The 247500-nt window shown below is 43.6% G+C and overlaps 4 protein-coding genes across 6 annotated transcripts in view; all 4 read right to left on the reverse strand.

Annotated features, from left to right (window-relative positions):
- Nucleotides 1–37656, reverse strand: part of ext1b (exostosin glycosyltransferase 1b) — a 112264-nt gene extending 74608 nt beyond the window's left edge. Inside the window, exon 1 of the mRNA XM_036952640.1 lies at nucleotides 35825–37656. Coding sequence (XP_036808535.1) covers nucleotides 35825–36768 — 944 coding nt within the window. The 5' untranslated portion in view covers nucleotides 36769–37656. The remainder of the gene's footprint in view (nucleotides 1–35824) is intronic.
- A 28116-nt stretch (nucleotides 37657–65772) lies between these two features.
- On the reverse strand, nucleotides 65773–190719 carry samd12 (sterile alpha motif domain containing 12). Of its 2 annotated transcripts, none has more exons than XM_021571816.2 (5): nucleotides 190272–190719; nucleotides 158844–159040; nucleotides 149480–149609; nucleotides 134020–134160; nucleotides 65773–70280 (listed from the first exon to the last, which is right to left on the reverse strand). In XM_021571816.2, the coding sequence occupies exons 2-5, from the start codon at nucleotides 159009–159011 to the stop codon at nucleotides 70258–70260; spliced, it is 462 nt and encodes a 153-aa protein (XP_021427491.2). In that variant the 5' UTR covers nucleotides 159012–159040; nucleotides 190272–190719; the 3' UTR covers nucleotides 65773–70257. The 2 variants fall into 2 exon arrangements, with proteins under 2 accessions (XP_021427491.2, XP_021427490.2); XM_021571815.2 differs by lacking the exon at nucleotides 190272–190719 and adding an exon at nucleotides 182363–183070.
- A 3108-nt stretch (nucleotides 190720–193827) lies between these two features.
- abrab (actin binding Rho activating protein b) lies at nucleotides 193828–194616 on the reverse strand. The gene is given in 4 exon segments (XM_036951040.1): nucleotides 193828–194091; nucleotides 194093–194137; nucleotides 194139–194316; nucleotides 194585–194616. Coding segments are annotated over 4 exon segments (519 nt in total).
- Nucleotides 194617–228069: 33453 nt separating this feature from the next.
- angpt1 (angiopoietin 1) overlaps nucleotides 228070–247500 on the reverse strand; it is a 61902-nt gene continuing 42471 nt past the window's right edge. The window contains exons 8-9 of one of the 2 annotated variants that reach the window (XM_021571818.2): nucleotides 232962–233092; nucleotides 228070–229395 (exon numbers count right to left, since the gene is read on the reverse strand). In XM_021571818.2, coding sequence (XP_021427493.2) covers nucleotides 229232–229395; nucleotides 232962–233092 — 295 coding nt within the window. In that variant the 3' untranslated portion in view covers nucleotides 228070–229231. The remainder of the gene's footprint in view (nucleotides 229396–232961; nucleotides 233093–247500) is intronic. The other variant, XM_021571817.2, reaches the window with a different exon arrangement.

Raw genomic sequence — 247500 nt, forward strand, 5'->3', positions numbered from 1 at the left:
ATATATACACACACACGAGAGCCATCACAAGCATATATGAGAACCATCGAACGCGCGCATACAGTTAAAGTCGGAAGTTTACATACACCTCAGCCAAATACATTTAAACTCAAATTTTCCCAATTCCTGACATTTAATCCTAGTAAAAATTCCCTGTTTTACGTCAGTTGGGATCACCACTTAATTTTAAGAGTGTGAAATGTCAGAATAATATTTGAGAGAATTATTTATTTCATCTTTAATTTCTTTCATCACATTCCCAGTGGGCCAGAAGTTTACATACACTCAATTAGTATTTGGTAGCATTGCATTTAAATTGTTGAACTTGGGTCAAACATTTCAGGTAGCCTTCCACAAGCTTCCCACAATAAGTTGGGTGAATTTTGGCCCATTCCTCCTGACAGAGCTTGTGTAACTGGGTCAGGTTTGTAGGCCTCCTTGCTCACACACACTTTTTCAATTCTGCCCACAAATAAAAAAATATATTTTACCTTTATTTAACTAGGCAAGTCAGTTAAGAACAATTTCTTATTTTCAATGATGGCCTAGGAACAGTGGGTTAACTGCCTGTTCAGGGGCAGAACGACAGATTTGTACCTTGTTCTATGGGATTGAGGTCAGGGTTTTGTGATGGCCACTCCAATACCTTGACTTTGTTGTCCTGAAGCCATTTTGCCACAAATTTGGAAGTATGCTTGGGGTCATTGTCCATTTGGAAGACCCATTAGCGATCAAGTTTCAACTTCCTGACTGATGTCTTGAGATGTTGCTTCAATATATCCACATAATTTTACTTCCTCATGATGCCACTTATTTTGTGAAGTGCACCCGTCCCTCCTGCAGCAAAGCACCCCCACAACACGCTGCTGCGACCCCCGTGCTTCACGGTTGGGATGGTGTTCGACTAGCAAGCCTCCCCCTTTTTCCTCCAAACATAACGATGGTCATTATGGCAAAACAGTTCTATTTTTGTTTCATCAGACCAGAGGACATTTCTCCAAAAAATACGATCTTTGTCCCCATGTGCAGTTGCAAACTATAGTCTAGCTTTTTTATTGCGGTTTTGAAGCAGTGTCTTCTTCCTTGCTGTGCGGCCTTTCAGGTTATGTCGACATAGGACTTTTGTACCCGTTTCCTCCGGCATCTTCACAAGGTCCTTTGCTGTGGTTCTGGGATTGATTTGCACTTTTCACACCAGAGTACGTTCATCTCTAGGAGACAGAACGCATCTCCTTCCTGAGCGGTATGATGGCTGCATGGTCCCATGGACTTTATACCTGCGTACCATTATTTGTACAGATGAACGTGGTATCTTCCGGCATTTGGAAATTACTCCCAAGGATGAACCAGACTTGTGGAGGTCAACAACAACAACAAAACATTGAGGTCTTGGCTGATTCCTTTGGATTTTCCCATGATGTCAAGCAAAGAGGCACTGACTTTGAAGGTAGGCCTTGAAATACACCCACAGGTACACCTCCAATTAACTCAAATTATGTCAATTTGCCTATCAGAAGCTTCTAAAGCCATGACGTCATTTTCTGGAATTTTCCGAGCTGTTTAAAGGCACAGTCAACTTAGTGTATGTAAACTTCTGACCCACTGGAATTGTGGTAGTGAACTTTAAGTGAAATAAACAATTGTTGGAAAAACTACTTAGGACATCTACTTTGTGCATGACACAACCGACTTGCCAAAACTAAAGTTTGTTAACAAGAAATTTGTGGAGTGGTTAAAAATTTTAATGACTCCAACCTAAGTGTATGTAAACTTCGAGCCATCGCGCGCATATCTGAGAGCCATCGCGCGCATATCTGAGAGCCATCGCGCGCATATCTGTGAGCCATCGCGCGCATATCTGTGAGCCATCGCGCGCATATCTGTGAGCCATCGCGCGCATATCTGTGAGCCATCGCGCGCATATCTGAGAGCCATCGCGAGCATATCTGAGAGCCATCGCGCACGCTCGCGCATATATGAGAGTCATCGATCATGCGCCATGCCATATATGAGAGCCATTGAGCTCTCAAATGAGAGAGAACGGGTGCATGAGAGAGCACAAGAGAGAGGGGGAGGAGGGGGAGCAGTGCAAGGGAGAAAAAAAAAAATGTACAAAGACATCATCCAGGCCATAGTCCCCTCTCCTTCACACTGTTCCTTCGCCAGCTGCCACTGTTCCGGTCTCAGTGTGGGATGGGTCTATGAGAGGTAGTACACCACGTGTGAGATTAGGAGTGTCAGACCGAAGAGGTTGGGGACAAATGTGACAGGTACACGCTGACGCTGCAGTATGTCCAGCACAGACGAGTGTGACCATGGAGACGGTGTCGGCTTCATTTCAGAAATGTAATGCAGTCTTGGTCAGCAGAAGCTTTGCACAGTGCACATCATATAGTTTGATTAGAAGGTTGAGTGGAAAGGACACTGTCACAATGTGAAGGAAGTAGTATATTCTATGGTAGTCGTCTTATCCAGCAAGACTATTGTGTTCAATGTCTTGGGGTAATATGACATTGCCATAGAGCACTAAAAGGAAGAAATAAAACCTAAGCCTCACAAGTTAAGGGCACTTAAAAGCCCAATGTCTGAAACCCTCCTTCAAAGCAAGCCAGTCAAGGGGAAGTCCCTGTAGTGTGAAAATACGAAAGAAACCTAGAGAGAGAACTTGCAGGCTAAGTCAGAAGGCCTTAAAATGTGAGCTCCACAACTGATCAGACAGCAAGATAATTAGCAGAAACTGTGCCCTGTCTAGCTGCTCTGGTTTCCTCCTTCGAGGAAGTGTGTACCTGTGTGGAGTATTGTACAAGTGTGTGTGTGTGTGTGTGTGTGTGTGTGTGTGTGTGTGTGTGTGTGTGTGTGTGTGTGTGTGTGTGTGTGTGTGTGTGTGTGGGCAGCCACACATCTAACGCTTGACTGGCATTTTCTCAGAAGAGAAAGCCCAGAAACCAGGCTGTGAGCCGCTCTCAGTCAGAGAAGGAGGAGGGACTGACTGGCTGAGGTTTAGGGCAACAGTCTCAGTTGACCATCAAAGATTACGGAGCGAGGCTGTGTGGCAAAGGGGACGGGACTAAGTCAAAAAGACTCCAAGCCCTTGGTCCCAGCATCCGGCTCAAACACACACACAAAATAATTTAAAAAAGAAATCGCAGAGAGCAGAATATTTCCAGAGCGATGCTCTCTGAGCAGGGGCTGTTTGCTGGATAAAGCTACCCATAAATCTGATCTGCTGGGAGCAGCTGTGCCGAGCAGTGAACGATGAACAACTCCCAGTCTCCCTCTTAAGGCTTTTTTCAAATGCTATGGAACCATGTGCTATGCAGGTAGATCATTTGAGAGAATTGGGGGTCTTCAAATAAGCGTTAGTGATGTAATTGTGAGTAATTAGGGGAACTCGTAAAGGCCAAAAGGGCTTTTGAGCACAATTTCGAGGCTTCAGTGGCCTTTATTGTGTTCTGAGGATGCCAGTGAATTCAACCATTCCAATGCTAATGCTAGGTTGTCAGTTACTATTTACTACAAAGTCCATTAACAGTCATTGTCAGCGTGGGTGTAGTGTTGTGTCGAGAAAGGTTGCCATTCTTTAGCCATATTCAGGACCAAGCCTCGTCTGAAACGTACAGGAGACATGCAATACAGGCAGTCTCGTACGAACGGCAACAGACACCCGGCCAGAATGTCTGCCACTACCTCGGGCCTTTTGACATTTTAAGTGGATTTAAAACGTGAAATCCACCCGCCAGAACACAACACCAGCCAGTCTACATGCCGACAGTAGCACCAACAGCAGCCTGACGGTGTCCTCTCAGAAATCCGAAATGGGTAGAACGTGTGTTGGGTTTGCTTCCTCCCACGTCAGTCTAAGAAAGGTTGAGCACAGGTGTCATAACTGCAGGAAATTCTATGTGGGTTGAAGAAAAGATACCCTGTGTGTGCATTCCTTGAGGTAAAATAATCAACAGTCAGTCATTCAGTCAGTCATAGTTGTATCACACCTCAAAATCACACCAGTCTCAGCCTATAACCTTTCGAAAGGTATTACTGATGAAGACAATAACTGGACAAAGGTGTGAGGAACCCCTAACACCCCCTAACCAAAAGCCCCCCACAAATCTAAACCTCAGTGTGTTGACAGTCTCCTGTGTAGCAGCGGATGTTCTGCTCTCTTGATTAGGTTTTGCAGTGTGGTAAAGTGGCGTTTCAAAACCCAACAACTTCCTCCACAGATAAGGTACTGTAGCCTTGTGGGAGGAAACGAAAGCAGACTTTAGTCACACTAGCGCTATTTTTAGCACGCTAACCGCAGATTACCAGTAATTGATAGCACGATTTGAAGTATCTTGCTTTTACAGGGCAACAGTGAGTGTGTTCTGTCAAACAGTAAGCCGGACATACAGTGCCTAGCAAAAGCATTCATCCCCCTTGGCATTTTTTCCTATTTTGTTGCATTACAACCTGTCATTTAAATTGATTTTTGTTTGGATTTCATGTAATGGACATACACAAAATAGGCCAAATTGGTGAGGTGAAAAATAATAATAACTTGTTTAAAAAAATACACACGGAAAAGTGGTGCGTACATATGTATTCACCCCATTTTCCTATGACACCCCTAAATAAGATCTGGTGAAACCAATTACCGTCACACAATTCATTTTTAAAAAGTCCACCTGTGTGCAATCTAAGTGTCACATGATCTGCCACATGATCTCAGTGTATATACACATACACCTGTTCTGAAAGGCCCCAGAGTCTGCAACACCACTAAGCAAGGGACACCACCAAGCAAGCGGCACCATGAAGACCAAGGAGCTCTCCAAACAGGTCAGGGACAAAGCTGTGGAGAACAAGTACAGATCAGGGTTGGGTTATAAAAAAATATCCGAAACTTTGAACATCCCCCACCATTAAATCCATTATTAAAAAAATTGAAAGAATATGGCACCACAACAAACCTGTCAAGAGAGGGCCGCCCACCAAAACTCACAAACCAGGCAAGGAGGGCATTAATCAGAGAGATAACAAAGAGACCCAAGCTAACCCTGAAGGAGTTGGAAAGCTCCACGGCGGAGATTGGAGTATTTGTCCATAGGACCACTTTAAGCCGTACACTCCACAGAGCTGGGCTTTACGGAAGAGTGGCAAGAAAAAAAGCCATTGCTTAAAGAAATAAATAAGCAAACAATATAGAAGAAAGTACTCTGGTCAGATTAGACTAGAATTTAGCTTTTTGGCCATCAAGGAAAATGCTGTCTGGCACAAACACCTCTCATCACCCGAGAACATCGTCCATTGACAGGGACTGGGAAACTGGTCAGAATTGAAGGAATGATGGATGGCACTAAATACAGGGAAATTATTTTCAGTGAAACCTGTTTCAGTCTTCCAGAGATTTGAGACTGGGACAGAGGTTCACCTTCCAGCAGGACAATATTTAGCATACTGCTAAAGCAACATGAGTGGTTTAAGGGGAAACATTTAAATGTCTTGGAATGGCCTAGTCAAAGCCCAGACTTCAATCCAATTTAGAATCTGTGGTATGACTTAAAGATTGCTGTACACCAGCAGGAACCCATCCAACTTGAAGGAGCTGGGGCAGTTTTGCCTTGAAGATTTGGCAAAAATCCCAGTGGCTAGGTGTGCCAAGCTTATAGAGACATACCCAAAGAGACTTGCAGCTGTAATTGCTGCCGAAGGTAGATCTAAAGTATTGACTTTAGGGGGGGGGGGTGAATAGTTAGGCACGCTCAGGTTCAGTTGTCTTATTTCTTGTTTGTTTCACAATTTACAAAAATGCATCTTCAAAGTGGTAGGCATGTTGTGTAAATCAAACGATACAAACCCCCACAAAAATCTATTTTAATTACAGCTTGTAAGGCAACAAACTAGGAAAAATGCAAAGGGGGGAATACTTTTCACAAACCACTGTATTGGCCTGTGTATGCAGTATGTGACTGTGTGAGGTCATCATGCTGGAAGAGGGCTGGATATTGTGGAGGCTGCCCTTGAAGGGTAGGTTGAAGTGGTCTAGGAGACAGGAGCATAAAGGTGCCTGCTGACTGCCCATTGCTGCTGACATAGGACTGACACAACCCAGAAAATCCCTGATTCGGAATTAGGGATGTCCTTACAGAACCTCCGTCTAGGCCACAAAAAGAGTTGGGACAACTGATTAACATTACAAAGAACATTGCTAATGTCTGAAGGAATTGCGCTGGCATCTGAAATCGGTTTTAAATTGCAAATTGGCTCAGGCCCCGTTGGAATTACAATCAAGTTTGACACTTAATTATTGTGTACTTTACATTAATTTATTTTGCTTGTTTCACTATGGTTCTCTCCTTGGTAAGAGTCTGATCGTTATCGCGCAAGGCACGATGTGGTGTAGTGGTTTTCTGGTCCCAGTGGATGCAACACTAGCCCCAGACAGGAAGTCACACTGGCACTTCCTGCCTTCAGCCCAATCAGACGCTTCCGTTGGCCTTTGCAGTGTTTGCGCCCTGGCATCCTGTAGGCTAGATTGGACCGTTCCACAGGGAGGGCTATAAAAACATCAAACACCAGCGAGCCAGACAAACGTCATAGGAAAGAAAGAAGAAACGCTTCAAGCGCAAAACGTAGGAGTCCCCGAATCAAAGCTTCTCAAAAGTAACACTGAACACCTACCTACACATGCCACCTCTGATATCTGGAAGACAAGCATACTGCCACGTGCGGCTGTCAGATCACCAAGGCAACGACGGGCGGAAGGGTGGCCAATGCATGGCTGCGTCCCAAGTGGCACTACTTTCTATTGACTAAAAGTAATGCACTGTATAGGTACAATGGTGTCATTTGGGACACAGTCTTTACTCCAAGCTGTTTAAGATGCCCATATCCAGGTTGTCTGCTGGATAAATAAATAACGGTGGCGGCGTTTATGGGGGCGGACTTCAAGGCCCAGCATGTCTGTATGTATGTGCATAATATCTCTGATGTGTATAGTTGTACTGCATGGCTGGCAATATTTAGGTGGAAAGGGTAAGTGCATGCGTGCGAGGTCACAGTAATTGTGTGAATGTTATATCTCTGTGTGCGTGTGTGTACGTGCGCGCTCATGTGTATGCCTGTGCGGGTGTGTGGCATCTCACTGTGTGTGTGTGTGTGTACCTTCTGTACCTCGGGGGGCCTTGAGGACGATATTAAATGAAGCGTCTATCTTTCTGCAGAGGGAGCTCCCACAAACCCCCTCTGTGATTAATAACTGCCTCTCTCCCCAGGCAGGCAGCCCACCAACAGCACATGCCACCTTTGGAAAAACAGTCAACTTCATGAGAACAGTGCATTAGACCATCCGGTTCATAGGGATTCAGTCAGTGTGTCAGCCAGGTCCATTTCCAATCTAACAGGAACCAGAGTGCGTTATCCATTTGGTGTGGCCTCTCGCAGAGGTTGGAATGCTTTTAAGCTTCCTGTGACAAGGACTGAGGAAAAACGGTTGGGTCCAATCACTACATAACACAAGTGCACAGCTACATCTATTTCACTTGCCAGAGGAGATTACAGCTTTGCGGGATTGTTTTCAGTGCGTGTGTGTGTGTGTGTGTGTGTGTGTTGTACTGTACTGTTTGTAGGGTGCTGTAATTGTGTGCGCACAAACACCGTTTCCTCTGGCTCTACTAGCCTTGCTAAGCCACGCTACCTTCATCCATCTTCACTTCCCAAGATGCCAGAGTATAGGCCAGACTAGAGTGTGTGTGTACACTGTGTGTGGCACAGCCTCAATGTGTAAAAGCTGATCAATTAAGAGTGTCTGGTTTTGCTCACTACACACACGCAACACCCAATAGTCTGACCTTTCTGCCCCCCCCCCCCCCCCCCCCCCCATATCCCTCTCCATCCCAGCTCTCTCCTTTCCTCCTCGCCATAGAAGAGGCATTCTACACGCTCCGTTGGAACGGCTGTTCGGCGCATTTCACTTCCTCCTTCTGCTACACTGACTCCCCCTCCCTTAAATAGCCCTGCTGAGGTATCAGCAGCTCGGCCTGGACAACACACTAACCACACAGGCACTACTGCAGTACCACACACTGACAGACAGAGCGGCATCGGCTGCCGCACACCAATGGAATCCCAACGTCCAAACAAAAGTGACCCCATCCGCCACACACAAACATTTACTTGAACTGGTTAGACAAACCATAGTCCTCCTTGCAGGTTCAGAGTCTTAACTCTTCCCCTCAGAAAATCCTACTCATTCCATTCAGCATAGCCACATTACAGTGTCAATGTCTTTGGCCACTGTCAGTTGGGTTGTGCAGATGAGGTCTCCTTTGAATCAGGGATGGTGGCATGGCGTCCTGCCTGAGGTGAGAGTCTAGCTAGTCTAGTACTGGGTCGCATTCTCTCACGGTGAAGTATGCCTGCTCCGAGGCGGCCGACCATCAGCCTTATAAATCATTCAGTCACTCCCTTGCAGACTGCAAACACAGAGGAACCTCAGCCGCATACCTTAGGTTACCCCTACCTTCAAGTGCCTGAATGGGGCTTTACTATGTTTACCTAACTATGAGAGAACTTTTTCCTGTTGGAACGAGATGTTAATCTTTTAGTGTTCCTCGTGCCTTTCAAAAAGGAGATAGTGGCTATAGTAGCTAAGAGAGGACTTGTGTCGCCTTGTGTGCCCAGAAGGGATGACGAGGACTAGGAATGTGAAGTAAATGAACCAGTGACAGTGATGACAGTTTGTAAAATGTTACAAAATGTTTATGTTGTGGCATTTTCAGACTGCTGCCATGTGTCTCAGTCACACCTGTTTTGTCCCTGCGGTAAACTTGTAAAAATAACGCTGCATTGATCTTCAGGGGACCGCCATTTTGGCTCTGGTTTAGAAGACAGAGGAACGCTGGAATGTCTCTGGCACTCTGCCAGCAGCCTTTTCCTGGCCTGCCCTTTGACCTCTGCACTGGGGGAGGGGGCTGGGGTCACCTCGGCTAAACTCGGCGCGACCACCTGCTCTCTCTGATCTTGTGACCTCGCCTCCCAACGACCGGCTGACGGGCCAGCACACAAACATGATGGGCGGAAAGAGGGAGGGAGGGGGGAACCAAGGCCTCTTCTATATACATACACAGAGTAGGCCTGAGTCAAGGACAAAGTCGCACACACACGTCTGTGTACAAATATCCATGTCCTGTGCCCAAGGATAAACACACACTAAAAGGGCTAATCGAACAGGTCAACACAAAGAGGTGACCTGTTCCAGCATGGGCACACACACACACACACACACACGCCAAACGCACTCCCACACACACGTCCAAATGACACCTCTGTATTTCTATCGTTTGACTGCCATCAGTGTGTGTATACATGTGTGTGTATATGTATCTATAGAGCATTTTCATGCAATAGACTCATGAGGCACGGGTTACACCAATGGAATGTAGATCAAATGAAGGAATGCATGGAAGCATTTCAAAAATCTATGGAAAGTCGTAAATCAGCATGAACGCTGAGCCGAGGGCATGACCAGAAAAACTCTGGGAGCATAACCAACATAATCAGTCGGAAAGGGCCTTTTATACACCCCCCCCCACCCTGAAAACAGACAGACAGACAGTGTGTGAGGGGGTTAGGAGGAGGGACCGAAAGAGGGAGGGGAGGGAGGGAGAAGAAATGGGGAAAGATGCGTTTGACAGGGGAACGAGTGGTGGGGGTTAACAGAGAGAGGTGGAGACGGCGAAAGGGGAACGCGAGATGATGATACTGTAGTTCTTCCGACCCAATTGGGGAGAGCGAGAGGGAGCCTGGGAGTAAGACTATATGGAGAGATCATGTGTCGACAGACGTGTTCCCTGGGACCGAAGAGACTGAGCCTAGCGAATAGCGGCAACATTTCGGCTGCACCCAATCCCCTTACATAAAAGCAGACCATATCCAATGACAAAAACTGGGTATTCCCTCATCGCTCTGGATTTTCTGTCCATGGAAGCAAAACAGGAAGTCTCAGAAAAAGAGAAAATGACAGATCTTGCTTGCGAGTCTGCTTAATGTCATGAAAACAGAGTCCCGGCATAAGCGTTAGCGACCGCGGCCGCTTCAAAGAGCTGGGAGACATGGGATTAAGTGCATGTGAACTGCTTCACGCAATTACTTAATGGGGAGAGAAAGGGGGATCATGTTCAATGACTGATATAAAGCCAATGACAGCAGAGCATAAAATGCCATGGTCCCAGTACGCTGGACCATACTGTTGCTCTGTTCACCATCAACAGGAAGGAACTGCTTCGACCTCGGTCATGCCAGCCATTTCAGCCTGGACTGAGGCTAAAACACATGCCGCAGCTTTAATTCTATTGGGCAGGGCAATGGGCATAGTGAAGTCCGAGAGAGCCGTAGTGACAGTGCAGATTGACAGTAATCCAACGCAGCGTCGGTGACACCAGGCACGAGTCCTGAACGCTTAGTTATCAACAAGGCAGTCACAAAAAGGCTCATAGTAACACAGGGCAGTCAGAGTGTCATTGAGACCAAGGTCGCCGTGACACATGGTGCCATCACAACCGACACTCTTCAAGTGGGTGAACGTGTCAGCACTTTCTTCCTCGTCACAAGTCGATAACAGTCCAAGACACAGGATAGAAAGACCATACAACTTTTCTCTCAACCTTTGTTGCGAGGCAGTTGACGGTTGATGCTTGTAAAGGGGGCTTTAGTGGGTCTGTTGATCAAAAGGCAGATGCACTCAACACCAGGCAGGTAAAAGAGGGATCTGAGCTGTGTGGAAGACTCAGGGAAAACCCTTTAATATGGATCTATCCGTTTTTACATGAGACACCTCGACATGAGAAAACGTCGGAGCAAACCAGAGCTGTCAGCACTAAGTCACTGCGGTATAGGCAGACACTGACACCGTCTAACATCTATAGCAACACAAAGGGACAGCCAACGCTAGGGCACGGAGAGGAGATCGCTTCAAATAACATCTGACAGAGTCTCTGCGGACATGGGGTTTATGCAGGGTGGAGAGAAGGAGCCCTCAAAGCAGGAACAGAGAGCGTTTTTTAAAAATTTTTTAAAGCATCAATCCCTCGCTGGGTGTTGGGAAGCCTGCGACAGAATATACACTGACACGCGTCACCGAGTACACAAAACACATGCATGTAGACTATACACACACTCCAAGTCTGTGCCCTTTTGCCCCATTCCCAGTTCACAGAAACTGGGAGGCATGGTGGCCAGGGTGTTTGCAACATGGCCCATTGCATTTCCTCTGGGGATACTAGGGAGGAATGTGAATACACACACACACACACACAATTATATGGGGTCTTCTAAGGCAGGAGCCAGGACACATGCAGACATATGGCGGCTCCATGCTGCTCTAGTGCCATGGTTGTAGGCAGTCTTTCAGTCCATCAGACCGCTAACAACGAACCACTCTTCCCCATCTCTCCTTGTTTTCCTCATCAGCTACCTACATAGGTACCACTTCCTTCTCTTCTCGTAGCTCCTAACCTAAAGCCTGAAGCTCTGACAGAGATGGATGGCTTTGACCGCCTCTATTGTGGTCACCAGGTTTTGAACTCGATACCCCCCCCACTGAAGATTGACTACAATATTTGCAGGGAGGTTCATCTAAATGGAGCGTTCAGAAGCGCAGTGACGTGTCTGGCATTTAATGTGTGTTATCAGCCCCCCCCCACCCCCACAAAAAAATGTGGCAAGGCTGATTTCTGTGACTCAACCATTTGGCCTCATCATCTTCACACAAACACACCACAGAAGAATCTAGCATCCCGTACGATAAAAGCATGGTTTATGCTCTTACCAACCCGAGCCCCGTTTGCACCTCCCGCTTCTCTCGCTGGTAAAGCTTGTCATGCCTCGTATCGGGCTCCGAGGCATGTGTTTGATCTCCTCTCCCCTTAAAGAAGTGCCAGTCTGGTGATTGTAAAGCACAGGGAGATCTAGCGGCACGGACAGGCACCGGGGAATACCCCACCGCGCCATACAAGTCATCTGATCATAGCTTCAAACAGGGGGGGGGGGGGGGGGGGGGGGACAATGGAGCTAGATCTCCACTGATCGCAAGAGGAGGAGGGATTGAGAAACACGAGATTGACAATGGGGAAAAGAGTGGGTATAGGAGGGAGAGAGAGAGGACAATGGTCTGTTTATCCTCTTTAGCCTACCTCTTCCCATGACTAACAGTTGCCATGAAAAAAAAAAAAGTGTCTGCTCATCACTTGATTGTATCCAGACATTCCCACCCTCCTGATACTTATGGAGCTTCCTGCTCTGCCCCCCCCCCCCCCTCCTCATCGTTCATCCTCTTCCTCCCTGCCATACCCTAATGAGGCACTGAGGGAATGCTACTGCTTTCCTCTCCCTGTAGTGTGGAAAGTCCTGCTAAGACTCTGGTATAGCATTCTTTCCAGATGGCATGCCGGTCACACAGGAAAGCAATGCCTACTGCCAGGCATACCGCAGCACTAGGGCTCAGTTCTGCGCAGGATAACCATAGCTGGCACAGCATTGTGGAGCCAAATGTACAGAAGAAAAATCATACTTTTGATGCAAAAGCTAGAAAATGATTTCTTATTATAGTTGTATAGTTGTGGTAACATGTTTAAGTGGTATGAGTCCGAGTAAGCAGGACAAAGAGGAGAACAAGAAGCTGTGCGCGGAGATATTGGAGAGCCCCATGGTGGGTTTGTCAGCCTTGCTCTTTGGACTCTCTCTGAGTCACGCAGTTAGCTAACAGACTTGTCTGTTTCTGCCGTCTCTATTTCTGGAGGCAGTACTGCGGAGAAGAAAAATAAGGGAGACAAAAACATATATATATATATTTTTTTAAATATGAATTTTCTTCAAGCTTAAGGATCTAGAAAACCTAACCGTTTAAATAAAAAAAAAAAAAAAAAAAAAATATATATATATATATATATATATATATATATATATATATATATATATATATATATATATATATATATATATATATATATATATATATATATATATATATATATATATATATATATATATATATATATATATATATATACACTCAGTAAAAAAAGACAGTCTGTCATGGACCCACACCAATTTTGAATGAACTGTGGCTAAAACACAGTACGCAGATGGGTAACCACTCCATTATAGAACGCCAGGGCAGTTTCCTGCAGCGCGATCAATAACCCAACCTGAACTTGACTACTTAAACAGACACTGAAACTGAGCTCTAACCGGCAGGTGGCATTACATGAGGCTCTGAGCACAGAGCCATGGGTATCATCTGATACGACATCAAGTCCTCTTCCCTGCATGGATTTTAACCTCAGTAAAAAAAATAAAAAAATAAAAAAAATAAGTCATTATGTGATTAATGTATTTTTCCTCTTGTAGGGATCAAGTCCTCTTCCCTTTCCTACTGTGAAGCTGTGATAAATCCTGATGATGTATCATCACTTCCGTGATATCAACCCTGGCCGCCAGGACCAGGATCAACCCTGGCCCCCGTTACAGGCCAATGGTTTATTTTTTTTCATTTTACGCGGGTCAAGGTAAGTTCAGCCCAGCTGTATCCTTGTGATTTTAGTTCTAGTTCTAGTTATAGCCCTTGGAGTGAGTTCCACAAACGCCTTTAAAAATTTTTTTAAAAAGAAGGTTAGGTTAGGTTCACGCAAAAAAAACGACCACGGCAACTCCGTGAGTTATGATTTACCAAGTTCGGTAGGATCCAAAATAAAAGATAGTTGGACCTTTTCAACTAACAAACAAACAAATGTATATCAACCAGCAACATTTTGTCTCTGAAGTCAAAGGCAGTCACTGTTGCTCACTAAACCATGCAGCAGAATGCAGCCTATTCTTTCGGTGGGCTTTGAACCCTGACAGAGTCGGATTTTCCAGCACAGTGAGTGACAGACGGGGAAGGGCTTGGAATGGCAGAGAGTGACTACGGGAAGGTTTTGAGGAGGTGAAGAAGAAAAAAAATACAAATCTCCTTTTTTTTTTTCTTCCCCCGGAGTCATTCTTTTCTTGGCAACAGCCAGAAGAAAGCTTTTCAACACAATACAACGCAGAAAGGAAAGGCAGCTAAAAAGAAACCTGACTGAAGTTTTTGGAGACTTTTGCATTTTGCCTGGACTTTGCCAAGGAGAAAAGGTTCTGGACAAGCAGAGGACAATGGCAGTGACATGGTGTGGCTAACTGATACGAGTTGCTCTGACTTTTGAACGGGGTTAGGCTGTGATAGGCCATTTCATGTCTATCATATAGCTTCTGTTCAACCCTTTGGCACAATCCTCCTCCACACCCTTTAAAATTGCCCTCAGCCTAAGAAGTTCCTATTAAATGCTTAGCAATCAACTTTTCACTTTGTTATTTCCCTGAAACAAATGACTCATTTTCCTGGCACAAGCAGGCTTCTGTCCATTCTGCTCTTTCCAGGATGTGAAGAGTGTCAATACAAAAATCGGGACAGTGTGACAGACAGCAGTAAGCGCTAACAAATGAGGCAGTTTTTGGTCAAAACTTCAAAATCCCAAGTGGGACGATGTTGCGCAATGCTAAATATGGCAGGGGTCACCGCACACCACAGTAACCGAGGGCAGCTGTCTGCCTATTCTCTGTTGTAAAAGTTGAACGCAGCTCCGACAGTCCGCGCGGTCTGTTAAGACACGTGTTCCCTGTTTATGTTCTGGTTAAGTCTTCATGTGGTCGGTCTGAGTTTACGAGGCGAACACATGAACCGTCTCTGGGATGTGGTGCGTTTTGACTTGTGTCCCAAACACGTGTGGTCTGTTTGTGTTCGGGTCAGGCTTTCCCCCATGCTCCGTTTGGGTTAGGGTCAAGCGCATGTATGGTAATTGTTTGGGTACGTCTGTGTTAGGGTCAGGTGCAGAGGTCTAGTCTGATGTGGTCTATTTGGCTGTCTATAGTTGCGAGTTTAGTGGCCAGTCCGACTGAAAACACAGGCAGCGTCTGCACGGACTCGGCAGACCCTGACCGCTACAATAACCCCCGCAGCGGAGGCACCCATGTGCTAAATTACTGTCGCAAATGCTCTCCTTCGGGCCCGGCAGTCTCATCCAGGCCATTCAGCCCTCTCTAGCACCGCCAGTCTTCTTTTTCCACCACATAATTGCACTCGGCTTGCCCAGCCGCTTCCGTATCAACTTAGGTCTCGGTTGGAAATTGATGGCGTGTGAAGAAAAGAAAAGAAAAAGAGGCTCATCATTGTGGAACAGGTGCTGCGCTGACAGCGTCATTAGAGGGGAGGGTGGTGAACCTGACCGCTACTCTGGCGCTTCCCATAATGAAGTTCTGCAAGTCGCTGTGTGTACACTGACTGTCTTACACTGAGGCGCATGATTAAGTTCCGCTGTTGGAAACGGAAAAGCCAGACAGGGAGACTGTTGGAGACTAGTTAGTTTCCCTCCCTGGCTCGCTCTGTGTTAACTCAATGGAATGTGACATGTAGGGAGGGGGACTTCCCCTTCGTGAGTGATTCGACATCCGCAAGTCCAGGCACTACCAAAACTTGGTCCTGAAAAATACTCTAATGAACAGAAGCACACACACACACACACACACACACACACACACACACACTAACGCATGCACACAAACAGATTGCACAGGAATGGGTCTGTCCAAAAGGTCTTTCACAGTACAGTGGACATTGACCTGAATGCGATTTGATCCCTAGCCAAACCACACCTAGAGCGGCTAAGACAAAACAGTCAAAAGGCTTAAATCACATTCACAGCACCGCACAACACCGAGGGAGCCTGTGGCCCCAAGGCTAAACGATACCGCAATTCACAAATCAAAAGACCTGCACAGTGTCAACGTGGTATGTAATCGCATGAATTACCATAGAGCAATGAGAGAGTGCCACCCTGATTAAGACAAAGCTCTTCCTGCTGTGTGCCTGTGTGAATCACTATCTGAGAGGAGAGAATTCCGCCTGCCAACGGGGAGACAATAGCCCCAATATATTTCCATCTGCTTATTTCAAAACCGGTACAACGCTAGAACACCACGATCCCAGCAATAGACATACAGCACCTATTCATTTGCAATGGTGACTAGTCACTTCATAAAAGTGTCGGAGCTGTGTGTAGTCGGCCTCGACAAGGCGCTGGAGTGACAGCGGAACAAGGACAGCTATGATAAGGGAATGTAGAGCCCTGTCAATCATTAACCAGCAGGGTGACGTTGACAATCTGCCCCAGGGCAGAACTCATTCACTCCAAACGCCTATTCCCCCCCCCCCCCCCCCCCCCCACACACACGCTATTCACCACCACTACACATCCAGACGGCACGTCATAACTATATTTTACAACAGGGATGGGCAACTGGCGGGCCCGTAGCTAGAGGAGCAACACTTGCATGTCGGCTAGGCCTACATTCATGACTAATCGCATCTATGAATTAACGTAATCCAACAATGTGTTAGGTTGGACGACGTTGCCCCAGCCAGTGGGGACATTTAGGCAATCCAGTGAGAGAGATAAAGTGCTCCCTTAATCCAGAGAGGACAGGAGAGCTGGGCGACATTGAAGCGATTAGTTAGCAAGAGGCCGTGCTGATCCTAACTCTCCTCTTACGCCGGGATTAGGAGGGAAGGTGTAGCGCTGCTGATGCTGAACGGACAAGGGACCTTTATAACTGGCTTTATAATCGCAGAATACGTGACCAGCATAAGCTTCCTCAAGAGACCTTAACCAGCCTCCTTACAGGACAAGGGGAGTTCACCAGGGCCACATTCAGTAGCCGAATGTTGCAGATAGAAATGCCATGAAAAGAGCAGACGTGATTCCCTATTCTACATGTGAGAGACGCATATTTTGTTCTACATTACTATCTAAACGTTCAAAAACATTGCGACTTGCTGAACTCACCCCTGCTCCCACAAAAAGGTTCATGCGACCTCAACAACTCTTACATAGGATAGGTTGGCCTCACCTGGGCGATAATTCAGGGAATATGGCAAGGCATTAGATATTTTAAGAAAGTAAAGTAAGAAAGTGGTTTATATTAGTCAAATGATCTTTCTGCAAATCAAGCCAACGTGCCTGTGTAAAGAATGCCCCACCACCAACCCAATAGACAGGCTGTGAGAAATACAGAAGAACGCATCTTTTTTTTTTTAGGATGTATTCTGAAACGTTGTGGCTTTAAAAAAAAAAATGTTTATGGTTATCGGCGTCCCAAGATGCCAGTGGCTTAGAGACCATGCAGCCTCAGTCCATATTCAGCTTTAAAACGCAATCGAATAATGTACTCCTGAATTTTTAGACCATTAAAACTCAGCAAATGTACTCTCCACAAAATAGGGCTTTAAGGTTAGTTTCTTATCCGAGATGAAATTCTAATGAAAAGGTCTTAAGTCTGAGATAATATAAGGACCCACAGCTTTCATGGCGCTGAATAAAAATGAAAATCCCGAGGCTACCTGCAAAAAGGGATGAGCAGTAGCGCTGTATGTGTAGACACACTACAAAAATGACCGAGTAAATATACATGAATAAAAATCCTGCTGATAAATTATTCATACGTGTAGCTTCCGGGGTTCCGCATGAGTGGTCACAGTTAAAGGGGCTCCAGCACTCGTCCAAACAAGATGCACCAGGGAAGCAAAGTGCCAAAGGACTAAAGAATACACACAGTGGGAAGAGGAGTCTGGAACGCACTACTGATTCAGTACAACTTAGACTTGTACTGTACACCTACTGCCCAGACTACAGGGCAAACCAAGTACATGCTTGCTTAGGCTGCTAAAACAGCATACCCTCTCCTCTAACTGCACAATGGACAGACTCGGACAGAGAGAGTGCAAACCCCAACCATCTGAAACGAAACAAATACTAACCTCATGCTAACCACATGCTTTCTGACTACAACACACACGCATCAGCACACGGTCTCAGACTACGGCTCATATAGGCTAGCCGAATGACAGTGCTCTCTCAGGCTCTGTTTAAGTCTACTCCTCTCAGGCCTTCTGGGTGACGCAGTGGTATAAGGCTGTGCCACCAGAGATTCTGGGTTCGAGCCCAGGCTCTGTCGCAGCCGGCTGCGACCGGGAGGTGCATGGGGCGACGCACAATTTGACCCAGCGTCGTCCGGGTTAGGGAGGGTTTGGCAGGGATATTCTGGTCTCATCGCGCACTAGCGACTCCTGTGGCGGGCCGGGCGCAGTGCACGCTGACCAGGTTGCCAGGTGTACGGTGTTTCCTCCGACACATTGGTGCGGCTGGCTTCCGGGTAGGATGTGCATTGTGTCAAGAAGCAGTGCAGCTAGGTTGGGTTGTGTTTCGGAGGACGCATGGCTCTCGACCTTCGCCTCTCCCGAGTCCGTATGGGAGTTGCAGCGATGAGACAAGACTAACTACTACCAATTGGATACCACGAAATTGGAGAAAAAAGGGGTTACATTTTTTTAAATATATAAATAAATTAAAAGGTCTACGCCTCTCAGTGTGTGTTTACAGGTGCAAATATGTGGCCTGGTCACATGATACCCCAAGTACCACAGACCTGCCCATTGGGGGGGGGGGGGATAAAATATGCTTCCTTCTCTGCACACATAGTGCCTACGTTACAGCCTTATTCTAAAATTGATTTAAAAAAATGCAATCTACACAAAATACCCCATGATAAAGTGAAAACGGGTGTTTAGAATTTTTTGCCAATGTATTAAAAATTAAAAAACAAACACCTTATTAAAAAAGTATTCAGACCCTTTGCTATGAGATTCGAAATTGAGCTCAGGTGCATCCTGTTTCCATTGATCATGCGTGAGAGTCCCCCTGTGGTAAATTCAAATGATTGGACATAATTTGAAAAGGCACACCTGTCTATATAAGGTCCCACAGTTGACAGTGCATGCCAGAACAAAAACCAAGCCACAAGGTCAAGAGGATTTTCCATAGCACTCCGAGGCACGATTGAGTCGAGGCACAGATCTGGAAATCTGGAGCATTGAAGGTCCCCAAGAACACTGTGACCTCCATGATTCATAAAATGGAAGAAGTTTGGAAACACCGAGCTGGCGGCCAAACGCCGGAGGCCAAACTGAGCAATCAGGGGAGAAGGGCCTTGGTGAGCGAAGTGACCAAGAACCCGGTTGTCACTGAAGGAGCTCTAGAGTTCCTCTGTGGAGATGGGAGATCCTTCCAGGACAACCATCTCTGCAGCACTCCACCAATTAGGTCTTTATGGCAGTGGCCAGACGGAAGCCACTCCTCAGTAAAAGGCACATGACAGCCCACTTGGAGTTCACCAGAAGGCACCCAAAGACTTTCAGACCATGAGAAACAAGATCCTCTGATCTGATGAGACCAAGATTTAACTCCTTGGCCTGAATGCCAAGCATTCCGTCTGGACTGGAGGACACCTGGCACCATCCCTACGCTGAAGCATGGTGGTGGCAGCATCCTGCTGTGGGGATGTTTTTCAGCGGCAGGGACTGGGAGACTAGTCGGGATTGAGACGAAGATGAACGGAGAAAAGTACAGAGAGATCCTTGATGAAAACCTGCTCCAGAGCACTCAGGACCTCAGACTGGGGGCGGAGGTTCACCTTCCAACAGGACAACGACCCTAAGCACACAGCCAAGACAACGCAGGAGTGGCTTCGGAACAAGTCTCAATGTCCTTGAGTGGCCCAGCCAGAGCACGGAATTGAACCTGATCGAACATCTCTGGAGAGACCTGAAAATAGCTGTGTAGCGACGCTCCCAATGAACTCAGACATAACTTGAGAGGATCTGCAGAGAATAAAGGGAGAAACTTCCCAAATACAGGTGTGCCAAGCTTGTAGCGTCATACCAAAGACCCGAGCCTGCAATCACTGCTTCAAAGTACTGAGTCTGAATACTTATGTAAATGTTACATTTCAGTTTTTTATTTCTATAAAATGTGAAAAATACTAAAAACCTGTTTTTGCTTTGTCATTATGGGATATTGTTTGTAGATTGATGAGGGGGGGGAAACAATGTCATACATTTTAAAATAAAAACAGAAAGGGGGATACCTAGTCAGTTGTCCAACTGAGTGCATTCAACTGAAATGTGTCTTCCACATTTAACCCAACCCCTCTGAATAAAAGTTGTAAAGTAACAAAATGTGGAAAAAGTAAAGGGACCTGAATACCTTTTGAACGCACTGTACCTACTCCGAGGCAGGATAATTTACTCTCACCTCAGCAACACATTGACATTAAATATACCTTGATAAATATATATTAAACACAACCATAGGTCAAGAGCCAAAACAGGATACATCAAACACGCCTATAAAACGCCAGTGAAAACTCGAGATACACAAACACTCCACACTCTCCTACGCGTGATTGTGTGTCAAATACTAACACACACCCATGAACATAAAAAGCAAGTGGAGGGGTGACAAACATGCATGAAAAACGGTGGGATTTGATTCAAATGGCATCAAAAGAAGTGAGACACCGACTCAGGGAATGAACGCTGTTTGAAAGGTGGGAGGTTAGTCACAGTTTTGCTACGAGTCTAAATGGCATAAAAATAAAAAAAAAGGTGCACTGCTGCATTAAAAGGCTTCTCTAATCCCCAGCCCTGGCAACCCCCAGATAAACGTGCAGCTTCTTCAGAAGATAGCTCGTCACATTCCGGTGTCACTGTGCCAATGGCCGTACCACATTCCCCCCCCCCCCACTCTCACCTTGAGGGAACGTTATGTCTAGCAAGCGAACTGCGCGACAAGAAAGCAGACGCTTTGAAAACAAAGCACTGTCCCGTAAAAACATACTGCGGGGACATAAACATTTCAACCTTAGCTGCTTGACAGGGGTGTTTATTCTAACGGGAGTAAGACCCCAAGCTCCAATTTCCCAGCACGGGGCTCTCCTCTGCGCTTTTAAGTCACTTTGATGCCGAGGATGCGGTTGGCTAGACACCGCAAACCAGGATGCAGGTTCAAAACACCGTACAGCAACTGCAGAAAAAGAATCATGGCCTTCCGCCTCCTGACAGATGACAAACCGCAACAACAAAAAAACTGAGCTTAGCTTGTAGGAAACGGTCCTCTCAGGCTGTGGACCACCTATGACTCACAGGTCAGAAATGCAACCTTAAAATGACTTTCACAAAGAATCCTAAACGGAAGAAATGGCTTCATTCCTTACCTATGTAGGCCTATAGCTTACTACTGCGTTTGCACTAACTGGCAAATGGCCAAGCCAGACTCATTAAACTTTGCAGGCAAAGGTTTCATAGAATTTTCATCGTGCTTTTCACCCATTCCATTTGTATAGCACATTTAGCTTGCGGAGCTATAGCATAATTTAAAATGCCTTTTTCTTATTTATTTTTTTATACATTCCCATTTTAGTTCCCGGGGGGGGGGTACAACAGTACCACCAGCTGCACCTTGTCCTTCCTTCTCCACAACCAAACATGCACCCCTTTCCCTTATCTGAAAGGGAGGCCCTTTAGGAAATCATAAATAAATAGACGAGAGACAGCAGAAAAAAACAAACTGCAAATTAAAAACTGCCCTGATAACCAAATGAATTAAATGTTCTCCCCATCCATGCTTTGGCAGACAGTCTCCTCGCTAGGACCAAATTCCGACCCCTACCTCCACCCCAGCCCTTCACCCCCTCAGTGTTGGCTTGGCCGGTGATCCGTGAAGTGCAATGGAATCCGCCAAATTAGGGGTCTCTGAACTGTCTCAGCAGCCATTGTTGCCAGCATCTAGGGTTCAAAAGCAACAACAAAACAAAAGAGACGAGACAGCAGCCTTGGGTAATGATTGGCTAAGAGGAGAGATTGGGGGGGGGGGGCTTTCACACTTCAGAGCCTTGGAGGAGAGGTTGTTTGGGGGCTGTGGTGTCAAGGCACCAGGCAGCGGCTAAAGAGCCAGAGAAAACGTTAACACAAAAGGGCCCCTCTGAGTGCCTAGGGCAGCCGAGCCTTTACACCCACAGAGGGGACGTCCAACTAACGCATACAGCATGAACGAGGTGTGCAAGCCATCCAATCCTCTGCCCCCACTTCAATAAAACACTGATGGCCAGGCCCCTACTGTCTCCCAAGCACGTTGACACGCTTGAAAAAGGCGTCGCCAGTCGCTGAAGTAACACCCCTTTCGCCCTGTTGCAAATTACTATTTGAATATCAATACAGTGGAGAGAAGTGTTTGTTTTTGCTCTCGTGGTGGTGAGACGTGAATGAGGTCAGTGTATTGAGGACAGCATGTGACGTAAACAACATGTCGTTCCATTGAAGTACAGGCCTGAGGAGTTGTTCAATTGTTCCTGGGGCCATAAAATCTGCCATTTGGGTTTGGCTGGGGTAGGCCCCCATTGTAAATAAGAATTTGTTTTTAACTGACTTGCCTAGTTAAATAAAAGGTTAAAAAATCCTCCATGACCCATTCCAGGACAGTCTTGTCAAGGTGCTAGCTAGATTAGCATAACTTTATAAGGCTCTACTACCATAAAGAAAAACACTCAAGCTAAGAGCAGTGAAGTGAGTGACACAGCAGTATGGCATGCTAACTTCTAGACAGCCAAATGGATCAGCTTCCCAGTCATACCTCGTAGCTCCCCCAAGCACTTTCTCCTAGCCTACCATCCCCCTGTCACATGTAAGCCTGAATATTTTAGAAATGCCCAGATAACAAGGGTCCCTCCTGCCAAGATACGTATTCACTGTGATAGCTTTATCCAATGCAATCTTTTCAATTTGTCCTCCACCATTTCTTTCTCGCTGTTTTCCACAGCAAGCAGATGGAGGCAATTTTTGTGTTACATTTAGGGTCTGCACAGAACTCGGTAGAGCCATTGAGTCCACGTACAGTGCCTTCAGAAAGTATTCATACCCTTCGACTTACAACACAATTGTTGTGTTACAACCCGATTTCTAAATGGATTAAATAGATCTCTCACCAATCTACACACAATACCTCATAATAAGTATTCACACCCCTGAGTCAAGATATGATAGAATCACCTTTAGAATCACCGTTTTAAAATTCTTCAAGCTCTGTCGAGTTGGTTGTTGATTATTGATAGACAGCCATTTAAGACTCACCATAGATTTTCAAGCTGATTTAAGTCAAAACTGTAACTGGGCCACCCAGGAACATGTTGTCTTGGTAAGCAACGCCAGTGTATATTTGGCCTTGTGTTTTAGGTTAGTGTCCTGCTGAAAGGTGAATTTGTCTCCCAGTGTCTGTTGGAAAGCAGCCTGAACCAGGTTTCACTCTAGGATTTTCCCTGTTCCCTCTTTTCATAAACTCCCTAGTCCTTGCCGATGACAAGCATACCCATAACATGATGCAGCCAGCACCATGCCTGATAATATGAAGAGTGGTACTCAGCGATGTGTGTTGGAGTTGTTGACCATCCTCAGTTCGCTCCCATCACAGGCATTAAACTCTGTTTTAAAGTCACCATTGGCCTCATGGTGAAATCCCTGAGTGATTTCCTTCCTCTCCGGCAAACGAGTTAGGAAGGGCGCCTGTATTGATACACCACCCAAAGTGTAATTAATAACTTCACCATTCTCAAAGGGATATTCAATGTCTGCTCAAGTTTTTACCCCATCTACCAATTGGTGCCCTTCTATGTGAGGCATTGGAAAACCTCCTTGGTCTTTGCGGTTGAGTCTGTATTTGAAATTCATTGCTCGACTGAGGGACCTTACAGAGGAACTCTATGGACAGTTCCTTCAACCTCATGGCTTTGGTTTTTGCTCTGACATGCACTGTCAACTGTTGGACCTTATGTAGGCAGGTGTGTGCCTTTCCAAATCAAGTTCAATCAATTGAATTTACCACAGATGGACTCCAATCAAGTTGTAGCAACATCTCAAGGATGATCAGTGGTATGTGTGGGGTACAGAAATGAGGTAGTCATTCAAAAGTCATGTTACACACTATTATTGCACACAGTGAGTACATGCAACTTGTGACATGCACATTTTTACTGCTGAACGTATATAGACTTACCATAACAGGGTTGAATACTTACAGAGCATACTGAAAGTATTCAGACCCTTCACTTTTCCACATTTTGTTTCCGTTACAGGCTTATTCTAAAATTGATGAAATATTTATTTTTTCCACAATCTACACACAATTCCCCATATCGACAAAGCAAAACAGTTGAGACATTTTTGTCAAGTTATTACAAATAAAACCAGGAATATCTTACTTAAGTATTCAGACCCTTTGCTATGAGACTCGAAATTGAGCTCAGGTGCATCCTGTTTCCATTGATCATCCTTGAGATGTTTCTACAACTTGGAGTCCACCTGTGGTAAATTCAATTGATTGAACTTGATTTGGAAAGGCACACACCTGCCTACATAAATGTCCAACAGTTGACAGTGCATGTCAGAGCAAAAACCAAGCCATGAGGTTGAAGGAATTGTCCGTAGAGCTCAGAGACATGATTGTGTTGAGGCACAGATCTGAGGAAGGGTACCAAAAATTATGCAGCATTGAAGGTTCACAAGAACACAGTGGACTCCATCCTTCTTAAATGGAAGAAGTTTGGAACCACGAAGACTCTTCCTAGAGCTGGCCGCCCGACCAAACTGAGCATTCGGGGAGAAGGGGCTTGATCAGGGAGGTGACCAAGAACCCGATGGTCCCTCTGACAGAGCTCTAGACTTCCTCTGTGGAGATGGGAGAAACTTCCAGAAGGACAACCATCTCTGCATCACTCCACCAATCAGGACTTTATGGTAGTGGCCAGTCGGAAGCCACGCCTTAGTAAAAGGCACATGACAGCCCGCTTGGAGTTTGCCAAAAGGCATCTAAAGGACTCTCAGACCATGAGAAACAACATTCTCTGGTCTGATGAAACCAAGATTGAACTTTGTCATTTGCGTTGTCATTATGGGGTATTGTAAAAAATTGCAAAAAACATAATTCCACTTTGACATTATGGGGTAGTATGTGTAGGCCAGTGACACAAAATCTCCACTTAATCCATTTTAAAATTCAGGCTGTAACAACAAAATACTGTCTGGAGGCGGGAACAGGATAACAAGCATGCAACCACAGCATATTCACAGCGACCGTAAAGCCTGTGCCAACTGGGCTACTTTGAGCAGCCTAACAGTGGGAGCTCCCCAGAAGACAATAAAACAACAGATCACAGGAAGTGCCTTACGGGAAAAAAATTACACCGATGACCCACAGGCTTCATCAGTTGTGAATGGATTCGTAAAGTAAGCTAAATCTAATTCCAAGCAATTACAGTCAACAGACACCCAGAGAAACAAACAAAAAAAGCGGGCTGTGTTTTAGAATGTTGGCTATGTAGGCTACAAACCGAGATTAACAGCCCGAGGTGGTGAAAGAGTAAAAAGTAAAAAAGTAAATAGTCCGTGCCACGTAGTAGAGAATACCAAGACGTAAGGCTTTCATCCACTAAACGAGACAGATGTCAGAACAACAACAAAAAATGATTCTGCTTCCATAATGTAGATGCAATGTCTTCCTACCGCCTCCGAGCAAAATTGTAATGGGCAACCAATCACACGCCTGTCTCATTCATTTTTTACATGGAACCAGTCAGCTACCCGTCTCACTCAATTGACTTCAAAGAGCCAACCAGCTGTCTCACTTGCTTCCGTAGTACCTTCTAAACTGAGCATGTGAACTTACCTGCCTAACTCATCACTTTAAGAGCGAGAGAGACAGTGAGCGAGACAGCGAGAGAGAGAGAGAGAGAGAGAGAGAGAGAGAGAGAGAGGCTTTTACCAACTGTACCCTTCCCACTTACTCATTCATGCCTCAAGCATTCCATGACAGTCCAGGATGAAAATACTTTCGTTTTTTTCACCTTGCAGCGATCAATTTTTCATTCTGGGTGAAACACTCCCAATTGATCAATCCCTCTCCACCACTAGCCAAGCGGAGATTGCTGTACTGGGACTGAGCTAGTAAAGCCTCAGGTCGGTCAGTCTCGTCCAGCTTGGTCTCTCAGCTACCACAGACCAGCCAGCAGCCACGTCATCATGGCAATCCCTCTGGTGACTGTGGGTCACTAAGAGCAGCCTCACCTTCATCACTCAGCCAGGCACACACACAGAGAGGTCATGACCCATCCTCTCACCGGTGCACACACGCCACCCCCCCCCAACCCCCAACAGGAGATAGCTAAAAACACAGACCTATCAGCATGATCAGGAGCAAGCGCCACACTGGAACTGGAGCAAGCACCACACTGAAACTGGAGCAAGCACCAAGCATTATGACCACGACCTCGACATCTGCGACTGCTAGGAAGGAAGAGAAGGCCATGTTGCTCTCACAATCAGAAAGAGCACCAATGCTACACCATGTCTCCTCGTCTCAGAAGGTCACAGCTGTCTCACTAGCATCCGACAAGACAAGCACTCTGCATGAGGTGCGAATAACTAGAACACAATTCCACAGACTTCAAATAAAAAGGTACATAAACGCGGCGAGAAAGAGGCGAGATTGACAGAAGATAAAAAACAACCATGCCAGTGTAGGCTAGACTACATCTTCCCCAGAAACAATCAAACCGCGCTAATTGAGGCAAACTAGCATTCCACGATAATTTCCTACAGATCATTCGCATATTTTGGCGCGATCATGGCCCCGCGCTTTATTTAAGTGAGAGGACAATTAAATATTCATGACGTATTAATAGGACAAGAGAAAACAAAACGGCGACCCAGGAAGCATGACCCCCCCCCCCCCCCCCCCGAGTATGGATGGGAGCCGCAGCACACAACAAATTACACGTCTGTTAACCTCCAGCGCCGCATCCACTCTAATATCAAGCCACTATCTGCCCAGGGAATAAATCGCCATTGACATTTCCGAAAATGGAACTCATAATGCTATTTTAACACAAGACAGGGATGTGGTCTTTGCTTTGCCGGGTTTCTAGTCAATCTTTGGCACTGTGTCAACAAAATGCCAAGCTCCACATCATAAAGGAGGAAAGGAAAATATGGCCTTTCGGTGTTTCCATATCATTCATGCTGACGTCAGTTATGAAAATGCACCATTTCTCCTATCCAGCGGCCCGGTATTGCAGCCTTGGGCTTTGCAAAGTCATAGACAGCAGCTACTTATCCTGGTGTTCGGGAAAAGTAAGGCAGTTACACAATTTTAAAAACATTACATTCAATAAGTGTACTCTCAGGCCCCTACTCCACTACCACATATCTACAACACAAAATCCATGTGTACGTGTGTGTATAGTGCGTATGTTATGTCTGTGTATGCATGTGCCTGTTCCTGTTTGTGTTGCTTCACTGTCCCCGCTGTTCCATAAAATGTATTTCATATGAATTGATTTTTTATTCTACTGCTTGCATCAGTAACCTGATGTGGAATAGAGTTCCATGTAGTCATGGCTCTATGTAGTACTATGCGCCTCCCATAGTCTGTTCTGGACTTGGGGACTGTGAACAGACCTCTGGTGGCATGTCTTGTGGGGTATGCATGGGTGTCTGAGCTGTGTGCTAGTCGTTTAAAAACCAGACAGCTCGGTGCTGTCGACATGTCAATACCTCTCACAAACGCAAGTAGTGACGAAGTCAATCTCTCCTCCACTTTGAGCCAGGAGAGATTGACATGCATATTAACATTTACTCTCTCTGTGGATATCCAAGGGTCAGCCGCGCTGCCCTGTTCTGAGCCAATCGCAAGTCCCGCTTTGTGGCACCTGACCACATGACTGAACAGTAGTCAAGGTGCAACAAAACTAGAGCATGTAGGACCTGCTTTGTTGATAGTGGTGTCAGGAAGGCAGAGTAGCGCTTTATTATGGACAGACTTCTCACCATCTTAGCTACTGTTGTATCAATATGTTTTGACCGTGGCAGTTCACAATCCAGGGTCACTCCAAGCAATTTAGTCACCGCAACTTTCTCAATTTCCACATTATTTATTACAAGATTTAGGGTTTAGTGAATGATTTGTCCCAAATACAATGCCTTTAGTTTGAAATATTTAGGACTAACTTATTCCTTGCCACCCATTCTGAAACTAACTGCAGCTCTTTGTTAAGTGTTGCAGTCATTTCAGTCACTGTAGTAGCTGAGGTGTATAGTGTTGAGTCATCCGCATACATAGACACACTGGCTTTACAGGCTGATTTACTGGCTCAAATAGCCGACCAGGGGGGCTTTACTATTCTTAGGTAGCGGAATGACTTTTGCTTCCCTCCAGGCCCGAGGGCACACACTTTCTAGTAGGCTGAAATTAAAGATATGACAAATAGGAGTGGGCAATATCATCCGCTATTATCCTCAGTAATTTTCCATCCAAGCTGTCAGACCCCGGTAGCTTGTCATTGTTGATAGACAATGTGTAATGTCAGCTTTTGTTCCTAATCTTGCCAATGAAAGTTTGCTAATCTTGCCAATGGGAAAAAAAATCATTAAAAGTAGTTGGCAATATCAGTTGGTTGTGATGAGAGAGACATCTGATTCAATGAATGATAGAGCGGAGTTTGCCTTTTGCCAAAATTTCATTAAAAGGGTGCTCCAAAGCTTTTTTTTTTACTATCAACCTTTATGTCATTTATCTTTGTTTCATAGTGTAGTTTTTTCTTTTTCTTCAGTTTAGTCGCATGATTTCTCAATTTGCAGTACGTTTGCCAGGTTGTTCAGCTAGACTTATTTGCCATTCCCTTCTGCTTCATCCCTCTCAACCATACAATTCTTAAATTCCTCATCAATCCACGAGAATGTAACAGTTTTTACAGTCATTTTCTCAATGGGTGCATACTTGTTAGTAGCTGGGATAAGCAATTTCATAAGTGTCAAGCGCAGTGTCTGTTTGCTCCTCATTACACACCACGGAGCAACAATTATTTTTTACATCGACATAGGTGTCACTACAAAACGTATTGTATGACCTCTTATACACTATATTAGGCCCAGCCTTTGGAACTTAGGTTTTCCTAGATATGGATACTATATTGCAAACACTACATCCAATGGATACTGCTTTCAAGCACATTTCTGCAGCATTAGTAATCATTAGTGATCAATACATGTTCATGATTTCATTCCTATGTTGTTGATTTTGGACTACAGGAAATGGAGGACCGAGCACGCCCCCATTCTCATCGACGGGGCTGTAGTGGAGCAGGTTGAGAGCTTCAAGTTCCTTGGTGTCTACATCACCAACAAACTAACATGGTCCAAGCACACCAAGACAGTTGTGAAGAGGGCACAACAAAGCCTATTCCCCCTCAGGAGACTGAAAAGATTTTGCATGGGTCCTCAGATCCTCAAAAGGTTCTACAGCTGCACCATCGAGAACATGGTTGCATCACTGCATCACTGCCTGGTACGGCAACGGCCCGGCCTCCGACCGCAAGGCACTACAGAGGGTAGTGCGTACGGCCCAGTCCATCACCGGGGCCAAGCTTCCTGCCATCTAGGACCTCTATACTAGGCGGTGTTAGGCCCAAAAAATTGGCAAAGATACCAGCCACCCTAGTCATAGACTGTTCTCTCTGCTACCGCACGGCAAGTGGTACCGGAGCACCAATTATAGGTCCAAGAGGCTTCTAAACAGCTTCTACCCCCAAGCCATAAGACTACTGAACAGCTAATCAAATGGCTAGCCAGACTATTTGCATTGTCCCCCCAACCTCTTTTACACTGCTGCTACTCTATTATTAGCTATGCATAACTCTACCCACATGCATATATTAACTCGACTCAATTACGCTACTGCTACTCTCTGTTCATCATATATGCATAGTCACTTTAACCATATCTACATGTACATACTACCTCAATCAGCACGACTTTCCGATGCCTGTATGTAGCCTCGCTACTTTTAAAGCCTCGCTACTGTATATAGCCTGTCTTTTTACTGTTGTTTTATTTCTTTACTTACCTATTGTTCACCTCACACCTTTTTTTGCACGGTTGGTTAAAGCCTGTATGTAAGCATTTCACTGTATTCGGCGCACGTGACAAATAAACGTTGATTTGATTTAACCGGTACCCCAGCACCAGTACACCTTGTATATAGCCTCGATATTGTTATTTTACTGCTGCTCTTTAATTATTTGATACTTTTATTTATTTTCTGCAGGGTATTTTTCTTAAAACCGCATTGTTGGTTAAGGGCTCGTAAGTAAGCATTTCACTGTAAGGTTGTATTCGGCTGTACCGGTTGTATGCAGCGCATGCGATATCTGTTGCGATCACATAAATTATCAAGCATTTCACACGTTATCCAGATGCTGACTGTTAGCACTTAGTAGTCTATAGCAGCTTCCCACAAGAATGGGCTTTAGGTGAGGCAGATGAACCGTGGTCATTTTACTTCAACAGTATTTAACATGAGATCCTCTCTAAGCTTTACAGGAATGTGGTTCTGAATATAAACAGCAACACCTCCACCACTGGCATTTCTGTAAATGTTAAAACCTTGTATTGCTACCACTACATCAAAAGGTATTGTCTTAAGTGAGTTTCAGCAAGTCAGAATATGAATGCCATCTATTACTAGAAAGTTATTTCATGAACCTTGTTTCTTAAGCTCTTATGTTAACGTGGGCTATTTTGAGCACTTTTCTGGGATTGATTGTTTTCATCGCTTTACTGGAAAGCTTAGCAGAAGTAGATATTCTCATATTATTTATGTTAGTGCAGGGTGAGCTGAACACAGAGGACTTCCTATTAGGTCACACCGCTTCAGTGCTAACAGCATAAATCTGGTTCATAGGGACATGATTGCTGCATACAATAACTGTAGGCTCAGCAGAGGTATTCAGGGCAGTTAGTGGGACATAAATTAGGTTACTTACATTGTGTCTACCAATGCCACTGGTATATTGTACATTTGCTAAAGCATGATGATGACTCAACAGCAGAAATGGTAGGGATTAACTGAGCTGGGCTTGGGTCATTGATAAGTCATTGTCTCAACGCAGCCTTATAATCCAGTGAAAGGATCCAGAAACCCAAACGATTTGGGTGGATCACATCCTCTTTATAAAACATGTAGTTTCCAAAAGGTATCAAAATGGTCAACAAAAGTTACACCCATTGATCTGCAGTAATCATGTAGCCAGTTGTGAAGACAAAGAATCATGATAAAGTGTTCAATGCCACGATTAAGAGGACACTGGGCCAGATATGGTATTTTATTAGTGTCTAGCAGAGTCAATCAGCTCTTTGAAATCCAGTTAACTGTTCAGAGCTGCCCGTAACGTCATTAAAGCCCACATTGACTACGATAGAATCGATGTCCATGTCCTGGCATAGTACATTCGGGTGCAGCTAAGTAAGGTCATTTACTCAAGCTCCAGGATGGGCCATTGTTTTAGCACCAGGAACAGTCACATTTCTAACCATGGAACTGCCCAAAATCACAGCTGGCGAGAAGGACGAGGAAATCCGCCTACTCCCACGCTTCACAGGATGGTGCAGGCCTCCGACAGATGGAGAAGCCCTGCTCGATCCAGAGCAGGGACGGAAGGTTGCCGGCGTCGACTTCGAAAACTATGGGGAAGGAGTAGGCACAGCAGCTGCAGACACAGTTACCCCCGGAGAAGGTGCAGGAAGATCAGGCACCAGGGCGGCAAAACTATTCGTTGTTTGTATCCTCTCTCTGCCTCTCACGGCTCATGACATGCGACAATCGTTGATTGCCATGCTACTGTTGCTGTGCTCCTTCGACTCCGCTATCAGAGGAGGGGCCGGAGAAGGCTCCCCTGGCGAACAAACTCCAGACAGTCGAATAATGGCAAACGACAAGACGGAGATGCATCCAATATGCACGAACGCCGGCCAGCCATTGGCGTAGAAAAGGTAAACATTCCACTCTGCGTTTTCCCCCATTAATTACGTAGGCTGGCAACCTGCGTGATCAAGGAAGCCATCTCAAGCCTACAGTGCCATGCAAAAGTATTCATCCCCCTTGGCATTTTTCCTATTTTGTTGCATTAAAACCTATAATTTAAATTGATTTTTATTTGGATTTCATGTAATGGACATACAAAATGTGCCAAATTGGTGAAGTGCAAAAAAATTACTTCAAAAAATTCTAAACGGAAAAGTGGTGCATGCATATGTATTCACCCCTTTGCTGTGAAGCCCCTAAATAAGATCTGGTGCAAACAATTACCTTCAGAAGTCACATAATTAGTTAAATAAAGTATGCCTGTGTGCAATCTAAGTGTCACATGATCTCAGTATATATATATATATATATATATATATATGCATGCGTGCACTTGTTTTGTCCGCCCTGCATCAAAGACCAAAAATCAGTTTTTGTTCAAAAAATGTGCACAAATTCATTTACATCCATGTTAGTAAGCAATTCTTCTTTGCCAAGATAATCCATCCACCTGACAGGTGTGGCATATCAAGAAGCTGATTAAACCGCATGATCATTACAATCATTATTGTTGAGGACAATAAAAGGCCACTCTAAAATGTGCAATTTTGTCATAACACAATCCCACAGATGTCTGAAGTTGAGGGAGCATGCAATTTGCACGCTGACTGCAGGAATGTCCACCAGAGCGGTTGCCAGATAATAAGCCGCCTTCAGCATCATTTTTGTGAATTTGGCAGTATGTCCAAATCGGCCTCATACCACAGACCACGTGTATGGCGTCGTGTGGGCGAGCGGTTTGCTGATGTCAACGTTGTGAACAGAGTGCCTCATGGTGGCGTTGGGGTTATGGTATGGGCAGGCATAAGCTACAAGACACAATTGCATTTTATCAATGGCAACTTGAATGCACACAGATACTGTGACGAGATTCATTTATTTAATTTGACCGATTTCCTCATATGAACTGTAACTTAGTCAAATCTTTGAAATTGTTGCGTTTATTTTTGTTCAGTATGACAATAGAAAGGTTCATAATTTGTGCGAAACCTCACAGCACAGTGAAAAATAAGGCAAATAGGAATCAAAACTGGATGGTCTTCAAAGATGGGATGTACTGTGTCTGTAAAATGTATATTCTATGTATACTGGACATTTACTCCAATTGGTGGAAGCTTTAGGGGGAAATAAGGAAAATATATAAGAATAAAAACAATATACATATTCACCCAAAAATATAATGGGGGATTGGAATTGATGGAAGCTACAATCTAACCCCGCCCCCCCCAAAAAAATGTGAATACACACACACTGGCCAACTCTTACACACGTACAGTGCAATCCCACATACACACAGACTCCCCATTCAACTGAGTGGAGGAGTCCCTGGAGTGACCTTGAGAAGTAGCAGCCTGTAGTGAAGAGGCTAAAGTACAAAGTCAATACTGGCCGTCAGACCTGGTTAACTATTAAATGGGGTGGGGTGGGGTGGGGGGGGGGTCCCTGATCCAGCTGTCTGCTGGGTAACTCATGGGGGAGGAGCAAACAAGCAATACACAGACGTCGCCAAAACACACAGAGAGGAGACGGTTTGGAAAGTTGGGACAGATGAACTAGTTTATGATAGAGTACTCGGATATAGCCCGTGGCATGCTATAACTAACAGCACATAAACACATGGGCAGCAGATAGGATTGTGATGAACCAAAGTATTGAACACCTTGTAATTTGTCATTGAATAGTTCCCCCCCCCCCCCCCCCCCCCCCACTGACTGTCCCAGACTCTATAGTCAGCAGCTCATAAAGCTCATTGGATAATGTATCAATGAATGGCATCCATTATTGATGCTTGCCCATGGATGGAAGTGGAACCAGTGATTCAGAATGGAAGTGATTGCAACTCTCAGAAAATTAATTGTGTGTGTGTGTGTGTGTGTGTGTCTAAGCTACCAGGCACTGCCTGTGTTTAACAGCCTTCCAATATCCGCTGCTCCTGCCACATTCCTCTTAGAGGCGGAAAGGTCATGATGGGAAAGGGGGGTGGGGGGGTGAGGCACCATGTGGAAACAGTTCCATGGACAGAATTGAGAATATATATAAATAAAATATGCCATTTACCAGGCGCTTTTATCCAGAGTGACTTAAATTATAATGAGTGCATAGGCTACACTTTAGTATGCGTGACCCCATAGGGGAATCGAACCCACAACCCCGGCTTTGCTAGCACCACGCTCTTAGAAACTGAGCCCCACAGGACCAAGGAGAGGGTCGCAGTTGATACTGTTGCCATCCCGAAGCCAAAGTGCAGTGAAATGCATCCAGGTATGCTGCAGTGTTTTCACCTTGGCACCGTTCCCTCATTACCCCAAACAGCTGTTCCAACACGTGTGTGCATTCCAGCATTCTCACCATTGTTTCTGAATGTGAGAGACTCCCTGGCTGTGAACGCAGCGCATAGAGTACGCACTGGCCCGGGCCAGGCCATGTCGGTGCTAACCGGGCCAAGCCATGTCGGTGCTAACCGGGCCAAGCCATATCGGTGCTAACCGGGCCAAAGGAAAGGCGAGCAGTCGAGTGAATGATGCCTGGAATCCAGATAACGGATGACATTTCTCCAGGTGACACGAGCCAAAGACATCTCTCTGGGAGAAGAGCAGATCTCACAGGGAGATAGAGAGGAGAGGGATGACAAATGGACAAGCACTTACTTGTGGGGATGGTGTTGCAGCATATTTGGAATTGGCGCTGTGTCATAGGGCAGTGTGTCCCTGGTCTCAAGTGAGTTTCAGTCAGTCAATGAAAAGTTCTGTTCAAGTTAGACTTCCCTTTGACCAAACTAAGCCCCTGGAGCGAGTGTCCCCAAAATGGCACCCCATTCCCCATTTTGAGCATTACTTTTGGTCCGGGTCAAAACAAAGTAGTGCACTATATAGGGAATAGGGTGCCATTTGGGATGTAGTACTAGTCATGGCCCCTCTCCTGCTTTTACAAGTGACTGGAAATATTTAGTCTTCAATGGAGTACTGTGGGAGCCAATATGTCCCTTCACTAAACGTTTTAACTAACATCGGGCCAGAAGTATAAGTTGAGTTCACATATCCCAAGTTTACCGAGGATTTAGAGAGATATTCAATCAGGAGGCAACTCGGCCTAAAATAAACCAGTCTCACTCTCGGAGAAGTAGACTCGGCAACGCTCAGTGCAAACTTCAATGACAAAGTTTCCTACCATGGTTACAATGTGACTTGACTTACTCTGGCATCATTGCAACCAAAGACGAGTTGTGGTATCCACAATCAGTGATAACACGCAAAGCACAAGCTTAGCCTACTATCAAACCTAATATGGACACTATGAGGAAAATGATTGTGGATGTAGCTCTACTTGATATAGGCTCGGCCTTATTGAATTAACAGCAATACACAAAATTATTCCAACTAAACATGATTTGGCGGTTAAGTCTAGGCCTAATAAGTGTTGTACTTATTCATTATAATGTGGAGTTTATAGCAGTGTGATAGCAAGGTCACACTCCCACACCACTCTTACATTGCTTTATTCCCTTAAAGTATAGAGCAAATAAAACGTGTCAGTGCATGTCCTCGTTTGGCTGCAATATCAGTGAAGTTGGTGGAGGGTGATTTATTCAAACCGGAAAGGTAATTGACTGGCTGGCGAGGTTTTCGTTCACGCTAGAACAGTAAGAGAACCATATAAGCCATTTCAGTCCCCGAGAACGGCAGTCAATGGCATTGTATGCCAATAAAATATGAGTTCACAATCTGCTCGCAAAACACACCAGGCCGAGCGCAACGGAGAACCTCAAGGATGCGCGCGATGGTGCCTGTTTTGGAATGGTACAGAAGGACAAAGGTGACCACTTTTCTTTTACAGTGGTAATATGACCCACATAACACATTTATAACAGCTTTCATGTACAGTCCTTTTTAATCTGTCAACACGTCATAACTTACTTGTCATATTCTGCATTGTCCTTGTCGCAGCGTGCGTCCTTGTGTTTCTGCCAATCCTTGCCGTGTTTGCAGGTGGTGAGGAGCACCACGTCCTCCTGATTATGGACATGATATAAGGCATTCCTCGTGTCTGACCCAATACCTGTAAGGTATCGTTTCCCCTTAAACACAAGCATGTATTTCCTGAAAGGTGGAATGGAGTTGTACTTTAGGTACCCCCTGTCCCCTCCGGTCCTAGGGTGCTCCTTGGAGAACAGCGGGATGGACACGTCAAAGTTGGGCCTGAAATTCTCGGTACTGATGCTGGCCTTGGCCAACATGGCCTGGCCTATGTCGAAACCTAGGTCTTCCGTGTAGTCCGGCCATGTCCCAGAGTACAAGTTAAATATGAGATGGTTTCTGCCGTTGTTCCAGAGATGAAGGTTCTGGACCTTGGTTTTGAGATTGTGCACGTACTGTGGCGAGAGCGAGTCCCGGTCCAGGGTGTCCAAGCTCAAGATGAATAGACAAGCTTGTCCCGGGTCAGTGGTGTAGAACCTGGATCCCTCAATGGTCGATAAAATATTCTGGTAACTTTCTGAGATTTTCTCCCCCTTCTGCTGGGGGTAGACATACACTTTGAAATCGTTCTTTTTACATGCAGAGAAATCAAAGCACGAATCCATGCGACATCTTTTGCCTTTGTACACGCTTGTATTAACGTCCCTCTTCTGCCTCGGCGATATGTGAATGTTGTACTCCTCAGTGTCCAGTTGATCCCAGGGTAGGAACTGTTGTAAAGGGTCAGAGAAGTGTGGCCACGGCTGGTCGGGGCGATATCCATTGTGGCTCCGGTCATGCCGGTTTCTACCCGACGCTGGAAGTTGTACCCCTCCAAAGTAGAACAGTAGAACTAGACATGCACCGGCGGAGAGCAGGAATAAATATCGTTTTTTGGCCTGCATGTGTCCTACGAATAGGGGCAAGTTTTTTTACAAATAAAATTGAAGTGTCCCGAAGTTAGGCTCTCACCACCTCCAACTACACCGCTCCGCCATCTTCCAGCCTGCAAAGATTTCAAACTCGCGTCTTCCCCCTTCTTCGTATTCCGTTCCCCAATCCAGCGATTGATCCAGCGCATGTGGGCGATTTTAAATGCGTTCTCTCTCTCTATCTACTTTGTCCATTTCACAATATAGTGTCTCTGGGCAACAAAAATCCCCCTCGACCATGTAAAAGCATTCATATACTCCCTTTGCCCCTCTCTCCCTCTCCTTCATTCAGCCAATCTGTATTCAAATGTAAAACTGCGCCCGGTTAGAGATGCCCGAAGCGTTTTACCAACTCTTTCCCCTGTAGAGTAGCGGCAGGGGTTCATGTGGTTTCCTGCCTTGGCCAACACAGAAAATGTATCCCACGGTTAAGATTGGTTAACACGCTGTCTGTGGTTTAAAGCCTTCGGTGAGGTCGGCTTTTAGATCCAGATGCCTCGGGAGTATAATTCGGCGATATTTCACACCATGGTTCAATGAACGAACGAGGAAACCGTCGTAGAACAAGAGCAGTTCATCAGTGCAACTGTAGCCTCACGAATCCCTGCATTTCTCTTATGTTTTAATCTCCCGACAGACCTCATACACGCAAAAATAATCTCATCGGAGATAGGCGTATGCCTAAACGAATAAATTGACGCAACGACCTCAAACAGTATTTCCAGTTACCATGTGACTTTGCAAATACATTGGAATTGTTATAAAAACGGGATTAGTTGATTCTAGTGTCCAATTACCAAATGCTCAAATGTTTCGATTGTTACTCTGTAACATTCCAATCCCGACACGATGGCAGCTGACGTAACGTCCCATCTCTGTGCATACGCGTTTCTCATTGGTTTATTATTGGGACCGGAAAAGGCGGTGCTTCAAATGCACCCATTCACAACCGGAGCCCTCTCAGCGAATAATTTAAAGCACGAGTAAAATACCGAAAAATGTAGAATACCTATGCGTAAGTATTTTATACAGATTGTATTGCACGTAATGGCTATACACTGTCACCACTGTCTTGAAATAACTCGTTTAATGTAATTTCCTTTATTAGTAGAGGTGACACTGTGGCCAAAAACCAGAGTTGCTCTCTAGTGTGCAAACAAAATCACAGCAACCAAAGTTGAATGCCCTACGGTAACATTTACACCGCACGAATTGATGGTTCATCAGGAGTGAGTGGAAGTTTAGGCCTATAGGCTGTGTGCTACTGCATCTATTCAATTAAGATTTTCACAAATATAAAAATAATTTATTTTAAACTATAAAGGTGGAGATCTGAAAAAGTTTAGTCTTTCACACAAACCAAAGTTAAGTGCACTGTATGACTAATGACAGAGATTAATAGCACCCACCATGCGAGAAGAAGTCCCACCATGCCTCATATAATCCACACAGCTGCCATTTTCTGCACAACGCTCAGGCTGGGTGAAGGGGCCATCCTTGTTTTTTATCGACCAATTAGTATAGGGAGGGTAATTATAGATGTCCCCACTGAGAGGGACCGACTGGGAGCTGAGACAGAATGATGGGGGTTAGCCAGCCTCACTATTACCGCTGTCACACTATCGTGCCCGAGTCTGACCTGAACCGTACCATGCTGGCTCTGATATGTTATTTGCCTGAGTCACACTATCGGGCCAACCTGAACCATACTGTGCTGGCTTGGATATTTCCTCATCTTCATTCCAGCTTGGTTCCAGCTTGGAAGTGTGGATCTGTACCTAGGCCAGGTCCGCTTGGTTCGACTCAGCTCAAATAAAATAAAACGGTATTTGTCACATGCGCCGAATACAACAGGCGTAGTAGACCTTACATTGAAATGCTTACTTACAAGCCCTTAACCAACAATGCACTTTTAAGAAAATGTAGTTCAAAAAAATATTTACAAAATAAACTAAAGCGTAAACAAATTATTATAAAAAAGTAACAATAAAATAACAATAATGAGGCTATATACAGGGGGTACCGGTACTGAGTCAATGTGTGGGGGTACAGGTTAGTAGAGGTCATTTGTACATGTAGGTAGGCGTAAAGTGAATATGCAAAGATAATAAACAGCGAGTAGCAACAGTCTAAAAACATATGGGGGGGGGGGGGGGGGGGGGGGGGGCTTGCAAATAGTCCAGGTGGCCATTTGATTAATTGTTCAGCAGTCTTATGGCTTGTGGTTAGAAGCTGTTAAGGAGCCTTTTGGACCTAGACTTGGCGCTCCGGTACCGCTGGCCATGCAGCAGCAGAGAGAACAGTCCATGACTTGGGGGATAGGAGGCTTTGGCAATTTTTTGGCCACTTCGTCTGACACCACCCAGTATATAGGTCCTGGATGGCAGGAAGTTTGGCAGTACTGGACCTTACGCACTAAACCTCTGTAGCACCTTACCGTATGCTGAGCAGTTGCCCTACCAGGCAGTGATGAAATCGGTCAGGATGCTCTTGATGGTGCAGCTGTAGAACTTTTTGAGGACGTGGGGACCCATGACAAATATAGTGTGAATAGTGTATTAGTGTGCTGTTGAGACAAAGCCTCCTTTAGGCCCCCAACACCAGCCACCTTTAGGTCCACAGGGACCCCGTCATTCACTTTGAAACCAATTGTGCCCCTCATTCAGATATATGCATAGGAGATACCTACACTGCTGTTCATGGCAATTGTTCGCTGGCAATGGCAGAGATATCCCATTTAATTTAATCACCAATTAATTGCGGTTATATTTTATACCTAATTAGACCCACTTTTCTTGCACAGTGTTACATGAGTTAAACGAACCAACTCCAAACAGGGCACCTCTGGTTGGTTGAGAATAGCTGGATTATCTGAAGTATTGCTATTGTTCCCCTGGTATACAGATACACGGTGTGTGAAGCAGAACTTCCTCCCCGTGTCAGCAGGCAACCGTGATAAAGGCCACGGTAAATTCGGGCTGTGGTAAACAAATAGCCACGGCTGGGAAGGTAATCCCAGGGTTTAGAGGGTTCCTGGCAGACGGAAGACAAAACAGGCTTTGAGAGTCCTCTAGCCGCTGCAGATCGGGCACAGATAACTCCCCTTAGGATGATGTAATGTTCTTGAGCGCTCCTGGAGGCTGGAGAAGCAGCTAGGCCTGGCTAAAAGATGTGTGTGTGTGTGTGTGTGTGTGGTGGGAGCACAGAGTGTGTGTGTGGGAGCACGGAGTGTGTGGGAGCACGGAGTGTGTGGGAGCACGGAGAGTGTGTGGGAGCACGGAGAGTGTGTGTGGGAGTACGGAGTGTGTGTGTGTGTGGGAGTACGGAGTGTGTGTGACTACAGAGTGTGTGTGTGTGTGTGTGAGTACAGTGTGTGTGTGTGTGTGTGTGTGTGAGCACAGTGTGTGTGTGTGTGAGTGTGAGAACAGAGTGTGGGTGTGTGAGTACGGAGTGTGTGTGTGTGAGCACGGAGTGTGTGTGTGTGTATGTGTATGTGTAGGAGAAGCTCAGAGGAGAAGCCACACACACACACATAACAGGGTCATGTAACCCAACCACAAAGCCCCAAGACACCCTCATGGGAAACTGAAACACAGCAGGCCAGGATTTGTTATGGGGTGACAATAAAGGGTTTGCAAACCTAATAGAGGTCACTTTGTACTCACAGGGAGACGAAGAGGCTCATAAAAACATGGAATTGAGTTAAATTGATGTAATCTCCTGTTCATGGTCTCCTTGGGAGTGAGTTCTACTGTACACAATTTTTATCTGTGACGTTGTGATGGATTTAGGATACATTACACCTGTTCAAATATTCACTCCATAACCATTGTCTTGTCACCGACGTGTTCTAATCATTTCTCAAGGATGATATCCGCAAACTCTGAGAGGTGAAACATTTTTGGAGGATAAGTATAAAATGTATCTAATAGAATTCAAATCCTTGAGGGCTCAACATCCCAATGCAATAAACATTTGTGGTAGACTTTCCCAAAGACAAAATAAATCTGACAATGACTAAAAAGGCCATAGGTATTTACACAAGTACAGTAGTAATGTACAGGCATAAGTACAGCAGTATTGTACCGTACAGGCACAATGTGACTAATGTAGACATGGCTACTGAGTGGGAGTTAGTGTGGTCTTGGAAGTTCTGTTCTTCTACTCGCACGCTGACGGAATACCCCCAGGCGAATGAATGTTAAGTTGGGGTTCCTAGCCTTTTCAAATGCCGCTCAGAGCTTGGTGTGTGGGATGCTATTGCAATCTTCCTTCCTTTATTTATTTATTTCAAATGACCTTTACACTGCAGGAGCAGGGATTGCTTTAGGCAAAGTGAGGGTTTAAATGTTCTGGGATGTGGGAGGAGGACGGCCATCGTTTGCAGGGCTCAAAGCGAGCTAGAGCCAAAACTCCGAATTTTCAACGAGAATTCTATTGGGACGCCAAGGCAGCAAATGAACTGGAGGTTAGATATGGTGATAGGTTTTTGTCCTCATTAAAAATCCCTGCCGCTGACTCCTGAACCACTCATTTGTATTCCACTGCAATTCATCTAAGGTGGATTTTGATTTGGTATTTGGATGATGTTGAAGCCGGGAGAATAAAAACAATTCTAATTCTCGCAGAGTTTCTCGTCAAAAAGCCTGCAGGAGGTACTTTACATATGGCATTGTTTTAAACTTCATGATTAAATAAAGAGTCTTTGCTGTTTGGTTGAGTGTTGTTTGGCAAAGAAGAAACAACCGACACTCAAAGAGTTTGGAGATCCTTAGATGAAGAGTGTCAAATAACAACCCAAATTAGACTTACCACATCAAATATGACTATCACACAAGTAACTGCAGAACTGAAACATAACAAGTGTCGGTATCATTAAAACTCTCTCTACTATTTATTAACGTGAACAACAGCACGGATTTCAACACTTTAAAATATGCTGATGTTGCAGAAGTGGATGGGTACTACAGTGCATGATTATTTGATTTATGTGCATTCAAAGCAAAGTAGCTAATTCCCATTAGGGATTCCCACTGCATGCTAATCCACTTAATGTACAATTATCCACGCAAACCACACTCGTATAGAATAATAAATGGGCCGTAGTAATCCTACTGATACTGGAAGGAAATCATATCGATCACAGGTTATGTCTGCACACTATTCATAGGGACACGCAATGACACGCACACACACAAGCCCTTGCGTTCACACACACACACACACACACACACACACACACACACACACACACACACACACACACACACACACACACTGTGTTTACCATCTACATACACACAATCTCTACCTCTCTTTTTCTTTGAAGAGATGATGGGGCAAAGCCCTCCATTGCAGGTTGAATATTAATGCATTAACTCCACTGCCAAAGATCCGAGCGGCTTTCCTCACCCCTTTGAACTCCCTCTTGCCCGATCCTCCATTTCCCTCTTCCAATCTGCTTGGATGGGAGCAGAGAGCTGGATGCAGTCCTTACCATGATTCTTTGCTGGAGAGATGCTCCGAACATTGTGAGGGAAATAGTCCCTCTTTCTCTGTCTCTCACCCTTTTCCTTGTTTACCCATTTTAATTACTCCTCGTTCTAATTTTAGACTTAGCTTCAGAGAGAACAAGGTATAGTGTCAAAGAGAAGTGAGAAAGATGGAGTCAATGAGTAAGAGAGAATTTATATTAAGTTCTTTGATGCCATCAGCATATAGCAGATACCTCTGATTACCCACAGTCAAACAGACATGGCTTAATTTCTCACCACGGATGTAAAATGATTCAATTAATCAGAAATCCCCTTTAACAAAGCATATACAGTACATAAATACATTTCCAAAACGGAGTAAGAGAACCATTTTCTCCCCAAGTCTTTGAGACTTTGTGAAACACTGCGAGGATAGATCAATGACCCACCCGTCATAGGGGAACGAGGGATGCAGGCAGCTGGCTTGATGGAGGAGAAAATGACACACACGAAAGGTCAAAATGACAAGTGAGGACATGTCAGACCATTCACATGACTTGACAGCAGTGGGCTTAATTATGAACGTCCTATTGTGTTAGTCTTTTCGCTACACAAAGTAACACGGACTACTGAGGACTGGGAGACGGTTAGCACTGTGCAATATAGAGCAGTAATGCATTCTTATCCAGTGTTACTACCAGGCGTTTTACCGGGCAGCAGGAGTTCTACCGTGTAGGGATTTACGATGCTGATGGTGTTGAAGTAGAAAACAGTGTTAAAAACAGTGTTCAAAATTAATTATACTTTGTTCCACCAATCGCAACAAACCAATCTAACCACGGATAAGTTTTATATCGTGACTGAACTATAATGAATTGGTCAACAATATATCATCGAGCTACCTTGTATGGTAAAAACACAAATTGCTCTCCATATTCCATGGAGTAGAAAACACTTAAAATGACACTAGACACTCGATCCACTTTGACTGCTGTTCCCCGAAATATAATAGATTAGTCAACAAAATTACTTGTCTATCTACCTTGCATGGTAAAAACATCATCTTTTCTCAATATTCCATGTTTACCATTCATTTTGACTATCGATTGAAAGTCCCCGAGCAAACATTTACTATCTGCTGACAGCTTGTATTGTATTGACCTCTCATTCTTCAAGCTGTCTTTCTTTGCTGTCCTGGATTTACCACAGAACAGTCTGTGCCTTGCTGCTCTCGCCTGTTGTTGTTGCTGCTGCTGATTCATGTACTCTTTATTGTCTGGATGCTGCAATTAACTTGGTCAGGCAAACAATGCTGGAGGATGTCTTTGGAGGAACACTGTTTAGAGGTACGGATTGGAATGTAGACTGAAGACTGATGAAACAAAGCAGAAATCTCCCGTCGATACAGTCGTGACGTGTCGATCTATGAAGACCCGTCAATATGAATGTACATTGTTTGCCTGGTTATTTGGAACATCATGACTTATGATTATGGCCAAGTGTATTTTCTGGTCATGTGGTCAGGGAAAACTCCTGGCTTTACCTACAGTAGGATGAAAAAAGGCCAACACATTCCGGTTCCATTTTCAGCTGTTTTCTGAGACACATTTCTTGACCATTTATAGGCCTAATCTCTCTCCTAGTCTTCTGCTTGTCATCTGTTGGCTCTCCCTCTCCCTTCCTCTCCTCTTCCTCCCCTTCCCTCTGGTATGCCTCATCACCCATCTCTCCTCCCTCCTCATTTGCCTCCTAATTTGTTTAGTCCGGAGGAAAAAATATGGATGAAAATGAAAGTCAGCTATGCGTGGGTGCCGAGAAGGAAGTGTGGGTGGGGATGAGGAGGCAGGCCGGGTATTTATTCTTGAAAATCAGGTTTGTTTTAAATAAGTTTGTCGGTTATGGGGAGTTCCTTTATTTGTTTTAATGTTGAAGCGGGTGTGGTGACTGAGGCAGGGACAGAATGCCGGAGGCGAACATGAAGATTATAGAACAACATTTGCTATTCTGTATGATTAGGCAAAGTCCCTTCAAAGATTTTCCAGAATGGCAAATTACTGAGTTCCCACAGGAGTTTCAGTAATTTCATACAGCTTGTTTGTTTCAGTTTGTTTTAGGATCAATACAAACAATATCTAAGTCATAAGGATATAGTGAGCTTGGAGGACAGACTGAATGGACTTCAGTGTATCTGCTCTTTACATTATGACTGGTGATATGTACACCAAACGAAATATGTGTAAACCATTAGGTTTATATGACTCTAGTGCTTCTGTCAAGGGGACCACATTAAATCTGTTTGTTATTGTACCCCTCTAACATACAGTGCCTTGCGAAAGTATTCGGCCCCCTTGAACTTTGCGACCTTTTGCCACATTTCAGGCTTCAAACATAAAGACATAAAACTGTATTTTTTTGTGAAGAATCAACAACAAGTGGGACACAATCATGAAGTGGAACGACATTTATTGGATATTTCAAACTTTTTTAACATATCAAAAACTGAAAAATTGGGCGTGCAAAATTATTCAGCCCCTTTACTTTCAGTGCAGCAAACTCTCTCCAGAAGTTCAGTGAGGATCTCTGAATGATCCAATGTTGACCTAAATGACTAATGATGATAAATACAATCCACCTGTGTGTAATCAAGTCTCCGTATAAATGCACCTGCACTGTGATAGTCTCAGAGGTCCGTTAAAAGCGCAGAGAGCATCATGAAGAACAAGGAACACACCAGGCAGGTCCGAGATACTGTTGTGAAGAAGTTTAAAGCCAGATTTGGATACAAAAATATTTCCCAAGCTTTAAACATCCCAAGGAGCACTGTGCAAGCGATAATATTGAAATGGAAGGAGTATCAGACCACTGCAAATCTACCAAGACCTGGCCGTCCCTCTAAACTTTCAGCTCATACAAGGAGAAGACTGATCAGAGATGCAGCCAAGAGGCCCATGATCACTCTGGATGAACTGCAGAGATCTACAGCTGAGGTGGGAGACTCTGTCCATAGGACAACAATCAGTCGTATATTGCACAAATCTGGCCTTTATGGAAGAGTGGCAAGAAGAAAGCCATTTCTTAAAGATATCCATAACAAGTGTCGTTTAAAGTTTGCCACAAGCCACCTGGGAGACACACCAAACATGTGGAAGAAGGTGCTCTGGTCAGATGAAACCAAAATTGAACTTTTTGGCAACAATGCAAAACGTTATGTTTGGTGTAAAAGCAACACAGCTGAACACACCATCCCAACTGTCAAACATGGTGGTGGCAGCATCATGGTTTGGGCTTGCTTTTCTTCAGCAGGGACAGGGAAGATGGTTCAAATTGATGGGAAGATGGATGGAGCCAAATACAGGACCATTCTGGAAGAAAACCTGATGGAGTCTGCAAAAGACCTGAGACTGGGACGGAGATTTGTCTTCCAACAAGACAATGATCCAAAACATAAAGCAAAATCTACAATGGAATGGTTCAAAAATAAACATATCCAGGTGTTAGAATGGCCAAGTCAAAGTCCAGACCTGAATCCAATCGAGAATCTGTGGAAAGAACTGAAAACTGCTGTTCACAAATGCTCTCCATCCAACCTCACTGAGCTTGAGCTGTTTTGCAAGGAGGAATGGGAAAAAATGTCAGTCTCTCGATGTGCAAAACTGATAGAGACATACCCCAAGCGACTTACAGCTGTAATCGCAGCAAAAGGTGGCGCTACAAAGTATTAACTTAAGGGGGCTGAATAATTTTGCACGCCCAATTTTTCAGTTTTTGATTTGTTAAAAAAGTTTGAAATATCCAATAAATGTCGTTCCACTTCATGATTGTGTCCCACTTGTTGTTGATTCTTCACAAAAAAATACAGTTTTATATCTTTATGTTTGAAGCCTGAAATGTGGCAAAAGGTCGCAAAGTTCAAGGGGGCCGAATACTTTCGCAAGGCACTGTATATTTCTCCCCAAATGTACAGATGTACACACACACACACACACACACACATACACTGCGTGTACAAAACAAGAACACATTTCTAATATTGCGCTGCACCCACTTTTGCCCTCAGAACAGCCTCAACTTGTCGGGGCATGGACTCTACAAGGTCTCAAAAGTGTTCCACGGGGATGCTGGCCCATGTTGACGCCAATGCTTCCCACAGTTGTGTCAAGTTACCTGGATGTTCTTTGGGTGGTGGACCATTCTTGATACACACGGGAAACTGTTGGGCCTCAAAGGCACTTCAATATTTAGTCTTGTCCATTCACCCTCTGAATGGCACACATAAACAAGCCATGCCTCAATTGTCTCAAAGCTTTAAAAATCCTTCTTTAACCTGTCTCCTCCCTTTCATCTACACTGATTGAAGTGGATTTAACAAGGGACATCAATAAGGGATCATAGCTTTCACCTGGATTCACCTGGTCAGTCTGTCATGGAAAGAGCAAGTGTTCCTAATGTTTTGTGCACTCAGTGTACATGTGCATGCATAACCAAGCATACATATGCGCGCACACGCACACACAAACACAAACCCTTTCATTGACAAAGACCAGTCAGGCTGGCCATCATTAGTAACACAACTGCAGATGTGTGTCATTACAGTAACACAGTATTTACACACAAAAAAGACCACAGGAGAGATCGGAACTCTCTCTCTCTCATGTCACTACGCTCTCATGAAAAGGCCCTAAAATTAGCAGTGTTGAAACGAGCATCGCCACCTCCAACTGCTTCTTCTACCCCTCTACAAGAGGGGGGTCTTTGTCATAAATAACCTCTCCTAGATATAAATCATCTCTCCTGTATCCACCCTAAACCCTGTGAAATTGGGGAATTTCTAAACCTGAACTTTTGGCTTCGCCTTGTGTCAACAACCCAGACGGTGGGAGGGAAATAGAGCAGAGGGAGAGCATCGCTCCAATGGCGCACACGGCACACCGAAGACGAAGATTCATATCCTGTAAGTCAGGCCTCAACCGGCACCGGACATGATGGGCTTGGGTGTAAACAAAGGAGGCTACCCAGGCAGAGAATGGAGAGACATGAGAGAACCAAGTGGGCCTTGGACGTTGCGATAATATAGGGCCACAGTGAGTTCAGGCAGGAGTTGGCAGGTTTGTACAGCCGCCGCTACACACTGAGTACACACTGAGTACACACTGAGTACACACTGACAGCTGGTTCGGAGCTTGAGAAGACACAGTTCAACGCTCTGCCATTTCTGAGAAATACAGTCCGTGTCAAGACTGTGTCAGGGCCGGCTCTTGGAAAGGTGCTCTCTGTTTCTCTCTCTCTCTCTCTCTCTCTCTCTCTCTCTCTGGCACTGCAACCTGTTTTTCTCTCCGTGTGTCTCTCTCTGCCTCTCATCTGTCTGTAAGATTATTTAATGGTTGTCTGCTGTATTTAAATGTGCCAATTCATGCCAGATAAAATGTCTCTTTCTGTCTATTTCTCTCTCTCGTCTGGGATTGGGATTGCCTGTACAGCTTGGAGTGTCACTATCAGACATTCCATTCACTGTACTATAGCTAAAAACCTAGAGGACTCATATAAGTATAAAATGTGGAACAAATTCTTTATCTCTGCAGAGAGAAACAGCATACTGTAAAACTGCATAAGGTAAAATAGAGCCTCCAGGTGAACTGAGAGAAATGAGGGTTAGTGTGTCCCAAGACAGTCTGGGCTGTATCTGTATCTGCTAGTAAATAGACTATGCATAAAATTCACATATTTCACTAGGGGATGGATGGGGGGATGGTGGGTTTATCATGTGAATTGGAGGTGGTTCAGTGAACTGGACTTGCGTAATGACCCACTAGGCACACATTTCAATGAAATTACGTTGAACCAACGTTGAATAGATTGACGTCTGTGCCCAGTGGGGAGCAACCATGGCTGAGACTTGAAAGCTTGTGCTGGGGACAAGAGAAAACATTTGCTTTGGCTTTAGCTCAGAGGGATAATGTGGGCTTGAGATGCATAGACAACCTTCACAGAATACTCCCTTCACAGAACAGCGCAAACTGGCTCTAACCAGAATAGAAAGAGGATTGGGAGGCCCCGGTGCACAACGTCAGCAGTGAAGAGGCGACTCCGGGATGCTGGCCTTCTAGGCAGAGTTGCAAAGAAAAAGCCATATCTCAGACTGGCCAATAAAAAGCAAAGATTAAGATGGGCAAAAGAACAGACACTGGACAGAGGAACTCTGCCTAGAAGGCCAGCATCCCGGAGTTGCCTCTTCACTGTTGACGTTGTCACAAATGCTGGCGCTCCAGATACTCAACTAGTCTAAAGAAGGCCAGTTTTATTGCTTCTTTAATCAGGGCAACAGTTTTCAGCTGTGCTAACATAATTGCAAATGGCTTTTCTAATGATCAATTAGCCTTTTAAAATTATAAACTTGGATTAGCTAACACAATGTGCCATTGGAACACAGGAGTGATGGTTGCTGATAATGGGCCTCTGTACGCCTATGTAGATATTCCATAAAAAATCATCCATTTCCAGCTACAATAGTCATTTACAACATTAACAATGTCTACACTGTATTTCTGACCAGTTTGATGTTATTTTAATGGACAAAAAATGTGCTTTTCTTTCAAAAACAAGGACATTTCTATGTGACCCCAAACGTTTGAATGATAGTGTACATTTTTTTGCCAAAGTCTTTGCTTTAATTTTGGGCATATCAGGGTTCATTGTCAACACACAGTACAACCTGACCCACATGCAAGAAATAGACCACTCCAGCAACGTTACTCAGGCAATTAATCACGATGAGGCCTTACAAAGTGCTGCCATCCCACGTAGTTAGTGGGGGAAGGCATGGGCAATTATGACAGGAGGCGGGGGGGGGGGGGGGGGGGGGGGGGGCAGGGTTTGGCTGCATCCCGCTCTCTTTTCAATGCATCAGCACACAGTGGGAAGATAAAGAGGCTTTGAGTGTCTGGGCCCCTCCTGTGGGCCAGATCATAAGCGCCGTATTATGAGAGACCAGTAATTCATTCACAGACAGAGGTGTTTGTGTGTGTAGTGAATTCACAGACAGACGTGTGTGTTTGTGAATATTATTATGTGATTGCATGTGTGTGTGTGTGTGTGTTGTGTGTGTATATTTGAGTGTATGGGTGTTTCTCAATATGCATAATACCGTGCTCCTCACTCTCATGCCCCGAGTGCATTCTCCAACGCCGTTCTCTTGAGTACGAGTGTGGAGAATGCATAAAACAATACATTTGAGAAGCACTCACACTCCCCATACTGCATTAACCCACCTCCCCATTCACTGAACAGTCTTCCAGCCAGGACAATGGCAATAGAGACCAAATAAGATATACACAAAGCAACCGTTTTACCTCATTTTATGTAGCTAAAGTTGAACTATAGTTTAACAGGCAAACTTACCTAAAACTAATATTATGCAAGATAGATGTCAATTCCTTGTGAGTAGCTAGCCAGTTAGCCCTATTGACCTATTATGGTCTTGCGATCTATGGTACGTAGGCAGGTAAACATGACAAAATTAACACAGCATGTATTAATTAACATATCAAGGTAACATATTCAGGCAACATATGAGATGCGAATAGGCAACATTTCATTCCAAGGGCCTCCCAAGTGGGGCAGTGGTCTAAGGCACTGCATTGCAGTGCTATCTGTGCCACTAGAGATTCTGGGTTGGAGTCCAGACACTGTCGCAGCCAGCCACGACCAGGAGATCCTTGGGGCAGCGCACAATTGGCCCAGTGTCGTCCGGGTTAGGGGAGGGTTTGGCCGACAGGGATGTCCTTGTCCCGTCTCGCACTAGTGACTCCTGTGGCAGGCCGGGCGCAGTGCACGCTGACACGGTCGCCAGGTGCACAGTGTTTCCTCCGACACATTGGTGCGGCTGGTTTCCGGGTTAAGTGGGCATTGTTTCAAGAAGCAGTGAGGCTTGGTTGGGCTTTGTTTCGAAGGACGCACAGCTCTCGACCTTCGCCTCTCCCGAGTCCGTACGGGAGTTGCAGCGATAAGACAAGACTGTAACTACCAATTGGATACCATGAAATTGGGGAGAAAAAGGTGTAAAAGTACAAAAATAAACAAATAAAATGTTTTAACTAAAATGTCATTCCCAAATTAGGAGTGTATTTTCTCTCGCTTCAGCTCAAATAATGGCCCCCACTGAATTAAAAAAGTTGCATTGTTTTTCACGTGGATGCGTCATATTTCTTGCATACTTTCCGTTGAAGCTTGCATTGACGCGTGCTTCAAACACTTTACAAACGGAGTACGCATTCAAGAATTGCCCACCTTGCTCCGTTTTGCATACTTTGATTTGGATATTCTCCGAGTGCTCGGAGCACGGTAGTATGCATTCTGAGAAACACCCTATGTGTGTATGTATGTCTGTGGCAGAGCAATCACTAAAGCCATGTGATTGTGTATTTTATCTCTGCGTATGTGGGAATGGGGATTTTATGCAAGTGGGAGTGAATGCCATGCCATATGCATGAATACCATTGCAGGTCTGTCTTTTCACCACACACTTGGAGCACATACTTGGAGCTGACTGCGATCTGACCTAGCGTTTCATTCCATACTCAAAGGGGTTTAATATTGAGGCAGTTGGAATTGTCAAAGCACATCAGAGTGATCATGCACATTTCAGTGAGCTTGGCTAGCTGGCTAGCTGGGTGGGATATTCAACCCACTTTATGAGACACATATCTCAGTGACAGTGAAGATATCCACTTTCATGCATAGATTTGCCCATATCCGGGTATGGTCTATAAAATAAAGTGCATAATGAAACTGATCTCAGTGCGGGGCAAATCCTAACTCGACTTAATTGATGTCAATGGGAAACTAAGTGAAAAGTTGACTTTAGTGAAAATTAGCATTCACCCCTAACTTGTGACATTTTTCTTGGTGCACAGTTCAGTGAATTGCATGCAACACATTCAGTTGATCTTTATCTTTAGTCAATTCTATTTTTTGAAACGCTTTCTGCCGTAGTCTTTTGAGCTGAACAGGCAAACAGAGGGAAACCACAGTTTCTACTGTACCTGTACTTCTGCACTTCTGCTATTGGCCCCCATTAACCCTTCCTTCCCCCTTCCCGTGCTCCTATTGGCTCTCATTGACCCCCAAATTCACTTATGCCGCCATACTATTGGCTCTCGTCAACTTTCACTGCCTCTCTTCCCCACTGACTCTTTGAGTTGGCACAGGGGAGACCTGTGCCGCTGTCTTGGTTGGCACCATGGTCTCAGATGTCGCAATGCGTGGCTGTACCAAGCCGGATGCCCACGGAGCCCAGCCGAGCCAGAGGCTGCCCTCGTGCCAGCTGGCCTGCTAGGCTGAGTCCCCCACCCCCAACTAACCCCCACCCTCCCCTCTCCTCCCACCACACAGATACACAGTCGATGGGCACGCGCCCCAGCCCTCACATGTTGGAGTGTCAACATCATCACACGGCCACGACATAATCCTTATCCCTCGGGTCTAGTTTGATCAATAAATCAATCCTCTTATTCAATGTAATGTCTTAAGCTGGTGAGGGGTCACGATTAATTGCACAGGGGGGAGGTGAAATAATCCTTAATTCGTGACAATTTAAATGCAGAGACAATTTAAGAACTAGGACAATTGGCTGATTTGATAGAGATACACAATCGTCACAAACTATCCATCCCAAGAGTGCAACAACAGATCATTGACATAACAAACATTGACAAACAAGTCATTTTTGAGATGACTTGTTTGTCTGGGATATACAGTGAGGGAAAAAAGTATTTGATCCCCTGCTGATTTTGTACGTTTGCCCACTGACAAATAAATGATCAGTCTATCATTTTAATGGTAGGTTTATTTGAACAGTGAGAGACAGAATAACAACAAAAAAATCCAGAAAAATGCATGTAAAAAATGTTATAAATTGCAAAACATGACTTAGTACTTGGTGGCAAAACCCTTGTTGGCAATCACAGAGATTGGCTAGGCCACTCCAGGACCTTAATTGTGATTCTTCTTGAGCCACTCCTTTGTTGCCTTGGCCGTGTGTTTTGGGTCATTGTTATGCTGGAATACCCATCCATGACCCATTTTCAATGCCCTGGCTGAGGGAAGGAGGTTCTCACCCAAGATCCCGTCCCGTCCCCAAAGGCCCCGTCCATTGTCCCTTTGATGCGGTGAAGTTGTCCTGTCCCCTTAGCAGAAAAACACCACCAAAGCATAATGTTTTCACCTCCATGTTTGATGGTGGGGATGGTGTTCTTGGGGTTATAGGCAGCATTCCTCCTTCTCTAAACACGGCAAGTTGAGTTGATGCCAAAGAGCTCCATTTTGGTCTCATCTGACCACAACACTTTCACCCAGTTGTCCTCTGAATCATTCAGATGTTCATTGGCAAACTTCATATGTGCTTTCTTGAGCAGGGGGACCTTGCGGGCGCTGCAGGATTTCAGTCCTTCACGGCGCAGTGTGTTACCAATTGTTTTCTTGGTGACTATGGTCCCAGCTGCCTTGAGATCATTGACAAGATCCTCCCGTGTAGTTCTGGGCTGATTCCTCACCGCTCTCATGATCATTGCAACTCCACAAGGTGAGATCTTGCATGGAGCCCCAGGCCGAGGGAGATTGACAGTTCTTTTGTGTTTCTTCCATTTGCATATAATCGTGCCAACTGTTGTCACCTTCTCACCAAGCTGCTTGGCGATGGTCTTGTAGCCCATTCCAGCCTTGTGTAGGTCTACAATCTTGTCCCTGATATCCTTGGAGAGCTCTTTGGTCTTGGCCATGGTGGAGTGTTTGGAATCTGATTGATTGATTGCTTCTGTGGACAGGTGTCTTTTATACAGGTAACAAGCTGAGATTAGGAGCACTCCCTTTAAGTGTGCTCCTAATCTCAGCCCCGTTACCTGTATAAAAGACAACTGGGGGCCAGAAATCTTTCTGATTGAGAGGGGGTCAAATACTTATTTCCCTCATTAAAATGCAAATCAATTTATAACATTTCTGACATGCGTTTTTCTGGATTTTGTTTTTTGTTATTCTGTCTCTCACTGTTCAAATAAACCTACCATTACAATTATAGACTGATCATTTCTTTGTCAGTGGGCAAACATACAAAATCAGCAGGGGATCAAATACTTTTTTCCCTCACTGTAGCATATCCTCTAAGTTTTCTGAGGTGTAGAGAGAGTAGACAGTGAACTGTGCCCTCCCCATTGTTCAGAGGCTGTGAGAAAGGGGTACGTGCCATTTACAGACACATGCACACACGCACGCACGCACACACACACACACACACACACACACACACACACACACACACACACACACATGAACAAAAGATGTTAGTAACTCACCTGATCCCTGTGGTAGTACACACCTACACACCTACACTCCACACCCTTTCAAGTAAACTACAGTATAAGAAGAAGACATGATTCACACCACTTCCTGTAAATGACATCATCACATCAGACCACTAATATGACTGTTGGTACAGGGGAAAAACCTGACTGCACAATGATCACTGGAAAGGTTGCACAGCAGTTAATGGAAAAGCAAGTTTGGAAAATTAAAGGCATAGAAACCGTAAATGACTTGGTAACAGGAAATACATTAATTTCCATGACAGAATTAAAAAAACATTTTGGACTGACCAATGTAGATAGTTTCAAATATATGCAACTTAAATGTTACATATCATGAAATTTTGATTTGAAATCTTTCAGACACCAGAGCAACCTTGAGGGAACCTTATTTTTATTGATGTATTTTATTTTATTTAACCTTTACTTAACTAGGCAAGTCAATTAAGAACAAATTCTTATTTACAATGACAGCCTACCCCGGCCAAACCCGGACGGCGCTGGGTCAATTGTGCGCCGCCCTATGGGACTCCCAATCATGGCCGGATGTGATACAGCCTGGATTTGAGTCAGAAAAGGATGTTTATATGATAGGTAAGACAAACAAAACCTTTCAGAGAGCATATCCAACTAACAATCGCTTAGAAAAATGTTTAACTATTGGAACCAAGATTGAAAAAGAATTGATGTTGGCACAAGATGCAGGGAAAGTTGGAGCATAAGTAACAAAATTACAGTTAACGATTATGTACTCTTAATCAAATCAAATTATATTGGTCACATACACGTATTTAATAGATGTTAATGCGGGTGTAGCGAAATGCTTGTAAGAACTAGAAGCGAGGCAGCCATCTCTGTTGGCACCATCTCGCCAATCCAGTATAAACTAATGTATAGAATTTATTATACAAGAGACAAAATTCATAAATTCTACAGCACATTGGCAGTCATGTCTTAAGTGTAAAACTAATAATGATTCAATAATCCATGTTTTCTAGGAATGCTATAAAGTCCAAAAGTTTATGGACGGAGCTAGAAAGTTGGCTGTCAGTATTCCAATGTAAACCTAACTTTAATCCGTCTGTCTGCATATTTCAAGACATGGCATATGGGGGATGTAGTAAGATACTCAATGGGCTGGACGATTCTCTTCTCATATCAACTCCTGTAGAAATGCCACTATCGTTATTGTGAGTAACCTAATTCATGTACCTTTAACTCTGCCTTCTAGCGAGTTTATACAAACTGTCATCTCCTACCATTCTGATAGATTGGAGACTGTCGGAAAATGCGGTTGTAACATTAATAATTTGGTTGTTATTCCATTGGTGGAGATGTGGCCAGTGGCCTTGAGGCAGTGGCAGTGGCCCACACTCATTGAAAATGGCACTTTTAAATGTTAGAGCAATCACAAGTAAAGCCTTTCTCGTGAATGACCTCATTACTGAGCAGAAAGTTGATTGCATGTTTCTCACTGAAACATGGCTGTCAGAGTGTAGCGCAGCTATTATTGATGCCTCCCACCGGACTACAGCTTTCCATGCTGTATCAGAAAAGGGAAAAGTGCTGGCCATATCCCTGTATAGGCCACCAAAGCACTGTCCCACTTTCTTTACCGATTTATCTGAACTATTGTCTATTGTCCTTGAGAACTATGATAAAATCATTGTGTTGGGTGATTTTAATATTCATGTTGACAAAGAGACTGACTCCAAGGTCATTGAATTTATTCATCTTAATCCAACATGTTACTGGGCCCACCAATAACCGCGGCCATACTCTGGACCTGGTTATTGCCAAGGGGCTTTCTATTGGCATACCCTCTATTGTTGATATTGCTTTATCTGATCACCACTGTGTATTGTTTACTACCTTGTTGTCCTTAGCATAGGGTAATACATAACACATTATTAAAAATGATTTAGTTGATAACTTTAATAGCACATGAAGGGCAACCATTGATACCATAGCTCCAGTAAAATTGAAAAAGGCCACATTCAAATGGAGGGCCCCTTGGATGAGTGAGGAGACTAATCAACTAAAGAGCAATTGCAGAAAGGCAGAGCGGAAGTGGAGAAAGTCAAAGTTGCAAATCCATGATGATATTCCGAGGGAGCAACTTGGCATATATAACAAGGAAATTAGAAATGCCAGATGGGCTCAGTTTTCTAAAGTGATCACTATTAATCAGAATAATTTGAGAGTGCTCTTCTCGACCATTGACGGCCTGATAAATCCTACCCCCGCAAACCTAAACCTATGTGAACTTAATGTGATGAGTTTGTGGCATATTTCAGAGGTGAGATAAGCAACATTAGGCTGGGTATCAGTCAAGCAAGACCTGATGAGAAGTATGATGATATGTGCCCTAGCCTACCACGCAAAGGCCCTATGGATTTATTTTCCCTGGTTGACACAGTCATGATCAGGAAAGTGATTTCACAACTTATGTCTTCTACCTGCCTTCTCGATCGTATCCCCGCCACCTTCTTAAAAAACGGTTTTTAATTGCATATCTGAAGAAGTTCAAGTTACTGTTAATCACTCACTCCCTGTTCACAGGCACTTTCCCCACTGCACCAAAAACTGCTATGGTGAAACCTCGTTCTGAAGAAAAGTAATCTAGATTCTTCTTTAGCAATTTTCAGCCAATCTCAAACTTTCCATTCTTAAGCAATATTCTGGAGAAATTGGTTTTCCAACAGCTAAATAATTTTTTAAGTGCCCCAAAAAATTCCAATGTGTTTTTTGTGCCCAGCACAGCCCAGACACAGCCTTAGTTAAAGTGTTAAATAATCTTAGAGCCAAAACAGATGCCAAACAACTCTCTGTACTCTCTGTACTTAGACTTAAGTGCCTCATTTGACACTGGTGACCATGATGTCCTTCTGGACAGACTGGAGAAGTGGTTGGCCTCTCCGGTCCAGTTCTAAATTGGGTAAGGATCTATTTAACGGGTCAAAAGTTTGTCACCCTTGGTGAACATAACTCAGAGAAAATACATGTCACCTGTGGCGTTCCACAAGTGAAGTTACAAGTTTTTCAACTTTCAAAGCATAATTACTTTCCCATTGTCCTTCAAATGCAGTGTATTATATACAATTTGTAGCTCTGTATCTCTGCTTTTATCCAATGTAAAAAAATACAATTTCAAATTTTGCTACATCCAAATCAAGGCTGTCTGTCACATTTACATAAGTATGCAGACCCTTTACTCAGTACTTTGTTGAAGCACCTTCGGCAGCGATTACAGCCCCGTTTAGGTGTCTTTTGGCAAACTTAAAGCGTGCTATCATGTGCCTTTTACTGAGTAGAGGCTTCCGTCTGGCCACTTTACCATAAAGGCCTGATTGATGGAAAGGTAAAGGGGGATACCTAGTTATTTAACCCAACCCCTCTGAATCAGAGCGGTGCGAGGGGCTGCCTTAATCGACATCCACATCTTGAACAATGGGTTAACTGCCTTGAGTGCTGCAGATCAATCAATCAAATGTATTTATAAAGCCCTCCTTACAACAGCTGATGTCACAAAGTGCTGTACAGAAACCCAGCCTAAAACCCCAAACAGCAAGCAATGCAGGTGAACTTGCACGGTGGCTAGAAAGGCCAGAACCTAGGAAGAAACCTAGAGAAGAACCAGGCTTTGAGGGGTGGCCAGTCCTCTTCTGGCTGTGCCAGTTTGGAGATTATAACAGTACATGGCCAAGATGTTCAAATGTTCATAGATGACCAGCAGGGTCAAATAATAATAACAATAATAATAGAGGGTGCAGCAAGTCAGCACCTCAGGAGTAAATGTCAGTTGGCTTTTCATAGCCGATCATTCAGAGTATCTCTACCACTCCTGCTGTCTCTAGCGAGTTGAAAACAGCAGGTCTGGGACAGGTAGCACGTCTGGTGAACAGGTCAGGGTTCCATAGCCAAACAGTTGAAACTGGAGCAGCAGCACGACCAGGTGGACTGGGGACAGCAAGGAGTCATCAGGCCAGGTAGTCCTGAGGCATGGTCCTAGGGCTCAGGTCCTCCGAGAGAGAGAAATAAAGAAATAAAGAGAGAAAAAGAGAGAGATAATTAAAGAGAGCATACTTAAATTCACACAGGACACCGGATAAGACAGGAGAAATACTCCAGATATAACCGACTGACCCTAGCCCCCCGACACATAAACTATTGCAGCATAAATATTGGAGGCTGAGACAAGAGCGGTAGGGAGACACTGTGGCCCCATCCAATGATACCACTGGACAGGGCCAAACAGGCAGGATATAACCCCACCCACTTTGCCAAAGCACAGCCCCCACACCACTAGAGGGATATCTTCAACCACCAACTTATCATCCTGAGACAAGGCCGAGTATAGCCCACGAAGATCTCCGCCACAGCACAACCCAAAAGGGTGCCAACCCGGACAGGAAGATCACATAAGTGACTCAACACACTCAAGTGACGCGCCCCTCCCAATGATGGCATGGAAGAGCACCAGTAAGCCAATGACTCAGCCCCTGTAATAGGGTTAGAGGCAGAGAGTCCCAGTGCAGAGAGGGGAACTGGCCAGGCAGAGACAGCAAGGGCGGTTTGTTGCTCCATTGCCTTTCCGTTCACCTTCACACTCCTGGGCCAGACTACACTCAATCATATGACCTACTGAAGAGATTAGTCTTCAATAAAGACTTAAAGGTTGAGACCGAGTCTGCGTCTCTCACATGGATAGGCAGACCATTCCATGAAAATGGAGCTCTATAGGAGAAAACCCTGCCTCCAGCTGTTTGCTTAGAAATTCTAGGGGCAGTAAGGAGGCCTGCGTCTTGTGACCGTAGTGTACGTGTAGGTATGTATGGCAGGACCACATCGGAAAGATAGGTAGGGCAAGCCCCTGTAATATTTTGTAGGTTAGCAGTAAAACCTTGAAATCAGCCCTTGCCTTAACAGGAAGCCAGTGTAGAGAGACTAGCACTGGAGTAATATGATCACATTTTTTGGTACTAGTCAAGACATTTAATGTTTTATCCGGGTAGCTGGAAAGTAGAGCATTGCAGTAGTCTAACCTAGAAGTGACAAAAGCATGGATTAATTTTTCTGCATCATTTTTGGACAGAAAGTTTCTGATTTTTGAAATGTTACATAGATGGAAAAAAGCTGTCCTTGAAACAGTCTTGATATGTTCGTCAAAAGAGAGATCGGGGTCCAGGGTAATGCCGAGGTCTTTCACAGTTTTATTTGAGACGACTGTACAACCATCAAGATTAATTGTCAGATTTAACAGAAGATCTCTTTGTTTCTTGGGACCTAAAACTAGCATCTCTGTTTTGTCTAAGTTTAAAAGTAGAAACATTTCCACCATCCACTTCCTTATGTCTGAAACACAGGCTTCCATGGAGGGCAATTTTGGGGCTTCACCATGTTTCATCTAAATGTACAGCTGTGTGTCATCCGCATAGCAGTGAAAGTCAACCTTATGCTTCCGGCTCACCAAGAGGTAAAATATATAGTGAAAACAATAGAGGTCCTAAAACGGAGCCTTGAGAAACACCGACATTTAAGAATGATGGATGCCACTGTGATCTTGGGGACCTTCAATGCTGCAGAAATGTTTTGGTATCCTTCCCCAGGTCTGTGCCGCGACACAATCCTGTCTCGGAGCTCTACGGACAATCCCTTCGACCTCATTGCTTGGTTTTTGCTCTGACATGCACTGTCAACTGTGGGACCTTATATAGACAGGTGTGCCCCTTTCCAAAGCATGTCCAATCAATTGACTTTAGCATAGGGGACTCCAATGAAGTTGTCGAAACATCTCAAGTATGATCAATGGAAACAGGATGCACTTGAGCTCAATTTGAAGTCTTATAGCAAAGGGTCTGAATACTTATGTAAATAAGGTATTTGTTTTTTATTTGTAATACGTTTCTAAAAATCTGTTTTCGCTTTGTCATTATGGGGTATTGTGTGTGGATTGATGAGGAACATTTTTCATTTAATCCATTTTAGAATAAGGTTGTAATGTAACATTAGGGGTCTGAATACTTTCCGAATGCACTGTATATATGTTACCCCTTGGCAGAGTTATCAGAAAGCACAGTATTGACTTTCACTGCTACGCAAACGATACACAACTTTGAATTCCTGTGTCACCAGAGGATTTTAGCTCCACGGATAAATGATTAAACTGTATAAGTGATTTCAATACTTGGATGGCTCACAACTTCCTCCAGCTAAATCAAAACAAGATCGAGTTACTTATTGTTGGAGCCAAAACACAGAGAGAGAATCTAGCTGCACATTTTAATTAACAGGCAATGAAGATAACACCTAGGTTTTTTACCTGGTGTGTTATTTTAGATTCTGAACTCAATTTCGAATCACACATTAGGAATGTGACCAAAATAGCTTTTTACCACCTGAGGAACATTGCCAAGGTGCGGCCGTTTCTCTCTCAGTCTGATACAGAAACACACCTCCATGTAATGCTCATCCTGTAATGCTCTCCTGCTCTCCTGTTTGGTCTACCCAAGAAAGCCATTGGTCAACTGCAAAACATACAGAATGCTGCAGCATGGGTATTGACCAAGACCAGACGGAGAGCACACATTACACCGGATTTAAAGCACTGTCTGCTTGTGCGTTTTAGAATACATTTTAAGATTCTTCTGTTGGTTTTGAAACCAATCCATGATTGTGCACCCCAATGCATGTCGGACATGCTTTTAAGTTATGTACCCAGTAGGTCCCTCAGGTCCTCTGGCACTGGCCTTTTAACTATCCCAAAGCCTAGGACCAAGAGGCATGGAGAAGCAGCCTTTAGTTATTATGCTCCCAGCCTCTGGAATAGCCTGCCAGAGAACCTGAAGGGTCCCGGGAACTGTGGACATATTTAAAATAGATCTTTTTAGTTTTGATTATCCTTAGGGTGCTTGTTAGTCATTCAGTTTGTGTCATTCTTTAGTTTAAAAAGATCTTATGTCTGTTGTGTGGTAAATATTTCAGATTTTATTTTCATTGTTTTTTTTGTTGTTTTTTTCCCCCCCCGTAAAGCACATGCATTCCATGTCTGAAATGTGCTGTATCAATAAAGCTTTATTTGTTTTGATCACTTATCTTGAAAAACCTCATACTTAAAAACGTGGAAATCAATGAATCCACCATCATTAACACAATGGAAAAATCTAATGATTTATTATTTATATATTGAAATAGCATGGGCGACCAAGATAAATTGTGCCAATTTGTTTAGAGCCAAGTGGCAACCAATAATGCAGGCACTAGGGATGGGGGTGTGGTTATGTGGGTCTGGGCAAATGAGATATAGTCATAGTTTGTGTGTCTGTAAGTTGTTTTTCGTATGTGTATTTGGAGTAAAAGAACAAACAAAACAAAACAAACAAAAAATAAGGAAAAGCAAGCTTGTCCAATTGTACAAAATTACCAGGACCCAACATATTGCACAACAAGACGATTATGGTTTCATAATCCCCAGTTGCTTAGTGCCCAAGGGTAAGTTTTGTCGGTGTCCTCTATTGGCCTTGGACCTGGAAGAACAAATAATGAACATGATTTTCTTGGACCAATGAAAAATTGGGGGAATTTTATCACTGGAAGAGGACTGTGAAAGTAAACGATTAATGTGGAAAAACACTGACATAAAATAACACTCATCCAGGTGGGAAATGGGACTCAAATGCAGTTTAAATTAATATTGACTCATACATTGTAGATGAAAGGGGTCATCAAAGCTCAATGTTTTGCCCCCTCAGGGTCCTGTACTTTCCAAGGGAAATGAAATGCGAGAAGATTGAGGATTACCCACCAAAGGCTACATGTTACATCATCTCACAACTCCGCCTTTACACATCATCAGGGAGTAAGTATTGCCAGTCCCCTAGTTCCCTGAACTCGACCCAGTAGTGGGAAGTGTGAGGGAAATTGAGAGCCCATTTTGTGCCAAGCTCTGTGCCTCATTAGGAGGTAGTGACAGAGACTCCAGGGTCCAGGACTCTTCACCGAGGGACGGGGGGGGGAGAGAAAGTGCCGGCGGATATCATTAGGACTGAGCATGCTCACGGCACCTCTTCATCCTCAGTGGCACCTGCAGGCTGGATGCCCCCAGGTTCCAGTTCCCCACTGTGCTGGATTTGGCCTGTTCCACTAGCTATTGAAGGTGGGGGGAGGAGAGAGGTGTTGTTGGTAGGGGGAATTATTGTTTCTGGCATACTCCAGCACATTAACAGTGGCGCGGGACACATTCACACACACACACACACACACACACACACACACACACACACACGCACACGCACACGCACACACGCACGCACGCGCTCTCAGAATCACATGAACATACAAACACAGCCTCTGGGAAGAAAGAAAGCTTTTACCGTGCTGCTCTCTTTTTTTTTCTCCCTCCTTGTCATTGACATAATTGACTCTCCCTGACACTCAAACGCAGCGGTAGGCTAATGACACTGACTCTCCCCTTGATGTCGAAAGGTGGCAGGCAGGACGCAGCTGCGAGAGACAACGGGAAAGTCGCCGGGCTTTACCGTTACACCCGTCAATCGTTCGGCTTTCAGAACGCCCCCTGAAACAGGAAGCTGACCAGAAAAACCTTTCCCGTTGCCGCGGACGTTGAAAAAGGGCCACGCTCTGTCGGAATCCATCAGTGTGGAACCCATCAAGTCAGTCTAGGGCTTCCTATCAGAAAAGTTACTTGTAATTCCCCAGGCACAGGGAAGCCTGTCAGTGGTAAAGAGAGAGCGAGAAGAGAGAGAGAGAGGCTCGACACAGTCAGTACTGATTCATTAGGAGCAATGTTGTGGTTCCTCTGAAGTGCTCACACAGGCCCTGAGCAGAGGAGATAAACATGAGAAGTGGTTTAAAGTGAGCTCAACCAGGTGAAGGGTGTGTGTGTGTGTGTGTGTGTGTGTGTGTGTGTGTGTGTGTGTGTGTGTGTGTGTGTGATTGGATGGGTGCAAATTTGATCTAGATCCTGCTGTAATAACTGATGGTGGAAAGAGGCTTAACTCTTGGCTGCTGAAGTGGGTTATTTGACACACACCACCTGGAGTGATGATTGGACTGAAACTGAGACTAGCAGCCATGGATAGGATAGATATTTCTCTACCTAAATGTACATATTACCTCAATTACCTCGACTAACCTCTGTACCAGTCACCCCTGTATATAGCCAAGCTACTGTTATTTTATTGTTGCTCTTTAATTGTTATTTTATATTTTCTTATTTTTTTGATTTAAATGTTGTATTTATGTTTTACTTCAGTTTATTTTAGTAAATACTTTTTTTAAACTTATTTTTCTTAAAACTGCATTGTTGGTTAAAGGCTTGTTTCACGGTAATACCTGTTGTATTCAGCGCATGTGACAAATTATATTTGATTTGAGATCAACTCATTTCAATCAATTCCAATTGTATTTGTCACATGCGCTGAATAGAACAGGTGAAAATCTTACTTCACGAGCCCTTAACCAACAATGTAGTTCAAGAAATAGAGTTAAGAAAATATTCACTAAATAAAACTTAAGTAAAAAATAAAATAACCCAAAAGCCTTATACTGGAGAGAGGGAGGCAGATGGAGAAGAGAAAGAGAGAGAGATTTTGTAAGTGTAATGTTTACTGTTAATTTTTGATTGTTTATTTCACTTGTTTATTGTCTATTTCACTTCCTTGGGCAATATAAACATACGTTTCCCGTACCGATGAAGCCTTTTGAATTGAATTGATATGGAGAGAGAAAGGGAGGGGAAAGAGAGAGAGTGGGAGCATGAGAGAAAGTCCCCACATTTCAATACTAAAAAAATAACAGTGATAGGGGAGAATTGACTGAGTACAACAATAAAGAGAAAGCAAAAACACTTACTTGCGACATTATGAAAGAAAAACTGTTAAAACAAACATTGGGTACTGCAAAGTTCAACGCGATGAGTGACGACAGAGATAAGAGAACAAGAAAACATTTCCACTGTGCTTATATACAGTGGGGCAAAAAAGTATTTAGTCAGACACCAATTGTGCAAGTTCTCCTACTTAAAAGATGAAAGAGGCCTGTAATTTTCATCATAGGTACACTTCAACTATGACAGACAAAATGAAAAAAAAAATCCAGAAAATCACATTGTAGGATTTTTAATGAATTTATTTGCAAATTATGGTGGAAAATAAGTATTTGGTTACCTACAAACAAGCAAGATTTCTGGCTCTCACAGACCTGTAACTTCTTTTTTAAGAGACTCCTCTGTCCTCCACTCGTTACCTGTATTAATGGCACCTGTTTGAACTTGTTATCAGTATAAAAGACACCTGTCCACAACCTCAAACACTCACACTCCAAACTCCACTATGGCCAAGACCAAAGAGCTGTCAAAGGACACCAGAAACAAAATTGTAGACCTGCACCAGGCTGGGAAGACTGAATCTGCAATAGGTAAGCAGCTTGATTTGAAGAAATCAACTGTGGGAGCAATTATTAGGAAATGGAAGACATACAAGACCACTGATAATCTCCCTCGATCTGGGGCTCCACGCAAGATCTCACCCCGTGGGGTCAAAATGATCACAAGAACGGTGAGCAAAAATCCCAGAACCACACGTGGGGACCTAGTGAATGACCTGCAGAGAGCTGGGACCAAAGTAACAAAGCCTACCATCAGCAAGGGCATTGAAGATGAAACGTGGCTGGGTCTTTCAGCATGACAATGATCCCAAACACACCGCCCGGGCAACGAAGGAGTGGCTTCGTAAGAAGCATTTCAAGGTCCTGGAGGGGCCTAGCCAGTCTCCAGATCTCAACCCCATAGAAAATCTTTGGAGGAAGTTGAAAGTCCGTGTTGCCCAGCAACAGCCCCAAAACATCACTGCTCTAGTGGAGATCTGCATGGAGGAATGGGCCAAAATACCAGCAACAGTGTGTGAAATCCTTGTGAAGACTTACAGAAAACGTTTGACCTCTGTCATTGCCAACAAAGGGTATATAACAAAGTATTGAGATAAACTTTTGTTATTGACCAAATACTTATTTTCCACCATAATTTGCAAATAAATTCATTCAAAATCCTACAATGTGATTTTCTTGATTTTTAATCATAATTTTGTCTGTCATAGTTGAAGTCTACCTATGATGAAAATTACAGGCCTCTCTCATCTTTTTAAGTGGGAGAACTTGCACAATTGGTGACTACATACTTTTTTCCCCCACTATATATATATATATAAACTTGCACTCTCCGCTGTGGCCAGAGCACCCCTGTGTTCTAATGTTTAGTTTGACACGCCAAAAGGGATGAGCAGCTTAGTGTCCAACATGTTTAAATCATAGGACAGCCTGTGTGTTCAACACGCCTGAAAGAGGGGATGCAGAGAGAAGAGAGAGAGAGCAGAGATACAAAAGAGGTTGGAGGGGGAAAAGAGGTACGGTAACGAGAGAACAAGGGTTCAATAGACCAAAGGGAAGAAATGAGAGGAGAGGGAGACAGATTAAAAAGATTGTGTCCATCTTTCTATCTCGGCCCTGACTCAGAGATGTGTAGAGGGACAGCAGAAGCAATGGATATAATTGGATTGCTTGGAGAGAGAGAGAAAGAGAGACAGGAAAAGAGACAGAGAGAGATAGTGAGAGAGAGAAAACCGGGCAGATTTAATCTAAACAGCCTAACACGCTGAGTGTCTCCTGCGTGTCTTGTGGGCCCTAGTGATTTACTGTCATCTCTCACTCCTCCCCCTTTCCGCTGCATGGCCCAGGGTAAGTGAGTTTTAGTATTGACACCAGCGCACTGCTCCACGGGCGCTGCTTTCACCACCGGCATTTGTGTGTGAAGCTGCTCTCGTGTGTGTGTGTGTGAGCAGATTTGTTCTCAGTCATTTCCATTCATCCAGGACCCAGAGGGAGTACAGAGGCTGGAGCGTGATAACCAGGAGAGATTGTCTACATGCTATAGTATTGTTTAACCACAGTACCACTGATACATCATCTATCTTCAGGATCTGTGTATTCACTCTTTATTCAGCACTGAAGAAAGGTATTCAGTCCCTGTCTGCTGTATTAGTCTACACATAACACAATATAGTGTGTAAAGAAAATGTGGTATATGTAAAAAAAAAACAATATGCAGTGAGGTATGCTCAGTAATGTACACTACAGTATACAGGTTAATATATTTATTAATATATTTATAATATTTCATTGATATCCATGATTAGGCACCCTATATGTAGATTGTGGACCTGGTCTGCATGCCTGTTTGATACAAAAACCCACCATAAAGTTTAAAAAAAACATGCTGTCAAACTGGCCAAAAAATCGTACATTCGTTTTTCTCAATCGATTTCAAGCATTTTTTGGAACAATGTTGTCAATTTTCAAAACAGTGGTCACCAGAACACAGAACTCCGTGGACTTTTGGAAAAGAGTCAAATGCCTTTTCAAAAATGTAGTTGCCTTCTCAAAACATAAAATACATTCATCAAAATGATATTATAGCCTACCATCAACATTGCTAATAGATTCATCAAAAGAACACCACTACCTACAGGAAGATGAACGCAACCAAACTTCTCTTTTGAGTCCGAGCAGACAAAACAGGAAGTTAGTCTGGCTTTTACAAATCCCAGTAGATCAATACATTTTATTTACAGTCAGAAAATCATGATGATCAAAAGTAGAAGTACAACTATCCAAAGGTGCAGAGTTATGGGCAATTCCTGTCCTTATGCATATTTCACCAAACAATTTCATACTCATCAAATAGTCCTGATAAAAAAAAAGCACATTGTGTGCACACGATTCATTCATCAATATCATCACAATCCAATTCCATGTACTCAATACAAAGGCTGGTTTGTTCATTGTTCTGTAGACTTTCCGTTGGTTCACAGAAAAACCATACGCAATAGAAATATGGTAAGGTGGAGGAACACAAACTGATATGAATAGGCCACATGATTACTTAATTATGTGCATCTCTGAATGTCTGCAATATTGTCAAAAATAATGTCATAACAACTAGACAGTCCCAACAGTCATCTAGACCTTTCCATATATTTTAGGGCTACATAATATGACACTGATGGGGTGATTTAGAAATGTGTGCAGTGTACGGATTGCCGGAAACAGTGAGCACAATCGCACAAAGTTCTCTCCTGATTTAAGCTTTTCGTTGCCATGCCACCAGCGTTGCGTCACAACGCGTTGTTTTGAGAGCGTCTTCATTATATTTTCCCCAAATGTACAGTTCCGTATTCATCAATTATGCCTAAGTACAATATCTTTTGTCCAGTTTTTCAGAATTACTGATTAAGTTGTTCCTATTAGTTGTATTAAATGATTCTCTGTTCTCTAATTACGGAAGTTGCTTTTGTTTACATTGTGAACGTAAAATAAACCGCGGGGTAGTCAAAGCCATATGCAACCAAAAGCAACTTTATTTCTCATTATTTCAATTCACAAGATAGAATAAACTCGCGCATCAGCCATCGACAATTTAACCATGGCGATTCTTGAGTTTGGGCGCTGCTGCCATTGGACGTGATGCAACACTGACAGTGAGGTAGCTTTCTTCGATTTCAAAGGAAGCCTTTTCTCAACAGCTGATGGCAACGCCAGACGCCCGATGGCTATAGTGTGGCAGGGCCGTAATTGTGTTATATTATGTGAACAGAACACGTAACAGTACATTTTGTAGTCACTGATGACATTTGAATTTAAACGTTTTGCAAATGGTGATCTAAGATATGCAAGTCAGGTATTAAGACAAGAAAATGACCAGAAGTTCTGTAAATGTATTTGAGCATTTCATCATTGCGGTTTTCTGCTATAGATGTTCCAACACAGACACAAAAACTGCTTGTACGCGATTGAGAAAAACTGTAAAGGGATAGGTTCTAGTTTTTGCCCTAAACTAGCTAGAGGTAGTTTCACGAGCCAATGCTAACTTCCTTTATAGTGGACTCGGAAACATAATCCCAAACTATCCCTTTAACAGTTGTATTAGTTTAAGTGTGTTAACGTGTATGTGTCCTATGTGTGTTTGTGTTTGCGCGTGCATAATATAGGCATATGTATTTATATACACCTGTGAATGTAATGTCTGACTGTGTAGTCACATAATTCCTTGTAAGTCTGCTTCCATTTGCATGTATGTGTGGGTGATGTACTAAGGTTTGTCTTGTGCAATAAGAAAGTAAGGTTTTCTCTTGAGTAACAGTGCACTAGTAAAGTGCCAATGAATAAATTCCAAAAGCGTAAAAAATGTATCAGGGGATTGTGGAAATAGCCAGTTCAGGCAAGTCCTCCGGCACCTTGGCAGAGCTGGCATGGTAATGTGCATTAGGCACCAAACGGGAGAAAATGGGTTCAAACATGGGTCTACCTGGACTTGTCCAATAAGAAACGCTCGGTCTGGTTTTCTGTCGCAAAACTTTTGGTTCCGGTGTGCCCTAATGAACACGACCCAGGTTCGAAATGCCCTGAAAGTCACATGGTGAGTTACCATATACAAAGTCATAATACTTCCTTTACTAAATAACTCATTTACAGCCCAGTTATAGTTGGCAGGAAGGAGCAGCCCATGTTACAGTTCCATTTTATTTATTTTTTATCCAAACACCGCCTTGGGTTAATACTGTAGACTACTTCTCCCAGTTCGGCTATCGACATCCAGATGATGTGAAAAGAAGGTGCCAGGTCCCCCAACTGGCAGCAGGCAGGGCAGGCAGCCCCCACTAGCCAAGAGAGATACTGACACCAGATCTCCACCGAAGCATGAAATAGCCACTTGTGTTTAGTTAAGAACGACTTCATCCCATGTGACTAAGTATCAGCATTCCTTACCTCTCCAATGTCAGGGATGGGCTATTCCAGGCCTGTAGGTCTACACAGTCCTGAAGGTTTAATCAATATTATTAAATGTGCTACTAATGGGCCAACCACCAACTACACAGCATAAGCCAAGCTTCAATCCAAACAATGGACACTCGTAACACAAGACCCAATGTTGCAATTAAATTCAGCTAAACTAATGGCTTTCTCCAGGGTTGGAATTCCCCTACTTCCATTTCTTGACAGCCATTTACTTTTGGGGGATCCCCATTTATTCCTATTCACAGAGAGAAAGTTGTTGTGATGGTGACAATAGGTCATGCTACAGTGGTAGTGATACATGGGTAATAGGAATCACTCCAGCATACTGGCTACAGGGTTTGAAAACACACATATAGTGGACGATGGCCCAAGCAATTGACGGGATTGTTGGCATGACAGTTCCATGTGCTTCTAAGTACAGTAAAAGGCCTTTATATTAACAGTGAACGGCCATTTCACATTAACAGTTACAGCAAAGAGTTAGTTTGTCATAAAACAATGAGGGAGATAAATGCCATGTCTCTGATAGACTTGGCAGACATTGGATGGTTTGTTTTTTTTGCACATGGTACATGTTTTTTTGCACATGGTACATGTTTTTTTGCACATGGTACATGTTTTTTTGCACATGGTACATGTTTTTTTGCACATGGTACATGTTTTTTTGCACACGGTACATGTTTTTTTGCACACGGTACATGTTTTTTTTGCACATGGTACATGTTTTTTGCACACGGTACATGTTTTTTTGCACATTTTCCTTTCTACACTATTTTCAATACAGCTCATATTTAAAATGGGGAGGGGGGGGGGTCTTCAGTGTGATATTTTTCTTCTTTATGTTCTCTTCATCAGTAGAGAAGCACTTGCCTGGTTCTCTCTCAACCACATCTCTCAACCCACCAATTGTCCCATGTAGGTTATCAGTCGTTTACTTTTCACCTGGTTCTCTCTCTCACAAAGTGAGGGAGGGAGAGAGTGGAGCAGGGCAGAGGACACAGATAGGACAACCGAGACAATATTTTCACCAGGCAAGTCCAGACACTGACAATGCACAGAATCAATGCAGACAATAGTCGGAAAAAGAGGGAGAGAGAGTGAAGGAGAAAGGGAACATATAGAAGTGCAAAATGTGTCACCCTCTCGCTGCGCCGACATAGTCAGTGAGGACAGAGCGCGAGAGAGACTGAGAGAAAGAAGACGGAGAGTAAGAGCGAAAGGCTGGTGTACCCAATATGTCTATAAAGTCACCATTAGAAGTCAACAGAATGTTACACACCGGCTCAGTGGTGTATCCTGGGGGTTGTATTCACATAGGACGGCCATGGAGGAATTAACATAGAAGTTTTTTTCAAGTTGATGCCATATTTGACATGTGTGTTTTATCGTTGTTCTCCACAGTCTTTGTGGTTGGATCGTCGGTTGAGGGTTGATAAGTTGTCCAGCTCTTGATGCTTGTTCTCAGAATGCCCTGGGCTAGTGGTGCTTCAGAAGGGGTAGGAGAGTTGGGGTGGCATAGGGACAAATGTAGTGGGAATGCTTTGTTAAAGGCAAGAAAGTGATAGAATGTCTATGATAAGTCACTGGACAAGCCAATGAATTCACTTGTGTGAATGTTTGAGGTTTTGGGACTAAGCGTGGGGTTAAGCTTGGAGTTAGGATTAAGGTTGGGGTCAGGACAGCTCTGATTGGTGGTGGGAGGGGGTCAGATGTAGGAGGTCCGAGGGAGACTGGGTCCTTTTGGCAGCTGGCATCCTGGAACGCCCGGGCTACGGAGAACACTCCAGAGAGGCTGCAGACAAGGAGAGAGAGAGAGAGAGAGAGAGAGAGAGAGAGAGAGAGAGAGAGAGAGAGAGAGGAGGGGGGAGACAAAGAGGGGGGGAATAGAGAGAAAGGAGAGAGCGAAAGGAAGGAGAACAAAGGTGGAATTGAGAAATGGATAAACAGAAAGAATGATGATTAGGAATTTAAAAAAGAAAAGAAATAAGGAGCAAAAAGAAGGGGGGAGCAAAATGAACAGAGTTAAATGATGTACATGAGGAGGAAAGTGGAGATCAAATAGAAAAAGGAGTGTGATAAGCACGGGGCACAGGGGGGCATAAAAATGGATCAGGGGAAAGGGAATTAACAAAAGAGGAGAGAGAAGGAGATGAGTGACAGAGAGGATAAAGGAGAAAGGGAAGAGTAAAAAGAGTGGAGACATAATTATAAAAAGGGCAGAAGCAGAAGGTAATCAATACTGTGGCGCAGCATTGCACTCCAAGGAACACAAATAGGTGGAGAGCTGGTCTGTGTCTATATATGTGTGTGTGTGTGTGTGTGAGAGAGAGAAAAAGCACACGCACAAGAACGAGTCAGGCGGATCAGGGGAGACAATTGACATTTAAAGCTCGGCGACGACAGTGACACAGCACGGGTGACACATGCCAATGCCTCTTTGATGAGTCTGAACTGGTCTCTGAAAGAGTGTCACACACTGTGAATACACCATTTCCAGATTGAAATGAAAAGCAAGAGCCGACGCTGTATTTAACATATAGGCTATGTGGCTGTGCATCAAACAACATACCTCAACATAAAGTTGGGAGCGTTCATGTAAATAGTCCGGGTAAACATTTGATTCGTTTAGCTGTTCAGCAGCCTTATGGCTTGGGGGGTAGAAGCTGTTAAGGAGCCTTTTGGTCCTAGACTTGGCGCTCCGGTAATGCATCCATCCATATGGAAATCAGCATTGACACACACAGCAGTCCATGTCTTCAGTAACTGCCTGTATACAAGCATGTGTCAGACCACACACACAGATACAAAAAGGAGGTAGAGGGCTGTGTGTGTGTGAGGAAGAGAGAGAGAGTGATAGTGGTAGTGATAAGTCTGAAATTCATTACCGTCATGGATACCCTTGACGAGCAGACAGCCTGCCATAGTCTCTCTCCTAATACACGCCACACTTTATAGTGCAGAAAATAGTCAAGGTTTCCCCCCCTCTTTCTCCGTTATGCATATACCACACACACACACACACACACACACACACACACACACACACACACACACATGTCAAGGTTTTTTCATACATGCACAACCACATATATATACACACAAACACAGAGATTGAAAAACAGCTTCTATCTCAAGATCATCAGACTGTTAAATAGCCATCACTAGCATATAAGAGGCTGCTGCCTATATACAATGACTGGACACTTTAATAAATGGAACACTAGTCACTTTAATAATGTTACGTATCTTGCATTACTCATCTCATATGTTTATACTGTATTCTATTATTCTACTGTATCTTAATCTATGCCGCTCTGACATTGCTCATCCATGTATTTATATATTCTTAATTCCTTTCCTTTACTTAGAAGTGTGTGTATTGGGTATATGTTGTGAAATTGATAAGATATGACAGCACTGTCGGAGCTAGAAACACAAGCACTTCGCTACACCCGCAATAACGCGTGTATGTGACCAATAAATGTAATTTTATTTGACACAGCCCCCACCCCAACCCATCCCTCCACACACACATTCTTCTCTATAATACATGTACCCTCGTTATAAAGGTGGTAGTCGAGAATCGAGAACAGGCCTCAAGGTTCAAGTCAATGACAAATATTGTATTTTCAATTGATGTCAATGTCAAGAATTCCCTTTTTCTTTGCCTGGAGGAGAAATCAACAGAACAAACGCATACTGCACACACAAACGGAATGCCACGACTGGTTGCCCTGTTCCCGTTGTTTTATACACCTTTCGTATTATTCATCTATCAGCTATGATCTTGTTCTCAACTCTTGCCTTCTTGGCCAGGACTCACTTGAAAAAGAGCCGTCAATCTCAAAGTGACTTCCCCGGTAAAATTAATTAAGGATGATAATCAAATTAAAAAAATCTATAAAATAAAAAAAAATCCCTGATTCACAGGCAATATAAGACAGGTATTTTTTTATTTTTTTTTAGAGATCCGCACATCATTTAAAAAATAACCTTCAAACTGCCTTCGTTAGGAGCTATAATATTAAATGGTGAATAAAAGCGAGTACAATTCTACCGTGCCTTTTAAGAGCCCTCAGAACACCCAGTGAACTCAGATTGACTCAATTCTATTCTGTGTATGCGGCTATGCCTGTGTGCGATTAGTGTGTGTGTGTGTGAGACACAAAAAAAGAGCAATGCACCACGCCCAGTTATTAAACTAACCAATTACTTGGCCCACTCATGCCGTTCACCGCCCAAACAAAGGCTGAAGGTGTTGATTATTAATGTAGCGTTTTGCACTGTAATTTACACATACAGTAGAACCCAACGACAGAGTGTATATTGGCCTTCTCTCCCTCTAGTCGCTTCAGTCACTCTTCTCTCAGTCCCTCTCTAGCCGGTGGTGGCTCCCTTGCCACTGGGCTAAATTATTAATGTGATTCACCCAGTATTAAGATACGAGCAGCAGCCTCTGAAACAGGTACTCACAGGTCGGAATTCTCGAAAGCTCTGAAGAGAATGGGGGAGGAGGTGGGGGGGGGCTTAATCTGTTTTCTCCGGCTCTCCATTTATCTATCTCTATGCATTAATAAATCAGGCCTCATCTCTCATTATTTAATCAGAGCACACCTCTGAGTGTCTGCATCTACCTTTGTATCTCTCTCTCTCGCGCTCCCTCTTTGTGTCTGTCGCTCTCTCTCTCCTCACCTCTGTTCTGCCTCTGTGGTACTCTGTGAGAAAGTGTACGCCTGGAGAGTCACACAGTACCCAGCTAATCGTCAAGCCAGCTTTGAAGTGCCTGATCTGGGCTATAGTCAAGCCTTTCTTGAGGGGTACGAAACGGGACGGGGGTTTGTGATTGGAGATTTTCGAGTTTTTGGGGGTGTGGTAGTCACAAAATTTTGGTCAGCTGGTGATTGTCAAGCAATAAGGTAATTGACTGTAAACACATTTAGCATCTCCTGGCTTCCACACAGTCTAAAAGACACTCACGCAGACCTTTGGAACATCTACATTTGAAAAAGTCTCAAATCCATGTAATATAGCCTACACCTTTACAAGAAATCCATTATTTTAGACAGGTCTAAAGAAACATTATATGAAGAAAATGTAGTAATTTCATTTCAGAATCACATACTCTGAGTTCTCCTTATCAGGGGTGTAACGTACTTAAGTAAAAATACTTTAAAGTACTGCTTAAGTTGTTTTTGGGGGTATCTGTACTTTACTATTTATATTTTGGGCAACTTTTACTTCCCTACATTCCGAAAGAAAAAGAAATGTACTTTTTACTCCCAACATTTTCCATGACATCCAAACGTACATTTTAAATGCTTAACAGGACAGGAAAATTGTCCAATTCACACACTTATCGAGAGAACATTCCTGGTCATCCCTACTGCCTCTGATCTGGCGGACTAACTAGACACAAATCTTTTGTAAATTATGTCTGAGTGTTGGGGTGTGCCCCTGGCTATCCGTACATTTTAAAAACAAGAAAATGGTGCCGCCTGTTTTGCTTAATATAAGTAATTTGAAATGATTTATACTTTTACTTTGATACTTAAGTATATTTAGAAACAAATACTTTTAGACTTTTACTCAAGTAGTATTTTACTGGGTGACTTCCACTTTTACTTCAGTAACGTTCTATTAAAAGGTATCTATACTTTTACTCAAGTATGACATTTGGGTACTTTTCCACCACCGGTCCTGGCCATGCCAAATAGCTGTGGGCTACACTAGTTCATTCATCAGAGAAGATTTTCTTGGAATTCTGTGGCATTTGACATTTTATAGTATAAGAATTGAACAAGCGGAATAAAATAGAAAGGATATTTTCTACAAAGGATTTGAGGGAGTGCGCACATGCGGCTATTCTGCGTTGAGCGGTTAACTAAGAAAATAGGTACTCCTGTATGCTTAATTTAGAGTTATTTATGTAACTTTAGTTTTTCTACAAATGTTGGGCTATGTTTTGATTTTTAATACATTGTAAGGCTGCATGATGTGACTAATGACTTGAAGAAAAAAAAATACAATATGCAATGATTACATTTCTCTAAAACAGGTTATAGGCTACATGTGCACCACCAAGTCAGAACAGTAGGCTAAATCAAGAGGGGGAAATGTTGGATGACTGTTCAAAACGTTTTTTCCCCCAGAGTTCCCAGTTGTCTTGAACTCACTGAAGTCAGATTTCCCAGTTACGAGTTAAGTTGAGTACAAATCATGCTTCATTGACAGCATGGCCAATGTTGAATGTTTATCATTTTAAACTTGGAAAAGAGACCATTAAACCTAGACTTGGGACCACACAGTCACTCCACTGAATAACAGGCTAGTGACTGCTTTGCAATGCTTGCAGTTAGCCACTGTCACTGATTCCTTCCAAACCTTTCAAACTTGTGTAATGTTTATGTCCATGAGCACCGATATGTTTTATCTATAATTTCTCAACATCATTTCTCTTCATATGACAAGAATTAAAAAACGATTTGCCAGTATATTGTCGACTTGATTCATGATGATGAATGCTAGTTAAGATTTTGAAAGGATGATGTTGACATGATCAGTCCAATCAAAGCTACTGTATATATAATGTGATTTGACATAATTTTATCTGTGGCCAATTACCTTGAGCCTTCTTGGACGGGCACTTCTAATGTAACTCTATGGCAGCACCCAGGGGGCTTGAATTTTCGAGCTCTACCCTTAGACTTGGAGGTGTCCCCATGAGTGACAGAACACTGAGCCAGTCACGGCGCAACTAGAGAACATTACCAACCCTTACTCTCCATATTTTCCACTGGCTGCCCCACCACCACAGAAAGCACTGAGCTAGGCTGAAACACCTGCATTTTGGAGCTGCCTTACTCAAAGGAAGCAAAAATGAGACCATGTCTGTTTGCGGCTTTATTAACTCAATGGTTTTTTTTTTGTGTGTGTTTTTTTGTACATTTGGTGAAGGATCGGTGATGATCTAGGGGTGCTTTAGCAAGGCTGTAATCTGGTAGATTTGTCTCTATGAATTTATTTTCTTTGCTTTAGAGGTCTGACATGTTGCCCAACATGAGCTCATGGGCTCTCATGAAGTGTTTGATTAGATTTTCAATCACATTTGCATTGATGTCAGAGTGATTAGAGGGACACTAGAGTGCTGAGTACCAGGCAGTTAGCAAGTTTGGTAGGCTACTAATGACCATCAGCAGTATCAGAGCTTGGAAAAGCCTAATTAACGTGACTAAACAGTCACATATAATTTGACTCTTGACCGCCGGTGTGGCGATAATATGCTCACCGCAACAGCCCTAGGTGTGGTCTCATTTGTGATTGGATGGTATCCATTTTTGTGTGTGAGATCTGGTGTTTGACTGGCTCTTTTCCCTCTGTTTCGGGTTTTATGCCATCTCAGAAGGGCTGTTGTTTTGGTGACGGACATTACGTTTACTTGGTCTCTGAGACCTTCACAATTGAAGATAGTCTAACCAGGCCTGAAACGGAATGCCCTTCGTCTGATGTGCTTTAAGCAAGCAAATGATCAGTGAATGTATTTCTACTATCTGGTTGGTCTACGTACTCATTACTGCAGCAGCATTTGCTCACGCACGCACACGAAGGAGGATATTGTTTAGATACTTATAGCTCACAGATAGGGTTTTAGCAAAGCCTTGTTCCACAGTGTGCCTTCAAAATAGGTCATCCTGTTCTCGGGCTGTTCGTGAGTTCCCTTTTCCCCTGCCCCGATATCACAACATAAACAAAGACGGATGTTTTTCCCCTCTACGAAACAGAAAAACTCTTGCTCATCAGCATAACCAAGTGAGGTTAAGTAAATAAGTCTTATTTGTTTTATGCGGAGGGAGTCGTTCGGTCTTTGTTATGACATGTCACACAGTTTTTTGTTTGTCGCATTTCTTCCTGCAACTGCAAACCCCCACTAGTACTCAAACTGTCAATGTTTTATGCGGAGGGAGTCGTTTGGTCTTTGTTATGACATGTCACACAGGTTTTTGTTTGTCACATTTCTTCCTGCCACTGCAAACCCCCACTAGTACTCAAACTGTCAATGTTTGTAATTAGGATTAGGAGAAAGATTTTGTTTTGGGGAATCTGGGACTGACTGGGCGTTTGGGGCGAGGGGAGGGTGTGTGCATGGCGGCAAAGTGGGATATAAACATACAGGTAACCAACAAAATAATGGAAACACTTGAGGCAAACAAGGTATATTTCTTTATTGAATATTACTAACATATTAAACACATTTTGGCCAAGGGATCCGTGGACTAAGTTGATAGCCTGGGGTCCGCCAAAAATTATTGAATTGTGCACTGATCAAGCATCTCACAGGCAAAGCCCACACGCCTGTCTTGTATTGTGCTTGTGATTGGTTTATTCAAATAACTCATTTGACAAAGTCATGTCAATCAAATCAACGGATGCATTTCGTTCATGCAAGGTCAATGTTATCTCGCTCCTTTTAATTTCTCCAGGCCTGGCTAGCAATCATGGAAAAAGGTGCCGGGTCAAACAACAGGTAAGGAAATATTCGAAATGTTGGATAAATTCATGACCGAAGAAGGATTAAGCTGGGAAATACGTGCGGCTGTATGCACAAATGATACGGCGGCGGCAATGACCAGTCGCAAGAGTCGGATAGTCGCAAGAATAAAGGCTGTCAACCCCAAGATAGTGGGCGCCCAATGCATGTTACACACGACAAGCAATTGCATCCAAAGCCATGGATCAAGACTTCTGTGCTTAATAAGGTTGTGACGGGAGTTAATTTTGTGAAATCAAGGCCACCGTAGTCACGTCTGTTGGCACATCATTGCAAAGAAATGGACGTGGAACATGACACTGGTTTCACTCCGAGCTGCGGTGGCTCTCCCGCAGAAAAGTGTTACAGCAGGTGTTTGACCTACGCACACAGATGTGCAAGTTTCTGAAAGAGGACAAACTTTCATTTTTTTCTCCAATTTAGAATGGATTGCTAAACATGCCTACCTCGCTGATTTTAACATATTTAACTTATCCATGCAAGGAGATTATGCCTCTATTCTGGAGGTGCGAGGCACGATCAATGCTTTCAGGACGGAAATTGAAATTTGGCTAACAAGGCTACAGAACGGGATTACTGACATGTTTTTGGACACAAACATTCCATCAGTGAACATAGTGAGAGACAATCATCACGCTTCATGGAGTGAGTATATAAATTCATACTTCACGGAGAAACACAAATGATTGGGACTGGGTCCGTGATCCGTTTGCCCTCGCCATGATATCTAAGAGCGGACATTGTGGAATGGCTGAAGAGGAGTTGGAGTTATCCTGTAATAGGACACTGAAGATCAAAATCCAGCAAATGTCTCGTGGATTTCTGGCCTACTGTGAAAAAGAGTATCCTGAACTTACCACTGAGGCCATGACGATTTTGCTGCCCTTTCCTGCATCTTTCTCTACATTGACAGCAATGAAGAAAGTACAGGGCTTGGTTGCAGGTGGAATATGAAATGTGTCTGTCATCCATCCCACCAAGAATAAACAAGCCCTCAACTAGAGGCAGCCACACCCATCACATTTACGTAGGACACTAATAGTTACTGAAGAATAAGATGCCAATACTGATATGCGGTTTGTAGGTATGTGCATCTTTCCCTTTCCCTGATGATTTGATACTCATCTAGATACATGTGCTCGGACACAATACAGGAACGATACGTTTTGGATGAAAACGGTGCGATTAGAGAATGAATCGATGAGATTCGGTTCGATACACTTACAGTTGTTGCATAAACACATCCATTTTCCATTCTAAATTCAAATCTGCTGCCGATGGAGCTCATGAGCTGGGCCTCTCTGAGATGGATTTGTCTGAGCTGACGTTTGTGTTTGTGTGTGTAAATGATGTGCACTACATGACCAAAAGTATGTGGACACCTGCTTGTCGAACATCTCATTCCAAAATCATGGGCATTAATATAGACTTGGTCCTCCCTTTGCTGCTATAACAGCCTCCACTCTTCTGGGAATGCTTTCCACTAGATGTTGGAACATTGCTGCGGGGATTTGCTTCCATTCAGCCATAAGAACATTAGTGAGGCCGGGCACAGATGCTGGGCGATTACGTCTGGTTCGCAGTCAGCGTTCCAATTCATCCCAAAGCTGTTCAATGGGGTTGAGAACGGCACTCTGTGCAGGCCAGTCAAGTTCTTCCACACCATTTCAGTATGGGGATCACTTTGTGTATGAGGGCATTGTCATGCTGAAACAGGAAAGGGCCTTCCCCAAACTGTTGCCACAAAGTTGGAAGCACAGAACTGTAGCATTAAGATGTACCCTCACCAAAACATAATGGGCCTAGCCCCATGAAAAATAGCCCCAGACCATTATTTCTCCTTATCCAAACTTTACACTTGGCAATATGCATCGGGTCAGGTAGCGTTCTTCTGGCATCTGCCAAACCAACATTTGTCCGTCTGTTGTTGCTTGACCACGAGATTCTTGCGTCCAGTCTGCATGGTTAATGCAGCACATGCAACAATGTTGACAATGATGTTTCCGCTTTGCTTCTTAATATAAATCCACAAGCGTTCTATATTTACACTATTAGCTTGTTTTTCTTAAATCTGCAAACTAGTTTGCCGCTAAATCGTGTTAGCTTCTAATGCTAATCGCTAGTTAGCTGGCTAGCTAGCTAATAAATGTACTAAGTCAGAGCAAATGTAGCTAGCTATACATTGATGGTGTAGGTCTAAATCAGCATGTTTGTGCAACAGTATCTTGCAAATCAAAGAGGAATAGGCAAAGCATGAATATGTTGGATACACAAATAAACTTTTAATGTAGCCAAAGATGATAGGGTCCCCTAGGAAACACTGACCAACACTTTGGTTCCTACCCCTGTCACAATAACTCCCCCCTGGCATTTTCTATCGTTATCATGTCAAACAACACTGTATTCAAAGTGCCCATTATTTATACTCTAACTATTGAATTATAATAATTATTTTATTCCAACAGTTCACCTAAGTTCCCTGTAAATCATCATAGTACGATGCCATGATGCCTCCATTCTCAAATGTCTTTACTACATGTTATGGTACTCAGCAGGGGACCATACTTAACTCACTACCAGCACTATGTTCTCTTTAGTATGCAGAAAGATTACTCTTTGCCACATAACTTCTCTAGGGCTTTCACTTAGTGATGCAACACAAAAAAAACAAAGAACATGTGAGTGCAGAAATGTTGAAAGTACTGTAAATGTGCCATGAGCATTACTGTAGGCGGTCCAGAAATGTTTAATGATGGTGGTGATGGCGTCATGAGCTTCCACTTTCAAGGAGGTTACAGTGTTATTGCGTTAATCTCAAGACCGTTATCACATGGTTATTGTAGGTCCAGCATGGGTGAATGCAAAGATATGTTGTAGCTCCAAAATTGGTTCCAGGTAAGGTAGTCTATTGGTTGTAGCTAGTAGTGTATTCACCATATCTCTAGCATTGGTTCCAGCTATAATACCAGTTGTAGCTCAAGCATTAGCTGTATTAGCATTAGCTGACTGCTAAACAAGGCTGCTAAATAGTTACCAGGACTACCTAAATAGTATTGTAATCAAGTAGTTTGTAAAGATTTTCGGTTTTGGGTTACCGAGATTAGGTGTACACTAGCTCTGGTAAACCTTGTTGCTACATCATCGCAGACATTGGAGTTTGCTGAATAATTAATTTACTTTGGGGCTCAGGTATTCTACTGCAGTTTTGGCACCACTCTTGGTTCCTTCTGCTAGTTAGGGGAGGAGAGAGTCGGGGGCTGCAGCCTTGCCCAGTCCCAGCACAGCTTTCACCTGACACTGATAAATACCTGAGGAATGGGACACACTCGAGAGCTCCGCTATGGCGTCATTAACCTTGTAAAACCGAACCCCGAGCCCATGATTAACGGCAGCCCATTATGTGCTATTAAACACCATCACGGGAGCGTCCCGTAGCCCATACCAAAACACACAACTACAGCTGCCAAAGACGTAGGGGCTTACTTCGTGTAGCTAACTTTTCTAAGTGTGGCTATGTAACGATTCCCATAGGAGGAAAGCTGTTACATAAAGCCATAGGCCTCTAGTTCTTGCAGGAGGGCCAATATGCTTATGATATAATTGTATGGTAGTATATGGACCAAAATGCTCTATACTCCTGTTCTGTGTCACGTTTGCAGTGTCTCTTACATGTTTCTCCTCCCCGTTTATTTAAAAGGCTGTTATTGTTTATTAAAATTGAATAAAACGCTGCAGAGTCCCCATAGAGTCTGGGCGATAAGCACAATACCCTAACACAGGAACAAAGTGTTGTTTTTTTTTACATATGAAAAGAAGGGTAAAGAAGAAAGAGGCAGAGAGAATGAAGCGGGGAATGAAACAGAAAGAGAGCGAAGGTAGCATGCAGGATGGGAGTCGAGAGAAAAGGAAGGCAGAGGGAGCGAGAGACGGGGGGGGGGGGGGGGGGGGGGGGAGAGAGAAAAGGAAGGCAGGGAGTGCAAGAGACGGGGGGAGAGAAAAGGGAGGCAGAGAGTGCGAGAGACGGGGAGAGCGGGTGGGAACGAGAGAGAAGGGAGAAAGATGAAGAGTGCTATTCCCTGATGTGACTCTCGGTAGGCTATTCGCAGCTACTGCTCGGAGGATTAGTGCATTTACACTTCGGCTTAAAAATAGTCCCCGTGATAATTTATTGAGCTGGAGCGCACCGTCTCGCATTGTGCTCCTAGAGCTCTTGCCCTGACTATGCACTGTTCCAGGCATGAGACCTTTTGCTCACTCCCTACAGAACCTCAATGTCATTTACAGTGGCAAGAAAAAAGTATGTGGACCCTTTGGAATTACCTGAACTTCTGCATAAATTGGTCATAACATTTGATCTGATCTTCATCTAAGTCACAACAATAGACATACAGTCTGCTTAACTGAATAACAATTATACGTTTTCATGTCTTTATTGAACACCGTCTAAACATTCACAGTGCAGCGTGGGGAAAGTATGTGAACCTTTGGATCTAATAACTGGTTGACAGCAATAACCTCAACCAAATGTTTTTTCAGGAGGAATTTTGGACCATTCCTCTTTACAAAAACTGTTTCAGTTCAGCAATATTCTTGGGATGTCTGGTGTGAACCGCTCTCTTGAGGTCATGCTACAGCCTCTCAATATGGTTGAGGTCTCTGACTGGGCCACTCCAGAAGGCGTATTTTCTTCTGTTGAAGCCATTCTGTTGTTGATTTACTTGTGTGTTTTGGGTCGTTGTCTTGTTGCACCACCCAACTTCTATTGACTGACAGATAGGCTTACATACTACTGCAAAATATGTCATGATAAACTTGAGAATTCATTTTTCCGTTGATAGCAAGCTGTCCAGGCCCTGAGGCAGCAAAGCAGCTCCAAACCATGATGCTCCCTTCACCATACTTTATAGTTGGGATGAGGTTTTGATGTTAGTGTGCTGTGCCTTTTTTTTCTCCACACATAGTGTTGCGTGTTCCTTCCTTCCAAACAACTCAACTTTAGTTTAATCTGTCCACAGAATATTTTGGAACATCCAGATGCTATTTTGCCAACTTCAGATGTGCAGCAATGTTTTTTTTGTCTTACTGTGGACTGATGAACATCAAGGCTTTTAGATATACTTTTGTAACCCTTTCCAGCTAAATTCAAGTCAACAATTCTTAATCTTAGGTCTTCTGAGATCACTTTTGTTCGAGGCATGGTTCACATCAGGCAATGCTTCTTGTGAATAGCAAACTCTAATGTTGTGAGTATTTTTTATACGGCAGGGCAGCTCTAACCAACATCTCCAATCTCATCTCAATGATTGTACTCCAGGTTAGCTGACTCCTGACTCCAATTAGCTTTTGGAGAAGTCATTAGCCTAGGGGTTCACATACTTTTTCCAAGCTACACTGTGAATGTTTAAATGATGTATTCAATGTAGGCAAGAAAAATGCAATAATGTGTGTTTTTAGTTTAAAAACTTATTCGGGATCGATGTCCCTTCCACGGGAGAGTTGAGCTAACGTAGGCTAATGCATGAGGTTGTAAGTAACAAGAGCAGGACATAGACATATCTGATATTGGCAGAAAGCTTAAATTCTTGTTAATCTAACTGCACTGTCCAATTTACAGTAGCTATTACAGTGAAAGAATGCCATGCTATTGTTTGAGGACAGTGCACAGTTTTGGGCATGAAACGTTCTTAATAAACAAATTAGGCATATTTGGGCAGTCTTGATACATAATTTTGAACAGAAATGCAATGGTTCATTTGATCAGTCTAAAACTTTGTACATACATTGCTGCCATCTAGTGGCCAAAATCCAAACCGCAGTTGGGCTGGAATAATACATGATGGACTTTCTCTTGCATACAAAAAAAAGTTTTTTTCTTTCTTTGTATTATCTTTTACCAGATCTATTGTGTTATATTCTCCTACATTCCTTTCACATTTCCACAAAGTGTTTCTTTTAAAATGGAACCAAGAATATGCATATACTTGCTTCAGGGACTGAGCTACAGGCAGTTAGATTTGCGTATGTCATTTTAGGCGAAAATTGAAAAAAAGGGGTGGATCCTTAAGAGGTTTTTAAGCAGACTGTGTTTGTCTGTTGTTGTGGTTTAGATTGAATTTTATGACCAATTTATGCAGAAATCCAGATAATTCCAAAGGTTTTTTTCTTCTTGCCATTGTACTTTAGTTTGATCCAAGGAATGACGGAACAATGCAACGTGGTGAAATCAATCATGGCGTCTTGTGCTACATCAATTAGGTTTACCATGCACTGTAGCTTCAAATGTTACATTCATTGTCTTTTAAATCCAGGATATAGCTTTCACATGAAAAAGCAGTGCTTTCTTTCCATTCACTGTCCTTTAAATGTCCATCAGACCGCCACGTATTCTTGGAGCATAGTCTTGAAAAGACTCCTTGAATCATTTAGCATCCTCACCCAAACAAGGGCTCTTCGATGTCAACACAGAAGTCATTGGCAATTCAATTCAAAGTCAATATGATTTGAGAGTCCTTCAAAACTCTACAGTATAAGACATGATCTTATATCGTCCAATTTTAGAAAGGGGGAAGTGTATCAATAGCTAAGGTTAAGGGGATCATCAGTCAGTGAGTCAGTCTTTCACAGCTGAAGCGAATTTCATTTTCTATAGAAATATGATGACTCGACAGAATGGACAGAAGTGATGGAGATCATTGAGAAAGACAAGGAAGTGAGTCCAGTAAGGAATCACAATGTTTGGGCCTCAGCAATTTTATGTCCAAAACAACCTTGATCTGCGTGGTGTTGTTTGAATAATGATAACCTCACACACTGCGGGGTTGAAAACTCCTCATATCCACGTGTTACTGTGGTAACGGAACCTTATTTCTCTCATATTCTGCCAACTCAATGGCAGAATGTACTGAATGTTGTCTCTCGCTCGAGTGCAAAATTGGTTTCAACAAGGTCAAATGTCGAAGGAGAGAGAGAGTGAGGAAGGCAGCTGTGCAAGACAAGGCGGCAGTCTTGGCTCATGGGTTGTGTGAGGTATTGTGGAATGTTATTTTCTCTTTACACAGGTTATAACCTTTGTTTATATAGTTAGCTAGAATAAAAGTTCAAATAAATAAATAAAATGTATATATACTTAAAATGTATATACCACTTAAAAAGATGAGAGAGGCCTGTAATGTTCATCATAGGTACATCATAGGAACATTGACAGACAAAATGAGATTTTCTTTTTTTTTTTTAAATGAATTTATTTGCAAATTATGGTGGAAAATAAGTATTTGGTCACCTACAAACAAGCAAGATTTCTGGCTCTCACAGACCTGTAACTTCTTCTTTAAGAGGCTCCTCTGTCCTCCACTCGTTACCTGTATTAATGGCACCTGTTTGAACTTGTTATCAGTATAAAAGACACCTGTCCACAACCTCAAACAGTCACACTCCAAACTCCACTATGGCCAAGACCAAAGAGCTGTCAAAGGACACCAGAAACAAAATTGTAGACCTGCACCAGGCTGGGAAGGCCTTAATCTACAATAGGTAAGCAGCTTGGTTTGAAGAAATCAACTGTGGGAGCTGGAAATGGAAATGGAAGACATACAAGACCACTGATAATCTCCCTCGATCTGGGGCTCCACGCAAGATCTCACCCCGTGGGGTCAAAATGATCACAAGAACGGTGAGCAAAAATCCCAGAACCACACGTGGGGACCTAGTGAATGACCTGCAGAGAGCTGGGACCAAAGTAACAAAGCCTACCATCAGTAACACACTACGCCGCCAGGGATTCATATCCTGCAGTGCCAGACGTGTCCCCCTGCTGAAGCCAGTACATGTCCAGGCCCGTCTGAAGTTTGCTAGAGAGCATTTGGATGATCCAGAAGAAGATTGGGAGAATGTCATATGGTCAGATGAAACCAAAATATAACTTTTTGGTAAAAACTCAACTCGTTGTGTTTGGAAGACAAAGAATGCTGAGTTGCATCCAAAGAACACCATACCTACTGTGAAGCATGGGGGTGGAAACATCATGCTTTGGGGCTGTTTTTCTGCAAAGGTGCCAGGACGACTGATCCGTGTAAAGGAAAGAATGAATGGGGCCATGTATCGTGAGATTTTGAGTGAAAACCTCCTTCCACCAGTAAGGGCATTGAAGATGAAACGTGGCTGGGTCTTTCAGCATGACAATGATCCCAAACACACCGCCCGGGCAACGATGGAGTGGCTTCGCAAGAAGCATTTCCAGGTCCTGGAGTGGCCTAGCCAGTCTCCAGATCTCAACCCCATAGAAAATCTTTGGAGGGAATTGAAAGAGATCTGCAAATTAGTCATTTAGGTCAACTTTGGATCATTCAGAGATCCTCACTGAACTTCGGGAGAGAGTTTGCTGCACTGAAAGTAAAGGGGCTGAATAATTTTGCACGCCCAATTTTTCAGTTTTTGATTTGTTAAAAAAGTTTGAAATATCCAATAAATGTCGTTCCACTTCATGATTGTGTCCCACTTGTTGATGATTCTTCACAAAAAAATACAGTTTTATATCTTTATGTTTGAAGCCTGAAATGTGGCAAAAGGTCGCAAAGTTCAAGGGGGCCGAATACTTTTGCAAGGCACTGTACATACATACATACACAGCCATATCGCTTAGCGACAGCAGTCGTTAATTTACTTTAAAATTAAACAGGATAATGCATTCATTATCCACCATGATTTCACTATCATTTATAATATCATTAACTACTTTCTTTAAATTGCATATCTGTAGAAGTGGCAAAATCCAGTGGAATGCTTGCGTCGCCAGGCAAATCCCCCAAAATATAGATTTTTCTATACATTTACTTTGTGTGGAACAAGTAAGCTAAACAAGTGACTTAACCCTCCCAAGTCTGGGCGGTAATTCGAGTGGTCAGGGAAGAACAGCCAGTCCTCCCACGCAATCATATCACCAATCAACAAAAATCTAATTTGGAGGCCTTCAGTCCTGAAAAACGTTGTGAAGCGATTTTATTCCGCATGAGTGGAGCAGCATTTCACGTGTAAACTAATTCTGCTGTCTCGTAAATAAATAAGAAATCACTTCAAACAATTAGTTCTGCCGGTGTGTGTGTATGTGTTGGATTGACTAATTTCAGGTTGATTACTTATAGTAATTGTTTCTTGCTTGTGTTAGGGATACGGGAAGACAGAAGAAAAAAGGGAGAAGTGGACAAGCCTGGACTTCATTACCAGATTCTTGAGCAACATTTTGTCTTATGTTCCCTAAATGAAAACAATGCACGGACTGCAGACTGACCGATCTCTAATTCCCTTACTGAAAGTAGAGACATAGTGCGGCAAACCATAAAGCTGAACATGGCATAAAAATTGTTTTTAGATGTAGCAAAGCGTAACATGTGTGGTAGGTCATCATACTCACTAGGGCCAGGAGTTACTCGAGACCATGTGACCTGACCAGGAAAAAGTCTTGGCTCTAATAAACAACCAGATGTCAGTTTATGATGAGTGACTTGACACAGGGAACACACCGCACTCTTGGTTAGCAATGTTGGTTAGCAACATAGCTAACGATTAGCTTACAAACTGCTGCAAGCAGTCTGCTGCAATCACATCAGTGGTATATAATTTGGCACATACAGACATAGTAAGCTATTACAGTTGTCTATGACATGCTAATTACAGTGTTAAAGACAGGCCCCAATGATGGAAGGTTAAAAGGCAACATTACGGGGCTGTGCAGCTCTGTCACAACACACAGGTGAAATATGGAAACAGCTGTGGGAGCCAAACGCGGAACCGCCAAAGACTTATGCGAGGGGGAGGGGCAACGCTGCCACTGCTCTCTCTGTACCCTTGAGCGAGATGGCACTTCACCTTAACTGCCTTAAAATCGTGGCCAGTTTGATGTGCACTACCCTGTTCACGAAAATGGTTAGCTCCTACAGACAGTGAGTAACTTTGCCGTGGCTTGCTATATAAAGCAGGCAGACAGGCATCGAGACATTCAGTTACTGTTGAATGTTAGGATTGGAAAAACAAGTGACCTAAGCGACTGAGCGTGTTATGATAGTCAGTGCCAGATGCGCTGGCTTTTCACGCAAACAAAAAACATCCAGTCAGAGGTCAGCCCTGTGGGCAAAAACAGCTCATTGATGAGAAGTTGGAGGATGGCAAGAATCGTGTAAGCTAACAGGCGGGCCATTTAACTGGCAAATAATAGCACAGTACAACAGTGGTGCTCAGAACGGCCTCCCGGTTCCTGTTGTGTCATGATGATGACAGAGTCAGGATTTGGTCTAAGCAGCTTGAGTCCATGGCCCCATCCTGTCTGGTGTCAACAGTACAGGATGTTGGCAGTGGTGTGGGGAATGTTTTCCTGGCACACGTTAGGTCCCTTGATACCAACTGAGCAAAGTTTCCATACTTGAAGAATTCAGGCCGTTCTGGTACCAGATGGGTACCTAATAAATGGGCCACTGAATGTATATCGACCTGTGGTAAAACGGGATATTATGTAAGTGTCAGCTATGTGTAGGTCCCGGTGGATATCGGCGGGGGCATCTGTCGGCTAACGTGGGATAAATATTCATATGTGGCGGGGAGGGGAGAGACCCCGGGGGAGTAAGTGTCACCTATCAAGGCCGTCATTGGCCATTCACCACTGCAGCATGTCCCAGCGTGCTCTCAAGTCAATGTGGCCTCGCTGCTGTAGAACTCTACAGTGATGGTTCAGTGATGTGTGGTGCTACACTGTTACAGGACAGTAGGTCTGGTATAAAATATGATATACCTATACCGGTACATAATGTTGGTGGGTACATAATGATGTTGGGTCAAGCCAAGTGACACTAAGGACACAGAGGGAGGCTGATGTCAGTATGGTATCTGCAAGCAAGTGGTATAACATGCACAGCTGGTAAATGAGACTACTGGAGGGGCAAATGGAACATGTTGACTGATACTACTACAGTACTCCTAAAATATACTGCTATAAGTACTAAGGGATTGGATTTATATACAGTAGCACTCCAACTACACAAATACCTGTGGACAGTATGGGGTGGAACTCATCTCATCAACTGTTGGTCTATTGGATATGACGGAATCACTCGACAAATATCAACAATCATATCGGTTGTTGATCGAACAGCATATTAGTGAGTAAAACCGATTGAGTACTTCAACTGTATAAGCCTCAGCAGTGGAATCAGGAATGGTCTGATGGAGAAGTGAAAGAGAAAAAGGGAACAGTTTGTGCTCAAATGATGATTAATCAGCGTGGTGCTGTTCGTTCTCACGCGTTCCAGTCCAATGTGTCACCTGTTCTCACCGCCCACACGCCACTGACTAATCACAGCCTGAGACATCTGCCCTGCTCCTCCCCCTACACCCCCCGCCCAATCAGGGCCCGGTATGAATGAGCAAAGCCTTTGTTTGACTAAGGAGGGAGAGGATAGGCCGCACCCATCTAACCACCCGAGCAGCACGCATGCGCACACACACACACACACACACACACACACACACACACACACACACCTTTGCTCCCCCTGCTAGGTGACGTTGAAATGTAAAAATTAGGCCGCATCAGCTATGGATGAGAGCATAAGATATGGGTAGAAATAAATGACTGTAAGAGTGTGTGGACTGGTAAGTGTGTGTGGGGGGAGAGAGAGAGAGAAGACAGATGGACTACAGCAAGAAAGTAAAAGTGAGGGAGGGGAAAAAACAGAGGTGGGTGAAAGAGCGGGAGAGAGAGAAGCAGGAGAGAGGGAGTAAAAGTGAGCGAGAGATGAAAAAACTAGAGTGAGGGAAGAGGGTATGAGAACAGAGGACACAAGCTTGATCTGTGATCCTTGTGATCTGCAATTACACATCTTTCTCTTTATATCGCCCCCTCTGACTGTATGTTGAGAGCCTTGAATGAAGGCAGTGTAGCAGGGAGACAATTGTAAATCAATTTTCTACCTAAGCACCTATGATAATCACTCCTTCTACAGGAAATTGCTTCCCACACAATTCTATTAAGGGCAGAAAACAAAAGAGAGAATTACTGTAAGTCGCTGAATTTTTATTGTGCACAAAATGTTTAATCTAATTCAAAACCCCAAAACAAAGAAATAAACAAACCGACTCTGTATTTTGGAGAGTTCCCCCGATGAAACAGAGGTTTACCTACTAGTGCAGAATAAAGATGCAGTACCTAGCATCAAGCCTCTTTGCAAATACAGTACAATACAATGGGTTGACAATTAGTGTGTATCTAATGATTATGCATTTATAGCTGCAAATATGATCCTTAAGCCTATGCTTATTTGATGTACCCATATATTAGAAGAATGTATAGAACCGTAGGCTTTGTAGACATTTTAAGGAAGTCCCCGGAAAAACAACAACACCCTTGCCTTTGTTGCATGAACTCTTGCACTTGTCTCTTGTTACTAGCGCTGACTTTTCTGATAGCTGCTTTATTTAGGATATTTTTGCTTACTTTGACTGGTATGTGTGGTTGTCGCTCTGGATAAAAGTGTCCGCTTAATTACTAATGTACATTTTTATTTGTTTTATTTAAATGAGAACAGGTTCTCATTTACAACTGCAACCTGACCAAGATAAAGCAAAGCAGTGCGACACAAAAAACAACACAGAGATACACATGGAATGAACAAGCATACAGTCAATAACACAATATAAAAATCTATATACAGTGTGTGCAAATGAGGTAAGATAAGGGAGGTAAAGCAATAAATAGGCCATAGTGGCGAAATAATTACAATTTAGTAATTAAACACTGGAGTGATAGATGTGCAGAAGATGAATGTGCAAGTAGAGATACTGCAGTGCAAAGGAGCAAAACAATAAATAACAGTATGGGTAGTATGGGTAACATCCAAGGTAGTGATGCTGGACGGGCGGGCAGGTGCGGGCAGGGATCAGTTGAAAAGCATGCATTTAGTTTTACTTGCATTTAAGAGCAGTTGGAGGCCACGGAAGGAGAGTTGTATGGCATTGAAGCTCGTCTGGAGGTTAGTTAACAGTGTCCAAAGAAGGGCCAGAAGTACACAGAATGGTGTCATCCGCGTAGAGGTGGATCAGAGAATTACCAACAACAAGAGCGACATCATTGATGTATACAGAGAAAAGAGTCGGCCTGAATTGAGCCCTGTGGCACCCCCATAGAGACTGCCAGATGTCCATACAACAGGCCCTCCGATTTGACACACTGAACTCTGTCTGAGAAGTAGTTGGTGAACCAGGCGAGGCAGTCATTTGAGAAACCAAGGCTGTTGAGTATGCCGATAAGAATGTGGTGATTGACAGAGTCGAAAGCCTTGGCCAGGTCGATGAATACAGCTGCACAGTATTGTCTCTAATCGATGGTGGTTATAATATCGTTTAGGACCTTGAGCGTGGCTGAGGTGCACCCATGACCAGCTCGAAAACCAGATTGCATAGCGGAGAAGGTACGATGGGATTTGAAATGTTAGGTGATCTGTTTGTTAACTTGGCTTTCGAAGACCTTAGAAAGCCAGGGTAGGATAGATATAGGTCTGTAACAGTTTGGGTCTAGAGTGTCTCCCCCTCTGAAGAGCGGGATGACCGCGGCAGCTTTACAATCTTTGGGGATCTCAGACGATACGAAAGAGAGGTTGAACAGGCTAGTAATAGGGGTTGCAACATTTGCGGCGGATAATTTTAGAAAGAGAGGGTCCAGATTGTCTAGCCCGGCTGATTTGTAGGGGTCCAGATTTTGCAGCTCTTTCAGAACATCGGCTATCTGGATTTGGGTGAAGGAGAAATGGGGAGGCTTGGGCAAGTTGCTGAGGGAGGTGCAGGGCTGTTGACCGGGGTAGGGGTAGCCAGGTGGAAAGTATGGATAGCCGTAGAAAAATGCTTATTGAAATTCTCAATTATCATGGATTTATCGAAGGTGACAGTGTTTCCTAGTCTCAGTGCAGTGGGCAGCTGGGAGGAGGTGCTCATATTCTCCATGGACTTTACATTGTCCCATAACTTTTTGGAGTTCGTGCTACAGGATGGAAATTTCAGTTTGAAAAAGCTAGCCTTTTGCTTTCGTAACTGCCTGTGTATATTGGTTCCTAACTTCTCTGAAAAGTTGCATATCGCGGGGGCTATTCGATGCTAATGCAGTACGGCACAGGACGTGTTTTGTGCTGGTCAAGGGCAGTCAGGTCTGGAGTGAACCAAGGGCTATATCTGTTCCCGGTTCTACATTTTTATTTAAGATGGTGAGGAAAGCACTTTTCAAAAATAACCAGGCATCCTCTACTGACGGAATTAGGTCAATATCCTTCCACGATACCCGGGCCAGGTCGATTAGAAAGGCCTGCTCGCTGAGGTGTTTTAGGGAGTGTTTGACAGTGATGAGGGGTGGTCGTTTGACCGCAGACCCATTACGGACACAGGCAATGAGGCAGTGATCGCTGAGATCCTGGTTGAAGACAGCAGAGGTGTATTTGGAGGGTAGGTTGGTTAGGATGATATCTATGAGGGTGCCCGTGTTTACGGATTTGGGGTTGTACCTGGTAGGTTCATTGATAATTTGTGTGAGATTGAGGGCATCTAGCTTAGATTGTAGGACGGCCGAGGTGTTAAGCATATCCCAGTTTAGGTCACCTAACAGTACGAGCTCTGACGATAGATGGGGGGCAATCTGGTGTCCAGGGCACAAGTGGGGGCAGAAGGTGGTCTATAGCAAGCGGCTAAGGTGAGAGACTTGTTTCTGGAAAGTAGAATTTTTAAAAGTAGAAGCTCAAATTCTTTGGGCACAGACCTGGATAGTATGACAGAACTCTGCAGGCTATCTCTGCAGTAGATTGCAACTCCGCCCCCTTTGACAGTTCTATCTTGTCGGAAAATGTTTTAGTTAGAGATGGACATTTCAGGGTTTTTGGTGGCCTTCCTAAACCAGGTTTCAGACACGGCTAGGATATCTGAGTTGGCAGAGGGTGCTAAAGCAGTGTATAAAACAAACTTAGGGAGGAGGCTACTAATGTTAACATGCATGAAACCAAGTCTTTTACAGTTACAGAAGTCAACAAATGAGAGCGCCTGGAAATGGGAGTGGAGCTAGGCACTGCAGGGCATGGATTAACCTCTACATCACCAGAGGAACAGAGGAGGAGTAGGATAAGGGTACGGCTAAAGGCTATAAGAACTGGTCGTCTAGTGTGTTCGGAAAAGAGAGTAAAAGGAGCAGGTTTCTGGGCACGGAAGAATAGATTCAAGGCATACAGTGGAGGTTAACCTTGGCATTGAGTGACGATGAGAGAGGTATTCTCTCTAGAGACACCATTTAAACCAGGTGAGGTCACCGAATGTGTGGGAGGTGGAACAAAAGGGTTAGCTATGGCATATTGAGCAGGGCTGGAGGCTCTACAGTGAAATAAGACAATAATCACTAATCAAAACAGCAATTGACAAGGCATATTGACATTAGGGAGAGGCATGCGTAACCGAGTGATCATGGGGTCTAGTGGGTAGCTAGGCAGGCTGGAGACACGGCGATTCAGACAGCTAGCTGGTCGGGGGTAGCAGAAGGGCCTTAGGGGGACGTCGCGACGGAAGAGTCAGTTGTTGCCCCCTTGGGCGGTTACGTCGGCAGACCAGTCGTGATGGATTGGCAGGGCTCCGTGTAGTAAAAGGGTCCAGGCCAATTGGCAAAATAGGCATTGTAGCCCAAGAAAATTGGCTTTTGGGCCTCTTCAGCTAACAGTCCGATATGGTCTAGACAGCTAGCGGGCCGCGGATAGCAGATGGGCATTCAGGGGACGTTGCGACAGAGGAGCCTGTTGAAAACCCCCTTGGGCGTATTACGTCGGTAGACCAGTCGTGATGGATCGGCGAGGCTCTGTATCGGCAGTAAAAGGGGTTCAGGTCAATTGGCAAAATAGGTATTGTAGCCAAGGAGTGGCTGATGGACCTCTTTAGCTAGCCGTGAGATGGGCCTAGCATAGGCTAGCTCCAGGCTAATTGGTGCTTGCTTCGGGAAAGAGACGTTAGCCAGGAGTAGCCACTCGGATAGCAGCTAGCTAGCGGCGACGATCCAGGTGAAAAGGTTCAGAGCTTGCGGTAGGAATCCGGAGATGGACTTGGGTTGAATCGCGCTGTGCAGACTGGCATGAGTTGTCCGGGCTAAAGGTTAGCTGATGACCGCTAGTTAGCTGGCTAGCTTCTGTTGGAGGTTCCGGTTCTAAAGTAAAGAAAATAGCAGATCCATACATTGGATGAGGCGGGTTGCAGGAGAGTATGTTGGAGTTGAGGTTTAAAAAATATTTTTAAAAACATACGAAATATGTTAAAATGGTTCATTGAGGGAGAAATAGAGAAATGCTTGAAGTACAACAGCACTTTCTTTGACAGTCCCTTCAGTAGAGTAGATCATGTCCTGAAATCTGGCATTTAGTGAAAAAGTGTTAATTATTTATTTAAGTGTTAATTACTATGTATTTTTTCCCAATAGTGCCTTGGTGCTAATTTGAAAATGCACCTAGATTTCTCAGGAACAACAATCAGTCATTAACTCAATATGAATCAGATTTTAAAGCTCCTGGGTGGAACTGACTGTACAGGATACCAACTAGGACTGGAAGACTAAAGCCATGCCCATCTCAAATTGGCTCATTATCACCCTTCCTGACCAATTAGCAAGTCCATGTTTAACATTCAGTCTTGCACTAATGTCACTGACACCTAAAACCCATGCAGGAGAATATGGCTTGAAAACTTCTTAGATCCCGTTTGCGAGATTAAATTTGACAACAGCCGGTGAAATGGCAGAGCGCTACATAAATAGTAATATTAAACATTCATGAAAATACAAGTGTCTCACATGGTTCAAAAACCTAGAATCTTGGTAATCCACCTGCGTTGTCAGATTTTAAAAAAGCTTTACGACGAAAACATACGAAAACATACGATGCAATTATCACAAATTGCAATAAAATAAATAATTTACCGTTGAAGATCTTCCTCATTCACTGTTACACAATGAATGATCTTTTGTTTGATAAAATCAATTTTTATAGCCTAACACGAAACATTTTGTGAACCCCTTGTGTCGTGAATTCCATCTCGTTCAACTTTCGATGAAACATTCAATGTAAATACACACACTGGTTTCATTGCAATCAACTGGTTGTGTGTAACACAACCAAACATGAAGGTTCTTTTCGCGGGACATATTGACCGAAATAAACCAATTTAAAGACAACAAGTAATGACCTCATTGTGCACCAATTATATTACCACTGTTTTGTGGATTGACTGTATTTTAACCCAATGACCACTGATCATCTTGAAATCTAGCTGGGCAGATAGCCCAGTCTCCAGATCTCAACCCCATAGAAAATCTTTGGAGGGAGTTGAAAGTCTGTGTTGCACAGCAAAAGCCCCAAAACATCACTGCTCTAGAGGAGATCTGCATGGAGGAATGGGCCAAAATACCAGCAACAGTGTGTGAAAACCTTGTGAAGACTTACAGAAAACGTTTGACCTTGCCAACAAAGGGTATATAACAAAGTATTGAGATAAACTTTTGTTATTGACCAAATACTTATTTTCCACAATAATTTGCAAATAAATTCATAAAAAATCCTACAATGTGATTTTCTGGATTTTTTCCTCTAATTTTGTCTGTCATAATTGTCTGTCACAATTGGTCGCTGACTAAATACTTTTTTGCCCCACTGTATGTGTACGACCCATAGCCTAATATATATATATATATATATATATATATATATATATAAATGGAATGGGGTAGAATGTAACAGCAAACCATGCTTCCTCCACTCAGTCAACATATTGTGGATTAGAGGGAGCATGGCAGAGATGCGTGTGTCTGCCGCTCCACCCCGCCCCCACATGAAATAGCCTATTTGAGGCTGTTGAGGGGAGGGCAGGCCCACAACAATGCCCAGAGTGAAATGGAACAGCACTATATACAGTGCCTTGCGAAAGTATTCGGCCCCCTTGAACTTTGCGACCTTTTGCCACATTTCAGGCTTCAAACATAAAGATATAAAACTGTATTTTTTGTGAAGAATCAACAACAAGTGGGACACAATCATGAAGTGGAACTACATTTATTGGACATTTCAAACTTTTTTAACAAATCAAAAACTGAAAAATTGGGCGTGCAAAATTATTCAGCCCCTTTACATTCAGTGCAGCAAACTCTCTACAGAAGTTCAGTGAGGATCTCTGAATGATCCAATGTTGACCTAAATGACTAATGATGATAAATACAATCCACCTGTGTGTAATCAAGTCTCCGTATAAATGCACCTGCACTGTGATAGTCTCAGAGGTCCGTTAAAAGCGCAGAGAGCATCATGAAGAACAAGGAACACACCAGGCAGGTCCGAGATACTGTTGTGAAGACGTTTAAAGCCTGTTTTGGATACAAAAAGATTTCCCAAGTTTTAAACATCCCAAGGAGCACTGTGCAAGCGATACTATTGAAATGGAAGGAGTATCAGACCACTGCAAATCTACCAAGACCTGGCCGTCCCTCTAAACTTTCATCTCATACAAGGAGAAGACTGATCAGAGATGCAGCCAAGAGGCCCATAATCACTCTGGATGAACTGCAGAGATCTACAGCTGAGGTGGGAGACTCTGTCCATAGGACAACAATCAGTCTTATATTGCACAAATCTGGCCTTTATGGAAGAGTGGCAAGAAGAAAGCCATTTCTTAAAGATATCCATAAAAAGTGTCGTTTAAAGTTTGCCACAAGCCACCTGGGAGACACACCAAACATGTGGAAGAAGGTGCTCTGGTCAGATGAAACCAAAATTGAACTTTTTGGCAACAATGCAAAACGTTATGTTTGGCGTAAAAGCAACACAGCTGAACACACCATCCCCACTGTCAAACATGGTGGTGGCAGCATCATGGTTTGGGCCTGCTTTTCTTCAGCAGGGACAGGGAAGATGGTTAAAATTGATGGGAAGATGGATGTAGCCAAATACAGGACCATTCTGGAAGAAAACCTGATGGAGTCTGCAAAAGACCTGAGACTGGGACGGAGATTTGTCTTCCAACAAGACAATGATCCAAAACATAAAGCAAAATCTACAATGGAATGGTTCAAAAATAAACATATCCAGGTGTTAGAATGGCCAAGTCAAAGTCCAGACCTGAATCCAATCAAGAATCTGTGGAAAGAACTGAAAACTGCTGTTCACAAATGCTCTCCATCCAACCTCACTGAGCTCGAGCTGTTTTGCAAGGAGGAATGGGAAAAAATGTCAGTCTCTCGATGTGCAAAACTGATAGAGACATACCCCAAGCGACTTACAGCTGTAATCGCAGCAAAAGGTGGCGCTACAAAGTATTAACTTAAGGGGGCTGAATAATTTTGCACGCCCAATTTTTCAGTTTTTGATTTGTTAAAAAAGTTTGAAATATCCAATAAATGTCGTTCCACTTCATGATTGTGTCCCACTTGTTGTTGATTCTTCACAAAAAAAAATACAGTTTTATATCTTTATGTTTGAAGCCTGAAATGTGGCAAAAGGTCGCAAAGTTCAAGGGGGCCGAATACTTTCGCAAGGCACTGTATATCTGTTAATTATACCTGTTGATACAGGGCTCATACGTGAAACTATTGTAACTGAACTTTTTTCTTTCACAGTGCCACTGACTCCGAATGGGAGCCTTTCCAAAGACAAAGGTGAACATCATGCCTAAGCGGGCTGATCTCACAGCTAGCCTGATCTCACCATCTCACAGCGAGCCTTCAGAGAGCTGCTCACCAGGGAGTTTGCTGGCTACAGCACCACTGCACCACGTTCTGGCCCCTCTACCTCTGTCCCTTCTGCCACAAGTGGTGTTCATCTGCCCACATTTATTTCTGCAGGCATGGATGTGCCTCAGGGCCAAAAAGGCACAGCATGGAGGCGTCGTTGTGTTCTTTGCAAAATGAAGTCTTCACCTGCACCAGATGTTTGGTGACCCTCTGCTTTACAGCAGAAAGAGACTGCTATGGCACATGGCATCAGCAGCACAATATTGTGTAGAGGACTGAGGGTCTTCCAAATATTGAAAGTGTGTAAATAGTTACCCTTATTTTGTAAATTTATATATACTGTATATTTTTGGGGGGATGTGTGTTAGAATACCATTTGGTATTTTGTATATAGTTATTTCATTCAAAATGTATAACTTCACCAATTTGGCCACTTGGGTACATTTGGGCTACTTGTGTGGGACACCTAGGTGACTTCATGTTAAATGTCATGTAGCATACTCATTTTGGAAGTTATCATTCTGAACCAGCACAGGCGTAACAAAATCACAAATTGCAATAAAATAAATTGTTTACCTTTGACGATCTTCCTCTGTTTGCAATCCCAATGCTCATTGTTACACAATGAATGGTCTTTTGTGTGATATAATCCATTTTTATAGCCTAACACAAAACATTTTGTGAACCGCTTGTGTTGTGAATTCCGTCTCATTCCCTTTTCAACGACACATTCGAGGTAAATACACACACAAAACGTGACTTTTCCAGTCATGTTTGGTTTTATTGCAATCAACTGGTTTGTTTGTAACACAACCAAACCTGATGGGTCATTTCGTGGGACAGATGGACTGAAAGAAACCGATTTGAAGACAACAAGTAATGACATCATTGTGCACCAATGATATGACCGCTGTTTCGTTGATTGACTGTATTTTAACCCAATGACCACTGATCGTCTTGAAATATAGCTGGGTAGATGGTCAATGAGCTGTGGTAAATGGCAATATGTAATGTTTATGTGTTGGAAGACCAACCCATGTAGTAAACTCCGGCGTAAAAGAGGTTAATTCGCCATTGACTATTCATACCGGAAGGAGCCACGCATGTTGTGCACAGCATTGTTTTGGTAAAGCGCATATTCAGCTGTTTATATATCAATCTGTATGGCGACTAAGTTAGGGAAAGCTAAATCTAAGTCTAGATATACAGATGTACACACAATTTTAGAAGAAATTGATCGAGGACGATTCATTTAGCGATTCCCAAATGGAGGAATATTTTTGAACGGAGAGGACATCGTTTTGAACTGGTAAGTTCTTCTCATGCTAATGCCGTTGTTTGAAATTAATAATATAAAATATTATTTGTGAAATAAATAGCCTATTTGAGGCTGTTGAGGGGAGGGCAGGCCCACAACAATAGCCAAAGTGAAATGGAGACAGTAGATACAGCTGGTCTGTTGTAATATAATAAAGACAGTAGGTCTAGCTGGTCTGTCATAATATAATAGAGACAGTAGATCTAGCTGAAATATCATAATATAAATGAGACAGTAGATCTAATAGTCTATAATAATATATTAAACCTGTACACCCTGTACTCTATATATATCTGTTTATTATACCTGTTGATACAGGGCTCATATGTGAAACTATTCTAACTGAACATTTTCTTTCACAGTGACACTGACTCCGAATGGGAGCCCCCAGTGCCAAGGTGTCCATCCCCCACTGAAGCTGGTTCATCCAGCTCCTGCCACAAGTGGTGTTTATCTGCCCAAATGTATTTCTGCAGGCATGGATGTGCCTCAGGGCCAAAAGGGCACAGCATGGAGGCGTTGCTGTGTTCTTTGCTAAATTAAGTCCCCCATCACCAGCACCACATGCTTGGTGACCCTCTGCTTTACAGCAGAAAGAGAGTGCTATGGCACCTGGCATCAGCAGCAAAATATTGGCCTCTTGGGTACATTTGGGCTACTTGTGTGGGACACCTGGGTGACTTCATGATAAATGTCATGTAGCACACTCATTTTGGAAGTTATCATTCTGAAACGTTGCACAAGTACTGTTGCCCTCTTATGTTTTTCACTGAAATTGTCCCCATCATCCTATCTGAATGTTTGTTTTATCTTGTTCATTTTAAAGATGATGATACAACAATAAAAAATAAAAAAAATGTTTTTTTCATTGTATTATCTAAACAAGATCTAGTGTGTTACATTTTCCTACATTCAATTCACATTTACACAAACTTCAGAGTGTTTTCTTTCAAATGGTACCAAGAATATGCATATCCTTGGTTCTGTGCCTGAGCTACATGCAGTTAGATTTGGGTATGTCTTCAGGCGGAAATTGAAAAAAGTAGGGGGGTATCTCTAGGAGGTTAAGGACAACAAAGTCAAGGTATTGGAGTGGCCATCACAAAGCCCTGACCTCAATCCCATAGAACATTTGTGGGCAGAACTGAAAAAGCGTGTGCAAGCAAGGAGGCCTACAAACCTGACTCTGTCGTATGAAGAAATGGTCCAAAATTCACCCAACTTATTGTGGGAAGCTTGTGGAAGGCTCCCCGTAATGTTGGACCCAAAGTTCAAAAATGTAAAGGCAATGCTACCAAATACTAATTGAGTGTATGTAAACTTCTGACCCACTGGGAATGTGATGAAAGAAATAAAAGCTGAAATAAAATATTCTCTCTACTATTATTCGGACATTTCACATTCGTAAAAATAAAGTAGTGATCCTAACTGACCTAAGACATGGAATTTTTACTAGAATTAAATGTCAGGAATTGTGAACCACTGAGTTTAAATGTATTTGGCTAAGGTGTATGTAAACTTCTGACTTCAACTGTATCTGGCCAAGTGCATCCAGGTATATGTCCTCACAAGAGCATGGGTATGTCAAACCAAGCACGCTAACTAACATTATTTGTTTCACTACATCTTCCAAAGAATCATCACTCATTTGGAAAAAGGCACTCTAAATACCTTACATTCAAGTTCTATTGCTTTGTCCTTGTCGCCTCTATTATTTTGTGTATCCTGTTTAGTACTTTTCATTTCTCGCCTAATGTTGTTTTTTTTATAGCTCTTTTATTAAATATTTTCTTTTAAATGGTTGCTCTCATTGTAAAGAGCTTTGTGATTAGCATCTGTAAATGAAAAGCGCTCTGCAAATGCATTGCATTATTAAAATGTACTCCGTCTACCCTTGATCGTAGGGAAACGAAGATAGACTGGACGAAAAACGAGGATAAACCCCGCCGGCGTAAAACAACAGGATTTCACTCTTCATTAAGACTTGAGGGAGAAAATACGTTTGCCGTCATGGATCAGTGGAGAGCAGGCGGGTAGTGCACCAACTGGTTCCGGAAATCACCCAAAATAACACAGACTCAGTCAGTCAGTGAGGTGTGTGTGTGTGTATGAGAGTAGGACGGAACCCTAATGAGAATGACGGTGTATGCCGCGCTCTCTCTCCCTCTATCTGCTTCCTAACTCCATTCTTCAGTCTACTGATTGATGGGTAAATGCAGGCGCTAATTTGTAGGAAGTGGGGGAGGTAGGGAGGGGGACAATGGCAACAAAGCAAGAGGAGGGTAGAAAGGAGAGACAAGAGAGGAAGAGAGGATACACATGAAGATCCTTTGTCTGGTTTGTCTTTATCAGCGATGGCTGCCGGGTTGACGGCAATGTGACGGCGGCACAATTCCTGGTTCTGACAGATACTCCCCCCCGTTTTCTTTCTCTCTCCATCTCCTTGTCTTGCTTTGTTTCGCTCTCCAGCTTTCCATCTCTCCCCTCTCTCCACCCCCTCACGCTCCCTCCCCTGCAAGACACACCAACCTGGCTGATGGGTAATTGCTGCCTGGCTCCTGGAGATCTTACTCAAGGTGTGGGTGTGATGGAGGCGTCGGCCTAGACAAGTCACTTATGGAGAGTTTAAGACAGGAGAGTCTTTTTTGGCCCCCCGAGGAGGAGCGACTTGACTCCATACGACTCTTTCCCTTTTTTGCCCCAACCTGCAATTACACCACGAGCCACTTCAGGGCAATTTGGGAGCTGCCATGTTAAAACAGAGCAGTTTACATCATCATCGTAACGTCACCACACACACACACACACTGCTCCGAGGAAGCGAGAGAGAGAGACAGAGAGGGAAAGAGAGAGGGAGCGCGCGAGAGAGATGGGGAGAGAGCGAGTGCACAAAAATCAGGGCTGTATGTCCTCAAATCAAATCAAATTTATTTGTCACATACACATGGTTAGCAGATGTTAATGCGAGTGTAGCGAAATGCTTGTGCTTCTAGTTCCGACAATGCAGTAATAACCAACGAGTAATCTAACCTAACAATTCCAAAAGTACTACCTTATACACACAAGTGTAAAGGGATAAAGAATATGTACATAAAGATATGAATGAGTGATGGTACAGAACGGCATAGGCAAGATGCAGTAGATGGTATCGAGTACAGTATATACATATGAGATGAGTAGTGTAGGGTATGTAAACAAAGTGGCATAGTTTAAAGTGGCTAGTGATACACGTATTACATAAAGATGCAGTAGATGATAGAGTACAGTATATACATATACATATGAGATGGATAATGTAGGGTATGTAAACATTATATTAAGTAGCATTGTTTAAAGTGGCTAGTGATATATTTTCCATCAATTTCCATCAATTCCCATTATTAAAGGGGCTGGAGTTGAGTCAGTGTGTTGGCAGCAACCACTCAATGTTAGTGGTGGCTGTTTAACAGTCTGATGGCCTTGAGATAGAAGCTGTTTTTCAGTCTCTCGGTCCCAGCTTTGATGCACCGGTACTGACCTCGCCTTCTGGATGATAGCGGGGTGAACAGGCAGTGGCTCGGGTGGTTGTTGTCCTTGATGATCTTTATGGCCTTCCTGTGACATCGGGTGGTGTAGGTGTCCTGGAGGGCAGGTAGTTTGCCCCCGGTGATGCGTTGTGCAGACCTCACTACCCTCTGGAGAGCCTTACGGCAGTTGCCGTACCAGGCGGTGATACAGTCCGACAGGATGCTCTCGATTGTGCATCTGTAGAAGTTTGTGAGTGTTTTTGGTGACAAGCCGAATTTCTTCAGCCTCCTGAGGTTGAAGAGGCGCTGCTGCGCCTTCTTCACGATGCTGTCTGTGTGGGTGGACCAATTCAGTTTGTCTGTGATGTGTACGCCGAGGAACTTAAAACTTACTACCCTCTCTACTACTGTCCCATCGATGTGGATATGGGGGTGCTCCCTCTGCTGTTTCCTGAAGTCCACAATCATCTCCTTAGTTTTGTTGACGTTGAGTGTGAGGTTATTTTCCTGACACCACACTCCGAGGGCCCTCACCTCCTCCCTGTAGGCCGTCTCGTCGTTGTTGGTAATCAAGCCTACCACTGTAGTGTTGTCCGCAAACTTGATGATTGAGTTGGAGGTGTGCATGGCCACGCAGTCGTGGGTGAACAGAGAGTACAGGAGAGGGCTCAGAACGCACCCTTGTGGGGCCCCAGTGTTGAGGATCAGCGGGGTGGAAATGTTGTTGCCTACCCTCACCACCTGGGGGCGGCCCGTCAGGAAGTCCAGTACCCAGTTGCACAGGGCGGGGTTGAGACCCAGGGTCTCGAGCTTGATGACGAGTTATGAGGGTACTATGGTGTTAAATGCTGAGCTGTAGTCGATGAACAGCATTCTCACATAGGTATTCCTCTTGTCCAGATGGGTTAGGGCAGTGTGCAGTGTGGTTGAGATTGCATCGTCTGTGGACCTATTTGGGCGGTAAGCAAATTGGAGTGGGTCTAGGGTGGAGGTGATATGGTCCTTGACTAGTCTCTCAAAGCACTTCATGATGACGGAAGTGAGTGCTATGGGGCGGTAGTCGTTTAGCTCAGTTACCTTAGTTTTCTTGGGAACAGGAACAATGGTGGCCCTCTTGAAGCAATGGGGAACAGCAGACTGGGATAAGGATTGATTGAATATGTCCGTAAACACACCAGCCAGCTGGTCTGCGAATGCTCTGAGGGCGCGGCTGGGGATGCCGTCTGGGCCTGCAGCCTTGCGAGGGTTAACACGTTTAAATGTTTTACTCACGTCGGCTGCAGTGAAGGAGAGTCTGCATGTTTTGGCTGCGGGCCGTGTCAGTGGCACATGTCAGTCAGAGAAATGCAGACCGGGTAAACAGAGGTTTTTATATGACAGGTTCGGGCCTTTAGATGACGCCGAACTCTTGTTTACAGTTACATTGTGCGTAAACAATGAAAAGGATAGAGACAGGGTGTCGCTAAATTAAATCGAACCCGGTGCTAACTGTGGGTTTGGATTTACATGGCACGTCAGCAGTCGCCGGATGCAGAAAAGAAACAAACTATGATCTTCCTACGTTATGCCTATACTATGGAAACAAGAGAACAACTCTAGTTTACTGTACATCACCTGTAAGCTATTACAGAGCACACACCCACACTCACACTAAATTATGTTTTTTACTTCACAGGCCACAGATGCCAGGATGTGTGTCATAGTTCCAACAGTTCCAGCACAGATTGGCTGTTACTTTCCCTGTACACAGATCCTAACCCGTTCAACATTCAAACCCCTGAGACTGACTTGAATCCAGTCTGCGGTTTTTCTTCTTGTTTCGCTGTCAACAGATTTAGATTATGGTTCCCCTCTGGAGAGCGATACATGGTGCTGTGTGTGTGTGTGTAGGGTTGCCACATAGGAGTCATTGGGCTCTCACGGTAAAGTGCATTAATTTCTCCAGTGACACGCCTCTCCCTCCAGACCCATGACATAGTATGTGGAATAAGTCAGTAAAAATGGCCAAGGTACCAGAGTGATTAGAATGACTGCACACCTACACTCAGAGTACATTGGGAAGTTGCCAACAATAGGGGCGATGGAGAGCAAACGTCAAGTAAAGTTTAGTAATTTATGCTGCCAGTGATATGCAGTCAGGAGTAACGTAGGCTAGCACGCTTAAATAACTCTCCAGTTGAACAGGGTATACAGTTCCCTATAGATTATTCAAAGAGGCCCCTGGGAATCGTAAAGCAGTTTTCTAACATAACTAGTTTAACTGCAGTCACTCTGGATCCAGAGAAGTCTGTGTGTGTGTGTGTGCGCGCGCTTCTTTGCCAATAACTACATCAGCTCTGTGCTATAGCATGTTATCCGATGATGGTAGGCTACTGGTTTCTTGTACGACTCTGTTCACATTCATTGCAGTTCCACAGATAGAAACAAGTCCGGCCACCCTGGAACATCTCTCTGTCTGAAATATAATCCTGCTGACATCTAGCTAGCAGTACTGCAGAGCAGAGCCCAGACAGAGTGGGTGTCTTCCTCCACCAGCCCAGGGATGTGCTATCAGTCGGTCAGACACTGTTGCTGTGTAGGAGAGAGACACTGCTAGAGAGGAGAGAGAAGATGGGAGGAGAGAGCGAGTGATTGAGAAGAAAAGAAGAGAGCAGAAATGACAGCAGGAGAGAGACTGATGGAGAAGAGGAGAAAGGGAACAGAGTTAATGAGACTGGAGGAGAGATGCTAGAAGACGTCACATATGCTACATTTCAAATGTAACGAGTACTTTTGGGTGTCAGGGAAAAGTGATGAAGAAGTACATTTAGGAATGTAGTCAAACATAGTAAAGTACAGATACCCCAAAAAACTGCTTTAAAGTATTTTTTTACACCACTGCTGTGTTTACAAAGTATGTCTGAGTGTTAGTGTGCCCACAAGTCTGTGTCCTCGGTGTTACCTCCCTCTATGGCCTAACACAACCTAGCAACAGCAACTCTCACTCCCTACCTGTGGCTCTTCTGTTGAAATGAAGACCGAGGCTTTCTGACTCACAATACCAACCACCAGTACTGCTTTCACACGTTAATGACAGCGTAGAATTGGTGGTACTTGAACCAGAACTTGCCCATCTATAATGCATTAAAGTACACGTTGCCAGGCTTGACCATTGATATAAGTCATGTTCCATTATAAATACATGGCATGGCACGTCAAACAGATCAAATATGTAAGAGTCCAAGACCTTATTTCTTCAAGGTCAAACACTCCCAACAGCCACCTCTCTATCAGCCACCACACACCACAAAAATGCTCTCTAATAAACCTGCCAAATACCTTTCATGTATTCCTATCATCAATAGTTTGCATATAATATATTAAAGCAGAGGTGCTTAGCATTCTGTAAACACCTGCTCCCCCTCCCCCAAATCATATTTCTCTGCAGGTCATTCGTCAGTAGTTCTGTGGAGAGGAGAAGGCTTTTCAATAGAGACCTGAGAAAAATGGCATTTGTATTCTGCTAATCTCTCTCTACTGGAGGAGGCTAATGAAGGTTAACAGGACTTCTACACACACTGTGCTGGGTGGCAGCTCCACACACCTTCTGCAGAGTTTCTCTCGCTGAGGCCCAGCCCACACCCCCTTACACACGCATGCATAAATGTATGCACGCACACTAGGGCTGCACGACAGGGAATAAAAAAATATTTTTATTTTTTATTTTTTACTAAATATTGTTATTGTGATTTGACTTGCAATATAGATCAAAACACTTGGGTGAAGTGTTGGAATTCTAGAAATAGAATGATATACAGTGCCTTCATACCCCTTGATTTATTCCACATTTTGATGTTCCAGCCTGAATTTAAAATGGATTAAATAGATATTTTTCCTCACCCATCTACACACAATACTCCATAATGACCAAGTGAAAACATGTTTAGACATTTTCGCACATTTATTGAAAATAAAATACAGAAATATACCATTTGCATAAGCATTCTCACCGCGGCGTCAATACATGTCAGAATCTCTTTTGGCAGCGATTACAGCTGTGTGTCTTTCTGGGTAAGTCTAAGAGCTTTGCACATTATTCTTATTGCAAACAGGAATAAATGCTTTGCAATATTTTTTAAAATTTGTACAGGCTTCCTTCTCACTCTGTTATTTAGGTTAGTATTGTGGAGGAACTACAATGTTGTTGATCCATCCTCAGTTTTCTCCCATCACAGCCATTAAATTATATTTTAAAGTCATAATTGGCCTTACGGTGAAATCCCTGAGCGGTTTCCTTCCTCTCCGTCAACTAAGTCAGGAAGGACGCCTGTATCTTTGTAGTTACTGGGTGATACCCCATCCAAAGTGTCATTAATAACTTCACCATGCTCAAAAGGATATTCAATGACTGCTTTTTTTCCCTCCTACCAATAGGTTCCCTTTGCGAGGAATTGGAAAACCTCCCTGGTCTTTGTGGTTGAATCTTGAAATTCACTGCAAATCCACTGCTCGACTGAGGGACCTTATAGATAATTGTATGTGTGGGGTACAGAGATGACGTAGTCATTCAAAAACAATGTTAAACATTATTATTGCACACAGAGGGCTGTATGTCATGTCATCGGTCAGAGAAAGTCCATGCAACTTAAGCACTTATTTAGGCTTGCCACAACAAAGGGGTTGAATACTTACTGACTTAAGACATTTCAGCTTTCCATTTTTTATTTTGTAAACATTTTGAAAAACATAATTCCATTTTGACATAATGGGGTATTGTGTGTAGGCCAGTGACAAAACATCTCAGTTTAAACCATTTAAAATTCAGTCTAACGCAACAAGATTTGGAAAAAAGTCAAGGGGTGTGAATACTTTCTGAAGGCACTGCAAAAGGAGTCTTCGGGGGGTAGTGTCTTTCCTTGGAGTCTATAGTGAATAGAATGCATTTACTCTGGAGTAAGAGGCTGAACTGAGAGGCCTCATTATCTGAGCTCTCTGCTCAGCAGGCTCCTGTCCTCTGTGGAGTCACTAGCCCCGAAAACTCCTCTGTCTCCCCCTCTTTCTCTCTCTCCCAAGGCTGTAACACAACAAAATGAGGAAAAAGTCAAGGGGTGTGAACACTTTCTGAAGGCACTAAGAAGCAAAGTGGAAAGCAGCATCGTTCTTGTTTGGAACAATGTGTTGACTGCACGACCTAACAGAACAGCATGCAAACGTATAATAAATCTAACAGCGGGGAGGAGGAACTGCGCTGCTTGAGTGACGGAGCGAGGCTTTTTGTGCGTGAGAAAGCCTTAAGAGGAGAGCGGGAGAGACGACAAAAACAGAGTAAACTCTAAAAACGGATGTTACACGCGGCTGAGTGGCGTTTTAAAATATTGCAAGATGGATATCAATTGCGATGTGGATATTGCACGTAACTGTTGCGATTTCTATGTGAATTAGATTAAATGTGTATTCCTAATGCACACACACACACACACACACACACACACACACACACCTGAGGTAGGGGGGCGCAGGGGGTACGTCCCCATCTACCCCCTCAGAGCAAAACATATTCATCATTTAAGCGATGTCAGAATGGTGTTAATAACGTGATGTTCCTTCACACACACAATTTTAATTGCGTTTTTGTAGGGCAAAGGGAGCACTGTGGATCAAAGGGCTCCCTAATGTAGGCCTTATACAAAATCAGCAACACCCTCACACCACGTCCCATGATAATTCCCCTCCGTATCCAGCTGCTCTCTTTGTGTGTGTGTGTGTGTGTGTGTGTGTGTGTGTGTGTGTGTGTGTGTGTGTGTGTGTGTGTGTGTGTGAGAGAGAGAGATGGAAGGACCTATCAATTAATTCAGTATACTGTTACTATACGCATATAATCTAAAATAAGTGTACACACTGGATCTACTCCGATGAAATATGTACTCTATTTGTCTCTCTCGCATCGATTCCATTTAACCTAATTGGACTTAAACCAATCATTTTGAAGAGCGTAAATATATCGCTCTCTTAAACATTGTGAATAAATACTATGTCTACACCCATCTATAATTCATTCTGCCTGTATAATATGTCTATACCTAGATCGTATATTAGTATTGCGTAGTATGCTAAAGCATTTACAGATGTAGGATCTTATTTGATCACCATGTTGTTGTATGAATTTTCCTGCACAGCAAGAAATGCTAACTTCTAGTATATTCAAGGGTTAAAAAGGCTTCTAAAGTTTGCCATTTCCACTTTAAAATTGCAGACTTGATTTGCCCTAACTAAAAATGTATCATCAATCCCTACAAAAATGTCTAATAATTATAATCCAATAATTCACATTTCCTGTTGCTGCATGATTATTTTCCTGCTGTGGGAAACTGGTCAAATTAAGATCCTACATCTGTATCATGTATTAGTTTGAGTTCCTGAAGGTGGTAACTGTGCATATAGCGTTATAAGGCTCCGTTATACATGGAGGCTACATACTAGTTTCTAAAATCTAGGTCTATGTAGTCATCCGCACTGGTGGCAGTGGAGTCAGCGCTTTAGTCTCGCTCTCTCGTTCCTAAATTAAACATGGGAAACACTTAAAGATTCCATGTGATTTATGGACCCATTTCATTTTCATTTCCAGACTTCATAAAATAGTCGGACATCCTGCATTTTTTATTGTTATGACAGGTTTTGTCAAGCGCGGGAAGGGAGATCTGAGAAGGTTGAGGGCTGTGTGTGTGTGTGTGTGTGTGTGTGTGTGTGTGTGAGAGAGAGAGTGAGAAAGATTGATCTCTCCCCTGGACTTGGTGATCCCCTTAACCCCAATAAGCACAAATAAGATTTAGATGTGGATATCCATCCCCTGGGGTCACCAATTGTAGTAGTAGTAGTATACCATAGCAGTATTCTACATATACAGTATAGTCTCTAGCAGTAGTGTACAACCTAACCTAAAAAAACAATCTGCAATTGGACAGATAATGACAGTAACTCATGGTAAATTGATTAAATCCAGAGCAATGTCATGAGATAAAGGTCATTTATGGTTCAGAGTAAGGTTTGTTTTCAAAGTGTTGCGTTGACTTGAAAAGCAACAGTATTTGAAAAAAACATGTTTAAAAGGGCTAATGACACAGGGTGAAGGTGAGAATGGACAGACACAGGGTGAAGGTGAGAATGGACAGACACGGGGTGAGGGTGAGAATGGACAGACACGGGGTGAGGGTGAGAATGGACAGACACAGGGTGAGGGTGAGAATGGACAGACACAGGGTGAGGGTGAGAATGGACAGACACAGGGTGAGGGTGAGAATGGACAGACACAGGGTGAAGGTGAGAATGGACAGACACAGGGTGAAGGTGAGAATGGACAGACACAGGGTGAGGGTGAGAATGGACAGACACAGGGTGAAGGTGAGAATGGACAGACACAGGGTGAAGGTGAGAATGGACAGACACAGAGTGAAGGTGAGAATGGACAGACACAGGGTGAGGGTGAGAATGGACAGACACAGGGTGAGGGTGAGAATGGACAGACACAGGGTGAGGGTGAGAATGGACAGACACAGGGTGAGGGTGAGAATGGACAGACACAGGGTGAAGGTGAGAATGGACAGACACAGGGTGAGGGTGAGAATGGACAGACACAGGGTGAAGGTGAGAATGGACAGACACAGGGTGAAGGTGAGAATGGACAGACACAGGGTGAGGGTGAGAATGGACAGACACAGGGTGAAGGTGAGAATGGACAGACACAGGGTGAAGGTGAGAATGGACAGACACAGGGTGAGGGTGAGAATGGACAGACACAGGGTGAAGGTGAGAATGGACAGACACAGGGTGAAGGTGAGAATGGACAGACACAGGGTGAAGGTGAGAATGGACAGACACAGGGTGAAGGTGAGAATGGACAGACACAGGGTGAGGGTGAGAATGGACAGACACAGGGTGAAGGTGAGAATGGACAGACACAGGGTGAAGGTGAGAATGGACAGACACAGGGTGAGGGTGAGAATGGACAGACACAGGGTGAGGGTGAGAATGGACAGACACAGGGTGAAGGTGAGAATGGACAGACACAGGGTGAAGGTGAGAATGGACAGACACAGGGTGAAGGTGAAAATGGACAGACACAGGGTGAAGGTGAGAATGGACAGACACAGGGTGAAGGTGAGAATGGACAGACACAGGGTGAAGGTGAGAATGGACAGACACAGGGTGAAGGTGAGAATGGACAGACAAATTCTTTGAAAATGAGTAAATACAACATGTAATATACATCATTAAACAGGTTTGGTACAATCCTGCATTCACCGATTCCATGTAGGTCTATATGGATAAGCCGACGCACACCTTGCCGCAATATCCTTTGCAAAAAGGTAGAACATCACAAAATATACCTTTTTTGGGACCAAGACCTATGCTATAACGTCAAAAATGTATCGGCGGAGTTAGAAAGTTGAATCCGTTTATCGGCATATTGCAAGACATGGCATGAGGGTGCAATGAGATACCCAATGGGTTGGAACATTATTTTCTCAATCAGTTTGAAAATGTTTACTTAAACTGGGAATCATATGGTCCTAGATCGTTAAGTAGATTAATCAAATTAATTATTATTGAAAATATATATAGAAAAAAAAAAGTGGGCTACAGATATAAATAGCACAATTTGAAGCCATAATGGCATAAAGTATTACAAAGCCTTGAAATATCCATAGGATGAAACATTTTTAATACAAATCTTCCGAGAACAAACAAGATGGGTATCGATACTGTGGGAACATGTAGGTTTGGGAAAGTTTGAGGTCATTAATGTTTGTTGAAATGTATGAATGTCTGAGCTAGTGTGTCTTTTTTCTTTATGTTTAAGGTTGGGCATCAAGTCCCAGCCAACGTCATGTCTAGTTTAGTGGATCCATGTCTGAAATGTTAAGTTGTCTATTGTCTTTTGTCTAGGTCTATTGTCTAAAAAAAACAATCGTACAAAATGTAAATAAAAACAGACCTTTCAAAAAAAGCTAGTGCAGAAACGTCTTAAAATGGATACATCCCATGACCAGTCCCCTGCACCTCCCAAATTCTGACAGACAGAATTTCACTGTCTTCAGTAAAAAAAACCAAGGGGAAGATGCTGTCCCTCAGTTAGAGCTGCCTGGCCATAGTCTCCTGACTGTGCCTGACAGGTTGGTTGCCTTGTCTCCTGCCCTAAGCTTGTCTCTTCTAAAATGGACAGCTCTACATTAGGTCTCAAAGTTCACCGAAGTGCTCGTCTAAGGTGGCGTGATGGGGGAAAATGGTCTTCCAAAACAGCACAGCCTGAGAGGATAAGAAGTGACTAGTGCTTCACTCAACCCCATGCTTTTCTTGCAGTATCCACAGATTTATTTTCTATTTATTCTATTCTACCTAATATCAAGGTAGCAGCCCCCAAGCAATCTCCATTTCTATTCTCGCACAATGAGTAATGAACCTAACTGAACAACATGGTCCGGCCAAACCTCCACCTGCTATCTGAGGAAGAGAGGACTCTGGAGACAGAAACTCGCATTGTTATTTTCCCCGGCTGGCCGGGCCTCCTCTTTTCAATAAGACCGTATTAATTCCATTTTTTTTTTGTAATTTTATATAAAACTCTTGCCTCTTGACGGCCGGTGCATCAACAGAAATGGCAAGGGATCCGCGCTCAATATCTCTGTCAGATATATTGTAATTGTGTGGGGCAGGGTGGCAGAGGCTGGTTGGTTGGGATATTGCTCGGGTATTTCCCCCGAGTCTCTGCCGCTTAAGCAGTCTGTCTCCCGCCCTCATCCTCTTTTCTCGTTCTCTGCCTCCTCTCTTTTGTCTCCCTCTCCACCTCTGTGTCTATTTCTCCATCGTACCGTCCCTCTCCTTTCTCCTCCACTGCTCCCCCTCGTCTATCTGTCCGCCACCAGGAAAACAATAGTCATGCATTTCACTCTCAATGTCTGTGCACTAAGCTCAAGATATGATCTAGAATAGCACAACATATAAGGCGAACCTCTGCAATTCTGGGATAGCAAAAAATGAGGGATACCTTAATGCCAACTATAAAATTGGCATTAACCATGTCCAGAGAAAGGCTGGAGAGAGTGCTGGTACAGCCTGAAATCTTTTTCCTCCTCACTCTCTCCATTCCTCTTCCTCTGTTCATTTCCACTTGGCTGGAGAGCAGTACTCTAATTCCCTCTTCCGCAGACACCAGAGTTTCTCCTGGACCGGCTGGGCTTCAGACGGCGCAGGCATATTTTTAGGCAATGGGATTAAGAGTAAAACAGTTCAAAAGTACTGGAGTAGCACAGAGAGAGCGAGAGAGAGCGAGAGAGAGAGAGAGAGAGAGAGAGAGAGAGAGAGAGAGAGAGAGAGAGAACAAGAGAGAACGAGAGAGAGAGAGAGAGAGAACGAGAGAGAGATAACGAGAGAGAGAGAACGAGAGAGAGATAACGAGAGAGAGATGGAGGGAGGGGGGAAAAAACGCAGTTTCGCTGTGGAATGCGGAAGCGGGATAAAAAAACAAGAAAAAAAACAGACATCTCATGTTCTTTTCAGGAGGATGAAAAATGTTCTTGGGAGATGAGGAGGGAGTTGAAGTACTTTCTTTCATGGCTCCCCTGCAAATCTGGAGGTGATGAATAAGTGAGGGTGCACACGTCCACTGCTACTCCGAGTAAAAGTATGCAGCTGGTGTGGATGAGCTGAAGGAATCCCCCCTCTCTCTTCAGGTCCAGAACATTTCAAAAAGGTCATTTGTCGACCTGCAAGTTAATACATCTCTGTCGAGGCCAGAATGTAATGCAGCTCAACTCAGGCATCAAATGTAGTCTATTACATAGATAGATTACACAGAGAGATAATATACACCAGTATAGACTTTCTGTCTCTAATGGAGACAGTTAAAGTATGTGTTCTCTAAAAATAAATAAAAAACTGTTCACAATGAACTTAGAAGTAAATATCTGACGTTTCCATGAGTCTATTAACATCGTTGTGATTGCGAAAGAGGCCAATTTACTCTCTATACTGCAGGTCTTAGATATGGGTTGTATTCATTACTAGGGCATACCGTAGCAAGACGTTTTCCACCGGAAAGCTAGCATTTCCTATTGGACAGGTTCAGGTAGTCCCTAACTGTTTCAGTCCGTTTGGTGCTTAATGACACCGATTTAGAAAGTTTGAATTACAATACTGTACCTGGTACCTTAAAATAACCTTTTAATGATCAAATAACTTAATCCCCTACCCTCTCCCTGACTCGCATTCATTAATTACAGAAACATAGATCTATTGCAACAGGGAAACATGATCGCAGGGGACATAGTCCCTTTGCGAGAGCCCGTACAGTACATAACAAAGAAGACCAACTCTCTGATCTGAGCAGAACAGGGGCACGACTCACACCTAGGAGTTAGATACCTTTGATACGAATCTAGCTATAGTAGCCGTGACTGAAGTTGGCTCTCTGAGCTTGGTAACAGTCTGGTTAGCTAACCTCAGCGCTATCTTGTGGGCCTCAACACAGAAGTGAGATGTCCATCTAGATGGGACAGACTGGCCTGGCACTACTACCGACCTTATAAACAGATTGACAGAGTAGGACGATATAAGACTGGTGGAGGAAAACTGAGCGAAAACTGAACGGGGTACAACTTGTTAACAGACAAACATGACTTGGGAAAAGAAACCGCAGATTTCTGAGAATAGTTACAGTGCCTTGCGAAAGTTTTCGGCCCCCTTGAACTTTGCAACCTTTTGCCACATTTCAGGCTTCAAAAATAAAGATATAAAACTGTATTTCTTTGTGAAGAATCAACAACAAGTGGGACACAATCATGAAGTGGAACGACATTTATTGGATATTTCAAACTTTTTTAACAAATCAAAAACTGAAAAATTGGGCGTGCAAAATTATTCAGCCCCCTTAAGTTAATACTTTGTAGCGCCACCTTTTGCTGCGATTACAGCTGTAAGTCGCTTGGGGTATGTCTCTATCAGTTTTGCACATCGAGAGACTGAAATTTTTTCCCATTCCTCCTTGCAAAACAGCTCGAGCTCAGTGAGGTTGGATGGAGAGCATTTGTGAACAGCAGTTTTCAGTTCTTTCCACAGATTCTCGATTGGATTCAGGTCTGGACTTTGACTTGGCCATTCTAACACCTGGATATGTTTATTTTTGAACCATTCCATTGTAGATTTTGCTTTATGTTTTGGATCATTGTCTTGTTGGAAGACAAATCTCCGTCCCAGTCTCAGGTCTTTTGCAGACTCCATCAGGTTTTCTTCCAGAATGGTCCTGTATTTGGCTCCATCCATCTTCCCATCAATAACCATCTTCCCTGTCCCTGCTGAAGAAAAGCAGGCCCAAACCATGATGCTGCCACCACCATGTTTGACAGTGGGGATGGTGTGTTCAGCTGTGTTGCTTTTACGCCAAACATAACGTTTTGCATTGTTGCCAAAAAGTTCAATTTTGGTTTCATCTGACCAGAGCACCTTCTTCCACATGTGTGGTGTGTCTCCCAGGTGGCTTGTGGCAAACTTTAAACAACACTTTTTATGGATATCTTTAAGAAATGGCTTTCTTCTTGCCACTCTTCCATAAAGGACAGATTTGTGCAATATACGACTGATTGTTGTCCTATGGACAGAGTCTCCCACCTCAGCTGTAGATCTCTGCAGTTCATCCAGAGTGATCATGGGCCTCTTGGCTGCATCTCTGATCAGTCTTCTCCTTGTATGAGCTGAAAGTTTAGAGGGACGGCCAGGTCTTGGTAGATTTGCAGTGGTCTGATACTCCTTCCATTTCAATATTATCGCTTGCACAGTGCTCCTTGGGATGTTTAAAGCTTGGGAAATCTTTTTGTATCCAAATCCGGCTTTAAACTTCTTCACAACAGTATCTCGGACCTGCCTGGTGTGTTCCTTGTTCTTCATGATGCTCTCTGCGCTTTTAACGGACCTCTGAGACTATCACAGTGCAGGTGCATTTATACGGAGACTTGATTACACACAGGTGGATTGTATTTATCATCATTAGTCATTTAGGTCAACATTGGATCATTCAGAGAACCTCACTGAACTTCTGTAGAGAGTTTGCTGCACTGAAAGTAAAGGGGCTGAATAATTTTGCACGCCCAATTTTTCAGTTTTTGATTTGTTAAAAAAGTTTGAAATATCCAATAAATGTTGTTCCACTTCATGATTGTGTCCCACTTGTTGTTGATTCTTCACAAAAAATACAGTTTTAGAGCTTTATGTTTGAAGCCTGAAATGTGGCAAAAGGTCGCAAAGTTCAAGGGGGCCGAATACTTTCGCAAGGCACTGTACAGTTGACTAATGGCAAATAATAAGGCCCAGGACTGAAGCACACCGATGAGAAACATGAGCCCTCCTTACATTTCTCGATTAAGATTTAATGTGTGCGCAATGAGAAATAATATCTCCCCCATTAATATCAGTGGGTAAGTTTGTGTCATATATGCCCCGAGTGTGCTCTGTTACCGGCTGTCGAGCCAAAGAAAACGGCTGGCACGATGGCCAACCTGACTCATTCCACCCCATTATGGGTTTCTCCGCGCCAGTTTTATAGTAGGGACACTAAAAAGTGTGTCATGTAATCATTCCTCATTTTCTACGAGCCAAACGCTACGGAGCCAATAGGATGGATGGATTGGGGTAGAGGACGAGAAGGCAGGAATAGGGAAAGAGAGATGAAGAGGGGCTCATTGCCAGGAGCGGAACAAATGACAATAAATTGAACTATTATAAAGAACAGAGGGCTAAAGAGGAATTCTAATTAAAGTGTAGCAACACTTTCTGAGTAGGGCTCCCGTGTGGTGCAGCGGTCTAAGGCACTGCATCTCAGTGCTTGAGGCATCACTACAGAATACTTTCCGAATGCCCTGTATAAACTGAAAAGCACCAGACCCAAAATTGAACCTTGTGGAACGCCACGTGGCATGTATTTACTCTGCATTATGTTCACCAAGGGTGACACACTGTTGACCGGTTAAATATGTCCTAAACCAAATACAGCACTTAAATCCAAGATTACAAGGACAGAGAGCTGTTTGGCGTCTGTGTTGGCTCTTAAAAAAATGATTTTGCTGTTTGAAAACCAATTTCTCAAGAATGTTGTTTAAGAGTGGAAGGTCGGAGATTGGCTGAAAATTGCTAAGAGCTGAAGAAACTAGATTACTTTTCTTCAGAAAGGGGTTTCACCATAGCAGTTTTTAGTGCAGTGGGGAAAGTGCCTGTGAACAGGCAGTGATTAACAATAGCTTGCACTTCTTCAGATATGTAATTAAAAAACTGTTTTGAAGGTGGTGGGGATAGGATCGAGAAGGCAGGTGGAAGGCATAAGTTGTGAAATCACTTTCCTGATCATGTCTGTCAACCAGGGAAAATAAATCCATAGTGCGTTTGCGTGGTAGGCTAGGGCACATATCATCATACTTCTCATCAGGTCTTGCTTGACTGACACCCGGCCTATTGTTGGTTATTTTTTGTGGAAGTTCACATAGGTTTGCGGGGGTAGGATTTATCAGGCCATCAATGGTCGAGAAGAGCACTCTCAAATGATTCTGATTAATAGTGATCAAGTTAGAAAAATGAGCCCATCTAGCATTTCTAATTGCCTTGTGACCAGTTGCTCCCTCAGAACAGCATAATGGACCTGCAACTTTGACTTTCTCCACTTCCGCTCTGCCTTTCTGCAATTGCTCTTTAATTGATTATGTATGATTAGATGGAGACACATTAAAAGAGTGTGTTCTGTTAGACTTGGGCCCCGACAGTGAATTTCAGTAACTAGGTTCCCATTCCATTGGCGACAGATTTCCATGTGAATATTCTCAAATCGGCATAAAGAAAATACCTATTTTCCCTCCAGTGGTGTGTTTCCACCAAATGGACTTGTTGTGGAGGAAAATCAGTGCGTGATGACACATTGCATTTTTGTGGGCCCTGTTTTGCTTTAGTGTTCATGTACTTAATAAAAATCTAAAAGGTCAATGTGTTCCCATCGCATCTTTCAATTCTACAGATAGTTTTGTCACAAAAACAGTTGTTTTGAATAGCAAATGTGCTTACTCTGGTCTTGGCATCAGCACTCTAGCCAACAACTCACCGATACAGTGCAGGCAGGCTGTACAGGCAGGCTACATTTTACATTGACATTTGAGTCATTTAGCAGATGCTCTTATTCAGAGTGACTTACAGTATTATAGTGAGTGCATACATTTTCATACTGGCCCCCCATGGGAATTGAACCCACAACCCTGCAAGCGTCATGCTCTACCAACTGAGGCACACGGGACTGAGTCTACCTGAGATTATTTATCAGCTAGAATATTTGTATTTGTCAAACAGCAATCAAGCGTCGATCATCATGTCACCGGAATAAGACCCTCAATATTTATTGGAAAGGAGGAGAATCATGCTCATAACATGCACTTTCAAAACCCTGTGAAGTTCATCATCTGTAGCCTAATAAACTGCATGGTTTCCCGAGTCGTAGTGGGAGGACCATACAAACACACACCATATAATCGGGTGACTCCAAGTTTGTATTTGATCTGCACATGTGCCAGCACCAGTAGAGCATTCCTCTCTCTATGCTTATGCATGAATATAGTGAGTTCGGAAAAAAAACGGAACGTTTGAATCTTAGAAATTGTATGTAAAAACGATCTGTATATGTCCGAACTCCGAATCAAATAGGCTTCCCGAAATTGACATGATCACTGTGTTAGAACGTTTATTTTGATTGGCAATTCTGTGCATTTATCAAAATCCTATCAGGTAGCCTGATTTCAGATGTGTAATGTAGGCTAAACCAGATTAGGGAAATTGTTCTTCTTGCAACGCAATAATCGTGTTCCTATTGGTCAAAACATTTGACACTGCCAGAACTTTGTCGGGGCCTACGACCGCATGTAGTGGTGCTTAAAAATCAGGCCTAGAACCTGTCACACTGAACAAGCCAAGATGTCCGACAATCGTTTACGGCCTAAGAATATGCCCACGATGTTAACATGTCGTCTGGGACGTCAAAATCGTGGCATAAAACAGTTAAAATCGTACAGTCTGTGCGGGCTTTAAGAGTGACCCCATTACATGTGATTAAGACAAAGGAATACTACTCATTCATTGGACAACGTGGATTTCAAAATGGCTGCCATCCCATGGCAACAAATCACATCCACCATGACAGGCACCGCTGGTCATAAAACAGAATAAATTGTTGCACATGTTTACAGCTAGATTATATGTCTGGAAATGTCCAACCCATTAATGTCATGTCATGACTATGAATCTACAGCATGCATCTGTATACTGGTACCACTACAGCCAGGTGCTAGCTTAGGCTAGGCTAACCCCTCTCAGCTAACTCTGCAGCCCATCTTCAACCATCCCCCCCAATAAGACACTCGAAGACAAACATTTCTTCTTGTAAATTCCCATGCGTATAATGAGAGAATATCTCAGTGGGGACACATCTCAGCATTGGCTGGACACACATCTCTTCTATACGGCGCTGCTGCTTGGCAGAGGCACTGAGGCAGCCCAGGTCTGTATCATCAGCACTCTCTCTCTCTTTCTCCCAAGATGAGGAGTTCAGTTTGGAAGATAATCAAAGGATATAATTAAAATCAGGAGTGTCCCTCAAACATGGCGCCTGGCACGAGCAGGGCCAAAGGGGCGAGAGAAAGAGGGCCCGACAGAAAGAAGGCCGACAGAGCGAGAGGTCCGAGCGAGCGAGAGCGAGTGAGAAGACTGGCATTCTTAGCTTGCATATCAAAGGGGCCAGAGTGAGATCAATCAACCGGAATGGCTAAAAGACCTTTCAATGAACCTCCTTTAAACTCAGTACAATGCTACAAACAGAGCGTCACAAAGTGGGGCCCTGGGGTTTAATAACTCCCTCTTTGAAGACCGTACATCTTTAATAGAGGGCAAGTTAAGCCTGCGGCCGGCTCCGACAACGTGCACGGCGGTGCGCTTGTGCTGATCCGGATGCTTGACGATGCACAGACGACGACATCTGACACACACAAACTGAAATATGAAGTAGCATTACAGGGGTACAGTCAGGGATGTCGTATCAAACGAGCAAGCAAACTAACGAACACAGGTGAGCGTGCACTCACGTCCGTACACACGCACGTACACGCACACACAAACAAGATAGACGCAGAGAGGAAAAATGAATCAAGATAAATATAACTTACAAATAAAAGCCTCATTTATATTTCACCCTCCTGGCAAACCTTGCATGTATATATTTATAAAGTCATTCAAATGAAAGTTAGAAGTTCTCTGAAGCTCCAAGCCTTGTGAATTCATTTAGTCTCAGTTATAAAGACACAAGGCACTTCTCTGCACTTTTCATTCAGTAAACCACGAGAGGCCAAATCTTATCAAACATGTTAGGGCGGCGATTCTCAACCCACATTTTTAAATATCGTTTTCCATATTGTACTTTGGCGATACTTGTTCACAATGCGAATATTGGGTTGTGACTGAGACAACCTGGTCCAATTTGGGTCCATAGGCAAAACCAGTTGAGAAACATAGGAGGCTGGTATGTTGGTAGGCTGTTGAAACTAAGTTGGGATCAACACATTTCTGACTGATACCCAGTACCTGGATATCTCTCGGAGGTAGCTGTAAAACTAAAAGAGCTTTGGCCACCACAAGATACAAGTATCTTCCAAAATAAATTAAACACTTGAGTAAATGAGGAATAGAAAAGTATATTGAAAGCAGGTGCTTCCACACAGGGGTGGTTCCTGAGTTAATTAAGCAATTAACATCCCATCATACATAGGGTCATGTATACAAATGCTAGGCTGGACATTATTTTTGCTACAATGGCTATGCCACGATAAATTGTTGAACTTGGGTCAAACGTTGCGGGTAGCCTTCCACAAGCTTCCCACAATAAGTTGGGTGAATTTTGGCCCGTTCCTCCTGACAGTGCTGGTGTAATTCAGTCAGGTTTGTAGGCCTCCTTGCCCGCACATGCTTTTTCAGTTCTGCCCACACATTTTCTATAGGATTGAGGTCAGGGCTTTGTGATGGCCACTCCAATGCCTTGACTTTGTCCTTAAGCCGTTTTGCCACACCTTTGGAAGTATGCTTGGGATCATTGTCCATTTGCGACCAAGCTTTAACTTGAGATGAGATGTTGCTTCAATATATCCACATAATTTTACTTCCTCATGATGCCATCTACTTTGTGAAGTGCATCATTCCCTCCTGCAGCAAAGCACCCACACAACATGATGCTGCCACCCCCATGCTTCACGGTTGGGATGGTGTTCTTTGACTTGCAAGCCTCCCCCTTTTTCCTCCAAACATAACAATGGTAATTATGGCCAAACAGCTCTATTTTTGTTTCAACAGACCAGAGGATATTTCTCCAAAAAGTACGATCAAATCGCAGTCTGGCATTTTTTATGGCGGTTTTGGAGCAGTGGCTTCTTCCTTGGAGAAACGGCCTTTAAGGTTATGTCGATATAGGACTCATTCTACTGTGGATATAGATACTTTTGTACCTGTTTACTCCAGCACCTTCACAAGATCCTTTACTGTTGTTCTGGGATTGATTTGCACTTTTCTCACCAAAGTACGTTCATCTCTAGGAGACAGAACATGGTCCCATGGTGTACATACTTGCGTACTATTGTTTGTACAGATGAACGTGGGACCTTCAGGCGTTTGGAAATTGCTCCCAAGGATGAACTAGACTTGTGGAGGTCTACAATATTCTTTCTGAGGTCTTGGCTGATTTATTTAGATTTTCCCATGATGTCAAGGAAAGAGTTACTGAGTTTGATGGTAGGCCTTGAAATACATCCACAGGTACACCTCCAATTGACTCAAATGATGTCAATTAGCCTATTAGAAGCTTCTAAAGCCATGACATCATTTTCTGGAATTCCAAACTGTTTAAAGGCACAGTCAACTTAGTGTATGTAAACTTCTGACCCACTGGAATTGTGATACAGTGAAATAATTTGTCTGTAAACAATTATTGGAAAAATGACTTACGTCATGCACAAAGTAGATGTCCTAACGTACTTGACAAAACTATAGTTTGTTAATAAGAATTTTCTGCAGTGGTTGAAAAACAAATTCTAATGACTCCAACCTAAGTGTATGTAAACTTCCGACTTCAACTGTATTTAGCTTCCAAGAACTGTGTACAGATCCTCGCGACATGGGGCCGTGCATTATCATGCTGAAACATGAGGTGATGGTGGCAGATGAATAGCACGACAATGGGCCTCAGGATCTTATCACGTTATATGTGCATTCAAATTTCCATCAATAAAATGCAAATTGTATTTGTTGTCCATAACTTATGCCTGTCCATATCATAACGCCACCATGGGGAACTCTGTTCACAACGTGGCATACCACTTGCACATACAACACTATACACGCTTTCTCTCATCTGCCCGGTACAGTTGAAACCGGGATTCATCCGTGAAGAGCACACTTCTCCAGCATGCCAGTGGCCATCGAAAGTGAGAATTTGCCCACTAAAGTCGGTTACGACGCCAAACTGCAGTCAGGTCAAGACCCTGGTGAGGATGATGAGCACGCAGATGAGCTTCGGTGAGACTGTTTGACAGTTCTTGCAGAAATTATTTGGTTGTTTAAACCCACAGTTTCATCAGCTGTCCGGGTGGCTGGTCTCAGACGATCCCACAGGGATACATGACAAGAACATTAATATTCCTGATTCGGTATACACAGTAAAGGTGTTTATGTCTAACAACTTCAAGTATGTACACTACAGGCCAAAAGCTTTAGAATACCTAGTCATTCAAGGTTTTCTTCTTTATTTTTACTATTTTCTACATTGTGGAAATGTAGAAAATGATTCGGACCGCAGTGACAGAAAAGCAGCCAACAAGTGCTCAGCATATGTGGGAACTCCTTCAAGACAGTTGGAAAAGCATTCCAGGTGAAGCTGGTTGAGAAAATGCCAAGAGTGCGCAAAGCTGTCATCAAGGCAAAGGGTGGCTATTTGAAGAATATCAAATATATTTTGATTTGTTCAAACCTTTTTTGGTTACTACATGATTCCATAGTTGATGTCTTCACTATTATTCTACAATGTAGAAAATAGTAAAAATGAAAACCCTTGAATGAGTATTTGTTCTAAAATGTTTGACCGGTAGTGTAAATGCTTATTACAAGTGTAATTTGAATTGTCCAAGTCATCATGACTAACTCAGTGACATTATTCCTAGTGGTGAATAGGTTACCTATACTGTATGTACTGTACTCAGACTGGTGCCATGACTGACCTGTGAGGACCACAATGGGTCAGATCAGTTTGGCAATGGCTGACAATAACCAGACCTTTTCTCACCCGCAGAGGGGAGGAAGGTACTGGCGTGGGGGTTTTGACACAAACACATCCGGTCGTAAATTTAAGTAGAAGGAGGCTTTCTCCCCTTTAGTATCAACCAAAGGAATGTCTTAAGTTTCACAGACAGTGTTCCCGTCGAAACTCTAACATGATCAAATGTGAATAATGGAACAATAATTGTACAAAATTAGTATAACAGAAATACTGTTAACTTGAGAAGTATATCCCCTTCATCCGTCAAGTTGGGCCTGATTTTCTTCAGCAGGGACAGGGAAGATGGTTAAAATTGATGGGAAGATGGATGGAGCCAAATACAGGACCATTCTGGAAGAAAACCTGATGGAGTCTGCAAAAGACCTGAGACTGGGACGGAGATTTGTCTTCCAACAAGACAATGATCCAAAACATAAAGCAAAATCTACAATGGAATGGTTCAAAAATAAACATATCCAGGTGTTAGAATGGCCAAGTCAAAGTCCAGACCTGAATCCAATCGAGAATATGTGGAAAGAACTGAAAACTGCTGTTCACAAATGCTCTCCATCCAACCTCACTGAGCTCGAGCTATTTTGCAAGGAGGAATGGGAAAAAATGTCAGTCTCTCGATGTGCAAAACTGATAGAGACATACCCCAAGCGACTTACAGCTGTAATCGCAGCAAAAGGTGGCGCTACAAAGTATTAACTTAAGGGGGCTGAATAATTTTGCACGCCCAATTTCTCAGTTTTTGATTTGTTAAAAAAGTTTGAAATATCCAATAAATGTCGTTCCACTTCATGATTGTGTCCCACTTGTTGTTGATTCTTCACAAAAAAATACATTTTTATATCTTTATGTTTGAAGCCTGAAATGTGGCAAAAGGTCGCAAAGTTCAAGGGGGCCGAATACTTTCGCAAGGCACTGTACAATCTACTACATTAAGGTCACCATGGCAACACATAAACCCACCAAAACCTCTAAAAATGTATAGTTGTGAGGAGGAGTGTACTGCGTCCAGAAGCTAATTCACCTTTCATTTTCTGTATTCAGGCTTCACTCAAACATTGTTTTAAAGGTTTGTTTTACTATTGACAGTTACAGCTGATTTCGGGATTGTATATCGATTTGCTTTCCTTAAATATAAGTAATCTGATTTATTAGTTTCAGTCTGAGGTGTTTAATCAAACTTGTCGCACTCCGCTCCTGGTAGAGAATAAATTCTACAATCGGTCTCCTGAATTAGCTTTCTATGCATGTGCCCCCAGCTGGCACACGTGCACTAGGCCTGAGCTAGTTTTCCCCGGCTAAGCTAGCGGAACTATGCTAGATTTCATCCTCATTGCCAAACCCTCAAATACTGCACCCTCGACTTCAAAACCCATTTGCTAGTTATATAATCACGTAACTAAGACATTTGCTGGAAATGAACTTGAATAGTCATGACAGGTTCGAGATGACGGTGACAGCGGCGAAGGATATAATTGCTACTTAACGCGGATCCAAGTTCAGTTTTGAGATCCACCGGCGTCATTGGTGTAGGGTTAAGGTGGAAGTTTCTGAATGGTCTTGGAACTGTGACAATGGGCAGCCTCTCCCTGCTTGGCTCATTGGGATATGTTGTGATTTTGCCAACAAAGCCAGATACTGTATGTAGACAGTCTTGTACCCTTAACCTTTTTTTTTCAACTGACTATCATATGTTGTTTCAAATCTGACTTTATTAATATAATGAGTAATCCAGGAATGTCACAAAGTAATTGACAAGAAAACTCTACAGATCGCAATGACTACAATTAATGGCTAAATGACTTCCGGACACTAAGGGTCCGTGGAGCTCCTACTCTTCCTCACCACTCTATAAGAGTCCTATAGCAACCCTCCATATAGGGTTGGAGCCAGCAGCCAAGGCCCAGGGATATATAATGGCTGGCCTCGGCTGGTGGTGCAACAGTAAGGCGTCCCTCTTAGGTATTGATCCAGGTTGGCTAGATCATGAGTGAATGCTGGGAAGCTGACTTCATGTGCCCGACTGCCTGTGCGGGCAGGCGTCTGGACTCCTGAGTGGCCTGTGTTGGTCGGGACGGCTGTCTACAGACTGAGTGGAACCAGCTAGGGCAGGGCGATGCCTTTAACGCTCTTCGTTTCGCCGTAAACTGATGAATGTGGCTCAATGGGGTGAAACTTAAAACCGCCATGACCAGATGATAAAGAAACCCACAAAAAAAACGATCAAGCTTTTTTGCGGCTTTAAAATTGACCTTCCGGGTCATTATTTTTGCAAAGTTCAGTGCATAGATTTGCAGAGTAACAGTTTGAAAAGTTAATCTGTAATCATTATATTCTATTATGTTCACAACACTTGCCATTCCTGATGAACTCATTTTCGTATAAAGTCAATGTCCATGCTCTCTGCAAAGGTCCACTGTAGGATATGAAACTAATAAAGCCTTTGCCTCTAGAGTCTATAGCATCAGCTAACAGATCAGAATCGTAGCACTGCCTTGACAGGGAGTCTGTTTGAAATATCTCTGTGCTTCTACCAAGTTCAAAGGTCGAAGGTGATGCTGCAGAGAGCCTCACGTATGACTACAGTACCATCAGTGCCTCTGGTTATTCTACCTGCATGCCCTCTCGCTGCCCTGGGTATTCCATCTTTGAATTCCACAGCGGTGCCCTCTCTCCTTCAGCTTCATTAACAGATCTGCACGTGTTGTTCATGCTTCACTGCCTTACTGCTCTGACATCCTTGAGAGAGATAGCACAGGTTAGAAGGTTTTGTTGTATTCTTGTATTCCCTGCTTCTCCCTGGATAAAACCAAATGAAATGTGCTTTGGCAGCTAACCTTGACGTTCTTCAACTCCCTCTATGCGAGTAGGCAGGGAAACCAAAGGAGAAAGAAAATGGCCGCCGCACACTCGCAGTTCGGTCTGAGGCATTTGTGAGGGAGAACAGTGGCTCTAATTGGTAACCTAAGCAGGGAGCCTTTACTCCATATTGAGGGGAATTGTTGCAGGAGGTTATCAAAAGGTAGAACTATTCTTTTCAAATGCCACAGTGTTTTGTTCCAGGCTCGTTTCAAAACACCTGGGGTACATTTCCCACTCATTCCCAACTGTGGGGAGGCTGATATAGCTTCATTGCTGAGGCCCCTCTCAACACGGTGCAAATAAATGGAGTTAATGGAGTCTGGGCCTTTACAAGAGAGAGAAATAATTATTTCCTGTATTTCATAACATTTATTAGCATGTGGGCTGTGTAGCTACATTGTCTCTCACCGTGGGTAGCTGAGCTTTCAGACATTAGCGACTAATGAGCGAGGGCTCCGAGGCAATTTCACGAACAATGTGGCCACGTTACTTTGCTACATAATGACACCTAACCTTTCAAATATGAGCCACGATTGGTACCTAATATGTAGGGCCACCTAACGCAAACTTGAGGTTTCAAGTTTAAAATGAGTAACCAAAGGTTACTTCATCAAATAGAGGACTTCATCAAATAGTGATATTATGCCACTCAGCTTCTGTCTTATAGGTAAGAAAGGCATTTTCCTTTTTCTTCACGTTAATCATATCTTGCCGACGTTCCGGTGCAGATCGGGTCTCGCTGACAGGAAATAAAAATAACACCTTCCAGGGAGAGCGAGTGAAAGAGGGGGAGAAAATGGGGAGACTGAGGCATTGTCATGGCTAGTGACTCCACAGAAGACAGCAGCCTGCCAAGCAGAGCTCAGATAATGAGGCCTCTCAGTTCAGCCTCTTACTCCAGAGTAAAGACATTCTATTCACTAAAGACTCCAAGGAAAGACACTACCCACCGAAGACTCATTCGGAGTAAAGACAACTGTATATTTCGCTAAAGACTCCAGAGTCAAGACTCTAAATCAGAGGTGCCAAACCTTAGAGATCCTATTCAATTACTATTATTAGTATTGGAATTTCTAATTCTGGTGTCAAACATACATACCCATTCAATCCGGTCTGGAAGGTGGTTTGAGTAATATCTATATTTTATTTGTCACTAAATATTACCAAGTGATGACATTCCTATGAGGCCATAGAGCAGGGAGAGATCATTCATTAAGGAGCCGGAAGCAAGAAAACTCTGCACTTTAGACTATGGTGCAAAGACTCATTAGAGAAAACACTCTTGCTTAAGAATGCAGTGAGAGCAGAGGCCATTTTAACCAGACCTACAGCAAAGACAATAGGTGAAGTGGACTGAAGAATGTAGTTATTGTTGCTACTAAAGTTATTGTTCATCTAACACAGTAACTAAAGTGTTTCCTTGCTATATCCATCTCCACCGATTAGTCCAATACACTTGACGGATAACTTTGTATCATACTCTTTGTGCTGTGTCATTCAAGTTCCTAAGAATAATGCAGTCACTTGCATTCAATGGCATGTTAATGAGGTTTGCCTCTAATAAAGAGTTACTATTGGAGTTATGTATCATTTATGGCCATGAAATTCAATACAGAGGGGACAATATTTTTGAACAACTAACCGCTAACTTCCCAGTCTATGCAGATTCAATACAGCCTAATGTGAACTACCCACAACTGTTTGAAAAAAATATTCAGTACAAGTCAAAAGTATGAACAGACCGACTCACTCAAGGGTTTCTTTATTTTTAATATTTTCTACATTGCAGAATAATAGTGAAGAAATCAAAACATTGAAATAACACATGTAGTAACCAACAACAACAACAAAGTGTTAAACAAATCAAAATATATTTTATTTTTGAAATGGTTCAAAGTAGCCACCCTTTGCCTTTGCCACAGCTTTGCACAGTCTTGGCATTCTCCCAACCAGCTTCATGATGTAGTCACCTGGAATGCATTTAAATTAACAGGTGTGCCTTGTTAAAAGTTAATTTGTGGAATTTCTTTCATTGAGGCAATCTGTTGAGTTGTGACAAGGTAGGGGTGGTTTACAGAAGATAGCCCTATTTGGTAAAAGACCAAGTTCATATTATGGCAAGAACAGACAAGCAAAGAGTAATGACAGTCCATCTTTACTTTAAGACATGAAGGTCAGTCAATACGGAAAACTTCAAAAGCTTTGAAAGTGCAGTCGCAAAAACAATCAATCGCTATGATGAAACTGGCTCTCATGAAGACCGCCACAGGAAAGGAAGAACCAGAGTTATCTCCGCTGCAGAGGATAAGGTCAGAGTTACCAGCCTCAGAAATTGCAGCACAAATAAATGCTTCAGAGTTCAAGTAACAGACATCAACATCAACTGTTCAGAGGAGACTGCGTGAATCAGGCCTTCATGGTCAAATTGCTGCAAAGAAGCCACTACTAAAGGACACCAATAGTAAGAAGACTTGCTTGGGCCAAGAAACACAAGCAATGTCCATTTGATCGGTGTAAATCTGTCCTTTGGTCTGATGAGTCCAAATTGGAGATATTTGGTTCCAACCACCGTGTCTTTGTGAGATGCAGAGTAGGTGAACGGATGATCTCCGCATATGTGGTTCCTACCGTGAAGTATGGAGGAGGAGGTGGGATGGTGCTTTGCTGGTGACACGGTCAGTGATTTATTTAGAATTCAAGGCACACTTAACCAGCATGGCTACCAGAGCATTCTGCAGCGATACGCCATCCCATGTTGTTTGCACTTGGTGGGACTATCATTTGTTTTTCAACAGGACAGTGACTCAACACACCTCCAGGCAGTGTAAACGCTATTTGACCAACAAAGGGAGTAATGGAGTGCTGCATCAGATTACCTGGCCTCCACAATCACCCAACCTTAACCTAATTGAGATGGTTGAACCACAGAGTGAAGGAAAAGCAGCCCAAAAGTGCTCAGTATATGTGGGAACTCTTTCAAGTCTGTTGGAAAAGCATTCCAGGTGAAGCTGGTTGAGAGAATGTCAAGAGTGTGCAAAGCTGTCATCAAGGTGGCTACTTTGAAGAATTTCAAATTTATTTTGATTTGTTTAACAGTTTTTTGGTTACTACATGATTCCAAGTGTTTTCATAGTTCATGTCTTCACTATTATTCTACAATGTAGAAAATATTAAAATAAACAAAAACCCATGTCCAAACTTTTGACTGGTACTGTATGTATGCATATACATCTCAAATAAAAACATGAACATTGTATACTTTAGTACTATACTAAACAAAAATAAAAATGCAACACGTACAAGTGTTGGTCCCATGTTTCATGAGCTGAAATAAAAGATTACAGAAATGTTCCATTTGCACAAAAAGCAAATCTTTCAAATGTTGTGCAATTTTGTGTAATTTGTTTTACTTCCCTGTTAGTGGGCATTTCTCTTTTGCCAAGATAATCAATCCACCTGACAGGTATGGCATATCAAGAAGCTGATTAAACAGCATGATCATTACACAGGTGCACCTTGTGCTGGGGACAAAATGCCACCAAAATGTGCAGTTGTCGTCACGCAACACAATGCCACAGATGTCAAGATGAGGTAGCGTGATATTGGTCTGAGACCAGCCACCCAGACAGCTGATGAAACTGTGGGTTTGCACAACTGAAGAATTTCTGCAAAAACTGTCAGAAACTGTCTCAGGGAAGCTCATCTGCGTGCTCGTCCTCACCAGGGTCTTGACCGGACTCCAGTTTGGCGTCGTAACCGACTTCAGTGGGAAAATGCTCACCTTCGATGGCCACTGGTACGCTGGAGAAATGTGCTCTTCACGGATTAATTCCAGTTTCAACTGTACCGGGCAGATGGTGTGTATGGCCTTGTGTGGACAAGCGGTTTGCTGATGTCAACATTGTGAACAGAGTGCCCCATGGTGACAGTGGGGTTATGGTATGGGCAGGCATAAATTACACTGCTCAAAAAAAATGAAGGGAACACTAAAATAACACATCCTAGATCTGAATGAATTAAATATCCTTATTAAATACTTTTTTTGTTACATAGTTGAATGTGCTGACAACAAAATCACACAAAAGTTATCAATGGAAATCAAATTTATCAACCCATGGAGGTCTGGATTTGGAGTCACACTCAAAATGAAAGTGGAAAACCACACTACAGGCTGATCCAACGTTGATGTAATGTCCTTAAAACAAGTCAAAATTAGGCTCAGTAGTGTGTGTGGCCTCCACGTGCCTGTATGACCTCCCTACAACGCCTGGGCATGCTCCTGATGAGGTGGCGGATGGTCTCCGGAGGGATCTCCTCCCAGACCTGGACTAAAGCATCCGCCAACTCCTGGACAGTCTGTGGTGCAACATGGCGTTGGTGGATGGAGCGAGACATGATGTCCCAGATGTGCTCAATTGGATTCAGGTCTGGGGAACGGGCGGGCCAGTCCATAGCATCAATGCCTTCCTCTTGCAGGAACTGCTGACACACTCCAGCCATATGAGGTCTAGTATTGTCTTCCATTAGGAGGAACCCAGGGCCAACCGCACCAGCATATGGTCTCACAAGGGGTCTGAGGATCTCATCTCGGTACCTAATGGCAGTCAGGCTACCTCTGGCGAGCACATGGAGGGCTGTGCGGCACCCCAAAGAAATGCCACCCCACACCATGACTGACCCACCGCCAAACCGGTCATGCTGGAGGATGTTGCAGGCAGCAGAACATTCTCCACGGCGTCTCCAGGCTGTCACGTCTGTCACATGTGCTCAGTGTGAACCTGCTTTCATCTGTGAAGAGCACAGGGCGCCAGTGGCGAATTTGCCAATCTTGGTGTTCTCTGGCAAATGCCAAACGTCTTGCATGGTGTTGGGCTGTAAGCACAACCCCCACCTATGGACGTCGGGCCCTCATACCACCCTCATGGAGTCTGTTTCTGACCGTTTGAGCAGACACATGCACATTTGTGGCCTGCTGGAGGTCATTTTGCAGGGCTCTGGCAGTGCTCCTCCTGCTCCTCCTTGCACAAAGGCGGAGGTAGCGGTCCTGCTGCTGGGTTGTTGCCCTCCTACGGCCTCCTCCACGTCTCCTGATGTACTGGCCTGTCTTCTGGTAGCGCCTCCATGCTCTGGACACTACGCTGACAGACACAGCAAATCTTCTTGCCACAGCTCGCATTGATGTGCCATCCTGGATGAGCTGCACTACCTGAGCCACTTAGACTCCGTCTCATGCTACCACTAGAGTGAAAGCACCGCCAGCATTCAAAAGTGACCAAATCATCAGCCAGGAAGCATAGGAACTGAGAAGTGGTCTGTGGTCCCCACCTGCAGAACCACTACTTTATTGGGGGTGTCTTGCTAATTGCCTATAATTTCCACCTGTTGTCTATTCCATTTGCACAACAGCATGTGAAATGTATTGTCAATCAGTGTTACTTCCTAAGTGGACAGTTTGATTTCACAGAAGTGTGATTGACTTGGAGTTACATTGTGTTGTTTAAGTGTTCCCTTTATTTTTTTGAGCAGTGTAGTTAATCCGCCACCATCTACTCATGTTTCAGCATGATAATGCACAGCCCCATCGCACAAGGATCTGTACACAATTGTTGGCAGCTGAAAATGTCATAGTTCTTCCATGGTCTGCATACTCACCAGACACCTCACCCATTGAGCATGTTTGGGATGCTCTGGTATCTAACCAACAGATGCATATCTGTATACCCAGTCGTGTGAAACCCATCGATAAGGGCCTAACAGATATATTTCAATTGACTGATTTAATTAAAAAGGAAATGTAAGTCTGTAAAATCTTTGAAATTGTTGCATGTTGTGTTTATATTTGTGTTCAGTTTAAATAGATTTTTCTTTATTGTTGCTTGTCAAGATGGTTAACAAGCTATAATTCATTACCAAGCAACTGTCTAAGTATTTGACTTGTATCCATGGATACAGACAGACCTAGAAGGAAAGTAGAAAATCAGTGGCATACACTTTGACTTTCAGGCTAACAAATACACTCTAGCAATGCCAAAACAACAGAGTATCCAGTCACATAAGTGGAGCAGCGGTTGAAGCAACCCACCTTCCTCTTACAGTACAGTATCCCTAATATGATTTGGCATTAACTGATGTAGTTGGAATTTGTGCACAACTTCCTTCATGAGATAGATGATAGTAAAGAGTTCAGGCTTGGATCCATTTTGACCATCCATGTGCCTGAAGGTGAACAAACTATGTTATGAAAGTATATGCAAATGGGACTGCCCGTTTAGGCAAACAATGACACTACCACGCTTTATTAACGTGCTCCGCAGTCTAAAAGCCGTCTTTCCCTAACTTGACTATTAGTGTTTAGCAAAAGGACAACTCTCCCTTTCTGTTGATAAAAAAGTAGAGAATCCTTCAGAATCATCCCTCTGGTGTGGAAACGATGAAGAGAGTGAGAGATGGGAATCCATTTTCCTCCCATGGCCCACTGTGCCTTAAAGGTTAATCACTACACCAGCAATCTCCTCTCCTCATCTCTCCTTCAGTCTCTACTTTTCTCACACAAAAAAAAAAAAACATGTCACTTATCTCAACTTCCCTCACCATTAGGTCCTTTCCAGCTGTTAGCCTTCCCACACATGTATTCCAAAGGTGTCTGAAGTACACTAGCGCTCCTCTGTTTCAGGCTCTCTCCCTCTATCATCTTGTCATCCTCCTTCAGTGTTTGCTTCCCCCACAATTGACCCACCGAGCACTTTCCGCAGTATATGCACTAAAACTAGTTCTCCTCTGTCCATCTCCTTCCCTCAATCTCTTCTTTTTGCACTTCCTCCTTTCTTCACACCAATCACCATTTCTCTCTCCTTCTCTCACCTCCTCTCTTCCCTCACTGTTCTAATTCTCACTACTCCTCTCACAGCAGTATTTCTAGTAGCACAAGCTTCAGCGTTCTAGGGACAGAGGAGGCCCCTCTCTACCCCTCTTGTTCTCCCTTATTTCAACTCTTTCCCAGCAGTAGCACCTACAGTGGATTTGCCCGGGGGCCCTAGTCTGTTCCAGCCTATCCACTGGTCCCTCTCTCTCCCCTCCCGCTCTCTGCTCGTCAGCACTGCAAGGGCAAAACAAGTGGCAAGAGAGAGAAGAGTGGCAATAAGAAAGGGACATCAAAGCGAAAACACAACTCCAACTGTTTTCCTGGAATTCATGACGAGAACAGTTTCCCAGTATTTGGGTTTCGCCCCCGAGGCAAAAGCGGTCTGTGTTGACAGCAAGAGACAAGTTGATGGGGATGAGGCTGATTCCAGTTGCCAGTGGTGATGTGGGCGTGTCAGTGCGAGTGATTCTGAGGAGAGACGAATCGCTAAGAATGACTGGATGTGAGGGGGTCAGTTACTCAGTGTTGGGTTTGGACGATGATCTGATATGGGGAGACAGACTGTAGAGAGTAGGTCCCAGAAATACACACATAAATTGGCTGTAGTGCTGATTGGGGCAGGTGGCTGTCTGCCTAGAGAACAATTTAAACTGACTGAGTGTAAAGACACACGACCATGCAATCGGGTGAGTGAAATGGCCTATCATTTCACAGGCTATCATTTTTAAAGCTGGTCACTGGTCAAACAGGCTTTATCATGACCAATGACAGGGGTTTTATGAGGTGCATCCCAGATGGCACCCTTTTCATTATATTCCTACTGTTGGTCAAACGTAGTGCGCTATATAGGGAATAGGGGGCCATTTGAGACACTACCACACAAAATTGATAAAAAAAATAAAATAAAAAATCCTCAGCAATCTACACACACACACAACTACCCCAAAATGACAAAGCGAAAACAGGAATACCGTATTTACCTAAATATTCAGGCCCTTTGCTAAGACTCGAAATTGAGCTCAAATGCATCCTGTTTCCATTGATCATCCATGAGATGTTTCTAAAACTTGGAGCCCACCTGTGGTAAATTCAATTGATTGGACATGATTTGGAAAGGCATACACCTGTCTATATAAGGTTCTACAGTTGACAGTACACGTCAGACCAAAAACCAAGCCATGAGGTCAAAGGAATTGTTCATAGAGCTCCAAGCCATGATTGTGTCGAGGCACAGATCTGGGGAAGGTTACCAAAAAATGTCTGCAGCATTGAAGGTCCCCAAGAACACAATGGCCTCCATCATTCTTAAATGCAAGAAGTTTGGAACCACCGAGTCCCTTACTAGAGCTCGGCCAAACTAAGCAATCAGGGGAGAAGGGCCTTGGTCAGGGAGGTGACCAAGAACCCGATGGTCACTCTGACCCGAGCTCCCCTGTGAAGATTGGATAACCTTCCAGACGGACAACCATCTCTGCAGGACTCTACCAATCAGGCCTTTTGGTAGAGTGGCCAGACGGAAGCCACTCCTTAGTAAAATGCACATGACAGCCTACTTGGAGTTTGCCAAAAGGAACCTAAAGTCTCTCAGACCATGAGAAACCAAGATTGAATTCTATAGACAATGCAAAGTGTCATGTCTGGAGGAAACCTGGCACCATCCCTACGGTGAAACATGGTGGTGGCAGCATCACGTTGTGGAGATGTTTTTCAGAGGCATGGACTGGGAGGCTAGTCAGGATCGAGGCAAAGATGTATGGAGAAAAGTACAGAGATATCCTTGATACCTGCTCCAGAGCGCTCAGGACCTCAGACTGGGGCAAAGGTTTATCTTCCAACAGGACAACGACCCTAAGCAGTCTTTGAATGTCCTTGAGTGGCCCAGCCAGAGCCTGGATTTGAACCCGATCGAACATCTCTGGAGATACCTGAAAATAGCTGTGCAGCAATGCTCCCCATCCAACCTGACAGAGCTTGAGAGGATCTGCAGAGAGGAATGGGAGAAACACCCCAAATACAGGTGTGCCAAGCTTGTAGCGTCATACCCAAGAAGACTCTAGGCTGTAATCGCTGCCAAAAGGTGTTTCAACAAAGTACTGAGTAATGGGTCTGAATACTTATGTTAAATATTATTTATATTTTTTTTACAACTTCGCAAAATAAATAAATAAAATGTTTTTGCTTTGTCATTATGGGGTATTGTGTGTAGATTGACGAGGGAAAACATGTTTTTAATCCGTTTTAGAATAAAGGCTGTAAACGTAACAAAATGTGGGAAAAAACCTACGGGTCTGAATACTTTCCCGAATGCGCTGTATACCTTGCGTGAGTAGTTGCAGGGTTCGGACTTCCTCTCTGACGCGGAGCTGCAGGACCTGCTGGAGGATGTACTGCCGTTGGCCGTCCTGCATGATGCCCATTCGCTCCAGCTTCCTGTCCGTCAATCTCATCAGAGCCCGTCCTGGATGGAAAGAGGGAGAGAGAGCGTTAGAAAGGTTAAAACCAACCCCTCATGAGATAAGACTGATGCGTCTCTCCCACCCAAAATAAACACCATAAGTAACAATGTATATTTAATGAAATTGATCAATTGTTTGGAATTGGATCACACTTCAGATCTCTGAAGCACCTCAAGGTGAACTAAAGCATAACTGACCAAAAATGACTGTCTCTCTGAATGCTGCCTTTAACTGCATTAAACTTTGCTACATACAATAAGCAGCACAATATATACATCCATGAAATATCCCATTTACATTGTGTAGATCTCACCAAGGGGACTATTCTCAAACCATGAATAGATCACTCTCTAGTCCAGGGTTCCCCAACTGGCAGCCAGTGGGCCAAATTTGTTTTCTGAGCAAAAAAAAAAAAACATTAATTTTTTCATGTTCAGTGCTTGACATGTAAAAACAGCAGGAAATCAGCTGTTACGGGGTCGGATTCTTCTGTTACGGTGCGTGAATGAGGACCCAAAAGCGAATTAACGTAAACAGAGCTTCTTTAATAACAAAACAAAACGTAGGCTCAGATGGACCGGCAGGTTCCGACAGGACAGGACAAGGTTGCAGCAAACATGACGATAGTCTGGTTCAGGCATGAACAACACAAACAAGAATCCGACAAAGACAGGAGCAGAAACAGAGAGAGATATAGAGGACTAATCAGAGGGAAAAAGGGAACAGGTGGGAAAAGGGGTGACGAGGTAGTTAGGAGGAGACAAGGCACAGCTGGGGGAAAGAGGGGGAGAAAAGGTAACCTAACAACGACCAGCAGAGGGAGACAGGGTGAAGGGAAAGGACAGAAACAAGACACAACATGACCGTACATGACAGTACCCCCCCACTCACCGAGCGCCTCCTGGCGCACTCGAGGAGGAAACCTGGCGGCAACGGAGGAAATCATCGATCAGCGCACGGTCCAGCACGTCCCGAGAGGGAACCCAACTCCTCTCCTCAGGACCGTACCCCTCCCAATCTACTAGGTACTGATGACCACGGCCCCGAGGACGCATGTCCAAAATCCTACGGACCCTGTAGATGGGTGCGCCCTCGACAAGGATGGGGGGGGGGGGGGGGGAAGACGAGCGGGGGCGCGAAGAACGGGCTTGACACAGGAGACATGGAAGACCGGGTGGACGCGACGAAGATATCGCGGAAGAAGAAGTCGAACTGCGACAGGATTAATGATCCGAGAAATACGGAACGGACCAATGAACCGCGGGGTCAACTTGCGAGAAGTGGTCTTAAGGGGAAGGTTCTGAGTGGAGAGCCAAACTCTCTGACCGCGACAATATCTAGGACTCTTAGTTCTACGCTTATTAGCAGCCCTCACAGTCTGCGCCCTATAACGGCAAAGTGCAGACCTGACCCTCTTCCAGGTGCGCTCGCAACGTTGGACAAAAGCCTGAGCGGAGGGGACGCTGGACTCGGCGAACTGAGATGAGAACAGCGGAGGCTGGTACCCGAGGCTACTCTGAAAAGGAGATAGCCCGGTCGCAGACGAAGGAAGCGAGTTGTGGGCGTATTCTGCCCAGGGGAGCTGTTCTGACCAAGACGCAGGGTTGCGAAAAGAAAGACTGCGTAAGATGCGACCAATAGTCTGATTGGCCCGTTCTGCTTGACCGTTAGACTGGGGGTGAAAGCCGGAAGAGAGACTGACGGAAGCCCCAATCAAACGGCAAAACTCCCTCCAAAATTGAGACGTGAATTGCGGACCTCTGTCCGAAACGACGTCTGACGGAAGGCCATGAATTCTGAAAACATTCTCGATGATGATTTGTGCCGTCTCTTTAGCAGAAGGAAGCTTAGCAAGGGGAATAAAATGAGCCGCCTTAGAGAACCTGTCGACAACCGTAAGAATAACAGTCTTCCCCGCTGACGAAGGCAGTCCGGTGACAAAATCTAAGGCGATGTGAGACCACGGTCGAGAGGGAATGGGAAGCGGCCTGAGACGGCCGGCAGGAGGAGAGTTACCGGACTTAGTCTGCGCGCAGACCGAACAAGCAGCCACGAAGCGACGCGTGTCATGCTCCCGGGTGGACCACCAAAAGCGCTGGCGAATGGAAGCAAGCGTACCCCGAACGCCAGGGTGGCCGGCTAACTTGGCAGAGTGAGCCCACTGAAGAACGGCCAGACGAGTAGGAACGGGAACGAAAAGAAGGTTCCTGGGACAAGCGCGCGGCGACGGAGTTTGAGTGAGTGCTTGCTTTACCTGCCTCTCAATTCCCCAGACAGTCAACCCGACAACACGCCCCTCAGGGAGAATCCCCTCGGGGTCAGTGGAGGCTACTGAAGAACTGAAGAGACGAGATAAAGCATCAGGCTTGGTGTTCTTAGAGCCCGGACGATAAGAAATCACGAACTCGAAACGAGCGAAAAACAGCGCCCAGCGCGCCTGACGCGCATTAAGTCGTTTGGCAGAACGGATGTACTCAAGGTTCCTATGGTCAGTCCAAACGACAAAAGGAACGGTCGCCCCCTCCAACCACTGTCGCCATTCGCCTAGGGCTAAGCGGATGGCGAGCAGTTCGCGGTTTCCCACATCATAGTTACGTTCCGATGGCGACAGGCGATGAGAAAAATACGCGCAAGGGTGGACCTTGTCGTCAGAGAAGGAGCGCTGAGAAAGAATGGCTCCCACGCCCACCTCTGACGCGTCAACCTCGACAATGAACTGTCTAGAGACGTCAGGTGTAACAAGGATAGGTGCGGATGTAAAACGATTCTTGAGGAGATCAAAAGCTCCCTGGGCGGAAACGGACCACTTAAAGCACGTCTTGACAGAAGTAAGGGCTGTGAGAGGGGCTGCCACCTGACCGAAATTACGGATGAAACGACGATAGAAGTTCGCGAAGCCAAGAAAGCGCTGCAACTCGACGCGTGACATAGGGACGGGCCAATCAATGACAGCTTGGACCTTAGCGGGATCCATCTTAATGCCTTCAGCGGAAATAACAGAACCGAGAAATGTGACGGAGGAGGCATGAAAAGAGCACTTCTCAGCCTTCACAAAAAGACAATTCTCTAAAAGGCGCTGGAGGACACGTCGAACGTGCTGAACATGAATCTGGAGTGACGGTGAAAAAATCAGGATATCGTCAAGGTAAACGAAAACAAAGATGTTCAGCATGTCTCTCAGGACATCATTGACTAATGCCTGAAAGACAGCTGGAGCGTTAGCGAGGCCGAAAGGAAGAACCCGGTATTCAAAGTGCCCTAACGGAGTGTTAAACGCCGTCTTCCACTCGTCCCCCTCCCTGATGCGCACGAGATGGTAAGCGTTACGAAGGTCCAACTTAGTGAAAAACCTGGCTCCCTGCAGGATCTCGAAGGCTGAAGACATAAGAGGAAGCGGATAACGATTCTTCACTGTTATGTCATTCAGCCCTCGATAATCTATGCAGGGGCGCAGGGACCCGTCCTTCTTCTTAACAAAAAAAACCCCCGCTCCGGCGGGAGAGGAGGAGGGGACTATGGTACCGGCGGCAAGAGCTACAGACAAATAATCTTCGAGAGCCTTACGTTCGGGAGCCGACAGAGAGTATAGTCTACCCCGGGGGGGAGTGGTTCCCGGAAGGAGATCAATACTACAATCATACGACCGGTGTGGAGGAAGAGAGGTGGCCCTGGACCGACTGAACACCGTGCGCAGATCGTGATATTCCTCCGGCACCCCTGTCAAATCGCCAGGCTCCTCCTGTGAAGAAGAGACAGAGGAAACAGGAGGGATAGCAGACATTAAACATTTCACATGACAAGAGACGTTCCAGGAGAGGATAGAATTACTAGACCAATTAATGGAAGGATTATGACAAACTAGCCAGGGATGGCCCAAAACAACAGGTGTAAAAGGTGAACGAAAAATTAAAAAAGAAATGGTTTCGCTATGATTACCAGAAACAGTGAGGGTTAAAGGTAGCGTCTCACGCTGAATCCTGGGGAGAGGACTACCATCCAGGGCGAACAAGGCCGTGGACTCCCTTAACTGTCTGAGAGGAATGTCATGTTCCCGAGCCCAGGTCTCGTCCATAAAACAGCCCTCCGCCCCAGAGTCTATTAAGGCACTGCAGGAAGCTGACGAACCGGTCCAGCGTAGATGGACCGACAAGGTAGTGCAGGATCTTGAAGGAGAGACAGGAGTAGTAGCGCTCACCAGTAGCCCTCCGCTTACTGATGAGCTCTGGCTTTTACTGGACATGAAGTGACAAAATGACCAGCAGAACCGCAATAGAGACAGAGGCGGTTGGTGATTCTCCGTTCCCTCTCCTTAGTCAAGATGCGGATACCTCCCAGCTGCATAGGCTCAGCACCCGAGCCGGCAGAGGAAGATGGTAGTGATGCGGAGAGGGGGGCAACGGAGAACGCGAGCTCCTTTCCACGAGCTCGGTGACGAAGATCAACCCGTCGCTCAATGCGAATAGCGAGTTCAATCAAGGAATCCACGCTGGAAGGAACCTCCCGGGAGAGAATCTCATCCTTTACCTCTGCGCGGAGACCCTCCAGAAAACGAGCGAGCAAAGCCGGCTCGTTCCAGCCACTGGAGGCAGCAAGAGTGCGAAACTCAATAGAGTAGTCTGTTATGGATCGATTACCCTGACATAGGGAAGACAGGGCCCTGGAAGCCTCCTCCCCAAAAACAGATCGATCAAAAACCCGTATCATCTCCTCCTTAAAGTCCTGATACTGGTTAGTACACTCAGCCCTTGCCTCCCAGATTGCCGTGCCCCACTCACGAGCCCGTCCAGTAAGGAGAGATATGACGTAGGCGACACGAGCAGTGCTCCTGGAGTAAGTGTTGGGCTGGAGAGAAAACACAATATCACACTGGGTGAGGAACGAGCGGCATTCAGTGGGCTCCCCAGAGTAACACGGCGGGTTATTGATTCTGGGCTCCGGAGATTCGAAAGCCCTGGAAGTGGCCGGTGGATCGAGGCGGAGATGGTGAACCTGTTCTGTGAGGTTGGAGACTTGGGTGGCCAGGGTCTCAACGGCATGTCGAGCAGCAGACAATTCCTGCTTGTGTCTGCCTAGCATCGCTCCCTGGATCTCGACGGCTGAGTGGAGAGGATCCGAAGTCGCTGGGTCCATTCTTGGTCGGATTCTTCTGTTACGGGGTCGGATTCTTCTGTTACGGTGCGTGAATGAGGACCCAAAAGCGAATTAACGTAAACAGAGCTTCTTTAATAACAAAACAAAACGTAGGCTCAGATGGACCGGCAGGTTCCGACAGGACAGGACAAGGTTGCAGCAAACATGACGATAGTCTGGTTCAGGCATGAACAACACAAACAAGAATCCGACAAAGACAGGAGCAGAAACAGAGAGAGATATAGAGGACTAATCAGAGGGAAAAAGGGAACAGGTGGGAAAAGGGGTGACGAGGTAGTTAGGAGGAGACAAGGCACAGCTGGGGGAAAGAGGGGGAGAAAAGGTAACCTAACAACGACCAGCAGAGGGAGACAGGGTGAAGGGAAAGGACAAAAACAAGACACAACATGACCGTACATGACATCAGCTCCAAGTGATTGGAAATTTAAAATCAAAATAGAAAGACGTGATCATATACAAATGTAAGTAAGGTTTGAAATTATTGTGTTTTAGTCAAAAATATCAGTTTGGGCTTCCTGCGGTCAATCTGCAGCCTACAAATTATTTGTAATTACGTTCCGGCCCCCGACCATCCGCTCAAGAAGAAAAAAAAATGCATCTAGTTGAGGATCCCTGCTCTAGTCTATCCATTCAATACATGTTATTACATTTCTGCGCGGGTATGCTAGCAGGTAGCGTCGAGCAGCCAATGAAGACCCACTGAAGAAATATCTTCATCTTGCGACATAACACACTTAACATAATTATTACTCTTCTTTCACCCATAGGCACCTCCTTCTGGGAGCTCTTGATTTTCATAATCCCTAATTTAATGTTCTTTAATATAATTTGTTTAAAAAGTGGCGGATTTGGTCCGGTAATAAAAACGCAATGGAGAAAGTAGAGTCTAATGAATTACGCTCGTTATGGAAGGCCTTTGTGGCAGTGTGCGGGATTGGGGAGCTAGATAGTAGATAATTCCCGGTGATTACCATGCATAAACCCAACCCCTGTAGAGCCACCCATCGCTCGTTGACCCTAATGACTCTGGGCTCCGGATCGCTCCTCATGATTGGCTAGCAGCCGTGAACGTTCCCTGGTTTACGGTCTCACAGCGGGGTGGTGTGACTGCCACATGCTCTCTCTTTCACCCCCAAGCTCCTTCCTCCCATCCACTCCTCCAACAGCACTGTACTTACTGACTCTTTACGCACTGTAGATTTTCATAACGATTTGTTACTTAACGACTTTGTGCATATTTACTTTCTTTGACACGGCTCATTATTTGAGGTAACAAAAATAACAAAAAAGGGTGTTTTGTGAAAGCATTGTAGGCTAGGTCATCTTCTGAATGTCACTTTTGGTGATTTAATTCAGTTTTAGGCTTTATGCAACCATGAATTACCACACAAAGCTGTGTGTTGGTGGTATAAAGCTAACAGCATTGTAGAGCTGGGACGATAAACCGAGAATTATCAACACCACACCGATCACTTATCGCAGGCCTTTTGCTGATATCGTTCATTACAATAAGTAGCCTATACTAGAGAAATGTGAAATTGGAAATGAATAACTTTGCTAAATGGGTGTTTGTTAAATGTGACAACTGATGGCTACAACCATCAAACTAGTAGTAGTTGTAGTTTAAAAATATAAACCCAGCAGATTAAGGTTATAAACTTATCGTTATCGCATCAGTTCAAAAAATGTATCACGATATCGGTTGCTGCCTAAATCGCCCAGCTCTACAGCATCGGAAAATCTACTCTGCCAAAACATGTTATTTGCAGATAACTATGGCAAGTGTGGCAAAAACGCTAAATGTGTCCAAAAAAACAAATCAAATTGTAATGCCAGCTCCTGTATGGTTTAATGATAGCTACTCTGTATTTGTGTAGTAGTCAACTAGACATTTTACTGGTCTACGAGGGCCAGTAAAATGGGATGTGAGTGAGGGGGTGAGAACGACAACATGAACGCTAAAGGATCACTTGAGGAGTCTATAAATAACGACCAACCATCACTTGGCACCTCATCCGAAATCCAACACAAATCTGCCTTTCAACAGGGACACCTCTTTAGCTTTACCTCGTGGCTGGCTATCTGTTCTATAAACAAACAACCATACAGGATGTATGAGAGATAAAGCTTTCAGATCAATGACTAAACAACTGCTATAATAACGCATCTTTAGTCATCAACAGCTCAGAGTTAAAAGGCGATAGAACTGCACGATTGTGGACAGCTTAAGATGCGTCGAGATAAGAGCATTTCGGAGCCAAGCTGCCAGTTTTTTGGCGGCAGTGCCAACATAGCGCCTCTCCTCTCCTTCCAGTAGCAGCCGGGCGAAACGCCTCTGTTGAGGTCCAGACTTCTCTCTCTCTCTCTCCACTGCAGTTCTGAGTCATTGACTCAACAATCCCACGAAGCCACAACAGGGAATGTATCAAACCACAATTAATACACAGAGCAGTGTAGCATGTCCAGGCGAAGAAAGAAGAGAGGAGTAGAGGATGAGGGGAGAACGCCTGAAGAGAGAGAAGGTTGAGAGTAGAGGTTGACCGATTAATTAGGGCCGATTTCAAGTTTTCATAACAATTTTTACACCTTTATTTAATCTTTATTTAACTAGGCAAGTCCATTAAGAACACATTCTTATTTTCAATGACAGCCTAGGAACAGTGGGTTAACTGCCTTGTTCAGGGGCAGAATGACAGATTTTCACCTTGTCAGCTCAGGGGATCCAAACTTGCAACCTTACAGTTAACTAGTCCAACGCAATAACGACCTGCCTCGCTCTCGTTGCACTCCACAAGGAGACTGGCTGTTACACGAATGCAGTAAGCCAAGGTAAGTTGCTAGCTAGCACTCATCTTATAAAAAACAATCAATCATAATCACTAGTTAACTACACATGGTTGATGATATTACTAGATATTATCTAGCGTGACCTGCGTTGCATATAATCTGACTGAGCATACAAGCATACAAGTATCTAAGTATCTGACTGAGCGGTGGTAGGCAGAAGCAGGCACGTAAACATTAATTCAAACAGCACTTTCGTGCGTTTTGCCAGCAGCTCTTCGTTGTGTGTCAAGTATTGCACTGTTTATGACTTCAACCCTATCAACTCCCGAGATGAGGCTGGTGTAACCGAAGTGAAATGGCTAGCTAGTCAGCATGTGCTAATAGCGTTTCAAACGTCACTCGCTCTGAGCCTTCTAGTAGTTGTTCCCCTTGCTCTGCATGGGTAACGCTGCTTCGACGGTGGCTGTTGTCGTTGTGTTGCTGGTTCGAGCCCAGGGTGGAGCGAGGCGAGGGACGGAAGCTATACTGTTACACTGGCAATACTAAAGTGCCTATAAGAACATCCAATAGTCAAAGGTTAATGAAATACAAATGGTATAGAGGGTCCTATAATTAGTCCTATAATTCCTATACTAACTACAACCTAAACCTTCTTACCTGGGAATATTGAAGACTCATGTTAAAAGGAACCACAGCTTTCATATGTTCTCATGTTCTGAGCAAGGAACTGAAACGTTAGCTTCCTTACATAGCACATATTGCACTTTTACTTTCTTCTCCAACACTTTGTTTTTGCATTATTTAAACCAAATTGAACATGTTTCATTATTTACTTGAGGCTAAATTGATTTTATTGATGTATTATATTAAGTTAAAATAAGTGTTCATTCAGTATTGTTGTAATTGTCATTATTACAAATACATTTCAAAATTTAATTAAAATCATTATCGGTCGACCTCTAGTTGAGAGGGACTGGGCGTGGATTTGAAGAAAAGAAGACAAAAAGTAAGAAAAGAAGAAGAGTGTAGAGAAAGAAGAGACTTGTACAGGACTGACTAGACAACTTGGGGATGAGTGGAGTGCTAAGACAAAGCACAGTGACCCCAAAATGCGGGAGCACTGGGACAGTGGTGGAGTTAGAGTAGCTATTTCCTAATGGGTCACATCATGGCAGGTAACATTGTTTTATTTAGAGATTGGTTGTGTTAGTATTCGAATAATATCGTGTCAGTTTTTCGGATAGTAAAAATTCTTATTGTAAAGTCGTTTGCTCGACCGATCAGAATGACGCAAAGGTAAACAGGGGACAGGGTGCTTTTCTCAGGTAATTTGCCAGCAACGGCGACAGAGAATTTTGCCATGACAGAAGAATTGCTATTTGAAGTGGGGGAAACAGCATACCGATGTCAGGGCAGCCTGGACGGCGAAATGCCCAGCAGTAGCTCAACTCACCGTTTTATAAAAACGTTGCAAGGATTATTTCATTTAGAAAAATCGTTTTCATTGTTAAAATAGGTCTACTCCAAAAATGAACACTCACTTAAGTAATCAAATACTAACGTCCGTTCGGATATCTGGATATTCCATTAACCGTGCCCATCCCTAATGCACACGCACACACACTCTGACTCAACCCCAGCTAAGGTAAGAGGGCTTCTGTTTCCATCTGAATAAGTGTAATACTTTCCTCTCCTCTAGCTCTGTCTGATGGGAACATTGCCAGACAACAAAGCTCCCTTTTTACTTCATCGCCTGTATCCACTTATCTTTGGCCAATTGACAGAGAAAATTATTTAAGCCACTTCTGCCTCTTCAGTTGCACAATATTGATTGGATTTAAATTTCACTCCCACTCTTCCCACTCTCCAGTAGCCTGTCCGCCCTTCTATACCATTACCCCTGTAAGCCTGTTGGTTGGCGGTGTTAGCTCTGCCCTCTCTCACTGTCCGCCCCTCTATATCATTACCCCAAACCTGCCTGGGAATGAGGCACTGCCTCCTCCTCATCCAAATATGAGTTACTATTGAAAATGACTACTCCCCCCTATAAAGGTACAGATACTGTAATATACATTATTCAAGTCAGCATATTCATAAATCTACATATACAAACCTACAGTGCACACACACACACAGAGCCCACAGACCAGGCGTTAGATTAATGGGCAGGGGGAGTGCAGACCTCCCTCAGTGTGGGGCTGCTGGCAGATTAATCTATGGCCTGGCACAGTCGACCACCGCGTTTGATGAATGGGGCTTAGAGTACACACACACACACACACACACACACACACACACACACACACACACACACCCCGGCGGGATCTGTCCCTTTTTGCGTTTGAACCAAAAGCCATGCTAATTACTGCTCTGTGGAGCAGCAGAGGGTGAAGACAGGGGCACAAAAGCAGCAAATTAGCCTCACTTTCCCAACTCTCTCCAAAATGGCTCCAGTCAGCAAACATACATGTGTTCATGTGTTTGACAGTACGAGCTGGGCTGGCTGGAACTGGAGATAGAGGGGGAGAATGTAGATCTAGATAAAACCGTCAGACACAGCTGCATGTGTGGGTCTTCTGTGTAAGTGGGTATAGACTACTGAATGTTTCAGGAGGCTCTGGTTACCTTCCACATATGCAATAATTCATTTCATGCAATGAGCAATACATCCTTGTCAATGTAATATTCTATAATGGTCTAAAAGAGGGGCATCATTCTCAATGGGCTGCAGCCCTCTTCCTGAATGAAGCCAAGCACAGCAGCAGAGGGATAATCAGATGCACAGACTGCAACCTCAGCAGGATGCTAATGCAGAGTCACTGCCCATCTACAGTATCTGGTCACTAATCGTTGTTTATTAACTAGCGCAGAGGAACAATATAATACATTGTATTTGATTTGTGAGAGGAACCAAATGATCATACAATTAGGTGGCTCTCCAGATCACTCAGATCCAATCTAAATCACTTACTATTGCATTCGTTCCATTGTGTCACTCAATGTTTCTCCTCACAATCATTGAGGATCAATTGCATCCTTCAGAATTCTCCACTTATGATCACTTGGGATCAATCTAACCTCATAATCAAGCAATCCATCCGCTTGGATCCAGACATCGTCAAGACATAATCAAGGCCCACATAAAAATAAAAAAAAATCACCTCATCAGTGGGATGACTAACTGACAATTCCCTCTGTCTCTCTACCCGACAGCTGTCCAGATGGGTCATTTGTTAGGAGAAATAGAGGCCTTCACGAATCCACGTCTACCCAAATACCCGAGCAGGTCCAGAATTCTAAATAATGTCACAGCTTTGGGTCAGATCTGATTTAATAGTCACGGGTATGTGGGTATGTGTAATTCTAACAGACTTGTCCGAAAGGGCCCATATAGATCAGAAGGAGACTGCTGCAGTAGAGAGAGCGAGAGAAATGGTATCATTAATAATGTGGCTCTTGCTTTTCATGAGAGTGGAACGTGGCGCGTGTAGCTTGCGGTTGGCCAATCATAAGTCATCAAAGCAGCAATAGGCTACAGCCATAGAGCCTCACACCGTGAGGCAAAAGTTAGAAGATATGGAATCAATGGAAGATGGAATTAAAATTACTTTTAAAGGATAGCCTACAAACGACCAACAGCCAACAGACAGTCAGGTTGCTACTTAATATTCTGAACGGAGTTGTAGGATGAGAAAGCACATGCACTGCAGCCTCAGTTAGCCTAGCTTAATTAGAGTCTCCCAGTTTGATGCAATCCAACACCGGTCCTACGTGATCATATTTGATGATAAATAACCTAGCTATGGCAGCTATAGTGCGAGATGGCTTGGTTGGTTGGTTTCTGTCGCTTGTCTCTCCCCTCCCATCCTCCCCGCTCCCCATGTCACTCGCTCACAGTACGACCCCTCACCCCACCTGCTAGAGTGGCACCCCTCTCCCTCTAGTGCTTTATCAGCTCCGGTTAATAAAGTAGCTTTAAAAATGAACAATAAACTTTTTCTGCTGCTTCCCTCACTCGGATCGTACCGGGTCTGGATTCGACCAGGTCTCTATACGGAGGGGGTCTAGTTGTCCTTTGGTCCATTTGAAACGGGCCTCTATTCATTTTTATTTATGCATTTCGGTTCCGGGTGAAAGTTTTTGGACCCGTGAAGACCTCTAAGGAGAATATTCAGGTAGTATCATGTTTATTTTTTAACTTACTAAAATGGTCAACAGTGGAGCCGTTTGCAGGCTGAGCGTCAGTAATAAGCATGTAGCCTTTAGCCTGAATGCCTAGTCCTCAGAGAGACATTGGTGTAGTTTAGGATGGGCTAGTCCTCGTTCCTCAAGTGCTGTTTAGGCCTATTGCCCAGTAGATGGGTATACATTTTCTACCCTGTGCGACACCTACCCAGGCACGTTCAAATCAGTCTGTGTAGATTATGATTTGAACGTGCTTGGGTAGGTGTCGCACAGGGTAGCAAATGTATATTTGATGAGCTGTGAGAAAGGTGAAAAACACCATTTAAATGACCCCTCTACTGGGTAACGGTCAAAGACTCCAGTCACCAAAGTCATAGACTGTTGTCTCTGCTAACACACGGCAAGCGGTACCGGAGCGCCAGGTATAGGTCCAAAAGGCTCCTTAACAGCTTCTAACCCCAAGCCATAAGACTGCTGAACAATTAGTCAAAATGGCCACCCGGACCATTTGCATTACATTGATTGGGTCCTACACAGTACTTGAGGAATGAGCACCAGCCCATCATAACCCACACCAGCTGTGATTTGAACATGTCTGGGGAGGTGTCTCACAGGTTGCCACTGTGTAATATGTGCCACTGTGATTTGTAAAGGGAGAGATGGACCGAGGAAAAACGAGGGGGTGTTTACAGGATGGAACTTGGCTGTGTGACAAGCTTATACCTTTTACAACATTTATAAGCGGTGTGCAACATGTGCAACTGGGTTAAGCAGCAGTCAGGGTTTTTCCAATAGCACTTGGTGATACATCAAAACACTCGATATTACAATAAAAGACTACTATCCTTCTTACTATGCTCTTACAGAGGTGAACCACTGAATAGAACCAATGCTGTTAAAAACATCACCATTTCTCTACAGTCACTTTAGATTGTTTGATTCTTATATTTTTGACTGCAAGTGTGTGTCCCAAATGGCACTCTATTCCCTACATTTTTTTATATTTTTTTTTTAACCTTTATTTAACTAGGCAAGTCAGTTAAGAACAAATTCTTATTTACAATGACGGCCTAGGAACACTGGGTTAAACTGCCCTGTTCAGGGGCAAAACAACAGATTTTTACCTTGTCAGCTTGGGGATTCGATCTAGCAACCTTTCGGTTACTAGCCCAACGCACTAACCACTAGGCTACCTGCCATTTAGTGCACTACTTCTGTCCAGAGCCATATGGGCCCCTATAGGTCAAAAGTAGCGCACTACATACGGAATAGGGTGCCATTTGGGATACACTGCCCAACTGTCTCATATCTATTTCAATTCCTTTCTTTATCTGTCTGGAGTGGGAGGCCATTGGATCACCATGTTCTAATTCATTCAATGCACCGCTCCATGACAGGGGAGTGCGATTCAATCGACGCCAACCCCTTCACTTCCCTCTTCTGATTACATATGTTTGTGCACCTCTCCACTGATTACACTTACGGGTATCAGTAAATGTGTACTAAACTCATTTACCACACTACGCTGTTTGCTCGCTGCCACGACTCAGTCTCTGTAATTACACAAGATTAGGGGACTAATATCTAATTACACCTTAATATGCTTTAATGCATTTTAAAATGACAGCTCGGTGTTAATGTCAAACTCGGAGGTGGTCTTTCGGGAGCGTTGAGAGGGGGTGGGGGATCTTGGCAATCGAGGTGCTCGGATGGGAAACATTGATTTTGACTTTGGCTGCCGCTCCACGTTGCTGGCAGGGGATGGCAACCGACAGCTGCATATTGAAGTCGTTCAACGAACTGAAAACGTAGTGCTGCTGCAAAGCCTTGAGACGTAAAATATCTTCCACGGTCAGAGCTGGGACATAAATAAGGGACGTGTAAGAGTTATGATTTGGATACGGTGCCCTGTATTGATTTGCTACTTCTGAAAGGAGGACCAGTGGGCCAAGACCAATGAAAATTGGTAGTATTGACTTCCTACAAGAGCGTTGGGTTCTCTCTGACTGTTGAAAATATTATCTTACTACTCTGTTACCATAGAGACCATAGCAAAAGTAAGTCCTATCAAACAAAGGGCCTTCTCCTAATCAGACCAGAAACGAACCACACACAGCATTTTCAATTTCCAACTCAATTTCCTTGCCCTGGCCAGTGGGACTCAATAGGTCTTTCTAGTTGTGTTTTGTGTACACAGTACTTGTTCCTATTCTACTAGTTTGTTTACACAGTGTGGTACTCAAGCACAATACTACATTCCTCATGATTTGCTTGCTCTAGTTAAATCTAATCTAGTGAAAAAATTATGCATGATATTTCTGCATGTTTGGGATGCAAATTGCATTGTGAGCCCGATTGGTATGGCCCTGGCCTGTTTTAATTGCAGTCTGTTAATTCATGCTGGTTGGGATGACGAGGGGAATTGCTAGCGTGTTTTGTGCATATCGTTATCGCTAATTGGGCCGGTGGTTAACCCCTTATCCACTCCTCTGATCCTGAGACAAAAACATCTCACAACTGCAGGTCATTACACTAATTGTGAGACAACATCTTAGGTCATGTGCTTGTTTCATTATCGGCGGGCTAAATGAGGAAATGCATATTCAGAGACAACGTGCTAAAGATGATCTACTATTTTAAACCTAAGTTTATTGCCGAGTTTGAATTTAGCCAAACTCGTGGTGATGGTTCTCATGAGCAAAATGAGATGGATGAACTGGGCCCTTTTCTTTCTTTATTACATAGTGCATCATTTGCTATTTTATTTGTTTATGTACATGTTATTGACATGGGCTAAGTGGGATTCTTACTGCACGTCACCAGCTCCTACTAATCTTAATGGAAAGTAGCATTTTTCAGCTAGCATTTTCTACCCCTTAATGGAACGCCGCTGCAGTGTGCGCCGGTTGAGCCCTTAACCCCAGCGACCTCGGTTTCCTCACGGCCTAAGTGCATTATGGGTGAAGTGCTCAATTTCGCCAGTCACGGCGAGCTGCAAATAAACATTCTTAATGTAATCAGTTGTGCTCCGAGAGGTTGAGTGCGTGGCAATTAGCCTTCGTCATTATGCGGCAGGCGGGTCGTTGGCGGGTGGACGGGTGTGACCTTGGAGGGGCTCGTTAGGGGGATGATTGACATGGCGACGGTGGCAACAGTGACCGCGACGAGACAGACAGACTCAGGCTGTGGCGGGCGCACCTGTGATGTCATGCTGCTTGAAGGAGTCACTGTAGATCTGGTGCTGCTTGGGGCAGTGCTTCTTCAGCCACTTGCACACGTCCTGCTGGGTCCACAGGGCCACCGGCTTGGACAGCTTTACGTTCCCCGACTGCGTGGAGGGGAAAGACAACAGATGACTTATAGGGGCAAAATAGATGGCACATACAGTACTAACACAGACTGTACATATACAGTGCACACACAAACAATACAATATCAACCAATGTAGATAAAAGGGCCATCTGTATAATCCGGATGGCACAGTTCCTAAGACTAGATCTGCAGGTCAGTAATACACAAGAGTAGCTAGCTCATACACCATGCTGGCCTTAGGGTTAGAAATTACACAGTACATGCCAGTCTTCAGAGGGTTAGAAATTACACAGTACATGCCAGTCTTCAGAGGGTTAGAAATTACACAGTACATGCCAGTCTTCAGAGGATTAGAAATTACACAGTACATGCCAGTCTTCAGAGGGTTAGAAATTACACAGTACATGCCAGTCTTCAGAGGGTTAGAAATTACACAGTACATGCCAGTCTTCAGAGGATTAGAAATTACACAGTACATGCCAGTCTTCAGAGGGTTAGAAATTACACAGTACATGCCAGTATTCGGATGGGGTTGTGTTAAATGCAGAAGACACATTTCAGTTGAATGCATTCAGTTGTACAACTGACTAGGTATCCCCCTTCCCTTACCAATGATATAGCAATGTCTACAGATATGGTAATAAGCAGATATGCATGTTACAGAAGAAGCACTAATGGAATCATTGTACAGCACTATTTACTAGACCAAAATGGGACATACTATAAATCCTTTGACAGACATCAACATGCAGCCAGGTTGATGGTTCATATGTTGCCTAATCCCTCAGGCATTCAGTGTGCGTCCCGCTGAACAAGCCGCCACTGTAGCGAAAGTGCAGGCATCGCTTCGTTTTGATTGAGGGGCGACTCAAATTACCCACCGAGAGAGGTGGTTAAAATTTCACATCCACCCCCTTCCTCCCATTTCCCTCCCACTCCAGTCAGCAGCGGCTCGCTGTGTGGTGCAGCATAGGAATAGAACATGCCTCCACCTCGGCTAGGCCAGCATAACATTACCCACCACATTCCCCTTTATGTCTCTACCTACCTACCTAACTAATTGACTGACTGACTGACTGTCAGTCAGTCAGTCAGTCAGTCAGAGAGAGACTGTCCTTCTCCCAGTGCCAAGTATAGCCACAGAGACACCAAATCTGCAGAGACGGAAGAGACAGGAGACCTCCGCTGAGGAGAAGACGGCGTTGCAACAACAACCCACGTTAACCATTAAATACAGCTCAGCTCGCCACCAATTAACCCTGACTAGCAGCCTGGGGCATATGGTACAGTACAGTACGGCGAATGAGCTAGTGTAGCTCTGGATGGCTTAGCCAGAAACACTACGATGAGCTAGTAGGGAGGAAAGGGGAGAGAAAGAAGAGAAGGTGTGTGTTTGTGTGCGACTGATCAACAACTACAGGAAGCAGTGCAGTGAAAAAGTATTTGCCCTCATTCTAAATTCTCTACTTTCGCATATATATATTTTTATACTGAATGTCAGATCTTCAACGCAAACCTAAAATTAGATAGAAGGGAACCGGAGTGAACAAATATCACATACGAATTTCATTTCATTTATTTCATAAACAAAAGTTATGCAACACCAACAGTAATGCCCCAGTGTGAAAGTCATTTCCACTTTACACTCAATAACTGGTTGTACCACCTTCAGGAAGCGTTTGGTTGGAGTCACTGCAACTAAAGGTGGCACAACCAGTTAGAGTGTAAAGTGGAAATGACTTTCACACGGGGGCATTACTGTTGGTGTTGCGTAACTTTTGTTTATGAAATTAAATGAGTATGTAATTCTTATTTGTTCACTCAGATTCCCTTTTATCTCAATTTTAGGTTTGCATTGAAGATCTGACATTCAGTATAAAAAAAATTATATATATATATGCAAAAGTAGAGAATTTAGAATGGGGGCAAATACTTTAAGGCAACTGACTCCAACCAAACGCTTCCTGTAGTTGTTGATCAGTCTCTCAAGTCGCTGTGGAGGAATTTTGACCCACTCTTTCCGTGCAGAACTGCTTTAAACGCAGCGACATTTGTGGGTTTTATCAGGCATGAACTGCTCGTTTCATGTCCTGCCACAACATCTCTATTGGGATCCGGTCTGGACTTTGACTAGGCCATTGCAAAACATCAAATGTAGACTTGATTGTCTGTTTTGGATCATTGTTTTGCTGCATGACCCCAGCTGGGCTTCAGCTCACAGACGATTGGCCTGACATTCTCAGATAATAGAAGGAAGTAATCTCTAAGGCAAGTCATCCAGGTCCTGAGGCAGCAAAGCATCCCCAAACCATCACACTACCACACCATGCTTGACCATTGGTATAAGGTTCTTACTGTGGAACGCAGTGTTTGGTTTTCGCAAAGCATAAATGGGACCTACAGTACCAGTCAAAACATTGGACACCTTCTGATTCCAGGGTTTTTCTTTATTTGGACTATTTTCTACATTGTAGAATAATAGTGAAAACATCAAAACTATGAAATAACAGATCTGGAATCATGTATTAACCTAAACATTTTTTTTTAAATGACAGTTTAGCACACTCTTGGCATTCTCTCAACCAGCTTCAAGAGGTAGTCACCTGGAATGCATTTCAATTAACATGACTGCCTTGTTAAAAGTTCATTTGTGGAATTTCTTTCCTTCTTAATGCATTTGAGCCAATAAGTTGTGTTGTGACAAGGTAGAGGTGGTATACAGGTGATAGCCCTATTTGGTAAAAGACCAAGTCCATATAATGGCAAGAACAGCTCAAATAAGTAAAGAGAAATGACAGTCCGACATTACTTTAAGACATAAAGGTCAGTCAATACGTAACATTTCAAGAACTTCCAAAATTTCTTCAAGTGCTGTCGCAAAAACCATCAAGCGCTATGATGAAACTGGCTCTCATGAGGACTGCCACAGGAAAGGAAGACCCAGAGTTACCTCTGCTGCAGAGGATAAGTTCATTAGAGTTACCAGCCTCAGAAATTGCAGTTTAAATAAATGCTACAGAGTTCAAGTAACAGACACATCTCAACATCAACTGTTCAGAGGAGACTGCGTTAATCAGGCCTCCATGGTTGAATTGCTGCAAAGAAACCCCTACTAAAAAGGACACCAACAAGATGAAGAGACTTGCTTGGGCCAAGAAACACGAGAAATGGACATTAGAACGATGGAAATTCGTCCAAATGTGAGATTTCTGGTTCCAACCGCTGTGCCTTTGTGAGACACAGAGTAGGTGACCACAGCATTCTGCAGCGATACGCCATCCCATCTGGTTTGCGCTTAGTGGGACTAGCTTTTGTTTTTCAACAGGACAATGACTCAAAATACACATCTAAGCAGTGTTAGGGCTATTTGACCAAGGAGAGAGACGGAGCGCTGCATCAGATGACCTCTCCTCCACAATCACCCAACCTCAACCCAATTGAGATGGTTTGGGATGAGTTGGACTACAGAGTGAAGGGAAACAGCATATACCAAGTGCTCAGCATATGTGGGAACTCCTTCAAGACTGTTGGAAAAACATTCCAGGTGAAGATGGTTGAGAGGATGCCAAGAGTGTGCAAAGCTGTCATCAAGGCAAAGGGTGGCTACTTTGAAGAATCTAAAACACATTTTGATTTCAAACTTGTTGGGTTACTCCATGATTCCATGTGTTATTTCATACTTCTGATGTATTCACTTTTATTCTACAATGTAGTAAAATAAAGAAAAACCCTTGAATGAGTAGGTGTCCAAACTTTGGACTGGTACTGTATGTCATCCAAGAGAGAGGGCTTGGCTTTGCTCAATCTACTGCTCAGCAGTGACTGTATATAATGTTCACTGCACAGGGTGAGCTCGCTGGGGTTGGAGGGAACTGCAACAGTTCCTGAATCAATAGCCATCCATGTATTTCATAGTACTGTAATGCAACACAGAGCAGTGTTTCTGGGTGAGGCTGAGTGAGTGAGTGAGTGAGTGAGTGAGTGAGTGAGTGAGTGAGTGAGAGAGACGGAGAAACAAAGGGAAATCATCCACAGAACTTCATGAGACTCTGGGCCAATTAGAGATTTGAGTGACAAGCGCCGGTGTGCAGAGCGAGAAAAAGCCAGCTTTATTTCTAAGTGAGAAATTGAGAATATGTCTGCATGCACAAGCTCGTAAATACACACACACACACACAAAAACAGTCAATCTGTCCTTGGCATAATTTAACACACTACGCAGTTCATGTATTTTACATGTTACCTTAGCAACAGAGCAAGGACAACTTCAAAACACAAACACTTTAAGGATGTCAGTTGCCAAAGCCATGAAAATGAAACCCACAGCAATAGGATACTTAATATTGATACTAAAAGCCTTACCGATGGATAGTTGATTAATTACTTACATTAATTCAAAGTAACACCATTATTACAATAATCTAAAGGCATTCAAGGAGCTCTCGTACTGTAGTGTTAGCATAGCTCCACCACTGTGTAGCCTAGTTAGTACACTACACAGCTCTGGCATTCACAAACATACAGCGCCATCTAGCGAATACATGGGCACACTGCATCATTCCAATACCACACTGCATCATTCCATCATTCCGATACATTTCCTCACTGTTGAGAGGGAATAGCCATTAGTGTCACACTGACTGAGTGGTCATTTGAGACGTCGAGCCCCAGTGTTGTTCTCGCCCCATCTCCTTCGTAGCTCACTTAATTAACTAGTCCAGCATTGCGGCAGGGGTTGCCTGGGCCTGCTGTTTCTCTCCCTTTATTATTTCGCTCTCTCCCAAAGCTCAACGGAAAAGAAAATTAACTAATTATTCCATTACGTTGCGGGGATAAGGCAGGCTAGGCTGTCGCTATGTGGACGGCAGGCCGAGCTGGGAGGGAGAAATGACACGCTATTCTGAGTGAATTAATAACCGCTTTCTTTAAAAGACGCCTCCAGGTTGAGAAATTGGATTTACAAGCAGCGTGAAGACCGACTTCATTGGGCCACATCAAAAGAACGTGCATACACAACGCTGGCTTTTAATTCCCTGACCTCGGAAGTCAATATGGGTCCATAACACAGCAGGGCAATAGGAGTTCATGTGTGTGTAAGACAAAGTAAGATATTGCTTTGGGCATGATATCTGTAGGGTCTCTTGATTTTCCATGATCATATATGCCGTTTAGAAGACGCTGTTATCCAATTTGACATAGTCATGCGTGCATATATTTTATGGGGTGGGTGGTCCCAGGAATCGAACCCATTATCCTGGAGTTGAAGGCACCATGCTCTACAAAGGTCATGCTTTCAGTCGATGCCGTTGCTTAGCCACAGAGTTCCTCTATAGGCAGAACTGCGCCGTACTGTGATGGCTCCGACGTTTTCTTTTCTTATGTGTAGCCTGGCCAGAGCAGTACAGCTTGGCTCGAGTTGGTTTGGCTCAGTAGTGTGAAAAGGGTATCAAAGTCATGAACTCAAATGGCAGATACTGTACAATGCGCATGGTTGAAAATACAGTTTGTGATTAAGACGTGTTGTACTTTATGCTACATGTGAAGAGTTGACTGATTCCCACCGATAAATCCATGATAATCGAAAACTTCAACAAGCATTTCTCAACGGCTGGCCATGCCTTCCTCAGCTACTCGCCCAAGCCTCCCCAGCTTCTCCTTTACCCAAATCCAGATAGCAGATGTTCTGAAAGAGCTGCAAAACCTGGACCCATACAAATCAGCTGGGCTTGACAATCTGGACACTCTATTTCTGAAACTATCTGCCGCCATTGTCGCAAGCCCTATTACCAGCCTGTTCAACCTCTCTTTTGTATCGTCTGAGATCCCCAAGGATTGGATAGCTGCCACAGTCATCCCCCTCTTCAAAGGGGGAGACACCCTGGACCCAAACTGTTACAGACCTATATCCATCCTGCCCTGCCTATCTAAGGTCTTCGAAAGCCAAGTCAACAAACAGATCACTGACCATCTCGATTCCCACCGTACCTTCTCCGCTGTGCAATCTGGTTTCCGAGCCGGTCACGGGTGCACCTCAGCCACGCTCAAGGTACTAAACGATATCATAACCGCCATCGATAAAAGACAGTACTGTGCATCCGTCTTCATCTGTGCATCCGACACCATTCTGTATACTTCTGCCCCTTCCTCGGACACTGTGCTATCTAACCTCCAAATGAGCTTCAATGCCATACAACACTCCTTCCGTGGCCTCCAACTGCTCTTAAATGCTAGTAAAACCAAATGCATACTTTTCAACCGTTCGCTGCCTGCTCCCGCACGCCCGACTAGCATCACCACCCTGGATGGTTCCGACCTAGAATATGTGGACATCTATAAGTACCTAGGTGTCTGGCTAGACTGTAAACTCTCCTTCCAGACTCATATCAAACATATCCAATCTAAAATCAAATCTAGAGTCGGCTTTCTATTTCGCAACAAAGCCTCCTTCACTCACGCCGCCAAACTTAGTAAAACTGACTATCCTACCGATCCTCGACTTCGGCGATGTCATCTACAAAATAGCTTCCAATACTCTACTCAGCAAACTGGATGCAGTTTATCACAGTGCCATCAATTTTGTTACTAAAGCACCTTATACCACCCACCACTGCGACCTGTATGCTCTAGTCGGCTGGCCCTCGCTACATATTCGTCGCCAGACCCACTGGTTCCAGGTCATCTACAAATCCATGCTAGGTAAAGCTCTGCCTTTTCGCAGTTCACTGGTCACGATGGCAACACCCACTCGTAGCACGCGCTCCAGCAGGTGTATCTCACTGATCATCCCTAAAGCAAACACCTCATTTGGCCGCCTTTCCTTCCAGTTCTCTGCTGCCTGTGACTGGAACGAATTGCAAAAAAAAAAAAAAAAAAAAAAAAAAAAAAAAAAAAAAAAAAAAAAAAAAAAAAAAAAAATCGCTGAAGTTGGAAACTTTTATCTCCCTCACCAACTTTAAACATCTGCTATCTGAGCAGCTAACCGATCGCTGCAGCTGTACATAGTCCATTGGTAAATAGCCCACCCAATTTACCTACCTCATCCCCATACTGTTTTTATTTATTTACTTTTCTGCTCTTTTGCACACCAGTATCTCTACCTGCACATGACCATCTGATCATTTATCACTCCAGTGTTAATCTGCTAAATTGTAATTATTCGCCAACCTCCTCATGCCTTTTGCACACAATGTATATAGACTCTTTTTTTTCTACTGTGTTATTGACTTGTTTATTGTTTACTCCATGTGTAACTCTGTGTTGTTGTCTGTTCACACTGCTATGCTTTATCTTGGCCAGGTCACAGTTGTAAATAAGAACTTGTTCTCAACTAGCCTACCTGGTTAAATAAAGGTGAGAAAAAAAAATTAATGAAAAAAAGAAAAATGAAGTACGGTAACATAACGTCCACAGATTTTGTTTCTTTAAAAAAAAAAAAAAAGGCTCAGGAGATGAAGGTTGAGTCATACTTATCCCGGAAGCCAGCCGCATGTGTGGAAACTCCGTTCATGTGACGACTGACGTCAGCCTGCAGGCCCACGGCCCACCACAAGGAGTTGCTAGAGCGTGATGAGCCAAGTAAAGCCCCTCCCCCCCCCTCACCCAGACGATGCTGGGCCAATTGTGTGCCGCCCTATGGGACTCCTGGTCACGGCCAGTTGTGATTGGACCCAGGTCTGTAGTGACGTCTCTAGTACTATGGAGCAGTACCTATCTCTGAATAGGGATCCATGCCGTTATTACATTATTTTCAAATGAACCTACATGGTGGTTCATCACACTCTTATACTGTAGGAACACAGAAGGCCTGTACCACGCAGTGAGACCATAAAAAAACATCCTAGTTGTTCGTAGGCTTGTGCGTTATACCGTTTATCAGGGTATTTGGAAAAAGCCACAGGACGGTTTTTCAATATTTGAACATTTTCAATAAAATGTGAATATTTGTAACTACTTTAAGTTAATACCTGCAGCCAACTTGTGCAATACATTAGGAGATAAAGCAGAGTGCGTTCGTCAGGTCACCTGTCACATTATGAAGCTTATAGTTCCCCAGAACGGTTGAGCCAGTCACGCGCTTGTTAGTAACTCGCACAACGGGAGTGTATAGATTTCTATATCTATAGTGAGTCTCTGTTGTGCGGCGCACGTGAGGTGATGAAGTTACACATGTATGCAATTCACTACTAAAATGTTTGCCGTCAGATATCTTATAATGGCTTTCTGCCAGAAGTCAGAGAGTTCTGGAGGAGTTCTGCACAGCTGACATTTTTTTCCCTATGCTTCCTACTAGTTCTCTCCTCCGTGTGCACATCAGAAAAGCATGCATCACAACTTTGTTCATTTGCACAATTTCTCTCGTTCACTTTTGCTCGTAAATGTCCACACTCATCGGAAATGACATTCGGTAGCTACTAGCTATGCTTGTACAACTTTATGAGCTGGATTTGCCTGTGTTTGTTTTCACTAAATCCCGGGATAAGAGAAGGATGACCATATTAAAATCTGCCCAAGCCTAGTTGTTCCTCTACATTTCAAAGGCGTAGCTACATAGGGCTTCTTGGAGGACATATTGTCTGGGTGAAAGCAGTTCCAGGCAGTCAGCTTGACAGATAATTATCTCTGTCGTTTTTCTTTCTCATCTCCCTTCAGAGACAGAGGCAGAAAAAGGAGGAAATGTCAGATCTGTTGTCTCGACAGGATGCCATTTTTAGAGAGGAAATAAAATAAAATTCCACTGATGACAACCTTTAATCTAAACAAGTCATTCTCAGGAAACATTGAATAAGGGCTGTCAAGGGAGTTCATTTGAAAAGTTGTGTATTTACTTGATTGATCAAGCAATGGTTAGGTGCCAGAAAGTGTAGTAAGTAATTGCTGAATTCAAGATTGTCTGTTAGAATTACAGATCTGAAATTCCTTGAAAATTGGGACGCGTTACTAATATCCCAAAATGCACCTACAAAATTATTACATACCAATGATTATGGTGAGTGGTCACCCCAGCCTGGTACCCATCCTGACATTTGTTAGAGCAGCCTTTCTCAACCCAGTCCTCGGGTCACACCAGCCGTACCATACATTTAATGTGCTCCAACACCATGCACACCTGAAAACTAGTCAACTAATCAGCAAGCGTTTTTTTTTTATATGAACCAGGTGTGCTGGATTTAGGATACGTCAAATATATGTAACGACTAGTGGGTCCCGAGGACTGGGTTGATGAAGACGTCACTGAAGTCCCTGTTCTTACACGTGAGAGTTCTGACTCGGAGACGGAGCGCTGGGGCGGTGAGCGGCGCTGGTACCCGGGGCTCACATCCTGATAGGTGGGGCTGTCGTCGTCCAGCATGGCGCCCTGGTCCAGAGGCTCCTCCTCCAGGTGAGAGGTCACATCGTCCGGGCACATCTGGTGGTCCATCCCATTCTGGGTCAGGTTGCAGTGGACAGCTGCAGGGAGAGATAAGACGGAGGGAGGGGACGAACACAAGGTTAAATACACTATAGGACACCAATGTGTACAGTATAGATGTGTGTACAGTCATGGCCAAAAGTTGAGAATGACACAATTATTAATTTCCACAAAGTTTGCTGCTTCAGTGACTTTAGATATTTTTTGTCAGATGTCACTATGGAATACTGAAGTATAATTACAAGCATTTTGTAAGTGTCAAAGGCTTTTATTGACAATTACATGAAGTTGATGCAAAGAGTCAATATTTGCAGTGTTGACCCTTCTTTTTCAAGACCTCTGCAATCCGCCCTGGCATGCTGTCAATTAACTTCTGGGACACATCCTGACTGATGGCAGCCCATTCTAGTATAATCAATGCTTGGAGTTTATCAGAATTTGCGTGTTTTTGTTTGTCCACCCGCCTCTTGAGGATTGACCACAAGTTCTTAACGGGATTAAGGTCTGGGGAGTTTCCTGGCCATGGATGCAAAATATCAATGTTTTGTTCCCCGGGCCACTTAGTTATCACTTTTGCCTTACGGCAAGGTGCTCCATCATGCTGGAAATGCCATTGTTCGTCACCAAACTGTTCCTGGACGGTTGGGAGAAGTTGCTCTATGAGGATGTGTTGGTACCATTCTTTATTTATGGCTGTGTTCTTAGGCAAAATTGTGAGTGAGCCCACTCCCTTGGCTGGGAAGCACAACAGTAATTATCATGCAGTCACCTTGAGGCATTATCTAAAGGCATAAAATAATTCCACGAGGATTATGGATACAGAAAGCACCTTCTCTTGGTTTGAACAACCCCTTCTTTTGTGACCGATGGTGCGAGATGCTTAATAAATACTCCTTTGATTTAATGGCTCTGACCATACAAGAAGTCAGAACAATTGAGCATGATTAGAGATCAAATGATACAGCTAAATGTTGGATCTAGAAAGCAAGATCACCAATAAAGGACAAAAAAAAGAGAACATTGATCAACGTGGGAAAAAAATGAATGACAAACTTGGAGACAAAGCCAAGCAAGCTATAAAAATAAAAATAAACTACACGAAGCAGAAGGTGCATTTCTGGAGGGATGGCGGAGCAAGCTGGAAGGGTAAACGCCAGCCCAGCCATAATCCTAGTGGCGATCAACCTCCCTTCACATCTGACTCCAGTGACCAATTAAGAGCCGGAGCATCTCCTTTTTTGGAGAATCCCGATGGACGACATCATCGAATAGGCCGTCATCACAACCACCACCCTGCTTTCCAAGCAAGAAATGCTGGAGAGGATAATGCAGGAAGACGACAACACCCGAAGTCCCCCCCCCCACACACACACGGAGCAAGACACGGTAATTAAATTGTGCAACAGGTCTGATACATGTTCATCGGCCCCAGCTAAGGGACTATCATTTGTCCCAACATCACAGGCCAATGACTGATACAGTTATAGACTTTTGAGTGACTGAGCTTTTGAGTGACGCAGTTTGAGTGACTGAGTTTTGGGGTAATGGGGTTGCCCCCTATACACCTGCCAATGTAAATCCATTGAATGAGACTAGTAACCAGACAGGAGCGTGCTAATGCTCTTCCAATTGATAACCTGAATGACAATGAACTTGACTCTCGCTTTGAAGACATAAGGGAAAACGCATTTAGCAAATTACCACCCCAAATAAGTCCCTCTTGAAACCTATTGCTGCCTCGTTGAGAAAGATACATAACACATCTCCTGGCTAAGAAACAAGAATACAAGCTATTCCACAATATGTCCAAAGCAGGAAAAGAATCCCTTATGGAACTCAAGAATGACTCCTGTATGATGATAAAAACATGCCGACAGAGGTGCAATAGTGATGTAAAAAGCTGCAAACTATGACAAGGACATTCTGAGAACGCAATGCTGAAAATTACAAAGACAGAATATGAGTATATGAAAGTTGACAACCCCCTGGTCATGTACACTCTCTCCCCAAATTCACAAGAGCATGACGCCACCTATACCAGGCATGCCCATTGTGAGTAGTAATGGATCTCTGAAAGAGAATATCTCTACCTTTGTAGACCATTTAGTGAAACCCCGGGTGATCGCTCTCCCCACGTATACCAGAGACTATTGATTTGATTTAATCTCCTGAAATATGTGGGCCATTGTGAGTAGTAATGGATCTCTGAAAGAGAATATCTCTACCTTTGTAGACCATTTAGTGAAACCCCGGGTGATCGCTCTCCCCATGTATACCAGAGACTATTGATTTGATTTAATCTCCTGAAATATGTGGGCCATATACCAGAACATTCTATTCTGTGTACTTTTGATGTTACCAGTCTATATACTAAACATCCCCCACCAGGGTGGCCCTAGAGGCCCTCAAGTTCTTCCTCAATGAACGTGCCAATTGTATTGTGGACTTGGTGGAACTGACTTTTTCTTCCAGACCAAAGGGACAGCGACGGGGGGGCACTACACTACGGCTCCTAATTAAAAAGCCTTCAACCAAAAGTAAAAGAAAAAGCAGAATACTCACCAGTGGGAAAGGCATTTAAAAAGGACATTATCAGGCAGCACTGGGACATTATGGATACTGACCCACAACTGAAACCCATCTTCAAAAGGGAATCTTTCGGGATCCACAGGCTCAACACACGGTCTCCTTTGGCCTTAACTTAAAACCGTTTTTATAGTTCCAAAATGTCCAAATGCTTTTTTTGCCCAAATTTAATAGTGTGAGAGATCACACACACACACACACACACACACACACACACACACACACACACACACACACACACACACACACACACACACCTAAAAGTATGTGGACACCTACTCGTCGAACATCTCATTCCGGAATCATGGGCATTAATATGGATTTGGTCTCCCATTTGCTGCTAAAACAGCCTCTACTCTTCTGGGAAGGCTTTCCACTAGATGTTGAAACATTGCTGCAGGGACTTGCTTCCATTCAGCCACTAGAGCATTAGTGAGGTTGGGCACTGATGTTGGGTGATTAGGCCTGGATCGCAGTCGGCGTTCCAATTCATCACAAAGGTTTGACGGAGTTTAGATCAGGACTCTGTGCAGGCCAGTCAAGTTCTTCCACACTGATCGACAGACAATTTCTGTATGGACCTCGCTTTGTGCACGGGGGCATTGTCATGCAGAAACAGGAAAGGGTCTCCTCCAAAGTTGGAAACACAGAATTGTCTAGAATGTCATTGTATGCTGTACCATTGATATGCGTTTCCATCTTTTACACCACTCCAGCCAACGCTTGGCATTGTGCATGGTGAGCTTAGGCTTTTGTGCGGCTGCTCGCCCATGGAAACCAATTTCATGAAGATCCCAACAAACAGTTCTTGTGCTTAAGTTGCTTCCAGAGGCAGTCAAACTCGGTAGTGATTGCTGCAACTGAGGATAGATGATTTTTACACGCTACAGCCCTCATTGGTCCCATTCTGTGAGCTAGTGTGGCCTACCACTTCGCGGTTGAGCCATTGTTGCTCCTAAATGCTTCTACTTTACAAAAACAGCACTTACAGATGACCGGGGCAGCTCTAGCTGGGCAGAAAGTTTACAAACTGACTTGTTGGAAAGGTGGCATCCTATGGCCCTGGCCCATAAGTGTTCTATTGGTCAGAGCCTACAGCGTGGTAGTGGAATGCTCCACTACCGCCAGTGTCACGGTCAACGTTTTGGATGTCAATGAGTTCCCACCCATCTGCTCCCCCTTAGTGTTTGTGTAAGTAACAGAACTCTACTGGATCACTGGGCACCTGACTAATATCAGCCTTATATTCCTTATGTATATTTTTTATAGATTACATTAGGTCATGTCTATGGCCAGGAGTTTTCCATGACCACGTTACGTGACCATGACTATCTCCTAGAACTGGGGTACAGACTGCAGTTTTGTTCCAAGATTGCGTAGCAGGCAGACGTCTTTGTCCTCATCTTGTCCCGTGTACATATCTTTTATATATTTTTTTCTTTGCATATTTGTTATATTTTTCCTAAACCTCAACTTCAAAATACTCTCCTGCAACTTGCCTCACGCAATGTGGTATTGATCTGCTATTTTTGAAAGTATTTTTCTTTACTTTCGAACCAGAATCCCCCAACAGAAGCTAGCCCGCTAACTAGCTACTAGATAGACAGACTTCTTTCATTGCGACGTACCTATAAGGCCCTTCTGCTAGCTTGCTATCCCCGGCCCGCTAGCTGTCTGAATCGCCGTGTCTCCAGCCAGCTTAACTACTCACTGGACCCCTATGATCACCGGGCTACGCATGCCTCTCTCTAATGTCAATATGCCTTGTCCATTGCTGTTCTGGTTAGTGATTGTCTTATTTCACTTGAGCAGAGCCTCCAGCCCTGCTCAATATGCCTTAGCTAACCCTTCAGTTACACCTCCCACACATGCAGTGACATCACCTGGTTAAAATGTTTCTAGAGACAATATCGCTCTCATCGTCACTCTATGCCTAGGTTTACCTCCACTGTATTCACATCCTACCATACCTTTGTCTGTACATTATGCCTTGAATCTATTCTATCGCGCCCAGAAACCTGCTCCTTTTACTCTCTGTTCCAAACATACTAGATGACCAGTTCTTATAGCCTTTAGCCGTACCCTTATCCTACTCCTCCTCTGGTGATGTAGAGCTTAATCCAGGCCCAGCAGTGCCTAGCTTCACTCCCATTCTCCAGGAGCTCTCATTTCTGTAACCGTAAAAGCCTTGGTTTCATGCGTGCTAACATTAGAAGCCTCCTCCCCAAGTTTGTTTTATTCACTGCCTTAGCACACTCTGCCAACCCGGATGTCCTAGCTGTGTCTGAATCCTGGCTTAGGAAGACCACCAAAAAGCCTGAAATTTCCATCCCTAACTATAACATTTTAAGACAAGATAGAACTGCCAAAGGGGGCGGAGTGGCAATCTACTGCTGAGATAGCCTGCAGAGTTCTGTCATACTATCCAGGTCTGTGCCCAAACAATTCGAGCTTCTACTTTTAAAAATCCACCTTTCCAGAAACAAGTCTCTCACCATTGCCGCTTGCTATAGACCACCTTCTGCTCCCAGCTGTGCCCTGGACACCATATGTGAATTGATTGCCCCCCCATCTATCTTCAGCGCTTGTGCTGCTAGGTGACCTAAACTGGGACATGCTTAACACCCCGGCCATCCTACAATCTAAGCTTGATGCCCTCAGTCTCACACAAATTATCAAATTAACCTACCAGGTACAACCCTAAATTCATAAACACGGGCACCCTCATAGATATCATCCTAACCAACTTGCCCTCCAAATACACTTCTGCTGTCTTCAACCAGGATCTCAGCAATCACTGCCTCATTGCCTGCATCCATAATGGGACTGCGGTTAAACGACCACCTCTCATCACTGTCAAACACTCCTTAAAACACTTCAGCGAGCAGGCCTTTCTAACCGACCTGGCCCGGGTATCCTGGAAGGATATTGAACTCTACCCGTCAGTAGAGGATTCCTGGTTATTCTTTAAAAGGGCCTTCCTCACCATCTTAAATAAGCATGCTCCATTCAAAAAAAATGTAGAACCGGGAACAGATATAGCCCTTGGTTCACTCCAGACTTAACTGCCCTCGACCAGCACAAAAACATTGTGGAGTACTGCATTAGCATCAAATAGCCCCCGTGATATGCAACTTTTCAGAGAAGTTAGATACCAATATACACAAATCACCACATTCTTATCGGCAGACTCAACAGCCTTGGTTTCTCAAATGACTGCCTCGCCTGGTTCACCAACTACTTCTCTGATAGAGTTCAGTGTGTCAAATCGGAGGGCCTGTTGTCCGGACCTCTGGCAGTCTCTATGGGGGTGCCTCAGGGTTCAATTCTCGGGCCGACTCTCTTCTCTGTATACATCAATGATGTCGCTCTTGCTGCTGGTGATTCTCTGATCCACCTCTACGCAGATGACACCATTCTGTATACTTCTGGCCCTTCTTTGGACACTTAACTAAACTCCAGAGGAGCTTCAATGCCATACAACTCTCCTTCCGTGGCTTCCAACTGCTCTTAAACGCAAGTGAAACTAAATGCATGCTCTCCAGCATCACTACTCTGGACGGTTCTGACCTAGAATATGTGGACAACTACAAATACCTAGGTGTCCTTGCAGACTGGCAGCTCTGGCGGCATCCTGCAGACTGGCAGCTCCTTGCAGACTGGCAGCTCCGGACAGGCGGGAGACTCCGGCAGCGCTAAACAGGCGGGAGACTCCGGCAGCGCTGGAGAGGAGGAAGGCTCTGGCAGCGCTGGACAGGCGAGGCGCACTGTAGGCCTGATGCGTGGTGCTGGCACTGGTGGTACTGGGCCAAGAACACGCACAGGAAGCCTGGTGCGGGGAGCTGCCACCGGAGGGCTGATGCGTGGAGGTGGTACTGGATAGACCGGACCGTGCAGGCGCACTGGAGCTCTTGAGCACCGAGCCTGCGCAACCTTACCTGGTTGAATACTCCCGGTCGCCCTGCCAGTGCGGCGAGGTGGAATAGCCCGCACTGGGCTATGCAGGCGAACCGGAGACACCGAGCGCAAGGCTGGTGCCATGTAAGCCGGCCCAAGGAGACGCACTGGGGACCAGATGCGTAGAGCCGGCTTCCTGGCACTTGGCTCGATGCTCACTCTAGCCCGGCCAATACGCGGAGCTGGAATGTACCGCACCGGGCTATGCACCCGCACTGGGGACACCGCACTGGGGACACAACTCCCCTGGCTTTGCCCACGGTCCTCTCCCGTCGAGGATTTCTTCCCAAGTCCAGAAGTCCTTATTACGCTGCTCCTGCTGCTGCCCGTCACCACGCCGCTTGGTCCTGTTATGGTGGGTGATTCTGTAACGGTTTTCTTTAGGTGAAGGAGAGGCGGACCAAAATGCAGCGTGGTGGTTATTCATGATACTTTAATAAAGAAAACTATACATGAATAAACTAACAAAAACGTGAGAAAACCTAAACAGCCTATCTGGTGACAACAAACAAAGACAGGAACAATCACCCACGAAACACTCAAAGAATATGGCTGCCTAAATATGGTTCCCAATCAGAGACAACGATAAACACCTGCCTCTGATTGAGAACCACTCCAGACAGCCATAGACTATGCTAGAACACCCTACTAAACCACAAACCCAATACCTAACAAAAACCAAGACAAAACACACCGCATAATTAAACCCATGTCACACCCTGGCCTGACCAAATTAATAAAGAAAACACAAAATACTAAGACCAGGGCGTGACACTGTCAGAGCAGCTCACAGATCATTGCACCTGTACAGAGCCAATCTAACTACCTCATCCCCATACTGTGTTTATTTAGCTCCTTTGCACCCCAGTGCACCCTTGCACATCTATCACTCCAGTGTTTAATTGCTATATCGTAATTACTTCGCCACTATGGCCTATTTTTTATTGCCTTACCTCCCTTATATTACCTCATTTGCACACACTGTATATATACACTTTTTTTTCCTCTACTGTATTATTGACTATGTGTCGAAAAATCAAATTTATACACTGGTCAGCAATGGGTGTGGCTGAAATAGCCAAATCCACCTACTTTTGTGTGATAGATCTATAAAAAAAAATTAAATATTGATCACATTCCTTGTGTATGGTCATATACTTTTATACTGTGAACCTGTTATATATTTGTACCTCCTGTTTCAGGAAGTGATTTCACGGAGTACTGCCCATACATGCATACGACCTTCCACCCACACCTGGGAAAATGGATGCCTGATGAAGACCTGGGAGCATGAGCAGCAGTGTGCAGCGTTTTCCTCCTTCAACTCCAGCACCTGCAAAAAGGTACCTGGATGTGCGCATGTTCTTCAGCTTTTGGAAAGCAGACCACCAGGTTTTGCCTGTGCTTAGCTCTATTTAGTTAATTTTTATCCCCACCAAAAAATACAACTCTAGTCCTTGCCGATGACAAGCATAACCATACTTGAAAATATGAAGAGTGGTACTCAGTGATGTGTTGGATCTGCCCCAAACATAGCGTTTTGTATTAAGGACAAAGTTTTACTTTAGTGCCTTACTGCAAACAGGATGCATGTTTCGGAATATTTTTATTCTGTACAGGCCTCCTTCTTCTCACTCTATCATTTAGATTAGCATTGTGGAGTAACTACAATGTTTTTGAGTCATCCTCAGAGTTTAAAATAGGGAGAAAACTGTTTTAAAGTCACCATTGGCCGCATGGTGAAATCCCTGAGGGGTTTCCTTCCTCTCCGGCAACTGAGTTAGGAAGGACACCTGTATCTTTGTAGTGACTGTGTGTATTGATACACCATCCCAATTGTTATTAATAACTTCAGATAGTCAATGTCAACCTCCCTGGTCTTTGTGGTTGAATCTGTGTTTGAAACTCACTGCTCGACTGAGGGACTTAAAGATAATTGTGTGTGTGTGGGGTACAGAGATGAGGTACAGTTGTCATTCAAAAATCATGCTAAACACTTAGTGTAGTCCATGCAACTTATTACTTAACTTGCCCAGTGCCTTGTGTGCATTGTGATGAAATATTCAATTAACATTTCTAAGCTAAATGATCTGATCAGTTGCATCAGACTCATTGCTTTTTAAGGTTTTTTTTTTTGTTGCCTAGGCCTACTGGTTGTATGAATTTGGGATCTATCGTCCCAGAGTTTGTTTGGGAAAAGCCATTTCTTTCTCGACAGGCTGACCAATAGAATATGTAAACTTTTCTACTATGGGGGTAGTAGATTGACATGGGCCAGTGATTTTGCTATTCTTTACTCATCTTGTTGGCTGAGGCAAAGTAAACGTGTACAGTTATTCTAACACCTTCAAAGTGCGCATCAGAATTCGGTAAGGACAGTAGATCGTTGCATCCGCGACTTGCATGTTCTCTTGGTGCATGTTGTTCTATTAGAATATCACTAGAGGGCAGCAGATAACATCCTTTGGTAGAGTGGCCAACATGATCTTACTTTGAGGACATTCAACATTGAGGTCCAAAGCTTTTTATAACACTGACATTCATTACATAAATCACACATATTGATCAAATGTAGATTGCGGGCACTATTTGAAGTCTAATCAGAAAACAGACAGAAATAGTACTGTCAGGCCTTACCGTGGAATAGTTTTGAAAATCCAAACTTTCCATCACCTCAAAAGGCTTGCAAAATGATCAAAAATAAAAAATGGAACACATAAATATAATGCACGCACTCTTATGCTCAAGGTCAAAGATGAAAACCGTTTCCTTGACTGTAATCTCTAAAAAACACATTCACTCTAATCCAGTCTAACCCCACACTATTTTTGGAGGGTACACAAACTCCACGAGCTGCATAATAATTGGATTATTTTCATAAATTTCCACGACAGGCAAATTTGTGTCGTGGGGAGATATAAAATAAAAAAAGACACGTCCATAAATCTGATGTAAGTCATGTTGGAGCGATGCCAGGTGGGGGAGAGCTGCCAAATCCTGTTCTGGGCCACTGTCAGAGAGATTACAGGAAACCCAACAAGGAAAACATTTTTTTTTTTAAATAAGTGTTTCCTTATAATAGAGTAAGGAGGCAAGACACCCATCTGAACCTGATGCAGTAGCTCTACCACTTCAGTCCACGACAATGTAAAGCAGAGGACACCACAATGGGTTACTGGACAAAGTCTTGCCGGATTTGATTGTGACAATTATAGGCTACAAGACTATACTGAACAGAAATATAAAAACACAACATACAACAATGAAAGATTTTACTGAGTTACAGTTCATAAGGAAATCTGTCAATTTAAAATACATTCAGTAGGCCATTGTCTATGGTTTTCACATGACTGGGAATACAGATATGCATAGGTTTGTCGTCACAGATACATTTTTTTTTTTAGGGGACGTGGATCAGAAAACCAGTCAGATCTGGTGTGACCATTTGCCTCATGTAGCTTGACACATTTCCTTCACATTGTCTTCAATGGCTGTGTGAAGTTGCTGGATATTGGCGGGAACTGGAACACCCTATCGTACCAAACATGGTTAATGTGTGACATTGTCAAGTGAGTGTGCAGGCCATGAAAAAACTGGGACATTTTCAGCTTCCAGGAATGGTGTACAGATCCTCGCGACATGGATCATCATGCTGAAACATGAGGGGATGGTGGCGGATGAATGGCATGACAATGGACCTCAAGATCTCATCACAGTGTCTCTGCATTCAAATTGCAATTGTGTTTGTTGTCCGTAGCCTGCCCATACCATAACCCCCACCGCAACCAATGGGGCACTCTGTTCACAACGTTGGCGTCAGCAAACCGCTCGCCCACACGACGCCATACAAGTGGTATGTGGCCGGTTGGACTTACTGCCAAATTCGCTGGTGGACATTCTTACAGTCAGCATGCCAATCGCATGCTCCCTCCAAACATCTGTGGCATTGTGTTGTGTGACAAAACTGCACATTTTAGAGTGGCCATTTATTGTCCCCAGCACAAGGTGCACCTGTGTAATGACCGTGCCGTTTAATCAGCTTCTTGATATGCCGCACCTGTCAGCTGGATTTATTATCTTGGCAAAGGAGAAATGCTCATCAACAGGGACGTAAACAAATGTATGCACAGAATTTGAGCGAAATAAGCTTTTTGGGTATATGGAAAATTTCAGTGATCTTTTATTCCAGCTCATGAAACATGGGACCAACTCTTAACATGTTGCGTTTATGTTGTTTAGTGTATTATCAACAAATGAATAATTAAATGTGAGAGAAGTGTTTCAAATCTGAGCTGATAGAAACAAAATGTAAATTAGACAACTAGACATAAACCCCTGAGAGTTTCAAATCCAAGCAATAGTAAACACGCAATGGCAGCAAAACATGAACTCCACTGAACCCTTACAATGCCACCTCATTATCACAATTTTTAATCAGCATACTGACTTGTTGACAAGGCTAGGTGATTACCAGATACATCTGGTGTCGTTTCAGTTTCACGCTCCGAGTCGTCTCCCTAGGCAGACGAGTTGCATCCCACAATGTAAAACAATATTCTGGTATTCACCCTAGCTCTGGGACTTCCAAGATTGAGAGGAACTAGGCAGAAACCATGATGCATTCTCCTTCAAATAGAAAGGGCAATATACATGAGAGGGCCATGTTTTAAACAAAGGCAAATTAGGATGCAGGGCACGGAGCTATCCTCCTGCTCTCTCCCTCTTTCTCCCTCTCCATATCGTTACTCATTGCATGACTGGTGTTCAACCATTCTGGAGCAGCAATTCATTATGCATTCTCTGTTAAGTGTGTCTGTACAACTACAGCAATGCTGAGATAGAAAGAGAGAGATTCAAAAAGGATAGAGGGTGAGGGATGGAAGGAGAGGTGAGGGACGGAGATGTGAAGAAAGGATGGAGGGAGAGTTGCCTGGTCTGTGTCCTGTTGGAGGGGGGCTTAGTGGGGTAGGTGGGGGTTGAGGAAAAAGGATGCTTTTTTTCCCTGCAACAGTTACTATATATAGCCCAGAACATTTACCCCCCCTTCCCTTTCCTTTCTGACATGCGCTGTGCGTACATCGTAAGGCAGAGTCAATGAGGGGGAAAGAGAGAGAAAGAGCTGAATGGAAATACATAGAACCACCATCTTGGCAGTTGGCAGTACTGTATCAATGGTCTTTGGAAGGACAAAGGTTGGTCATGAATCCAAAGGTCGTACGAGTGTTACAACATACCAGCCCTGGAATAGCTCATCCCAATGTCCTTGTGTTTTATCACCTGTATAAAAGGACTCATTTCACGCTGTCGTAATCGTATAGTTTCAGACAACAATCTTGTCAAATCAAATTTTATTTGTCACATGCGCCGAATACAACAAGTATTCAATAGACCTTAGTGAAATTCTTATTTTACAAGCCCTTAACCAACAATGCAGCTGAACAAATAAATACAAAGGATTTTTTTTTTACAAATAATTAAAGAGCAACAATAAATAACAGTAATGAGGTGACGAGTTCACATTTCTAAACTTTGAATATTATTAATCATTAGTTATGCTAGAGACATGAGGGGTGCCATAGTCTAGGGTCTACACCAGCAGTTAATGGGTATCTGTAGGAGGAATGTATATGATCAGTGCAATTAAGCTTGGAATGTGCCAAGTGTAGGGAAGATGATCAGGTGGCAGTACTGATAAGGGGAGAGAGCTGTGGATTAGTGACGAAGGGGGTCGAGGTCAGGTCACACTAAGGGAGAAGGAACAGTTTATTGCCCGTATCACTTAACTTCCTGCCTAGCAATAAAGATGCAATGTTTAGCGAGAAGGAGGAGACTCCACCCCAAATTGGGGTGGGTATATATATATATATATATATATATATATATATATATATATATATATATATATATATATATATATATATATATATATATATATATATATATACACACACACACAACACACACACACACACACACACACCACCACTGGTAGCACCATGTCATCGTCTGTTCAGCTGTTCAATCCTTTGGGATGAATAAACTTGGTTTAAGCTGTCATAGTGTCAGTCGAGTTCTTACTCTGATATTTAGAACCTAACAGAGGCTATATACAAGGGGTACTGGTACAGAGTAAATGTGCAGGGAGTCCAGGGTGGCTGGAGGGTGGCTGGAGTCTGATAATGTTTTGGGCCTTCCTCTGACACCGCCTGGTACAGAGGTCCTGGATGGTAGGAAGCTTGGCCCCAGTCATGTACTCCGCCGTACACACTACCCTCTGTAGTGCCTTGTGGTCTGAGGCCGAGCAGTTGCCATACCAGGCGGTTGCTCTCGATGGTGCAGCTGTAGAACTTTGAGGATCTGATGACTCATGCCAAATCTTTTCAGTCTCCTGAGGGGGAATAGGCATTGTTGTGCCCTCTTCAAAACTGTCTCGGTGTGTTTGGACCTTGTCAGTTTGTTGGTGATGTGGACACCAAGTGACTGCTCCACTCCAACCTGCTCCACTACAGCTCCGTCGATGAGAATGGGGGCGTGCTCGGCCCTCCTTTTCCTGTAGTCCACGATCATCTCCTTTGTCTTGATCACGTTGAGGGAGAGGTTGTTATCATGGCACCACACTGCCAGGTCTCTGACCTCCCTATAGGCTGTCTCATCGTTGTCAGTGATCATGCCTACCACTGTTGTGTCATCAGCAAACTTAATGATGGTGTTGAGTCGTGCTTGGCCATGCAGTCATGGGTGAACAGAGAGTAAAGGAGGGGACTGAGCACGTACCCCTGAGGGGCCCCGGTGTTGAGGATCAGCGTGGCAGATGTGATTGAATCGTGTATAGTACTAGAAGCGAGCTAAGGATAAGTATGAGATGAGCATAGACCCTGATTTTAAGTCATGTACAATTAAAGCTATACAATGATGAGCATTACAGACTTTCCCCCCAGATATTTGTTAAGTCAGGCTGCATAAAGCCCCCATATCAGCAGCAACAACATCAACTTTTGGATTGAAGATAGCAATATAGAAGGGTGAAACAAGGTGGTTAAGGTTGTGGAAACACAAGTAGGCTATTTAAAGTCAATCTGTACTACAAATACAGGTTTTATGTTCCCTACAGGTATCCAGAGTCATATTTGAACCCACAGATCTAAAGAGAAGCCAGTATAATCAGAAGTGAAGTTTGCTCAGTGTGAGCTGGTCCCCGGGCGCTCTGGCTTCGCTGTCAAAGTAGAGCAGAGTGAATTGTTTGTGCACATACTGCATGACCCAGAAACTAGGCCTGGAGAAAGAGGCCAACTGACTGTAGCCCTGTACAGCACAGATGGGGCCTCAGCAGCCAACTCCCGGGACATTTTCCAAAGGTGAAGCTAATTAGTGATCCGCTAGAGGGCGTACAGGGGAAACGGGGGTGAGCGCTCTCTCTCTCCCCATTCGTACCAGGGGAGACCCTGAGGGGGGCTTGAAGAGGAGTCAGGGATTGACTGGGCTCCAGTGAAATTACAATTCATAGGCTCTGCTGCCAGCCCTGCAACTTCTCTTTTAAATACTAACAGTAGTGTCGAGCACTAACTACAAATAAGCCTTTTCAGAAGCTGCAGAAAAATCATCTTTACTTCTCTATAGATGCTCTGAACGCAAACAACTTTTGTGATTTATGGACTGAGGAAGTCTGAATAATGTTTTTTATTTTTTTTAATTTAAAATCTTCCATGCAGTCTATCTTCTTCCATCTGCAGTTCACTCGGTCATCTCTCTTTATAGCCCATCCAAATACTAATACAGTCCTAGGCCCACTGCCCAAATTTCATCGACAAAAATGACACAGGGCAACACTGATTCTCCCTTTCTACTGTAAGCAAAAGTCTCTGCAAGCACAGTCAGAGAAGCCTGCTAAATCTCTCCAAAAGGGTAAGAGTGTGTGTGTCTCCAACTGACTACCATAAGGACTTTCAAGAGCACTTTTTCTATCAGCAGGGGGAAGGCACAGTCAGATCCTTGTTACACGCTTGCTTAAAGTACTAATTGGAACTTCTTTGAAGAGGGAAAGAGGAGCTCATTGTCCCATATGGGGATCTTCACCTCGTGTGCCTCTTACTAAGCCAGTGAGTGAATGGGGGGGGGGGGGGGGGGGACTTTGTCATCTATCTATAATGTCATGGCTAGCTCAGCTTTGAGATTGATAGGTCATCTCAGCCAATGGGGCATTGACATGCATGGGTCAACTTAGTCACAAGAGCATTGAGATGAGTAGGTGATCTCAGTTGATCGGAGTTACTAAAAACATAACCCCACTAAACAGATGAGTCAATATTGCTACTACATGGGACACATATTTGGTCACATATTTTCCTAACACATAAAGGGCCCGTACACAAAGCCTGTGGCAAAAAGTAGATACTACTATATACAACTATGCATGGTTAAATCCATTTGAATTCAATCACTTTCTGACAGCTTCCCTTTTGATTTACACAAAACTTCCCACGCATGTTTGCCCATGGAAGAATTGGACAGAAAGTGACTTTTTGGACATGAAAGCCATAACATTCGGGATAGAAAAAGGAGCTCAAAGTTGACCCATTTTCCACACCCCACCATACCATGATATCCAGGTCTTCATCACTGAAAAAGATAAACAGTTGAGTTCGATATAATTTAAAAACTGTTTGATAATTTGTGGGTGTCATTTCAATCATAGAACGGACCCATCCCTTCTGACCACTGCAATTTAGCGGTTACACCAATGACAGTTTAACTTCAGCTTACTACCACAAAGATGGCCGCCTGTCCACCCACCTTCGAACTTAAAGTGCTCATGTATATTCTATTATCGCAATAGATTTCCTATGGAATATTGCCAGTATAATTTAAAACATATTCCCATTCAAGTCAACATTCTCTGACCTCCAACCATTTTGTGGTACCATTTGAAAGTTGTGATTTAGTACATACTCATAAGCCAAAACATGTCACCAACCCTGTACTCAAGAGAATGTTGTGTCTCAAACGATGGCAGGCACCTCAGATGATGTAAAAATACGCGATGCGAATATGAAGGAAGAAAAACAAAACAAGAGTTTACGCATTTTTAGGTAATGGACGTTTAAGGTCAAAAATAATGATTTTAAAAAAATTATCAAATAGTTTGACAAACCTGTTTGTAAGCTTTGAAATGATATCAAATCTCAACTGTTCATCTTCTCCAGTGGTGAAGACACAGATGGCGGGGTCTGCAAAATAGGTCAAATTTGAGCACCTTGATTTTGGCATTCAGGTCCAAATTTTATTTTGATTGATTTATTTATTTTACTTTCTGAATTCTACAACGGGCAAAAATGGATGGAAGGTTTCGTTCAAATCACAAGCAGTGCTGTCAAAATGTGACTGAATTTAAATGGATTTACCCTCGTACCGATACCAGCTACTCTACTTTGGTCACCCCAGGATGCTCTGGCATAGTTCTTTGCCATAGGCTGTTTTGTACAGGGCCTCAAAATGTATTAGGTCAACAGTGCTACTTGAATTGAGATGCATTTAGCCATCGCAGCTAACAAGGCCTTGGCATGCGTGGGTCAGCTTTGTCACTACAGGATTGACAGGTCAACTCGGTTTCTGCAAAGTTCAGGTATGAGTCAATACTGTTACTGCATGGGTTATTAGCACATTAAGATTCACAGGTCAACTCTGTCTACATGGTTCATCTACAACACTGGGATGCATGAGTAAACTCCAACATTAGAATATACAGTATTAGAGTACGCACAAACCTTTGATGCCACTAACCATGTGCCTGACAGTACCGCCAAAGACCTGATCTAGGCCTACAGGAAGTGTTTGGGCACGGCAGGCTTGATGAGTTCATTTCCTGGCTATACATGGGAACTTTCAGACTGACTGAAGTTTGCGACATATCACAATTCTCTCCCTAATTCACCCTGAAATCATATAAAAATGTAAGTGTTCAAACCTTGCCCGGCTCCACCATGGCCCCCAGGCTGGCCTCTGATAGGCTGTCCGATGTGAGCCAGAAACTGATGCATTCTCCGAATACAACATTTAACTCACACCGTTGGGTGTGTAGCTGAGGCAGTAAGCTACAGTATTTGCGCTGGGCATCAAACACAGAGTCAAATACAAAAATATGCTTGATTTGGAGCATAAGGACAGTGTTTAATATTTCAGCAGAAGGCACAACGGCAAAGAACAAAAAAAACTAAGTGCCTAGAATAATCATGACTGAAAAATAAGCTTTGAGGGTTTCTGTACTTTTGACTTCAGCAGCTGCGGATTTTAAAGCTTGGTCCAACCCATGGGCATGAGGACGTATGACGAGCCTCATGGGTCTTTTATGCAACCCTTAAAACATTCATCCTTCTATATGGTGTGTACAGTAGGCAAGGCAAGTGCCCTCCAGTCACGATCGTTGAAATGAGCGGACCAAGGAGCAGTGTGCATAGAGGTCCACATGTTTATTAAAATGAAACTCACCCAACAAAAACAATAAACAGCAGAGACAACGATAGACAGCTGCCTCTGATTGGGAACCATACCCAGCCAACAAAGAAATAGAAAAACTAGAATGCCCACCCATATCACACCCTGACCTAACCAAAAAGAGAAAGAAAAAGGCTCTAAAAGGTCAAGGCGCGACAGTACCCCCCCCCCCCCCCCAGAGGTGCGGACACCGGCCGCAAAACCTGACTCAATTGGGGAGGGTCCGGGTGGGCATCTAGTCTCGGTGGCGGCTCCGGTTCGGGACGTAGACCCCGCTCCGCTCGCTGGTCCCTCCTCTTCCGTGGAACTGGACCGCGGACCGTCTCAGGAGGCGCCGGGCCGCGGACCGTCTCAGGAGGCGCCGGGCCGCGGACCGTCTCAGGAGGCGCCTGGCCGCAGACCGTTGCTGGAGGCTCTGGACCGTGGACCGTCGCCGGAAGCTTGGTGTGTGGGGCCGGCACTGGTGGTACCGGGCTGGTGACACGCACCTCAGGATGAGCGCAAGGAGCAGGCACAGGACGTACTGGACTGGGGAGGCGCACTGGAGGCCTGATGCGTGGGGCTGGTACAGGTGGCACCGGGCTGGTGACACGCACCTCAGGGCGAGTGCGGGGAGGTAGCACAGGACGTACCGGACTGGGGACACGTATTTCAGGGCGAGTACGAGGAGGAGACACAGGACATACCGGACTGGGGAGGCGCACTGGAGGACTGATGTGTGGGACCGGCACAGATTGCACCGGACTGGTGACACGCTCCTCCAAACGCCTACGTTGGCGAGGAGTATGCGGCAACGCCATTCTCCGGTATCCCTCCTCGCACTGTTCTATTGAATCCCAGGCGGGCTCTGGCACTCTCCCTGGGTCGACCGACCACCTCTCTACCTCCTCCCAGGTTGTCTCTGGTTCACACCTCGGCACTGTCGACAACCACCTCGGGCTGTCCTTTGGGCTGTCTTTGTGGCCGCGAACCCCGGCGTCGTCACTGTTGCTCCTTCGCTGCCTCCGCCTGCTTCCATGGCAGGCTTCTGTCTCCTGCCATGATTTCGTCCCACGTCCAGGATGTCCTCCACTCCTCCTGGGCTTGCTGCTTGGTCCCGTGGGATCTTCTGTCACGACCGTTGAAATGAGCAGACCAAGGCGCAGTGTGCATAGAGTTCCACATGTTTATTAAAATGAAACTCACCAACAAAAACAATAAACAGCAAACGAGACGTAACGACTGGAGTGCTCACAGGCACTACACAAAAACAAGATCCCACAAACTAAAAGGTGGAAAAAAGGCTGCCTAAGTATGATCCCCAATCAGAGACAACGATCGACAGCTGCCTCTGATTGGGAACCACCAGCCAACAAAGAAATAGAATAACTAGAATGCCCACCCAAATCACACTCCGACCTAACCAAATAGAGAAATAAAAAGGCTCTCCGAGGTCAGGGCGTGACACCTCCTGAATGACTGTGTTGGGTGAATCTCAAGAAGCCACATTTGCCAGAAACCAAAACAGGTTACAACGGCATCCTTATGACGTCAGACTATCTAATCGCTAAAAAGACCTACAAAGACTGCTGGTTATGTGCCCAGATGCCAACCAGAGTATGGTTGGTATCTTCCCTGACGTCTTAAAAAAAAAGAAAATCTTTACCTGGTTGTAATAGGATTGTAACGTCTGAACAACCACAATGGGATATAGATATCTATCTATCTCTATAACCCAGTAAACAGAGTGTATTCTAACTCAGGCATTCCATCATGCATAAAATGTCATTGCTTACCAAGACATCTCTCTTACAGTACCTCAAGACATCTCGCTCACCTCGTGCGAAAGGTGTCATGGCACAAAAAAATATATATATCGTAAGCAAAAATTCAGTAAAGAAGCCTCTACGGACTTCCTCGGACATCGAGTCCCTCATCTGTGCCCACATTTATATCAATGACTCTGAAATGGTCTCACTTCAGCCATTTCAAACCACGCAGCAGAATGGGGCTCGGCAAACTTCATGGTCATCCGAAGTTACAAAGCAGAGTACACAGCAGGGTGCACCATGACTCAATTCTGCGTCCCAAATGGCACCCTGCTCCTATTATAGTGTACTACCTTTGACCAGGGCGCAGATCAAAACCAGTGCACTGTAAAGGGAATAGGGTGCCATTTTGGCCGCATCCTTGATTCAAAAGGAGATGGGAATCATATTTCTAACTAAGAGAGGAGTTTCTAAAAATGTAATTGGCATGGCCAAGACATTCCTACTTTAAGTTGTTTTTCCTCCCTAGTATTTTCTTAGGGCGTTTTCACACACTTTTGAGCTCTAGCTCGAATCAGAGTTCGACTATATGTTACATTGTATTTATTTATTTTCTTTCATTTGGTCCGAGTGGTTTCACATTGACAAAATGTCAAACATACAAACACTCCTGAACAAAACCATGTGTCCATGCAATCCATTTCTGATTATCATGACACATCACTTTGGTCCCCAATCTTCATATTACCTTTCAACAACATGCATGAGGAAACAGCACGATAGCCCCTCTAACTGCTGTGTCAATAGGCTATATTCAGTAGTCTATATCCCAGCATAGCCTCCTCATCTCCCCTAATCTGCATCGGATGCGCTCATAAATGCCCTGCTGCTCACAGAATGTTTCAGCGATATCAAGATATGATACTGTATTTGTTTCATCAAATGTTCGCAGTCAAGCAACCAATAATTTTGCGCGACTCTGGTTCTTTTCCTGTGTTTGGTCCGGACTGGATTGTTCACCTGCAGCAACCCGCACCATGATACGAAATATACCGGACCGAGACCACCCTTTTATAGCACCCCCCCCCCTCCTCCCCGAGTGCAAACAAACCAAACTAAGGGGTTAAAATGTAGTGTTCGGAAAAACTGCACCAAACCAATTTGGCGTGAAAGCCCCTTTTAAAAAGGTAATTCATGCCGTTGACTGAGTGAATTGATTCTTTTGACAGACAGTAAAACTACAGGAGTTGATGTTACAGTACACAGCGGGGAGACATCAGCAGGTACGTGCTCTCAGTGCCTTGCGTCAATTGCATTTTCATCAGGTCTAAAATTAGGCTGTGTTACCTCATCCCTGTAGCTCTGTGTGTGACTCTGCCTCAGTATATAAATTCAGTGTGAGTCTGTGTAATTTTTTTTTTTTTAAAGGACGCTTCCAATTGACATCTAATCCACTTCAGTAAATTGGCAGTTACACAAGCTCAGTGGGAGGAATAGGAGGCTATCTAATCAGTGACTGACAAAATATAGGCTGCTCTGTGAATATGAAGACAATTTGTGGGTATTTTGAAACCATAACGACTCTGGCACAATATATTTTCCACCCTAACCGCTTTTATTGACTAGAATATGGCCAAAGATACTACTGAGGTTATAATGTACTACATAAGGCTGCTGAATGACTAGAATACAGAAGAAATAGCTAGAAAACATTCATTTTCTTGTGTATCACTGACAACCACAGCTTTGAGGTTAAGTATGATATCACGTAGGTGCTGTTAAAAGTGTTTTCTCCCTATACTGTGGGTGCTTCCACAAAGCCCAGAGTAAACGAAGTGAAAGAGGCTAGTGTTGAGGTGCAACAAAGAGCCTGTCAGGTTCCTTGGGAAGTGTAGCCAGCATCTTCCCCTGGGCTGAGAGGCCTCGCTGACGGCCAGGGCTCTGGGCCGGCGGAACTGAGGGATTCGATTTAGGCTTCTGAATGGACGCACAGGGAGGAGGGTCGGGGTAGGATGCATTAGAGAGGCTGAGCAGAGAGTTGCCAGACTGAAGGGAATGGACAGGCTTGGCCAAAAGGGGTAAACACTGTTTTTAAATCAAGGGTTAAGCAACTGCAAGCAAGCTAGCGAAATTGCCATAAATGTTTAATGCTTTTCGACCTGTCTTCAAATTAATATAATTGGTTCAGAGTTTGTTTTGATATTTCAACATGCGTGTCGCAATCGCGTTTGGTGTGGGGGGACAAAATCAATTTGCGCACGATGGCGGACGTCCGGTTTGGGCATGGTGTTAGGCAATGTTCTGTAACAGTTCCCTGGAACCCTCAGCCACAAAGCAGCGTATAGTGTCCCAAGTAATATGCAACAGATGACATAAGCAGTCATAACAACTTATGTCAATGTTCTGTAACAGTTCCCTGGAACCCTCAGCCACAAAGCAGCGTATAGTGTCCCAAGTAATATGCAACAGATGACATAAGCAGTCATAACAACTTATGTCTGTGCAAGATAAGCTTTCACTGTCATACAGCAGATCATGCAGCGGGACATTATGTCACGACTGTTCGCATCACTTGTCATGAAGCAACACCAGTTAAGACATCACAGACAACTTTATGAGAATGACGTCCTCTACATGTTTTCACAGCAGTATTAAGTTAGGCTTCATCACATAGAGTCACCGTCAAGTAGAACAGCACATTTGTAACAGCACTGGTCTTTAATCAAGGGTGTGTGTGTGAAGATATGAGGGAGGCACGGTGTCTGCCCATAGGCTGTCTCACAATTTTGACATAATGGAAAAATATAAAACGCAACAATTTCAAAGATTTTACTTAGTTACAGTTCATAAGGAAATCAGTCAATTAAAAATGAATTAATTAGGCAATAACCTATGTATTTCACATGACTGGGCAGGGGGGCAGCCATGGGGTAGTCCCACCCACTTGCGAGCCAGGCCCAGCCAATCAGAATGAGTTTTTCCCCCACAAAGGGCTTTATTACAGACAGAAATACACTGCCAAATTCTCTAAAACAACTTTGGAGGCAGCTTATGGTAGAGAAATTAACATTCAATTCTCTGGCAACAGCTCTTGTAAAGATTCCTGCAGATTCCCGCAAAACTTGAGACAACTGTGGCGTTGTGTTGTGTGACAAAACTGCACATTTTAAAGTGCCATTTTATTGTCCCCAGCACATGGTACACCTGTGTAATGACCATGCTGCTTAATATGACACACCTGTCAGGTGGATGGATAATCTTGGCAAATGAGAAATAATAACAGGGTTGTAAACAAATTTGTGCACAACATTTTAGAGAAATAAGCTTTTTGTGCATATGGAAATTTCAGCTCATGAAACCAACACTTAACATGTTGCGTTCATATTTTTGTTCAGTATATTTTCTGTGAAGGAAAACTATAGATGCACGTCCCCGATCACTCTATTGAAGCAACAAAACAAAAATCACCTGACTTTTAATATGAAACACAACCTGTCAATATGTCAATGCCGCCTCATATTCCGATATAAGACTAAGACGGTATGAATATCATGATACCGCCCAACCATAATGGACATACACAAATTAATACATACCATATCATACTAAATGGAGTGTCCCGGATCTATGTTTACTATGTTGTCTAACCCTGAATCCAGGTTGTTGAAACTCAGCATAGAAAGGACTCAATCACAGAACAGCCTACACAGATTTCTATTCATCACAGGATTTCTTGCAGGTTAGAGAGTACGACCAAGGTACATTTTGTCTCTCTGTGCGTAGGCCCTATGTGGTATTGGTAATAGTAAGAGTTAAATGTCTAGATTTATGGGGGCATCCTTATTAAAAGTGTGGAAAATCTGCATATTCTGCATAAGACAAAAAAAAATATCCAAATACAATCTCCAGTGCATTACAAGGATGTTTGGGGAGCTTCAACAGAATAAAACCTGACCTTGGGCGAGATTAGAAATTCCTCTGACGTGCAGTTCACATTTCTACACACAATCTCTGCAAAGCAAGAGATTATTGCGGCGTCAAAATCATTTCTGCAGATAAAGGCATACCTTATCTGCAAATATAGCTAGCTAAGTGTACCACAGTGAAGTTGGTCGTTGAGAAAATGTTAAATGGTATAACACGATTTAGAGCAAGGACATGTTGAATAGACCTGAGTCTGCAGTCTGGTCATATGGGCTACATAGGAGTTTAAGACTTGTTTCCTCACCAGTCCTATATAATAATTTTAAAAATCCCAGGAGATGCAGGGGTGACCCAGGACAACACACGAATGATGCACACTTAACATTACACATGATGATCATACGGTTCAGCTTGAACAAATGTTGCATTTAAAATTAGTGGTGGTAGGTGTTGATTACAACAAAACACGTTACATTTCTACTGGAGAAGTGAAACCAGAGAGACCGTTTGGGATCGAAAAGTAATAGCATCAGTACATGGCAACACTTAAAGATCATAAAATAGGCAACCTGTCCACAATAATTCTCGTCACACCTGACACAGCGAAGGGTTTCATTATAAGTATACTCCCATAGGTTATGAACCCACCAAACATACCTCTCATTGGATTCTGGATCCACAAGATACCTCCAATAAGGTGAGGTGACTGGCCGAGCATCGCGGAACTGCAAACTATGGCGATCTATTCGTCTTGCCTTCTTCACAGATGGTCCACAACGTCGCCTTACGAAACTAAAGGCTATTATCACTGGTCTGAACAAAGCCGTTCGCTTGCCTACATGGCATAATTGCTAAACTAGACCTTACTGTAAATACTCTGCAGAAATAACGCGCTCTCTAGTTAATGCAAATAAAAGGCTTTGAAATGTCAAAAAGTGATGTTTCCTACGCAGATGGAACACTCACCACGGGCTTCAGCATGTTAGTGAACAGGTGCAGACCTCAAGCATCGCACAGTAACAGCGCGCGTCACAAATTTAGACTAATTATTCAAACGGTTGCTCTAAATTTACCCACACCGGCATAGACTGTAAATCATTATTGAAGACAAAGACCTATTCTCTAGTATTTTCATCACAGCTCTTTCGAAGCAACGCTACACAGGGTTTCAAATACCGACTGACGCCTGCGTATTAATACTGATCTGTATATCATGTGAATGGCCTGCTTTCCCTCTTTGCAAACACCATTGTGGTATACATATCAACTGCAATGTAGGAATAGATGACCGATGACCAGGCCAAAAATTATATAGAGCGCGGCAACTGCAATATCGTCCAATCACAGGCTTTCACATTTGAGCGCAGGTAACCAAGGATAGTCTATTATAGTGACAAGATATTCGAGTGACCGCTCCAACAATAGAAATGCATGTCCTCAAAGATGGAAGGCAGGAGGGAGGGACCATTCTAGCTAATAAGAGGGCAAGATGTGAACAACATGCTATAGATAGAGATAGAGGGCTAATCTTGGGTATCAGAGCTATTATAACGTCTGTGACTGCATGGGCAGCGCTACTGATCTCCATTTTAAAGAAGTACATTTTCTTCTTCATTGGCTGATTACTCCCAACTCATAAGAATCCCCACCCAGTTGACTACTTTAAAATGGTGATGAGTCCTCTATCTAGCTCTTTGATCACAGGAACCGCTCCAAAATAAAGTTGTTTTGGGGTAAATTGCCAAAATGTGTGTCCACTTATATCAGTGCATTTGTAACAACCTAACCATTACTTCTATTTAATCAAATATACCCCATGTAGCAAATTAGTAATTGCAATTGTTGTTGACTAAATTCGACACTCATTGACCTCCATGCAGAAATGACTCACTTAATGGGCTTATTTTTGTGGACAGATATTGGGCAGAGTAAAACTTTTCCGGTTTTCAGCAAAAAAAGGAAGCTAGGTTGAATGAGCTGTATCCATTAAAACCGGATGCATCTGGTTGTTGGCAACTCCATTAAGCCTACTGTTCACGAAACAAATGTGCAAGAAACCCATCACTGAGGGAGTTCTATTAACCTTAGCCAAGGTGCACCGGTCAATGGCCCGTGACATGAACGCAGTGAGGGAGGAGTGCCCTTCTCAAATGAAACAGTAATCTGTGGCTCGGTCATGTTGTCAACAAGGCAGCATGGTGCATCGTCCAGAAACAGACATCTCTTTTCCATAAAATCTGTTTTGAAGGCATATCATTTAAAAAAAAATCAAAAGCAATCATTTTTGCATGTGAAAAGTAAACACAGAATCCAAAACGAATGAAATCACAGAGGGTTCGATTAATCTCGCACAGGCGTCCGTGTAGGTGTGTTTTGCCCCGGCTGAAAGTTGATCGCATTCGAGCGAAGTCGGCTTAAAACAAAAGTGACGTATTTAAGCACATGTATTTATCAGTAGGATTTTGATAAAAATGCTTTATAAAAATGCTTTATCTGCCTTCGCAATGAAAACTTGTTAGAAAATGTGAACTTTTCTTTGATGGAAAAGAGATGCATGTTTCTGGAAGATGCACCGTGCTGCCTTGCTGACAAAATGACAGAGCGGTGCAGATTACTGTTCCATTTGAGAAGGGCGCTCGTCCCTTCCAGCTTTCGCCCAATGAGGTGATGGGCCTTTACCTGGTTCAACCCGGGCCTGCTTCAAATAACTTCCCCTTTTCACCCTTTTCACCCAGTACAAAATCCTCCCAACGAGGTAACCCGGGCCAGATAATTGAATCCCCTCACTGCCTATATCGGGTTGATTCATCCATAGACAGTGATATCATGCCTCGTCTCACTGCTGAAACAAAATAAACAACCAATTTTAATAAACAACATTGAGTTATCTTACCTTCGACAGCCATTCTGCTACTCTATACATTCGGGAATCATTCATACAGTAGTAGAATGTAGAACTCAATAAGCTTTGATTGTACGTCAGCGTTTTGGTTATCACTTGCTGCTGGAAAACTGGGGTGCACAGCAACTGCCCCTCAAAGAATTGTGGGGAGTGTAGGCAATTTCCCGATTTTAGGAAGTGTTTAATTTGGAACACCAATTAGCAAGTTAGATTTAAGATTGCCTTAATTTCCTTTTCTGAAACTGTAAGTGCCAGGGGATTGGAGAAAAAAAAACGGATAAACCTAACAAAAATGACTTGAACTGAAAGTGTCTTTCTTATTCTTTCTTCCAGTATCACAACATTTTATGTGTGTGTGTGTGTGTTCCCATAGGCTCACAAACATGATGCTCACAGCGCTACTGCATAGTGCGTAGGCTTGCAAACTATCACAGATTAAAGGGAAACCCAGCCAAGAGCTGCCCAGTGATGTGAGCCTACCAGAGAATGCGCTGTCTTCACTAACATGTTCAACCACTCTCTGACCCAGTCTGTAATACCTACATGTTTCAAGCAAACCACCATAGTCCCTGTGCCTACGAATGCCAAGGTAACCTGTCTAAATGACTACTTCCCTGTCCCACACACATCTGTAGCCATGAAATGCTTTGGAAGGCTGGTCATGGCTCACATCAATACCATCATCCCAGAAACCCTGGACCCACATCAATTCGCATACTGCCCCAACAGATCTACAGATGACACAATCTCTATTGCACTCCACACTGCCTTTTCCCACCTGGACAAAAGAAACCCCTACTGTACATGAGAAGGCTGTTCATTGACTACAGCTCAGCATTCAAGCTCATCACTGAGGTAAGGACCCTGGGACTGAACACTTCCCTCTGCAACTGAATCCTGGACTTCTTGACGGCCCACCCCCAGATGGTGAGGGCAGGCAACAACACATCCACCACACTGACCCTCAACACAGGGGCCTCTCAGAGGTGCTTGCTCAGTCCCCTCCAGTACTCCCTGTTCACCCACTACTGCGTGGCTGCACACGACTCCAACACCATCATTAAGTTTGCCAACGACACAACAGTGGTAGCCCTGATCGCCGACGATGAAGAGACTAAGGGGAGGAGATCAATGACCTGGCAGTGTGGTGCCAGGACAACAACCTCTCCTTCAACGTGGACAAGACAAAGAAGCTTATCGTGTACCACAGGAAACGGAGGGTCGAACACGCCCACATTCACATCGACTGGGCTGTAGAGGAGCAGGTTGAGAGGTTCAAGTTCCTCTGTGTCCACATCACTAAGGACCCATCATGGTCCAAACACACCAACACAGTCGTGAAGAGGGCACGACAACGCCTCTTCCACCCTCTGGAGGCTGAAAAGATTTGGGATGGACCCTCAGATCCTCAAAAACTTCTACAACTGCACCATTGAGAGCATCTTGACTGACTGCATCACTGCTTGGAATGGCAACTGCTCTGCATCTGACCGCAAGGTGCTACAGGGGGTAGTGCATACGGCCCAGTACATCGCTGGGAACGAACTCCCTGCCACCCAGGACCTCTATACCAGGCGGTGTCAGAGGAAGGCCCTAAAAGTTGGCAAAGACACCAGCCACCCAAGTCATAGACTGTTTTCTCTGCTACCGCATGGCAAGAGGTACCGGAGAGCCAAGTCTGGGACCAAAAGGCACCTGAACAGCTTCTACCCACAAGCCATAAGACTGCTGAACAATTAATAAAATGGCTGCCTGGACTATTTACATTGACCCCTTTATTATTTATTTATCTTAATTGTTTTACACGGACTCCCTTGCACTGTCTCTATGCACACTCACTACACACATTCACAGATACTACACGGACATTACAACACACACACACACACACACACACACACACACACACACACCATGAACACGTACCATGCTGCACCTTGGTCCTCCACTCCTTCCAACAGCTGTTACACCCCCCCCCCCCCCTTTTGCCCTCAGAACAGCCTCAATTCATCAGGGAATGAACTCTACAAGGTGTGGAAAGCTTTCCAAAGGGATGATGGTCCATGTTGACTCCAATGCTTCCCACAGTTGTGTCAAGTTGGCTGGATATCCTTTGGTTGGTGGACCATTCTTGATACACGCGGGAAATTGTTGAGCGTGAAAAACCCAGCAGCGTTGCAGTTCTTGACACAAATCAGTGCGCCTGGCACCTACTACCATACCCCGTTCAAAGGCACCTAAATGCTTTGTCTTGTCATTCACCCTCTGAATGGCACACATACATAATCCATGTCTCAATAGTCTCAGGCCTTAAAAATCCTTCTTCAACCGGTCTCCTCCCCTTCATCTACACTGATTGAAGTGTATTTAAGTGATATCAAATATCAAAAAGGGATCATAGCTTTCACCTGGTCAGTCTACGTCATGGAAAGAGCAGGTGTTCATAATGTTTAGTATACTCAGTGAATAGCTTCGTTATTGTTTTTATTTACAGTCGAGAGTAGTGAAGAGCTTCAAGTTCCTCGCTATCCACTGCACCGCCCTCGACCAGAGGGCCCTACAGATGGCGGTGCTGACAGCCCAGAGCATTACTGGAGGTGAGATCCCAGCCATCCAGGACGTCATGTCAGGCGGTGTCAGAGAAAGGCCTGAAAAATTGCCAAAGGCTCCAGTCACTCGAGACACGGACTGTTCTCCATGATCCTCTCTGGCAAGCGGTACTGGTGCATCAAGGCTAAGACCATTAGACTTCTAAAGAGCTTTTATTCCTTGGCCATGATATGTTAAATGGCTAACAACTACTGCCACCCACACATCTACGCTGCTGCTAAAAGTATTATTGCTTAAATGTCTTACTACCACTACGCTGCTGTTCATTGATTATTGATTGCCAATACCCATTTAGTATCTATCTATTTATCCTGCTACTGGTCACTATTACGCCTATTTACATGTATATATTACCATATTATCATAAGTATTTATGTATTCCTGCTACCAGTCACTTTTCAGCCCTGTTTACATGTCCACCTATCACTCCTACACTGACACTCTTACACACACACACACACACACACACACACACACACACACACACACACACCACCGTACACAGACTTACCCACCACTTATACTACTGCCATACGGTTTACTATTATTATTATTATTTACCCTGCTACCAGTCACTTTCTCCTAATCCCTGTACATACAGGGATTTAAAAAAAAGGGACTCCCAAGTGGCGCAGTGGTGTAATACTCTACATCTCTGTGCTATAGGCGTCACTACAGACAACCTGGTTCGAATCCAGACTGTATCACAACCGGCTGTGATTGGGAGTCCCATAGAGTGATGCACAATTGGCCCAGCGTCGTCCGAGTTTTGCCGGTGTAGGCCGTCATTGTAAATAATAATTTGTTCTTAAAACTTCTTATGGCTGGAGGCAGTATTGAGTTGCATGAATGAATAAGGTGCCCAGAGTAAACTGCCTGCTACTCAGTCCCAGTTGCTAATATATGGATATAAAACACTCTGAAGTGTCTAAAACTGTTTGAATGATGTCTGTGAGTATAACAGAACTCAAATGGCAGGCAAAAACCTGAGAGAAAATCCAACCAGGAAGTAGGAAATCTGAGGTTGGTCGATTTTCAACTCATTGAAGATACATTGGTCATGTTGCACTTCCAAAGGCTTCCACTAGATGTCAACCATCTTTAGAAACTTGTTTGAGGCTTCTACTGTAAAGGAGGGGCTCATAAGGGCTCTTCGAGTCAGTGGTCTGACAGAGTGCCACAAACTCGTGACGCTCGTTCATGTGAGAGGTAGCTCCCGTTCCATTGCTTTTCTACAGACAAAGGAACTCTCCGGTTGGAACATTATTGAAGATTTATGTTAAAAACATCCTAAAGATTGATTCTATACATCGTTTGACATGTTTCTACGGACTGTAATGGAACTTACAGCTATTTGGACATAAATTACGGACATTATCGAACAAAACAAACATTTATTGTGGAACTGGGATTCCTGGGAGTGCATTCTGATGAAGATCATCAAAGGTAAGTGAATATTTATCATGTTATTTCTGACTTCTGTAGACTGCACAATATGGCGGATATCTTTTTGGCTTGTTGGGTCTCTGAGCGTCGTACTCAGATTTTTGCATGGTTTGCTTTTCCGTAAAGCTTTTTTGAAATCTGACACAGCGGTTGCATTAAGGAGAAGTTTATCTAAAGTTCCATGTTTAACCCTTGTATTTTCATCAACATTTATAATGAGTATTTCTGTAAATTGATGTGGCTCTCTGCAAAATCACAGGATGTTTTTGGAACTACTGAACATAACGCGCCAATGTATACTGAGATTTTTTTATATAAATATGAACTTTATCGAACAAAACATACATGTATTGTGTAACATGAAGTCCTATGAGTGTCATCTGATGAAGATCATCAAAGGTTAGTCATTCATTCTATCTCTATTTCTGATTTTTGTGACTCCTCTTTTGCTGGAAAAAGGGCTGTGTTTTTCTGTGACTTGGCTCTGACCTAACGTAATCGTTTGTGGTGCTTTCGCCGTAAAGCCTATTTGAAATCGGAACTGTGGTGGGATTAACAACAAGATTACCTTTAAAATGGTATAAGATACTTGTATGTTTGAGGAATTCTAATTGAGATTTCTGTTGTTTGAATTTGGCACCCTGCACTTTCACTGGCTGTTGTCATATCGATCCCGTTAACGAGATCTCAGCCCTAAGAAGTTTTTAACTGACCGTGCCTAGTTAAATAATAATAATACAAATCTAGTTAGAGGATTCTGGATTTCCTGCTTATTCCCCCTTGATTTTGATTATCTTCCAACCAGGAGTTCTAGAAAACCTGAGAAGTTTGGGAAAGTTACAGGAAAAAGTTACTATTTAGCAACCTTTTACCATTTTTCCATTACTAAAAGGTAAAAACTTCAGGAGTTGTTGGAAATGGAGCATTATTGTTGTGTTTCCGCCATTTGTCCTTTGTTAGCGATTACAGATAGAGTGCCTTCGGAAAGTATTCAGACCCCTTGACTTTTTCCACATTTTGTGACATTTACAGCCTTACTGTAAAATGTATTAAATTGTTATTTGTCCAACACTGCAAGACTAATACGTTTTGTCCCTCAGAGTACTACTCCTATTCATTGTATTATCTTACCAGCCCTCTCTTATCACATCGCTGTGAAGCAAGTGGTGCTGTTATCTTTATATCCATCCAGTAGGTCTGCAATCGGATTGAAAGTGAACTCAACAGTAATGCTATTGGTTTTCAACACCGATTTTAAATTCAAACAGTCAGATGCTATAAAACGGTCTCGATTCAGTTTCACCGCTATGGATTCTTACATTGTTCTTACAGTACAAAACATTATTTACTACTATTCCCATTATGAATTACTATTATTAACTATATTCTTGCTATGTAACTACCGTGTCAAAAAATAAAGTGCCATGTATTTCAAATGTGTGTAGAATTTACATGTAACAAAAAAGAAAAAGCTGTAAAAACAGTTATTTTTGTCCTCCGAAGATGGGCGGTAGTGGATGGGACAATAAAAAATTAAATTCTAATAAATACTATTCCCGCTTAATGATAAGAGCAATATTCAAATAATAAAAACAACTCTATACTCACAGATAAAGTGTGCATATAAAACCCGTTTAGAGGTAGGAGTCAGTGAAGGAGCCAGCAGCGGGTGTTAACGAAGGCTGTCAGTGCATCAGTGTCTGATGTGAGAAGCACCGCGCTGTTCTGGAGTCTCTCCCAATGCTGTAGTCAAAGCCAAGGTGCTCCTATAATTATACCCACTGCAGCTGACATCTTTTAATGTCTATTCCTACCAGCATCGGCTTTGGCTTCCAATCAAAGATGTGCCTGAGGAACAAGGAAGCCATAGGCTACTGTAGCTGTGGGCGGTGTTATGCTCCTTGTCACTGACATTTATATTTAACTGGGTGGGTTACATTTAGTGGTATTACCAGTCTGGCATGGTGAGGTAGGAGAAAAATCAGTTCCTCATAGATGGATTTAATCATCAGAACATGCCTCAGAGCACAAAGGACATTTGTTTGTGTGTGCGCATGTGCGTGTGTGCGGGTGTGTGTGTGTGCAACCTGTGTCTATGCAACCTGTGTCTATCACATTTCAACTTTAAACTTCAGAGCGAAAAAAAAGGCAGATAAATAAAGACAAGTCAACCAAAGACTGTGGATGGCGTCAGACTGGCAGGAAAAAAAAGAATTCATTGTTTGCCACAATATACATAATGTACTGAATACACTGGAACAAGGAACCCTGAGAAAAACTATGTTCCTGTTTTACGAATTAGCGAAGTCAGGTGTATTCCGCATTCATAAAGGGCAAATCTCTACATTTCAATATTTTGTATTCCTTAATTAAATATACATTTTTAAACACAATACAACCACACGAGGATACAGTGTAATGCAATTCAAATCATAAAGGATGACATGAAAAAGTTAAAATTATTTCTATTGTGGTCCTCTTGAAAATATATGAAAACAAAATATACACACTTGGGCTCCCGAGTAGCACAGCGGTCTAAGCCACTGCATCTCAGTGTAAGAGGCATCACTACAGTCCCTGGTTCAAATCCAGGCTGTATCACATATGGCTGTGATTGGGAGTCCCATTGTCATTGTGAATAAGAATGTCTTCTTAACTGACTTGCCTAGTTAAATAAAGTTAAATGGTCAAATAAATGTCACCAAAAGGGAGAAACATTCAGTACATAGTGTAACAAATGTTACAGGTAGGCCATGCATTTTCAGTCAGCAGAACATTATTTCCTGTTAAAGACATGATCATGATTCCTTATCAACTCAATAGATATTTGATAATTTAATTAATTGTTCTTTCTCCCAAGAACACCAAAAGTTTAGCAAATTGCTTGATGTCTCGATTAGGTATGTTGTCCAACACAATAAGGCCATGTCACGGCCATCGAAAGAACTAGACCAAAGCGCAGCGTGGTGAGCGTACATATTCCTTTTATTTAGGATGACGCCAACAAAAACAATAAACAATACAAAACAACCGTGAAGCTTAAGGGCTATGCGCCACAAACAAAGTTAACTTCCCACACTGAAAGGAGGGAAAGGGCTACCTAAGTATGGTTCCCAATCAGAGACAACGACAGACAGCTGTCTCTGATTGAGAACCATACCCGGCCAAAACATAGAAATACAAAATCGTAGAAAAACAAAACATAGAATGCCCACCCCACATCACACCCTGACCTAACCAAATAGAGAAATAAAACGGTTCTCTAAGGTCAGGGCGCGACAGACCAGTTCACATAGATTATGTCCTGTATTATTTGAGAGGAAAGCATGCAATGTTAGGTGAACTTTACTTGTCTAACACTGTTGTTAGGTTTGGGCTATGGTTATTAAGAGTTCACTAATCAACAAAGTCCCAGTAACTCCATAACAATGACATTCAAATTAGTAGATTGACAAAGAGAAAGTATGGTTATTCAAATAAAAGTGGACAATACATATCAGAGACTAAACTGAGACCAAGTTTAGCCAATAAATAAATAGTTGATTAATACAGTATCAAGGTTATTTTAAATGTAGGATGTCAAACATGGTCACAAGGGCTGCGTTCACACAGGCATCAAAATTCAGATATTTTTTCCACTAAGTGGTCTTTTGACCAATCACATCAGATATTTTTCAGATCTGATTAGAGGTAAAAAAAAAAAAAAAAAAAAAAAAAGATCAGATTTAGGCTGCCCGTCTAAACGCAGCCAATGTGCCCACATCTGAGTTCAGTTGGGTTCAAGTCCCCAATTCAAGCTTAATGGACAGATTTCCAGTTGATACAGACATACCTGAAAATGCTCCGGTCATCATGCTGTGTCTCGCACACAAAACATGGAACTGTAGCCTTTGTGTATCTCCTGAACCCGTTGTTATGTAATCTCATCAGAGTTGGTTAGTGATGTTAATCATGAAACTCAATCCCTGTTTAAATTACACATTGTTCCTCAAGTCAAAGCTATTTATGTAATCCAATGGCAATCAATCAGGTTGAAGCATTACCTCTGGTGACCATAACAAACAAATGCACTGCAGCGGGAAGCAACAAAATAACGTACAATATTGAGTTAGTTAGTGATGTTAAGTCTTCTTTACACCATAGCAGCAAATTGTCTAAATTCCTATCCAGCAGTGCATAGTCATTCAATGTTGAAAATGACTTACAGTGCATTCAGAAAGTATTCAGACCCCTTGACTTTTTCCACATTTTGTTACGTTACAGCCTTATCCTAAAATGGATTAAATCGTTTTTTCCCTCATCAATCTACAAACAATACCCCATAATGGCAAAGTAAAAACAGGTTTTTAGATTTTTTTGCAAATGTATAAAACAAAAAAAAATGAAATATCACATGTACATAAGTATTCAGACCCTTTACTCAGTACTTTGTTGAAGCACCTTTGGTAGCGATTACAGCCTCGAGTCTTCTTGGGGTATGACGCTACAAGCTTGGCACACCTGTATTTGGGGAGTTTCTCTCATTCTTCTCTGCAGATCCTCTCGAGCGGGCTGCTATGTGCTTTTAGCTGAGGAGTGGCTTCCGTCTGGCCACTACCTTAAAGGCCTGATTGGTGGAGTGCTGCAGAGATGGTTGTCCTTCTGGAAGATTCTCCCAACTCCACAGAGGAACTCTAGAGCTCTGTCAAAGTAACCATCGGGTTCTTGGTCAACTCCCTGACCAAGTCCCTTCTCCCCCGATTGCTCAGTTTGGCAGGGCGGCCAGCTCTAGGAAGAGTCTTAGTGGTTACAAACTTTTTTTTGGGTACCCTTCCCGAGAATTGTGTCTTGACACAATCCTGTCTGGGAGCTCTACGGGCAATTCCTTCGACCTCAAGGCTAGGTTTTTGCTCTGACATGCACTATCATCTGTGGAACCTTAAATAGACAGGTGTGTGCCTTTTCAAATTATGTCCAATCGATTCAATTTACCACAGGTAAATTTGCAAAAATTTCTTAAAACCTTTTTTTGCTTTGTGATTATGGGATATTGTGTATAGATTGATAAGGAAAACATTATTTAATCAATTTTAGAATAAGGTAATAGCTGTAATGTAACAAAATGTGGAAAAAGGGAATGGGTCTGAATACTTTCCGAATACACTTGGTTCCACAAGAGAGGAAGTCACACCAACAGGGTGATGATAACACCATCATCCTGCCCTTGCCTCAGCATCTCCCCCTCGAACGACACCTTCCCATGCCTCTTGACTCTCAGAAGAATCCCCACCACCTTGTCAGAGACGCGTACGTATCTATCAAACAGTTCTCTGAAAGTGACGTGGGTCTTCCCGTCCGGATCTGGGTCGTTCATAGTCTTGATCACATAGCACATGTCGGCTATCTCACCATGGATGTGTTGCTTGGCTCGCCTGGCACGTTCGGCTGTTTGTTTTGGTGTCCTCCTTGGGGCGTCCGTAACCCTCCTCGCCTTTTGTGGAGGCGTAGGGACATGGAGTATTCATAGTCAAAGTCCTCACTGAAGGGGTTGAGCTTCTGGTTGACGGTGTTCGTCGAGGACCAGTTCTGCCAGCGGCTCTTCAGATCGCCCACGGCACTGTACTTCTTTGAGAGAGCGTTGATCTTGTTGGCGTCATCCAACTCCTTTTTGCTCCTGTGAAGAACAATCACCCAAATATTTAACAAAAAAATTAGACAATCTTCAATCATTGCAACGTTCATTTCCATTGTAAAGCTCTGAACAAGTGTAGCATTAAACTGTTTTATTTGAGCAACAAATTAGCTATATCAAGTTTTTTAGGTGTATTTACAGTATCCCTTACATACTTAGGGGAACGTTTAATGAGGGACCGTCATGCACCATCGCTTGTACATGAATGTTAATACAGTCACCATACTGATGCAAAGAACATTGAACTCACACTGAGCTGGAGGGTCTTTGACCCTCACCCATGACTCAACTTTCCCTTTAGGTGAGATGCCGTCACTATCCCTCTGCATGGCCTCTCCGGATGACCCAGTGCTGTCTGTCTGTCCAGGTTTAGAGATGTCTGTCCAGGTTTAGAGATGTCTGTCCAGGTTTAGAACTGTCTGTCTGTCCAGGTTCAGTGCTGTCCATCTGTCCAGGTTTAGAGTTGTCTGTCTGTCCAGGTTTATCTTGGCCGCCCTCCGCCTCAAGGGTCCTTTACTCCGCCTCAGAGTACCCACTTTCCTCTGTGTCCACGTGTGCCCATTTCCAAATTCTCGTTACATTCCGCTCCTTCTCCTGCTTCCAGCTGCGGGTCAGTTTCGATACTTTGGAGCACTTTCTTTGGAGTGCGAGCGACCCCCTTTTACTCAGTGTCCTGTCTATCTCCTCCCCTGGCGGTGGAGCCTCCATACAAATGAGCTCGGTCAGAAATGTAGTTCCCACACTCCTCTCCTGAACGCCGCTGGTCACAGTCTTCCCCACCTACTTGGTCTTGATCCGGGACTCCCGTATAGAGGCACTAGAGGGGTCTTAATTTTACCCTCCAATTGGGAAGGAGGAGAATTGCCTTGAGACTCCTGCTTGGTAGCTGAAGTGTTGTTCTGAGCAGCAGGTATGTGGTGGCCAGCAGTGGGATCCTGACAGGGACAAACCTTCTTCTGCCAGGTTCCTAATTTAGTGGTGCTTGGTGTCTTTGGTGGTTCGCCCCAAAGCTCTCTTAGGGGGTCAGGAGCCCAGCTGATAGGCTCCTTGGCCAGCTTGTCTTTGATCTCGGACACCCACTTCTGCCAGCTCCGGGTAAGGTTGGACACCATACAGATGGGCCTCCATACAGTCGTGGCCAAAAGTTTTGAGAATGACACAAATATACATTTTCACAAAGTTTGCTGCTTCAGTGACTTAAGATATTTTTTTCAGATGTTACTATGGAATACTGAAGTATAATTACAAGCATTTCATAAGTGTCAAAGGCTTTTATTGACAATTACATGAAGTTGATGCAAAGAGTCAATATTTGCAGTGTTGACCCTTCTTTTTCAAGACCTTTGCGATCCGCCCTGGCATGCTGCCAATTAACTTCTGGGCCACATCCTGACTGATGGCAGCCCATTCTTGCATAATCAATGCATGGAGTTTGTCAGAATTTGCGGGTTTCTGTTTGTCCACCCGCCTCTTGAGGATTGACCACAAGTTCTCAATGGGATTAAGGTCTGGGGAGTTTCCTGGCCATGGACCCAAAATATCGATGTTTTGTTCCCCAAGCCAATTAATTATCACTTTTGCCTTATGGCAAAGTGCTCTATCATTCTGGAAAAGGCATTGTTCGTCACCAAACTATTCCTGGACGCTTGGGAGAAGTTGCTCTTGGAGGATGTGTTGGTACCATTCTTTATTCATGGCTGGGTTCTTAGGTAAAATTGTGAGTGAGCCCACTCCCTTGGCTGAGATGCAACCCCACACATGAATGGTCTCAGGATGCTTTACTGTTGGTATGACACAGGACTGATGGTAGAGCTCACCTTGTCTTCTCCAGACAAGCTTTTTTCCGGATGCCCCAAACAATCGCAAAGGGGATTCATCAGAGAAAATGACTTTACCCCAGTCCTCAGCAGTCCAATCCCTGTACCTTTTGCAGAATATCAGTCTGTCCCTGATGTTTTTCCTGGAGAGAAGTGGCTTCTTTGCTGCCCTTCTTGACACCAGGCCATCCTCCAAAAGTCTTCGCCTCACTGTGCGTGCAGATGCACTCACACCTGCCTGCTACAATTCCTGAGCAAGCTCTGTACTGGTGGTGCCCTGATCCCGCAGCTGAATCAACATTTGGAAACACTCCTGGTGCTTGCTGGACTTTCTTGGGCGCCCTGAAGTCTTCTTCACAACAATTGAACCGCTCTCCTTGAAGTTCTTGATGATCCGATAAATGGTTGATTTAGGTGCAATCTTACTGGCAGCAATATCCTTACCTGTGGAGCCATTTTTGTGCAAAGCAATGATGACGGCACGTGTTTCCTTGCAGGTAACCATGAGGAAGAACAATGATTCCAAGCACCACCCTACTTTTGAAGCTTCCAGTCTGTTATTCGAACTCAATCAGCATGACAGAGTGATCTCCAGCCTTGTCCTTGTCAACACTCACACCTGTGTTAACGAGAGAATCACTGACATGATGTCAGCTGGTCCTTTTGTGGCAGGGCTGAAATGTAGTGGAAATGCTTTTTTGTGATTCTGTTCATTTGCTTGGCAAAGAGGGACTTTGCAATTAATTGCAATTCATCTGATCACTCTTCATAACATTCTGGAGTATATGCAAATTGCCATCAAACCAAACTGAGGCAGCAGACTTGGTGAAAATGTATATTTGTGTCATTCTCAAAACTTTTGGCCACGACTATACAAACAGGTTGAATCAACGTGGTTTCCACGTCATAAAAAAAACTGATTGGATTTACAAAAAGTCCCCAATGTAAAGAAATTTGGTCATTTTTTCACCCAACTTTTAAGCTATATCCAATGACGTGACATTTTTTGTTGATTTCAATTCATGTTACTTGATAACTCAATCAAATGTAAATCAAAACGAGATGTTGAAATTATGTCTGTGCCCAGTAGGCAATCAATCAAGTCAAGCTCAGCCTCAAAACAGGAGGACAGTGACAGACAGAAAGACAGTGAGGGTTGGTACAATACAGTAGGGCGTAATTTGATTCAAAAGCATCTGTTAAAGAGATCACCTGGTCAACCGGTCTCTGCCTGGCCGGTTCCCCTCTCTCCACTGGGATTCTCTGCCTCTAACCCTATTACAGAGTCCCTGGCTTACTGCTGCTCTTCCATGCCGTCCCTAGGAGGGGTGCGTCACTTGAGTGGGTTGAGTCACTGATGTGATCTTCCTGTCTGGGTTGGCGCCCCCCCTTGGGTTGTGCCGTGGGGGAGATCTTTGTGGGCTATACTCGGCCTTGTCTCAGGATGGTAAGTTGGTGGTTGAAGAAATCCCTCTAGTGGTGTGGGGGCTGTGCTTTGGCAAAGTGGATGGGGTCATATCCTGCCTGTTTGGCCCTGTCCGGGGGTATCATCGGATGGGGCCACAGTGTCTCCTGACCCCTCCTGTCTCAGCCTCCAGTATTTATGCTAAAGTTGTTTATGTGTCGTGGGCTAGGGTCAGTCTGTTATATCTGGAGTACTTCTCCTGTCTTATCCGGTGTCCTGTGTGAATTTAAGTATGCTCTCTCTAATTCTCTCTTTCTTTCTCTCTCTCGGAGGACCTGAGCCCTAGGACCATGCCTCAGGACTACCTGGCATGATGACTCCTTGCTGTCCTCAGTCCACCTGGCCGTGCTGCTGCTCCAGTTTTAACTGTTCTGCCTGCGGCTATGGAACCCTGACCTGTTCACCGGACATGCTACCTGTCCCAGACCTGCTGTTTTCAACTCTCTATAGACAGCAGGAGCGGTAGAGATACTCTTAATGATCGGCTATGAAAAGCCAACTGACATTTACTCCTGAGGTGCTGACTTGTTGCACCCTCGACAACTACTGTGATTATTATTATTTGACCATGCTGGTCATTTATAAACATTTGAACATCTTGGCTATGTTCTGTTATAATCTTCACCCGGCACAGCCAGAAGAGGACTGGCCACCCCTCATAACCTGGTTCCTCTCTAGGTTTCTTCCTAGGTTCTGGCCTTTCTAGGGAGTTTTTCCTAGCCACCATGCTTCTACACCTGCATTGCTTGCTGCACTTTGAGATATCAGCTGATGTAAGAAGGCTATGTAAATACATTTCATTTGATTTGATGATCACCTAGCACAATCACACACAAGAAAAATGTTAGCTTACAGCACATGTCAAATTCTGCTCTAACTTGCATGTTCAATCAATCAAATTTATTTTATATATAGCCCTTCGTACATCAGCTGATATCTCAAAGTGCTGTACAGAAACCCAGCCTAAAACCCCAAACAGCAAGCAATGCAGGTGAAGAAGCACGGTGGCTAGGAAAAACTCCCTAGAAAGGCCAAAACCTAGGAAGAAACCTAGAGAGGAACCAGGCTATGTGGGGTGGCCAGTCCTCTTCTGGCTGTGCCGGGTGGAGATTATAACAAAACATGGTCAAGATGTTCAAATGTTCATAAATGACCAGCATGGTCGAATAATAATAAGGCAGAATAGTTGAAACTGGAGCAGCAGCACAGTCAGGTGGACTGGGGACAGCAAGGAGTCATCATGTCAGGTATTCCTGGGGCATGGTCCTAGGGCTCAGGTCCTCCGAGAGAGAGAAAGAAAGAAAGAATTAGAGAGAGCATATGTGGGATAGCCAGTCCTCTTCTGGCTGTGCCGGGTGGAGATTATAACAGAACATGGCCAAGATGTTCAAATGTTCATAAATGATCAGCATGGTCGAATAATAATAAGGCAGAACAGTTGAAACTGGAGCAGCAGCACAGCCAGGTGGACTGGGGACAGCAAGGAGTCATCATGTCAGGTAGTCCTGGGGCATGGTCCTAGGGCTCAGGTCCTCCGAGAGAGAGAAAGAGAGAAGGAGAGAATTAGAGAACGCACACTTAGATTCACACAGGACACCGAATAGGACAGGAGAAGTACTCCAGATATAACAAACTGACCCTAGCCCCCCGACACATAAACTACTGCAGCATAAATACTGGAGGCTGAGACAGGAGGGGTCAGGAGACACTGTGGCCCACTCCGAGGACACCCCCGGACAGGGCCAAACAGGAAGGATATAACCCCACCCACTTTGCCAAAGCACAGCCCCCACACCACTAGAGGGATATCTTCAACCACCAACTTACCATCCTGAGACAAGGCTGAGTATAGCCCACAAAGACCTCCGCCACGGCACAACTTAAGGGGGGGGGGGGGGGCGCCAACCCAGACAGGATGACCACATCAGTGACTCAACCCACTCAGGTGACGCACCTCCTCCAGGGACGGCATGAGAGAGCCCCAGTAAAGCCAGTGACTCAGCCCCTGTAATAGGGTTAGAGGCAGAGAATCCCAGTGGAAAGAGGGGAACCGGCCAGGCAGAGACAGCAAGGGTGGTGTTTGCTGCAAGGTTCTATTTTCGTAAACACAAAGACTTACTGCATTGCCACTTGTACAGATACATGATATCCACACTGTGCATGCAAATATACTATGTGGAGTGTGCTGAGGCAAGAAGCTTGGAGCAGCTACAGCTGCACAGGAGTTATTTTGTGGTTCACAGGAACCAGAGGGCTTGTCAAAGACAGAAGGAGACATTTGATCCAGGCAACGAAGGCACACGGACTCTAACCAGGAAATAATGTGATACCTGGGGAAAACAAGGAGCTCCTGCTTACACATGTAGGGTTTAGTCTTGCAATGGACCTGGTAGAGAGATCAGAGTTTACAAACAGGAAGCACTGGCTCTTTTATTGCACCCAGTGCTTCAAGACTTTTTATGAGTTTTAGATGCATACATGTGTATGTGTTCAGCTCTCTAGGCATAGCCTAATATGATAGTGTACGTGTGTGTGGATGTTTATGTGAATCTCTCTTTCTCTCTCTGTGTGTGTGTTAGTCTTGTTGTTTGTATGGGTTCAATTAGAGGAGAGGGATATTTTAATAGATTCTGGCCCAAGCATACACAGGCCAGCAGACTGGTGAAAGACAGCTGTTGGCAGTCAGTCACACGGTGTGGATGAGTGAAAGTGAACATGAACAGAGGACTCCTGTATAACTCTCAGGTCATTCCGGATACCAGATAACCCCATAGGCAGGTTAGAGCTCTACCTTATGGACAAATATGTTAATTACCTCTGAATCACATTTATGGGGTATAGTCGATTTATGGGTACGACAGGCCTAAAATAAATGACATAATTCATTTTTGTATTATTTTGGACTTCTAAATAGGTGTCATATTTCAATCACATGGGGGGAAAATAATCCTTATAATTTTATTTTGTAAATAAAAAATATTCTGCTCAATTGGATAGAAAGTTTTTACACTTTTTGGGGAGGTTTTTGGCACTTTAGGGCTGGGACTTGTTTTAGTGAAAACTTCTATAGAAAATATACTGTATATTGGTAGTCAGATTAGGTTGTAGATGAACTTCCACAGTCATCTAACAAATGTCTATGTAAAGTTGACACCTTCAAGAAGCCTTATCAAGACAGTTTAGATTTAACTAAATGACATTTTTGTGAAAATTGATTGTCTAAAAACATACATTTCAATAAATGAGAACACACCATCCAACAGTATTACTACTGACATCTAGTGACAAAAGTAGGAATGTTTTTTTTGCAAATACTTGACAAAATCCCCAACTATCACCAACTATATAAAATGCATCAAGCAACAATTTCAAAGATTTTACTGAGCTACAGTTGATCTAAGGAAATCAGTCAATTTAAATAAATGTTTTAGGCCATACTTTATGGATTTCACATGATGGGAATACAGATATGCATCTGTTGGTCATAGATATCTTTTTTTTTAAAGTAGGGGTGAGAATCAGAAAACCTGTCAGTAATCTCAAATAATCTCAAATAAAATGCTATTGGTCACATACACATATTTAGCAGATATATTGAGGATGTAGAAAAATGCTTGTTGTCCTAGCTCAAACAATCCAGTAATAAACACAAAATCTAAAACGCAAAAGAATATATAAGAAATATGAAGAAATATCGAAATATTAGTATGAGCAATGTCGGAGTCCAGAGTATAAATATATACACTACCGTTCAGGGGTTTGGGGTCACTTAGAAATGTCCTTGTTTTTGAAAGAAAAACATTTTTTTTGTCTATAAAAACAACATCAAATTGATCAGTGTAGACATTGTTAATGTTATAAATGACTATTGTAGCGGCTGGAATATCTACATAGACGTATGGAGGGCTATTATCAGCAAACATCGCTCCTGTGTTCCAATGGCATGTTGTGTTAGCTAACCAAGTTTATAATTTTAAAAGGCTAATTGATCGTTAGAAACCCCTTTTGCAATTATGTTAGCACAGCTGAAAACTGTTGTTCTGATTAAAGAAGCAATACAATTGGCCTTCTTTAGACTACAGGCTCAAAATGGCCAGAAACAAAGCACTTCCTTCTGAAACTCAGCAGTCTATTCTTGTTCTGAGAAATGAAAACTATCCCATGTGAGAAATTGCCAAGAAACTGAAGGCCAGTTTTAACAGTTTTCAGCTGTGCTAACATAATTGCAAAAGGGGTTTCTAACGATCAATTAGCCTTTTAAAATTATAAACTTGGTTTAGCTAACACAACATGCCATTGGAACACAGGAGCGGTGGTTGCTGATAATGGGCCTCCGTACGCCTAAGTAGATATTCCATAAAAAATAATCAGTTTCCAGCTATAATAGTCATTTACAACATTAACAATGTATACACTGTATTTCTGATCAATTTGATGTTATTATAATGGACAAAAAGTTTTTTTTTTTTCAAAAACAAGGACATTTCTAAGTGACCTCAAACTTTTGAAAGGTAGTGTATATCTATATCTATATATATCTATCATGAAGCTGGTTGAGATAATGCCAAGAGTGTGCAAAGCTGTCAACGCAAAGTGTGACTATTTTGAAGAATCTCAAATATAACATATTTGGATTTGTTTAACACTTTTATGGTTACTACAATATTCCATATGTGTTATTTCATAGTTTTGATGTCTTCACAATTATTCTACAATGTAGAAAATAGTAAAAATAAAGGTAAACCCTTGAATGAGTAGGTGTGTCTAAACTTTTGACTGGTACTGTATGTATGTATGAATGATGGGATGTATAGACGATATGGATAGAATATGTAGTATATCTGAAGAATATTATATGTACAGCAATAGTTAAATAGGATAGGCTTTGACTAGAATACAGTAAATATATATGAAGTGTGTAAAATAATATGTAAACATTATTAAAGTGACCAGTGTTCAATTATTAAAGTAACCAGTGTTCCATGACTATGTACATAGGACATCAGCCTCTAAGGTGCATGGTAGAGTAACCGGGAGGTATATTGGCTAGTGACAATGACTAAAGTTCAGGGCATGGTACTAGGCGGGGCCCGGTTAGTGGTGAGTATTTAACAGTACAATGAACTTGAAATGTAAGCTGTTTTTCAGTATCTCAGTCCCAGCTTTGATGCACCTGTACTGACCTCACCTTCTAGATGGTAGCAGGGTGAACAGGCCATGGCTTGGGTGGCTGAGGTCCTTGATTATATTTTTGGCCTTCCTGTTACACTGGGTGCTGTAGATGTCCTGGAGGGCAGGCAGTGTGCCCCCGGTGATGCGATGAGCAGACCACACCACCCTCTGGTGAGCCCTGCGGTTGCGGACGGTACTGTTGCCATACCAGGCGGTGAATGGTGCATCAGTAAAAGTTTGTGAGGGTGGAAACTTCTGCAGGTAGCCGAGTGGTTAGAATGTTGGGCCAGTAACCGAAAGGTTGCTGGAGAATCCCCGAGCTGACAAGGTAAAATTCTGCCCCTGAGCAAGGCTGAAGACATGGATGTCGATTATGGCAGCACCCTGCATCTCTCTGATTCATAGGGGTTTGGTTAAATGCGGAACACGCATTCAGTTGTACAACTGACTATTCCCCTTTTCACCACACTGTCTTTGTGGTTGGTCCATTTCAGATTGTCAGTGATGTGTACGCTGAGGAACTTGAAGCTTTTCACCTTCTCCAATGCGGCCTGTCGCTGTGGATGGGGGCATGCTCCCTCTGCTGTCTCCTGAAGATGGGGGCATGCTCCTTTATTTAGTTGACATTGAGAGAGATGTTGTTTTCCTGGCACCACTCCACCAGGGCCCTCATATCCTCCCTGTAGTCTGTCTCGTCGTCCACACAGTCATGGGTGAACAGGGAGTACGGGAGGGGGCTGAGCATGCACCCTTGTGGGGCCCCCATGTTGAGGATAAGCGTAATGGAGATGTTGTTGCCTACAGTACCTTCAGAACCTGGGGGCGGCCCATCAGGAAGTCCAGGACCCAGTTGCACAGGGCGGGGTTCAGACCCAGGGCCCGAAGCTTAATGATGAGCTTGGAGGGTACTATGGTGTTGAAGACTGAGCTGTAGTCAATGAACAGCATTATTACATAGGTATTCCTCTTGTCCAGGGGATAGGGCAGTGTGGAGTGCGACAGCGATTGCGTTATCTGTGGATCTATTGGGGCGGTGGAGGTGATATGATCCTTAACTAGCCTCTCAAAGAACTTTGATGACAGAAGTGAGTGCTACGGGTCGATAGTAATTTATTTAAGTTACTTTCGCTTTCTTGGGTACAGGAACAATCGTGAACATCTTAAAGCAAGTGGGTACAACTGACTAGGATAGAGAGAGATTGAATATGTCTGTTAACACTCCAGCCAGCTGGTCTGCGCATGCTCTGAGGTTGCGGCTATGGATGCCATCTGTGCCGGCAGCCTTGCGAGGGTTAACACGCTTAAATGTCTTGCTCACGCAGGCCAAGGTGGCTGCTTCGGCGGCACTGTATTTCCCTCGAAGTGTGGTGTGACCACCACTTGCCTCATGTAGCTCGACACATCTCCTTCACATAGAGTTGATCAGGCTGTTGATTGTGGAAACTTGTCCCACTCCTCTTCATTAGCGTTGCGAAGTTGCTAGATATTGGCTGGAACTAGGGCTGGGCTATATGGCAAACATATCAAGGTATTTTTCAAATTTTGACAGTATATATATTAATATATTTTATATTTTTGAGTAATACAAATTCAAAATTTTCTTTGAGTAGTGTGTGACCCTAGGGGGCAACACATTCATTCCAAGTGATTTCAATGGGTCTTTCTCCATTCGGATTGTTTATTCTATTCAATTAAACTTCAACCCAAAATAATTTGCTGCATTTTAATCCATTTCTGCATTTCCTGTACTTATTTGAGATCATTTCCACACTGCCATGTAGAGCTGCACGATATTTGCGAAAAATCGTGATAAAAAATGTTTACCCCCTTTTCTCCCCAATTTCATGGTATCCAATTGTTAGTAGTTACTATCTTGTCTCATCGCTGCAACTCCCGTACGGGCTCGGGAGAGACGAAGATCCATAGCCATGTGTCCCCCGAAACACAACCCAACCAAGCTGCGCTGCTTCTTAACACAGCGCGCATCCAACCCGGAAGCCAGCCGCACCAATGTGTCGGAGGAAACACCGTGCACCTGGCGACCTGGTTAGCGTGCACTGCACCCAGCCCACCACAGGGGTCACTCGTGCGCGATGAGACAAGGATATCCCTACCGGCCAAGCCCTCCCTAACCCGGATGACGCTAGGCCAATTGTGCGTCGCCCCATGGGCCTCCCGGGTTGCGGCCGGCTGCGACAGAGCCTGGGCTCGAACCCAGAGTCTCTGGTGGCACAGCTAGCACTGAATAGAATGATTATTATAATTCTGTATTTAGAATATAATAGTGGGCACTTTGATTACAGTATTGTTTGACATGACAACGAATGAAATTGCCAGGGAGGAGTTATTGTGACAGGGTAGGAACCAAAGTGTTGGTGAGTGTTTCCTAGGGGACCCTATAATCTCTGGCTACATTAATGTAGTTAACATATTCATGATTTGGTTTAGAAATTACTGTTGCAGATACAACATGCTGATTTAGGCCTACACCATCACTGGTATCAGGCTGTATAGCTAGCTACATTTGTTCTGACTCATTACATTTATTAGCTAGCTTGACAGCTAACTAGCATTAGCAGCTAACACGATTTAGTGACTTGCTAAGAAAAGACAAACTAACTTTTTTCAGATATAAGAAACACAAACTAATAGTGGAATTATAGAGTGCTTGTGGATATATATGCAAAGTGGAAACAGCATCGTTGTCATCAACATGGTTGCCTGTGCTGCATTGACCATGCAGACTGAACGCAAGTGTCCCCAGGTTGACCATCAACAAATGCACTCCTTTAGTGACAGAGGGATCTGTTTAACAAACCAAACATTCAAATACCGTTATAGAAGGTAAAGTAAAAACCCAAACCAGTCCATGCATCATTACCAATATATAGTAAAACAAGGCATACCGCCCAGTCCTAGCGGGAACTCGGAACACGCTGTTGTACATGTCGATCTAGAGAATCCCAAACATGCTCAATGGGTGACATGTCTGGTGAGTAGGCAGGCCATGGAAGAATTGGGACATTTTCAGCTTCCCGGAATTATTTACAGATACTTTCGGCATGGGACTGTGCTTTATCATGCTGAAACATGGGAACGACAATGGCACGACAATGGGCATCAGGATCTCATCACGGTATGTCTGTGCATTCAAATTGCCATCCATAAAATGCCATTTTATTTGTTGTCCGTATGCCTGCCCATACCATAACCCCACCGCTCTGTTCACAACGGTGACATCAGCAAACCGCCTGCCCATATTACGCCATACACACTGTCTGCCATCTGTCTGGTACAGCTGAAACCGGGATTTATCTGTGAAGAGCACACTTCTCCAGCATGCCAGTGGTCATCAAATGTGAGCATTTGCCCACTGAAGTCGGGTATGACCCACAATTGCAGTAAGGGCAAGACCCTGGTGAGGACGACCAGCATGCAGATGAGCTTCCATTAGACAGTTTCTGACAGTTTGTGTAGAAATTCTTCAGTTGTGCAAACACACAGTTTTGTCAGCTCTCCGGGGAGTTGGTCTCCGACAACCCCCCCAGGTGAAGAAGCCAGATGTTGAGGTCCTGGGCTGGCGTGGTTGCACGTGGTGCCAAAAACAACGTTGGAGGCGGCATGCGGTAGACAAATTCTCTGGCAACATTCCTGCAGTCAACTTGCCAATTGCATGCTCTGTGACATTGTGTTCTGTGACAAACTGCACATTTTAGAGTGGCATTTTATTGTCCCCATCACAAGGTGCACCTGTGTAATGATCATGCTGTTTAATCAGGTTCTTGATAAGCCACACCTGGATTATCTTGGCAAAGGAGAAATGCTCACTAACAGGGATGTAAACACATTTGTACCAACATTTTAGAGAAATACGCTTCTTGTGCTTACAGAACATTTCTGGGATTTTTTATTTTAGCTCATGAAACATAGGATCAACACTTTACAATTTGTGTTTATATTTTTGTTCAGTATATATTTATCACACCAAGCAGCAGTTGTTAAGTACTGTAAGTTCAGTAAAACACCTCCAGAGGTCCCCACAAGGTCAGTGTTGAGTCTATACAGCTCTGTGGCGCTAGAGAAAAATGCTCTGTGGCGCCAGTGGTCAAATAGCCTACAGGAGATTGAATGGGTGAGTGAGACATGTTGAACTAGAGCTGTAGTTACCTAGCCTGGTCCACCATCGTCATCTCGCAAGCTTACATTGTTTCAGAAAGGTGGATCAGGTTAGTGGTTGCCATATATGTACTCAGACCGGACGCAACCCATCATGCTGCTTGTGCTGTATTATCGCAGACTAATACATTTCACCTCACCACTAGTGCCCCAGCTTCCCATCCATCAGAGTGTGGTAGCCCATAACCAGTGTGGACGAGAGAAATGAGATGGTTTTCATTCTGGCTTCACTCCATAAACTGGAGTTCCAGGTGTAAGTACTATACATTTCTTATTGAAAGTCCATTCCGGTCTGGTCTTTTAGGCCACCTGGACTGGTGGTCCAGACACTGCATCCAGGAAAGCGGAAAGGGGCAGAACAGAGTGAGTGCACCTGCATTTCCTGGTGCGTATCAAAACTAGAGCTGTTAGTCCTCTGTCTTATTTGCCTTTTATTCCTTAGCGTCAGCAGCTATTCGGCGGGGTTGTTTTGGTTGGCAATCGAGATTAATTGTGCGGTATGAGGATCAAAGCTGGTGGTGAAGCGACCTCTCAGGCACTCTGTGACCCCTGCCGGTGGTGCAGATTATTTGGGGTGCTTCTAGTGGGCTGCGTATGGATAATACAATGTTCTGTTGTTCTAATCTGCCTCTGATTAACATGACCGTTAACTCAGAGCACTGATAAAAGATGACATGGCTAAAAGCATCCATCTTGATTGCCTTGGAATCTTGTGTGCTGTCCTAGATCAAAGTGAGGTGGGCTGTTTTGGGGAATGCAGTATAACTAGATGAGCATACAGGATCTGCCTAAGCCAGAATCAGAGGATATTATGAGTCTTTCTTCTCTTGGATGGTACTTTTTTCCTACTCAGGATTTATTTGATGAATGAGGTGTCATTTCCAATGCAGACTGCAACACTAACAACATTCAAACATTTTCTGTTGACAAAGTGTCTTTGTAAGTAAACTTGAGAAGTAAACTTGGCATTCATTTCTCCTCATGTTTTTTTGATACAACCACACAGCATCCTCTCCTATCTCAACAGTGACCCCAAAGACACAGCCAGACAGCTCCACAAATCTGCCTTGGCCCAGGGACGTAAATGATGTCGGCAAGTCGCTTAAAAAAAAACACTCTGTAATCCACTAATACTTCCCAAAGACAGAGGCGAAGTGCATTATTCATTGTGTTTGGCCGTCTCGAACGGCCCTCATAAATAAACAGACAGGACATTAAGTTAGCTGTAGTACAGGCCTGGGGTCAGCGTGGGCCGTCCAGGAAGAGGAGGATATCACATCTTCCCCTGCATGGAGACTCACAGGATGAATGAGTGCGCTCGTGTAGCCAGATCGCATTAAGGGGCTGGAGCAGAGCTGAGGCTCCCTAATTTGAATTTATTGGACATGTCCGTGATAGATTCCCAATTTTAGGGAGGGTGAATAAAGAAAAGGGGGAAGAAGAAAGACATAGAGTTTAAAGAAACATGAGGGTTCAGTGTTTTTAAGAGGCAAAATGATGTTAGATGTTAGGAGGGCCTTCTCAGTAAGGAGTAGCTATAAAAACAAGATAACATTTTGTAATCATTTTTCTTCACACCACGGGGAGGTTTCCAGGACAGAGTTTCATTTAAATCAGGACTAGTCTAATTCTGCTTAAATTAATCCAGATTTAAAAAATAGCTTTCTGAGACGTTGCTTAATTTCAGATGAATTAGTTCTAGACTAGGTTGTCCCAGACTAAGGTAAATAAGGACTAACCAGTTAATCTTTGTGATGCCTAATTAGATTAAAGATGTGCACTTGGTGCTGACCTGAGGATACTTCAAAAACCAGGGATGGGACACATTTGGAGCGAGTCACCTAAACCAAATAATGGATGGAGGTAAAATACAATTTTCAAAGAATTTCTGTAGCTAGGTTTTCATCTAATTGCTGACAGCTTTTCAGATTTTCATGCGAATATATTCTGCTACCGTCTGGTAAACGGTACGAAGCATCGGTTCTTGGACCAACAGGCTCAGAGAAAGCTTCTACCCCAAACCATAAGACTGCTAAAATAACATTTGTACATTTGAGTCATTTAATCAGCCTGGTCTCATAAACTAAACATAACATAGTAAACGTAAATATTGGACACTCAAATTATCTCCATTCTTGTGTATTTTATTTTAATCCTTGTGTTAGTATTTTATTTATATTTTTTAAACTCTGCATTGTTGGGAAGGGCTCGTAAGCAAGCATTTACGGTAAAGTCTACACCTGTTGTATTGGGCGCATGTGACAAATACTGTACGATTTGATTTATATTATGGGCTACCTGCTGCAGCAATGTCCAACTGTCTCTCTCTCCTTGAGCAATGGCCCCCTTGTCTTGTACACATTCAGGTGATGCGCGCAAACACAGACGTGCTAAAGTGTCATTTTGATCCTGGCTGATATGTTGATTTCTATTTGATTGATAAAATATTTAAACTCACCAAAGGCAGCTTGAAAGTAGATGAGTTTGTCTCTAGCCTCTTTTACCAGTAACATTTGTCGGAGGGGTCTGAAAACGCGCAAAATATAGCGACAAAGTTGGCAGCAGATTTTCATCAAAAAAATATGCAAATTCTACCACCCAAAGTAACCCAAAGCCCGGCAGATGGTGATATCGAGTCGTTTAATCTTGCCATCCAAAGGGAATGTATGCAGCAGACTATACACATGTATCCTCCATGGACGGTTCATACATAAAACATTCTCGAGAAAGTGGGAAAGAAATGGGGAAAATAGGCTTACTTTCTTTATGAAACACCATTTTTCACCATAATACTACAGTGGCTAATAGTGCTGAGCGATTAGTGCTTTTTGAGGTCTCATGATGGGAGTGCCCATTACTGTTTATCCCTTATTCACATTATTTTAATAAAACATTTCAGTTGCAACGTATATTACATTTGTTTTATTTGATGACTTTATTATTTCATTCCAAGTCATCATCTAATCTAGACAGCTGCCTATGCTGTCAGACAAAATCACAATTTGAGCAGTTCTTCAAAGTAAATAAGACATACTTTTATGACTGCTGAATACCGAATGTCAATCACTAAGAACATGGATTTTCGGGAAAGATACCTCGCAAAGTAACTGCTCTCTATCCCTGCTCTCTTCTCTCCCTCTCCTTGTCTGCCCCACACCAGACAAGTAGGTGTGCAATGGATTATGGTCAGTGTAGTTATTTACCTGCATGAAACTATGTAGAATATTGGCCTGTTGGAAACTATAAATCCCTACTACATTGCACAGTTCGGGATTGATCTGATTTCTCACTAGAGAAACTGCACATTGAGCTCACAGATAACAAACCGAACTAAATGGAATTCAAAGAATGAAACCAATGTTGGTCAATTAGTTGTAATCGCTCAACACTAGTGACTAATGCTAATCCCAGATGCTGCATATAGCGTTCAGAATTGTGGTGGAAAATGGTGTTTCATAAAGAAAGTAAGCATATTTTCCCTGTTTTAATAACCTAACGTAGCAGGCATAGAAATAAAGATGTCTGAGCGGAGTTCTTTTTTTAATGGAAACGGAAGTTAAGTTGACAATAGAAACACGTCATCGGTTCTAACAGTCATCTCGCACCGAACTAGGCCTGTGATGCAAAACTCAAGTGGGGAGTTACATGCAGCTAACATTGGCTATAGCAGGAGGCGGACAGGCAGTCAAAGTAGTTGTGTTTTTTTTCAGCAATCTGGCTTTTATATGACAGAAACTATAAAGATTAGCCTACATCATAACACAAAATTAGGATTGTTTTTGCTCAAATGCAATGTGTAGATACTGTGTCCGGCTTGAGCAATTGCCGGCTTGAGCGACTGCCGCTCGCAGTCGGCTTTCCAATTCTTCCCAAAGGTGCTAGATGGGGTTGAGTTCAGGGCTCTGTGCAGGCCAGTAAAGTTCTTCCACACCGATCTCGACAAACCATTTCTGTATGGACCTCGCACGGGGGAATTACCATGCTGAAACAGGAAAGGGCTTTCCCAAACTGTTGTCACAAAGTTGGACAACAGTTTGCCATTGTATGCTGTAGCGTTAAGATTTCCGTTCATTGGAACCAAGGGGCCTAACTCGAACCATGAAAAACGGTCCCAGACAATTATTCCTTCTCCACCAAAGGTTACAGTTGGCACTATGTATTCGGGCAAGAAAAGTTCTGGCATTCGCCAAAACCAGATTCATCTGTCGGACTGCCAGATAGTGAAGCATGATTCATTACTGCAGAGAGCTCTACACCATTCCAGCCGATGCTTGGCATTGCGCATGGTGATTTTAGGCTGCCATTTCATGAAGCTCCCGACTAACAGTTATTGTGCTGATGTTCCTTCCATAGGCAGTTTGGAACTCGGTAGTGAGTTCAGCAACTGAGGACAGGCGATTTTTACGCGCTACGTACTACAGCTCTCGGCGGTCCCTTTCTGTGAGCTTCACGGCCACTTCACGGCTAACTGTTGTTGCTCCTGGAAGTTTCTACTTCACAATAACAGCACTTACATTTGACCGTGCAGCTCTCGCAGGGCATACATTTGACGAACTGACTTGTTGGAAAGGTGGCATCCTATGACGATGCCACGTTGAAAGTCACTGAGCTCTTCAGTAAGGCCATTCTACTGATAATGTTCCTATGGAGATTGCATGGTTGTGAGCTCAATTCTATACACCTGTCAGCAACGAGTGTGGCTGAAATAACCAATTCCACTAATTTGAAGGGGTGTCCACATTTGTGTATATAGTATATAAGAAAGTTCAGGAAGTATTGGTTTATTATATATATTTTTACATGTATTTAATCTCTTATTTTTTGCACTAAACAGTTTCCATATACACAGTACCAGTCCAAAGATTGGGCACACCTACTCATTCAAGGGTTTTTCTTTATTTTTACTATTTTCTACATTGTAGAATAAAAGTGAATACATCAAAACTATTAAATAACACATATGGGATCATGTAGAAACCAAAAAAGTGTTAAACAAATCAAAATATATTTTATAGTTGAGATTCTTCAAAGTAGTTACTCTTTGCCTTGACAGCTTTGCACACTCTTTGCATTCTCTCAACCAGTTTTACCTGGAAGTCTTTTCCAGCAGTCTTGAAAGAGTTCCCACATATGCTGAGCATTCTGCGGTTCAACTCATCCCAAACCATCTCCTTTGGGTTGAGGTCGGGTGATTGTGGAGGCTAGGTCATCTGATGCAGCACTCCATCACTCTTCTTCACGGTCAAATAGCCCTTACACAACCTGGAGGTGTGTTCGGTCATTGTGCTGTTGAAAAACAAATGATACTCCCACTAAGCGCAAACCAGATGGGATGGCGTATAGCTGCAGAATGCTGTGGTAGCTATGCTGGTTAAGTGTGCTTTGAATTCTAAATAAATCACTGACAGTGTCACCAGCAAAGCACCATCACACCTTCTCCTCCTTGCTTCACGGTGGCAACCACACATGCAGAGATCATCCGTTCCCCTACTCTGTCGCTCACAAAGACACAGCGTTTGGAACCTAAATTCTCAAATTTGTACATCAGACCAAAATACAGATTTGAAACCAGTCAAATGTCCATTGCTTGTGTTTCTTGGCCCAAGCAAGTCTCTTCTTCTTATTGATGTCCTTTAGTAGTGGTTTCTTTGCAGCAATTTGACCATGACGTCCTGATTCACATAGTCTCCTCTAAACAGTTGATGTTGAGATGTGTCTGTTACTTGAACTCTGTGAAGCATTTATTTGGGCTGCAATCTGAGGCTGGTAACTCTAATGAGCTTATCCTCTGCAGCAGAGGTAACTCTGGGTCTTCCTTTCCTGTAGTGGTCCTCATGATAGCCAGTTTCATCATAGTGCTTGATGGTAAATATTTGTATGGACATAACAAGATTCAACAATTGAGACATAAACTGAACAAGTTTCACAGACATGTGACTAACAGATATTGAATAATGTGTCCCTGAACAAAGGGGAGTCAAAATCAAAAGCATTAGGTACTGCAGTGTATCTCCTCCTTGTGGACTGCACCAGATTGGCCAGTTCTTGCTGTGAGATGTTACCCCACTCTTCCACCAAGGCACCTGAAAGTTCCTGTTTCTGGGGGGAATGATCCTAGCCCTCATTGTCCGATCCAACAGGTCCCAGACATGCTCAATGAGATTGAGATCCGGGCTCTTCGCTGGCCATGGCAGAACACTGACATTCCTGTCTTGTAGGAAATCATGCACAGAACGAGCAGTATGGCTGGTGGCATTGTCATGCTGGAGGGTCATGTCAGGATGAGCCTGCAGGAAGGGTACCACTTGAGGGAGGAGGATGTCATCCCTGTAACACACAGCGTTGAGACAACAAGCTCAGTCCGATGATGCTGTGACACACCGCCCCACACCATGACGGACACTCCACCTCCAAATTGATCCCGCTCCAGAGTACAGGCCTAATGGTGTAATGCTCATTCCTTCGACAATAAATGTGAATCCGACCATCACCCCTGGTGAGACAAAACTGCGACTCGTCAGTGAAGAGCACTTTTTCCAGTCCTGTCTGGTCCAGCGACGGTGGGTTTGTGCCCATACTCGACATTGTTGTCGGTGATGTCTGGTGAGGACCTGCCTTACAACAGGACTACAAGCCCCCAGTCCAGCCTCTCTCAGCCTATTGCGGACAGTCTGAGCACTGATGGAGGGATTGTGCGTTCCTGGTGTAACTCGGGCAGTTGTTGTTGCCATGACAGGGTCCTGAAAAAGGAAAGGTTTCGGTCCTGGATGGCAGGAAGCTTGGCCCCAGTGAGGCACTGGGCCGTACGCACTACTCTCTGTAGTGCCTTATGGTCAGATGCCAAGCAGTCGCCATACCAGGCGGTGATGCAACCGGTCAGGATGCTCTCAATGGTGCAGCTGTAGAACTTTTTGACGATCTGGTGACCCATGCCAAATCATTGTTCCTTGGCTGAGATGGGAGAACAGTCTCTACAGCACTTCACCAATCTGGGCTTTATGGGAGAGTGGCTAGACAGAAGCCACTCCTGAAATAAAGGCAGATGAATTAGCCTGGAATTAGCAAAAAGTCACGGGAAATACTCTGAGATCATAAGGCAAAAGATCCTGTTGTCTGATGAGATAAAAACTGAACATTGTGTCCTGAATGCAAAGTGCTATGTCTGGAGAAAACCAGGAAAAGCTCATCGCCCGTTTGATACCATCTCCACCGTGAAGCGTGGTGGTGGCAGCATCACGCAATGGGTATGCTTTTCAGCGGGACTGGGAGACTGTTAAGGATAGAGAGAACAATGAATGGAGCCAAGACAGGAAAATCCTTGATGAGAACATGACTTCAAAGTGCCAACAACCTTAGACTGGGGCAAAGATTTATGTTCCAACAGGACAATGATCCCAGGCAAATAGCTAAAGCAATGCTGGAATGGCTTAATTTCAAGAATGTGAAAGTCCTGGAGTGGCCCAGCAAAAGCCCAGACTTGAATTCCATTTCTATGTTTGTCTATGGCTACTTCCGGCGCCGACAGAGGTGGCCGCCTCGCTTCGCATTCCTAGGAAACTATGCAGTATTTTGTTTTTTTACGTGTTATTTCTTACATTGGTAGCCCAGGTAATCTTAGGTTTCATTACATACAGTCGGGAGGACCTACTGAATATAAGAGCAACGTCAACTCACCATCATTAAGACCAGGAATATGACTTTCGCGAAGCGGATCCTGTGTTCTGCCTTCCACCCAGGTCAACGGATCGGATCCCAGCCAGCGACCCAAAACAACGACGTCGTAAAAGAGGCAAACGAAGCGGTCTTCTGGTCAGGCTCCGGAGACGGGCACATCGTGTACCACTCCCTAGCATACTATTCGCCAATGTCCAGTCTCTTGACAACAAGGTTGATGAAATCCGAGCAAGGGTAGCATTCCAGAGAGACATCAGAGACTGTAACGTTCTTTGCTTTCACGGAAACATGGCTCACTCGAGAGACGCTAATGGAGTCGGTGCAGCCAGCTGGTTTCTTCACGCATCGCGCAGACAGAAACAACCATCTTTCTGGTAAGAAGAGGGGTGGGGGGTTTGATTAACGAGATGTGGTGTGATCATAACAACATACAGGAACTCAAGTCCTTCTGTTCACCTGACTTCGAATTCCTCACAATCAAATGTCGACCGCATTATCTACCAAGGGAATTCTCTTCGATTATAATCACAGCCGTATATATTCCCCCCCAAGCAAACACATCGATGGCCCTGAACAAACTTCATTTGACTCTATGCAAACTGGAAACCACATATCCTGAGGCTGAATTCATTGTAGCTGGGGATTTTAATGAGGCTAATCTGAAAACAAGACTCCCTAAATTGTATCAGCATATCGATTACACAACCAGGGCTGGTAAAACCCTGGATCATTGTTATTCTAACTTCCGCGACACATATAAGGCCCTCCCCCGCCCTCCTTCTGGAAAAGCTGACCACGACTCCATTTTTTGCTCCCTGCCTACAGACAGAAACTAAAACAAGAAGCTCCCGAGCTCAGGTCTGTTCAACGCTGGTCCAACCAATCTGATTCCACGCTTCAAGACTGCTTCGATCACGTGGATTGGGATATGTTCCGCATTGCTTCCAAAAACAACATTGACGAATACGCTGATTCGGTGAGCGAGTTCATTAGAAAGTGCATTGACAATGTCGTACTCATACAATACCAGAAACCGTGGATTGATGGGAGCATTCGCGTGAAACTGAAAGCTCGAACCAGGGCAAGGTGACCGGAAACATGACTAAATACAAACAATGTAGCTATTCCCTCCGCAAGGCAATCAAACAAGCTAAGCGTCAGCATAGAGACAAAGTAGAGTCACAATGCAACGGCTCAGACACAAGAGGTATGTGGCAGGGTCTACAGTCAATCACGGATTACAAAAACAAAACCATCCCTGTCGCGGACCAGGATGTCTTGCTCCCAGACAGACTAAATAACTTTTGCCCGCTTGAGGACAATACAGTGCCACTGACACGGCCCGCAACCAATGCTTCAAGAGGGCCACCATTGTCCCTGTTCCCAAGAAAGCCACGGTAACTGAGCTAAACAACTACCGTCCCGTAGTTCCGTCATCATGAAGTGCTTTGAGAGACTAGTCAAGGACCATATCACCTCCACCCTACCTGACACCCTAGACCCACTCCAATTTGCTTACCGCCCAAATAGGTCCACAGACGACGCAATCGCAACCACACTGCACACTGCCCTAACCCATCTGGACAAGAGGAATACCTATGTGAGAATGCTGTTCATTGACTACAGCTCAGCATTTAACACCATAGTACCCTCCGAAACTTGTCATCAAGCTCGAGACCCTGGGTCTCGACCCCGCCCTGTGCAACTGGGTACTGGACTTCCTGACGGGCCGCCCCCAGGTGGGGAGTGTAGGTAACAACATCTCCACCCCGCTGATCCTCGACACTGGGGCCCCACAAGGGTGTGTTCTGAGCCCTCTCCTGTACTCCCTGTTCACCCACGACTGCGTGGCCATGCACGCCTCCAACTCAATCATCAAGTTTGAGTTGGAGACAGCCTACAGGGAGGAGGTGAGGGCCCTCGGAGTGTGGTGTCAGGAAAATAACCTCACACTCAACGTCAACGAAACAAAGGAGATGATTGTGGACTTCAGGAAACAGCAGAGGGAGCACCCCCCCTATCCACATCGATGGGACAGTAGTTCCTCGGAGTACACATCACGGACAAACTGAATTGGTCCACCCACACAGACAGTGTCGTCTGAAGAAGACGGGGTGAACCTCGGGAGGCTTAAGAAATTCAGCTTGTCACCAAAAGCACTCACAAACTTCTGCAGATGCACAATCAAGAGCATCCTGTCGGACTGTATCACTGCCTGGTACGGCAACTGCTCCGCCCACAACCGTAAGGCTCTCCAAAGGGTAGTGAGGTCTGCACAACGCATCACCGGGGGCAAACTACCTGCCCTCCAGGACACCTGCACCACTCGATGTCACAGGAAGGCCATAAAGATCATCAAGTACAACAACCACCCGAGCCACTGCCTGTTCACCCCGCTATCATCCAGAAGGCGAGGTCAGTACAGGTGCATCAAAGCAGGGACCGAGAGACTGAAAAACAGCTTCTATCTCAAGGCCATCTGACTGTTAAACAGCCACCACTAACATTGAGTGGCTGCAGTCAACACACTGACTCAACTCCAGCCACTTTAATAATGGGAAATTATGGAAATTGATGTAAAATATATCACTAGCCACTTTAAACAATGCTACTTAATATACGTAATGTTTACATACCCTACATTACTCATCTCTCATGTATATGTACATACTGTACTCTATATCATCTACTGCATCTTTATGTAATACATGTATCACTAGCCACTTTAAATTATGCCACTTTGTTTACATACCCTACATTACTCTTCTCATATGTATATACTGTACTCGATACCATCTACTGCATCTTGCCTATGCCATTCTGTACCATCACTCATTCATACATCTTTATGTACATATTCTTTATCCTTTTACACTTGTGTGTATAAGACAGTAGTTTTGGAATTGTTAGTTAGATTACTTGTTGGTTATTACTGCATTGTCGGAACAAGAAGCACAAGCATTTCACTACACTCGCATTAACATCTGCCAACCATGTGTATGTGACAAATACATTTGATTTGATTAATTTTTTATTTAGTCATTATGGGCTATTGTGTGTAGATTGGTGAGCAAAAGAAAAAATGATTGTATGCATTTTGAATTCAGGCTGTAACACAACAAAATTTGAATTAAGTCAAGCGGAAAATAATACTTTCCGAGGGCACTGTTTACCTAAGATAGGCTCAAATGTGGCCGCTGCGTGATTTATGTTAGGTTGCTTTGACGGAGCGCCATGTCTCTCCAGCAGCGCCCGAGGCATGGACAAGTGTTTTACACAACCCCATGTGCTACGTTCACCCCCAAAACTTACTCCACAGCAGTAAGCTGAGAACAACTGCACATCCGAGTCACTGGCACCATCTGTAAAGGACGTCAAGCTGATTGCTTAGCGTGTCCCGCTTCGGCTCATACCAAGGCTCAAACCCAGGACCTCCTCTTTGCTAGCACACGTGACCGCCCTTCCATAGCACCTTACCAGTTGTACCACATGAAAAAACTAGCTACTATATTCAGAGGTGCAAGTAGGGACACTTCAGGCTCAAGAGAAAGTTTCACACATCTCTATGTGCTACATAAGCAGTTTATGGGCAAGGTATAACAGCAATCCATGCTTGGGTTTTCATGTCAAAATCGTCCTAAAGCAGGGAAGCATGGATTGCTGAGGGAAACGTATGTATTCATAAGAGTCTTATCATTCAGTGATGGGGTCATAATATTTTGTAGCTTAAACAAGTTAGAACCACATTTGTATGAAGAAAACAGTTTTATAGTTATTAATCATAAAAAAAATGGTTTATTGAATATTAAAACATACAATATACTTACAGTGAAGCCGCTCAACCTCGACATCACATTCAGTCATCTGGCACCGGAATGGCGCAGTGGTCTAGGCACTGCAAATAAAATAATAATAGAACAGACTCCGTCTAGAGCGACCAGTTTGTAATCTAGTGGCTACCGGATGTTACTGACCGAACCCTGGTTCTACGAACCAATCTCTCTTTACCCCATTTTCAAATCAGGCAGCCCCACATGGTTTCGTGATCCCAAGTTTGGGAAACCGTGTCCTAAAGTATCTAAAATTGATTGTGAAACTCAACAAAGTCACAGATGATTTGGACATGATACGCGTAAAATGCTAATATAGGTACCATGACTTGAATGGGATTTGGGCCACAAATGCCTAGGAAAACAAAACCAAAGCATGGATTTGCTGTCATCCCTTTTCCATAGACTGCTTACAGGGTAAGAACACCAATATGTCAGTTTGTTATTTGGGTGAACTATCCCTTTTAAGCCTTGGTTTTGATCAATCAGTATTGGGTTTGACCTCAAAATACTTTAAAACGAATATTATTCCATGTTCTGAAGAGTAAATTATACATTGAGAGACCCTTGCACTTGCAATCCACCATTTGCAAAGCATTGCCTCTCTGCCAAAAGCAACCAGCCAGAGCCGCAAAGCAGAGATAATGGTGGAATTCTCTATACCGTAACATTTCCTATTGCTTTCTATACCGTCTCTGACATGGTGTCTTTAATTTTGGTGACACTCACAATAAAGCAGGGATGCTTTTCTCAATTTCTCAACTCAATTTACACCTGCTACACGACTATTGTCTTTATCCTCTTTACTGTACACAGTAGACTGTCATTTACTGGGTGAATTGTGGATTGTGCTGTTTTTGTTCTATCCTAATGTCACATCTGAGATTTTTTTAAATTAAAAATCTATGAGAAAATTTGGGCTTTTATGAAAACTACAAATCTCTAGATAACTGATTTAAAATATGGCCAATATAATCAGAAATCATTGTGTTTGATTTATGTGCTGAATTGTTTTTTCTATGTAGCAATTTGCTCAAGTGAACTTTAACTTTTCTATTGTAATACTTCAATCAATCAATCAATAAAATGTATTTGTTAAGCCCTTTTGTATTTATTAATCCCTAGAAAGGCAGGAACCTAGGAAGAAACCTAGAGAGGAACCAGGTCTGAGTGGTGGCCAGTCCTCTTCTGACTGAGATTATAACATGGCCAAGATGTTCAAATGTTCATAGATGAGCAGCAGGGTCAGATAATAATAATCACAGTGGTTGTAGAGGGTGCAACAGGTCAGCAACCCCGGACTAAATGTCAGTTGCCTTTTCATAGTTGATCAGTTAGTTAGAGAGCTTAAATTCACAGAGGACACCAGTGTATGGGTACTGTATGACACCTGATAAAGGGCCCTTGGGCCCCTGTCTGCTACGTTATTAAGCCTTATGTGCCTCAAGGTATGAAGAGGATTAAGTAAGTAAGCCTTGCTGTACTGGTTTTCATCACTACGGATACACTCAAGCAGTTGTCGTCCCCCAAGTTCCAAGGATAGATATCATTGGAAAGTAATGGTCAACTGAAAAAGGCTCTGTTTCAGTCATTTGTTTGTCCGGAGGTGGGAAAGGAATGGTTTGCATGTGGTTGTAAGGCTTTGGCAGCCTCGCTCCTTTAGTGCGTCAGTCCCGGGTCTTGTTGGTTGTCCTCTGTGAGTTTATTCCCGTGGTAGTGTTCTGCGCTCGACAGCCTAATCCGTTTTTAATTGGGGCATGAGGTTGTCTTTGGATGAGGGGCTTCTCCTTTGTAATATGGGGTCTTGTAAAGAGGTGTTGCTCTGGGCATGTGATTCTTTGTCAACCATCACACCTCGTTATCTGCGGCCACGCCAGGGTCTCTGTCAGGTCCAGAGCATTTCATAATCAGCCGCGTGCTTTTCATCCTTCATGTCCACACGTGCAGCACATATATTCTTTTTTATTGAGTTGGAGAGAGCCATATGATTCAAAACACCATCCAATAGTTTTATATCTACATCGATGTGTAATAGATTTTGAAATGTACAGTCACTTGAAAGTTTTCACCTAGCAACACTTACATTTTCATTGTTTCACGTTTCAGCCATCACATTCAGTGAAACCCACCCCAAAAAACAGTCATAACACCCCCCCCCCCCCCCCCCCCCCCCCCCATACCAGTTTGGTGTTTGGTATTTTATTAGGATCCCCATTAGCTGTTGCAAAAGCAGCAGCTACTCTTCCTGGGGTCCACACAAAACATGAAACGTGACATAATCATTAATAGACAAGAACTACACCAATTTTTTTTTTTTAAAGGCACACGTAGCCTACACATCAATACACACACAAACTACCTAGGTCAAATAGAGGAGAGGCATTGTGAGGTGTTGCTTTGTCTTGTTTTTTTAAAACCAGGTTTCAAACCAGTTCATTTATGCTTTGCAATGTAAAGAATGTCTTGGACATTTAAAAAAAAAAAAAGTAGAAATGTTATCATGTAATTGAGCAAATAAAGAAAAGCCATTCCCAGCGGAGCCTTAAAACATGACTCGGGGTCAGTATAGAGGGGCTACCCAGGGTCTGATTTAGCCTTCTCTAACATTGGAAAGAGCAGCCCTCGCCTTGCCTCACCTCGCTCAAGCGCCATTCTAAACCAACTGTCGTTTCCACTACCGCAAACCATCTGTCATGATGAACACCTATTGAGTTCTTCAAGACGGAGAGGGGCTTCCGTAACCTCACCTCGTGTTTATACTCTTGTTCCTTTCTATTTATTTTGCTTAAACCAAACAGGAGTTTTTACTCAAAGCCGACGCAACCCAACGTTGCTCTAGCACCACATTCTTGTGGGTTTTCTCCCCATAGTCAGACAGGAATATCTATTACTCTAAAAACCAATAGGGTGTGCCAATAGCGACCATTTTATTAGCAAAAGTCAAGAATGTTAGATTGAGGATCGGTGGTGACCTTTTGATGTTATCAGAGCAGTTTACAGGCAGACATTGGAGTCGCAATAGGATCTTGGATTTTTTTAAAGGACATTGTTTATTTCATGAGAGGTGCAGATTTATCTTACACATGGTACAGGTCCAGCACAAGTGTAACAAATCTCTGAAGTACATCAACTTGATATGGTTCGTGTTTCTGATCAAATGAAAAAAGAAAAATGTCTTTGCACATTTCGAGGAAAACAATGATTCTTTCATTTTCTAAGAGCCATTAACCAAAAAAATGCATGACCTAACACCTAATCTTTACAATTCTACAGAGACCACTGAGAAGGTTTTGGATTTCAGAGTCTGCTGCAATGAACAAGGGAATTACTTTTTGTGTGTGTTGATGTCAATACTTGATGTCACGGTTTTCAGTAGACTTGCATGTTATGAATTTTATGAGACAGACTTTGTTTCAAGTGCTCGGTTAACCCTTGTCAAATCTGCAACTGATTCATTCTGGGATATCTGTTTTGATCGTCCCGTCGAAGAACCTCGGAGAAGGAGATGAAGGACTGTGGCTTGCCATGGAAAGCTGTCCTCAAAAAGACTGAAGATCGGAAGCAGTGGCGCTCTCTTGTCTAAGCCTTGTGTCCCACGTCGGAACGAAGAGGATTAAATAAGTTTTGATAGTCGGTTAAACTATATCGGCTGTATAGTTTGCATCCAACCATCTTACACTGTCTCTGTGCTAGAGGACGATCAGAAGCTTCTTCATTGACTCTGTTGTGTCTTGTATTGTAATATGTTACTGTACCTCAGTGCAGCTACAGACATCAAGTCAGTCATTCAGGAGTTAGAGTGTAGGATCAGCATCATGCGCATCTTGTTGCACAGACTCCAAGCATTGGAATGCCTTACAGACAGATGCCACAATCTCAAACAAATCTAGTAATGCTATTTGTTAAAAGTTTCCCTTATTTAAGGACCCCAGGGGAGGGTCCTAGACATTGTTATGCAGTAGTTGTTATTGAATCTGAATTTCTGGACAGACGTTGGACGCACACAGCGCTGAACAAGCTGCTTTTCATTGTCTACAAATAAGGTGGACTAATATTTGACAGATGACCATTTCCCTCTGTGGTAAACAGCTGCCATTGGTTAAGTAAATGTAATCTATTGATGTAACTAAATTAGCCTCCTTCGGTAAATCAGATAACGCTGCAGCGATGCAACTGCCTCTGCGCGTAAGCATGGATAGACGAGGCCCCCATTCATTGTTTAAAGCTAAATTACACTGAACAAAAAATTTTAACGCAACATGTAAAGTGTTGGTCCCATGTTTCATGAGCTGAAATAAAAGATTACAGAAATGTTCCATATGCACAAAAGGCTTATTTCTCTCAAATCTGGTGCACAGATTTGTTTACATCCCTGTTAGTGAGCATTTTATTGCGTCAAGATTATACATCTACCTGACAGACATTTCATTACACAGGTGCACCTTGTGCTGGGGACTAAAATGCCTCTCTAAAATGCACAGTTTTGTCACACAACACAATGCCACAGATGTCTCAAGATTTGATGGCTTTGAGAAGTCAATGTTCATTTCTCTACCAAAAGCCACCTCCAATGCCATTTTAAAGAATTTGGCAGTACATCCAACCGGCCACACAACCATGCCAGCCCAGGACCTCCACATCCGTCTTCTTCCCCCCCTTTTGTGGGGAAAAACTCACTCTGATTGGCTGAGCCTGGCTCCTCAGCAGGTGGGCCTATGCCCTTCAAGGCCTGCCCATGTCTGAGCCCCGGCCAAGCCATTCGAAATCCATAGATTAGGACCTAATACATTTATTTCAATTGACTGATTTCCTTATATGAACTGTAACTCAGCAAAAAAAATGTAAATTGTTAAGTGTTGCGTTTATTTTTTTGTTCTCCAAACAGTGGTCAATGGGAAAGAGACATTTTTTTACACAGAAAAGGGTAATGACATTTGGCGATCGTCATTAGGCCAGAATTTATGCATCCACTGCTGTCCACGTGTGTCTCGGTGTCGGCCACTCATCTTTGGCAAAATGTCAGTGTTCTCATCTAACCACATCACATTGTGGAGCGTAGGCTATACAATCCGTTTTCAAGTCCATTTGCACATTTTTTCATTCGTCTGACATGCGGTTATAGCCTACAGTTTTCTTGACATTTTGTTTTAATTATTGGGATAGGCTCATACCCACACTATTTATTTTGTTGGGACACCATACCAGACCACCTTACTTTCACCCCTGGTTTTCATACAGATGTCTCAATTTCCGTTTTCCCTTAATTTTTCATATTCTTCATGTGAGTAGGTGGTCTCAGGGGGTTGAGATGCCTCTCTGTATTCCCACTGCAGGTACTGTCTTTCCTCTTATCTAATCTGGTCTGGGCCCAGCACTGTCTGCAGCCCAGGCACAGCAACCTCCCCATCGGCGCCAAACTCCCTCGGCCGCCCTTAGAAAACAGGAAATGATCCGTCTTCAGCACAGCTAACAGCCTGTGGAAGCAGGAGGTGGGGAGCGTTAAGAGGGGGGCCAAGGGTCAGACTACACTTCACCTAACATCCTGAATATGTGAGCCCCTAGTTGGAATTCTTTCTACTTCTGTCTACTTCTGAAGACATCAAAATCCTCCATGCCTCCTACACAGTGGAATGATTCCCCATCCTTCATCGTCCATCCTGTATCCTGCACTTCTATAGTGGAGGGAGCCGACCTCATCGCTCCTGTTCATTGTGTGTCTGGACCCTTCCTCACCCCCACCCTAGCCCCTGTATGGATTCCACTAAGGGTGTCAGGTCAGCCCAGGAGCTAAGCAGCTGTTTGCAGGCAGATGTCATTTGTTCAACTTCTGATTAGGCCCCAGAAATGTCAACTATGAAGAGACACCAACGGTCGCGGCAGCATCATTTGACACCTCTGCAATCTGTCACGGCAGAGAGCAGCAGTGTTGAGGCCGAGTTGAGGTGGAGACAAAGGCAGCTGACCCGTGCGCACACGGGTCCTCATAATCTCAGCACCATTTGCCTAGTAGGAGGACTCACTCGTGTGTCATCCCTCTGTGTCTCTCCTCTATTTGACTTGGTGTGAAAGACAAGGCATTGTCATAAGAGAGAGTGGCGAATTGCCTCTGTTTGGTAGAAATGTAGAACCCCACTGGGCACACACTGGTTGAATCAACGTTGTTTCAAAGTGTATTGTGACGTGGAATTAACATGGAAAATACATTGGATTAAAAAAAAAAAAAGTTGTCATGTTTTCATCTAATTTCAACCAGCGTTGTAAACATTGAAACATTTAATTTAAATACATTGACTTAACCTGACTAACAGGTTGTTACATCAATCTAATTTCCACATAATCATAAGAACTATGTATACATTGAATTTGTGTGGAAAATTCCACGTAAAAAAAAATCTAAAATTTTAAATTGTGTTGAATTTCATGTTTAATTAGACATATTTTATTTGACCATGTTTCAATGTTGATTATAAAATGGTATACTTGAATCAATGTCATTGTTTCAACGTAATGCTATCAACCTAAATAAAGAGGTATATTGAGATAGAATTCCATGTCACAATACGCTGACAAATTATGTTGAAACAACGTTGATTCAACCAGGGTGTGCCCATTGGGACCTGAGTGTGTATTGTGTCAAAGGATGTTGTGGTGAGAGAGACTTGTGAGTGAATACATTGTAATGTGACCCCAAAATCGGTCTGTTTCAAAATCAGCACATCTTACATTAAAAAAAAACGCCCAATGTATACCCAGATTGAAAACATTAGTGCATCACATGCTTTTTATTTAGTTTAACAACTTGACATTTCGACCACTTGTTACAAAAAAAAATGTAGTTGAATTAAAATATCAAATCTACAGTTTAACGAGGTAAAAGCAGAGTCATTTAAGGCATGTTTCTCAACTCTTGTTATTATTACTTCTATGGTTTAAGCTCAACTTCAGAACACCACTGTGGTTCTGGAGGAATAAAAACAAAATGGAGTGGCTTTCCTCAGGAAAGTTATTTTACATATACATTTAAATTATACACTTTTAGTATGTTAATAAACATGTAATTTCATAGTTTTACAAGTTCCATGTGTCTTTCCTCAACATGTAGCCCACCTTCAGTAACATTGTATATTAAACCGTGCATTCGTTCTTGTTGTTTCATGCTGGTAGTAATGCAATACAAGTACACACAGTACACTTAAAGGAATCCTCCATTTTATGCCTCAGCCAAAAACAACAGTTTCTAAGCTGCAGTGATGAAAGAGAAAAACCTGTCTGGATCTGGGGTTCAGTACGGTTTTATGTCTAAGCAAAGACACATTCGAGGGACGTTGTGGGGTGTTTCCAATAAAATGGGACTTATCTTTTGGTCAGTGGTTAGAGTTTCAAAATATGGACAGACCACATTTCTGTCAAGACCCTGTAGCCACCTCCGGTCATAAAAAGGTGATTATTCATAACATAACCTCTTCCCCTTTTTTTGTAAAACACCATTGCAAAAGCAAAGCAAACTGAGGAATACAATTTGAAATGAACATTCATGAAGCTATGATCCAAGCGCACACAATGGCTAGGTAGTATTTTTTTTATGTGGTTCGGAATTGTTCAAATCATCTACACTTTGCTGTACCCAAATACTATATTCTGTACAGTGTTTTCAAATGAAAAATCACCATCTGATGTTCAAAGGGTTCCAAAAACTTTCAGAAAATGTATAATAACACCATCCGTTTCTTTAACGCTTTCGGGGGGTAGATGTATGGCAATACTTGAGATGGAAAACTTACCATATACATACAACATCTAGAGATAAATAGTGCATAATGTGCACTACCTTCAATTGGTTTGGTGTCACAAATAATGTTGTCCTTCTTATACACAGTTTTACAAGTTACGGTATGGCAATGCTTTAATATTATATATATACAGTGCCTTGCGAAAGTATTCGGCCCCCTTGAACTTTGCAACCTTTTGCCACATTTCAGGCTTCAAACATAAAGATATAAAACTGTATTTTTTTGTGAAGAATCAACAACAAGTGGGACACAATCATGAAGTGGAACAACATTTATTGGATATTTCAAACTTTTTTAACAAATCAAAAACTGAAAAATTGGGCATGCAAAATTATTCAGCCCCCTTAAGTTAATACTTTGTAGCGTCACCTTTTGCTGTGATTACAGCTGTAAGTCGCTCTGGGTATGTCTCTATCAGTTTTGCACATCGAGAGACTGACATTTTTTCCTATTCCTCCTTGCAAAACAGCTCGAGCTCAGTGAGGTTGGATGGAGAGCATTTGTGAACAGCAGTTTTCAGTTCTTTCCACAGATTCTCGATTGGATTCAGGTCTGGACTTTGACTTGGCCATTCTAACACCTGGATATGTTTATTTTTGAACCATTCCATTGTAGATTTTGCTTTATGTTTTGGATCATTGTCTTGTTGGAAGACAAATCTCCGTCCCAGTCTCAGGTCTTTTGCAGACTCCATCAGGTTTTCTTCCAGAATGGTCCTGTATTTGGCTCCATCCATCTTCCCATCAATAACCATCTTCCCTGTCCCTGCTGAAGAAAAGCAGGCCCAAACCATGATGCTGCCACCACCATGTTTGACAGTGGGGATGGTGTGTTCAGCTGTGTTGCTTTTACGCCAAACATAACATTTTGCATTGTTGCCAAAAAGTTCAATTTTGGTTTCATCTGACCAGAGCACCTTCTTCCACATGTTTGGTGTGTCTCCCAGGTGGCTTGTGGCAAACTTTAAACAACACTTTTTATGGATATCTTTAAGAAATGGCTTTCTTCTTGCCACTCTTCCATGAAGGCCAGATTTGAGCAATATATGACTGATTGTTGTCCTATGGACAGAGTCTCCCACCTCAGCTGTAGATCTCTGCAGTTCATCCAGAGTGATCATGGGCCTCTTGGCTGCATCTCTGATCAGTCTTCTCCTTGTATGAGCTGAAAGTTTAGAGGGACGGCCAGGTCTTGGTAGATTTGCAGTGGTCTGATACTCCTTCCATTTCAATATTATCGCTTGCACAGTGCTCCTTGGGATGTTTAAAGCTTGGGAAATCTTTTTGTATCCAAATCCGGCTTTAAACTTCTTCACAACAGTATCTCGGACCTGCCTGGTGTGTTCCTTGTTCTTCATGATGCTCTCTGCGCTTTTAACGGACCTCTGAGACTATCACAGTGCAGGTGCATTTATACGGAGACTTGATTACACACAGGTGGATTGTATTTATCATCATTAGTCATTTAGGTCAACATTGGATCATTCAGAGATCCTCACTGAACTTATGGAGAGAGTTTGCTGTACTGAAAGTAAAGGGGCTGAATAATTTTGCACGCCCAATTTTTCCGTTTTTGGTTTGTTAAAAAAGCTTGAAATATCCACTAAATGTCGTTCCACTTCATGATTGTGTCCCACTTGTTGTTGATTCTTCACAAAAAAATACAGTTTTATATCTTTATGTTTGAAGCCTGAAATGTGGCAAAAGGTCGCAAAGTTCAAGGGGGCCGAATACTTTCGCAAGGCACTGTGTATATATATATATATATATATATATATATATATATATATATATATATATATATATATATATATATATATATATATATATATATATATCTGTATTCGTTACAGTATATTATTTTTTATATTTAAATGAGGAAAGAAGATCACCACATTTTTAGCCTTGGCAGCCATTGGTTGTCAGCCAATACCAACTGCAGATAAATCTCTGTCAGTTGCCAAATCCAATAATAACGTGGCATTTTCAACTTTGAAAATAATCAGCGCACTCTGGCAGGACAACAACTATATAAGTGGCAGCAAAACCATTGACTGAGCCAGGCTTGTTCTCAGAACTGCCTTTGGAGTCTGCAGTACATGTAAGACCAACATTTTATACTGATGGTGACCTTGTGACTTTTCCTCTCCAGAAACGATCCAGAGTGACTTATGTAAAAATCATGCCAAATGTATTAGGCTATATAGGAATAAAAAGCATGAAATATAAAACATTGTTCAATGTCCCAATGTCTTGGTGCAACACCTCTATAAAAATGCCTTTTTCTCCCGTATGGTTGTGAGAACATTCCAGATGCGCATAGGGAGTCGTGTAGTCTGAAGGCAGCCTGTCATGTAGTCTATGGGTAGTCGTGTGGTCTGTCATATAGTCTTCATATGCAGACGAAGTTGCAATTTTGCAGTCAGTTCCCAAAAAGGAGAGAAGTCTACCCCAATAGTCCACAGGCCTGGGGTGAGAGTCCACAGGCCTGGGGTGAGAGTCCACAGGCCTGGGGTGAGAGTCCACAGGCCTGGGGTGAGAGCTGAACTCTACTTGAGTTCATGCGTCAAATATTTAAAAAAAGAGCGAAGCAGTTTGTCCTCCGACTTCGCAAGGAGTTCATCACTCACAGTGTAGCTAGCTCTATGATAAGACGAGACCCCTCTCTCGTTCCACAAGCCCTCTACCCTCCAACCACACTTCCAGGCTGACTCTGAAGTAACATTAACCAAGCAACAGCCAGGTGGTGTAGAGTTCCCATCCGGACAAACTCCAAAGTCGTTATGGGGAGACGATAGTAACAGGGTAAAGCAGGAAGCATTCCCCCTAATATAGCTGTCCCATTGGCCTTACAGAGAGTGAAGGGGAGAAACTCTAACGTTGCGTCTGAAATGGCATCCTATTCCCTATGTAGTGCACTCATTTAAAGTATTGCACATGGGGAATAGGGTGCCATTCTGGACGCACTCGGTGTCTATGAGAAGTCCAGCGGACGAATCATCATGGTTGTTGCTCGTAGCGAGTAGCTGGGACCCTTAAAGTAGTGCCACTTGATGCCATTTAGCTTCCCGACGTGTTGCCCTTTGGTGAAGTACATTCCGTTGAGGTTGGACGGGCCGCAGGCGTCGAACCACCAACCTGGGCAGAGCAAAGAACAGATGGAGAGAATTAGATCATTTTATAAGCCCCTATGACAAAAAGTTGAAAACAACCAAAGACAGACCTTAGTGTGTATGAAACGCCATTGCTTAAAGCTAAAAGAAAGGAGAAACTTTACACCAGAAGGTCCTACACTGTTTCTCTATTCTGGTTCTGCAATGTTGAACCTTGACAGAATGCCACAGTGAACTCCCAACAGCAGCAATGGAGCAGTTGTTTAGACATAATTGCAAAGGTATTTAAGCATGTTAACCCTCGCAAGGCTGACGGCATCCTAGCCGCGTCCTCAGAGTTATGCGCAGACCAGCTGGCTGGAGTGTTTGGAAACATATTCAATCTCTCCCTATCCCAGTCTGCCGTCCCCACTTGCTTCAAGATGTCCACCGTTGTTCCTGTACCCCAGAAAGGAAAGGCAACTGAACTAAATGACTATCGCCCTGTAGCACTCACTTCTGTCATCATGAATTGCTTTGAGAGGTTAGTTTTAAGGACCTGTTAACTCTCAATGGTATTTAGAGAAAGAGTAGATGTGCGTGTGCTCAAATAAGCTCTGTTGGGATTGGCATTCAGAAGACATAAATTCCCTGCATATAATGCTGTTGTATGCGCTTTTTTTTATCCTCTTACTAATTTCTCCCTAAAAGATAATGTATTGCTTTACCCCTAGCACCAAAGAACACATGAAAATGAGCAAGACAAATATTTATATTTTCAGGTTGGCACAGTGTGGCATGTGTCAATCGATGGGTGATATATGGTGGGGCACAGCCTTTCCCCTCAGGTCTAAATACCAGTGCCAGTGTGAGCTGTGACATTTCACAGAAGACCTAACACTGAGTCCCACAGTTCGTACTGTTGTTCTTGTCTTGGCATGGGGTCAGGGTGGCAAAGATTTTCCCATTGGTTCTTTGTGACTAAATCCATGATGATTTATTTCCGATTTGATCAGTATCCTCTGTGTTTCCCAGTGCTGGGCTTTTACTCTCTTGTAAAAACAGATGACCCTGCTAGAAACACTTGGTGATCTGTTTCCAGACCGGATAGTCTTTTGTCACTGTCACCTCAGTACACTAGTGAACATACAGTAGGACTGGGTTAGGTCTGTTCAGTATGACTGAGCTTGTGTGTACAGCGGCCTTCAGAAAGTATTCACACCTCCTGACTTTTCCCACATTTTGTTGTTTTAAACTAATTTAAAAAGATTACTTTTGGATCAAATTTCAATTTGGTGCCACTGATTTATACACAATACCCCTTATGTCAAAGTGGAATTAATTTTAAAAATCGGAGCTGAAATGTCTTGAGTTGATAACTATTCAACTCTTTTTGTCAGGATTAAAAATGTGCTTAACAATGTCACATAATAAGTGGCATGGACTAACTCTGTGTACAATAATGGTGTTAAACGTGATTTCTAAATGACTACCCCATCTCTGTACCCCACACACAATTATCTCTAAGGTAATTTCTGATTGGAGTGATTTTCAAGCACAGATTAAACCACAGACCAGGGAAGTTTTCCAATGGTTTGCAATACATTAAATATCCCTTTGAGCGTGGTGCAGTTATTAATTACACTAAGTCACTACTATGATACAGGCACCCTTCCTAACTCTGTTGCAGGAAGTGTCACTCCTGCTCTCCCTCTCTGGCTAAACACACTGCTGGATTGTGAGACTGGCTTGTTGAATTAGGGGAAATACGCAGTCCTTAGATTTGGTTGGACAGAATTCCCCGATCCCCGATACTGTCTTCTCTTGCCATTGACCATAAACGGTTTACAAGCCCAGTCCTCCACTGGGGAACTGTCATACAGTGAGTAGGGTCACCTTGCTCCACTTACACAGCCAGAGAATTAGAGTCATGTTGAATCTCCCTGACACTTGGTACCCGGCCCATGGACATTTATGGTGCTAATTTGAAACCCCAAATGTGCTGTAGTGGGAGTGCAGAAGTTAGGAGATGCAGTAAGCTCCACACACGCCTCATTACTCTGTACTGTGGTACAATGCCACATGCACAGGTCCGTGTTAAAATGACACAACCCAGTCTCAAGGTTTGAGCTAGGAGGAGTCAGGCTAGTCTTGTAGTGGAACCAAGTTCTCTAGACAATTGACCAGGATGCATTACAAAGATAAATCTTCAGCTGCCATGATGTAGTGGTTTGTAGGGACTCTTCTACCCTGCCACATCACTAAATAGTACATTATTGGGTTCTCTTTGTACCATGTCACAGTGTGGCAGTGTTGGGGAGTAGGGAACTTTATGTATACTGAACAAAAATACAAACACAACATGTAAAGTGTCCCATGTTTCATGAGCTGAAATAAAAGATCCTAGAGCTTGTTTCTCTCAAGTGTTGTGCGCAAATGTGTTTACTTCCCTTTTAGTGAGCAATTCTCCTTTGCCAAGATAACCCAAACACCTGACAGGTGTGTCATATCAAGAAGTTGATTAAACACCATGATCATTACACATGGTGTAATACACTCTTCAAATGTACAGTTTTGTCACACAACACAATGCCACAGATGTCTCAAGTTTTGAGGGAGTGCACAACTGGCATGCTGACTGCAGGAATGTCCACCAGAGCTGTTACCAGAGAATAGAGTGTTAATTTCTCTACCATAAGCTGCCTCCAACATCGTTTAAGAGAATTTGGCAGTATATCCAACTGGCCTCACAATGTGCAGACCATGTGTAACCACGTCCAGGACCTCCACATCTGGCTTCTTCACCTGTGGGATTAACTGAGACCAGCCACCTGGACAGCTGATGAAACTGAGGAGTATTTCTGTCTGTTTTAAAGCCCTTTTGTGGAGAAATTCTGATTGGCTGGGCCTGGCTCCCCAGTGGGTGGGCCTGGCTCCCAAGTAGATGGGCCTATGTCCTCCCAGGCCCACCCATGGCTGCGCACCTGCCCTGTCATGTGAAATACATAGATTAGGGCCTAATTAATTAATTTCCTTATATGAACTCTATTTCAGTAAAATATTTAAAATAGTTGCATGTTGCATTTAGATATTTGTTCAGTATAGTTCAACTAGTAATTTAACTACATTTAACTACATGCAGTAGCTTGGTGGTAGTTGAACTCAATTCAAATCTTGGTAGTGTTTTCAGTAGTTAATTAAAAATGTTTTGCCGTGTAGCAGTGTAGCTAACTACTGGAACTATACACATTTATTATTTTGCCAAAAAGAAAATAAAATATGGGTAAAGAATGGGTAAATAATGTTTTTTTATTTCCGCATCAGACCTGCCTAATTCTCACTTCAAACATAGTTGTTGTGTTTAATAGGCTAAATTACACATTCTGTTAACATATGACCCCCAAGTGATATGGTCTTGCAATTTGTAGTCTGACATTCAGATATAGATATGACAATATATCACTAAGTATTTTGTAGTTGCATTTTCAATGTAACTTTACGGTTAGCTTAGCCTTTGCTTAACTTCTTCCATTGTGAAGTCATTGGTAGCTTGGTGAACTATATATTTCCACAGTGCAGTGTGGTGCATTATGGGGACACCCTGGTACTTACCCCCTGTGAGCATGAGGGCACACTTGCAGATGCAGTTGTCGTTGTCCATGTCTTTGGTGCTGAAGTCTGCCCCGTGGATCACCAGACTGCTCTGCCTGCCTGCTGTCCCACTGTGACTCTTCAGGAACAGTCTGAGAGGAAAGAAAAAGGGGACAAAATAGAAGAGGGCGATTATAGAGGGAGAGAAGAAGACATAACACACTGTAAGAGACCTCCCGAGAAAGTTATATTTTCAGCAGTGATTGCCTGTGCAAATCTGTTCTGCAAACAGTCTCTCCGCCTGGGTCAACATGAATGAAATAAAGAGAGAGAAGTGTAGACAAAGTTGTCTGGGAAGCACCTGCAAGCCTCAGAGCAGCGATTTACAGTATAACAGGAGCAGAGAGACCCACCACCAGGTCGTTAAGGTCTGACCCAGGTACAGCCCAATGAGGCACCGTCATGTAGGCTACATAACTCCCCTCCCACTGGTCCTAGTCCTCAGATACACAGTGTCCCTCCTTGTGTGTATGCAATGCACTATGCCCACTGTCTTCCCTCCTGTGGTCATACAGTACGGTGTGATACACTCTTCTCTGTCAGAATGATCAGAGGCCTGCTGCGCTTACTATGGCAGGCCTTTTGGTGGAGATAAAGCATATTAACCCAAAGACGTTGTATGTTACAGTATTGCAGGCCTGCTGCCTGCAGGGCTGCTCAGTCTAACCTACACACGTGGTACCTGTAAATCAACCAAGGCCCCAGCTGTACTGCTGTGGTGAAAGACATAGTGAACCAGCGGGCACATACAGGAAGGGCAGGGTGGACCAGTATCATGGAACCCCTGTCTAGGGGCACCGTGGCTGGGGCGGTTTGAGATGGATGTCTCTGGAAGGTTGGTTGGGTGGAGGGGTAACGTAATGCTGTTTTCTCACGCCGTGTCGCTAGAATAGTGTGTTTTGTGGATTTCTATTTTTAGGTTGAGTGACTGGTATTGCAAGGTCACAAGACATTGTCTATTGACGAGGTGATTTGGCAAGTGTAATCTCACATCTCAATGTCATTAGGATGCTTGACATCAACTAATGTTGGAAGCTGGTTGAATATTTATTCCATGATCAAAAAGAGTCAATGACTCCAAACCATACGCCTTGGTGTCTTCCTCATCGATCCGCCCACTCCATGACTACCTTTCTCAGATCCAATCATCACTATCTTTCTCACCACTCAACCCCTAACAATTCTCCCCAACTGGGAATTGAATAGGGTCTAAGAGAGTCAAAGGGTGGGTACTTTGAAGAACCTCAAATATAAAATATATTTTGATTTGTTTAACACTTTTTTGGTTACTACATGATTCCATATGTGTTATTTCATAGTTTTGATGTCTTCACTATTATTCTACAATGTAGAAAATAGTTTTAAAAAAACGAGTAGGTGTGCCTAAACACACTTGAGTGTGTCATTGTGAATTGTGAAATCACTCTTGGTAAGAGAGCAGAAATGCTGTAGTGTCAATCCTCTCTTTCCTGCTGTGACCTGCATCATTAGGAGCTCATTCTGTGGCCTACCTTTCTCTAACCCACATTATCACACGCCTAAGAGTTTTCTCTCACCAAAGATGGACTCTCAGAGCCAAGAAACTCTGTCAGAGGACCATGCCAATGTGTCTGCTCTGCGCTCTGAAACATGTTCTGTTAAGCAAAATAATTTCCTGAAACACATTGCCGTCAATCAGAATGGACAGGGGAGTAGGCGGGTAACAAGTCTTAGTCAAGTTGTGTTTTTTCCTATGAGAAAGGTTGGAAAGGCTTTTAAAAATATATATTTATATAAAGTACCAATCAAAAGTTTGGACACACCTACTCATTTAATGTTTTTTCTTTATTTGTACTATTTTCTACATTGAAGAATAATAGTGAAGACATCAAAACTATGAAATAACACATATGGAATCATGTAGTAACCAAAAAAGTGTTAAACAAATCAAAATATATTTTATATTTGATGTTATATTTGCATTGAGGACAGCGTTGTAAACCCCTGGCATTCTCTCAACCAGCTTCATGAGGTAGCCACCTGGAATGAATTTCCCATTGCCCATTGAAAGTGAGGGGGGTGAAGTGTAGCCTACAAAATATGTGTACAATTAATTAATGCAAAGATATTACATTCTGTCCCTCAAACTGTAATTGACTGACACATCTGCTTGTAGCTGTGTGGTTTCAGGTTAGATTCATGAAGTGGAGACACTGGTCAGTGGTGTGTATTCTTGGGGCAAGTCTTTTAACATGAACATGACTCCTGTATTTAGACAGCTGTGTAAATGGATGATTTGTACAGAGCGAAATAGGAAAGAAGTGACTATATCACTGTTGGGAATTCAACTAAGCCACTAAACCAATACTGTATTATGTAGTGGAGAGTCATAGCTCTAACCAGTGGTTTTATCTGAATCAAAGGTGGGTTGGATGAATAGAACATGCTGAAATTAGACATGGTAGTGGGGTGATGAAATACTGTAGGGAGTTGCGTGTGTGTGTGTGTGTGTGTGTGTGTGTGTGTGTGTGTGTGTGTGTGTGTGTGTGTGTGTGTGTGTGTGTGTGTGTGTATGCACTTGTTTTCCTACATTATCTGGACCCCAATATCGTAACATTTCACCTTCATGTCCTGAAAAGTTTTTAAACGTTTTTTTTCAGGTCCTGAATTTGTTCAAATGTATTTTAAGCTTAAGAGTTAGGGTTTTGGGGTCAAGGTTTAGGGTTAGGTTTAGGGTTTTTGGGGTTAGGGAAAATATGATAATAAAAAAAAATGTACACTCCAAAAAGTCCTGAAATTTCACGAAAACACAGCTGTGTGTGTGGGTGGATGTGTGGGTGGGTGTGTGGGTAGTGGAAGGGTGGGGGTAGTGAGTCTTCATCTGTGACACGTGCTGAAGAACAACTCTGACCCTTTAAGATTACAGAAGTTCTTGCAGATACTCTATTGTAGGCCTACACCTCTCATATCACAAAACACAGCTTGAGTTCCTGGCAGTTTAACTTCTGTTAAGTCCTGACCCACACAGTCCAGGATGTAGCCTGCTACTGCTCCGATAAAGAACAGACACAAGCTGTATATTTAGAAGACATTTACACAGCCTTTCGACCGCACAGAGAAACATCGCCAAGACACATCATAAAGAGGGATTCTCCGCATGACACTGGTCCGACCTTAAAATAGTTTTTGTCTGTATTTACTGGGTGTGTTGTGTATTTACCAGACAATTTACCTCAGATAATCCACCTCAATTGACATCTGCATCCTGTCATGTCAAGTCCATTATGTGCTTAACTGATAAGTAGGGTGATCCGAGGCAGCAGTCTTCAAGAGGAAAATACGTTTTTTCCCCTGCATGAGTACAGTTGTTCTGCTGTCTCTGTTTCTCGGCAGAAACGTTTAGCGTGTCATGTAACGGGCTGTATTTCATCTCCAGGGTCAAACATCTGCGCAACCGATGCGGACCCTTACAGACTTTGAAGGCCAACTGTGCCGATCTGATTGGCTCTTGTTGGAATAACTCGAGCAAATTAGATTGGCCAAGGCTCATTAATAAACACAATGTTGGATTGTGGGGGATTGTTTTGAGCTTTCTCAATGACAGCCTGAAGGAAGAAGTGTTGGTGTCCTGGCATGTCATTCTGCTAATATCCAAAGGGGATGCTGGTTTGTTAGTGTTATTTCTTTGCCGGATGTTGGATATATAAAACATTTATACAAATGCCAATAGTATTAATACTATGCATCATTATTACTGCTTTGTTGTAGATTTGATTTCAATCGCAATAAGGACAGGACAAGAGGGAGTACAAGAGTACTATTGCAGAGTACAAGAGGGAAATGACCGAAATTGGGATCAGTCGAGTATCATTGTTTTATGATAATACATGATAATTTGAAACTTGAACAATTGTCAAGCTTTCCCAAAATATATCCTTGGCAAACGGATGAAATGACATCTATTTTCAAATAGAGGATTCTATTGTGCTAAACTACACGGTATGCGTCGACTAGTCCACTGCACTCTTTAACAGCCCACTCCAATATGCATGAGGGAATGCATGAGGGCATCACTATCATTAGCGCAAAGCTTGCAAACTTACAACACCACTTACAACACAGTGACGGTCGGCGCTGTTTAAGATTAGGGAAGACATTTTTTTTTTTTTTTTGGCGCTTGGCCTTATTTATATTAATCAATCAAATGTATTTATAAAGCCCTTTTTACATCAGCCGATGTCACAAAGTGCTTATTCAGAAACCCAGCCAAAAACCCCAAACAGCAAGCAATGCAGGTATAGAAGCACAGAGGCTATGACAACTCTGTAGAAAGAAAGGAACCTAGGAAGATACCTAGAGAGGAACCAGGCTCTGATGAGTGGGCAGTCCTCTTCTGGCTGTGCCAGGTGGGGATTATATGGGTACATGGCCATTAAGGTCAGATTGTTCCTCAAGAGGTTCAAACGTTCATAGATGATCAGCAGGGTCAAATAATGGTCACAGTGGTTGTAGAGGGTGCAACAGGTCAGTACCTCAGGAGTAAATGTCAGTTGGCACATAGCCAAGCATTCAGAGGTCGAGACAGCAGATGTGTGTGTGTGTGTGTGTGGGGGGGGGGGGGGGGGGGGGGGGGGGGGGGGGGTGGAGTGAGTCAAAAACAGCAGGTACGGTACAAGGTAGCACGTCCAGTGAACATCAGGTTTCCATAGCCGCAAGCAGAACAATTGAAACTGGAGGTGGACTGGGAACAGTAGGCAAAATTAAGAGGGGATAATAGACCAAACTATTAGGGTGAGGCACATGGGCTACTAACAGCTTATTACACAACATACACTTAGTATTACTTTCTTAGCTGCAGTATAATACCTCCTTGGCATATTACATAATTTATGCAGCAGCATACAAGACATTTTTGGACTCACCTTGTTGTGCTCACTTGAACAGGAAGGTGGCGCGGCGGGCCTTTGTGTGCAAATTTTGTCATCAAAGTCTGGCATTCTCTGGATTTATGGTGCTTTCAAAACAACTGGGAATTCGAAAAAAAAAAAAGGTCAAATCCTGACGACGTCATTGATCTTCAGGTCGGAGCTCTAGAAAGAGGCCAGATTTACAATTCCGAGTTGGATGACGGTTCAAAACGTGTTTTCCCAGTCGGAGCTTGTTTATTCCCAACTTCCCAGTTGTCTTGAACTCACTGAAGTCAAGTTCTCTCATTTCTGAGTTAACAGTTGTTTTGAGCATGGCCCAAATCATGATTCATTGACAGCATGGCCAATGTTGAATGTTTATCATTTTAAACTTGGAAAAGAGCTTAATCCCATATTTGGGACCACACAGCCACTCCACTGACTAGCAGGCTAGTGATTGCTTTGCAATGCTTGCAGTTAGTCACTGATTCCAAACCACTTATTGTTGAATTTGTGATTTCCAACTTGTTGTGTAATGTTTATGTCCAATGGCCGATGAGCACCAATACGTTTTCTCTATAATTTCTCTTCATTATTTATCTTCATATGACAAGGATTAAAAAGGATTTGCCAGTAGATTGTCGACTTTATTTATTAAACCTTTATTTAACTAGACAAGTCGGTTAAGAACAAATTCTTATTTGCAATGACGGCCTACCAAAAGGCAAAAGGCCTCCTGCAGGGGACGGGGGCCTGGGATTAAAAATGAAAAATGAAAAACAAAAATATAAGACAACACACACATCACACAACAAGAGAGACAACACAACACTACATAAAGAGAGACCTAAGACAACAACATGGCAAGGCAGCAACACATGACAACACACCATGGTAGCTACACAACATACAGTGGTTTGCTGCTTTACAACCTGGAACTAATGTGGGGGTTTGTATCATTTGATTTACACAACATGCCTACCACTTTGAAGATGCAAAATATTTTTTATTGTGAAACAAACAAGAAATAAGACAAAAAAAACTGAACTTGAGCTTGCATAACTATTCACCCCCCAAAAAACAATACTTTGTAGAGCCACCTTTCTCAGCAATTACAGCTGCATGTTTCTTGGGGTATGCCTCAATAAGCTTGGCACATGTGGCCACTGGGATTGTTGCCCATTCTTCAAGACAAAACAGCTCCAGCTCCTTCGGGTTGGATAGGTTCTGCTGGTATACAGCAATCTTTAAGTTATATCACAGATTCTCAATTGGATTGAGGTCTGGGCTTTGACTAGGCCATTCCAAGACATTTAAATGTTTCGCCTTAAACCACTCAACTGTTGCTTTAGCAGTATGCTTAGGGTCATTGTACTGCTGGAAGGTGAACCTCCGTCCCAGTCTCAAATCTCTGGAAGACTGAAACAGGTTTCCATCAAGGATTTCCCTGTATTTAGCGCCATCCATAATTTATTCAATTCTGACCAGTTTCCCAGTCCCTGCCAATGAAAAACATCCCCACAGCATGATGTTGCCACCACCAGGGATGGTATTCTTGGGGTGATGAGGTGTTGGCCTTGATGGCCAAAAAGCTCAATTTTACTCTCATCTGACCAGAGTACCTTCTTCCATATGTTTGGGGAGTCTCCCACATGTCTTTTGGCAAACACCAAACGGGTTTGCTTATTTTTTTCTTTAAGCAATGACTTTTTTTCTGGCCACTCTTCCGCAAAGCCCATCTCTGTGGAGTGTACGGCTTAAAGTGTTCCTATGGACAGATATTCCAACCTCCGCTGTGGAGCTTTGCAGCTCCTTAAGGGTTATCTTTGGCTTCTTTGTTGCCTCGCTGATTAATGCCCTCCGTGCCTGGTTCATGAGTTTTGGTGGGTGGCCCTCTCATGGCAGGTTTGTTGTGGTGCCATATTCTTTCCATTTTTTAATAATGGATTTAATGGCGCTCCGTGGGATGTTCAAAGTTTCTGATATTTTTTTATAACCCAAACCTGATCTGTACTTCTCCACAACTTTGTCCCTGACCTGTTTGGAGAGCTCCTTGGTCTTCATGGTGCCACTTGCTTAATGGTGTTGCAGACTCTTGGGGCCTTTCAGAACAGGTATATATATATACTGAGATCATGTGACACTTAGATTGCACAGAGGTGCACTTTATTTAAATAATTATGTGACTTCTGAAGGTAATTGGTTGCACCAGATCTGATTTAGGGGCTTCATAGCAAAGGGGGTGAATACATATGCACGCACCACTTTTCCGTTTATTTATTATTATTATTTTTTAAACAAGTAATTTTTTTCATTTCACTTCACCAATTTGGACTATTTTGTGTATGTCCATTACATGACATCCAAATCCAAATCAATTTAAATTACAGGTTGTAATGCAACAAAATAGGAAAAATGCGAAGGAGGATGAATACCTTTGCAAGGCACTGTAACAACCTCATGGTAGCAACACAACATGGTAGCAGCACAAAACATGATACAAACATCATTGGGCACAGACAACAGCGCAAAGTGCAAGAAGGTTAGAGACAACAATACATCACACAAAGTAGCCACAATTGTCAGCAAGAGTGTCCATGGTTGAGTCTTTGAATGAAGAGATTGAGATAAAACTGTCCAGTTTGAGTGTTTGTTGCAGCTCATTCCAGTCGCTAGCAGCAGTGAACTGAAAAAAGGAGCGACCCAAGGATGTGTGCGCTTTGGGGACCTTTAACAGAATGTGACTGGAAGAATGGGTGTTGTATGTGGAGGATGAGGGCTACAGTAGATATCTCAGATAGGGGGCAGTGAGGCCTAAGAGGGATTTATAAATAAGCATCAACCAGTGGGTCTTGCAATGGGTATACAGAGATGACCAGTTTACAGAGGAGTATAGAGTGCACTGATGTCTCCTATAAGGAGCATTGGTGGCAAATCTGATGGTCGAATGGTAAAAACATCTAGCCGCTCGAGAGCACCCTTACCTGCCGCTCTAGAAATTATGTATCCATAATCTAACATGGGTAGGATGGTCATCTAAATCAGTGTTAGTTTGGCAGCTGGGGTGAAAGAGGAGCGATTACGAAACCAAGTCTAGATTGAACTTTAGCCTGCAGCTTTGATATGTGCTGAGAGAAGAACAGTGCACCATCTAGCCATACTCCCAAGTATTTGTATGAGGTGACTACCTCAAGCTCAAAACCCTCAGAGGTAGTAATAACACATGTGGGAGGAGGGGCATTCTTCTTACCAAACCACATGACCTTTGTTTTGGAGCTGTTCAGAACAAGGTTAAGGGTAGGGAAAGCTTGTTGGACACTAAGAACGCTTTGTTGTAGAGCATTTAACACAAAATCCGGGGAGGGGCCAGCTGAGTATAAGACTGTATCAACTGCATATAAATGGATGAGAGAGCTTCCTACTGCCTGAGCTATGTTGTTGATGTAAATTGAGAGGACCGTGGGGCCTAGGATCGAGCCTTGGGGTACTCCCTTGGTGACAGGCAGTGGCTGAGACAGCAGAGTTTCTGACTTTATGCACTGCACTCTTTGAGAGAGGTAGTTAGCAAACCAGCCCAAAGACCCCTTAGAGACACCAATACTCCTTAGCCGGTCCACAAGGAGGAATGGTCTACCGTATCAAAAGCTTTGACCAAGTCAATCAAAAATAACAGCACAATATTGCTTAGAATCAAGGGCAATGGTGACATCATTGAGGACCTTTAAAACTTCTTATGGAGGTGGTCCCTGCACAGGGATAGCTCAGCGGAAATTTTAGAGCGCCACCTATAGTACTTGAGTAAAGTACTCGATAAAACTCAAACTTTCATAAAAATACACATGCAAGGTACTGAATTAAAGCTACACTCGTTGTGAATCTAGCCACCAAGTCAGAGTTGTAAAATGCTTTTCGGCGAAAGCATGAGAAGCTATTATCTGATAGCATGCACCCCCCAAAATACCAGCACGACACGTAAACAACAGATTTTGCGGTAGCCGGCACTACCCAAAACGCAGAAATAAAATATAAAACAGTCATTACCTTGGACGAGCTTCTTTGTTGGCACTCCTATATGTCCCATAAACATCACAATTGGGTCTTTTTCCCGATTAAATCCGTCATTGTATACCCAAAATGTCATTTGCTGAAGACCAGTCTGATGCTGAGAAAAGTCCATTTACAAGACGCAACGTCACTTTTTAAAATGACAAAAGTCGCCTATAAACTTTTTTCAAATCACTTCAAACGACTTTTCTAAACCAACTTTAGGTATTAATAAACGTTAATGATGTATCAAATTGATCACGGGGCGATCTGTATTCGATAGCAGCAAGTCTGGAAATCATCGTCCATTTTTTCAGTTTCACAACATAGTGTGGTGCGCCTCAAGAAAGGAGGGGTCTATTCGTGTTGTAACCAAGGATAAATGAATAAATAAATTCTGATATTGATAGCAATGGCGACATCGTGTGGAAGCTGTAGGCGTTTACAGGGGATTCGCATACATTTTCTCTCGTCTTAAACAATTCATTGAATGGCGGACAAATATATATATATTTTTTTGGTAAACAGTTTTACCAGGGATTTTTACTCCTAAACACGTTCTGTTATAGCCACAGACCCGATTTAACCAGTTTTAGAAACAGAGTGTTTTCTATCCACACATACTTATCATATGCATATACTATATTCCTGGCATGAGTAGCAGGACTTTGAAATGTTGCGCGATTTTTAACAAAAAGCTGCGAAAATTCGCATCATCCATAACAGGTTGGTTTCAGTGACACATCCATAACCTGAGCGGAAACCAGATTGCATACCCGAGAGAATACTGTAGACATCAAGAAAGCCAGTCAGTTGATTATTGACAAGTTTTTCCAACACTTTTGATAAACAGGGCAAAATAGAAATAGGCCTTTAACAGTTAGCATCATCTTGCTCTCCTCCTTTAAATAAAGGATGAACCGTGGCTACTTTCCTAGCAATGGGAACCTCCCCATAAAGGAGAGACAGGTTAAAACGGTTGGATATTGGCTTGGCAATTATAGGGGCAGCAACCTTAATGAAGAAAGGGTCTAAACCATCTGACCGAGATGTTTTTTTTGGGTCAAGTTTAATAAGGAGCTCCTTTAGCCCCTCGGACTCAGTGACTGTCTGCAGGGAGAAACTTTGCAGCGGGGCAGGGGAAAAGAGGGAGAGGCATCGGGGATAGTCGCATTAGAAGGGGTGGGAGATGAGGAAATGTTGGACGGGCAAGGAGGCATGGCTGAGTCAAGTAGGAATCCTGACTTAAATGAAGTGGTGATTGAAGAGCTCAGCCATGTGCTTCTTGTCAGTAACAACCACACCATCAACATTAAGGGAAATTAGCAGCTGTGAGGAGGAGTGTTTATTCTCCATGTCTTTAACCATTAAATGTCATGATGATGACTGCTAGCTAAGATTTTGAAAGTATGGTATTGACATGAGTACAATCAGTCCAATCAAAGTTACCATACATGTAACGTGATTTGACGTCATTTTATCTGTGGTCAATGACCTTGAGCCTTCTTGGATGGGCACTTCAAATGTAACTCTATGGCAGCACCCAAGGGGCTAGAATTTTCTAGCTCTACCCTTAGACTTGGTGGTGACGTAGTGTCCCCATGAGTGACAGAACACTGAGCCAGTCACGGCGTAACACTCTGTATTCTCTGCTGGCTTGCCCCACCACAGAAAGCACTGAGCTAGGCTGAAACACCTGCATTTTGGAGCTGCCTTACTCAACGAAACAAAAAAGAGACCATGTGTGTATGCGGCTTTATTAACTCAATGATATATATTTTGTTTTACATTGTTTGCAAACTGATATGTGACACGTATTAACTTCTTGGTGACGGGGCAGTATTTTCACGTCCGGATGAAATGCATGCCCAAATTCAACTGCCTGCCACTCATCCCCACAAGATAAGATATGCATATTATTAGTAGATTTGGATAGAAAACACTCTGAAGTTTCTAAAACGGTTTGAATCATGTCTGTGAGTATAACAGAACTTATGTAGCAGGCGAAACCCAGAGGAAAAACCATTCAGATCTTTTTGTTTTTTGAGGTCACTCGCTTTTCAATGGTTTTTCATTGGGAATCCAGATTTCTAAGGGACCTTCTTGCAGTTCCTACCGCTTCCACTGGATGTCACCAGTCTTTAGAAATTGGTTGAGGTTATTCCTTTATGTAATGAAGAAGTAGCCCTGTTCAAAAAGAGGGTCACTTCAAGTGTACTGTTAGAGGGGCGTGACCAGAAAGGCAGCGTCAGTTTGTTTTCTTCCTGTATTGAACACAGATCATCCCGTCTTCAAGTATTACAAAAGTAGTTTGAAATGTTTTGGCAAAGTTTACAGGTAACTTTTGAGATATTTTGTAGTCACGTTGAGCAAGTTGGAACCAATGTTTTCTGGATCAAACGAGCCAAATAAATGGACATTTTGGATATATATCGACGGAATTAATCGAACAAAAGAACCATTTGTGATGTTTATGGGACATATTGGAGTGCCAACAGAAGAAGCTCGTCAAAGGTAAGGCATGATTTATATTTCTGCGTTTTGTGTTGCGCCTGCAGGGTTGAAATATGTTTTCTCTCTTTTGTTTACGGACGTGCTATCCCCAGATAATAGCATTGTTTGCTTTCGCCGAAAAGCCTTTTTGAAATCTGACATGTTGGCTGTATTCACAACACGTGTAGCTTTAATTTGGTATCTTACATGTGTGATTTCATGCAAGTAAAATTTTTATAGTAATTTATTTGAATTTGGCGCTCTGCATTTTCTCTGGCTTTTGGCCAGGTGGGACGCTAGCATGCAAAACAGGCAAGCCCCCAAAAAATGTTGGGCTCAAAATTTGAGCCTTTTGCCCTCATAGTCAACATAGCTACTAGAAGTAACACATTACTATTCCCGCTACAATCACGTAGTACAGTGTACAGTAAGTAATTTAGCAGTTACAACGGCAGGCCCCGGTGACAATAAATTAATTTAAAAAAAAGCTTACCTTGACTTGGAAGAGTTCCAGTGTTGGATAGCCTCTGTTTGAGCCGGGTGTTTGATTAGGCTACTTTAGCTAGCTGCATTAGCTAGCTAAGTAAGTAAAAGTAAAAGTGATTTTAAAAATAACAATTTTTTAGCTAGCTCTTTCTCTTTCTTTCTGCTACTTCTCCTTCATGTTTTAATAAATTAATTTGATCAGAACTTATATCTTTCTCTCTCTTGGAGTCAATTACTCACCACATTTTATGCACTGCAGTGCTAGCTATCTTTAGCTTAAGCTTTCAGTACTAGATTAATTCTCTGATCCTTTGATTGGGTGGACAAGATGTCAGTTCATGCTGCAAAAGCTCTGATAGGTTGGACGACGTCCTCCGGAAGTAGTAATAATTACAATGTATGTCTATGGAAGGGGGTGAGAACCATGAGCCTTTTGTAGTTAAGTCAATGTACCCGGAGGAGGATGGAAATGTAGACCTTCATTGCAAAACAGTGTGTTTTAATCAGCTATATGGTGACGTGAATATATTTACTATAGTTTTATCTAAAAAGGACAACTTTTTTAATATAAAATCAAATTTATCGAGTAGGATGAGGAGCCTCCACTGTCAATAACACTTTGCAGCTAGGCTGCGAGGCTATATTGGTCATACAAACTATGTAGATGTTGCTCATTCTAGGCTGAATTACATCATGATGTAGTATCAAGATAGAATTGTTTCCATCAATCTCACTTCTCTTTTGTTTCAACCACTTGAGTTAGGCCTACCTAATACCTGCATGTATGCAACATAAAACAACATAGTAATTGAGTTCCTGTATCTGTAAGGCTGTATCAAACCACCCAGGCTCAGCCAGCGACAGTTAAAGTTAACAGAGACCTCCACTCCCCAAAGTACCATAAGTCCTGTGTGCCATAGGGGTCCATACATCAGGGGTTCTCAGTGAAGGTGGCATTCATCCCTAAACACTGCAAAATAAAGAAAATCATAAATATGTCTTTCTCCTCCGCACCAGTGAGATGTATCAGACTGTGGCTAAACACACTGTGGAATGGCCCCCACTGACACTTCCACAGCCCATCTGTTATCTGCTTGCCATGTCCCATTTCAAAAGGCCCCGTGTTATCCCAAATGGGGGATATTGCTGTTTTACTTTATTTTATGTACTTACATTCTGAAGTGATTCCCCCAGAGATGTTTTAAGCACATTTTAACATGTAACCTACAGGTGTACGTTTGTTACAGTATGTCTGCCTGTACAAAAGTTTATTTTGTATGTGTGTGACATAGAAAGAATTGTGTCAGTCTTTCAAATTGACTTCTTTCCTCTCTTGACTGACACAGTTCAACCTAGCATGCTGGCTTCATTCCTTTTATCCCAGTCTGAGAAGGAGTTTGGAGACGACCAAACCTGCTGAGGTCCAGGCAGCACATACTGTCGCACACCTGGCAGTCATTAGCCTGCTGAACTGCAGCCTAATTGGCTCAAAGCAGAGGTTAATCACCATGCCCAATGGACCACGTCCTACCCAGAGGTGTCTGGCTGTAGCCCATTCGCTCGCCTGCCGCTGGGTGTCATCACAGAGACAGACGAACATATGGACACACACACATATGTGCACACACACTCACCATTTTTTACTTTACAAGTTGCCAATGATTATCATCACTGAGGTAGATCATACTGTATGCATCCCTGTTAATTTCTTTAAACTAAAACCTTAAGCCGCAACCCAACAAAAGGTTAATAAAATATCAGAATAATACTACCGCCTCTCACCTAAATCATCTTTAGATTTTAGCTTCACAACATAACGTTGTATTCAGATACCTTAGCATTTGATTTACGGACAGACAGTATTCAGCGTTGCTGCCTCCCCACTGCACTGTGGTTATCAGTCAGAATGCAGTGCGGATGCGTGTTGGATGAGTAAACCGAGCTTCAGGAGTTAGGGGTATCAGGGATCCCATCTCAGTGTAAGGCTAGGACAGAGGGGTTACAGCCGAGCTAGAGAATCCCTCCTTTGCCAAGTCCTTCTCCAAATCCCCCACGTCAAATACATCTGAGGGTACTGTCTGATTCCCCATTACCATATGGAGAAATCCCAGGATTTAGGGAGCTTGGCTTGAAGAGGAAGGATATTTAATAACGATTTAACAGTCAGTTGAAGAGTAAACATGATAGGGCCTTTCTCCAACGGAGAGGATTTCGGCACACATGCGGAGGAGAGCGTTGAGCTGTAAACCTCACTCGTGTCCGTGCATGTGTTCAGTAACTCCCACACTGCTTTTTAACATAGTTCGATTTCAAAATGTTCCAGAGATGATGGTTTTATTCAATACTTAAATCCTCACATGCAACGTTAAAGCACAACTGCAATAAAATACACACATTTACAGACCCAAATACAGCATGGTGCATGCAAGCAGAAACTAACATGAAATTTGAATCCTTGCAAAGATTCTATTCATAATGTAGTAAAGTAAATAATCATAACTTATACTGTAGTTAGTACACCTAAGGGCATTTGAAAGTTAAGGAAACTCTAAATAGCTTATAAAGGATTAGCAAGTAGACTAAACAGTTAC

The sequence above is a fragment of the Oncorhynchus mykiss genome, chromosome 18 (assembly GCF_013265735.2).
Source record: "Oncorhynchus mykiss isolate Arlee chromosome 18, USDA_OmykA_1.1, whole genome shotgun sequence".
NCBI classification, from domain to species: domain Eukaryota; kingdom Metazoa; phylum Chordata; class Actinopteri; order Salmoniformes; family Salmonidae; genus Oncorhynchus; species Oncorhynchus mykiss.

Coding starts and splice junctions, on each gene's coding strand:
- samd12 (XM_021571815.2), bottom strand. CDS start 182,423: ATGCTCGGCCAGTCACCTCACCTTATTGGAGGTATCTTGTGGATCCAG. Junction 159,041..182,362: donor GATCCAGAATCCAATGAGAG/GTATGTTTGGTG, acceptor CTCTCCCTGCAG/CTGTCCACTGCAACCTGACC. Junction 134,161..149,479: donor CAAGCAGCATGACATCACAG/GTGCGCCCGCCA, acceptor CTTTCCATCCAG/GACGGGCTCTGATGAGATTG.